The sequence below is a fragment of the Dreissena polymorpha genome, chromosome 5 (assembly GCF_020536995.1).
Source record: "Dreissena polymorpha isolate Duluth1 chromosome 5, UMN_Dpol_1.0, whole genome shotgun sequence".
Lineage (NCBI taxonomy): Eukaryota > Metazoa > Mollusca > Bivalvia > Myida > Dreissenidae > Dreissena > Dreissena polymorpha.
Window position 1 is genome coordinate 37,749,012 of NC_068359.1, and position 288,358 is coordinate 38,037,369.

Here is a 288,358-nt window from a genome sequence, read left to right on the forward strand (position 1 = left end):
ATAACAACAAGATTTTGATAAGCCAGCTGTCATTCTCAGGGAAGGCTAATCTTCTGAACCAAAATTATTTAAGACTCGGATGAAAACCTGTAAGGGAGTTAAAATAATAAGTAAATCATGCACGTAGTGATGTTGCGCAATTAGAAACCGTATAGGTTCAAATCAATTATGTTCAAAGATTGCATCAATTATCTGCTTAAAGGACGAGTGGACATGTATTTTTTGTTATGTTCATATTTAGTGGATTAAAGCATCCGTTCTAATATGTAGATAAACAAATGTTAGTAATTGCTTGCAGGACAACGGTAACGCCAGTTGTTCAAATGTTTAACGGACTCACATCTGTTATGCTTAACAATGTTTATACAAGAATTACAGAAATAAAAAATAAAATATGAACTTACATTTCGAGGGCTGAACGGAAAACTGTCGTATCTCCTTCTTTATTTTATATGAGTTACAACAGTCTTCCGTTCACCCCTCGATTTAAAGATACATCGTCCGGCATAGCTACATACTCGTTTTAATCAGAACTGCATTTAAACAGTTCTTTGTTATACATGCATTCATAATAAAGCATTACATATTACATAGAGGTAATTGTTTTTATGCTTTTTTGAATCACATAAATGTCAGCAAGAAAAACTACTTTACTACACACTATTATATTGTTGCGTCCCTGACACAATTGTAAATTTTATTTAAAATTAAACCAGATATTTATGATTTTAATTGTTATTAGTCAATATCCAAACTTGTATAGACCAATAGCTTTGGAATCTAACTGTTTTCTTTAATTTATGATACAAATTGAATTAGGTGTTTATACCTCTTCCAAACGGTGAACCCACCAACAACATTAACTCAGAGCACGGATTGGATACCAACCACGTGATTGATGACATAGAAGCACGACGCGTAACACCGAACAGAAACCGACCAATCGCTCACAACACGGACCTAGGCGAAGATGACATATTTTCTGACGATTCTGTCATGGACTAGGACAACGGCCGAGGTCATGCGCGTGTTATAAATAGCAATGAAAACCAGTTTAATTTTAGTTTTGTTAGTTGGAATATTGCTGGTCTAAGTAAACCTGTAGATAATGCAGAATTTAAATCATTTTAAGGTCATTTGATATAGTTTATTTAAGTGAAACATGGGGTAAAAGTATCGGGGAATTTAATACAATTATATTGTATTGGACTGGTATATTTTTTTTTATATGAAAGAAATTTATGTTTAAATAGTATTCGAAATAGTGGTGTATTGCATTATATTTCAAATGTTCATCTATTTTTAAATCAAATGATATTATCATTGATTTTGCATACGTTTCACCAGAAGGGTCCCCTATATATAATTCACAAAATGATAAGAATGGTATATCGATTGTATTCTCTAATTTAGAAGAGTTAAAACTCCTATACCCAAACGCATCGATATTTTTATCAGGTGATTTTAATGCAAGAACAAGAGATTATATAGATTATATACAATATTATAATTTAGATTACTTTTTTGGAGAAGTCGATTACGAAGGTAGTTTATTCGACATACCACGAGCAAACAAAGATAAATTTCGGATAAACAATTTTGGCAGATCTCTAGTAAATATGTTCTGTGTTTTTGATACCCATATTTTAAACGGACGATTCACAGGAGATAAAGATGGTCAATTTACGTGTATCTCAAACGATGTATCTAGTGTGGTTGACTATATGATTGCATCATCTGAATTGTTCGATCATATTAACGATTTTCAAGTGCTTAACCGTGGCGAATCCGATCATTTTCCGATTACATGTCATATGAATATGAAGTTTATTGATGATGTAAATATCGAAGGTAAATTATCACATTTTAAAAAGTATAAATTGAGGAGTAAATTTGAACATGTCTTTCTATATAACTTTAAAAGTTTGTTTGATAAAAACAGCCAAACATTGATTAACGCTATAGATGAAAACATTAATGCAGCTATCGATAAAATTACGTCATATTATCACGAAGCTGGCGAATTAATGTCACAGTCTCCGAGGATGAGAGACCAACAACCGAAATGGTGGGACGAAAAATTAAAATTTCTTAAAATGCAGAAATATAAGTATTTACGGAAATTTCGGCTTTCCCGTTCATTAACAATCTTAGGGAATACAAAAATCGCAGAAATACATTTAAAAATTACTGCAATAACAAAATACGGGATTACCCATCAGCACACAGATAACCCAAATTATTTGTGGACAAAAATCAAACAAGCAAAACAAAAATATGCAATGAAAAAAGTCCAAATGATTGGCGAAATTATTTCTCTGATTTTCTATATGATAATAACGCACCACCCATTTTATTAGACGATATAGCTGTAGATCCTGCTCCTTATACAATATCCCTAAATACACCAATAATTTAATCAGAAGTCGAAGATGCCATTAGTAAATTGTAAAATGGTAAAAGTTGTGGTATAGACGGCATTCCCTCGGAATATTATAAATATACTTTTGACATTTTAGCACAATTTCTTGCTAAGATTTTTAACAACATTTTTGAAACCAAAGAATTCCCGAATTAATGGGGGAAAAGTATTATCTGTCCTATTCCTAAATATGGACCAACACATATGCCAGAAAACTATCGTGGAATATCACTAACAAATACAATGTATAAAATTTTCACGGGTGTCATTAATAAACGATTGTACGAATGGGCAGAAACCAACAATAAAATTGATGAATCACAGTCAGGTTTTCGTACTGGTTACTCAGCTATCGATAATATATGCTGTCTACAAGCAATAGCTCAAAAATATCTGTCAAAAAAGGAGGTAGATTTTAGTGTTTATACATTGACTTCCGCAAAGCCTTCGATAAAATCAACCATCATGTACTTTTCCTATCCCTACAAAGAAAAGGCATACATGGAAAAAAATTAATGTTTTACTTAATATGTCTACATCGCTGTATCCATGCGTTAAAATCTTAAATACGAAAATCCAACCCGACGGACATACTTTGTTTTCACATGTAAACATAACATAATTTTTTAATGCAATATTGGAACCAAGCAAGGTGATAAAATCAGTCCAATGATTTTGACATTATTTATCGATGAATTATCTACGATGTTACGAGAGAAATTTGGATCTGGTATATTCATTACAAATGAAATTCACGACATTATATGTCTAATGTTCGCCGATGATGTAGCTAGCTGTCCCGAAACAGCAATTAAATTACAACAGCAATTAAACGTTATTGAAGAATTTTGAGCTTGAACTGGAATGGAATTGTATTTAGAAACAGTGGACTTTTAAGACATTACGAACATTGGAGTTTCCATGGCACGCGAATAAATACTACATCTATTTATAAATACATAGAGGATATTTGTTGGATTCGGTGGATTATCGATTTTAATTCACGAGTGATTATAGAAAATAATATTTTCACGAGTGGCGCAGCCACGAGTGAAAATATATATTTCTATGATCACGAGTGAATTAAAATCGATATTCCACCGAATGCAACACATTTTCTTTTTATTTTATGCTTTTTTCACAGTTTATATACATTGTTTAAGAGTTTAACTAAAGAATTTCGCTAGGATAATGACGTCATTTCGTCAAAAAATGACGTCATTTCACAGTAAACAATGAAAATTATCGATAATTTTCACTGATAATTTTCACTGTTTGAAACAGTGAAATTATCAGTTTTAATTCACTGATATTTTTCTATAAACCACCGGAAAGCATAAAATAAATCGGATTAATGTCTACACCAAAATTATCTTGGTGCGCTACACATGAAAAGCTAAGTGCACAAGCACAAAAAGCAATTTTTTCTATTTTCAACTATAAAAAATCATTTGGGTATTTCCCGACTAAAGAATTATTTACATTGTTTGAAAGTACGATAAAATCAATTCTATGCAGTTATGGATCACAAATATGGGGGTATGAGTATATTGATTCAATTGAAGTTGTACATAACAAATTTTGTAAAAAGGAATTTTGCATGTTAAAAAACCTACTAACACATGTCTTGTTCATGGTGAATGCGGACGTCTCCCATTATGTGTTACATACTTTATCAATTTTATGAAATATTGGTGTTAGTAACTAACTATGCCTAATCATAGATACCCTTAACAATGTTATATAATGTTAATAGCGCTTGATGACTCCGGAAGGAAATGCTGGGCTTTATAAGTCAAAACAATGCTATTTCGTTATGGCTATGGAAATGTATGGATAAGTCAAGAAATTGGTGATGTTTATTTCATTAGACACTTTCGCCAACGCATAAGTGATTGTTATACTCAAAACTGGCAAAGTGATTAAAACAATTCTTCTCGCTGTCACCATTACATGTATTACAAAACAATGCTAAATACTGAAAGATATCTTACCTTAGAAAACATACCATTTAAACATAAAATTGCATTTTCTAAATTTAGATGTTCTAGTCACAAATTAAACATTGAGATTGGTAGACAAATCAAACATCCCATTTGATGATAGACTATGTTATTTTTGTCTGGATAACAATAATATACGTGTTATTGATTGTGAATTTCATGCAGTTTTCCATTGTTTAAAACACAGAGACATCCGTACCCAACATCGTTTTAATTGGTACCATGGGGGATGTTTAATATCTGATTTTTATTCATTAATGGGATCGAATAATGATGAAATTATCCATAAAGTCGCAAGTTTTGTATACCATCTGTTAAACAACATAAACTCATAACTTTGTATTTATATGTAAATCTACATGTGAAACAACATCAATTTGTATGTATTTAAATATTTATCTAAAAATGTATAATTAAATAATGATAGAAATAGTTTCACGGCAACTATGTGATTGTATATAATTTGTGTATATTGTGTATTTTTGGGCCGGTGGGCTGTATTTACTTAGATAAAATTGTTTGAGTTGAGTTTGAGTTACCTTGCAATTTTACATACACACTTTTTGCAATTTTGAAAATTTCAAAAAAATAATGAAGCTTATAGATGTTGGATATAGAATAATACAAATTCCGAAAGGTTCGCCTAGCAGAAGACTAAACAAGTACTCTTCTGAATAATGTTTTCATATGATACTAAAAGAGCTTTCACTTTGAAAGAAAACACAAATATTTGATTTCATATTCGCCAGCAAATTGTCAATTCTAATGTATCAGGCCAAATGCACACATCACAGAACATATCATGGCTTATGCGATGTCATTCATGTACGGTCTTTCCATTTGTCCATTCGTTTACCGTATTTTTTAAAGCCATTTGTTATTTCTGCACATATATAAAAAAGATTCGCATCAACTAAACAAAAACAACAACAAAATAACCCATATATACCATAAAATAATCTGGCATTAAACCTATAAAAATATACACACATTAACAAATCAAATTTATGTTAAAGTTATCAAGTTTATTTCTGCATTCATATAAAGAAGATTCGCATAAACTAAACACAAAATAAACAAAACAACCGATATTTGCCAATATATAATCTGGCGTTTACCTTAAAAAATGTACCCAACTTTAACGATCATGCCAAGTATAACAAGAGTTTTGTAACAATAGTGACAACTGACCCATAATGATAGAATTAAAATATGTGTATTGGAAGAAAAATTATGGTTAGGATATTGGAGTATATAGTTGTATGATTCAAATTGTGATTGCTGCGTTCTTATCGGGAAGCTATTTGATTATGTCACATCTTACGCAATCCCAATTGAAGGCCTGATAGAATGTTTAGAATCATTAAGTTTTTATATACGTGTAGTTCAATTACAAATAAAATTAGGACAAAAATCGATACAATATCTCTATGTCTATATAACGGTGACCTTGACGGTTACGACTTTCTAACCATATGAAATCCCTAACTTTTTATGTGTACTTATGAAAGTAATGAAAGAAAAGTTTAATGTTGATAACGACAAAACATGACTTTAGTATGCGCCAAGATACTTCTCTAATTAAAATATCTCAATGGTTAGTTTAAAAAAATAATAGCAATTAATTATATGTTCTGTTTTTGCAAATAAAAATAATATGTTTATGTTAAATTTCCACAATTATCGTGCATCCTTATTTAACACATATTCGTTCATCTAATTATATATTTTGTGTAGCTCGCAGACATGTGCCTGATACTTAGCCTTGTTTGTTTGGAATATTGAATCTAAATCAAACTCATTAACATACCGAAATTTCATATTTAATACTGACAATGTGCTTCTGACCAATTTTAAGTTGCGGCCCTTGACATATTGTTTTGGTTTATGCAAATATATTTTCGCTTAGAACAATACATTCCGGTTGCCGGTTGGTTTAAAAACAAGCAGCAATATATAATGTATTCTGTTTTTTTGTAAAATATAAAACTATTTGTTTGATATCCGAATTGAAAGGGAATACATAATTTTACAAAATTAAATTCGCCAAGTGAGGAAATGTAATTGTTTATTACAAGAGAAAAAGTAGTTAACCAATTCACTACTAACTGCAACTATTTGACATAGTTACTTCCCTTACATTTAAATACATGGTCTAGTATTAGGTAAATACTGACAGTGTAATTTAAAAAAATTACAATAAATAAAGTAAAGATATGAGTAGGTAAAATATATAACATATAATATTGATATGTATTTTTTATGTGTGTAACTTAACGCCGTTCTGTTCTGTAAAGATGTTTAGTTCGTGATAATTTGTGCATCTCCCATTCCTACTTAAAGTTGTTAAGACCATAAATCCAGAATGACTTCTGTATACTGTATTTTTGTGTATTTATACAATGATGATGGTAATAATTAGTTGATAAATGCTGTTTCTTTAAAAAAAAACACTAAACATTTCTTGGACTGAATTGTATGAATTGTCATCATAGTACTAAAGACTGTTTTTATTCATTCAATTATTCAACTTGTATAACAAATTTAAAATTGTACAATTTTGATTGTGCACTTAAAGTTTCGGGAAAATGAATTTTCTTCCGTATATGAACAGAATGAAATATATAATAAGGTTAACATTAAAAAACTTATAAAGATGAGTTATATTGATGACATTTAATACTCTATATGTAAATTAATATATAAATTATTTTATTGATAGTTTAAATGTACCGTTTAATATATATATTTACTTTTAGATCTTGGAAAGGAATATCATTTGTTTTATTTAATGATCGTCAAAGTTATATGCTATAATAAATAAATTTGTTGTCTTTAGTTTGTGTAAACGTGTTTTTAAACAAACCATTCGAACAATAGGTGCCATACTGGCCCTTGGCCCATGAAGGTCATGAACTCCAATTGCTAAAGACCTAAGATTCTACTTTTTGACACCACTTGACCCAGATTCAAACATGAACTTACTATTGTCAAGATAAATATTCCGACCAAGTTTGATAAAATCATAGTTGTGACCTCTAAAGTGGCAACAATGTTTTCCTAAGAATTGATATAGTGACATTGTTTTTGGACGCGCTTAACCCAGATTAAAACCAACCTTAGTCTCGGCATTGCCCAGATTAATATTTTGCATCAATATTGAGTAATAAACGTAGTATGTAAAGTAGCAACACGTGTTAATTATTGAACGTGGTGATCAAGTTTTTGAACGCACGGGGCCACACTTATAACTCGATCTAGATGTTGTTGAAAAAAAACATGAATATTGAGTCATAAATGTAGGCTATATATCAGGACGGACGTAATCCAGATTCAAACACGGGCAATATATTTTCCATATAAATTCTCTTACCATTTGCCATTAAAATAAAGTAATAATGTGGCCTCTTAAGTGGTATACAGATTTTTCTATAATCTCACCCTGTGACGCAGGTTTTGGACACATGTGATCTGGATTCGAACCTAAGCCTAAGAGAGAAATGATTGATGGATAGATAGATGGATGGATGGATGAATGGATACACAGATGGATTGATAAATGGATGGATTGATATTTATGTATGGATAGATGAATAATAGCATGTAAATCTAATTGCGCACGCAAGTTTCTACACACAAGCAGAAATTGTTGGCGTTAACCCCTTTGTGTAGAAAGGAGTAATTGATGATAGACTACATTCCGAGTTTTAAAGGCATATACGTTATTGGTATTAAGAAATAACTGACCCACAATAGACCAATAGGTTTGTCACACCCGGGCTGGGCGGTTAGAGCGCACTACTTCAATCTTAGTGTAAAACGAATATTAAAAAACATCAAACAAACAAATCTAGTGTGACTAGTGCTTTTTTATGTACAATACTTACACAATACTTAAAATGATGCCCCTGATGCTGGAATGGATGTACACAAATCGCAATAAGATTATGTTGTTTTGAAGGCACTGAGACTGACAACGAAATGAACGTGCAACACGTTTTTCGAATAGTTGAATTAAAACAAAATAATTTGTGAATTCAATTCCGATATAACAACCGGCACGTAATAAGAGATGAATAGTACAGTTAAAAGATGTCTACTTGTTAGATAGATATAAATTTATAAACCTGTCAAATCGATATTCATTTAGATTAAATTTACAACTAGTATAAAGAAAAGTATCATACCACATTTATTTACTAAGTACATATTAAGCGCAATAAATTTAGAAAGATTAAATAAATGCGGAATAAGGGCTAAGCCCTCCAACTTACCTTTAATCTCTTCATCAATCTCTTTATGATATTGTACAGTAGTAAACAAGAGCTGATAATAGACAGCGCACTCAAATGTTCCTTTGTTCTCAACATATATTTAACATTTCCGTGCATTCACCTGATACTCATAAGCCATATTTGAATTTTAAAGAATGAAACAGATTAACATTTAGCTACAAATGAATAATATACAATATAAAAGGGCTCCATTCGTTCAGACATGAATGCCGAATACATAGAATCTGTTATTTATATTAATAAAAAAAATTGCATTATGAGCCCGAAAAAAAACAAATCTGATATTTCACATTAATATATGTTGTAGATACATTGATGCATACTTGTGGCATGCATGCAATCTTTGACATAATTTTAAGTACACATTGTCGTGAATGCCACGATTTTGTATATATGAAGCATGGATATTGTTATGTAAATTTACTCCGTCTGGTTTCCTTTATGCCTTTTCTATCCACCAATGTGGCTAAAGTAAAGAAAGTTCACCACACACATGGATTATTTCAGCTACATTTCGGGAAATAATTATTGCTCATTGTCAGTGACCAAATATAATGATAATTCAAACATGCGTGTATCTTTAATTTAATATTTATAGTAGATAAAGAGAAATGGTTTTGTTGCACGCATATGTTCACCTTACTTTCCACAGAGAAAAAAAAGCAAAAGCAGCATCTGTCTTTTGTGTTCACACTTTTCAAAATAAAACTCGTCTACGTGTTAAAATGACGCCACGACGCATTAATTATTTTGCAGGAAAATATCCACTGCGCTAACCAAACAATAGACAATAGACAATACCACTCTATCAGTGCAGCAAGTTGATATTAAATAAAAACATATAATCAAGAAACAAGCCTAAAAAGGAAGTATCTCAGATACAACAAGCAATATCTATATAAAAAAAAACTATAAAAAAAAACACGATAAAATTAACAAGTATGACAAATCCTTCCCAATCTTGCACATCTTATAAATGATTTATCAATATTTGCATAATAAAGCTGTCGAAACGCTTCTTCGCGTTTACAGTATTAAAAACATGTTTGACAGACATCTGATAAAATCACTTTGAAATCTTTTGAAGCTAGATGTATGTAACTATGTAAACAAACATCTTAAAACTACAATTTCAGATAAGAGGGTTATATCTAATATGGCACTAGTTCGCTCACTTGTGTTACGAATTTGAGAGAAAACAAAAATCATTTTTAATTATAAAGTTATAAAGACAAAAAAGTAATTCATGAAACATGTACCGTCAAGCTTTGGGCAGTCTCAATCAAATGCATTGCAAAAACTGTTTCTTTTTACTGCTGCATTAGGAACAAAGAGCCATTTCGAACCATATACGAACATGGCATTATCTAACTCCTTAAGTATAGCATACTTTTCACGATTAAATATCCTTGAGTTTTTTAAATTGTTAAATGTCAGCATATCTACATATGGTGGGAAATTATTATTGAACAAGAAAATTGTGGTGAGCTTATTTTATGGTAAAATTGACCGGATTGTCAGTGGACCATCCCGACCGTTTTGCCCTATTGCCCTCTTTACCGAAGAACGCGCGAATGACGTAATCATGACGAAAGTGTGTGCAGTAAACAACCCTCTTGACAGGACGTTCCTTTATATCTTGCGGAGAGTATTTCTGCGCTTGTACACACTGTAGACGATGGAATCTACCCCAAGCAACTTGCTTAGGTAAGTTCTATAGTGTTTTATAGCATAAGTACTATAATTGGCGCTGCGAGCACCAAACTTGCAGTATTTTCACTTATAAACAATCGGCTATTTTTAACCGTCAGCGTTCAAAGTCAGCCATCTTGAAAATAAATAAAGTTTCATTTAAATTTAAGTTTCTTATCGTTGTTTTGTTCACTTTTAGTGAATAAAATATTTCTTTAATATACTTAAAGTACTTTTCATCAAACTAAACCGATTTCGTCGGTTTTTGTCAGCTTATTGCCTAAATTTTAGGTTTAACTATTTACGTCATATTGCGGTTCGCTGAACCGTTTAACAGCTCATCTGTGACGTCTATTTTTAGGTTGTTTATGTTTAATGTGTTGAATTGTGAATTCTATTTAAATCATCACACGTTTATATTTAGAGCAGTGTTTATTTACATTGCTCTGTCGCATCTGTAACTTGTTTCGGCTCCATATAAGCCATCTATATTAAGCTGGCTGTACATCTGAATTGTGATTGTTTTGTCTATTGTCTATCGTCAGGCGAATCGCCACATTTTTAGGTAATCAGCATAACGTTTCAGTAGAGTATTTCTACTACTCAATTTAATTCTGATAATTTCATATTTTCATCATTAATAATTCCGCTATAAGTGATGATGGATTTGAGTGTTCTTCGTATTGAATTTGATTGTTTCATTGAATTTGTTTGTGTAACTGTATTGTAGTAAAAACAATTCACTATTTATCAAGTATTAATTGGTGAATTTCTAGCTTTTTCTCTTTGGGTGTATTTATATACTCAAATAGATATCAGTAAAATTTGATTTGTTATTTTATCACAATTTCACTATAGTTATCGAGTAATAACTGGTGAATTTCTGACTTGTTCTCTTTGGGTGTATCTATATACTCAAATAGATATTTTATCAGCAAACATTAGAAACATTCATTTGTGACTTAATTACAATTTCACTAGTTATAAGGTAATAACTAGTGAATTTCTTACATTTTTCTTGAGTAGTGATATACTCATACAGATATTTTATCATTAAAAATTATTATGCATCGATTTGTGATTAAATCACATTTTTACAAGTTATAAATTAATAACTTGTGAATTTTTTGCTTTTCTTGTTGGGTATAATTGAAACATAATTTCACTACATGTGAGATTCAATACTTGTTACTTTTATTGAAATTCGTGCTTTGATTATTAAATTGTATGACATCATTGTGTTTGTGTGTTTTTCAAATGCAATGTCATTTCAAGTTTACGGGGTATTTGAATGTGTAATATTCCCGTGATTGTTTTTGTCTGCTTGCACATTTCAATTTGTGTGACCTATATTTCATTAAAATATACGTGCATTGTGTGAGCTGTTTACCCGTAAAATTAAAATCGGCGTTGCAATATTTGTCCGCTATTTCTTTCACACATTATTTTAATTACATAAATAAAAAAAATAAAAATGAATCGTGTTCAACTAGTGGATATTGACACGGCGCCGGTAACGGAACTACAAACGGTTCCAGGTATCGGCACCAGGGTGGCCCAATCAATTGTATCGTACCGGGAATTTCACGGTAGCATTACACCGGATGCTTTGGTCAAACTCCCGTATATACGACCATCAAGTCAAATGTGGAATATGATAAGATTCAGCAAATCTGAGTCAGGGACCGTGAATGAGTTGGAAATTGTGAATGAGGGTGAGGATGAAGGTGAGGGGTTAGAGGCAGCTAGTGAGCTAGTCGTTGTGCCGGACACCAATTTGGGTTTAGGAGTAATAGAAAGGGTGACGGCAGCGATTGATAGTGCGTCCCTTAGTGGACCTCCTGCATCATATATCAAATCATCTGATGCTAAGAAGGGGGATCAGGGGGCAAGGTCAAAAGTGATACAGGAAAGGACGGAGGTAGGGTTTAATCAGGGGTCAGTGGAACAGTCTGTACAATATCTGACTGTGACACCATCGCCAATGCCAATGGAGCCTAAGTCTGTTCACTACCAGGCCGCAACTCAGCCCAGTGCGGCAATAGGGTGTCAGCAGAGGTCATTAGAGCAACCTGTACAGTATAGGTCTGTGACTTCGACACAATATATTCCGATGAGCCATAGTGTGCAGTCTGGTTCATACCAGGCTATGGCTCAAATGCCCCAGGCACATGGGACGTACCCTGTTCAGTTCCATGCCATGGGGCATGGGGCACAGCCTGGTCAGTATCAGATCATGACACGTGTGCCGGTATCACAAGCGGGTCAGCTGCAATATGTGTTGGTTGGATCTCAGGGTCAATTAATTGACCCTGTAGACCAACCACATATGACATATATGACCTCGCCTGTACAGTCAGGGTATGTTGCCGCGCCACAGGTGGTACCTACACCGCAGGTGTGCAGGAGCGTAGCAACCCCACGTTGTGTTTCGCGACATGCTTCACATGCGGTGCGCGGTGCTACCAATAACACGGTTGCAACACCTGTTGGCCAGAGAGCTATGCTTTTAGGTCAACAGAAATCTAGAATCCAGTCCTTACCTAAAGCACTGGTCTATGATGGTCGGGGAAGCTGGCATGCTTTCCTGACCAAATTTGAAAAATACGCGGGTATTTTCGAATGGGATGACTTTGAGAAGCGGGATTTCTTGTGTCTCTGTCTCACCGATAAGGCAAGTGAGTACTATGCCTTAGTGATGGACAGGGAGGTGGAGCTGGGCTACATAGAGGTAGTTGACAAGCTCGAGAGGAGGTTTGGTTACCGGGAATTGCCGGAAACGGCAAGGGTAACCTTTTCGGGTGCGCGACAGGGAGAGGAGGAGTCTGTGGATGACTGGGCGGACAGGGTTTTGACCCTTGCTGGTAAAGCCTTTAGGGGTTTGCCAGAGGAGTATATGGTGCAGGAAGCGATCTTGAAATTCTGCATGGGAGCTAAGGAGAGAGAGGCTGGGGAACAAGTTATAAATCAGCGGCCTGTGTCAATAGAACAGGCAATTGACAAACTAAAATGGGCTATCCATACTCACGGGTTAATGTATGGAAGACCAAAGTTGGTGCGAAAAGTGGAATGTGAGGGGCAGGTAGAGGTTGCTGAGGTGAAGGTGGCCTCTCAGAATAGACTGGTTGAAAGGGTGGTCAAGTTGGAGGAGAAAATGGACATCCTGATGGGTAAACTTGACCAACTGTTGGCAAGACCCACCAGAAGCCAATCTCCATCCCCAGCCAGACGCCAATGTTTTAATTGCAACGAGGCAGGGCATTTCAAAAGGGACTGTCCTAAACTTAGGAGCAGGACACCGTCCCCGGCTAGGGGTGACCGCTGTTACCGTTGTAACGAGCTTGGTCACATGGCCAGAGATTGTCCCAAACAGGCAAGTGATAAAGTCGGTGATACCCCTAGAGAAGGTAGGAAGGTGTCTTTTGCCGATTTAAACGGCAAGGGGTCAGTGTAGAGGGTCCGGACCTGATCCACAATGATAGGGGCCCACCGGTCATAATCAGACAGATAAGGTCTGATTCGATGTTCCGGGTTAAAGTGAGGCTGAACGGCCTTGCAGTACAGGCTGTAGTAGATACGGCGGCTGAGGTTACCTTGGTTTCGGACCGGGTAGTGGCTCAGTTGTCGGAAAAGGTTCCGGTGTTGGAACATGTGTACATGAAGACTGCAGGGAGAGGTCTGCAGATGAATGGTTCCATTGTGGGACCAGTAACCATCCAACTGGGTGATATGGTTTTTCAAGAGAGGGTTTATGTAGCCCCTATTGAAGATTGCATGTTGCTCGGGCTGGATTTCTTGAAAAAGCATGGAGCCACTATCGATATCGTAGGGGCCACCATGTGTTTAAATGGCCAGGTAGTTCCCATGGCTCAAGAAGGAGAGTTAGTGGAGGCAAGAGTGGCAAATGTGACTGTCGCTCGAACTGTTGTCATACCACCCAACTCGGTGGCCATGGTAAAGTGCTCTTTGGGAAAACCAATCGGCACCTTTGCAGTGGAGGCTGAGTGTGGTGATGTGATAGTGCCTATGTCGGTCCATGTTAGTGAGGCTGTGCTACGGCTACCAATGGTGAACATGTCGGGTCACCATGTAAGGCTGAAGCAAGGGAAATTGGTTGGAAAGGCAGAAGAGGTACGTTTAGTGAGACCATTGCCCGAGGAACTGACCTCAGTAAAGGTGGTACGAGAGGCGGCAAAATGTGATAAAGATATCACGGTGCCAGACCATCTCAGAGACCTTTATGAACGTTCGAAATTAAACTTGAGCGATGAAGAACAGGTGCAGGTGGCTGGGTTCTTACGTGAGTTTGAGGATGTATTCGCTAAAAACGAGTATGATCTTGGCAATTTTACTGCTGTTGAGCATTGCATAGACACGGGGGAAGCCAAACCCATTAGGCAGAAAATGCGTAGGACCCCTGTCGCCTTTGTAACGGAGGAAGAGAACCATCTTAAAAAGATGTTAGAGGCGGGGGTGATCCAGCCGTCTAACTCAGAATGGTGCTCCGCGCCTGTGTTAGTTAGAAAGCGTGATGGGTCCGTTAGGTGGTGTGTAGATTACAGGGGGTTGAACTCAGTCACGGTGAAGGACGTGTATCCTTTGCCCCTGATTGAAGACTGTATAGACATGTTAGCTGGCCAGAAGTGGTTTTCAAAGCTGGATGCTAATTCTGCTTATTGGCAGATTAAGATCAAGGAGTCAGACAGAAAGAAAACTGCTTTCACAACTAAGTATGGGCTATTTGAGTTTGTCCGGATGGCATTCGGTCTATGTAATGCACCGGCGACATTTTCTCGGGTTGTAGGCTTAGTACTGCAGGGTTTGAACTGGAACAGTGTTCTAGCCTTTCTTGACGACATCCTTGCTATGAACAAGACATTCGCTGAACATATGCTTACAATACGGGGGGTATTTGTCAGATTACGCCAATACCAACTGAAATTAAAACCCGCGAAGTGTGAGCTGTTTCAGCATAAGGTGGAGTTCTTGGGGCGTACTGTAGGACCAGAGGGTTTGGGGTTGTCCTCAAATGACGTTAGGGTGGTGGTAGACTGGCCAGTGCCAACCTGCTCTAAAGATGTAGAACGTTTCTTGGGATTGGTAAATTACCACCGAATGTTCATATCGGATTATGCCGGACGGTCGAGGGCGCTGTATGAAATAGTTAAAGACTATCAGTGGGGGGATGACCAAGATACGGCCTTCCTTGATTTGAAGGAGGCCCTAATGTCCGCCCCGGTTTTAGGACTTCCTAATCGGAATGACCCTTTTGTACTTGACACCGATGCTTCTGATAAAGCAATTGGTGCGGTTCTCAGTCAAATACAGGCAGGGGCTCCTAGGGTTGTTTGTTATGGGTCATATGCGCTGACTAAAGAACAGAGGCGGTATTGTACCACGCGGAAAGAATTGCTAGCGGTAGTGAGGTTTACTCGACAGTTCCGCCACTACTTGCTGGGCAAACGTTTCACGGTTCGCACGGACCACAGTAGCCTTACTTGGTTATTGAATTTCAAGGAGCCACAAGGGCAGATAGCTCGCTGGATGGAGGAGTTGAGCCAGTATGATATGGACATAGTCCACCGTGCTGGCAAGAAACATGCAAATGCTGATGCATTGTCACGATTGCTGGTTGATGGAGGAGACCATTATGAGCATGGTGTAACCCTTGAGGTTTTGCCATGTGGTGGTTGTCCGAAATGTACTAGGGCAGAAGAACAATGGGGTGGGTTTATTCGCGAGGTGGATGACGTTGTTTCTCTAGCACCGGTCATAATCCAGGAGGTAAGAACCGGAAAAGACTCTGGTGTCGAGAGTACTGATAGAGCCGCTCCAGTCCAGGACCGGGACGCTCTACTTAAAGAACATCAGTGGGCGGATGACGACTTCCGGTTTATCCGGAAGTGGTTATTGCATGGTACCGAGCCTCCTGATGGAGAGTTGTTTCTAGCAAACGCAGCCTCCAAGTTTTATTGGATTAATCGCCAATGTTTTAAATTGGAGGCGGATCTGCTTTGGCGAATCGACCCAAAGTCAGATCGTCAGCAGTTATTGGTTCCACGGGAATTGCGCCATGAGATCCTGGTGCTGAACCATGATATTCCTCTGTCAGGACATCAGGGCGAACAGCGTACTATTGAAAGGGTTAAGGCCAAGTATTTCTGGTACCGCATGTCAAAGGACATAATCAAGTACGTATCCAGTTGCCCGCGTTGCTCTGTAAGCAAAAAACCTAACCGTAAGGCTAAGGGCGAGATGATAAAGTTTCATTCTGGACTCCCAATGGAGAGGGTGCACATTGACTTTCTAGGTCCTTTGCCCTTAACGAAAAAGGGAAACCGGTATGTGATGATGGTGGTGGATCAGTTCACTAAATGGGTAGAATGTATACCGTTGCCTTCGCAGACCGCTGAGGTTACTGCAGAGGCAGTGGTAAATCAAGTGTTCTGTAGGTATGGGGTACCTATGGAAATAATGACTGATCGGGGTACCAACTTTGAGAGCATTCTGTTCACGCAAATGTGTAAATTATTGCACATTCATAAGACGCGAACAACTGCCTATCGACCAAGCACCAATGGTCAAGTGGAAAGGTACAATCGCACGCTCATGGATGCAGTCCGTTGCTATGTAGGTTCCCGAGAAAATACTTGGGACGAAAATCTACCGCAAATCGCGGCGGCAATGCGTTCATCAGTGTGTAGGAGTACTGGTTTCACCGCTAACCGTATGATGCTAGGGAGAGAGGTTTATACTCCTGCTGAGTTGGTTTACCCATTACCACCTCATGAGGCACAGCCTGTGACTGAGTATGTCCACAATCTAGAACAAAGTATGGTGTCAGTCCATGAAACCGCTCGCAAGTGTTTAAGCGGATATCAGGCTCACATGAAGCGGGATCATGATGTGAGGTTATGTCAAAACTCCTACCGGGTTGGTGACATGATATATGTGCTTAATGTGTCGGGAAAGAAAGGCAAATCTAAGAAGTTGTCGCCACAATGGACTGGGCCGGGGGTTGTAGTGAAAAAATTCACCGATTTCCTTTACCAGGTCCGATTACGAGGGAAGAGGGTTAATGTGAATCATGACCGATTGAAAAGTTGTAAATTGAACAACCTTCCTGCCTGGGTGGTTCGAGAGCGAGAGAGTTGCGGTCTTGCGAAAGATGTGCAAGATGAGCAAGTATACTGTATGTGTAGGGGGATTGATGATGGTTCCTTTATGATTGCTTGCGATGTGTGTGAGGAGTGGTACCACGGAAAGTGTGTGGGAGTCACGGAGGAACAGGGTGAAGAAATAGATCTGTATACATGTCTAAGTTGTAGGACAGGTTAGGTCTATACTTATCGTATATGCCGGTAGCTTGTGAAGCTCAGGCACATTATATTATAAATATGTGGTGTTTTGCAGAACGCCACGTGTGGTTTGTCGCATGGATGGGCGTGACATATTTATTGAGGTCGAGGAGGCCAGCGGTCGGGGTACGCTTTGGAGTTCGGGGCGGGACCTCGTCATTGAGCTGGGGACGATGTTGCCCTTGGACCATGGTAGGGTAGAAAGGGCGGTGGAAGGCCAAGTAAGTTTGGCCAGGAGGAGAGGGCGCCTAGGGTTTGTATCCGAGGTCAGGAAGTACGGCCATCAAATTCTTAGTGATTCGTTCATTAAGAGGGTGTTGGCCGGTCCTGAAAAACAACGGAGGACCCCTGGGGCTTCACTGAGCGGGAGGCCCCGGGGTACTGTAGAGTTGTCCAGATCGAGACCAAAGCCGGCTCCGATCCTGACAGCGCTGGACTTCCCTGCGTTGCCAGCACAGTTGGGATCGGAGGGGGTCAATGTTGAACCCGGGGTAGAGTCACTCGTGCCCAATCCTTCCTCGCTGGACACACTTGTGTTGCCAGTAGGGTCGGAGTGTGGGAGGGTGAAGGTCGAACCTGAGGAGGAGGCATTTGTCTCCGATTCGACATCGCTGGTTGTCCCTGAGTCGCCAGTGAGGTTGGTGGAGGTCAAGGCCGAGCCTGAAGGGGAGGCCTTCATGGCCTCGCAGCCATCAGCACTGGACTTCCTTGTGTCGCCAGTGAGGTTGGTGGAGGCTGCGTGCAAGGTTGGCCCCGAAGAAGGGGTCATCATCATCTCTGATGAGGAAGACATGGAGGTTGATGCTCCTTTGGCGGCTAACCTTGACCAGGAAATTGTGGGGGAACCCGGTTTTGCACGGCCTATAGATGAAATGGCAGAGCCCGCAGGGGCAATGTCACTTCAAGGTAGGATGATAAGAGGTATGGACCGGTGTGAGAGACGGTCCAGGCCTCTTGATAGAGGGGCAGAGTTTAATGGAGGGGTTGGGACCAGGGATAGATCCCGGTCCCAGCAGGATGATGTGGGTTTTAAGAGGAAAAAGACCCAGGGTTGTCCCGTGTGTGGATTAAGGGCAAGATCGATAAGACACCATGTTGAGGCCCGGCATTTTCCGCCTGTGTTTCGTCGGGAGGCATGGGAGAATCCGGAAAAGGACCATGTGCGGTTTAGAGGGGTAATATGCGTCATCAATAGTCTGGGTCTCCAGAGCTTTGATGAGGCTATGCTTTTCGTGGGCCGCCAGAGGTTATCAATTTCGGAGCAGTCCTGCCTGAACGACAAGGACCAGGTCTGGTTAGAAAGGGTCTCTCGCAGGTTTATGTTTTACATTCCCATTATATTCCACGTTGCACGGGTAAACTCGCGAGCGCTCCTCTTCCACTGGAGAGTGTTGGCCGCGTTGCTGAAGCTATGCAGCCAAGAGGTAAGAGACGATTTCTTTGCCCAAAGGTTTGTCAGGCGGCACGGCGTGGTCCAGGTGACTGGGTCGACTCAGGCAACTGAGTTGATGCAGAGATCCGGACCAGATTGTTGTGTGGCGGCCCAGGCTACTGGGTCGACTCAGGCAACTGAGTTGGTGCAGGGAGCTGGATCAGATCGGAGTGTGGTCATGGAGGCTCAGGCGACTGTGTCGAGTCCAGAGATGGATTTGATTCAGAGACCCGAGCCAGTCACTTGTGTAGAAAAAGGGGCCCAGGTGATGGCGTTGACTCAAGTGGCAGAGTCGGTCCCAGAGCCCGGGTCTCTAGGGAATGAGTGTGAATTGGGTGATGACTTTGAAATTGCACCTGTGGTTCAAGAGTGGATTTCGGTTAGGAATGCTGAACTCACCGCGTTCGACAGCCACTTTCACTTGGACCGCAGTTATAAGACGACCAAGGTTGGTTCTATTGAGGCGTTGGTGGGGCATACCGTGGGGCCAATGCCTGAGGTACCAGTGCGGGTAAATGGGGGAGTTGCAGTTTTCTGCGATCCACCCAACTACCCAAGGGAATATCCCAGTGTCACTGGTTTCGGGTCGGCTGTCGGGGTACATCCTAAGGCGCCTCTAAGGGACGTTAAAGGGGTGGTAGGACAGGTGGAGAGAGAGTTGAGGAAGGATGGGGTGGTAGCGCTTGGAGAGATCGGTTTAGACAGAACCGTGCCTGAAAGAGAGCGGGGTAGGCAGGAGGAGATGTTTGTAGGGCTGTTGGAGCTGGCTTGCCCTAGGCGACCAGTTATTTTGCATATTCGGGGGCAGGACACGTACTCTTGTGAGGCTAGTGCCCTTGCCCTCCGACTCATGCAGAAGAACGTTAGTCCGACTCAGCGGATACACCTCCACTGCTTCACGGGAACTCTCGATCAGGTTCTGAGTTGGTCCGCTGCATTTCCCCGTTGCTACTTTAGCATCTCAGGTCTGGCTGCGCGTTTTGATGAGGTGCAAAAGTCAGCTGTGCGAGGGATTCCGGCCGACCGACTCCTAGTTGAGACCGATTCTCCTTACTTGCGAGTCCGAAGTAAGAAAGACAATACTCCGGCGTACGTGGGTGAAGTTGCAAATACGGTGGCCCAGATCCGAAAGGAGACCCTCAGGGAGATATTGCGCACTACTGCTGAGAACGGCAGGCGTCTTTATAACCTGTAGGGTTCGGATACTGGAAATAGTCTGTTGGCGAGTTGGGGATCGAACCATATGAGGGTGACGCGGTTGCGCGCGCCCTTTAACTAGTGATTGAGGCGGTCGGATGTCTGTTAAACACTGGCCAAGGGGCGTCGATAATAGAATGTGTCAGGATTCAGTGATGTGGTCTATGCTTAAGGAAACGGTTGGTCAAATTATCAAATGAGTGCTCTGGGTTTAAAAATAAATAAATAAAATACAAAGGTCACATGGTGATAAATAAATAAAATACAACGGTCACATGGTGAGTGGGTAATGCAAAGGAAAAAACTAGCCAGGAATGTTTCTGTAAGTATGAGATCATATTGTGTGGTCTTGGAACGTGGTATAGGGGTGTGGCAGACTGTCTTGGTGGGGTGAAGAGGAGGGCTATAAAATGGGGAGGAATATGGTAAAATTGACCGGATTGTCAGTGGACCATCCCGACCGTTTTGCCCTATTGCCCTCTTTACCGAAGAACGCGCGAATGACGTAATCATGACGAAAGTGTGTGCAGTAAACAACCCTCTTGACAGGACGTTCCTTTATATCTTGCGGAGAGTATTTCTGCGCTTGTACACACTGTAGACGATGGAATCTACCCCAAGCAACTTGCTTAGGTAAGTTCTATAGTGTTTTATAGCATAAGTACTATAATTTGCATACTCTTGTCGACATTTCTAACGCCAATTTCGTTCAACCAATACTCTTGACCTTTTGAATAAGTCATATTCGAAAAGTAGGTCAAGGTCAAAGTCAAGCTAAGGTCAGTTGATGTGAGTGTCTTTATAGTATCCAAAGACATTTTTGAAAGCGAAAAGCCATCAGAGCAAACATTTAATTCCGTCATACCTTGACTGCATTGGCTGATGTTCACGTAGTTATAAAAGTAAAACTGGCCGATAATTTATTGCCAACATGTAGCTATCTATCAGGGGGTGGGGTGAAGAAGAATGACTGTGATGTTATGTGTTTGAGGTATTCAAGGCCAAATTACGCAGAGGAGTTACTTCTGCAAAAAGAAAAAAAAAACATGAACAGACGAATGAATCGCGACATAGCATACCAAAACCCAGTTTAATATAATCATTCACTGAATCCTTGCCTGTGGAGTCCTTGTGGTATTTCTAATGTTTCGCCTAAAATCTTTACAGAGTGGTAATGATACATTAAAACATAAATCGGAATTAATTTAAAGCGTTCAACTTACATCGCATACTATTTATTTGTGCCACTTAGTGTAGCCTTTTAATAAAATTGATACAGATGTTAACAAAAAAATTCCATGTCAGTTAAATTGCATAATTCGTTATCTAAAATACAGGATATCTATGTTAAGAACAGCATAAATTATATAACGGTTGTAAACAAGTTCAGCCTTGGAATGTAAAAAAACACACTCGACCAAGTATACTTAGACTTAATTCATATATAACATAAAACATTCCTTCCTTTCGACAGTGTTATATACATGCTTTGCCACTCACCTGATAAAATGGCCCTGGAGTTGAATAAAGAATATATGTTTAAGTAAACGAGATAAAATTATGTAAAACTAAACCTGACAACTGTTATTTTATACAAGAATAGCAGGATAACCCTCGACCGCTCACCTGTAATTAGCATTATTGAGAAAAAAAACGTTGTATATTAACATGTGCCTCGAGGTTCGGCTAGTTATAACGTCGTATGCATATTTAGGACAAACTGAATTTTAAGCACCGCTATACGTTACACAACAAACATCACACATCTGTTTCTTGTGGTTTCTGAGCATAAATGTGCGTGTGTTTGTTACCTCTATATTTGTGACGTGGAAGTTTTGTAGAGGAGCAATATATTATTAAAAATACTTAATATAAGCCTTGTGGTTTCAGAAAAGAAAACTTTGACAGTTTTTTGTTGTTGCTCAAAATAGAATTATTGATCTCATCGCTTGGGCAATTCTGACCACATGGACGTAATTAAAAAACAACAACATGTAGGCGATCAATAGAAGCTTTTACCTTCTAAGTAGTTAATATATGAGCCTTGTAATAATATAGACGATTTTTGAACTTCCCGTGTTTCATTTTATACACTGGTAACTCTGGTCACCCACCCATGCAGCAGATTGGAACGATTTTAACAATTTTAAATGGGGGGAACTAAGGTACAATTTTTGTAAATTTTCTAGCCCGTTAAAAAAACTTATGGCGTATTACAGTCGACGCATGACACATATCAAGACGGCCAAAAGGCGAAAAAAATGAACACATTGTACACGGGTTAGCTTATGTCAATCAGTGAACATGTAACGTTTGTGATTTTTTATGTTTAGATTTGAAGTTGGCAAGTTTGGCCAAGTATGGTTCAACAATAAGGTATCAATATTTCATTGATCTTTATTAAAGTGTCAAAACGCCAGGTTTTGTAACAAACAGCACATTCGTTTAAATGTCAAGACACAACTCAAACAGATTCGAAAAAGTATGAACACTTCAAATAGATGTATAAATGCCACATCTTAGTGTCTCTCGCTTTTGGACTGAGAGATAAACCCCCCCCCCCCCCGAGTAATTTACCATAAAAATGTAACATGTTTATTGCTTTATTGTTATCACATATCCAATTGTTCTCCCGATGGCATGTAACGGAGAAAGAATTACAGCCAGTTGAGTGTTTTTCAAGCGGTTACTTACAGTGAACAAATGCGTTCTATTATGAACAATCATATATAATATAACACCCAACAACCATCTGAACGCATTTGCAGTTACTGTATTATCTTTTCTACGATATTCACATAACATGGTATAAATAATTCGCAAATGACATTCCATTTCAGAGAGAATATCATTAATGAATGGTTCATCATTACCAAAACACAAGTCTCGATAGAATTCATTCAATTGATTGCAGTTGTACAAACTAATGCTATAGCATTACGCCAACGCCAATAATCGGTTGAGTTCTTTAAGTCCGAACTTGACCTAACCATGATAGAGACGAAAACCCCGACGCCACATTAAGTTATATGAAGCAAGTTGTGATAATGCAATATTTTAAACTGAGTTTAGGCTAGTGTTTGACCCCAGGGGCAATATTTGAACAAAGTTTGAAACGAACCAAAATGCAATTTTATATACCAAATCTTAAAGAATTGGAATTTATGACTTCAGAGGAAAATATTTAGTAAGTAGCATAACTGGACAGTTTAATTTTGTACGTAAAACAGTGGAGGAGAACTTCCACCGACGAAGTTCTAAATACGGACTGACAGACTGTAATAAATACGTCCATAGTGTTTCCCTTCATTCGTACCATTTTTTAGATATTGTTTTTAAATCTCTATATCTTCAAAACGAATTTTTACATGTTTATTACCGGCTGTTTCGTGCGTATTTTGACTTAAAATCAAGAGAAAACGTTGTTTTGATTTAGACCCATGCAGAGCCGTAACGTGTGAAAACCGTTTGATACATTATTTATGATGAGTTTTATGAAACTAAATAGCAAATCAGAATTGAAGTTTCTTTCGAAAGGTCCCTAACAAGCTCACTAAGTGTATCGTTTCATGTGTTTTATTTATAAGTATAGCAAAAGTTGAGTTCGTTAGAACAAACTAATTTAATGCAAACAAAACCGCAACATTAAGAATTATAAATTATTGATAACTACTCGTTCTTTTCATGGCCCTTGAAACGATCAACGCACAGCAGCGTAAATATCCTTGTCAACTGATAAGGTTCACCAAGGAGACGTCATATTATAAATAGTCCTACATCCAGAAATTACGCAGATAAGTCGACCAGGTGTTTGATAGTGCGTCGATATGTCATTTTATTTATTGTGCAATAATTTGGAATAGAAATTACATGTTATGGCTTTTTAGGTTAGTTTAATTGGTATGTACTTAACGTTGTTTTATTTCTTTAGGTGCGCGACATGATTCAACCGGCGTTCTTGGTGGCGGTGGTATTTCTTTGGTGTTCCAACGTTGTGCGATGCAATGTGCATAGTAAGTAAACCAATAAACTTTTAACCTCGTTTGAATATCTTGACCAAATTAGAGGTATATTACGTATAACATGTCAAGCGTAAAAAAAATCTAGCACCTAGATGTGTCCTTCATTTATTTATTAATTATTCATTTATTTATTATTATTATGCCCCCGGATCGAATGATTGGGAGTATATTGTTTTTGGCCTGTCTGTCTGTCATACGTCATTCTGTCATTCTGTCACCAAAACTCTAACCTTAAATTAAAGTTTTGCAATACCTTTTGAAATATTTCACATAGCAACTTGATATTTGGCATGCATGTGTATCTCATGGAGCTGCACATTTTGAGTTGTTAAAGGTTAAGGTCATCTTTCAAGGTCAAAGGTAAAAAAAAGCGGCGCATTAGGGGGCATTGTGTTTCTGACAAACACATCTCTAGTTTTTATTCGGAACACACATACAACTTTTTGCACCTCAACATAAGTAGAATGCATTAAATACGAAAATCAAATTAATCGATACCGATTCCGCTAAGTCATTCCTTTAAAATGAACGCCTTGATAATTGAAAAGACAATCGCGAATGTTATTATTTTATTAGCTTATGTTTTCTTTCAGGTCCATGTAATGCAACTGTAGCGTGTGCAAATAGTTCCACAGTTTGTGAGAATGATGTCTGTCATATACGTAAGTCTTTATAATTTATATTGCAGTATTTTATTATCCATATAAAACAACAAAAACGGTCTTGTAACACTATTTAAATAAAACTTGCGACATTTGAATTCTTATTTATTAATGATTTGTTCGTACCCATGTTCAGAGGCCGGTCAGGTATGCACAATTGAAACTACAACAACCGTCGCAACAACCGCTGGACCAACCCAGCCAGGTGCAACTTCCCAAGCAACGAATTCTACCTCGGCAACAACACCTACTACGGCAACAACACCTACTACGACAACAACAACTATTACGACACCTACTACAACTACTCGTAAGTGTACCAATTGCCATTCTAATATCGATGGTTATGTATTACAAAATATGTATGATAATTATTTTGCGCGTTCTTGGTATTATTGGTAATTTCAATTGTCTCTTGTGTTATAAGGCGATGCTCAACTTAAAGACAACTTGATGAATATTCATATTCATATTCAATAACTATAAGTACTTGTATAATAGCTCCAGGAAATCCTGGAAAACGAAGAAAACGTAGTACAGGCCAACAGGAGTGTGTTTCAAACGCAAGTTGTGTCTCAGAGCAAAAAACCAACAAAACACTTGTATGCGCGTGTAACAGTGGCTATACTGCAGATAACGGAAAGTGCAACAAAGGTACAATAAACACTAACAGTACAACGCGAGTAGTATTAAATGGACATATCGACAGTATATATATCCGAAATATAGACATACATTTACAAATGCCTGTACCCACTTTTGACGCTCACATTATTAATATAGCAGCACAAATATAATGATGACCGTTAATGTAAAATGGAAACGGTGTGCAAATTATTTTCCAAAACGAGTTTCTGTGGAGATTCGAACTAGCGCCCACAAAATCTTCGACGTTCAATATCATTCGTCATGACTTTACAATTTTCAACTTAATTTTTTCCAGAGCCAAAGAACAGTGTTTAAGGAACATTTTTTTTATTTTTATAAACATATAATTCTAGTGTAAGTCTTATTTGGCAAATCACACCAACTTGATAATCAATCAATTCGTATTATCCTTAATCTGCCACTTAAACCGAATCGGCTTAGCCCCCGAATCCATTCGTTTTCTATGCCAATTTTAAGATTTTTCTAACGACTCCTTTTTAATCAAACACATTTTCTAGCGAAAGTGTCATTTACCGCTTATTATTTATCTCTTTACTTTACGCTTGTGTGAACATATTGGGACTTCATTGTTCAAGGTGATCAACAATTTTTTTTATAAACTCCTATTAAATAGGTGTGTTTAAGGTGATGTGCACGTGTTTTTACAAGTATATAGAACACATCGTGTAGGTATTATCCCTAAAAATAAATAATGCTCAAATCCCAAAACAGCAATTGCAAATGCATTCAAGTAATTTATATAATATTTAAATTAGTCTACTTTTCCTAACAATCTTCAGATCCTGACAATGGCGCGGAGCCTTTGAAAGTGACGGAATTTTTCACTGTAATGGTGACGACAGTGCTGCTGTTTCTCATCTAGAAAACCCTTCAGTGCAGCAGTGGTCCATTGACTTGTCGAAACTGTTGCCTGCCGTTTGTTAATAACTCTATTAATTAAGGATTTGTCATGGAACAAATATTGTGTAAATACTTAAATCATAACCAGTCGTGTACAGTAGACCACATTTAGTTTGTATCTAGATATCCCTTTGAAAGATCATGTATAAATGCAGAAAATATCTATTCAAACGCTATTACAACTACAACAGAAACAAAAATTTCACAAACTTACGATTTCACATACAGAGAGCAGACACTTCGAGTGGTGTGATTTCAATATTATTGTTGCATGATCTAGCTTTGAAAGTGCATGTGGCTCGTGTCTACAGAATGTCACCGAAAGTGTACATGTATGTGAGTTCCGGTTATCTGCGCATGCCTGATGAAGCCGTTGTGCCGACCAACTGGAAATGCCAGATCAACCAGAACAGTGTGGTTTCTTGTAGGCAATTGAGCGCCACTTTTGGTTGGATATTTTATATAGCGAATAAAAGACAAAGACATAAATATTAAATATCGTTGTTGTGACTGCCTAATAACCGAACCTTCATATTACACATTCTCCACGAAATATGCTATGCCTATATTAATGGGCACTATCAAACAAACAATGCATACTATTTTTCAAACACTCAATGCAAAACAAATACATTCGCATTCATTTTCCTTCAACAACAAAAAGCTGTGGTTAGGTTACAGTATTCGAATAAATTTAGATGGAAGCAATGGAATGCTATTTTAAGGGCATATCACTTCCTCAAATGGTCAAAAGTGGGTGGGGTAATTTAAACTAAAAATTTCTTATATAAGCATTCTATATTAATTTTGGAACAATATGTACAAATAAAATAACATATATTTCAGTGATACATGCACCATTTGTAAATAAATCTTTCAAAAATAGTCAATAATGACATTTTTACCTAATAAACCACTTTCTTCTTGGGAGTTGTAAGTCCTTATTTTCTTCGTGTATTCATATATCAACTGACAGCAGCTGGAACCTATACCACTGTAGAAGATTATGTTAGAGTATTATTAAATATAACTCACTAGAAACACGTAAAAATGTCTCCTTTATAAAGTCATTTTTTAAGAACAAAAGGTAAACAAATGGAGTCAAAAAATAGTTCTCTTGAAAAAGTATGGTGGGCCAGAAATGACAAATTATTAAAAAGAAAAGATATATACAGAAATGTGGAAAGCATTCCAATAAATTCCCTTTATAATGATTTTGTGTATATTAATAATATTTTTATGTTTCCCACATAATACTGGGGGACATATTGTTTTTGCCATGTCTTTTTTTCAATCAAACTTTAAAATTGGCCATAACTTTTGCAATATTGAAGATAGCAACTTGCTATTTGGCATGCATGTGTATTTAATAGACCTGCACATTTTGATTTGTAAAACTTCAAGGTCAAGGTCATCATTCAAGGTCAAAAGTAAAATACATTGGGGGACATAGTGTTTCACAAACACATCTTCATTTTTGTTTTTTACACTGTTTTCAACATGTTTCAATAAATGTTACATTACAGCAATATTAACCTACTTCATTATCTCTTAGTTGCAGGTTTAACTAAATTTTGTAATAATTTGTACATGCACTGAATGTATTCATTTTGTTATTCTACCATTTTGCCTTCACACTACATATAGACTAATTGTAATACATGTGCACTTAAAAAACATTTTACTTTATTTATATAGGGTTAACAGCACATTACTTGTATTTAAGTCATAATGAAATGCAAATTGATGATGAAAGAATACCCCACTTGATTAAGCATTGTAAGATACAATTAAGGTTGCTTCAGTGATGCCACAAATCCAACTTTGTCATACAAGGATTAAACAAAAATATGTGTTTGTCAGAAATACAATGTCCCCTAATGCGTCGTGTTGAACCCATATATTTGACCTTTTAGCTTGAATGATGACCTTGACCTAGACATTTCACCAATCAAAAAATGCAGATCCATGAAATATGCATTCCAAATATCAAGTTGCTATCTTCAATATTTCAAAAGTTATGGCCAATGTTAAAATTTTCAGACGGACGGACATACTGACGGACATTTCAAATGCTATATGACACCCCACCGGGGGCATACAAATTGTTCATACAAAGATTTCAATCCATGCAGATAGAGACCATGTCACGTCAAGTGCCTTAAACACTTAAAATAAATATTGACAAAAAGGAAAAAATTGCTGTTTTAAATTATTTATACTTTTATTCCATTGGTTACATTTAAGTATTGGATTTGAGCAACACTGGAGGCACTCAAATTCATCCAATTTTGACTTCGTTCAGTGTTTCTTCAAACCATTGAGATGGCACTATCCATATATGCTATTATTGTTTTATGTCATTTCATTTAATTTTGATAAATAGCACATTTCTGAAAGTTGCATGCCAATTAACATATTAATTATTGATTTATCAATTTACCTAATGACAAATAAATATACCTTTTTCGCAATGTTTTCTTGTCTATATATCAACGAACTTCAACGAGCCTTCATCCAAATCCCGTTGAAGCCCATCCACCTCATATGGGCTGTCTTCTCCTTTATACAGGCCTTCATGTACCGCTTGTGGATCACCGTCTTTTCCTAAACAAATGCATTAAGTATTTCAATCCTTTTCCAAATACAAAAGGCATCTGAACAATCTTCAGGATAGGTATTTGGAAAAAAATTACAAAAAATCAGCATTTGCAAATTCTTATTGTCTTATGGCTTTATATTTTACATGCGGTAAAATTAATTCCTACTTGAGACAAATTTGCAGCTTGATAACCTTCAATAAATTATATAAAATTGCAAGATAGCCTATTGTGAGAAAAGAAGAAATTGCGCATCAGAGTATTTAAAAACAATAAATCATCATTAACAATTCCTACTTTGATCACAAACTTTAAGAATATCATCTTTTTCAATATAAACATTGATGGGAACAAAGACTTTTTTTCATAAATAAGCAGTTTATCATAAATAATCATTTTATTGTGCATACATTAGTTAACATTTTTTAATTTCCTTGTTTATAACAGGACAATTGGTAAATAAATGTGAAATTATAACAGTGGTGTATAAAACATAATAATTACAAGCCTTAGTATACATATATGTGTTATATTAGCTTTTTAATACATTATTAGCCCTTTGAAAAGGTATTGAAAAAAGGAGATATTGGTCATTATGAAATATTTCTCTTTTAGTAACCATGTTTTCAAAGGTTGTAGATTGCAAGCCACATTAATTTGTATGCGGGCCAAAGAGTTAAATTAATTGATTAAACAATTATATATTTCTAATAATTACCTGATACTACATCTCTCACTGTTCCAATATACCATTTGCTCTTATTGGTTTCCTTATCAACAATCCATTTGTGTCGAATCTGTCGACCAACAAACTTTGCTGTTCTGCATCGACCAGTCCTTTTATTGGTGCAAACTTCCTATAATAAAATATTATTTATAAACAAGAGGGCCTGAAAGGCCCAAAGTCGCTCACGAGAGATTGAAAGGAACTGACCTGGCCTGTGCAGCCCAAAATGTCATAATAACAAATGTTCTAACCAACTTTCATGAATAGTGAACATGGCGGGCACCTTTTTCAACAGACCGATACATTTTCGTATACATCCAAAATATTATTATTCGACATTAAAACAAAAAAATTGACCAAGTTTCATGAAGATAGGACAATATATGTGACATCAAAAATGCAAACAAGTTTTTTAAATAGCCATATAAGGAAAAATGCCCCAACCCCAGGTGGTCATGTTTTTTAACCAACTGGAACAATTTTTAAAATCATCCGAGATGTTGTTATGACAATTCTTGTGACAAACTTTCATGAAGATCGGACAATAAATGTGGCCTATATTGATAGCAATATTTTACTAAAGCCATAAATAGCCATAAAAGGAAAAATGCCCCGCCCGCCCCCTGGTGGCCATGTGTTTAAAGCAACCCTAACTATTTTCGAACTCATGCAAGATATCATTGACACCAATCATCTGATGAAATTTCATAAAGATTGAACATAAATGTGGCCTCTAGAGTGTTAGTTTAAACCTATTTATTTTAGCTCGATTGCATCGAAAGCCTAAGGCTTATATAAACGAACTTGAGTCCGTTTCCTGGGACTAGAACCAGTACTTGGTGTCTTTGAGGGACATGCAAAGAACGCTCCCATGGCGTGAATCAAACCTGTGACCTCCCGGTCACTAGGCGGACACCATATCTACTACACCACTGCGACCTTGAGTGTTAACAAGGCAAATGTAAACGACGCACGCCCCACAACAGACAAAAGGCGATCACAAAATCTCACCATGAGCACATTGTGCTCAGATGAGGTAAAAAAATTGTATACATGAATAATCAGACTACATGCATGTTCAATTAACATGAAATTCTATTTGCTATCAACATAAACATTAATTGCCAAATAAACAAAGTATGACGGAAGGACAGACGGACAGACAGACGGACCGATCACTATATGCCCTCCTTCGGGGGCATAAAAAATACATATTGGATATAATTTTATTAAGGTTTTATATATCAACTATTGTTCCTGCCAGTAGATATTGCTAATTTCAGGAATGGTTTACTATTGACTTAGAAGTCATATCACACAGGAGACATTTAAATGAGCCTTGTTCTGAGAAAACTGTGCATAATGCATTTGCTTAAAGTGTCTTCCCAGATAAGCCTGTGCAGTACACACAGGCTTATCTGGGAGAACACTTTCCGTCTCAATTGGACTTTTGCTAAGAAGAGAATGCATTTAAACAAAAAATGTCATAAAATTGGACAGTGTTGTCCCTGATTAGCCTGTGCGAACTGCACATGCTAACCTGGGACGACACTTTACGTGGGACGACACTTTACGCACATGCATTATGACCAGTTTTCTCAGAAGGCGACTCAAATGGAAATTGAGAAATTGATACATATTTCTCTAATAAGCCCAGAGTTGTTATGTCATAGATCGATCCTTATACCATATTGCTCAACCTAAAACATTAAGAAAATGGGCTGTCAGTTGTAGTGTATTCAAGTCACTGTGACCTTGACCTTTGACCTGAAAATCAATAGGGGTCATCTGCCAGTCATGATCAATGTACCTATGAAGTTTCATTATCCTAGGCGTCAGCGTTCTTAAGTTATCATACGGAAACCATTTGGTGGACGGACAGACAGACCTACGGACAGACGGACCGACATGTGCAAAACAATATACCCCCTCTTCTTCGAAGGGGGCATAAATATAATGATGTAATTACTAATACAGACATCTTCATACAGCGATAACCATGATTACTTTCATCATTTCTGTACATGAAAACAAGAGCTTTGTTTGTGAAACACAATGCGCTCTAGGCCCTACTGCGCTTTGAACCCATATATTTTACCTTTGACCTTGAAGGATGACCTTAACATTGACCTTTCAACACTCAAAATGTGCAGAAGCTCCATGACATACACATGCATGCCAAATATAAAGTTGCTATATTAAATATTTCAAAATTCATAACCAAGGACAGGTTAAGCTTTTGTACTGGCACACATACAATGACAGACAGACAGGCCAAAAACAATATACTCCTGATCAATCGATCCAGGGGCATAACAATGATATTTTGCTGTAAGTTATTAATTATCTTATCAAGATGAGTTAATAAGAACCAACAATAAATGTAATTGAGATGATTATTTGACTTAGTTACAAGGAAAATCTACAATCCACATTTAAATATGCCTACACTTTTACTAATTTTTCACTTTTTCAGTTTGCATATGAGGAATTTAATTCATTTTTATAAAAATGCATATATCAATTTACTTTTGTTGGTTTACACGTAATTTGCCATTAAAAACATAGTGACAAAAATATAAATGTGTCATTATGAACTATTTATCGTTTAGTCATTAGACTGTTGCCGGTTGCAAGATAGAAATGATAATACAATGTATCTAATGTAACTTCTTTTAAAGCATGGATGGTAATTAAGTTTTTTCAATGTACATTATTAAATATTTCACTATGTTACTAAAATTAATTTGAAAGCATCAGCAAAATTACCAAAATCTGTATTAAAAACTTGTTTTGTCAATAATAGTAAATCATAAATATATATATTCTATACCTTTGGTGTTGAATTGTTATTGACATCAGTCAATGTATCATCGCATAGATGGGATGGACCCGCTGTTTGATCATCTACGTGTACTACCAATTTTGAAGGTTTTACTAATGGCTTGGAAACCTTTGTACATTTTGTCTTCGTCAATTCATCTCGTTGACTAGGAATGAACTGAAATGAAGTAAATATACATTTATTAAGTTATCTCTTAAAGTACTGTATTACATAATGTTTACTCTTTTCATGTTCCCGAATTCTGCATAACACTAAACCATAAAGATGAAATCATATATGAAATATTTCATTTATTTTAATTAAAATCATTAATTAAAAATGTGAAATTCTGTACTATTATAAAATTCATCATATGTTGCATTGTTTTAAAATTTAATTTTCTTTAAATATGCCAGAATGTAATTGTATTAGGAAAAAGCTTAATCATAAAATTGATTTCAGTGCATAACCCAGAAAGGGTTATTTAAAAAAAATAAAATAAAAAAAAAATATATATATATATATATATATATATATATATATATATATATATACAATTTAAGGTAACTTTGTGAGGGACATACATTTGTTACAAATCATCAGACTAGGACAAGCTGATAGTATGTGTATCTCCTCTTGGTAGTGATTCTTCCATTGAAGCTCATTGAATTCCATTATTTAGTAACTGTTGTTGAGATAGACGGACAAACAGACAGATAAATATATGATACCCCCAAAAATAATTTAGGGGGTAGCATAAAACATATACATGTAGACAACACTTACCCATGGTTTGTTTGGTTGTCTAATTCCAGTATATGTTCCCATTCTTGGGAGGGCTATTTCAGGAAGCATGAACTTCATATAGAAGGCTAGCAATTTGGGTAACATCTCCGTCTCCCATAATTTACAGTTCCTTTGTATTCGTTCAATGAACATGTCATATGGTTTTGATCGTCTTACCACAAAATCACACCATGGTTTTTCAAAGATATTTAATTGTCCTTAAATTTGGTAATAAAAGCTATGGGTTTATTTAAGCTGAATTTTCCCTTTTACACATTCCAAACAAAAATTTGGCACTTTTTTCACAGCTTCTTTTAATAAATATGAATTTGTTTGCAGCAGATTCTTAATTTCCAAAAGACTATTAGATTCTTTTGATGAGACAATTCCATTAGTTGAACCACTAGAAAGGGGTGTTCTTTACAAATTCTCAATCCAGTTCTCTGCACTTCAACATTTCCTTTAACATTTTTATATTCTATGATAGTATTGTCCTCTTGTGCCAGTCCTCTTATTGTATGGATGTTACCAGAGAATTTGGAATACAGCATATTATTGACTAAAGCTGTAGATACATTTGTGTTGCGGCGAGAAATAACCTTTCCAAAGTTGAAGCTAGTTAGCCTAATACTTCTTTCTTTTTTCCACAATTCTGATTGGGATTGATTAATTTTTTCAATATCGATTATTTCAGTATCTGTTTTTAATATTTGACATTCATAAAAGTGGTCACGCACAATTTTGAGTTGGTCTGCTGGTACATCAGGTGAATCATCTAAATTGCTCCCATATTTAATTTTAGCTTTTTTAGTGTTTTCCTTCAAATTTTGAAATTTACGTTTACGTCTTAATGATTTACTTTCTGGTTTAGCCTGATATTTGGCACTTGCATAATTTTTCTTTGTTTGTCTGTGCACAGCTTCAAAAAAATACTGTCCACCTTGTTCTTTGGTTACATGTTTAAATGTTCTTACAGACCATTCCTCACCCAGGTTTTTTCACAAAGCACCACCAAAACATCGTGCGTGCCAAGATCCTCTTCCACATCGATTCACAACCTTTCATCCATCAAATTTTGCTCTTATTGACATCCAGCTTTCGCATACATTGGTGGTAAAATTTCTTATCAAACGATCGCTTTTGTTTGCAATTCGGTTTAAAAATACTTGCACATCCCTCACTACTGCTTTAAGTTCCGCCTTTTGACACTGTTTCTTTTATGCATTTCGGCTGTTTTCCATTTCAAGATGTGAAGGCATTTTCCAAAATTCATATTATTCGTCTATAATTTCATTAAAATAATAATTATCTCCATTTTCATTATTTAATTTTTCAACACTGTCAATGTTTTCTTTTTCAATCTTCTTGGTTCAGAAATTACTACATTTATCATGAAACCTAAAATGTGATATATAGAGTTTATAATGTCTTTTTTCAATTGTTTAGAGTCATTTTCGGAAGATCTCATTTTTATAGCGCATCTCACAGCGGTTGTGAGCCTTACCCGATTCAGTTTTGTTAGTTTTCCTTTTCCTTTTAGGTGAGATTTTTCAGCCACAAGCTTTTCCAGGTTTGCTCTTAAGCATTTGCACGTGTGGTTTGCACATTCCAGTTTTTTTTTATACTTTTACCCCATACAGGAATTTGTTCTTGAAGTTGGGGATACACAGAACTGTCTCTTCCCCTATCATGTAAATGTATCTCAGTCCATTCTACTTCAAGTGTAGATTCTACTTGAAGGAAGCCCTGAATATCTGTTTCCATTGCCTGGGAACTTTAATGTCAGTTTTTAATACATTGATGTGGTTTAACTTCAGTATTCGTGTTATTTGCACTAGAGCACAATATGCAATACTTATTTCTGACACCAATGTACAATAGTTCCTTGTTTCTGCCCCGAAAATAACAGCTACACCACCTGATGCGTTGTATGTGTGTTTGTGTGTCCTTTTGGACCAGCCACCATCACAAATGCCAGTAAAATAGGGGATTCCTTCATGAAAATGCCCCTTTTCAATAGCTTTACGCCTCTCTTCTGCACCAGCCTTCAACATTTCATCTTTAATGGACTTTGACCACCATTCACCAATAGTGTGTTCCAAGCTAGAAAACATATTTGATGTTATTTAAAGTGCTTAGTTGTTCTTGCAGGTCAGTTGCACCTCCTCCACTTACCATAGTTCCCCAAACAGCTCTAACATTAACGTCGAAAAGTCCATTACCCTGTCTTTTACTTGTTTCCAGTTTGAACTCTTTATTACATCCAGCACATATGGCCATCAAAATGCTAAAAAGTCCACTCTTGCATTTTTCATATTTAAGAGCCATGGGGCTTTCATTTATTGTTGCAATAATAATTGCTTTGGGACACAAACATACACGCGCTGTAATGATAGATATATGTTCTTGCAAACAATCTAAATTAATCACACGATTACCTGTCAATTCTTTCTTGTATTTATTCATTCGAAAGTTCAATTTATTCTTTAAACTCTTTAGTAGCCTGCTGCTCCCCGCAGAATGGCATCTTATGCGACGCACTACCAACTTTGTTCCACAATTATTTGTAATTGTCACTATTTGATATGGACTAACATGTTTATCAACACCAGTTTTGTATTTTTCTTTCATGTGGCAAAATAAAGCTGACTATTTTCTCTTATTCTTTTGACTGTTGCGGCCAACAGCTTGTCCAAACAACCTTCTATTTCTTCCATACTTGCCCTTCTTCATTACAGCCATAATTAAAACTATTGTAACACACAAGGGTACACAAAAAATGAAGTTCAAAGCACTAACCAAACTCTTAGTCGAATACGCTACACACTGTGACACGTATGATCCACCATGCTTTTCTCAATTTTCATTCACGTAATTTTACGTTATGATACACGGTGAAACTTACCTAATGTATATCTAAACATCGAAACAAAAGAATTAAACGGTTGGTAGAAAAATGTTTATATTAGTTAATAAACGTATTTCAATGATTAACTTACCTTGATCAACAACACGTTAACTCAGCAACACCAATTTGTCGATAACACTTGCTATTGACTGTTGTTACCATCGTCGGAAGTGGACCGAATGACATTCATTTAAAAAAAAAACGGTTGTTCGTGCAAGAAAATAAAATCTTCAACAAAAAATTGGAAAGCAGTTGTATTTGTGTTTTTTGGATATAAATTTCAGTCTATTACGAATAAAATGCAAATAGACATCAGAAAAACCTGTATGCATGATGTATTTTTAACATTTATAGTGTTTTTGTATAAAAAAAAACATACAAAGTTATCGTTCGTGATTCGTGCGGCGTACTAATACAGTTATACGGTTGTAAAAATGGAAAACCATCGTCATGTCAATTTTTCATCGTGTTTATTTAGGCGTCATAGCTGAGAAATATGTTGTGATCGTTCATTTCAAGGTATGCATTTTTCATAACAGTTAATATTTTTTAAATGTGAGTAGTTTTGATGTGCAAAACTGTTTTAGTGTCATTTTCGAGCCATGCTGGTTTGTTTACATTTTGTTATGAATGAAAAAGATGGCGATACCGAACGTCATTAGTGTGAGACGTGTTAATTAGGGACTGTTCTTCTCAACGGGGGTAAATTACATTACAATCCTCTAAGACTTTGTTCTTTAGATATTCATTTTTACATGTGAACAAAAAGTTTGTGTCCAATTGGTCTCCTATTTGTGTGTGGACGCCCAGCGATTTGGCTATTGTTTCACAGGTCGTAGAACTAAATAATGGACATATTCAATTTTTGTATGCAGTTTAGTATTGCAAACTCCAGTGGTGACTGATATATAACTAATTTTAAATCACAGGTATAAAGGTAGCAGAAAAATTGGTATCCATTTTTAAAGCGTTTTCAATCATTTCAGAAAGTGATATGTCCTTAATCAAACAATGTTCATTTATTGTTCGTTCGGAAGACATATTTTAGGTAAGAGACACTACTAATAATATTCTCTTTTTTTGAGAGTGAGAGCATACTGTTCACTAATGTTGCTGTGAGAGCATACTGTTCACTTATACATCGATATTTATAAAGAGTAAACTACAGTTGAAACTACACTCGCAAAGAAGGGTTACTCTCCACTATAAAGTAGCTGGAACAAAATGTTGATTAAGAACAGTACACTTTATTAATTGTCGGGTTCTTTCGTGTTGGATGACACACTTTTGTATTTCTCAAATGCTGTGCATTTAGAATGCTCTTTAAGGACAGGCACAGAAATAGTGTCTCTACATGCAACATGTAAATTTTATGTTTTACTTACACTTAATTAGATACGAATTGGAATACGTATAGCTTTATCAATGATCTTTATAATGGTTTCATAGTTACATATTATATCTTTATCTAGATTAAAGCACACATATAATACACGTTTATTGACCTTTTTCATCGGTATGTTTTTATGGTTTGACATGCTATACAATTCAGTTCTGAAATTATTCGCACATTTTTGACGATGCTGGAACAGCGTCGTCTATGGTTTGATGACCAGTAAAAAAATTCTTCACAATGGGGACCTATGTAAAAGACCGAGCCAGTCCGATTGAGATAACTCGATTTTTCAGTTACTTCCCTTGGCATTCGCCACTGCGTAGGAGATTGCTCGTTGATTTTCATTGATAACATTCTCCTAGCAGAGTTGTCGTTCGTGTTGATAAAGGTAAAAATTAATAGAACAGCATATCCTGGGGAAACAGATTCAATAAGTGTATCAGAACGTTAATTTAAAATTAGTAATTTTACATCCATTTTATTTTTATGGACCAATGAAACAACTATATATTTTCTCTATTTTGTTTGATATTTGTTCTCGATTTAGTAAATAAGTTGATAATAAAAACATGTAATATTAACTTTTTACCCGATCACAAAACTAAAGAATGCGAACAATTTCGAACCTGCAAATTGTAAACGCTGCACTGCTATGATATATATAGACATAACAACATTTCTTTGCGTAATTGTTCGTCCCGCTAGCGCAGTGGTAAGGACGTTCGCTTTTTCACCTTTACGACACCGGTTCGATTCCCGCTCCCGGCGCAATGTTATAATTTGTCTGTTTTGTGGTCACCATTCCGGACAGGTGTTTTCTTCCGGATAATCTCATCCCCCCCGCAGCATTTGACCATATAAAAAATTAAAAAGTATTTCAGTACAAAACAAATAGCTGCAAATTGCAGCTATCATTCAAAATTCGTCCCAACTGTCGTCAATCTAATCTTATTAGGTAGGAGTGCTGGACACACTCCGGGTCCCAACATTATGCAGCCTCAGCGCGGAGATAACTAATTACCTTGGAAAAACACAAATACACAGACTGGGTGCAGCCTAGGCGCGTATAGACTCAAACAAGGCAACAAACTCAAGTGCGGGCACAATCATTTACAATTTACATATTGATTACGATATTCTAACAGAAATTACACAACCACCTAAGTGTACATACCATGTTTGATATTTCGTTCGATTGTTAGATTTCAGCATATACATGTATAAGATCATTTCGCTATTAGTTAACTTATCCATATGTTCGTGGGCGAACTCGGATAGTCAAGTGCTCATACGATTGAGCTCACATGGTCCGGCTATGTGCTCATACCTACTTTCGAGAATCATCATGAAGGTATTGCCATACTTAATGAACAAGAATGTGACCCGCCTCCCAGTTTCGCTCAATGGGTCAAGTTACCCACGGGTACTACTTCCCCGTACCCCTAAACTTTCTTTCGTACCAAAAATGTTTCGTACGCAATTGTTTTCGTACTAAATTTTTTTTCGTACCCAAAATTTTCGTACCATAATTTTTTATCGTACCCAAATGTTGGTATCAACATACACAATTGTGGGGATATAGATAGACTTAAATTGATGTTTTATATCCATCCTCTTCAAAAGCATCGTCACACCAGTACTGTCAGTACTTTGATTATATATTTGTTCGTACCACCTAAATTAATTCGTTACTAAGGACGTCAACTTTGATACACATAAAGCTAATTTGTAGTTTAAACAGGCTCTAAAACATACGCATTTTTCAAACAACTACATACCCTCTACGTTTATGTTTGGTGTAATGTGTTACGAAAATGTGAAGCATCAATCACGGAGATACATTTACACGATGAACTGTTAACCAGCAATATAATAATAATAGTGTAAAAACATTAACAGCAACATATATATTATGACTGATTAGTAAAATGGGAATACATAAAATGGTGCAAACATTACATAGTTGTGGTCAATATTGTCGCACTAACATGTTGGCGTGGGTCATTAAAAACTTATATATTGAGAATGGCCTTTAGATTATGTTCGCTATCTAAACACTAATTAGTTTAAAACATTACAGTAAAATCAATAGTCTCAACGACATTAGCAAACCGATGAAGACTCTTCATATTCAATTATACAACGGCGATGATATTTTTGTCTCCTTGTCAGTGACCACATATAATGATAACTAAATAATGCGTGTGTTTTAAATTGAATATATTTAGTAGATATAGAGAAATTGTATTATTGCACGTATATGTTCACCTGACGTTATACAGTAAAATATACACTGCGTATACCAAACAATAGACCATACAAGTTTATCAGTGCAGCCAGTTGATATCAAATAAAAACAAAAAATAAAAAAAATATATAAAGAAGTGAAACTCCAGCTGCTGGAGCAGTATTGAATTTTCATTAAAAACAATTAGTTGGTCCTTTATTTAAGGCAAGTGACCGATTGCCCAAACAGTACAAAACAGCACAATACAGCACAATACAAACCAACATAAACACAAAATATGAATAAAGCTGGGGTCACCGCCTTGGAACGGTCAATGCAAAGCATTGGGGGTTTAAACCTGGTTATAGAGCGCTCAACCTCACACTTGGCCCAGCAATATTCATAATACATTTAAGTGTAAATAAAATTTAACGTCATAGCATTGTAACTCAAATTAAACAATAATAAAAGGGAATTAAAACGCATTCAATTTAATTACTATTTAATTACTCAATTGCATTGAAGATACAAGAGTAACAGAATTACAACTTTTTGACGAACCATCAAATAAAACTATTAACAATTGTCAACTACATTCCTTCTTTATAGAAAAGATTTGAGAATGTAGAATCATAGAGTTAATATCTCAGATAATCATCGCGCAAATACAGGAAGAAGCAGCAATAATGGGTGTAAAAATTCCATATTACATAGCTTGGTTGTTTATGTGACTGCTAAACAAATTAAAAATAATTAAATCAAACAAGAAACGCCTATCAGAGAGAAAATATAAATAAAATGGAACATTATAAACCCAATGACCTATGCATGTAGATTACAACTGGGAAAGTCGGTCGTATGACGTCACAAAAATCCATAATGACATAATGACGTGAACAAATTCCAAGGGCAGTCCTAAATAAAAATATTAATGGGGCTGTGCTACTAATAAAACAAGTTTACGTGATTTAATATTAAGAAGCAAATGAATACAAGCCTTAAAGGCAGACCCAGAGACATCAAGCAATACTCATTAAAAATACACATACATTAAAATAAGAATTTATGACAAATCCTGCACAATCTTGCATCATCTTATAAAAGATCTATCAATTTTTGCACGATAAAGCTGTCAAAAAAGTTTATAGTCCGCTTTTACATTAATACATACATGGTTTGACAGTCATCGGATAAATCACCATAAAAACTTTAGCTTTGAAGCTAGAGGTATAAATATGTTAACAAATATCTGAAAACTATAATATCAGATAAGAGGGTTTACATGTTACGAATTTGTGAGAAGAAATCTTTTTTGAAGTTATTAAAGGGGCCTTTCCACAGATTTGACATGTATTGAAGTTTGTTATTAAATGCTTTATATTGATAAATGTAAACATTTGATCTAAAACAGCTTCAGTAAAAATCAAGAATAAAAGTAAAAAAAGTAAACCTCAACAGGGCTCGAACAACTTACCCATAGAGTCCTGGAGTAAAAAGTTTACAATTTAGACCACTCGACCATCCGTGCTCAATAATGGAGGATGTATTGCATACTTTTTATAAGTTATCCTCGTAGTTTCACAAAATATAACGACAACAACAGAACTCTCCAAATTATTCAATCGTTTTGCGTTGCGACGCTTTATAATTTTCAGGTTTTTTAATAGTCAAAAGATGCCTATTATGGTTATTTTAGAGCATGGTAAATGTTCAGTGTAACTGTTTCCTCACAAATATCATAACTTAAACGAAAATTTGCGAACATAGAACTTTTTTTTTATTTTGTCAAGTTGCCAAAACGTGAAAAGGCCCCTTTTAACCTAAAATATCATACTAATATTTTGAAATAGGGATTTGTACAAAGTTGTATTAACTACATGTATGCATAATGCTTACAATATTTTTCCATATCCCATAAACAAGATATCATAAGTAGTCTCGAAAAAGAAACTAACCAAATCAATTGTTTAAGAACTGGATATTTATAACTTTTTAAAATCCTGTTGATAAACTTGCATCAGATACAATACATCATTACCCAACAATTATTTCGAAATATCAAACAGGTTTTATCTCGTTTCATAAGCTAGAAAACAGAAATCATTTATTATATTTGAAATTATTCATAACATTTTCGGACAAATCATGACGATTGTTTTCGATAAGGGCTTGTGGGCGTTTTATTAAAAATGTATGTAAAACTTAAAAAAAGTTATTCTCTCCTTTCTTTACAAATACATCTACATCTTAACAACATATCATGGGTTCGTTTCTGACATTTCCTCAAAAAGCTGCGAGTGTAAACGGCAAAAAAAAGAACACAGTTTTTTATAAGCTGGGTTTTGCGGTTTAAGCAATACTTCACTCTCAGTTTAAAGCTTATTAATTTAAGACATTGTGAAATACAAATATGTAACAAATATACTAATGAAACTGGTGTATTTTCCCGTAAAGCCTATTATAAGTTCTAAAAATATAATCGCTTTAAAAATGGCAAACTGGATGTTAAAAAAATCGCAGCTAAATTGCGTGTGATTTTTTTAAGACACCGATGTTTACAACGTCAAAAACATGAAACACATTTTTCGAATAGTTAAAAACAGATATGTTTGCTTAATCAATCCTTATATAACATCTGTTGCGTGATAAGGGTGGTTAAATTTTAATATAAGATGGTTACTTGATAGAAAGATGAGAACATGCCAAATGTATATTTATTTAGATCAAATATACTTCACTTCAAGGAAAAGTATCAGACCGCAATTGCTTGCATAAAAATACTACATGCAATAAATTAAAAAAAAATACATTTAAAAAACGTTTTGCAACGACAAGCCCTCAAACTAAATCTGTAATCTCTATACCTATCGGCTATCTCTATCGTATTTTTTACAGGAATAAACAAGCATTGTTCATAGACAGCGCACTAAAAAAAAATCGCTTTCATAATATAATAAACAACCCCTTGAGTAACCTGATATTCAGAAGACATGTTTAAAAATGAATGTATTTATGTAACATAAAAATATGTTAAACTTAAACCTAAAATAGTATAAATTGCAAAGTATTGTGCCTCAAAGTGTATATAGTCAGTATTGACCGATCGCATTGTATTATGGGAACGTTAACACGTCTAAAATTTCAAATGTATATATGCTGTAGATACAGTAATGCACATGTGTGGCAAGCAACGTTTACTTAACTTTTAAGTAAACGTGGAATATTTCATATCATGTGCAGGACATAATTATGGCTCTTGGTCAGTGATCATATATCATGACCGCGAAGACATGCATTTATTGTCAATTGAATATCTTAAGCAGATATCGATAAAGGATTTTGTTTATCTCATTAACAAGACTTAAAAAAGCAAATGGAGAATCTTTCATTCATATTCAACATTGTCAAAATGGTGCTCGTTGACGTATGTAACAGACGCGATGAAACTCTTTATGCAAGAAAATGGCATTAACTGCGTTACACTAATAAGAAACCATATATCTTCTTCCAGTGCAGGCAGTTTATGTAGAAAATTAAAAATAATAACTTAAAAAGTCCATGGCGTAACTAAGCTTAATCAAGCAATATGTTTTTTTCAAGTACGTAAAAACAAGAATAGATAACACCTCATAAACAATCTTTAGGATTATTTGCCTTAACTTGAAACAAAAAATATTTTTTTAAGATAGAGGGAAATTTAAATGTGAGCAAAAAAGCTAAAAAAATATCGAATGTATTTCGAGATCGTCCAAACATATATGATTATTCATTAACTAAGCACAATTATGCACCAATTACAAGAGAGATTTTACAGTCTTTAAGAAAACTTCAAACTTAGATTGTTTTCCTTGTATGTTTATATAGCCACACGCTTTTAAATGTTCAGATCCGTTCGTACGTCCATTTATAGTTTATCTAATGTAAAATATCACTTACTGGCTTAAGATAATTTTAATTTCAAATGAATATATACTGTACTGTAAACACAATGATACATACTTGTGGCAAGCAAATAATAACTTAAACGCACTATAAAGGTGACAAATCCAATTATTATGCATATAAACTGGTCTAATTTTTACCGGATCTCAGTTGCTCTTGCATAAAAAATGCTTATAACACAGCTTAGGTGCAATGTTGTCAAGAATTATGGAAGATATACCCGTTTCATAATTGGAAGAAATGTTTACAACTTTGCAACCAACGTGGTGTGTAGCCTCAGAGCGCTGACGTATGCTAAAAATAGCCGAAATAAAATTCAATTTTAATTCTATTTTAAACAACTTTTTATCAGCAGAAAATAATTTATTCGATCACTACAAACGTTTAAACCATTTAAAAGAGACCTACTTTGTGAGTGACACCGGAAAACGTTGAAAATCAACGATATATTTTTGGTGACCTGAGTCACTTTTACTGTCACTTTCCCGAGTAAACAGCGATATAAATAAACTGATTGCTTGCAAACACAATTGACTTGGAGGACACTGTATTTTGAGCTCAATACAAGTTGTATTGCTCATTATTTTATGGTAATGTCCAATAGCATTTATATATTGTTTTTTGATAACTTTTATAAATAAAATATGAAAAAATATATTAAAAATCGGCAAATAATTACGGATCGTCACCTTTATAGAGCCTTTAATTTATAAGAAAACGTGGATTATGTCATCTCATTTTCTGGACATCATTTTGGCTCTTGGTCATATATCATGAACGAGAAAAGATGAATTTATTTTCTGTTGCATATCTTTAGCAGATATTAACTGGCAAAAAATAATTACATTCATAAATGATTTTCCAATCATGATAACATTTTGTCTGGAATAGTTAACATAGGTTTCATGTCTCCAAATACCTTGCCATATTTAACATCAGTGTATACGCCTAAGCCTCCGCATTCTTATAAACATAAAGTTTGGAATTAAACAATTGCGGAAGATCTCTTCTTCGCTTCTCAACGTGTTCTAAGTAGTTATAAATCATGTACGTTGACAAGAGAAGCCATATATTTTCCGAACATTCGAGCTCAAATATTCGATTCATTTGCACGCACGCTGATGCCCACGTTGAAAGCATTTTCAGTATTGACTCATAGGGCATTAAACCTCCGAACTTTGGTATTTTATCGATTTTCAAACTTCCACTCTTGTCATATTTTCATTTTTTTTCATATTCATTATATAGATGTGCTACTCACATGTGTACTAAACAACTTTGAAAGTGGGTCACACGAGGACCATTCCTGTCACTTTTCTTCAAAATAATGTGTCAAACGGGAAGGCGGCTCGCGAAAACAGTTACATATGGCGCATGACACTCGACACATGACATACGACTCACGACGGATAAAGGTTACATAGAAAAAGCTTCCCCTGAACACATTTTTACACGCTGATATAATGCTAATGAGAGCACATAATATGTTTGTGCCCCTTAACACATGTGTACCACTCATGCCACAAAAAATTAATCTCCAATTGATGAACGCCAATAGAAAAGTGTTTTTTTTATGGATTTGTTACGGTTTAATGCGCATTTGGCAAGTTTAATTATTTACGTTTGATCAATGAAATATCAGTATTTTATTTACCCATAACAACGTGTCATGACTAGACGTTAAACGAAGAGTTGAAAGAGAAAATAACACGCATGACAATACGTCAATATCACAACTCGAACAATAAGTATCACTTAAAACAGATTTATGAATACCACCTAGTAGTGCCATTTGCATTTGACTGTACTGTAAAACATAGCAAAATATATAGCCCACGATGGCATGCAAAGGGACAAGAATTACAGCCAGTTGAGGGTTTGCCAAGAGCTTACACAAGGTGAACAAATCATCGCGTTCTAGAATGAACATACACACAGCAAACATCTGCCCACATATGTGGTTACTGACTTATCTATGAAAACAATGTACACAAAGCAATGTATGAATACTTCCTAACTGGCATTTCACATTGCAAATTTTTTTTATTTAATTAATACATGCGATAACATTAGAAAGAGCAATATGTATGTCTTCCTTCCTCTTTGATTACTTTTGTATTTTTTGACGTGGAACATACAAATCAAACAAGCACATTTCCAAATATCGAAATAAACAATTCAATCAGGTTTTAATGTTGTACGTTGAGGAGTGGAGTAATTCTGCCGACAAATGTGCGTCTACAGACGAAAAGAGGTTCATGGTGATTTCCTTCGTTTATTCCATTTTAGATAAATGTTTCGAGCTCAAAATGTCACAACGTCTTTTCAAACTGTTCATTTTAATTATTGCCTGTTGCACTTGTAATAAACAAACGCAGGGCCTTTAATATTCAGTTTTTAAAACAATACAAAACGGTATTAACGATTTAATAATATATCGACGGTGAGTTTTCATAAACAAAAGTCACTTAAATGATCACAGAATGTATAATGTCACTCCATTGTCTATATTATAATAGTGCAATAATAGTAAAAGTGTAATCGTTATAACAAACACAATTTATGCAAACAAAAAGGCAATAGTGTGGGTTATAAACGATTGATGACAATTCGATTCTTCAGAGGGCTCTTACGACCAGCGCACAGCTCTGTAAACATCCGTGTCAACTGATAAGGGTCACCAAGGAGACGTCGTATTATAAATAATCCTATCGTCAGACATATCGCATGTTGGTCGATCTGGTGTTTTTTAGTGAGTCTTTATCTTATTTTTGTTTTGGAAAAGTATTTACTTGTAATTGTTTTATTGCGTGAACACGTTTCGTTGTTTTATTTCTGGTTAGTGCGCACCATGATTCCACCGGCGTTCTTTGTGGCGGTGGTATTTCTTCCGAGTTTCTACGTTGTGCGATGCGATACGCTCGGTACGTAAACTGATGTAATTTTAACTTTGTTTTAATTTCTTTGCATTATTATAGGTATATTAATTCAAACCATACAACGAGTACTACTTCGTTAAAATTATAACCAAACATGAAGAAAGTACATGGTCTTTTCGTAAAGCATTACATAGATAAATATTGTGAGAATATGTTTTTTAAGTATTCTATGACAACAGCAGTAAAACGCATTGTATACAACGTTACATAATAAGTTTTAAATTAAATGCATTGCCAAGGCCATCGATTCAAGCAGATCATCCCATAAAAGTGAGTCTTTTAAAATTGTTAAAAATATTTTCGGATATTACTCTTCACCCGTTGTTCCTTTCTTTCAGATTCATGTAATGCAACGACGTTATGTTCAGATAACACTACAGTTTGTGAAAATGGAATGTGCCACATACGTATGTCAACATAGTCAAAAAATGTTTCTTATATGAGAGCTGGTCGGGTTTGTTCATATTACAGACAATTACGAGCAAACTATGTTAAACATTGTTTTGTAGTTACCCATTACGAGCATTTGAATAGAACGATAAATCTCAATACTTAATGTAAGTCGCATCTCGTAAAATAGTATTATCGTTAAATACTCGTGATGTAAATGGTGCGACATTTGCGTTCTGGTTATCCATGTTCAATGGTCGGTCAAGAGTGCCAAACAGAAACTACAACAACAACTGTCGCCACGACTGTAACAACCGCTTCGTAAAGACCCACAACCGCTGGATCGACCCAGCCAGTTGTCTCTACCCAGACACAGAGTACAACAACGGTACTGCCCACTACTTTGGCATCTACAAGTCCGACGGAGTTAACCACAACAGTTTCAAAAACGGAGGCTACTTTTCCAAGTAAACACTTTTTAAAACATCATTGGTTTTCATGTATAAAAACTAGGGATGGGATTCTAATACAAAAATGATATTCGAATATTCGTTTTCCTTTATTTGAATATATTCGAATATTCGATTTTAGACATAAAATTAAAATGTCCGAACTTACGCCCGTCCGGAGTAAAGTACTGTTACTCATTGCCACACATTACACTTTCAATCGTTTTGTATATGCATTAGTGGAAAATGAGATAGATTTATCACTTTTGAGATCGATACATGATTATTTTTCTCTTTATATTCGCTTAATACATTTAGTTTCATAACAGTTATTTATTTCACATGTTGCCGGTAAACATTACCCTAATTCAGATTTATTTCAATATCCTTTTTGGATTACTTCCCTTATATTATATTTGTTCTTTTCGTTTCGCATTTTTTTTCAGTACGGACTCCAAAACCACGACGATGTCAAAACTTGGATAGAACTTTAATAATATATAAATTATATTCCTCATTTGTACTTTAAAATAAACACAAACAAAACCCTTGTGCACAAGTTGTTTTTTATTTAAACAAAGATAACGTAGCAACAACATACTGGTACACATTCAGACAACATGCATATACGAACTAGTTTTCAAGTTTCGTAATTATTATGTACATGCAGTGTGCATTCACAAAACAGTTAATCGCTATCGTATCTTCAACAATAAACAATACATTCATCTACGCTTCATCCTCGTCAACGTCACAGACATTTACACGGTTTTTGTTCAGAAACACGATGGCATCCACGATGCAACTTGAGAGTCTGTTTCTCAACTTACTGAGCAGTAAGCCGGTTGAACTAAACACCCTTTCGGATGGCACTGACGTCGCGGGCACCGAGAGTACACGTCGGGCTACCACTGCCACCTTTGGGAATCGTGTCTCGTTCTCCCGCCACCACTGCAGAGGATCCATGCCAACGGACTTCTCGTTTACATAGCACTGAAGCTCATCCTCCAGCGTACTCTCCGGTGAGCCAAAGTCCAGGAAGTCCAACTGCGTTTTGATGGGTCTCAATGTCACCGTTGTTTATTGTGAACCTAAGGGGCAAATCGTCCATGCGCGACTCCAACGTATCCTGAGTTATTTTCCGTTGTTTGGACGAGAAGAACGCCAGTTTCTGATAACGCGGGTCCAATAGGGCACCCAATGCAGCCGTTGACCTTGCTGCTTCTTCCGATTCTGGAATCGATGGACCAAATCATCACGGATCGCCTTTTTCACTCGATGAGCGATGGAACTGTCTGTTGAGCAAGATACAAGGCTCTTGGTGACCAATCCACAAACGATCGGATATATTTCCGACACAGACACGTGACTCTCTTTACTCGTGTATGCTGTCGTTAAAATAGAAATTGTAGACGAATCTTGAAAATATTGCGAGTTTGAATGAACGATCTCGACCGTATATTAATTTATTATTGTTACAAAACAAATGTAATTGGTTAATATTTGAGCAACTACATTCTGATAAGATGAATGTATATAATTGCGAGACACCGAACTGTTAATAACACGTGAATTTTCTTCGACAATAGATTAAACGCGGTGTATTAACACCCGTGCAAACTGCCAGATAAAATAAAAAAAGACACTACCCCTCTCATGATACCCTTCAGTATGCCAATTATCATCTCGTTAATTGATGGCAGCTGTTATGCAAACAAAGACGGATGCACTAAAGAAGTCTGCACTGAACAAAAAATATACATTTTTTAAATTTCTTTGCATAACTTTTTTTATTAAAAAAACATATAAATCGATATTCGAATATGAATTTTGGATTCGAATATTCGACCTATTTTCGAATATTCGAATAATCGGTCCCATCCCTAATAAAAACACACGTGAACAGAAATGCCCATGTGTGTTTTGGATACGTTTTTAAGCCTAAATAAAAAAAAATTAAGTTAATTTAAAACGCAAATGTTAAAGCAAGAACTGTTTGTCGCTAGGCGTTTTGCATTAAGGATATTTTCTTCTGTTTATTGCATCGATTGTATGCACACAATATTGCAAATTATACATTGCTCTCTCGTTAAAAAATGGTAATAACAGTAATTTTAATTATTTACGTACATCTTATTATTTATAAAGTATAAGTTTACTTGCAATTATTCAGCGGGAAATGGTAGAAGAAGAAGAAAACGAAGTACACAAGAGTGTATTTCAAACGCAAGTTGTGTGCGCGACCAACAGGGCGATCTGGTGTGCAAATGCAACGGTGGCTACACTCCAGAAAAGTTGTGCAAAGGTACAAAAATATTTTAATAAAATCCGCATAATATGATACGGCGGGATCGCGGGATTTCTCCGATATATTTGCATAAATTGAATAATGCATGTTCCCACTTTTAATATATATATCATTTGTAATGCAACAATAATGTTGTTCGAATCGTCAATAAAAAGGAAGCAGTGTCTGAACTATTTTTTATAAACAAGATCTCAGTGATAATAAACTCGCGCCCGCATAATTGACGAAGTTCAAGTTCATTCGTTACGAGTTTTGGTGTACTTCGATATTCTTTTTCAGCCCCCAAGAACAGTTAAACAATGAAACAAATTATATGTTAAATATAATTATTTTGCCGAGAGTCTTTTCGGAAAATGAGACTATTGTGTTAATAAATTATTTTGTTTAAGCCTTCAAAATACAATTTTTACTTAATCTGCTAAGCCCTAAAATCCATCCGTTTGTTATTCATGTTTTGTTTTTATTTCCATGACTTCTCTTGACTCGAACACATTTTCAAGCGGAATGGTTATAGCATACTTATTATTCGTTTCTTTACCTGACAGTGGTAACAAACGTTCAGGCCTGCATTTTCTTTCCTGAAAACCAAATTACGTGTACATATGTATATAATATGCTTCATGTAAATAATTGTGTTAAACGTTATGTTCATGTTGTTTTTCTCACCAGTATAAAAATTCATTATACTTACAAAATAATGAAGTTATCATATACTGCAAATGCATTTAAGTTAGTTATGTAATAGATACTTAAGTATTTTTTTTATTTCTCATTAATTAGCGCAAGGCCCTTACAATGACGCGAGACATTTGAGAGTGACGGTACTTTCCATTTCCACGGTAACGACAATGGTGCTGTTTCTCATCTAGCAAACCTTTCATCGCTTCAGCGGCTCATTGACTGTTCTTTTGCAAATGACTTTATATCTACAGGATTTATCAGTAGAACACATTTAGCTTGTATCTACATATAACTTTGAAAGTGCATTTATCAATACAGAAAATAACTTTTCAAATGCTGAAATAACTACAGCAGAAACAAACTTGCACAAACTTACGATTTCACAAACGGAGAGCAGAACATTCGAGCTATTTTATTTGCACATTTTTTAAACTTGATCTGGCTTTGAAAGTGCGTGTGCCCCGTGTCTACAAGAGATATCAACGGGAGTGTACATGTATGTGAGTTCCGGTTGTCTGCGCATGCATGATGAAGCCGAAGTGCCGACCAACTGGCAATGCTTGATCAATCGGAACAGGGTGGTCTCCTGTAGGCACTTGAGCGCCACTTTTGGCCGGATTTTTGTGAATAAATGAAATAGACCTATGAATTAAATAGTGTTGTCTTATCTGCCTAATAACTGAACCTTTACATTAAACATTCTCCATGAAATCCGTAATGCCTATATACATGAGCACTATCACACAAATAATGCATACGAATAATAGTCGTATACAGTACTTTTCCATTACTTAATGCAAAGCAAATACATTCGCATTCAATTTCGGTCGTTAATTCTGAAAAAAAAACTGTGGTAAGGTTACAGTTTACGAATACATTTAGATAAGCAATGAAATATTATCTCAAACAAAATGTTCATTTATTGTTCGTTTGGAAGACACGTTTTAAGTAAAAGACACCACTTAAAATACTCTGTTTTGAGACCTAAGTGCAGTCAGAGCACAGAAACACTCGCAAAGGAGGGTTACTCTCAACTATAAAGTAGCTGGAAAAAATGTCGATTAAGAACAGTACACTTTGACAAGTGTCGGGTTCTTTCGAGTTAGATTACACACCTTTTTATTTCTCAAATGCAGAGCCGTTAGTATGCTCTTTAAGAAAATGCGCAGTCATATTGTCCCTACATGCAACATGTCAATTGTATTGTTTTAACTTAATGTTAAGGTTTTACACTAAATTAGATAAGAATTACAATTAGTATATATGTATCATTGATCTTTATGATGGTTTCATTGTGACATATCATGTCCTTATCTAGCTTGAAACACACATACAATACATGTTTATTGACCTTTATCATATATGTTTTTATTGTTTGACGTGCTATACAATTCAGTTCTGAAAACACTCGCACAATATTTTTTGTTTCGTACCACTGAGATTAATTACTTAAGCTCCCTCTTTCCGATTCGACAGTATTACAATTATCGATGTTCAGTCAGTCATCTGATAATATCACCTTAGAAAGAATGTCTGCAATTGTTAGAGAAGTGTAATACTGTAAATTTAAACCCGAAAAATTTAAAGTGAAAACAAGAAGGTTGAGACGGCCTTAGATCGCTTGTCTGTATTATAAATTCGTGAGAAGAACATGTGTTCAAAGTTATTTAACTTAAAATGTTTACATTAATTACGTGACTAGAGGCCTGGTCGATCAGTTTTAAGTCAAGATGCATGATCTGGACATTCACACTTATATAGTGCCACCCAATTTTCTTTCCCTAAACGAACTTTAACAACCCGTTTGTTTATTATCAAGTAACATTTGCGGACTAACGTGGGACGGAAAGAAATCGTAAAAGTTCAACTTCGTCTACCGTAAGAAACTGGCAAAGTTTAATTGTGTATGTTTAACAGTGAAACGGAACTTCTTCCTACATAGTTTTAAATACGGGCAGACAGCCGGCCATATATACGTCCATAATATTTGCCTTCATTCATTCCATTTTTTTAAGACAAATATACCGATCTCTATACCTCTTTTTAATGTTTATTACCGGCTGTTTCACGTGTATGTTCACTTATAATCAATAGAAAACGTCAGACCCATGCAGTGCTGTAACGTGTAAAATCCGCTCGATACATTATCGATGATGAGTTTTGATAAACTTAATAGCAAATCCGAATTGTATTTACTATTGGAAAGATCACTAAAATTCTCACCAAGTGCATCGTTTCATTTTTTTTCAATATATTTAATATTGAAATTATACCAAAACGTGTTTCTTTAGAACAAACAAATCTAATGCAAACAAAACCGCAATATTTTGAGGTATAAATTATTGATGACAACTCGTTCTTTACATTACCCTTTAAAAGACCAACACACAGCTGCGTAAACATGTTTATTACCGGCTGTTTCACGTGTATGTTCACTTATAATCAATAGAAAACTTCAGACCCATGCAGTGCTGTAACGTGTAAAATCCGCTTGATACATTATCGATGATTAGTTTTGATAAACTAAGTAGCAAATCCGAATTGTATTTACTATTGGAAAGATCACTAAAATTCTCACCAAGTGCATCGTTTCAATTTTTATCCCCACGCTTTTTGAAAAAAAGGTGGGGATATTGTGGTGATCTCCGCCGTCCGTCCGTCTGTCCGTCCGTCTGTCCGTCTGTCCGTCCGTCCTGGCCACTATCTCCTCCTACACTAAAAGCACTAGAACCTTGAAATTTACACACATGGTAGCTATGAGCATATGTGCGACCCTGCACTATTTGGAATTTTGTTCTGACCCCTGGGTCAAAAGTTATAGGGGTTGGGGTGGGGCCGCGTCAGAAATTATCACTCATTTTTTTAGGTTATTTTACATTTACTTCTTTATTTCTACACCGATTCACTTCAAATTGATACTGGACCTCACCTATGACAATACGGTCAATCTCAACCATGCATGGCCCCATTCCCAACCCTGGGGCGCCCCGCCCACATAGGCCACACCCACCAAAAATTTCCATTTACTATAATTTTTTCATTTCTACACGGATTCACTTCAAATTGATACTGAACTTTTGTTATGACATTAGGGTCAATCTCAACTATGCATGGCCCCAATCCCAACCCTGGGGCGCCCGCCCACATAGGCCACACCCACCAAAAAATTCCATTTACTATAATTTTTTCATTTCTACACGGATTCACTTCAAATTGATACTGAACTTCTCTTATGACATTAGGGTCAATCTCAACTATGCATGTTCCCATAACCAACCCTGGGGCCCCGCCCACATAGACCACACCCACCCAAAATTGCCTTTACTATAATTTCTTCATTTCTACACCGATTCACTTCAAATTGATATTGAACTTCTCTTATGACAATACAGTCAATCTCAACTATGCATGGCCCCATTACCAACCCTGGGGCGCCCCGCCCACATAGACCACACCCACCCAAAATTGCCTTTTACTATAATTTCTTCATTTCTACACCGATTCACTTCAAATTGATACTGAACCTCTCTTATGACAATACGGTCAATCTCAACTATGCATGGCCCCATTACCAACCCTGGGGCGCCCTGCCCACATATGTCACACCCACCCAAAATTGCCTTTTACTATAACTTCTTCATTTCTACACCAATTCACTTCTAATTGATGATGAACTTCTCTTATGACAATACGGTCAATCTCAGCTATGCATGGCCCCATTACCAACCCTGGGGCACACCTAGGTCAAACATTCGGCGTGGGGATACGCGTCGGCCTCTGCCGCGCCATTTCTAGTTTTCAATATATTAATATTGAAATTATACCAAAACGTGTTTCTTTAGAACAAACAAATCTAATGCAAACAAATCCGCAATATTGTGAGGTATAAATTATTGATGACAACTCGTTCTTTACATTACCCTTTAAAAGACCAACACACAGCTGCGTAAACATCCTTGTCAAGTGATAAGGGTCACCAAGGAGACGTCGAATTATGAATAGTCATATCTCCAGACATAACGCAGATAAGTCGTCCTGGTGTTTGATAGTGCGTCGATTTGCCTTTTTTTATAAATAATTTGGAATAGAAATTACATGTAATGGATGTTTAGGTTTTGTTAATTGCGAATGAAACGCTGTTTTATTAGATGGTCGCTTTAGGGACCGTCTAAAGTGCTTAGTGTAAAATTATCTCCCGACATTACGCAGATAAGAAGACCTTGTGTTTGATATGACATTTTATTTTGTGTGACATAATTTTGAATAGAAATACATGTAATGGTTGTTTAGGTTTGTTTCATTGTGTGTGTACTTAACGTTGTTTTATTTCTTTAGGTGCGCGACATGATTCCATCGGCGTTCTTGGTGGCGGTGGTATTTCTGTCGTGTTGCTACATTGTGCGATGTAATTTGCAAAGTACGTAAACCAATATATTTTTAACTTCGTTTTAATGTTTTAATGACCGAATTGAAGGTATATTACGTATACTCTGACACGCGTATAACTCCGTCCAAATGTTCAAATAAAATTAAGCACTTTGATGTTTTCTTAATTTATTTACTATTTTTCATTATTATATATATTAGGAAAATACTCAATAACCTTTTATCAAAAATTATTCCAATGCAGCATCAGTAGAATTAATTAAATACGAATGTCAAAACCATCGATTCCCGTGGATCATTTCTTAAACATTGAAAATACATTTGCGGACGTTATTCTTTATTAGGTTATCTTTTCTTTCAGGTTCATGTAATTCAGCGGTAAATTGTGCAGATAATACCACAGTTTGTGAAACTGATTTCTGTCATATACGTAAGTCTTTATTAATTATACGGAAGTATTTATTCAGTTTAATTTTACATATAAAACAAAGGACCTCGAAAATTACATTTGTTATAGAACACGTATATGTAATGAATGCTAAGCAGTGAAATAAACTAATATATTTAAACACACGCATCGGTTTTCTCTTATTTAAAGATCATTGTCTTGTCTTACTCATTAAATAAAGTTGGTAACATTTAAATTCATGTTTAGTTATGAATTGTTTCGTACCAATGTTCAGAGGCCGGTCAAATATGCACAGAAGAAACTACAACAACCGTCGCAATAACTTTAACAACACCTGCCCAAACAATCACAACCACTAGACCAACCCAGCCAGGTGCAACTTCCCAATCATCGAATACTACTGCGGCACCAACAACTACTACGACAACATTAACTACTACAGCAACAACAACTTCTACGACTACTACAACATAGGGAGCCGGCAAGCGAAAAAAGCGCAGTACTGGCCTACAGCAGTGTGTTTCAAACGCAAGTTGTGTATCAGGCAAACAAACCACACTGGTCTGCGCTTGTAATGATGGCTATACTGCAGATAATGGAAAGTGCAACAAAGGTACAATAAAAACTAACATCACAACGCGTGTAGTATTAAATGGACATATCGACAGTATATTTCTCCGATATATAGTCATACATTAAAAAATGCATGTTCCCACTTTTGACTCACATATTTCAATATTGCGGCAATAATATAATGATAATTGTTAATGTTAAATGGAAACGGTGTCCAAATTATTGTCCAATGTTTCGGTGGAGATTCGAACTAGCGCCCACAAAATCTGCGAAATTCAATTTCATTCATAATGACTTTACCATGTTTAACTATATTTTTCCCAGAGCCAGAGAACAGTGTCTCAAGGGCAATTTTGTATATTTATAAACATATAATTCTAGTGAAAGTCTCATTTGGAAAATCATACAAACTTGATAATCAATCAATTCGTATTATCCTATAAACGCCACTTTAACAAAATTGGCTAAGCCCCCAAATCCATTCGGTTTATATGCACGTTTTATGTTTATTTCAACGACCACTTTTTAATCAAACACATTCACAAGCGGATGTTGTATTTCCCGCTAATTAATTATCTCTTTACTTTACACTTGAGTGAACATGTTGGGACTGCATTTTTCAATAAGATTAACAAACTGCTTCTATAAGTACCTATTAAATAAGCGTGTTTAACGTTATGTGCATATGTTTCACAATTATATAGAATATATCGTTTACATATTATCCTTACAAATAAGTTGTGCTCAAAACCCGAAACATCAATTGCTAATGCATTCAAATAAGTTATATAATATTTAAATGAGTCTACTCTTTTAAAATAATCTTCAGATCCTGACAACGGCGCAGGACATTTGAGAATGACGAAATTCTTCATTGTTATGGTGACGACAGTTCTGCTGTTACTCATCTAGAAAACCCTTCATCTGCAGTGGTCCATTGACTTGTCGGACGATTGTCTGCCGTTTGTAAATAACTCTATATCTTTAGGATTTGTCGTGGAAAAAAATATTTGTAAAAAATTAAATCTAAACCAGTCGTGTACTGTAGACCGCATTTAGTTTGTATCTGCATATCCCTTTCAAAGATCATTTATAAATACAGACAATATATTTTTCAAACGCTAAAACAACTACAACAGATACAAAATTTCACAATGTAACGATTTCACATACAGAGAGCAGACACTTCAAACGGTGTGATCTGCACATAATTGATGCCTGATCTGACTTTGAAAGTGCGTGTGCCCTGTGTCTACAGAATATGTCATAGAGAGTGTACATGTATGGGAGTTACGGTTACCTGCGCATGCCTGATGAAGCCGTTGTGCCGACCTACTGGCAAAGCTAGATCAACCAGAACAGTGTGGTTTCTTGCAGGCACTTGAGCGCCACTTTTAGCCGATTTCTTTATTTAACGAATAAAAGAGATAAACCTACATACCAAACCGTGTTGTCATATCCACCTTTTAACCGAGCCTTCGTATTATACATGTTCCTCGAACCCAGTTAAACCTCTACAAATAAGTACTGACTATCAAAAAACAATTTATACAACCGATGCTCGTATACAACTTTTTTTCTAACATTCAAAGTTTAAAGATACATTCGCATTCGGTTGCAGTCTTAATTTTCTAAGTATTAACGCATTGTGGTTTTGTTACAGTATACGAATAAATTCAGCTAATGTAATATTATAGTCTCTAAAACAAATCATCTTAATTTACTCTAAGATATATTTAAATAAAACACATTGGTTATGATATTCTTTTGTTCAACCTGAGTTCAGTGAGAAAGTTGATGTTCACACAGAAATCACTGACATGTTTTTTAATATAGAAATTGAAGTGCGAAACTCGCGCAAATGAGATTTACTCTCAACCATGTATCAGCTTGAAAACATGTTGAAAAAAGTTCACTTTGATTAATGCTGAATTCCATATTGTCTGCTTATACACCGTCGCAAAAAAGTCACGGCTGTATTGCGGATTGTGAATTTTAAATTCATGTTTGCTCCCCTTTCATTCAGCAACTAATGGGCGATGGCATTTATTCAGACGTTATGTTTACCATTTTGAAACGTATAAGAAGATTTTAATTTGCTTCTAGGCATTTGACGTTACCAAATATGACTCCAGGGGCATGAACCTAATCAAATACATGACTACTTAGCAAAGTAATATCAAAGCGCTGAAGGCACTGATGTTGTTCGCTTTTGCATAATCAAAGACGCAACTCATTTTTCAAAATTATGCTATAGCTTTTTTAAACGCAACAACAACATGTCTCTTTTTTTAACGTTCTGAAAGCATTTAAAATATGATGAAAATGGTTTAATGAAAATCAGTTAATATAAAATAAAATTTGCAATCACCATCATATTAAATGAATATTGTTGGAATATCGAATACCTATCACACGAAGAATATAATTTCATGTTGGAAATTCCTTTTACAAAACTTTTTTGACACCATATACAATTCAAAATATACAATAAGATAATTGATGAAAATAAAAAATAAAAATAAATCTGCGAGCAATAGTTTTCGTCTCACGAAGTAGGTAGTCATAGAGACAGAACTGTTTACCCTTACTTTGTTGTTGATGCATTACGTGTTACCCTAGTAGTTCACACGTTGTCAACCAGTATCTTACCTTTACACTGGTCAAGAACACTCGTGTGCTTTTTCGGCATAGCTGTTTTACCCAGCTTTTTACCTTAAATGACTTCTACATAACGCCAGCAGGCACGAATGAATACATTCGAATATTATACAGGCCGATTCGAGAGGAATCTGAAAACTATAATATCAGATAAGAGGGTTTCCACGGCACTAGATCGCTTGTGTTAAGAATTTGAGAGAAGAAATCTGTTTTGAAGTAATTAGCCTAAAAAATTAAATGAATTGAAAATACTGTTCCTTTTTGCTGCTGGAACAAAGAGCTATTTCAAACCAAATATGATAATGGCATTATAAACTTTTTTAAGTTTTGCATACTTTTTCATGAATAAATATCATTTTATATTGTTAAATAAATGGTAAAATGTCAGCATATCTACATTTAAAGTGAAATTATAAGTGAGAAAGAAAATTGTGGTGAGTTGAATTTACATTCTCTTATCAAATTTTCTAACGTCAATTTCGTTTAATCAATACTTTTGACCTTCTTGATAATGAACACGAAAAGCCTTAAAAGCAAAAATGTATTTCCGTAACACCTTGTCTATCTTGACTGATGTTCACGTAGGTATAACAGTACAACTGGCCGATGATTTATTGCCCACATGTAGTCATCTATCAGGGGGTGGGAGTAAGCGAATAATGACTGTGATGTGATGTGTAGATTTTCAATGCCAAATTACGCAGAGGAGTTTCTACAGCAAATAGACAAAACATGTACAGACGAATGACTCGCGTCTTGAACTCATACCAGAGTACCAGGATAACCATACATCGCTCACCTGTGTTCAGTATTAAGAGAGAAAAACGTTTTATATGTGTGTCTCGAGGTTTTGCCTGTTGTTACGCCATGTATAGTTCGGACAAACTGTTTAAAGAAAAGCTTTACATTACATAACAAACATCACACATCCACGCAATAATGTGAATTATACATTATTGATGATACTCGTTTATGGCCCTTATAACGATCAACACACAGCTGCGTAAACATCCTTATCAACTGATATGGGCCGCCGAGGAGAATTCGTATGATAAATAGTCTTTATTATTGTTATTATTTTATTAGCTTATGTTTTATTTTAGGTCCATGTAATGCAACGTTAGAATGTGAAAATAGTACCACTGTTTGTGAGAATGATTTCTGTAATATACGTAAGTCTTTATACAGTATATGGTAGTGTTTTATAATTATCCATAAATAACAATAGAACAGCGGTCTTGCAACACTCGTTAAATAAAGTTAGCGAAATTTGAGTTCTTGTTTATTTATGATTTTTTTTCGTACCCATGTTCAGTGGCCGGTCAAGTATGCACAATTGAAACTGCATCAACCGTCGCAACAACTGTAACAACAATCACAACCGCTTGACCAATCCAGCCAGGTGCAACTTCCCAAGCATCGAAATCTACCTCGGCACAAACAACTTCTGCGGCAACAACAACTATTTCGACAACTACAAATACTACGGATTTAACAACTACTAGTAAGTGTACCACGTGTCATCCTAATTTCGGTGGTTAAGTATTACAAAATATGTATGATCATTATTGATGTTTTTGATACTTTGTTAACTTGTTCAAACTATAGCAACATCAGGCACCGGCAAGCGAAAAAAGCGCAGTACTGGCCTACAGGAGTGTGTTTCAAACGCAAGTTGTGTATCAGGCAAACAAACAACACTGGTATGCGCGTGTAATGATGGCTATACTACAGATAATGGAAAGTGCAACAAAGGTACAATAATCACTAACAGCACAACGCGTGTAGTATTAAATGGACATATCGACAGTATATTTCTCCAAAATATAGACATACATATTATTGATATAGCAGCAATAATATTATGATACTCGTTAATGTAAAATGGAAACTTTGTCCAAATTATTTTCCAAAACGTTTCCGTTGAGATTCGAACTATCGCCCACAAAATCTGCGAAGTTCAATTTCATACATAATTACTTTACAATGTTCAACTATATTTTTTCCAGAGCCAGAGAACAGTGTCTAAAGGGCATTTTTTAATTTATAAACATATAATTCTAGTGAAAGTCTTATTCGGAAAATCACACCAACTTGATAATCAATCAATTCGTATTATCATATAAATGGCACTTTAACCAAATTGGCTTAGCCCCCAAATCGATTCGTTTTCTATGCACGTTTTATGTTTATTCCAACAACCCCTTTTTAATAAAACACATTATTTTTAAGAGTATGTTTTATTTCCCGCTTATTATTTATCTCTTTTATTGTACGCTTGTGTTTACATTTCGGGACTGCATTTTTCAAGGTAATTAAAACACTGCTTGAATAAGCTCTTATTAAATAAGTGCGTTAAACGTTATTTGCATATGTTTGACAATTATATAGAACATATCGTAAACTTATTATCATTACAAATAAGCTATGCTCAAAGCCCGAAACATGAATTGCAAATGCATTCAAGTAAGTTATATTATATATAAATGAGTTTATTTTTACCACTAATCTTCAGATCCTGGCAATGGCGCAGGGCCATTGAGAGTGACGGAACTTTTCACTGTCATGGTGACGACAGTGCTGCTGTTTCTCATCTAGAAAACCCTTCATTGCTGCACTGGTCTATTGACTTGTCGGTATCATTACCTGTCGTTTGTAAATAACTCTATATCTTTAGGATTTGTCATGGAATAAATATTTTATAAACACTTACATCAAAACCAGTCGTGTAAAGTAAACCACCTTTAGTTTGTATCTGCATATCACTTTGAAAGTTCATTTATCAATGCAGAAAATATCTGTTTAAACGCTTAACCAACTACAACAGAAACAAAATTTCACAAAATTACTGTGTCTCTAACCGAGAACAGACACTTCGAGCGGTGTGATTTGTACAATAGTGATGCAAGATCTGGCTTTTAAAGTGCGTGTACCCTGTGTCTACAGACTATGTCACCGAGAGTGTACATGTATGAGAGTTCCGGTTATCTGCGCATTCCTGATGAAGCCGTTGTGCAGACCAATTGGCGATGCCAGATCAACCAGAACAGTGTGGTTTCTTGTAGACACGTGAGAGCCACTTTTGGTCGGAGTCTTTATTTAAAGAATAAAAGAGATATATCTACATACTAAATAATGTTGTCATATCTGCCTATAAACCGAGCCTTCGTATTATACATGTTCCTCGAACCCAGTTAAACCTCTACAAATACGTACTGACTATCCAAAAAACAATTTGTACAACCGATGCTTGTATACAACTTTTGTTCTAACATTCAAAGTTTAAAGATACATTCGCATTCGGTTGCAGTTTTAATTTCCTAAGTATTAACGCACTGTGTTTGTTACAGTCTACGATAAAATTCAGATAATGCAATAGGATAGTCTCTTAAACAAATCATCTTAATTTACTCTAAGATATATTTAAGTAAAATACACTGGTTATGATATTCTTTTGTTCAACCTTCAGTTAGACCGTTGATGCTCACACAGAAATCACCTAAAGGATTTTTAAATTGGAAACTGCTTTACGACACTCGCGCAAATGAGGTTTACTCTCAACTATGCAGTAGATTGAAAACATATTGAAAAACAGTTCGTTTTGAAAAATGCCAAAATAACCTCTTGACTGATGATACACCGTTGCTATTTTGGATTTACATTTTATTTTGCGCTAAATAACGTAATGATTGGAATTTGTATATTGTGATATTGTCATGGTGTCATGGTTACAAATCATATCCTTATCTAGCTTAAAGCGCACATCCAAACAACATTTGTTGACCTTTATTATTGTTATGTTGTTAATGGTTTCAAATGCTAGTCGATTCCGTTCTGGTTACAATTGTAAATATATATTTTTCTCATGCCACCTAGATTACTAAGGACGTCAGCTTTAAAATGCATTAAGCGAACATACATTTTTACAGCCTCTTAAACAAACGTATTTTCCAAACAACTTCGTACCCTCTATGTGTGTTTGTATTTGGTCTCTAAAGTGTGAATCAATTATATATCTTAACAATCAAGCAGACGCACGCATTCATGGCGAACAGTTAAATGTAAATACAATAGTAATATTTATATAAACAAAAACAACAATAATTATTACAGATAAGTAAAATAGTACGCACAAAAAACAGCTGTCGCCAACTTCATCTCAAATAACAATTTCGTGTAGACCATATGAAACTGATGTATTAAGAGTTGCCATCGAATTGTTTCGCTTTCTTATCACTATTTGATGTTAAAGATTACAAAAAAAATCAATGGTCTGACAAACATTAGCAAACCAATAAAATGTCTGTATATATGATACAAATGGTGGTGCCATAGATTTTTTATTGTAACAAGCAAGCGTTAGTTGTTTACAATATTAATGTCTATGTATCTAGTTTGTGCTTGCCGAACTCTAAACATATTTATATACATGTACATGCATTGTGTATCCAATTGCCACTTTCTCGTCATAACACAACTATTAATAGAATGTTTAACAAATCTAAATAACACTCATAAGGACGTTGTTAGTTATTTTAAAACATTCGTGCGAGCACGAACTGGTATAAATTTCTGTATGATGAAAACTCTCGCATAGGCGCAATAAGCAATTTGTGTTGTCCATTTGCAAGTATATGATTTACTAGTATTCGCCAACGGAACAGAAAAACCTAAACACTATTGAATGGGAAAAGGACTGTTTGTACAGTCTGTGTCTAAATACAGAACAGAACAGAATCGTTTATCCAGACTTAAGCATGTCAAGCGCATCGTCATTTACAATCGTATACAGTAACAGCATGAAGTAAATACAAACAAAAATATAATCATTACGAAGAAAGATCAATTTACAATATAAGGAGTAAACATGTTATCGTATTTTCGTGAGAATGTAATAATATAATTTCAAACGTAATAAATACACCTTGATAGGGAATACACTGTTGAGTTTCACATTACACCGATAGCAAAATGATAAACAGGACCATATCATTTGTAGGAAATGTTCACAGTGCCATCACTAATAGATTCCAAAATAAAACATGTACAGTTGAAACAAATAACAAACATAAACAAAACAATACGTACAATATGCGCATGTGTCTGATAATCATTTCGTTACTACTTACACCCATGTCATTTTTCAGGATAGTTTGCACGTGAATATTGCGCTCAATGTTTACATATCCGTTTTCCTCATAAAGCACACGATTTCACGACACTTGCCGGTTAATGTTTTATATATGTTCAAGTCGAAAACAATTTACCGGCAAACAACGTAATTGTATTTTTTAATCAATTTATTTTCAAACGCGTATACTTTTTGGTTATTTAAAAAAACAATCCTTTTGCGGTGAAACACAAAAGGGAGGTCACTGTCCAATCTATTCGGGCAAAAATTGTAAGAGTTATATTCCTTGAATTCGATAATACTTCCTTTGAATGAATGCATATATTTAAACAAAAAATGGCACAAATACACGATTATGTCGCAAATTTCATTTGTACTCACATTTTATTCAGCGACTGTAATAAGTGTTACAATATTTTCATACGTTAGGCTTATATATTTTGAAACGTTTCAGATGAATTTATTTTAATTCAAGTAAATGCATACCCATTTAGGCGGCACATTGACATCCTAAGGGCAGACCACACAGACGACTACTTTACAATTTTACATTGATAGAGGATATTGTAAGTGTGATTTTTTTATTATCTTAATCAGTCCTAATTACCTAAATATTTAACCAATTGGACAGATTTCAGCAACATTGAAATATGGTAATCCAATGATTATTTATGTGATGTTTAGACAAAATCTCCATAACTGTTTAGGAGGATATGTCGTTTGAATGAAAAGTTCAAATACGACAAGAAAAACTCTCATCTGGAACCCACAACGATAGTGATTTGCCAAGAATCGAGACGCCTTGAGGAAGCTGGTCGGTATGTCCCAGACGGTACCACATGCAACAGTGGGATAATATGATATGATCTTGACCTTGGAAATTAAGGATATGAATTTGCCGAGCGATATGTCGTCTTCACATTCGAAAATGTGTGGCAATCATTTAAAAAAATGTCCTTAAGGGAAATAAATTTACAGTCCGAACAAGGGTAGTATACCTACATTTAAACATGGTGTGATCTTGATCTACGATCCTGAAGGTCTAGCACATAGCACGCCGTCTCATGGTGGTGAAATATTGGTGAAATATTTATTACAAGCTCCCGATGAATGATAAAGATATGCTCCTAAGTGTGAAAGTTTGCCTAAATTTGACATAACTTCACCTGGTTCGAGCGATATTAATTAATACATGTAGTCAACATTCATACAAAATAATATACTTTTGGTTGCCATATATACGTTTCTTAATATTTATTTTTGTATAAAAATGTGTTCATCCAAAATGTATTATCAGTTAAGGTAAATACGTTAAATATACTTACACTCAATTATCGATCTACGTTCAAATTATATGAAGATCAAAACAATAAAACACTTGCAGAAATCTTAAAATGTGCTGCTTTAGTTTACGTACACGCTTCGAAACGTATAGCATAATATGCTTCAGTAATGAAACTAATCACTTAACACAAAAATAAAAAAATAAAAAAATGTACAATTTCACACTCAAAGATTTTTTATTAGGACGTTAGAACGAATACCAAAATGATACAAGGTGAGTTATAATGATAATTTTTCAACGGCTTTACGAATGTCACCTGAGGTCAGCTTAGCACTTGAAAATCATTCTTAAAATATCGTTGAAGACCTTGATCAGAGTTTAACAAAATAGAAACAAACACATATGAACCGAAAACAAAAATAATTGAAAGGATAACAATCGCAAAAATATATATTTAGATGATTTATTGAATTATTTTTTACAATTCCTAAAGGACGAATGTGTGTGTCGTCGCAAATTAAACAAGACATTCGTCTGATAAGAATGTCTCCTTCAAATATTGAAGCGAACCTCACTCAGTTTACTGTAAATTTACTGTTACGGTCTGAATAAACAGTGTAAACGTGCACAAGCAGAACTGAATGCAAATATAGGACACGATCAATGCATAATATACATAATGCAGAATCGATGGGGTTGACAAGGGTTTACACACGGGCTGGACAGAATGAAAACACACCGTTAAGAACTTTATATTTTCAAATATCTCAAGTTATTGAAAAACTTTAATGACAAGTTTTCTTGCAGTATGTGCCGGTATCTTACGCTTTAAGAATACATTATCGAATACGTCTGAAATCGGTGACACAATTTCACGTTGCTTGCAGCATAACCGTGTAAAGGAATTTTTTACATATACAATTTTTGGCGAAGAACACAGGTTTATTAAATACATTAATTCTGATGTGTTTCAAATTGCCATCAGCCGCATAGAAATTGTATTTAATGCACCCGTTGAAATCATTAAGAAAACATGTTTTAAAAAGTTGAAAAAAGCACCAGTTACCGGTGTGTTTACGTTGATTTACATCCATTTGTGAACCCCATAAAGTCACGTGATCCTGTAATTTATGCATTTGGAGTTCACGAGTGCTAGATAATTTTTGTTGAGCTGAACAAAATCCAATGAAATTGGGGACATACACATCTGGGAGGTCGCTGAATGAGAACATCGTTAAATTATCCTGAAACATTTTTTTTTCTGAGAAAACTTACCAGCATTAATCTGTACAGTATTTGTAATTAAATAAACATTTACCGCTAGCAATTTTCAATAAAATAAACACTCATTGAAAAATTAAAATGTCCCCTCTTTTCAAGCAGGCCCCAGCTTACAGTATTTTTAAATTCAATCTTAAAATTGTCTTGTTTGCTTTATTACATTGATCACTTACAAAGACAAAAAGCTACACGTTATTTGAATAAATGTTCTATGTTCTACGTCACATAACTCTGCCACAATAGGTTGACATACACAAAGCCGTGGCTTTCTTTTCTGCATTGTACATAAAAAAACTCCCTTTTAAAGTTTTGTTTTGGTACACAGAAAACGGTGAGACTAGTTTGCGACACAAACTGCACATGTACAATGCCCGATAACTTATCCAAATCCGAAATTTGCCTAAGCTCAAGCGCAAATAACCCTGCAAATAATACAGCACAGCGTAAAGAAAATAATAACGTATAAACATTCTAAACAATATCAACAACAAAATGGTGTTCTTTTGCTTTATGTCGCAAGAGAAACTGATAGTCGTAAGTATGTTAACTTGTTGTATTCATTTTTAAAGTAGAAAAACAGAAGCGCTATGTGCAGAGTGCAATTATGATTATATCCAAAAGCATATTGTTTGTGATTGTTTCCGAGAACGTCTTCTCCTTTTGTATAAAAATCATTTAATCAATTGCTCAAGGCAAGTACATTATTGGTTCATATTTTTTTCAATTATGTTGCTTGTAACATATACATAACCTAAAATCGACTACAAATGGTGTGTTTGCCTTTCACCTGCCGCAATACAAAAGTTATGAAAAAATTGCTTTTGATATTTTTATTTATAACAAAGAAAGATTACAAGTATCAGGACGCGTACACTGACACTGGGATGAATAGGAAAGTTAACATAATTTTTAAATAGTCGAAATATAAATAACATTTTATTTCCATGCAGTCCTGATGTAAAACCGATATGTGTACCACGATTTTACTGATATATCATTCTAAAAATAAAAACAATGTTAAATCGAAACAAATATGTTTATATAGATTAAAATGACGTGAGGTACAGTTCATTTGTGTACGTGCAATAAGTTGCTTATCACAAACGGACAAGTTTGCGAAATGTTTGCAACGACAAACACTCAAATTAAACCTTTTATCTATGTACTTATCGCCTATCTTGTCTGTTTTTCCCCGTCGCAAAAAATGTACTATAAATTGAAAATGTATAGGTCGTCTATCGACTGTGTTTATCAAAGGATTGCTTGACTATAGTGTTTTTTTTCAAGGCCATAATACGCCGGGGATTTTTTTATGCAAATATAAAAAAACATCATGTGACGACGGCTTAGTCACCACTTCAGATCCGAACGCAATTCATTATGATCATTGTTGGGGTTTTGAAGTATTATTCTAGATATTTATAAAATGTTTCACAGAAAATCGTTGGGCAGAGAAAATAAAGCAGAGGATGATCTTTAATTCGTTTTCGATTTTTTTTTTTCAATAAAAAAACGTTACTTAATTGATAATAAGGTTCAAAAATCATAAAATGAATATGCAGAAAAAATGATTAACTTCGTGAAACAAACATAATTATTTTATTTCGGAAAATAATTACGACTCCTTGTAAGTGACCACATATAATTATTACTAAAACATGCGTGTATCTTGAATTGAAAATATAAAGTTAATATAGAGAACTGGCGTTGTTGCACGCTCATGTTCACCTGAGTTTTCAGAGGGAAAATAAAGCAATAGGCTCAACTATCTTTGGTGTTCAGTCTTTTCAAAATATAAGTCGTCTACGTGTGAAAATGACAAAACGTCGCTTTAATTGTTATGCAGGAAAATAAACATTGCGTTAACATAACCGTAGACCATACTTCTTTATCAGTGCAGCCTGTTGATATAAAATAAAAGCATATCATTAAGGAAAAAGCCTTAAAAGGAAGTGACTCAGATACATTTAGCAATATTTATTGTAAAAAAGCACCTTGAAAGAAGAATGTATGACAAATCCTACACAATCTTGCATCTTCTTATAAATGATTCATCAATATTTGCATAATAAAGTTGTCCGAAACTTTTCTTCCGCTTTTACATTATAAGACACATATTACAACATTTATCTAATAAAATCACCCTGAAATGGAATATCTTTTAAAGCTAGAGGCAAACTTATGTATACAAAAATTGGAAAACTATAATTTCAGATAAGAGGGTTAAGGCTAGTCTAGTTTTGACCCCAGGGGCAATATTTGACCATAGTTTGAAAATAACCTAAATACAATATCATATACCAAATCTTAAAGAATTGAATTTTATGATTTCAGAGGGAAATATTTAAAAAGTCAATTTGCTATATAAAATTCTATTTAACATATTATAATACTAAGAATAAGGCCAATACAAAATATTACATACTATGTATTAAACATCCAACGTTAAAATTTCAGAGATGTATATTTTTTTATAAATAAGTCAATATAAGGATAGTCTTTCTTTTGTAATGTGTAACGTGGGACGAAAAGAAATCGTTAAAGCACTACTTCGTATACCGTAAGAAACTGGCAAAGTTTAATTGTGAACGTTAAACAGTGAAACGGAACTTCTTCCTACGTAGTTCTAAATACGGACAAACAGACGGCAATAAATGCGTCCATAATGTTTCCCTTCATTCATTCCATTTTTTTAGATAAATATTCCGATCTCTTTACCTCTTTTTCATGTTTATTACCGGCTGTTTCATGTGTATGTTCACTTATAATCAATAGAAAACCATGTGCATCGTCTCAATTGTTTTTTCAATATATTAATATTGAAATTATACCAAAACTGTTTTTCTTTAGAACAAACAAATCTACTGCCAACAAAATTCGCAATAGTGTGAGGTATAAATTGTTGATGACAGCTTGTTCATTGCCCTTATAACGATCAACACACAGCTGCGTAAACATCCTTGTCAACTGATAAGGGTCGCCAAGGAGACGTCGTATTATAAATAGTCATATCTCCAGACATTACTCAGATAAGTCGACCTGGTGTTTGATAGTGCGTCGATTTGCCTTTTTGTTTTTTAATAATTTGGAATAGAAATTACATGTAATGGTTAATTGCGTTTATGTTTGGTTAATTGCGTATGTATTTAACGCTGTTTTATTTCTTTAGGTGCTCGACATGATTAAATCGGAGTTCTTGGTGGCGGCGGTATTTCTATGGTGTTCCTACGTTGTGCGATGTAATGTGCCGAGTACGTAAGCCAATATCCTTTTAACTTTTTGTCATGTCTTGACCAAATAAGAGGTATATTACCTATAACATGCCAAGCTTAAAACTTCGTCCGAATGTTTACACAAAATCTATCACTTAGAGGTGTTCTTCATTTATGTATTATTTATTTATTTACTATTATTATTATTATTTTTATTCGGAAAACACATATAACTTTTTCCACCTCAATATTAGTAGAATGCAATATATACGAAAGTCAAAGTAATCGATACCAATTCCGCTAGGTTATTCCTTTAAAATGAACGTCTTGAAAATTAAGAAGACAATTTCGAATATTATTTTTTTTTGAGCTTATCTTTTCTTTCAGGTCCATGTGATGCAACGGTTAAGTGTGCAAATAATATGACAGTTTGTGAAAATGGTTTCTGTCATATACGTAAGTCTTTATAAATTATAGGGCAGTGTGTTTGTTTTATTCTCCATATAAACAATAGAACAACGAAATTGCATCTGTAATAAACATGTATTTGTATGGAATGCTAAGAAGTGAAATGAACTGATACATTAAAACAAACATATCGGTTTAATCTCCTTTAAAAAATATTGTCTTGTAACACGCGTTAAAAAAGTTTGCGACATTTGAGTTCATGTTAATTTATTATTTGTTTTCATAACCATGTTCAGAGGCCGATCAAGTATGCACAATTGTAACTACAACAACCGTAGCAACAACTGTAACAACAACAGGTGCAACTTCACAAGCATCGAGTTCTTCTTCGGCAACAACAACTACTGTGACAACAACAATTACTACGAGTAAGTGTACCACTTGTCATCCTAATATCGATGAAGTATTACAAAATATGTTTCATTATTATTTTCCGCTGCGCTGTTTTGATACTTTGTAAAAACTGACACATGTTTATAATCATTATAAAATATTGTTAACTTTAAGTGCAAATTATTGCCCGCTTGGCTTAAATTCCGTTTCATAAATAATATATATAAATTGTTATATTTAATGCAATGATTGTTTGCACCTTATATCGCTGTCATATTGCTCTTTTGTTGTAGGACAACCAAATAACTTCCTACATATTCATATTTAATAAATATCAGTACTTGTACAAATCTTCAGAACCATCTGTCGGCGGAAAACGAAGAAGACGCAGTACAAACCAACAGGAGTGTGTTTCAAACGCAAGTTGTGTATCAGGCAAACAAACCACACTGGTATGCGCGTGTAATGATGGCTATACTGCAGATAATGGAAAGTGCAACAAAGGTACAATAAACACAGCAAAATTCGTATTGTATTAAATAGACATATCGACGGTATAGTATCCCGAAATATAGACATATTTAAAAAAATATGATTGTTCCCACTTTTAAATCGCATATTATTAATTTAGCAGCATTTATATAACGATTAGCCTTAATGTACAATGGAAAAGGTTTCCAAATTATTTTCCAAAACAAGGTCACGTGGAACTAGCGCTTATGAATTTTTCAATTCAATTTCATTTATTATGACTTAACAATGCTAAACTACTTTTTTTCCCGAGCCAGAGAACAGTGTCTCTTTTACAAATTTTTATATTTATACAAATAATTCTGTTGATAGTCATATTACAAAAATAATACCAACTTGATAATCAATCAATTAGTGTTATCCTTCAAAAGCAACTAAAACCAAATCAGACCCCAAATGCATTCGTTTTCCATACACGTTTTATGTTTATTCCCACGACTCCTCTTAAATCAAGCACATTTTCAAGTGGATGTGTTATGTCCGGCTTATGATTCATTTATTTACCACGCCGGGTATGCGGATACTTTGATAACAGATGGCACATCGATACCAGATAACAACAAAAGCCACGCGCGAGAATTGAGTTCTTCAGCTTTTTTGCATTTATGTTCTGTTCATTTGGTTTTCAGACACGTAACATTGTTTGGTCGATTAATGGTATAGTACTTCGTATTGCGGAGCAAGAAATTCGGGGAAATAAAACAGTGGGATATAAAAAAGAGATAAAATTTCATCGATAATCATCATAAATTCGATGATCAGTACGTATTTCAACAAAATAAAAATACTTGGAAATAAATCAAGAACGCGCCAACTAATCGAAATAAAAGATCAATATGTCCATTATTGTTACAACATGTTAAATTTTAGTTAACTAACGTATTTGAGGAAATTCAAATGTTTTTGAGTCGGATTCTAAATTTTCATGGACACTTCTTTTACCGATCATCTCAATGACAATGGCACTTCGATTCCAGATAACTCGACACTTTTTACCAGATATAACACACTCTATTTAGTGAATCAGAAATGCAGAATTTGCTGTGGAATACTGTTATAGTAAGCAGGCAATAAATAGAAATGTATGAACTGACGTAAATTAAAAACGAATTACCGAAACATGTTCTTATCCCTTTGAAATATAATAATAAAAGGGAAAGAGAAGTGTAAAGGAAAGTGCTTCCTATAAGTAGAGCTCAATATAAAGGGAGTTTTCCAATCTCGTTTAAATTGTGTGGCTACGAATTAGTATCGACTTCATGATGCGATTCTAATGAGCACCAATAACAACGGATTTTATGAGGTGTATTGGTCGATTTAAGACCCCTTGCTCCCATTATCTAGAGTCCTACGATAAGTTCAATTGAACACAGTCGTGTTGATCCACATGATCCGTTGTATTTTTAATTCTCTTAATCTCAATTCACCACTTAAAAACAAGTTGATTACTTAGAAAATTATTTTCGGTCGTCACTTGAAATATATTACTTCAGAAATAAGCATTTAAATCTTATTTAAAATTTGCACTAATAATATTAATTATATAAATTAATAGTAATAAGATTTTTGAAAACGAACAACACCATTGGTTATATTTTACATATGTATGTAATTACGTTGTGCATAGATTCCCAATATGATTTGACAATGCAAATTGATTCGTACTTCAAAATGTTTGGTAAGAATAGCCATAATATACATAAATGCATTTCAGGTAGAAGATAAAACTCGGTTATCAGAGTGCCCAATTTGTTGAAAGTCTCTGTTATCCGAAGTGCCCTATATCGGGAATCAAAGTATCCGCAACTTCACGAATACCATCTATTAAATCATGCTTCATTTATCATCTTCGTTTATACTTCATTGAATACTATCAAAATTTCAGCATTTGAAGCACAGTGATTACTCTTCATGCTGGAATATCGAACAATTTCTTGCAATATTTATAAGTAGTTTTATTTTGTTTAAATGTTTACTGTTCATACAGTTTATGCTGTTTTCCGACCGATTTTTCAATTTTTAGGGGAAAATATCTACCATTCTTCCGTGATTTTTATCTTTGCAATAGAAAAGGATACACCATTTAAAAACTCGACCATGCCCCTTGTCTAAAAAACTAATCTTAATGATATAACTTTAAAAAAAACTGATGAAGTTTCCTCTCGCTTGTGGCTTTTGTTGTTATCTGGTATCGAAGTGCCATCTGTTATCAAAGTATCCGCATACCCAGCGTGTTTATGGTGGTGTTAACATTTAGGGACTGTATTTTAAAGGTGATTGACAACTATAAAATAATTGTGTTTTACGTGATGTGCATATGGTTTTACAATTATATACACCATACCGTATACTTATTATCCTTTCCAATTAGTTATGCTCAAAGCCCGACAAATAAATTTTAAATGTATTTAAGTAAAGTATAAAATATTTAAATTAATCTACTTTTCTGAATCCTCTTCAGATCCTGAGAATGGCGCCGGACATGTGAGAGTGACAGAACTTTTGAGTGTCATGGTGACGACAGTTCTGCTGTTTCTCATCTAGAAAACCCTTCAGTGCTGCAGTGTTACCATTTCCTGCCGTTTGTAAAAACTATATATCTTAAGGATTTGTCATGGAACAAATATTGTTTAAATACTTAAGACAAAACCAGTCGTGTACAGTAGACCGCATTTAGTTTGTATCTGCATAACCCTTTGAAAGTTCATTTATCAATACAGAACATATATTTTCAAACGCTAAAACAACTACAACAAAACTTTCTCAGATTTACGATTTCACAAACAGAAAGCAGGCACTTAGAGCGTTGTGCTTTGTACAGTATTATTGCATGATCTGGCTTTGAAAGTGCGTGTGCCCCGTGTCTACAGATGTCATCGAGAGTGTACATGAATGAGAGTTCCGGTTATCTGCGCATGCCTGATGAAGCCGAAGTGCCGACCAACTGGCAATGCCAGGTCTATCGGAACGGTGTGGTCCCTTGTAGGCACCTGAGCGCCACTTTTGGTCGGATTTTTATTTATTAAAATAAATAGACCTTCATATTAAATATTGTTGTTGTACCTGCCTAATAACTAAGCCTATATGTTAAACATCTTCCACTAAATCCGTAATGCCTATATAAATGGACACTTTAACACAAATAATGCATATGAATAATATTCGTATACAGCTATTTTGACAACACTCAATGCAAAACAAATACATTCGCATTCAGTTTCGGTCGTTAATACTGATTATTGCATAAACTCTATCTATAATACCCTCTGGCGGGGTGCAGAAACTTGGCAAAAGGAGGGCTTGAACGGGAGAAATCGTGTATTAACAATGCGATTCACGTGCCGTTCAAGCCCTGTTATGTGTTTTTCATATCCATAATCTGGTCCACGCGCAGTAACTTCCCTTCTCCAGCCTTCGACGATTTTCCAAGCATAAATGGGGAACTGAATAAGCACCAGTTTCCTGATGCATGCAGGGATAATGACTATTTCAATCCACTTTTCAAGTTATACCATCTGCACTCTCTTGACAACAGCTTTATTTTATTGGCAACGTCAATGGAGTTAAGTTTATTTACTTAACACTTACAAAAGACTATGCTGTAAATGTAAGTGTTTATGTACCTTCAACGTTCCTGCTGTAAATTTCAAAATAATTCCTCATTTCTTACTTTGCGCGGCTGCATTTCAACTTTGCATTAATCCACTGTTGAAACACATTTTAAATCGAAAACTGCCTATCCGAAGGTAAGGTCTCGTCATTTCGGATGATGACCGAGTGAGGCATATGTAAAACACAACCTTGAACTGTATTGAAATAATCGAATTATTTTGTCGATGTCGAATGCACAAAACATATTAATTTTCAATGTTATTTAAAATTATTCTGGTATGTCTGATTTGTTTATGCAATAATAGCGAAAATACACATTTTCTCGGACATGATCATCTGCGGGCGCTCTCAAAATCCGTTCCTCGGAGTAGGGCAGGAACGGATTTTTCGAGCGCCCGCAGATGATCATGCCCTCGAAAACGTGTATTATCCCTATAAACAAAACTGTGGCTAGGTTACAGTATGCGAATCTATTTAGATAAGCCATGGAATAATATCTAAAACACACCATGTTCATTTATTGTTTGTTTGGAAGACATGTGTTAAGTAAAAGACACCACTAATAATATTATGTTTTTTAGTCCTGAGTACAGTGGGAGCGTTACTGTTCACTAATAAATCGATGTTTTAAAGTGGAAACTTCAGCTGGAAACACTTGCAAAGAAGGGCTATTCTCAACTTTAAAGAAGCTGGAAAAAATGTTGATTAAGAACAGTACACTTTGATAACTGTCGGGTTCTTTCGTGTTGGATGACACACTTTTTTTCACCTCAAATGCAGTGCGGTTAGAATGCTCTTTAAGAAAAGACGCAGTCATAGTGTCCCTACATGCAACATGTCAATTTTATTTTTCACTTAAGTTTTAAGTTTTGCATTAAATAAGTTACAAATTGGAAAACGTATATTGTGATCTGTATCATGGTTTCATAGTTACATATAATATCTTTATCTAGCTTAAGGCACACATCCGATAAACGTTTATTGTCCTTAATCATGTTGATGGTGTTTTTATGTTTTTTAATGCTATACTATTCAGTTCTTAAAACATTCGCACATTTATATATTTTTTATTTGCAACATACATGAATTCGTTATTGAGGACGTCAACTTTGATACACGAAAAGCTAATTTGTATTTTAAACAGGCTCTAAAAACAAACGTTTAAAAAAACTACATACCCCCTACGTTTATGTTTGGAATAAAAAAAACAAGAAAAAGTCAATAATTGTTACAATCACGTAGATACATTTACACGATGAACTTTTAACAAGGAATATAGTTTTGATATTGAAAAAGAAACAACAACAATAATGTTTATAGCGGATAGTTAAAATGGGAATACGTAAAATAGTTAAAACACTACACAGCCGTGGCCAAAATGGTCTCGAATAACATTTTGATGTAGGTCGGTATCAACTTTTGTATTTAAAGTTGCCTTCAGATTGTATTCGCTATCTTAACACCATTAAGTGTAAAACTTTACAGTGAAATCAATAGTCTCAACGACATTATCAAACCAATGAACACTCTTGATATTCAATTATACAACGGCGAATAATGATGAAGGGTTTGCACAAAAACAAGCAAATGTAAGTTGTACCTAATATTACATAATATCATTGTACATGAATCTTTTGTTAACGTTGAACATATGTTTATCATGTGCCTCCCACATGGCAACTTTGCATATACATAACTATCACTAAAATTAAAAATTTTTAAATGATACTTATAAGGACGGCTTAAGTTATTTTAGCCATTCGTAAGATTAGCAAATCGCATAAAATGTTGTATGATTTTAAATGAAAACTCCCGCATAGTCAAAATGTATATTTTGTGTCAATTTACACGCTTGATCTCAACTAGTATCCATCAACTAAATAAAAAATATGTTCGCGATTGAGATTGGAAAATGGACGGTTTGTATAGACTGTGTCTATATACAAATTGTAAGAGAACACATTGTTGAGTTTCACGTTACAGCGATTGCACCATGATATATGGGACCATGTATTGAGTAGGAAATGTTCATACTTGCAAGACCAATATATCCCGCAATATATCGTATACCAACATATATATTTTAAATCAAGTGGTACGTAAAAACAGAATATGTGTCCGATTACCATGTTAACTGCTGACGCCCGCCCTTGTCATAGTTTGCATGTTGTCTAGTAAGAGAGAAGTTTAACGCGAATTTAGTGATACTTTTTATACGGACAGACACATACAATATGACAAGCATCAAAAGTAGCTTCATATTGTCGACAAAACCACTATTATTGTAATGTTAGTTTGCATGTGAATATTGCATTCAATGAATGCATGTAGATTGTACGTGAATACTGCGCTTAATGTTGACATTACGGTTTTCCTAGAAAAGCAAATGCCAAAAATCTACAATGACCATACACACACGTGCCCGTTATTGTTTTGTTAATGTTACAGTGTATATTATTTACTCACAAAGCAACTTAATCTGAGCATAAACATTTGATTTGCGAATAATAACAATCAATCAAGGGAGATTACTCTCCAATCTTTTCGAACAAAATGTGTAGGAGTTACATTCTGTGAAACTGTTACTTCCCTTGTCTAAGCGTATATTTTGACATTTAACTAATTGCAAAAAAGACATGGTTGCATTGCGGATTGTGATTTTTAATTTCAGTTTTTTTCCCCTTTCATTCAGCATGTAATGAGCTTTGTCATTTCTTCAGGCATTATAGTGATCTTTTTAAAACGTTAAAGAAGATAATATTTTGCTACCAGGCAATAAAGATATTTGATGTGACCAATGCTGACTCTCCAGGGGCATGAACCTTATCACATACATGAGTACTTAGCGATGTAATATACCAAAAATAACTGTGAGACTTTGGATTTCATAGAGAGTGTTTAAAGCGTTCACTCTTTACATACGTTTTAGTACACGCATCCTATATATGCAAACAACTTCGAAAGATAGTTATAAGATAATCATTTCTGTTAAGTTTCGTCGAAATTATACCAGCTGTTTAGGAACATATGTTATGAAGAATCCTCAAAATAGAAGTCATCATTGAAAAGTTACGTCAAACAAGTATATTGCTGCGCTGAAATGGTCCGGTGCGTTAAAAGTCACATGCCGATTTATTTGTTCAAACATATGTATCACTTCACCAATTATTTTGTTTATGCGAACCAATAACGTCCGAGATTGAACGTGCTACTTATAGTCATGATAATGTTTAGTATTATCTATTCTATCATTTCTGTGAAATCCTCAACATCATCATTAATGAAATATTCATTAGTAACTTCGTTAATCTTAACAATACTATAGAACGGGTGTTCGTATTTGAAATGGTTATTTGGTTTAAATTTATTTATTACGGCATTGTAACATATTTACAAGTTACATGACATTGACATAGGAATGGGCTGAAAGGCAAACCTTATTGGAGCCCTCTCCCGAAGGTGGTTGTTTGTATATACATGAAGCAAATCCTTCTCCATGTCTCCAATTTTAAACGAAGGTTGACCCTAATTGCACCGCTCATTTGAGGAGTCTCGAAACACCCGTAAACGTTGCGACATCTTTCTCCAGCAAAGGTAGCTGTTCGTCTTAAAATGCAATCTCACATTTGTTTAAAATTGAACTGACAGTATATTACAATCTATTGTTATCATCCCTTCTACACTTAAAAATAATGTAGCCTCTTATTTGAAGACATGCATGTGCATTAGAAACAAATACACACCTCGAGGGGCAAATCAGTTAATATATACGATAGTTGAAAAATATAATTTAATATATATTTAGTCGTCAAATTGTCCACACAAAGACATGAAATCATTTGTTAGTTTACTCAATATGACGGCCATTCTCTCCCGTTCCATTCTGGTGAAACGATGTTTTAATACTTGCATTGGTGAGCTTGCACAGAATATTGTCTTCATTATAATAGCATGAATTTCAAAACCATATTTACCTGTCATTCTTTATTAACATCTTCAAAAACTTGCTAAAATTACGCAAATTATTTGTTGATATTGAATCAAGTATATTGCTTATCGGACACAAGAAAAATAACTAAATACAATATATATGTCACACAACGTGAATGAAAATTGTCTGTCTTTCTTGGATAACACATGAAGATTGCACGTACACTTAAACGCGTGTGGAAAGAAAATTCGACGTGATCTTTGAATAGTCGAGATATGAATTAAATTTTATTCGCATGCAGTCATGATTTAATAATTGACACGTGCGCCACGATTGTACTATATACTGTACTACATAATTTCAACAATTAAAGAAATGTGAACTCGAAACAAAAAATATATGTATAATTATATCCCTTATTCTCAAAGTATCGGTCCTCCTCATAGTATCGAGACTTTTACACACAAAAAAACTAAAAACAGTACTGGAAAGTTTTTTATTTTATTTTTTATTTTTAGAAGATTTCATTTATTTAATTGTCATCCATGACTATTACAAAGATCATGTTCATGATGTCCGGTGTTCATTAAAAACATTAGAAAAAGAAAAGGTCATGTTTATTCCAGGGTGATGCTATGAATTGAAATATAACATATGCGTGTGTTTGTATCTGTTTACTTCCAAATTTCTTATGTATTCATTTAGAAGAAGGATAGACAATTTTTATGGAAAGGACTTGCAGTACAGTGAAAACATTTCAGGTCAAATTTGGTAACATGCAATAAATTGCTTATAACATACACGTTTGTTATTTGTTTGCAACGACAAACACTAAAACTAAACATTTGATATCTGTAACATTCGCCTATCTTGTCTTTTTTTCACCGTCGCAAAAAGTACTTTAGCCAGATGATGTATCGGTCATAAAATGATGATGCAAACAAATGTCATTTATTTCGTCAAACGAACATAGTTATTTCATTTCGGGAAATATTTTTGGCTCCTTGTCAGTGACCACATATAATGATTACTAAAAATGCGTGTGTATTAAATTGAATATATTTAGTAGATATAGTGAAATTGTATTGTTGCACGCATATTTTCACCTGACGTTATACAGTAAAATATACACTGCGTATACCAAACAATAGACCATACAAGTTTATCAGTGCAGCCAGTTGACATCAAATAAAAAATAATAATAAAAAAAAGCCTTAAAGGCAGACCCAGAGACATCAAGCAATATTCATTAAAAATACACACACGTTACAATAAGAATTTTGGACAAATCCTGCACAATCTTGCATCATCTTATAAAAGATCTATCAATATTTGCACGATAAAGCTGTCAAAAAATTTTTTAGTTCCGCTTTTACAGTTATACAAACATGTTTTGACAGTCATCGGATTAATCACCATGAAAACTTTAGCTTTGACGCTAGAGGTATAAATATGTTTACAAATATCTGAAAACTATAATATCAGATAAGAGGGTTTACATGTTACGAATTTGAGAGAAGAAATCATTTTTGAAGTTATTAAAGGGGCCTTTTCACAGATTTGGCATGTATTGAAGTTTGTTATTAAATGCTTTATATTGATAAATGTAAACATTTGATCTAAAAAGCTTCAGTAAAAATCAAGAATAAAAGTAAAAAAAAGGAAAAAAGTAAACCTCAACAGGGCTCGAACCACTAACCCATAGAGTCCTGGAGTAAAAAGTATACAATTTAGACCACTCGACCATCCGTGCTCATAGAATGGTGGATGTATTGCATACTTTATATAAGTTATCCTCGTAGTTTCAAAAAATATAACGACAACAACAGAACTCTCCAAATTATTCAATTGTTTCGCGTTGCAACGCTTTATAATTTTCAGGTTTTTTAATCGCCAAAAGATGCATATTATGGTTATTTTAGAGCATGGTAAATGTTCAGTATAACTGTTTCCGCACAAATATCATAACTAAAAGGAAAATTTGCGAATCTAGAACATTTTGTATTAATTTTGTCAAGTTACCAAAACTTGAAAAGGCCCCTTTTAGCCTTTAAGGTCATACTAATATTTTGAAATAGGGATTCGTACAAAGTTGTATTAACTACGCATAATGCTTACAATATTTTTCCATATCCCATAAACAAGGTATGATAAGTAGTCTCCAAAAAGAAACTAACCAAATCAATTGTTTAAGAACTAGATAGTTATAACTTTTTAAAATCCTGTTGATAAAATTGCATCAGATACAATACATCATTACCCAACACTTATTTCGAAATATCAAACAGGTTTTATCTTGTTTCATAAGCTAAAAAACACGAATTATTTATGATATTTGAAATTATTCATAACATTTTCGGACTAATCATGACGATTGTTTTCGATAAGGGCTTGTGGGCGTTTTATTATAAATGTATGTAAAACTTTTAAAAGGTTATTCTCTGTTTTCTTTACAAATACATCTACATCTTTACAACATATAATGGGTTCGTTTCTGACATTTTCTCAAAAAGCTGCGAGTGTAAACGGCAAAAAAAAATAGAACACAGTTTTTTATAAGCTGGGTTTTGCGGTTTAAGCAATTATTCACTCTCAGTTTAAAGTTTATCAATTTAAGACATTGTGAAATACAAATATGTAACAAATAAACTTATGAAACGGGTGTATTTCCCGTAAAGCCTATTATAAGCTCTAAAAAATATTATCGCTTTAAAAATGCCAAACTGGATGTTAAAAAATCGCAGCTAAATTGCGTGTTTTTTTTTAAGACACCGATGTTTACAACGTCAAAAACATGAAACACATTTTTCGAATAGTTAAAAACAGATTTGTTTGCTTAATCAATCCTTATATAACATCTGTTGCGTGATAAGGGTGGTTAAGTTTTAATATAAGATGTTTACTTGATAAAAAGATGAGAACATGTCAAATGTATATTTATTTAGATCAAATGTACTTCACTTCAAGGAAAAGTATCAGACCACAATTGTTTGCATAAAAATACTACGTGCAATAAATAAAAAAATACATTTAAGAAACGTTTTGCAACGACAAGCCCTCAAACTAAATCTGTAATCTCTGTACCTATCGGCTATCTCTATCGTATTTTTTACAAGAATAAACAAGCATTGTTCATAGACAGCGCACTAAAAAATGCAATCGCTTTCATAATATAATAAACAACCCCTTTGAGTAACCTGATATTCAGAAGACATGTTTAAAAATGAATGCATGTATGTAACATAAACATATGTTAAACTTAAACCTAAAATAGTATACATTACAAAGTATTGTGCCTCAAAGTGTATATAGTCAGTATTGACCGATCGCATTGTATTATGGGAACGTTAACACGTCTAAAATTTCAAATGAATATATGCTGTAGATACAATAATGCACATGTGTGGTAAGCAACGATTACTTAACCTTTAAGTAAACGTGGAATATTATATCTCATGTGCAGGACATAATTATGGCTCTTGGTCAGTGATCATATATCATGACCGCGAAGACATGCATTTATTGTCAATTGAATATCTTAAGCAGATATCGATAAAGGATTTTGTTTATCTCATTAACCAGACTAAAAAAAGCAAATGGAGCATCTTTCATTCATATTCAACATTGTCAAAATGGTGCACGTTGACGTATGTAACAGACGCGTTGAAACTCTTTATGCAGGAAAATGGCATAAACTGCGTTACACTGATAAGAGACCATATAACTTCTTCCAGTGCAGGCAGTTTATGTAGAAAATTAAAAATAATTACTTAGAAAGTCCATGGCGTAACTAAGCTTAATCAAGCATTATGTATTTTTTTCAAGCACGTAAAAACAAGAATAGATAACACCTCATAAACAATCTTTAGGATAATTTGACGAATAAAGCTGCCCCAACCTTTTCTTCCGGTTTGACAGTATTGCAAACATATTCTTGAAATTCTTGAAAACAAAAAAATATATTTTTAAGATAGAGGGAAGTTTAAATATGAGTAAAAAATCTAAAAAATTATCGAATGTATTTCGAGATCGTCCAAACATATATGATTATTCATTAACTAAGCACAATTATGCACCAATTACAAGAGAGATCTTACAGTCTTTAAGACAACTCCGAACTTAGATTGTTTTCCTGGTATTTTTATATAGCCACACGCTTTTAAATGTTCACATCCGTTCGTACGTCCATTTGTAGTTTATCTAATGTAAAATATCACTTACTGGCTTATGATAATTTTAATTTCAAATGAATATATACTGTACTGTAAATACAATGATAAATACTTGTGGCAAGCAAATAATAACTTAATTTATAAGAAAACGTGGATTATGTCATCTTATTTTCAGGACATCATTTTGGCTCTTGGTCATATATCATGAACGAGAAAAGATGAATTTATTTTCTGTTGCATATCTTTAGCAGATATTAACTGGCATAAAATAATTACATTTATAAATGATTTTCCAATTATGAAAACTTTTTGTCTGGAATAGCTAACATAGGTGTCATGTCTCCAAATACCTTGCCATATTTAACATCAGTGTATACGCCTACGCCTCCGCATTCTTATAAACATAAAGTTTTGAATTAAACAATTGCGGAAGATCTCTTCCTTGCTTCTCAACGTGTTCTAAGTAGTTATAAATCATGTACGTTGACAAGAGAAGCTATATATTTTCCGAACATTCGAGCTTAAATATTCGATTCATTTGCACGCACGCTGATGCCCACTTTGAAAGCATTTTTTCAGTATTGACTCATAGGGCATTAAACCTCCGAGCTTTGGTAATTTATTTATTTTCGAACTTCCACTCTTGTCATATTTTCATTTTTTCATATTCATTATATAGATGTCTTACTCAAATGTGTACTAAACAACTTTGAAAGTGGGTCACACGAGGACCATTCCTGTCACTTTTCTTCAAAATAATGTGTCAAATGGGAGAGCGGCTCGTGAAAACAATTACATATGGCGCATGACACTCGACACATGACATACGACTCACGACGGATAAAGGTTACATAGAAAAAGCTCCCCCTGAACACATTTTTACACGCTGATATAATGCTAATGAGAGCACATAATATGTTTTTGCCCCTTAACACAGGTGTTCCACTCATGCCACAAAAAAGAATCTCCAATTGATGAACGCCAATAGAAAAGTGTGTTATATATGGATTTGTTACGGTTTCATGCGCATTTGGCAAGTTTAATTATTTACGTTTGAACAATGAAATATCAGTATTTTATTTACTCATAACAACGTGTCATGACTAGACGTTTCTCGAAGAGTTGAAAGAGAATATCACACGCATGACAATACTTTAATATCACAACTCGAACAAGAAGTATCACTTAAAACAGATTTATGAATACCTCCTAGTAGTGCCATTCGCATTTGACTGTGATGTTAAACATAGGAAAATATATAGCCCACGATGGCATGTAAAGGAACAAGAATTACAGCCAGTTGAGGGTTTGTCAAGAGCTTACACAAGTTGAACAAATCATCGCGTTCTAGAATGAACATCCACACAGCAAACATCTGCCCACATTTGTTGTTACTGACTTATCTATGAAAACAATGTACACAAAGCAATGTATGAATACTTCCTAACTGGCATTTCACATTGCAAAAAGAATTATTAAATTAATACATGCGATAACATTAGAAAGAGCAATATGTATGTCTTCCTTCCTCTTTGATTACTTTTGTATTTTTTGACGTGGAACAATAAAAATCAAACAAGCACAACTCCAAATATCGAAATAAACAATTCAATCAGGTTTTAATGTTGTACGTTGAGGAGTGGAGTTATGCTGCCGACAAATGTGCGTCTACAGACAGACAGAGGTTCATGGTGATTTCCTTCGTTTATTCCATTTTAGATAAATGTTTCGAGCTCAAAATGTCACAACGTCTTTTCAAACTGTTCATATTAATTATTGCCTGTTGCACCTGTAATAAACAAACGCAGGGCCTTTAATATTCAGTTTTTAAAACAATACAAAACGGTATTAACGATTTAATAATATATCGACGGTGAGTTTTCATAAACTAAAGTCACTTAAATGATCACAAAATGTATAATTTCACTCCATTGTCTATATAATAAAATTGCAATAATAGTAAAAGTGTAATCGTTATAACAAACACAATTTATGCAAACAAAACGGCAATAGTGTGGGTTATAAACGATTGATGACAATTCGATGCTTCAGAGGGATCTTACGACCAGCGCACAGCTCTGTAAACATCCGTGTCAACTGATAAGGGTCACCAAGGAGACGTCGTATTATAAATAGTCCTATCTCCAGACACTTCGCATGTTGGTCGATCTGGTGTTTGTTAGTGAGTCTTTATCTTATTTTTGTTTTGGACAAGTATTAACATGTAATTGTTTTATTGCGTGTACACGTTTCGCTGTTTTATTTCTGGTAGGTGCGCACCATGATTCCACCGGCGTTCTTTGTGGCGAGGGTATTTCTTCCGAGTTTCTACGTTGTGCGATGCGATACGCTCGGTACGTAAACTGATGTAATTTTAACTTTGTTTTAATTTCTTTGCATTATTATAGGTATATTAATTCAAACCATACAACGAGTACTGCTTCGTTCAAATTATAACCAAACATGAAGAAAGTACATGTTCTTTTCGTAAAGCATTACATAGATAAATATTGTGAGAATATGTGTTTTAAGTATTCTATGACAACAGCAGTAAAACGCATTGTATACAACGTTACATAATAAGTTTTAAATTAAATGCAATGCCAAGGCCATCGATTCGAGCACATCATCCCATAAACGTGAGTCTTTTAAAATTGTTCAAAATATTTTCGGATATTACTCTTCACCCGTTGTTCCTTTCTTTCAGATTCATGTAATGCAACGACGTTATGTTCAGATAACACTACAGTTTGTGAAAATGGAATGTTCCACATACGTATGTCAACATAGTCAAATTTGTTTCTTATATGAGAGCTGGTCGGGTTTGTTCATATTAAAGACAATTACGAGCAAACTATGTTAAACATTGTTTTGTAGTTACCCATTACGAGCATTTGAATAGAACGATAAATCTCAATACTTAATGTAAGTCGCATCTCGTAAAATATTATTATCGTTAAATACTCGTGATGTAAATGGTGCGACATTTGCATTCTGGTTTTCCATGTTCAATGGTCGGTCAAGAGTGCCAAACAGAAACTACAACAACAACTGTCGCCACGATTGTAACAACCGCTGCGTAAACACCCACAACCGCTGGATCGACCCAGCCAGTTTTCACTACCCAGACACAGAGTACAACAACGGTACTGCCCACTACTTTGGCATCTACAAGTCCGACGGAGTTAACCACAACAGTTTCAACAACAGATGCTACTTCTCCAAGTAAACACTTATTAAAATATTATTGGTTGTCATGTATAAAAACTAGGGATGGGATTCGAATACAAAAATGATATTCGAATATTAGTTTTCCTTTATTCGAATATATACAAATATTAGATTTTAGACATAAAATTAAAATGTCCGAACTTACGCCCGTCCGGAGTAAAGTACTGTTCCTCATTGCCACACATTACACTTTCAATCGTTTTGTATATGCATCAGTGGAAAATGAGTTTTTCTCTTTATATTCGCTTGATACATTTAGTTTCATAACATTTATTTATTTCACATGTTGCCGGTAAACATTACCCTAATTCTGATTTATTTCAATATCCTTTTTGGACAACTTCCCTTATATTATATTTGTTCTTTTGGTTTCGCATTTTTTTCAGTACGGACTCCAGAACCACGACGATGTCAAAACTTGGATAGAACTTTAATCAAATATAAATTTTATTCCTCATTTGTACTTTAAAATAAACACAAACAAAAAGCTTAGTGCACAAGTTGTTTTTTTAATTCAAACAAAGATAACGTAGCAACAACATACTGGTACACATTCAGACAACATGCATATACGAAATAGTTTTCAAGTTTCGTAATTATTATGTTCATGCAGTGTGCATTCACAAAACAGTTAATCGCTATAAAACATATTTACATATATTTCGTTTCTTCAACAATAAACAATACATTCATCTACGCTTCATCCTCGTCAACGTCACAGACATTTACACGGTTTTTGTTCAGAAACACGATGGTACCCACGATGCAACTTGAGAGTTTGTTTCTCAACTTACTGAGCAGTAAGCCGGTTGAACTAAACACCCTTTCGGATGGCACTAACGTCGCGGGCACCGAGAGTACACGTCGGGCTACCACTGCCACCTTTGGAAATCGTGCCTCGTTCTCCCGCCACCACTGCAGAGGATCCATGCCAACGGACTTCTCGTTTACATAGCACTGAAGCTCATCCTCGAGCGTACTCTCCGGTGAGCCAAAGTCCAGGAAGTCCAACTGCGTTTTGATGGGTCTCAATGTCACCGTTGTTTATTGTGAACCTAAGGGGCAAATCGTCAATGCGCGACTCCAACGTATCCTGAGTTATGTTCCGTTGTTTGGACGAGAAGAACGCCAGTTTCTGATAACGCGGGTCCAATAGGGCACCCACTGCAGCCGTTGACATTGCTGCTTCTTCCGATTCTGGCTGGAAGCGATGGACCAAATCATCACGAATCGCCCTTTTCACTCGATGAGCGATGGAATTGTCTGTTGAGCAAGATACAAGGCTCTTGGTGACCAATCCACAAACGATCGGATATATTTCCGACACAGACACGTGACTCTCTTTACTCATGTATGCTGTCGTTAGAATAGAAATTGTAGACGTATCTTGAAAATATTGCGAGTTTGAATGAACGATCTCAACCGTATATTAATTTATTATTGTTACAAAACAAATGTAATTGGTTAATATTTTAGCAACTACATTCTGATAAGATGAATGTATATAACACTAAAATTGGTTGGTCATTTGAAGGTAACGATAGTCGGGCTGTCTTAATTGCGAGACACCGAACTGTAAATAACACGTAAATTTTCTTCGACAATAGATATTGATGGCAGCTGTTATGCAAACAAAGAAGGGTACACTAAAGAAGTTTGCATTGAACAAAAAATATACATTTTTTTAATTTCCTTGCATAACTTTTTTTATTAAAAAACATAAAAATCGAATATTCGAATATGAATTTTGGATTCGAATATTCGACCGATTTTCGAATATTCGGATATTCGGTCCCATTCCTAATAAAAACACATGTTAACAGATTTTAAATGCCCATGTGTGTTTTGGATACGTTGTTAAGCCTAAATAATATAAAAAATAAGTTAATTTAAAACGCAAATGTTAAAGCAAGGACTGTTTGTCGCTAGGCGTTTTGCATTAAGGATATTTTCTTCTGTTTATTGCATCGATTGTATGCACACGATATTACAAATTATACATTGCTCTCTCGTTAGAAAATGGTAATAACAGTAATTTTAATTCTTTACGTACATATAATTATTTATAAAGGATCAGTTTACTTGCAATTATTCAGCGGGAAATGGTAGAAGAAAGAAGAAAACGAAGTACACAAGAGTGTATTTCAAACGTAAGTTGTGTGCGCGACCAACTGGGCGATCTGGTGTGCAAATGCAACGATGGCTACACTCCAGAAAATGGACAGTGCAAAGGTACAAAAATATTTTAATGAAATCCGCATAATATGATACGACTGGATCGCGGGATTTCTCCGATATATTTGCATAAATTGAATAATGCATGTTCTCACTTTTAACATATATATCATTTGTAATGCAACAATAATGTTTTCAGAATCGTCAATAAAAAAAGAAGCAGTGTCTGAACTATTATTTATAAACAAGATCTCAGTGATAATAAACTCGCGCCCGCATAATTGACGAAGTTCAATTTCATTCGTTACGAGTTTTGGTGTATTCTTTTTCAGCCCCCAAGAACAGTTAAACAATGAAATAAATTATATTTTAAATATAATAATTTTACCGAGAGTCTTTTCGGAAAATGAGACTATTGTGTTAATAAATTATTTTGTTTAAGCCTTCAAAATACAATTTTTACTATATCTGCTAAGCCCCAAAATCCATACGTTTGGTATTCATGTTTTATTTTTATTCCCATGACTTTTCTTGACTCGAACACATTTTCAAGCGGAATGGTTATAGCATACTTATTATTTGTTTCTTTACCTGACAGTGGTAACAAACGTTCAGGGCTGCATTTTCTTTCCTGAAAACCAAATTACGTCTACATATGTATATAATATGCTTCATGTAAATAATTGTGTTAAACGTTATGTGCATGTTGTTTTTCTCACCAATATAAAAAACACATTATAATTACAAAATAATGTAGTAATCATACACTGTAAATGCATTTAAGTTAGTTATGTAATAGATACTTAAATATTCTTTTTTATTTCTTATTAATTAGCGCAAGGCCCTTACAATGACGCGAGACATTTGAGAGTGACGGTACTTTCCATTTCCACGGTAACGACTATGGTGCTGTTTCTCATCTAGCAAACCTTTTATCGCTTCAGCGGCTCATTGACTGTTCTTTTGCAAATGACTTTATATCTACATGATTTATCAGTAGAACACATTTACCTTGTATCTACATATAACTTTGAAAGTGCATTTATCAATACAGAAAATAACTTTTCAAATGCTGAAATAACTACAACAGAAACAAACTTGCACAAACTTACGATTTCACAAACAGAGAGCAGAACGTTCGAGCTATTTTATTTGCACATTTTTTAAACTTGATCTGGCTTTGAAAGTGCGTGTGCCCCGTGTCTACAAGATATATCAACGGGAGTGTACATGTAAGTGAGTTCCGGTTGTCTGCTCATGCCTGATGAAGCCGAAGTGCCGACCAACTGGCAATGCTTGATCAATCGGAACAGGGTGGTCTCCTGAAGGCACTTGAGCGCCACTTTTGGCCGGATTTTTGTGAATAAAGAAATAGACCTATGTATTAAATAGTGTTGTCTCATATGCCTAATAACTAAACCTTTACATTAAACATTCTCCATGAAATCCGTAATGCCTATATAAATGAGCACTATCACACAAATACTGCATACGAATAATAGTCGTATACAGTACTTTTCCAACACTTAATGCTAAGAAAATACATTCGCATTCAATTTCGGTCGTTAATTCTGAAAAAAAACTGTGGTAAGGTAACAGTATGCGAATACATTTAGATAAGCAATGAAATATTATCTAAAACAAAATGTTCATTTATTGTTCGTTTGGAAGACACGTTTTAAGTAAAAGACATCACTAATAATACTCTGTTTTTTAGACCTAAGTGCAGTCAGAGCACAGAAACACTCGCAAAGGAGGGTAACTCTCAACTATAAAGTAGCTGGATAAAATGTCGATTGAGAACAGTACACTTTAACAAGTGTCGGGTTCTTTCGAGTTGGATTACACACCTTTTTATTTCTCAAATGAAGCGCCGTTAGTATGCTCTTTAAGAAAATGCGCAGTCATATTGTCCCTACATGCAACATGTCAATTGTATTGTTTTTACTTAATGTTAAGGGTTTACACTAAATTAGATAAGAATTGCAATTAGTATCTATTTATCAGTGATCTTTATGATGGTTTCATTGTGACATATCATTTCCTTATCTAGCTTGAAGCACACATACAATACACGTTTATTGACCTTTATCATCTATGTTTTTATTGTTTGACGTGCTATACAATTCAGTTCTGAAAACACTCTCACAATAATTTTTATTTCGTACCACTTAGATTAATTCGTTACTAAGGACGTTAACTGTCATACACAAAAAGATAACTTGTATTTTAAACAGGCTCTAAAACATACGTTTTTTGTCAAACAAATACATACCCCTTACGTTTATGTTTGATGTAATTTGTTACGAAAATGTTTAAGAAATGCTTCAATCACGCAGATACATGTACACGATGAACTGTTTACCAGCAATATAATATTGATATTGCAAAAACAACATCAACAATAACATATATAATAGATAAGTAAAATGTAACGTAAACTGGTTCAAACATAACACAACTGTTGCCAATATTGTCCCCCAATAACATTTTGGCGTAGATCATTAAAAACTTATGTATGTAGAATTGCCTTCAGATAATGTTTTAATTATAACTATTTGGTGTAAAACATTACAGTAAAATCAATAGTCTCAATAACATTAGCAAACCAATGAACACTCTTCATATTCAATAATACAACGGCGATGCCATGGTGTGGATTGCATAAAAACAGGCAAATGTTTGTTGCACATGTTATAACATCATATTAATGAACTTGTATCTCCTTTTATGTTTGGTTTATTATGTGCCCACAAAATTGCAGTTTTGCATATACATACTCATCATTCAAATGTTATCAAATATATATGATACTTATAAGGACGCATACAGTTATTTTAACCTTTCGTATGAGTAGCAAATCGCATAAAATGTTGTATGATTTTACACAAAAATTCTCGCATGGGCCCAATGAGATTTTGTGTCCATTTGTACGAATTACATCAACTCGTAAAAAAATCTAAACGCGATTGAATGGGAAAATGGACTGTTTGTACAGACTGTGTCAATATACAAATTGATAGAGAACACACGGTTGAGTTGCACGGAGAAGAGATAGTACCATGATTTAAAGGACCATGTGTTGTGTAGGAATTATTCACACTGGAAACACCAATATATTCCTAAATAAATCGAATACCATAATTTGTATTTTAAATGAAGAGGTACGAACAGTTAAAATATGTGTCCGATTATCATGTTCACTGATAACGCCCGCCTCGTGTCATAGTTTGCACGTTGTCCACGAAGAGAGACGTAGAGACGTTTAACGCGAATTTAGTGATATTTTTTATACGGACACAAATATACAATATTACAAGCATAAAAAGTAGTTTCATATTGTCGAAAAGCGTCGATTTAAATGTTATGATATTTTACCTTTACAAAATGTACATGCGAAGTTCCTGCGAAATGTTCTGTCAAAACAAAATGTTGGTAAAAATAATAAATGTGTAAGATTTAAGCAAACATATGGCAATGAAGTTATCAATTTCGCCTTTAAATTTATTTTCTCATAACCATTAATATCTGGCGTTTCTTTATAAATTGAAAGGTTACACATCACTTACATACACTTATTTTCGGTCGTTTGCAATTGTTTTTATTTTTCATTGAAATATCATTAAATCGAACAAAATAACACTATGTTAAAGACATAATTTAAAATGAAGCAGGATAAATCGAATACATGTTTAGTGCCGAGAGGGAGAAAGTTTATCTGGTTCGGCCCGTTAAAGCTCGACCTATTTCTTTTTATAAGCCTCGCCGGTTAAACTTTCTCCATTTCGGCACAAATAAATTAAAAGAGGGTTACCGGGAGATTTCTTTTAAGTTTCGTCAAAATTTGACCAGCGGTTTAGGAACAGATGTGGATGTGATTAAGTTTTATCAAAATAGAAGTTAATAATTGAAAAGTTACGCGCGACATAAGTCAACAAATATAATATTTGTCAAACAAGACTAAGTATATTAACGTGCATTAAAAGGCACACGCCGATTAATGTGCATAAAGTTTCTAGTTTATGTTCAAACTAATTTATCATTCCACCCAGTAATGTGTTAATACGAGCAAGAAATGTCCGAGATGAAACGTGTTTACTCATAGTCACGAGTATATGTACTTTTCTCTATTATATCAATACTCTGAACTAATCAACAACATCATCAATGAAATCATCATTAGTAATCCCATTATTCTTAACAATATTTCCATATAAATACTTGCACAAAAACTTAGTTAAGAACGAGTGTTCGTATTTGACATATATGTCGGTATATAAATGAATAACAATCCTTCTCCATGTCTCGACCTTAATGGCACCGCTCATTTTAGGAGTCTCAATTCATCTTTCTCAAGCAAAGGTACATGTTCGTCTTAAAATGAAATCTCACATTACAATCTATTATTATAATTCCAAGCATACACACTTTAAAATAATGTAGCCGCTTATTTGATCACATGTATGTGCATTTAGAGCCTAATACACACCTCGAATGGCGAATCAGTAAATATATAAGATAGCTAAAACCCATCGATTTTTATATTTTGTCGTCAACATTTTACAAAATGAGATCTTTTGTCAGTCGTCGCAAAGAAGTACTATAGACAGATAATGTATCGGTCGTCTATCGACGGTGTTTATACAGGTTTGCTTGAATGTGATGTTTTTCAAGGCCATAAATCGCCGGGGATTCTCTTATGCAAATTAACAAAAAAATCATGTGTAGACGGCTTAGTTGCCACTTCAGATCTCAGTGCAATAGGATCGATCTCCAATTTATCATAATCATTCTTTGGTAGTTGAAGTCTCCTTATAGAAATCGATATTTCACAGAAATTCGTTGCGGAATGAAAATAAACCAAGGGAGGATTTTGAAATCGTTTTCAATTTCTTTTTCAAATAAAAAACCTCACTTAATTGATTATTAGTTACAACGGTCATAAAATAATTATGCAGAAAAAATGTCATGAACTTTGTCAAACAAACATAATTATTTCATTTCGGGAAATAATTTTTGCTCCTTGTCAGTGACCACATATAATGATTACTAAAACATGCGCGTATCTTTAATTGAGTATACTTATAATATATAGACAAGGAGAAACAAGGAGAAACAAAATAATTTTAAAGGCAGTAAGGACAAAGTATTACAAATACTATCAGTGACTGCAAAGTGATACATACACTTCTTTGAAGAAAGTCTAACTATAATTCAGTGGTATTATTTAAAATAGCATTTCGTACAGATAATGCTTCCTTAACATACTTACACACGTTTAATATTTCAAAGTTACAAGTTGATGTTAATTAACTATGGAACTTAACAAACGATGGATTCACGAAATAAAAACGTTTAATGATTTTTTGCCGTAGAAAACGGTGACATGAACAAACACAAATAAAACGGAATTCAGCCTCTATATCCCGTTGATTACAACAAAGGCAATAACGTTCTTCACGGGGGATATTGTTGCGTGAGTATCTTTCTGTCTGAAATCTCAATGGATGGGCAGAAGCCCTTAATTTCACAAAGTATAAACGTAGACTCTATAGAGAAATGACGTTGTTGCAAATTTTAATTCGATTTTCCAGAGGGAATATACAGCAAAAGGAGCATCTGTCTTTCGTGTTCACATTTTTCCAAATAAAACTCGTTTACATGTTAAAATGACGCCACGACGCAGTAATTGTTATGCAGGAAAATATGCATTGCGTAAACCAAACAATAGACAAAACCACTTTATCAGTGCAGCCAATTGATATCAAATAAAAAATATAATTAAGAAACGAGCCTAAAAGGATCTGACTCAGATACATCGAGCAATTTGTATAAAAAACACACATTAAAATAATAATTTAAGACAAATCCTACACAATCTTGCACCATCTTTAAAAGGATATATCAATATTTGCATGATAAAGCTGTCTGACATTTTTTTCCGCTTTTACAGTATTAGAAACATGTTTTGACAGTTATCTGATAAATCATCCTGAAATCGTTTGAAGAGGCGTATCTATGTAAAAAAATATCTGAAAACTATAATATCAGATAAGATGGTTTACATGACACTAAATCGCTTAATTACTTGTGTTACGAGTTTGAGAGGAGAATGTTTTTTGAAGTTATTAAGCCTAAAAAGTCATGCATTAACCATGTACCCTCGAGCTTTGTACAGTCTAATTTAAATGAATTGAAAGTACTGTTCCTTTTTGATGCTGGAACAAAGAGCCATTTTAAACCAAATATGAAAATGGCATAATAAACCTTTCTGAGTGTTGCATACTTGTTCATGAATTAGTATCATTTTGTATTTTAAAATAAATGGTAAAATGTCAGCATATCTACATTTAATGGGATATTATTAGTGAAACAAACAATTGTGGTGAGTTTAATTTGCTTTCTCTAATCGAATTTTATAACGTGAATTTCGTTTAACCAATACGTTTGACCTTCTGGATAAGTCATATTCCAAAAGTAGGTCATTGTTACAGTCAAGATCAGGTCAATTGATGTTAGAGTCTTTATAGTATCCAAAGACAATTTTTGAAAACGAAAAGCCTTAAAAGCAAAAATGTTATTCCGTAACACCTTTTCTTTCTTGGCTGATGTTCACATAGGTATAACAATAAAACGGGCCGATGATTTATTGCTCACATGTTATCATCTATCAGGGGATGGGAGTAAATGAAGAATGACTGTGATGTGATGTGTTTAAGGTTTTCAATGCCAAATTATGCAGAGGAGTTTCTACAGCAAATAGACAAATAGACAAAACATGTACAGACGAATACATCACGACTTCACATACAAAAACCCAGTTGAATATAATTATTTATTGCATCATAAAATTGATTTATCATTTTTCGTTAAAAAAAACCCCACAGAATGACATAAAAACATTAAACAAATATCGGAATTTAAAGCGTTCAACTTACATCGCATAATATTTATTTCTGGAAGTTAGTCTTTTGCAAAACAATATATAGATTTACACTTAAGAGGTCTAAGTCACTTAAATTGAATCATTCGTTATCTCAAGTACAGGATATTTATGTTAAAAACAACTGAATGTAACAGGGCGTTAATACGTTAAGTCCAGAAATGGTAAAAAAAACTTGCACAATAATTATACTAAGACTTAATTCATATATAATACTACATAATGTTAAGGTGTTTGCTTCCTTTCGACAGTATTTTATACATGTTTTGTCAATCCCATAATGAATTGACCCTGAAGTTGAATAAAGAATATATGATTAAGTTGGTCACTTATAATTATGTAAAACTAAACCTTACATTTCATGCAAGCGTACCAGGATAACCATACACCACCTACCGCAGTTCAGTATTAAGAGAGATAAACGTTTTATATTTGCATGTGCCTTAAGGTTTGGCCAGTTGTTACGCCATAGTAAGTAAATAAGTAAATAGTTTATTAAAGTAACATGTGCATTTCATATAATACAAACAATAATATTAACCAATAAAATAAGCACCCGGCCGATAGGACCTATAAGTCACCTCAGCTGTTAAGCTCATTCTACACGTAAAACATAATGTAAAGTTCGGACAAACTGTTTAAAGATCCGCTATGCATTACATAACAAACAGCACACATTCACGGAATTATGTGAATTATAAATTATTGATGATAGCTCGTCCATTGCCCTTAAAACGGCCAACGCACAGCTGCGTAAACATCCTTGTCAACTGGGTTACCAAGGAGACGTCGTATTATAAATAGTCATATCTTCAGAAATTACGCAGATGAGTCGACCTGGTGTTGGATAGTGCGTCGATATGCCATTTTTTGTGTGAATTAATTTTGAATAGACATTACATGAAATGCCTGTTAAGGTTTGATTCATTCCGTATGGACTAAAGTTTGTTTTATTTCTTTAGGTGCACGACATGATTCCATCGGCGTTCTTGGTGGCGGTGGTATTTCTTTCGTGTTGCTACGTTGCGCGATGTAATGTGCTTAGTACGTAAACCAATATTCTTTAAGCTTCGTTTGGATATCTTGACCAAATTAAAGGTATATTACATATACTATGCCACGCGTTAAACTCCGTCGGAATGTTTGCACAAAATCTAGCACTTAGATGTTTTCTCAATTTATTAACTATTAATTCATTATTATTTATAATGGGAAAATACTCAAAAACCTTTTTTCAAAAATTATTCTACGGCAATGTCAGTATGAATTAAATACGAATGTCAAAATCATCGATTATTGTGGATCATTTCTTTATAATTGAGAAGACAATGGCGGATGTTATTCTTTTATAGCTTATACTTTCTTTCAGGTCCATGTTATGCAACGGTAGAGTGTGCAAATAATACCACAGTTTGTGAAAATGATTTTTGTCATATTCGTAAGTATTTATTAATTATAATGAAGTATGTTAGCTTTATTCTACATATTAAACAAATGACGCTGAAAATCACATCTGTTATATAACACGTATTTGTATTGAATGCTAAGCAGCGAAATAAACCGATTCATTTAACCACACACATCGGTTGACTTTGATTTAAAGATCATTGTCTTTGACTAATCGTTAAATCTGTTTTTGCGTAATTTACCTGTATGATTTTTTTCTTATCAATGTTTCACGCTGGGTATGCGGATACTTTGATAACAGATGGCACTTCGAAACCAGATAACAACAAAAGCCACGCGCGAGAGTTAAGTTCCTCAGTTTTTTTAAAAGTTATATCATAAAGATTAGTTTTTTAGACAAGGCGTATGGTCGAGTTTATAAATAGTGTATCCTTTTTATATTGGAAAAAAAATCACGGAAGAATGTTAGATTTTTCTCCCAAAAATAGAAAATTCGGTCGGAAAACAGCATGAACTGGATGAACTTTATATATTTCAACAAATAAAACTACTTAGAAATATTTCAAGAAATTGTTTGATATTCCAGCATGTAGAGTAATCACTGTCTTTCAAATACTGAAATTTTGATAGTATTCAATGAAATATAAATGAAGATAGAGCATGTTTTAATAGGTGGTATTCATGAAGTTGCGGATACTTTGATTCCCGATATAGGGCACTTCGGATAACATAGACTTTCAACTAATTGGGCACTCTAATAACCGAGTTTTATCTTCTACCTGAAATTTATTTATGCATATTATGACTATTCTTACCAAACATATTGAAGTACGAATAAATTTGAATTGTCAAGCGCGACACATTGGGAATCTATGCATAACGTAATTACATACACATGTGAAATATAACCAATGGCGTTGTTCATTTTCAAAAATCTTATTACTATTAATTTATATAATTAATATTGTAAGTGCAAATTTTAAATAAGATTCAAATGCTAATTTCTGCTTATATCACGTACATCCAATTTCGTATGCAGAATGTTTTGTTTTTATATTAATAACAACAACTTTGACACCATCATCGTGTGATTAAATCGACCGCCTGTACCATTATTGCTATTTTTTTTTTATTTCATGGCATTGAGCCAAAAAGTTATAATAGAATTTCGGACCTGCATCGCTGCTTAGTAGTTTTAGCGGAGTGATGTTTCATGACACGCTATCTAGTATATAAGTAAATGGCCTTAGTACCTTCATCAGGAATAATTATATATGCTTTATAACAGCCGTTTCGCTACAAAAAATGTAATTTAAAAACACATAGTACATAAGGTTAAATAATTTTAAATTAACATCTTCGATATGTCTGATGAGTTACATTTTAAATGTAATTTAAAATTGTTTAAGCTTTTGTACTATGCGAAGATCCAGCTGTTGGGTGACTCGACAACTGGAAAATTTATGGTCATAAAGACTGTACTCATTAGGCATATCGAATTAGTTTCACGTGTGTCTATCACATTTATACGAAATCATTATCATATTCCAAAGGGATAAGAACATGTTTCGGTAATTCGCTTTTAATTTACGTCAGTACATACATTTTTAGTTATTGCCTACTTACTATAACAGTATTCCACAGCGAATTCTGCATTTCTGATTCACTAAATAGAGTGTGTTGTATCTGGTAAAAAGTGTCGAGTAATCTGGAATCGAAGTGTCATTGTCTTTGAGATGATCGGTAAAACAAGTGTCCATGAAAATTTGGCATCCGACTCTTAAAACATTTGAATTTCCTCAAATTCGTTAGTTAACTAAAATTTTAAATGTTGTTACATTAATGGACATATTGATCTTTTATTTCGATTAGTTGGCACGTTCTTGCTTTATTTCCAAGTATTTTGTTGAAACACGTACTGATCATAGAATTCATAATGATTATCGATGGAATTTTATGTTTTTTTATTATAATCCACTGTTTTTTCTACGATTTTTTTACTCCGCAATAAGAAGTACTATACCATTAATCGACCAAACAATGTTACGTGTCTGAAAACCAAATGAACAGAACATAAATGCAAAAAAAGCTGAAGAACTCACCTCTCGCGCATGGCTTTTGTTGTTATCTGGTATCGAAGTGCCATCTGTTATCAAAGTATCCGCATACCCGGCGTGTGTTTAGGAGTCGATCAAGTATGCACAAAAGAAACTACAACAACCGTCGCAACAACTGTAATAACACCTGCCAAAACATTCACACCCGCTGGACCAACCCAGCCAGGTGCACGTTCCCAAGCATCGAATTCTACCTCGGCACCAACAACTACTGCGGCAACAACAACTACTGCGACAACAACAGCTACTGCGGCAACAACAACTACTACGACAACAACATTAACTACTGCGGCAACAACAACTACTGCGGCAACAACTACTAATGCGGCTACAACAACTACTGCGGCAACAACAACTAATGCGGCAACAACAAATACTGCGACACATACAAAAACAACGGATCCTGCCACAACAATAGTTGCTCGTACGTGTACCACTTGTAATTATAATATCGGTGGTTAATTATGACATTATATTTATGATAATTATAATTCACTACGCATGTTTTGGATATTGTGTGAAAACTTGACCGTTAAAGATCATCAGAAATTGTGTAAATTTTAAGTGCAAATTATTTCTCGTTCTCTGTATGGCTTCATCTCTGTTTCATAAAAAATAAATCTTTTGTTATATTTAATGTCTTGAATGTTTGCACTTACTCTTGCTAATGTCATATTGCTCGTTTGCTATAAGACGATGCTCAACTTCAATATAACAATATAACTTTTTATATATTCATATTTAATAATATTAGTTCTTGTACGAAGCATCAGCATCAACTGCTAGCCGAAAACGAAGAAGACGTAGTACAAACCAACAAGAGTGTGTTTCAAACGCATGCTGTGAATCAGTCGAACAAACAACACTGATGTGCGCATGTTATGATGGCTATATTGCAGATAATGAAAAGTGCAACAAAGGTACAATAAACACGTAATGCACAATTTGTGTAGGTTCTCACTTTTGACTCACATATTATTAATAAAGCAGCAATAATATAATAATAATAGTACATTCAAAATGAAAATGGTGTCCAAATTATTTTCCGAAACATAGTCCCGTGGAACTAACGCCCCAAAAAAGTTCAATTTCATTTATTATGACATTACAATATTCAACTTATTTTTTTCTGAACCCGAGAACAGTGTCTTACTTACAAATTTCGTATATTTATAAAAATTATTATGTTGAGAGCTTTACAATGAAAATCATACTCACTTGATAATGATAATCAATCAATTAGTAATTATCCTTCAAAGCCAATTTAACCAAATCTGATTAGCCCCCTTATACATTTGTTTCCTATGCACGTTTTATGTTTATTCCAAAGACTCCTCTTAAATCAAACACATTTTCAAGCGGATGTATTATTTCCCGCTTATTAATAATATATTCACTTAACGGCGATGTTCGCATTTTGGAACTGTATTTTTTTAGGTGATTAACAAACTGAGTGTATAATCTCCTATTAAATAAGTGTGTTTAACGTGATGTGCATATGTTTTTACAATTATATACAACATACCGTATACTTATTATCCTTTCAAATAAGGTGTACTCAAAGCCCTACACATAAATTGCAAATGTATTCAAGTAAGTTATATTATATATAAATTAGTCTAATTTTGAAATAATCTTCAGATCCTGGCAATGGCGCGGGACATTTGAGAGTGACGGACCTTTTTACTGTCATGGTGATGACAGTGCTAATGTTTCTCATCTTAAAAAAACTTTCAGTGCTGCAGTGGTCCATTGACTTGTCGGTACCATTGCGTACCGTTTGTAAATAACTCTATATCTTTAGGATTTGTAATGGAACAATTATTTTGTAAATACTTAAATCAAAACAAGTCGTGTGCAATAGACCACATTTAGTTTGTATCTGCATATCAATTTGAAAGTTCATTTATCAATACAGAAAATTATCTTATTTAAACGCTATAACAACTACATTAGAAACAAACCTTTCACAAACTTACGATTTTACAAACATAGAGCGGACACTTCGAACGGTGTGGTTTCAACATTATTGATGCATGATCTGGCTTTGAAAGTGCGTGTCCCCCGTGTCTATAGACTATGTCACCGAGAGTGTACATGTATGAGAGTTCCGGTTATCTGCGCATGCCTAGTGAAGCCGTTGTGCCGACCAACTGGCAATGACAGATCAACCAGAACAGTGTGTGTTTTTTTGTAGGCTGTTGAGCGCCACTTTTGGTCGAATATTTTATGTAGCGAATAAAAGACAAAGACCTACATGTTAATATTGTTGTTGTATCTCCCTGATTAACGAACCTTTATATTATACATTTTCCACGAAATCTGGTATGACTACATTAATGAGTATTATTACACAAATAATGAATATAAAGTATAATATTAATATTTTTTCCAACACGAACTGCAAAACAAATGCATTCGTATTCAGTTTCTATCTAAAAAATTGTGGTTATGTTACAGTATTCGAATAAATTAAAACAAGCAATGTAATACTAACTTAAACAAATAATGTTCATTTATTGTTCGTTGTGATGATGTTTTAAGTAAAATACATTACTAATAATTCGACCTGAGTGCAGTAAGAGTATACTATTCACTAATAAAACGATATTTTCAAAGTGGAAACTACAGTTGGAAACATTCGCAAAAGTAGTTACTTTCAACTTTAAAGTAGCTGGAAAAAATGTGGACAGGTGTCGGGTTTTTTCTTCTTGGATGACACACTTTTCTATTTCTCAAATGCAGTGCGGTTAGAATGCTCTTTTAGAAAAGGCGTAGTCGTGGTGTCCCTATATGCAAAATGTCAAATATATTTTTTACTGAAGTATCATGGTTTTATTGTTACCAATCATATCCCGAAATAGCGATAAACACACATCCAATAAGCGTTTATTGACCTTTATCATTTTTAATTTTTTATGATTTGACATGATATACAATTCAGTTCTCAAAACACTCGCATATTTTTTGTTTCGTGCGACCAACATTAATTGGTTACTAAGCACGTCAACTTTGATATACATTAAGCTTATTTGTATTAAAAATAGTTTCTAAAAGAAACGCTTTTTTTCAGACAACGTCATAACGATGGTCATTCGTACGATGTCCGGTGCTAATTGTAGAGTAGGTCATGGTTATGCCAGAATGATGCTATGATTTTTAATTCACGAAACACATAATTATGTTAGTTTATTTATGAATCAATGGTATCTTCATCAAATGTTTTAAATGCCGCTTATTTTTGAATAAAATGCAACGACATTTTAAGAATAATATGGGCAAGAGTTTCGGTTTTCCATTAGGCTACTATGTTTAGACAAAGCACATGCGCAAAATAACACCTTAGCAACCAATCATATGGGTCGATATTATGAGAACAATTGTACATGGTACACATTACTACATGGAGTTAAGTCTAGCCAGTATTTTGTCAAAACATTCCCGCGTTAAATGCGGTTTTCGTTGTTAAGTCCAATAAAACACATTTAACTATAAATTGACATATAACACAGGCGTGTTTTTGTATCTGTTCACTTCCAAAATTCGTATGAATTCATTTAAGAGGAACGATACTACGGATAGACATGCTTGATGGAAATGACTTGCAGTACAGTGAAAACATGTCAGGTCAAAATTGTGAACGTGCAATAACTTGCTTATAACATACACGTTTGCGACATGTTTGCAATGACAAACACTCAAACTAAACATTTGATCTCTTTATCAATCGCCAATCTTGTCTTATTTGCACAGATGAAATATGTGAGATATAAAGCGAGTTTTTACAAGAAATAAACGCTTATCACTTTCTAACTGATTTGGCTGGAAAGTTAGCGTCATATAAAAATCATGTTAAAGTAATAAAGAGAGTAAAACGGCGAAAAATACCCATCTCGGCACGGACGTTCGACATCTTGACTATCACTTGATTACCAACTCTGCATCTGCTTTTAAAGGTGAAGCGAGTTAATTTTACAAAAACACTCTTAAACTTGTGAATTTATTCATAATATAGTATGCTAAAATTTTGTGAATTATTCGTTTAAATAAATTCGTTTCAGGAAATGGCGCAGACAATTTTAGAGGGGTGATACATTCGGTTATAATGTTGACATCAGTAATGCTGTATCTCATCTAGAGAACATCTACGAGTGCATCTGCGGTCAATTTTCTCGTCGGCATCCACTGGCATATTTAAAACATATCTAGATGTTAACCTCAATACACTTCACAACTTGTTTATGTTTTTACAAATAAATTTTAATTACGCAAGTGACATAAAATGACATTTTAAAGGATAACAACGATAGAAAAAACTTTTGCCAACTAATTTTCTAAACAATGATTTATTAAACACACATCAGACAATTCAAGCCTTGGGGTGTTTACATATATCAGATAAGTCGAGCCATTGGGATGTGCATACTATTGAAACTTGATCTGGCTTTGAAGGTGCGTATGCCCTGTGTCTACAGAACATGTCACCGAGAGTGTACATGAATGGGAGTTTCGATTGTCTGCGCATGCCTGATGAAGCCGTGGTGCCGACATACTGGTAATGTCAGGTCAACCGGAACGTCTCTTGTAGGCGCATGTGTGAAACTTTGGCCGGATTTGCATTATGAGAATAAAAATAGTCTTAAAACAAATAGTGTTGTCGTTAATATCTCTTATCCAAGCCTTATTATTTTACATATACATTGAACTCCGTAACGACAATAGAAATTAGCACTGAATATGACAAAATAATAAATGAAACATATTTTATACAACCTGTTTTATACACTTAAAGTATTTTTATAAATGCGCATTCGATTACAGTCGTAATTTTCGGAAGACCGAGATCAAGTAATATCATAATCCAATTTAAAGCACGCTTTCAAAAATGTTTGGAAATTCGTGTATTCTGATATTTACCATCTTTATTTTCTTCGTGTATTTGAAAATGCTTGATATTGCAGGTCGCGAACAATCAAATACTTTTAAAATGTATATTGTAAATAAAATGGTACGTATAGTTAGAATATGTGCCATAGTTTGCACGTTGTCAAATAAGAAAGACGTTTAACGCAAATTTAGTGATGCTTTTGATACGGGCACAAATGTACAATATGGCAAGCATTAAAAGTAGTTAAATATTGACGACCAGACCAATAGTATGGTAATGCAAGTTTGCATATGAATATTGCAGTCAATGCATGCATGTAGATTGCACGGGAATATTGCATTAAATGTCTAAATTACGGTTTTCCTAGAAAAACAACTGGCAAAAATCCACAACGACACGACACGCACGTGCCAATTATTAATTTGTAAAAAATGTTAATGTTACAGTGATACAATTTACGCATAAAGGAACGTTATCTTAGCATATACATTTGAGAATAATTACATTCAAGGGAGATTGCTATCCAATAGTTTCGGACGAAATGTGTAGGAGTTATATTACATGAAACTGTTACTACCCTTGTCTATGCGTATATTTGAACATTTAAACAAACGCAAAAAAAGACAGGGTTGTATTGGGGATTGTGATTTTTAAATTCATTTTTGCTCCCCTTTCATTCAGCAACTAATGGGCAATGGCAATTATTCAGACGCTATGATTATCTTTTTGAAACGTATAAGAAGATTTTATTTTGCTACTAGGCGAGACATTTGACGTTACCAAATATGACTCCAGGGGCATGAACCTTATCGCATACATGACTACTTAGCGAAGTAATATCAAAGCGCTGAAGGCACTGATGTTGTTCGCTATTGCATAATCTAAGACGCAACTCATTTATCAAAATTATGCTATAGCTTTTTATAACGCAAGTTTGAACTGAACACAACCCATTCAAATCTATAAAGAGTATGTCTTAACGCACAGGTCAAAATGTGTGTGCACTGTTTATCCTCATAGATAACTTAGACAAATTAACAACTGCATGTTTATTTTTTGACGATCTGAAATCATTTAAATTATGATGAACACGGTATAATGAGAATCAGTTTATATAAAATAAAATTTGCAATCACCATCATATTAAATGGATATTGTTGGAATATCGAATACCTATTACACGAAGAATATAATTTCATGTTGAAAATTCCCTTTGCAAAACTTTTTTGACACCATATACAATTCATAATATACAATAAGATAATTGATGAAAATAAGAAAATAAAAAATCTGCGAGCAGTATTTTTTTACTAACGAAGTAGGTAGTCATAAAGACAGCGCGTTTTACCCTTACTTTGTTGTCGATGCATTACGTGTTACCCTAGTAGTACACACGGTATCAACCAGTACCTTACCTTAACACTGGTAAAGAACACTCGTGTCCTTTTTCGGCGAAGCTGTTTGACCCAGCTGTTTACCTAAAATGCTTTCTACATAACGGCAGCAGGCACGAATGAATTCATTCGAATATTTTACAGGCCGATTCGAAAGAAATCACCTGAAGTTTGGCTGCATCACATCATATGCAAACAACTTTGAAAGAAGTTTTCCAGAGTATCATTTCTTTTAATGTTTAACAGCGGTTTATGAACAGTTGTCATAAAGTTTCCTCAAAATTAGAAGTCATCATTGAACAGTAACGCGCGCCATAAGTCCACAAATATCATATATGTTAAACAAGTATATTTCCGCGCTGAAATAGCCAGGTGCGTTAAAAGTCACATGCCGATTAACATGTTTAAACAAATTTATCATTCCATCAATAATTTTGTTAATGCGAACCATAAACGTCCGAGATTAAACGTGTTTACTCATAGTAATGAGCATATTTATTATTCGCTATTATATCAATAGTGTGAAATCAGCAACATCAGCAATGAAATATTCTTTAGCAACCTCTTTAATATTAACAATACATTCCATATAAATAATTAAACAAAGACTAAATTAAGAACGGTTGTTCGTATTTGACATGGCTGTCTGTATATAAATGAAAAAAATCCTTCTCCATGTTTCCAATGTAAAACGAAACTCGACCTTAATGGCACCGCTCATTTGAGGAGTCTCGAAACATCCGTAAACGTTGCGACATCTTTTTCCAGCAAAGATAACTGTTCGTCTTAAAATGAAATCTCACATGAACTTATTACTGAACTGACAATATATTTGAATCTATTATTTTCATCGACACTTACACACTTTAAAATAATGTAACCGCTTATATAAACACATACATGTGCATTAGAGCCAAATACACACCTCGAACGACGAATCAGTAAATATATAAGAGAGTTAAAAACATACATTTTATACATTTAGTCGTCAAATTTTCACATAATGACATCTTTTGCAAGTTTATTTAATATGACGGTCATTCTCTCCCGTTCCCTTCTGGTAAAACGTTGTTGTAATAGACTTGCATTAATGAACATACACAGAATCTTTTCTTCATTTTAATAGCATGAAAACGCTATTTATGATCTGATCGACACTAGCAGCATATTGTTTATCATGGAGTCCGAGAAAGTCCTGTCATTCTTTATTAACATCTTCAAAAACTTGCTAAATTTAATTCAAACATTTGTTGATTTTGCATCAAGTATATTTCTTATCGGACACAAGAAAAATAACTTATTAAAATATATATTTCACCTAAAGTCGAATGAAACTTGTTTTTGTTTTTCTTTCACCTGCCGATATACGTGTGATATTATTGTGGGTAACACAGGGAGATAGCACGTTCTAGTAAACGCGTGTGAAAAGGAAAAGTCGACGTAATCTTTGAATAGTCGAGATATGAATACCATTTTATGTGCATGCAGTCCTGATTTAATAACCGACAAGTGCGTCACGATTGTACTTATATATAATTCCAACAATTAAAGAAATTTTTACTCGAAACAAATATATGTATATATCCCTTATTATCATAGGATCGGCCCTCCTCATAGTATCGTGACTTTAACGAAAACCCTCAAAAGGTGCTGGAACGTGTTTTTTTATCAGGTTTAGTTTATGTGATGGTTATTCGTGACTATTACGGCCATCATTCTCATGATTTTCGGTGTTCATTGGAAAGTAGGTCATGCTTATTCCAGGGTGATGCTTTGATTTTTAAATAACGTAACACACAATTATGTTAGTTTGTTTATTTATCAATAGTGGCTTTATCAAATGTTTCATATGCCGCTTACTTTTGAATAAAATGTAAAAATATTTTACGAACAACATGAGCAAGTGTTTCGTTTTCCATTTAGAAACTATGTTTAGACCAAGCACATGCGCATAGTAACACAACTAAGCAAACAATTAGAAGGGTCGATATTATGAGAACCATTGAACATGGTACATATTACTACAGGGGGGGGGGTAATTATAGCCAGTAAAACATGCGTGTTTTTGTATCTGTTCCCTTCAAAAATTCGTATGTATTCATTAAAGTGACCTTTTCACAGATTTTGGCAGATATTGAAGTTTGTCATTAAATGCTTTGTATTGATAAATGTAAACATTTGATCTAAAAATCTCCAGTATAATAAATAATACAATTAAAGAAAGAAACAAAAGTAACCCTTAACTGAGCTAGAACCACTGACTCCTGGAATAAAAGTCTAACGCTTAGACCACTCGGCAAGCCGTGCTCATACAATCCGTAATGTATTTTATACGTTATATAAGCAATCCTCGTAGTGTCACAAAATATAACGACAACAACAAAACTCTCCGAATTATTCAATCGTTACGCGTTGCAACGCTTTATACTTTTCAGGTTATTAAATCGTCAAAAGATGCATAAAATGGATATTTTAGAGCATGGTAAATGTTCAGTATTACTGTTTTCTCACAAATATCATAACAACAACGAAAATTCGTGAATCTGAAACAATAATCTTTAATTTTGTCAATTAACCAAAACGTTGAAAGGTACCTTTAAGAGGACCGATACTACGGAGACATGCTTGATGGAAAGGACTTGCAGTACAGTGAGGTCATGTCAGGTCAAATTTGTTAACGTGCAATAACGTTTGCGACATGTTTCCAACGAAAAACACTAAAACTTAACATTTGATCTCTGTATCAATCGCCTATCTTGTCTTATTTGCACTGTCGCACTAAAAGTACTATAAACAGATAATATATTGGTCGTCAATCGACGGTGTTTATACAGGATTGCTTGGATATGATGTTTTTTCAAGGCGATAATACGCCGGGGATTTTCTTATGCAAATATTAAAAAAACATCAAGTGACGACGGCTTTGTCGCTACTTTAGATCCCAACGCAATAGAATTGATCTCCAATTTATTATAATCATTCTTGGGGTTTTGAAGTATCATTATAGAATAATAGACTACCACAATGTGATCCACTTCATCCATTTATGTCTAAAACGAAATAGATAAACATTTAAGAGGCCCTTATTATTGAATAATCTGTACTTACAGATACAACATATAAAAAATAGATAAAAATGTTAAAGAAGTTAAAAGGAAGCTACTCAGTTAAATCAATAAATGCAGATTAACAAAACGTTAATATCAAGACTTAATAAGACCACATGTCAAATCGTGCAGATTGCTAAGACCGCTTATCAACAATTGCGTACTTAAAGTCACTATCACGCTCACCAATACATACGGCTACTGTATTATGCTATATAAAAACATTCGACAACAAGTAGTACCATACGATGATTAATTACAATAGGAAGACCCTAAAAACAAGTAACATTGATGTAAAAACGTTATATTACAAGCATTCGGCAAGTTTTAAGCATCTTAATATCTAAATATCGTTCCACGATGTAATCTACTTTCGCTTTCGAGTCAGGATCGGACTCATTCGGGTTGCGTTCATTTTCATAATTTATACAAGCCATTTTCGCATTCGCTAAGTACCAGTTACCCAGAATTCGTTTTGAATTCACAGAATGATTATTCATGAGAGCTACGTCATGCTTCCGACGCTTATCGTATCCAATCTCGTGTTCACCCGTAAATGTTCGGATATTTCACGGGAGATATAAATGGAATTATTTGTGGCCACAAAAAAATGAAAACGAGCATTTTGTATCTCGTTAAATCAATTCTATCAGACAATATCTAACGTTGAAATTTTGCATTTTGCTAAAAGGAACATTGATTTGTTTATGGGTTAGCTTTATTTAAAGAAATATTCGATATTTTTTAGCGTGATTGTTACATTAAGCTCCCTCTTTCCGATTCGACAGTATTACAATTATCGATGTTCAGTCAGTCATCTGATAATATCACCTTAGAAAGAATGTCTGCAATTGTTAGAGAAGTGTAATACTGTAAATTTAAACCCGAAAAATTTAAAGTGAAAACAAGAAGGTTGAGACGGCCTTAGATCGCTTGTCTGTATTATAAATTCGTGAGAAGAACATGTGTTCAAAGTTATTTAACTTAAAATGTTTACATTAATTACGTGACTAGAGGCCTGGTCGATCAGTTTTAAGTCAAGATGCATGATCTGGACATTCACACTTATATAGTGCCACCCAATTTTCTTTCCCTAAACGAACTTTAACAACCCGTTTGTTTATTATCAAGTAACATTTGCGGACTAACGTGGGACGGAAAGAAATCGTAAAAGTTCAACTTCGTATACCGTAAGAAACTGGCAAAGTTTAATTGTGTATGTTTAACAGTGAAACGGAACTTCTTCCTACATAGTTTTAAATACGGGCAAACAGCCGGCCATATATACGTCCATAATGTTTGCCTTCATTCATTCCATTTTTTTTAAGACAAATATACCGATCTCTTTACCTCTTTTTAATGTTTATTACCGGCTGTTTCACGTGTATGTTCACTTATAATCAATAGAAAACGTCAGACCCATGCAGTGCTGTAACGTGTAAAATCCGCTTGATACATTATCGATGATGAGTTTTGATAAACTTAATAGCAAATCCGAATTGTATTTACTATTGGAAAGATCACTAAAACTCTCACCAAGTGCATCGTTTCATTTTTTTTTCAATATATTTAATATTGAAATTATACCAAAACGTGTTTCTTTAGAACAAACAAATCTAATGCAAACAAAACCGCAATATTGTGAGGTATAAATTATTAATGACAACTCGTTCTTTACATTACCCTTTAAAAGACCAACACACAGCTGCGTAAACATGTTTATTACCGGCTGTTTCACGTGTATGTTCACTTATAATCAATAGAAAACGTCAGACCCATGCAGTGCTGTAACGTGTAAAATCCGCTTGATGCATTATCGATGATTAGTTTTGATAAACTAAGTAGCAAATCCGAATTGTATTTACTATTGGAAAGATCACTAAAATTCTCACCAAGTGCATCGTTTCAATTTTTTTCAATATATTAATATTGAAATTATACCATAACGTGTTTCTTTAGAACAAACAAATCTAATGCAAACAAATCCGAAATATTGTGAGGTATAAATTATTGATGACAACTCGTTCTTTACATAACCCTTTAAAAGACAAACACACAGCTGCGTAAACATACTTGTCAAGTGATAAGGGTCACCAAGGAGACGTCGAATTATGAATGGTCATATCTCCAGATATAACGCAGATAAGTCGTCCTGGTGTTTGATAGTGCGTCGATTTGCCTTTTTTTATAAATAATTTGGAATAGAAATTACATGTAATGGATGTTTAGGTTTGGTTAATTGCGAATGAAACGCTGTTTTATTAGATGGTCGCTTTAGGGACCGTCTAAAGTGCTTAGTGTAAAATTATCTCCCGACATTACGCAGATAAGAAGACCTTGTGTTTGATATGACATTTTATTTTGTGTGACATAATTTTGAATAGAAATACATGTAATGGTTGTTTAGGTTTGTTTCGTTGTGTGTGTACTTAACGTTGTTTTATTTCTTTAGGTGCGCGACATGATTCCATCGGCGTTCTTGGTGGCAGTGGTATTTCTGTCGTGTTGCTACATTGTGCGATGTAATTTGCAAAGTACGTAAACCAATATATTTTTAACTTCGTTTTAATGTTTTAATGACCGAATTGAAGGTATATTACGTATACTCTGACACGCGTATAACTCCGTCCAAATGTTCAAATAAAATTAAGCACTTAGATGTTTTCTTAATTTATTTACTATTTTGCATTATTATATATATTAGGAAAATACTCAATAACCTTTTATCAAAAATTATTCCAATGCAGCATCAGTAGAATTAATTAAATAAGAATGTCAAAACCATCGATTCCCGTGGATCATTTCTTAAACATTGAAAATACATTTGCGGATGTTATTCTTTATTAGGTTATCTTTTCTTTCAGGTTCATGTAATTCAACGGTAAATTGTGCAGATAATACCACAGTTTGTGAAACTGATTTCTGTCATATACGTAAGTCTTTATTAATTATACGGAAGTATTTATTCAGTTTAATTTTACATATAAAACAAAGGACCTCGAAAATTACATTTGTTATAGAACACGTATATGTAATGAATGCTAAGCAGTGAAATAAACTAATATATTTAAACACACGCATCGGTTTTCTCTTATTTAAAGATCATTGTCTTGTCTTACTCATTAAATAAAGTTGGTAACATTTAAATTCATGTTTAGTTATGAATTGTTTCGTACCAATGTTCAGAGGCCGGTCAAATATGCACAGAAGAAACTACAACAACCGTCGCCTTAACTTTAACAACACCTGCCCAAACAATAACAACCACTAGACCAACCCAGCCAGGTGCAACTTCCCAATCATCGAATACTACTGCGGCACCAACAACTACTACGACAACATTAACTACTACAGCAACAACAACTTCTACGACTACTACAACATCAGGAGCCGGCAAGCGAAAAAAGCGCAGTACTGGCCTACAGCAGTGTGTTTCAAACGCAAGTTGTGTATCAGGCAAACAAACCACACTGGTCTGCGCTTGTAATGATGGCTATACTGCAGATAATGGAAAGTGCAACAAAGGTACAATAAAAACTAACATCACAACGCGTGTAGTATTAAATGGACATATCGACAGTATGTTTCTCCGATATATAGTCATACATTAAAAAATGCATGTTCCCACTTTTGACTCACATATTTTTAATATTGCGGCAATAATATAATGATAATTGTTAATGTTAAATGGAAACGGTGTCCAAATTATTGTCCAATGTTTCGGTGGAGATTCGAACTAGCGCCCACAAAATCTGCGAAATTCAATTTCATTCATAATGACTTTACCATGTTTAACTATATTTATCCCAGAGCCAGAGAACAGTGTCTCAAGGGCAATTTTGTATATTTATAAACATATAATTCTAGTGAAAGTCTTATTTGGAAAAAATCATACAAACTTGATAATCAATCAATTCGTATTATCCTATAAACGCCACTTTAACAAAATTGGCTAAGCCCCCAAATCCATTCGGTTTATATGCACGTTTTATGTTTATTTCAACGACCACTTTTTAATCAAACACATTCACAAGCGGATGTTGTATTTCCCGCTAATTAATTATCTCTTTACTTTACACTTGAGTGAACATGTTGGGACTGCATTTTTCAATAAGATTAACAAACTGCTTCTATAAGTACCTATTAAATAAGCGTGTTTAACGTTATGTGCATATGTTTCACAATTATATAGAATATATCGTTTACATATTATCCTTACAAATAAGTTGTGCTCAAAACCCGAAACATCAATTGCTAATGCATTCAAATAAGTTATATAATATTTAAATGAGTCTACTCTTTTAAAATAATCTTCAGATCCTGACAACGGCGCAGGACATTTGAGAATGACGAAATTCTTCATTGTTATGGTGACGACAGTTCTGCTGTTACTCATCTAGAAAACCCTTCATCTGCAGTGGTCCATTGACTTGTCGGACGATTGTCTGCCGTTTGTAAATAACTCTATATCTTTATGATTTGTCGTGGAAAAAAATATTTGTAAAAAATTAAATCTAAACCAGTCGTGTACTGTAGACCGCATTTAGTTTGTATCTGCATATCCCTTTCAAATATCATTTATAAATACAGACAATATATTTTTCAAACGCTAAAACAACTACAACAGATACAAAATTTCACAATGTAACGATTTCACATACAGAGAGCAGACACTTCAAACGGTGTGATCTGCACATAATTGATGCCTGATCTGACTTTGAAAGTGCGTGTGCCCTGTGTCTACAGAATATGTCATAGAGAGTGTACATGTATGGGAGTTACGGTTACCTGCGCATGCCTGATGAAGCCGTTGTGCCGACCTACTGGCAAAGCTAGATCAACCAGAACAGTGTGGTTTCTTGTAGGCACTTGAGCGCCACTTTTAGCCGATTTCTTTATTTAACGAATAAAAGAGATAAACCTACATACCAAACCGTGTTGTCATATCCACCTTTTAACCGAGCCTTCGTATTATACATGTTCCTCGAACCCAGTTAAACCTCTACAAATAAGTACTGACTATCAAAAAACTATTTATACAACCGATGCTCGTATACAACTTTTTTTCTAACATTCAAAGTTTAAAGATACATTCGCATTCGGTTGCAGTCTTAATTTTCTAAGTATTAACGCATTGTGGTTTTGTTACAGTATACGAATAAAATCAGCTAATGTAATATTATAGTCTCTAAAACAAATCATCTTAATTATCTCTAAGATATATTTAAATAAAACACATTGGTTATGATATTCTTTTGTTCAACCTGAGTTCAGTGAGAAAGTTGATGTTCACACAGAAATCACTGACATGTTTTTTAATATAGAAATTGAAGTGCGAAACTCGCGCAAATGAGATTTACTCTCAACCATGTATCAGCTTGAAAACATGTTGAAAAAAGTTCACTTTGATTAATGCTGAATTCCATATTGTCTGCTTATACACCGTCGCAAAAAAGTCACGGCTGTATTGCGGATTGTGAATTTTAAATTCATGTTTGCTCCCCTTTCATTCAGCAACTAATGGGCGATGGCATTTATTCAGACGTTATGTTTACCATTTTGAAACGTATAAGAAGATTTTAATTTGCTTCTAGGCATTTGACGTTACCAAATATGACTCCAGGGGCATGAACCTAATCAAAAACATGACTACTTAGCAAAGTAATATCAAAGCGCTGAAGGCACTGATGTTGTTCGCTTTTGCATAATCTAAGACGCAACTCATTTTTCAAAATTATGCTATAGCTTTTTTAAACGCAACAACAACATGTCTCTTTTTTAACGTTCTGAAAGCATTTAAAATATGATGAAAATGGTTTAATGAAAATCAGTTAATATAAAATAAAATTTGCAATCACCATCATATTAAATGAATATTGTTGGAATATCGAATACCTATCACACGAAGAATATAATTTCATGTTGGAAATTCCTTTTACAAAACTTTTTTGACACCATATACAATTCAAAATATACAATAAGATAATTGATGAAAATAAAAAATAAAAATAAATCTGCGAGCAATAGTTTTCGTCTCACGAAGTAGGTAGTCATAGAGACAGAACTGTTTACCCTTACTTTGTTGTTGATGCATTACGTGTTACCCTAGTAGTTCACACGTTGTCAACCAGTATCTTACCTTTACACTGGTCAAGAACACTCGTGTGCTTTTTCGGCATAGCTGTTTTACCCAGCTTTTTACCTTACATGACTTCTACATAACGCCAGCAGGCACGAATGAATACATTCGAATATTATACAGGCCGATTCGAGAGGAATCTGAAAACTATAATATCAGATAAGAGGGTTTCCACGGCACTAGATCGCTCGTGTTTAGAATTTGAGAGAAGAAATCTGTTTTGAAGTAATTAGCCTAAAAAATTAAATGAATTGAAAATACTGTTCCTTTTTGCTGCTAGAACAAAGAGCTATTTCAAACCAAATATGATAATGGCATAATAAACTTTTTTAAGTTTTGCATACTTTTTTATGAATAAATATCATTTTATATTGTTAAATAAATGGTAAAATGTCAGCATATCTACATTTAAAGTGATATTATAAGTGAGAAAGAAAATTGTGGTGAGTTGAATTTACATTCTCTTATCACATTTTCTAACGTCAATTTCGTTTAACCAATACTTTTGACCTTCTTGATAATGAACACGAAAAGCCTTAAAAGCAAAAATGTATTTCCGTAACACCTTGTCTATCTTGACTGATGCTCACGTAGGTATAACAGTACAACTGGCCGATGATTTATTGCCCACATGTAGTCATCTATCAGGGGGTGGGAGTAAGCGAAGAATGACTGTGATGTGATGTGTAGATTTTCAATGCCAAATTACGCAGAGGAGTTTCTACAGCAAATAGATAAAACATGTACAGACGAATGACTCACGTCTTGAACTCATACCAGAGTACCAGGATAACCATACATCGCCCACCGGTGTTCAGTATTAAGAGAGAAAAACGTTTTATATGTGCATGTGCCTCGAGGTTTTGCCAGTTGTTACGCCATATGTATAGTTCGGACAAACTGTTTAAAGAAAAGCTATACATTACATAACAAACATCACACATCCACGCAATAATGTGAATTATACATTATTGATGATAGCTCGTTTATGGCCCTTATAACGATCAACACACAGCTGCGTAAACATCCTTATCAACTGATATGGGCCGCCGAGGAGAATTCGTATGATAAATAGTCTTTATTATTGTTATTATTTTATTAGCTTATGTTTTATTTTAGGTCCATGTAATGCAACGTTAGAATGTGAAAATAGTACCACTGTTTGTGAGAATGATTTCTGTCATATACGTAAGTCTTTATACAGTATATGGTAGTGTTTTATAATTATCCATAAATAACAATAGAACAGCGGTCTTGTAACACTCGTTAAATAAAGTTAGCGAAATTTGAGTTCTTGTTTATTTATGATTTTTTTCGTACCCATGTTCAGTGGCCGGTCAAGTATGCACAATTGAAACTGCATCAACCGTCGCAACAGCTGTAACAACAATCACAACCGCTTGACCAATCCAGCCAGGTGCAACTTCCCAAGCATCGAGTTCTACCTCGGCACAAACAACTTCTGCGGCAACAACAACTATTTCGACAACTACAAATACTACGGATTTAACAACTACTAGTAAGTGTACCACGTGTTATCCTAATTTCGGTGGTTAAGTATTACAAAATATGTGTGATCATTATTGATGTTTTTGATACTTTGTTGACTTTTTCAAACTTTAGCAACATCAGGCACCGGCAAGCGAAAAAAGCGCAGTACTGGCCTACAGGAGTGTGTTTCAAACGCAAGTTGTGTATCAGGCAAACAAACAACACTGGTATGCGCGTGTAATGATGGCTATACTACAGATAATGGAAAGTGCAACAAAGGTACAATAATCATTAACAGCACAACGCGTGTAGTATTAAATGGACATATCGACAGTATATTTCTCCAAAATATAGACATACATATTATTGATATAGCGGCAATAATATTATGATACTCGTTAATGTAAAATGGAAACTTTGTCCAAATTATTTTCCAAAACAAGTTTCCGTTGAGATTCGAACTATCGCCCACAAAATCTGCGAAGTTCAATTTCATACATAATTACTTTACAATGTTCAACTATATTTTTTCCAGAGCCAGAGAACAGTGTCTAAAGGGCATTTTTTAATTTATAAACATATAATTCTAGTGAAAGTCTTATTCGGAAAATCACACCAACTTGATAATCAATCAATTCGTATTATCATATAAATGGCACTTTAACCAAATTGGCTTAGCCCCCAAATCGATTCGTTTTCTATGCACGTTTTATGTTTATTCCAACAACCCCTTTTTAATAAAACACATTATTTTTAAGAGCATGTTTTATTTCCCGCTTATTATTTATCTCTTGTATTGTACGCTTGTGTTAACATTTCGGGACTGCATTTTTCAAGGTAATTAACACACTGCTTGAATAAGCTCTTATTAAATAAGTGCGTTAAACGTTATTTGCATATGTTTTACAATTATATAGAACATATCGTAAACTTATTATCATTACAAATAAGCTATGCTCAAAGCCCGAAACATGAATTGCAAATGCATTCAAGTAAGTTATATTATATATAAATGAGTTTTTTTTTACCACTAATCTTCAGATCCTGGCAATGGCGCAGGGCCATTGAGAGTGACGGAACTTTTCACTGTCATGGTGACGACAGTGCTGCTGTTTCTCATCTAGAAAACCCTTCATTGCTGCAGTGGTCTATTGACTTGTCGGTAACATTACCTGTCGTTTGTAAATAACTCTATATCTTTAGGATTTGTCATGGAATAAATATTTTATAAACACTTACATCAAAACCAGTCGTGTAAAGTAAACCACCTTTAGTTTGTATCTGCATATCACTTTGAAAGTTCATTTATCAATGCAGAAAATATCTGTTTAAACGCTTAAACAACTACAACAGAAACAAAATTTCACAAAATTACTGTGTCTCTAACCGAGATCAGACACTTCGAGCGGTGTGATTTGTACAATAGTGATGCAAGATCTGGCTTTTAAAGTGCGTGTACCCTGTGTCTACAAACTATGTCACCGAGAGTGTACATGTATGAGAGTTCCGGTTATCTGCGCATTCCTGATGAAGCCGTTGTGCAGACCAATTGGCGATGCCAGATCAACCAGAACAGTGTGGTTTCTTGTAGACACGTGAGCGCCACTTTTGGTCGGAGTCTTTATTTAAAGAATAAAAGAGATATATCTACATACTAAATAGTGTTGTCATATCTGCCTATAAACCGAGCCTTCGTATTATACATGTTCCTCGAACCCAGTTAAACCTCTACAAATAAGTACTGACTATCCAAAAAACAATTTGTACAACCGATGCTTGTATACAACTTTTGTTCTAACATTCAAAGTTTAAAGATACATTCGCATTCGGTTGCAGTTTTAATTTCCTAAGTATTAACGCACTGTGTTTGTTACAGTCTACGATAAAATTCAGATAATGCAATAGGATAGTCTCTTAAACAAATCATCTTAATTTACTCTAAGATATATTTAAGTAAAATACACTGGTTATGATATTCTTTTGTTCAACCTTCAGTTAGAACGTTGATGCTCACACAGAAATCACCTAAAGGATTTTTAAATTGGAAACTGCTTTACGACACTCGCGCAAATGAGGTTTACTCTCAACTATGCAGTAGATTGAAAACATATTGAAAAACAGTTCGTTTTGAAAAATGCCAAAATAACCTCTTGACTGATGATACACCGTTGCTATTTTGGATTTACATTTAATTTTGCGCTAAATAACGTAATGATTGCAATTTGTATATTGTGATATTGTCATGGTGTCATGGTTACAAATCATATCCTTATCTAGCTTAAAGCGCACATCCAAACAACATTTGTTGACCTTTATTATTTTTATGTTGTTAATGGTTTCAAATGCTAGTCGATTCCGTTCTGGTTACAATTGTAAATATATATTTTTCTCATGCCACCTAGATTACTTAGGACGTCAGCTTTAAAATGCATTAAGCGAACATACATTTTTACAGCCTCTAAAACAAACGTATTTTCCAAACAACTTCGTACCCTCTATGTTTGTTTGTATTTGGTCTCTAAAGTGTGAATCAATTATATATCTTAACAATCAAGCAGACGCACGCATTCATGGCGAACAGTTAAATGTAAATACAATAGTAATATTTATATAAACAAAAAACAACAATAATTATTACAGATAAGTAAAATAGTACGCTTAGAAAACAGCTGTCGCCAACTTCATCTCAAATAACAATTTCGTGTAGACCATATGAAACTGATGTATTAAGAGTTGCCATCGAATTGTTTCGCTTTCTTATCACTATTTGATGTTAAAGATTACAAAAAAATCAATGGTCTGACAAACATTAGCAAACCAATAAAATGTCTGTATATATGATACAATGGTGGTGCCATAGATTTTTTATTGTAACAAGCAAGCGTTAGTTGTTTACAATATTAATGTCTATGTATCTATTTTGTGCTTGCCGAACTCTAAACATATTTATATACATGTACATGCATTGTTTATCCAATTGCCACTTTCTCGTCATAACACAACTATTAACAGAATGTTTAACAAATCTAAATAACACTCATAAGGACGTTGTTAGTTATTTTAAAACATTCGTGCGAGCACGAACTGGTATAAATTTCTGTATGATGAAAACTCTCGCATAGGCGCAATAAGAAATTTCTGTTGTCCATTTGCAAGTATATGATTTACTAGTATTCGCCAACGGAACAGAAAAACCTAAACACTATTGAATGGGAAAAAGGACTGTTTGTACAGTCTGTGTCTAAATACAGAACAGAACAGAATCGTTTATTCAGACTTAAGCATGTCAAGCGCATCGTCATTTACACTCGTATACAATAACAGCATGAAGTAAATACAAACAAAAATATAATCATTACGAAGAAAGATCAATTTACAATATAAGGAGTAAACATGTTATCGTATTTTCGTGATAATGTTATAATATAATTTCAAACGAAATAAATACACCTTGATAGGGAATACACTGTTGAGTTTCACATTACACCGATAGCAAAATGATAAACAGGACCATATCATTTGTAGGAAATGTTCACAGTGCCATCACTAATATATTCCAAAATAAAACATGTACAGTTGAAACAAATAACAAACATAAACAAAACGATACGTGCAATATGCGCATGTGTCTGATAATCATTTCGTTACTACTTTTACCCATGTCATTTTTCAGGATAGTTTGCACGTGAATATTGCGCTCAATGTTTACATATCCGTTTTCCTCATAAAGCACACGATTTCACGACGCTTGCCGGTTAATGTTTTATATATGTTCAAGTCGAAAACAATTTACCGGCAAACAACGTAATTGTATTTTTTAATCAATTTATTTTCAAACGCGTATACTTTTTGGTTATTTAAAAAAACAATCCTTTTGCGGTGAAACACAAAAGGGAGGTCACTGTCCAATCTATTCGGGCAAAAATTGTAAGAGGTATATTCCTTCAAATCGATAATATTTCCTTTGAATGAATGCATATATTTAAACAAAAAATGGCACAAATACACGATTATGTCGCAAATTTCATTTGTACTCACATTTTATTCAGCGACTGTTATAAGTGTAACAATATTTTCATACGTTAGGTTTATATATTTTGAAACGTTTCAGATAAATTTATTTTAATTCAAGTAAATGCATACCCGTTTAGGCGGCACATTTACATCCTAAGGGCAGACCATACAGACGACTACTTTACATTTTTACATTGATAGAGGATATTGTAAGTGTAATTTTTTTTTTTATCTCAATCAGTCCTAATTACTAAAATATTTAACCAATTGGACAGATTTCAGCACATTGAAATATGGTTATCCATTGATTATTTATGTGATGTTTAGACAAAATCTCCATACCTGTTTAGGATGATATGTCGTTTGAATGAAAAGTTCAAATACGACAAGAAAAACTCTCATCTGGAACCCACAACGATAGTGATTTGCCAAGAATTGAGACGCCTTGAGGAAGCTGGTCGGTATGTCCCAGACGGTACCACAGGCAACAGTGGGATAATATGATATGATCTTGACATTGGAAATTAAGGACATGAATTTGCCGAGCGATATGTCGTCCTCACATTCGAAAAGGTGTGGCAATCATTTAAAAAAATGTCCTTAAGGGAAATAAATTTACAGTCCGAACAAGGGTAGTATACCTACATTTAAACATGGTGTGATCTTGATCTTCGATCTTGAAGGTCTAGCACATAGCACGCCGTTTCATGGTGGTGAAATATTGGTGAAATATTTATTACAAGCTCCCGATGAATGATATAGATATGTTCCTAAGTGTGAAATTTTGCCTAAATTTGACATTGAAAACTTCACCTGGTTCGAACGATATTAAATACTACATGTAGTCAACATTCATACAAAATAATATACTTTTGGTTGCGATATATAAACGTTTCTTAATATTTATTTTTGTATAAAAATGTGTTCATCCAAAATGTGTTATCAGTTAAGGTAAATACGTTAAATATACTTACACTTAATTATCGATCTACGTTCAAATTATATGAAGATCAAAACAATAAAACACTTGCAGAAATCTTAAAATGTGCTGCTTTAGTTTACGTACACTCTTCGAAACGTATAGCATAATATGCTTCAGTAATGAAACTACTCACTTAACACAAAACTAAAAAAAAATAAAAATGTACGATGTCACACTCAAAGATTTTTTATTAGAACGTTAGAACGAATACCAAAATGATACAAGGTGAGTTATAATGATAATTTTTCAACGGCTTTACGAATGTCACCTTAGGTCAGCTTAGCACTTGAAAATCATTTTTAAAATATCGTTGAAGACCTTGATCAGAGTTTAACAAAATAAAAACAAACACATATGAACCGAAAACAAAAATAATTGAAAGGATAACAATCGCAAAAAATATATATTTAGATGATGTATTGAATTATTTTTTACAATTCCTAAAGGACGAATGTGTGTGTCGACGCAAATTAAACAAACCATTCGTCTGATAAGAATGTCCCCTTCAAATATTGAAGCGAACCTCACTCAGTTTACTGTAAATTTACTGTTACGGTCTGAATAAACAGTGTAAACGTGCACAAGCAGAACTGAATGCAAATATAGGAAACGATCAATGCATAATATTCAGAATGCAAAATCGATGGGGTTGACAAGGGTTTACACACGGGCTGGACAGAATGAAAACACACCGTTAAGAACTTTATTTTTTCAAATATCTCAAGTTATTGAAAAACTTTTATGACAAGTTTTCTTGCAGTATGTGCCGGTATCTTACGCTTTAAGAATACATTATCGAATACGTCTAAAAGCGGTGACACAATTTCACGTTGCTTGCAGCATAACCGTGTAAAGGACTTTTTTACATATACAATTTTTGGCGAAGAACACAGGTTTATTAAATACATTATTCTTTCTGATGTGTTTCAAATTGCCATCAGCCGCACAGAAAATTGTATTTATTGCACTAGTTGAAATTCTTCAGAAAACATGTTTTAAAAAGTTGAAAAAAGCACCAGTTTACGTTGATTTACATCCATTTGTGAACCCCATAAAGTCACGTGATCCTGTAATTTATGCATCTGGAGTTCACGAGTGCTAGATAATTTTTGTTGAGCTGAACAAAATCAAATGAAATTGGGGACATACACATTTGGAAGGTCGCTGAATGAGAACATCGTTAAATTATCCTGAAACATTATTTTTTCTGAGAAAACTTACCAGCATTAATCTGTACAGTATTTGTAAGTAAATAAAACATTTACCGCTAGCAATTTTCAATAAAATTAACACTCATTGAAAAATTAAAATGTCCCCTCTTTTCAAGCAGGCCCCAGCTATTTATTTATTTATTATTTATTTTGAATTTATTATTAAATTCAATCTTAAAATTGTCTTGTTTGCTTTATTACATTGATCACTTACAAAAGACAAAAAGCTACACGTTATTTGAATAAATGCCCTATGTTCTACGTCATATAACTCTGCCACAAAAGGTTGACATACACAAAACTGTCGCTTTCTTTTCTGCATTGTACATAAAAAACTCCCTTATAAAGTTTTGTTTTGGTACACAGAAAACGGTGAGACTAGTTTGCGACACAAACTGCACATGTGCAATGCCCTATAACTTATCCAAATCCGAAATTTGCCTAAGCTCAAGCGCAAATAACCATGCAACTAATACAACACAGCGGAAAGAAAATAATAACGTATAATAAACATTCTAAACAATATCAACAACAACATGGTGTTTTTTGCGTTATGTCGCAAGAGAAACTGAATTATATTGCTTGTAACATATATATGACCTAAAATCGACTACAAATGGTGTTTTTGCCTTTAACCTGCCGCAATACAAAAGTTATGAAAAAATTGCTTTTGATATTTTTATTTATAACAAAGAAAGATTACAAGTATCAGGACGCGTACAATGACACTGGGATGAATAGGAAAGTCCACATAATTTTTAAATAGTCAAAATATGAATAACATTTTTTTTCCATGCAGTCCTGATGTAAAAATCCATACGTGCGCCACGATTTTACTGATATATCATTCTAAAAATAAAAACAATGTTTAATCGAAACCAATATGTTTATATAGATTAAAAGGACGTGAGGTACAGTTCATTTGTGTACGTGCAATAAGTTGCTTATCACATACGGACAAGTTTGCGAAATGTTTGCTACGACAAACACTCAAACTAAACCTATGTACTTATCGCCTATCTTGTCTGTTTTTTCCCGTCGCAAAAAAGTACTATAAATTGATAATGTATAGGTCGTCTATCGACGGTGTTTATAAAGGATTGCTTGACTATAAGGTTTTTTTTTCAAGGCCATAATACGCCGGGGATTTTTTTATGCAAATATAAAAAAACATCATGTGACGACGGCTTAGTCACCACTTCAGATCCGAACGCAATAAGATCACCAATTTATTATAATCATTGTTGGGTTTTTGAAGTATTATTCTTGATATTTATAAAATGTTTCACAGAAATTAGTTGGGGATAGAAAATAAAGCAAATGATCTTTAATTCGTTTTCGATTTTTTTTGTCAATACAAAACGTTACTAATTGATAATAAGATTCAAAAATCATAAAATGACTATGCAGAAAAAATGATAAACTTTGTGAAACGAACATAATTATTTTATTTCGGAAAAAAATATGGCTCCTTGTTGGTGACCACATATAATTATAACTAAAACATGCATGTATCTTAAATTAAAAATATAAAGTTAATTTAGAGAAATGGCGTTGTTGCACGCTCATGTTCACCTGAGTTTTCAGAGGGAAAATAAAGCAATAGGTTCAACTATCTTTCGTGTTCATTCTTTTCAAAATAAAAGTCGTCTACGTGTGAAAATGACAAAACGACGCTTTAATTGTTATGCAGGAAAATAAACATTGTGTTAACATAACCATAGACTATACTTCTTTATCAGTGCAGCCTGTTGATATCAAATAAAAGCATATCATTAAGAAAAAAAGCCTTAAAAGGAAGTGACTCAGATACATTCAGCAATATTTATTGAAAAAAAGCACCTTGAACGAAGAATGTATGACAAATCCTACACAATCTTGCATCATCTTATAAATGATTTATCAATATTTGCATAATAAAGTTGTCCGAAACATTTCTTCCGCTTTTCATATTACAACATTTATCTGATAAAATCACCCTGAAATGGAATATCATTTAAAGCTAGAGGTAAACTTATGTAAACAAAAATTTGAAAACTATAATTTCAGATAAGAGGGTAAAGATGGCACTAAATCGCTCACTTGTGTTACGAATTTAAGAGAAGAAATATTTTTCGAAATTATATAGCCTAAAAAGAAATTCATTAACCATGTACTGTCAAGCTTTGGGCAGTCTTAATCAAATGAATTGAAAATACTGTTTCTTTTTGCTGCTAAAATTAGGAACAAAGAGCCATTTGGAACCAAATACAAAAATGGCATTATCTTACTTTTTAAGTATAGCATACTTTTCAGGATTAAATATCATTGAGATGTTTAATGGTTAAATGTCAGCATATCTGCATATGATGGGATATTATGAGTGAAAAAGAAAATTGTGGTGAGTTTAATTTGCATACTCTTACAGACTTTTCTAACGTCTATTTCGTTAAACCAATACTTTTGACCTTCTGGATAAGTCTTATTCCAAAAGTAGGTCAATGTAAAAGTCAAGATGACCCAAACACCAGTTTCAATAGACCTCATTCAGTTGATTGCAGTTGTAGCACACAAACCTAAGAAATAGCATTACGCCGACTCCGATAATCGGTTGAGTTGACCTTGCCACGATAGCGACGAATACCTCAACGCCGCATTTCGTAATATGTAGCAAGTTGTTACAATGAAATATTTGACACTGTGGTTAAGCTAGTTTTTGACCCCAGGGGCAATATTTGAACATAGTTTAAAAATAACCTAATTGCAATATCATATACCAAATCTTCAAGAATTGGAATTTATGATTTCAGAGGGAAATATTTAAAAAGTCATTTTGCTATAGAACATTCTATTTAGCATATTATAATACTAAGAATAAGGCCAATACAAAATATAACATACTATGTATTACACATCGCACGTTAAAATTTCAGAGATGTATTTTTTTGATAAATAAGTCAATATTAGTATAGTCTTTCTTTTGTAATGTGTAACGTGGGACGGAAAGAAATCGTAAAAGCACAACTTCGTATACCGTAAGAAACTGGCAAAGTTTAATTGTGTACGTTTAACAGTGAAACGGAACTTCTTCCTACATAGTTCTAAATACGGACAGACAGACGACCATAAATACGTCCATAATATTTTCCTTCATTCATTCCATTTTTTAAAGATAAATATTCCGATCTCTATAACTCTTTTTAATGTTTATTACCGGCTGTTTCACGTGTATGTTCACTTATAATCAATAGAAAACGTCAGACCCATGCAGTGCTGTAACCTTGAAAATCCGCTTGATACATTATCGATGATGAGTTTTGATAAACTAAATAGCAAACCCGAATTGTATTTACTATTTGAAAGATCACTAAAATTCTCACCAAGTGCATCGTTTCATTTTTTTGTAATATATTAATATTGAAATTATACCAAAACTTTTTTCTTTAGAACAAACAAATCTAATGCAAACAAAACCGCAATATTGTGAGGTATAAATTATTGATGACAACTCTTTTCATTACCCTTTAAAAGACCAACACACAGCTGCGTAAACATCCTTGTCAACTGATAAGGGTCACCAAGGAGACGTCGTATTATAAATAGTCATATCTCCAGACATTACGCAGATAAGTCGTCCTGGTGTTTGATAGTGAGATATTTTTTTAATAATTCGGAATAGAAATTACATGTAATGGATGTTTAGGTTTGGTTAATTGCGAATGAACTAAACGCTGTTTTATTTCTTTAGGTGTGCGACATGATTTCATCGGCGTTCTTGGTGGCGGTGGTATTTATTTGGTGTTCCTTCGTTGTGCGATGTAATGTGCCGAGTACGTAAGCCAATATTATAACTTCTTGTTAATGCCTTGACCAAATTAGAGGTATATCACGTATAACATGCCACGCGTAAAACTCCGTCTCATTTATGTATTACTAGTATTTACTATTATTATTATTATTTGGAAAACACATACAACTTTTTCCACCTTAACATTAGAAGAATGCAATAAATACGAAAGTCAAAGCCGCTAGGTTATTCCTTTAAATTGAACGTCTTGACAATTGAGAAGACTATTTCGAATATTATTCTTTTTGAGATTATCTTTTCTTTCAGGTCGATGTGATGCAACGTTAAAGTGTGCAAATAATATGACAGTTTGTGAAAATGGTTCCTGTCAAATACGTAAGTCTTTATTAATTATATGGCAGTGTTTTTGTTTTATCCTCCATATACAACAATAGAACAACGTAATTACATGTGTTTTAAACATGTATTTGTATGGAATGCTAATCAGTGAAATGAACTGATACATTAAAACAAACATATCGGTTAAACCTCCTTTAAAGATCATTGTCTTGTAACACTTGCTGAATAAAGTTTGCGAAATTTGAGTTCTTGTTTATTTATGATTTTTTTCGTACCCATGTTCAGAGGCCGGTCAAGTATGCACAATTGAAACTACAACAACCGTCGTAACAACTGCCCAAACCATCACAACCACTGGATCAACCCAGGCGAGTACCACTTCCCAAACACCGAGTGCTACTGCGGCATCAACAAATTCCTCGGCACCAACAACTACAACAATAACTGCTAGTAAGAGTACCACTTGTCATCCTAATATCGGTGGTTTAGTATGACAAAATATGTATGACCATTATTTTGCGCTACGCTGTGTTTTATACTTTGTTAAAACTGAAAAATGTTTATTATCATCATAAAATTATGTTAATTCTTAGTGCAAATTATTGCTCGTTCTTCGTTTAGCTTTGATTGCGTTTCGTTAAGAATATATCGTATGTTATATTTAATACCTTGATTGTTTGCACGTGATAGTGCTAAAGTCACCTTTCTCTTTCGTTATAATGCGATGCTTAACTTAAATACAACTTGATGAATTTTCATACTCATATTTCATAAATATTTGTTCTTGTACCGTGCTTCAGAAACGACTGGAAAACGAAGAAAACGCAGCACAGGCCAACAGGAGTGTGTTTCAAACGCAAGTTGTGTATCAGGCCAACAAACCAACAAAACACTAGTATGCGCGTGTAATGATGGCTATACTGCAGATAATGGAAAGTGCAACAAAGGTATGATAAACACTTACAGCACAACGCGTGTAGTATTAAATGGACATAATGACAGCATACATTTCCGAAATATAAACGTATATAAAAAATGCTTGTTCCCGCTTATTATTAATTAAGCAGTAATAAAATAATGATAATGTTAGTTAATGCAAAATGAAAAGGTTGTCCACATTTTCAAACACAAGGTCCCAAAAAAGTTGCGAAGTTCAATGTCATTTACCGTTACTCTACAATGTTCAACTTGTTTTTAATGAGTCCGAGAACAGTATCTCACTTAAAAATGTGTAATATTTATAAAAAATAATATTTTTTTATTCAATAAAAGACATACAATGTATACATGTGTATGGCAATAAAACAAAGTGATACCATGTAGCAGCAATAATGTTCAAACATGTTATACAAGATATGCTAATATATACTTTTTTGTTTTTGTGGTTTCCTTTTGATTAAAACAAGATTAATATTTATTTATTTTTCTTTTGGTTGGTTGCAAAGAAAAACAGAATTGTTGGTTTTTGTTTTCTGTATTTCATGCTGAATATAAAATATTTCATTAATATATACAGGATCTGGCACGAGTTGTCATATCATACCATATTTTATTAAACGAGTTCAGGAATTTTGTTAGTAAGCGAGCCTTTGGCGAGCTTACTAAAGAATTTCCCGGACGAGTTTAATAAAATATGGTATGATATGACAACGAGTGTCAGATCATTTTTATCACATGCTTTTAAATGAGCAAATTAAATAAATATTTACGCAAACATAATGATATATCCCGAATGTTGTTTTTACATTTCGTGACGTCATTTGACATTGCAACGTCATTTCATCAAAATAACAAAATGTGATTGGTCAAAAAACGAAAACTAAGCCAATGAACACGCTTTAAAATGTTGTATTACACGTGTGTAATATAAAAAAATATGTAATGGTTGTATTACATGGGGAACAGGGTATAGCATGTGATACAATTATGTAATTCACAGCGTTATTAACCTCTTGTATTTTCAAGGTATTTACCCCTAAACTGATGTCTCAGAGAGATAGTTTAACCTTAAATTGTTGTTTCTCTAGAAAGGTTGTCAATTGATTCCATAGAGATTGGATTTGTTTAAACTCCCAGAAAAGGTGTTCTATAGTTTCAATATGTTCACTACACATATCACATAGATTTGTGTTGGATAGGTTGCACTTAAAAAGATGTTTATTTGTAGCTATGATTCTCTGGATGTATTTATACTCAAAGTTTTTCAGGGTGATATTAGTAGTTGATTTATATTGCATTACAAATATTTGTTTCCAATTATAATTTTTTCTCCAAGAAGGTTTTGCCATTTAGTTTGAGCTTTAGAGATTTCGGCAGGGTTTTTAATTTGAAGAGTGTAAAATATTTTGTTTGTTTTGTTTTGTTTTGCAATAATGTTTTCTACGAATGTTTTAGTTCATGGTGTGGCATTTGTATTGGTTACAACTTTAATATGTATGGGTATACTTTTGATCAATGTGAAGTACATCAGGAAATTACTTGTAGGTATTCCGAATATGTAGCATAAGTTATCAAAAGAATAGAAGTCGTTTATTCTGTAGTCGTACAATGATCTACATATTTAATGTTTCGTTCGAACCAATGTTTATAGAAAAAAGATTTTTTGTTAGTAGTTATGTCTTTATTGTTCCATAGAATGATTTTACTGTTTATTTTGGTTTCTAAATTATGAGTAACTTTACACCATGCCGATAGAATATTCGATAGAAATATGTTTTTGGATAAAATTTCATCTAAGATATTATTGTCGATATTACATTCAAAAAGTAAGGAGTCACCATATGTTTTAAGAAATTTCTGGTAAAATAATTTCCATTTACTCGTATTGGTTTTACCTAAATATCTTTTAACCCAACTGCATTTGATTGCATTCAGGAATGAATCTATATCCGTTAGTCTGATACCTTCATATCCTACTGGTTGCAATAATTAATTTCGCTTAAATTTATCAGGTTTACAGTCCCATATGAAATTAAATATTTCTGATTTTATATCTTTATAATTATGCTGAGAGTCTTAGAAGGAAATTCATACCAACTTGATAATCAATCGATAAGTAATATCCTTCAAATGCCACTTTAACCAAATCTACTTAGCCTCCAAATCCATTCGTTTTCTATGCACGGTTTATGTTTAATTGCCACGACTCTTAAATCAAACACATTCTAAAGCGGATGAGTAATTCCCGTTAAGTATTCATTTTTTTACCTAACGGTGGTTTTCACATTTTGGGACGGCAATTGTTCAATGTGATAAACACACTGTTGGTAAAAGCTCCTGTAAAATAAGTGTTTTTAACGTGATGTGCATATGTTTTCACAATTATATACAACATGCCGAATACTTATCATCCTTAGAAATTAGTTATGATCAAAACCCGAACAATAAATGCATAGGTTACATAATATATAAATGGGCTTTCTTTTTTTATTAATCTTCAGATTCTCGCAATGGCGCAGGACCTTTGATAGTGACGGAATTTTGCACTGTAATGATGACGACAGTGCTGCTGTTACTCATCTAGAAAACCCTTCAGTGCTGCAGTGGTCCATTGACTGTTCGGTACCACTGGCTACAGTTTGTTAATAACTATATATCTTTAGGATTTGTCATGGAACTTATTTTGAAAATACATAAATCAAAACCAGTCGTGTCTAGTAGACTACATTAAGTTTATATATCACTTTGAAAGTTCATTTATCAATACAGAAAATATCTTTAAAAACGCTAAAACAACTACAACAGAAACAAAACTTTCACAAACGTACGATTTTACAAACAGAGAGCAGACACTTCAAGCGGTGTGATTTTTCCGATTATTGATGCATGATCTGACTTTGAAAGTGCGTGTGCCCCGTGTCTACAGAATGTGTCACCGAGAGTGTACATGTATGGGAGTTCCGGTTATCTGTGCATGCCTGATGAAGCCGTTGTGCCGACCAACTGGCAATGCCAGATCAACTAGAATACTAGTAGTTTGGTTTCTCGTAGGCACTTGAGCGCCATTTTTGGTCGGATATTTTATGTAGCGAATTAAAGACGTAAACCTACAAATATTGTTGTTGTATCTGCATATTAACCAAACCATCATATTATACATTCTCCACGAAATTTGTTATGCCTATATTAATGAGCACTATCCTACAAATAATGCAAACGAATGATCATAATAATATTTTTTCGAACACTCAATGCAAAACAAATACATTCGCATTCAGTTTCTTTCTGAAAAAAAAGCGGTTACAGTATTCAAATAAATTAAGATAAGCAATGGTATACTATCTTAAACAAATAATGTTGATTTATTGTTCGATTGGAAGACATGTTTTAAGTTAAAGACACTACTTATGATATTCTGTTGTTGTTTTTTTCGACCTGAAAGCAGTGAGAGCATACTGTTCATTAATAAATCGATATTTGAAAAAAAGAAACAACAGTTGGAAACACTCACAAAAGAGGGTTACTCTCAACTATGACGTATTTGGAAAAAAAAATGAACAAGAACAGTCATGTGAAAAAAAGTCTGGTTCATTCATGTTGGATGACACACTTTTTTATTTCTAAAATGCAGTGCGGTTAGAATGCTCTTTAAAAAAAGGCGCGGTCATGGTGTCCCTACATCCACACTGTCAATTGTTTTTTTGTTTTTTATATTTCAGTTTAAGATGTGACACTCAATTAGATAAGGATTGGAATAAGTATGTCTATCTTGAACAGTGATCTTTATAATGGTTTCATTGTTGCATATGATATATAGCTTAAAGCACATATCCAATAAACGTTTATATACTTTTATCATTTTTATGTTTTTATTATGGTTTGACATGATATACAATTCATCTCTTAAAACACTCGCACATTTTGTTCGTGCCACCTACATTAATTCGTTACTTAGCACGTCAACTTTGATATGCATTAAGCTAATGTGTATGTAAACAGTTTCTTAAACAAACGCTTTTTTCAAACAACTTCATACCCGTTACGTTTATAAAAGGAATACTTTATTACGAAAATGTAAAGAAATGCTACAATCACTTAGATACATGTACATGATGAACTTTTAACGGTTTAACTATTGATATTGACAAAGAAACAACAGCAACAATTTTTATAACGGATAAGTACAATGGGAAGACGTAAAATAGTGCAAGCATTACACAGCTGTTGTCAATATTTTATCGAATAACATTTTGGTGCAGGTCGTTAAAAACGTTTGTATTACCTTCAGACTATTTTCTCTACCTGAACACTATTTGTTGTAAAATATTACAACAAAATCAATAGTCTCAATGACATTGGAAAACCGATGAACACTCTTCATATTCAATTAAACAACGGCGACGCCATAACGTTGGTGTAAAATAAAAACAAGCAAGTGTTAGTTTTACATAATATTAATGGACATGTATCTCTTTTTTTTGTTTGGTAAACGTTGACCATACTTTTATCATGTGCCCTAAATTGCATTTTTGCATATACATATTTATTATTAAAATTCTATTAAATATAAATCATACTTATAAGGACGCCTAAAGTGATTGTAACCAACGTATGGGCAGCAAATCGCATAAAATGTTGTATGATTTTACATTAAAACTCTCGCATGGGCGAAATATGATTATTGTGTCAATTTGTAAGCATGACATAAACTAGTATCCACCAACTATTTAAACAATTAAACACGATTGAATGGGAAAATTGACTGTTTGTACAGGCTGTGTCTATATACAACTTGATAGAGAACACACGGTTGAGTTACACAGAACAGCGATAGGACGATGATATAAAGTACCATGTGTTGTGTAGGAATTATTCACACTGGCAACAGCAATGTATTCCTAAATAAATCGTATACCAAAATGTATATCTTAAATGAAGTGGTACGTACAGTTAAAATATGCTTTCGATTATCATGTTCACTGCTAACGCCCGCCCCGTGTCATAGTTTGCACGTTGTCCACGAAGAGAGACGTTTAACGCGAATGTAGTGATATTTTGATACGGACACAAATATACAATATTACAAGCATAAAACGCGGCTTCATATTGTCGACAAGACCACTAGTGTGGTAATGCTATGTTGATTTCCTGCAGTACCTCAAAGTCTACTTGTTTCTAATGATAAGGTCCATTCAATGAATGCATGTAGATTTCACGTGATTATTGCGCTAAATTTTTAAACTACGGTTTTCCTCGAAAAACATATCTCCAAAATCCACAATGACACGACACACGCACATGTAAGTTATTGCTTTGTTTATGTTACAGTATATACTTTTTACGCACATTGCAAATTAATCTAAGCATATGCGTTTGCTAATAATTTACAAACAATCAAGGGAGATTACTACCCAATCTTTTCGGACGAAATGTCTAGTAGTTGCATTCCATGAGCCTGTTACTTCCTTTGTATATGCGTGTATTTGAACATTTAACCAATCGTAAAAAAGACACAGTTGTATTGCGGATTGTGGTTTTCATATTCATTTTTGCTCCTCTTTCATCACTTTCTAACTGATATGGCTGAAATGTTAGCGTCATATAAAAATCATGTAAAAGTAATAAAGAGAGTAAAACGGCGAAAAATACCTATCTCGGCACGGACGTCGACATCTTGACTATCACTTGATTACCAACTCTGCATCTGCTTTTAAAGGTGAAGCGAGTTAATTTTACAAAAACACTCTTAAATTTGTGAATTTATTCATAATATATTATGCTAAAATTCTGTGAATTATTCGTTTAAATCAATTCGTTTCAGGAAATGGCGCAGACAATTTTAGAGGGGCGATACATTCGGTTATAATGTTGACATCAGTAATGCTGTATCGCATCTAGCGAACATCTACGAGTGCATCAGCGGTCAATTTTCTCGTCGGCATCCACTGGCATATTCAAAATATATCTAGATGTTTACCTTAATACACTTCACAACTTTTTATGTTTTTTACAAATAAATTTTAATTACACAAGTTGTGACAACGGACATAAAATGACATTTTAAAGGGTAACAACGATAGAAAAAAACTTTTGCCAACTAATTTTCTAAACAATGATTTCTTAAACACACATCAGACAATTCAAGCCTTGGGGTGTGTACATATATCAGATAATTCGAGCCATTGGGAAGTGCATACTATTGAAACTTGATCTGGCTTTGAAAGTGCGTATGCCCTGTGTCTACAGAATATGTCACCGAGAGTGTACATGAATGGGAGCTTCGGTTGTCTGCGCATGCCTGATGAAGCCGTGGTGCTGACCAACTGGTTATGTCAGGTCAACCGGAGCGTCTCTTGTAGGCGCATGTGCGAAACTTTTGGCCGGTTTTGTATTATGAGAAAAAAATACTCTTAAAACAAATAGTGTTCTCGTTAATATCTCTTATCCAAGCCTTATTATTTTACATATACATTGAACCCCGTAACGACAATAGAAATTAGCACTGAATATGACAAAATAATAAATACAACATATTTTATACAACCTGTTTTATACACTTAAAGTATATTTATAAATGCGCATTCGATTACAGACGTAATTTTCGGAAGACCGAGGTCAAGTAACATCATAATCCTATTTAAAGCAAACTTTCAAAAACGTTTGGAAATTCGTGTATTCTGATATTTACCATCTTTATTTTCTTCACGTATTTGAAAATGCTTGACATTGCAGGTCTCGAACGATCAAATACTTTCAAAATTTATATTGTAAATAAAATGGTACGTATGGTTAGAATATGTGCCATAGTTTGCACGTTGTCAAATTAGAGAGACGTTTAACGCGAATTTAGTTATGCTTTTGATACGGGCACAAATGTACAATATGACCAGCATTAAAAGTAGTTAAATATTGTCGACCAGACCAATAGTATGGTAATGCAAGTTTGCATATGGATATTGCAGTCAATGCATGCATGTAGATAGCACGGAAATATTCCATTTAATGTCTAAATTACGGTTTTCCTAGAAAAACAAATTGCAAAAATCCACAACGGCACGACACGCACTTGCCAATTATTAATTTGTAAAAATTTTATGTTACAGTAATAAAATTTACGCATAAAGGAACGTAACCTTAGTATATAAATTTGAGAATAATTACATTCAATCAAGGGAGATTGCTATCCAATAGTCTCGGACGAAATGTGTAGGAGATATATTACATGAAACTGTTACGATCCTTGTCTATGCGTATATTTGAACATTTAAATCGCAAAAAAAGACACGGTTTGTGGTTTTTTAATTCATGCTTGCTCCCCTTTCATTCAGCAACTAATTGGCGATGGCATTTATTCAGACGGTATGTTTATCTTTTTGAAACGTATAGGAAGATTTTAAGTTGCTACTAGGCGAGACATTTGACGTTACCAAATATGACTCCATGGGCACGAACCTTATCACATACATGACTACTTAGCGAAGTAATATCAAAGCGCTAAGGCACTGATGTTGTTCGCTATTGCATAATCTAAGACGAAACTCATTTTTCAAAATTATGCTTTAGCTTTTTAAAACGCAAATTTGAAATGAACACAACCCATTCAAATTTATAAAAAGTATGTCTTAACGCACAGGTCAAAATGTGTGTGCACTATTTATCCTCATAGATAACTTAGAAACTTAGACAAATTTACAACAGCATGTTTCTTTTTTGACGTTCTAAAATCATTTAAAATATGATGAACATGGTATAATGAGAATCAGTTAATATAAAATAAAATTTGCAATCACCATCATATTAAATGAATATTGCTGGAATATCGAATACCTATCACACGAAGAATATAATTTCATGTTGAACATTCCCTTTGCAAAACTTTTTTGACACCATATATAATTCATAATATACAATAAGATAACTTTTGTTTTCAATTTAATAACATGCATTTAGATACGTAAATATCAAACTTTATTACAAAGTCAGCATTTTCGTAACTTATGTTCACCCTTTTATAAATCGAGAATCGTAAATATAAACAAGCTTAACCTTATACTATTGCGTTGTTATCACCCGTGCAATTGAAAATACATGAGATATCGCCGCTACCTGTTGAGAACAAAAGAACGTTTCCCCAGACATCAAATTTAACCCCGCAGATAGTGGACTATTTTAATCATTCATAAATGATCTCTTCCGCGACACGTATATTTCTAACATTGTGTATTGATTCTTTTTTATATACGCTCTATTAAAAAATATTCCATTTAACGCGATATTCACATTATGTTTCCATTCGTAAATGAACAAAGTTGAAGAACTTGAACCTCTGGCATAAATTATACAACTCTTTCTCGGCGTGGATGCGGAAAATGCGGCAGTTATCAGGTTTATCGTTGTTAAGAAAAACTGGCTTGAAACGCGTGGTACTACCCTTAGTTGTTCGCAAGCGAACAACTAATAACCAAAATATCTGAGCATTTGGATTTAATAGATAATGTTTTAAAGCGTTCACTCTTTAAATACATTTTTTACACGAATCCTACATATGCAAACAACTTTGAAAGAATTTTACCAGAGTATCATTTCTTTTAATGTTTACCAGCGGCTTATGAACAGTTGTTATAAAGTTTCCTCAAAATTAGAAGTCATCATTGAACAGTTACGCGCGCCATAAGTCCACAAATATTAAATATGTAAAACAAGTATATTTCCGCGCTGAAATAGCCAGGTGCATTAGAGTCACATGCCGATTAATATGTTTAAACAAATTTATAATTTCGCCAATTATTTTGTTAATGCGAACCATAAACGTCCGAGATTAAACGTGTTTACTCATAGTAATGAGTATTTTTATTATTCGCTATTATATCAATAGTGTGAAATCATCAACATCATCATCAATTAAATATTCTTTAGTAACCTCTTTAATATTAACAATACATTCCATATAAATAATTAAACAAAGACTAAATTAAGAACGTTTGTTCGTATTTGACATGGCTGTCTGTATATAAATGAAAAAAAATCTTCTCCATGTCTCCAATGTAAAACGAAACTCGACCTTAATGGCACCGCTCATTTGAGGAGTCTCGAAACATCCGTAAACGTTGCGACATCTCTTTTCAGCAAAGATAACTGTTCGTCTTAAAATGAAATCTCTCATTAACTTATTACTGAACTAACAATTTATTTGAATCTATTATTTTCATCGACACGTACACACTTTAAAATAATGTAACCGCCTATGTGGACACATAAATGTGCATAAGAGCCAAAAATACACACCTCGAATGGCGAATCGGTAGATATATAAGATAGTTAAAAACATACATTTTATACATTAGTCGTCAAATTTTCACATAATGACATCTTTTGCAACTTTACTCAATATGACAGTCATTCTCTCCCGTTCCCTTCTGGTAAAAATGTTGTTGTAATAGACTTGCATTGATGAGCATACACAGAATCTTTTCTTCATTTTAATAGCATGAAAACGCTATTTACAATCTGATCGACACTTACAGCATATTGTATATCATGGAGTCCGAGAAAGTCCTGTCATTCTTTATTAACATCTTCAAAAACTCGCTAAATTTAATTCAAACATTTGTTGATATTGCATCAAGTATATTGCTTATCGGACACAAGAAAAATAACTTATTAAAATATATATTTCACCTTAAGTCGAATGAAACTTGTGTTTGTTTTTCTTTCGACTGCCGATATACGTGTGATATTATTGTGGGTAACACAGGGAGATAGCACGTACTAGTAAACGCGTGTGAAAAGAAAAGTCGACGTAATCTTTGAATAGTCGAGATATGAATACCATTTTATGTGAATGCAGTTCTGATTTAATAACCGACAAGTGCGCCCCGATTGTACTTATATATAATTCCAACAATTAAAGAAATGTTAACTCGAAACAAATGTATGTATATATCCCTTGTTGTCATAGGATCGGCCCTCCTCATAGTATCGTGACTTTAACGAAAAACCCTCAGAGAAAACATAAAACAAATATACTTGTTTGACATGTATGATATTTGTCGTCTTATGGCGCGCGTAAATGTTCAATGATGACTTCTTATTTTTAGGAAACTATAACAACTGTTCATGAACCGCTGGTAACATTTAAAAGAAATGATACTCTGGTAAACTTCTTTCAACGTTGTTTGTATATGCAGGATTCGTGTACAAAAATGTATTTAAAGAGTGAACGCTTTTAAACATTATCTATGAAATCCAAATGCTCAGATATTTTGGGTATTAGTTGATCGCTTTCGAACAACGAAGGCTGGTGCCATGCTTTTCAAGCAAGTTTTTCCCAAGTACGATAAACCTGATAACTGCCGCATTTTCCGCATCCACACCGAGAAAGAGTTGTATAAATTATGCCAGAGGTTTGAGTTCTTCAACTTTGTTCAATTACAAATGGAAACATAATGTGAATATCGTGTTAAATTTTTTAATAGAGCGTATATAGGATAGTCAATGTTAGAAATATACGCGTGGCGGAAGAGATTATTTATGTATTGATTAAAATAGTCCACTATCTGCTGCGTCTTAATCACGTGTATTTTTTTTTCTCAGCACAGGTCATTCATGATCTGAGGCTATTATTATATGCAGGATAATAAAACTACTGCTGATCAAAGAGTTCAATATACTATCACGCGTCTATTGCGTAACTTTGTTGATAGTGCTTGCTACTATAGCGGGGTTAAATTTGATGTCTGGGGAAACGTTATTTTGTCCTCAACAGGTAGCGGCGATATCTCATGTATTCTCAATTGCACGGGTGATAACAACGCAATAGTATAAGGTTAAGCTTGTTTATATTTACAATTCTCGATTTATAAAAACGGTGAACATCAGTTGCAAAAATGCTGACTTTGAAAAACAGTTTGATATTTACGTTTCTAAATACATGTTATTAGATTAAAAACAAACGTTTATCTATTGAGTGTGTTTTTTCACTTGTAAGTCACATATTCACCGCATGAAATGTATGTTATTGTAGTCCAAATCACACATTAGTGTGTGTAGATACAAATTATACTACGGGAGTTCACATTATATGGCTTATTATGAGTTTATTTTTCCACCAGCGAAATACATCGTATGTTAATATTTAGCTCATAGTTTTCTTTAGAAACATTGAAATCACACATTCCTAGCCGCGTCATGCGTACATGGGTCTTATGGCGTTTCGGCAAGCGTAGCTCAAGCCCAGCCTGAGCATTTGCGTAGTCTGGTCAGAGGCGATGCTGTCCGTTATAAAATCACTCAAGGTGTCTCGTTATGTATCTCCTGATCAGTCTGAGAGATGAGCAGGCTGGTGGGCTATAGCTATGATGAGCGCTTATAGACCCATTTTCGCATGACGCGGGTCTTTTTAAATCTCATTGGTAATTGTAACTAGCATATTTTAGCGCAAAGCATTTTGATATAACATTGAATTCAAAAAAGCAAACACAGCAAAGTGGCAAATAAGGGTAGCCTATTTAGGCGTTCAGGAACGATTTCCAGACGTGCTGACCGAGTACGGCAAACATTTGTGGTTCGATAATTCAACGGTGTTCTCTAAACGTGGCACGATACTTTTTTGAATTCTTTCTCATCTTGAAAGCAAAACTGTGTTTATCGAAAGTCAAATTATGTCTTCCCCAGACGATTTAGTGACCGAGTACAGACCCTGAAATTCTGCGAGATGGAATTTAACGCGTTATTGTAACTGGGCCACAATTTGTGTCTATAAGTCGTTTGAACATGCAGAGAGTATTGCGGAATTCCATACATTGAACAGTGTTACATCCTTTACGTTGCCCACAGACACAGTGATGCAGCCGAATTTCAGTGGATTTCTCTCGAATCGGCCTGTAAAATATTCGAATGTATTCATTCGTGCCTGCTGGCGTTATGTAGAAGTCATTTAAGGTAAAAATCTGGGTAAAACAGCTACGCCGAAAAAGCACTCGAGTGTTCTTGACCAGTGTAAAGGTAAGATACTGGTTGACAACGTGTGAACTACTAGGGTAACACGTAATGCATCAACAACAAAGTAAGGGTAAACAGTTCTGTCTCTATGACTACCTACTTCGTGAGACGAAAACTATTGCTCGCAGACTTATTTTTTTATTTATTTTCATCAATTATCTTATTGTATATTTTGAATTGTATATGGTGTCAAAAACGTTTTGTAAAAGGAATTTCCAACATGAAATTATATTCTGCGTGTGATAGGTATTCGATATTCTATCAATATTCATTTAATATGATGGTGATTGCAAATTTTATTTTATATTAACTGATTCTCATTATACCATTTTCATCATATTTTTAATGCTTTCAGAACTTTAAAAAAAGAGACATGTTGTTGTTATTTTGTCTAAATTATCCATGAGGATAAACAGTGCACACACATCTTGACCTGTGCGTTAAGACACACTCTTTATAAATTTGAATGGGTTGTGTTCTTTTCAAACTTGCGTTTTAAAAAGCTATAGCATACTTTTCAAAAATGAGTTGCGTCTTAGATTATGCAAAAGCGAACAACATCAGTGCCTTCAGCGCTTTGATATTACTTTGCTAAGTAATCATGTATGTGATTAGGTTTATGCCCCTGGAGTCATATTTGGTAACGTAAAATGCCTAGAAGCAAATTAAAATCTTCTTATACGTTTCATAAAGATAAACATAGCGTCTGAATAAATGCCATCGCCCATTAGTTGCTGAATGAAAGGGGAGCAAACATGAATTTATCACAATCCGCAATACAACCGTGACTTTTTTGCGACGGTGTATAAGCAGACAATATGGAATTCAGCATTAATCAAAATGAACAGTTTTCAACATGTTTTCAAGCTACTGCATGGTTGAGAGTAAATCTCATTTGCGCGAGTTTCGCACGGCAGTTTCTAATTTAAAAAACATGTCAGTGATTTCTGTGTGAACATCAACGTTCTCACTGAACTCAGGTTGAACAAAAGAATATCATAACCAATGTATTTTATTTAAATATATCTTAGAGTAAATTAAGATGATTTGTTTTAGAGACTATAATATTGCATTAGCTGAATTTATTCGTAAACTGTAACAAAACCACAATGCGTTAATACTTAGAAAATTAAGACTGCAACCGAATGCGAATGTATCTTTAAACTTTGAATGTTAGAAAAAAAGTTGTATACGAGCATCGGTTGTATAAATTGTATTTTGATAGTCAGTACTTATTTGTAGAGGTTTAACTGGGTTCGAGGAACATGTATAATACGAAGGCTCGGTTAAAAGGTGGATATGACAACACGGTTTGGTATGTAGGTTTATCTCTTTTATTCGTTAATATTAATTAAGAAACCGGCTATAAGTGGCGCTCAAGTGCCTACAAAAAACCACACTGTTCTGGTTGATCTAGCTTTGCCAGTAGGTCGGCACAACGGCTTCATCAGGCATGCGCAAGTAACCGGAACTCCCATACATGTACACTCCCTATGACATATTCTGTAGACACATGGCACACGCACTTTCAAAGTCAGATCATGCATCAGTTATATACAAAGCTCACCGCTTGAAATGTCTGCTCTCTGTATGTGAAATCGTTAGATTGTGAAATTTTGTATCTGTTGTAGTTGTTTTAGCGTTTGAAAAATATATTTTGTGTATTGATAAATGATCTTTGAAAGTGATATGCAGATACAAACTAAATGCGGTCTACAGTACACGACTGGTTTAGATTTAATTTTTTACAAATATTTTTTTTCCACGACAAATCCTAAAGATATAGAGTTATTTACAAACGGCAGACAATCGTCCGACAAGTCAATTGACCACTGCAGCACTGAAGGGTTTTCTAGATGAGTAACAGCAGCACTGTCGTCACCATGACAATGAAGAATTTCGTCATTCTCAAATGTCCTGCGCCGTTGTCAGGATCTGAAGATTATTTTAAAAGAGTAGACTCATTTAAATATTATATAACTTATTTGAATGCATTAGCAATTGATGTTTCGGGTTTTGAGCACAACTTATTTGTAAGGATAATATGTAAACGATATATTCTATATAATTGTGAAACATATGCACATAACGTTAAACACACTTATTTAATAGGTACTTATAGAAGCAGTTTGTTAATCACATTGAAAAATGCAGTCCCAACATGTTCACTCAAGTGTAAAGTAAAGAGATAATTAGTAAGCGGGAAATACAACATCCGCTTGTGAATGTGTTTGATTAAAAAGTGGTCGTTGGAATAAAAATAAAACGTGCATATAAACCGAATGGATTTGGGGGCTTAGCCAATTTTGTTAAAGTGGCGTTCATAGGATAATACGAATTGATTGATTATCAAGTTTGTATGATTTTCCAAATGAGACTTTCACTAGAATTATATGTTTATAAATATACAAAATTGCACTTGAGACACTGTTCTCTGGCTCTGAGAAATATATAGTTAAACATGGTAAAGTCATTATGAATGAAATTGAATTTCGCAGATTTTGTGGGCGCTAGTTCGAGTCTCCACCGAAACTTGTTTTGGACAATAATTTGGACACCGTTTCCATTTAACATTAACAATTATCATTACATTATTGCCGCAATATTAAAAATATGTGAGTCAAAAGTGGGAACATGCATTTTTTAATGTATGACTATATATCGGAGAAATATACTGTCGATATGTCCATTTAATACTACACGCGTTGTGATGTTAGTTTTTATTGTACCTTTGTTGCACTTTCCATTATCTGCAGTATAGCCATCATTATAAGCGCAGACCAGTGTGGCTTGTTTGCCTGATACACAGCTTGCGTTTGAAACACACTGCTGTAGGCCATTACTGCGCTTTTTTCGCTTGCCTATATATATATTCTAAATGGTAAGGAATTTAAGCCAAACGGGCAATAATTCGCACTTAAAATTCACATACTTTTATGATTATTATAAACATTTGTAAGTTTAAACAAAGTATCAAAAACGTCGTAGCGCAAAATAATTATCATATTTTGTCATACTTTACCACCGATATTAGGAGGACAAGTGGTACACTTACGAGTAGTTGTAGGTGTCGTAGAAGTTGTTGTTGCTGTAGTAGTTGTTGTTGTCGTAGTTGTTGTTGGTGCCGCAGTAGTATTCGATGATTGGGAAGTTGCACCTGGCTGGGTTGGTCTAGTGGTTGTGATTGTTTGGGCAGGTGTTGTTAAAGTTATTGCGACGGTTGTTGTAGTTTCTTCTGTGCATATTTGACCGGCCTCTTAACATTGGTACAAAACAATTCATACATAAACATAAATTTAAATGTCACCAACTTTATTTAATGAGTAAGACAAGACAATGATCTTTAAATAAGAGAAAACCGATGCGTGTGTTTAAATATATTAGTTTATTTTACTGCTTAGCATTCATTACAAATACGTGTTCTATAACAAATGTAATTTTCGAGGTCCTTTGTTTTATATGTAAAATTAAACTGAATAAATACTTCCGTATAATTAATAAAGACTGACGTATATGACAGAAATCAGTTTCACAAACTGTGGTATTATCTGCACAATTTACCGTTGCATTACATGGACCTGAAAGAAAAGATAACCAAATAAAGAATAACGTCCGAAAATGTCTTTTCAATGTTTAAGAAATTATCCACGGGAATCGATGGTTTTGACATTTGTATTTAATTAATTCTACTGATGCTGCATTGGAATAATTTTTGATAAAAGATTTTTGAGTATTTTCCTAATATATATAATAATGAATAAATACTAAATAAATTAAGAAAACATCTAAGTGCTTAATTTTATTTGAACATTTGGACGGAGTTATACGCGTGTCAGAGTATACGTAATATACCTTAAATTCGGTCATTAAAACATTAAAACGAAGTTAAAAATATATTGGTTTACGTACTTTGCAAATTACATCGCACAATGTAGCAACACGACAGAAATACCACCGCCACCAAGAACGATAATCTCAAAAAGAATAATATTCGAAATTGTCTTCTTAATTGTCAAGACGTTCATTTTAAAGGAATAATCTAGCGGAATTGGTATCGATTACTTTGACTTTCGTATTTATTGCATTCTACTAATGTTAATGTTGAAAAAGTTGTATGTGTTTTCCAAATAATAATAATAATAGTAAATACTAGCAATACATAAATGAAGAACAACCTAAGTGCTAGATATTGTGTACTCATTCGGACGGAGTTTAAAGCGTGGCATGTTAAGTGCTAAAGTCACGTTTCTATTTCGTTATAATGCGATGCTCAACTTAAATACAACTTGATGAATTTTCATATTCATATTTCATAAATATTTGTTCTTGTACCGTGCTTTAGCAACGTCTGCCATTGGAAAACGAAGAAAACGCAGCACTGGCCAACAGGAGTGTTTTTCAAACGCAAGTTGTGTATCAGGCCAACACACCAACAAAACACTAGTATGCGCGTGTAATGATGGCTATACTGCAGATAATGGAAAGTGCAACAAAGGTATGATAAACACTTACTGCACAACGCGTGTAGTATTAAATTGACATATCGACAGCATACATTTCCGAAATATAGACGTATATAAAAAATGCTTGTTCCCGCTTATTATTAATTAAGCAGTAACAAAATAATGATAATGTTAGTTAATGCAAAATGAAAAGGTTGTCCACATTTTCAAACACAAGGTCCCAAAAAGTTGCGAAGTTCAATGTCATTTACCGATACTCTACAATGTTCAACTTGATTTTACTCAGTCCGAGAACAGTATCTCACCTCACTTAAAAATTTGTAATATTAATAAAAATAATATTTTTCATTCAATAAAAGACATACAATGTATACATGTGTATGATTATAAAACAAAGTGATACCATGTAGCAGCAATAATGTTCAAACATGTTATACAAGATATGCTAATATATACTTTTTTGTTTTTGTGGTTTCCTTTTGATTTAAACAAGATTAATATGTTGTTTTTTTCTTTTGGTTGGTTGCAAAGAAAAACAGAATAGTTATGAATAAGGATGAGTTGCATAAAGTGGGTACAAAGCATACTGGACTTGTTTATGAAAGTTTAACGTGTTTCCATTTTTGTTTAAATATATGAAGAGTATCATTGTTTAGGGCAATTCCTTTTTCAATTCGAATCTTCAATTTTAAATAATTGATGAAACAGTTCATTGTTGGTTTTTGTTTTCTGTATTTCATGCTGAATATAAAATATTTCATTAATATATAAAGGATCTGGCACGAGTTGTCATATCATACCATACTTTATTAAACGATTTCAGTAATTTTGTTAGTAAGCGACCCTTTGGCGAGCTTATTAACGAATTTCCTGGACGAGTTTAATAAAATATGATATGATATGACAACGAGTGTCAGATCTTTTTTATCACATACTTTTAAATGAGCAAATTAAATAAATATTTACGCAAACATAATGATACATCCCGAATGTTGTTTACATTTCGTGACGTCATTTGACGTTGCAACGTCATTTCATCAAAATCACAAAATGCGATTGGTCAAAAAACGAAAACTAAGCCAATGAAAATGCTTTAAAATGTTGTATTACACATGTGTAATAAAAAAAAAGCATGTGATACAATTATGTAATTCACAGCGTTATTAACCTCTTGTATTTTGAAGGTATTTAACCCTAAACTGATGTCTCAGAGAGATAGTTTAAACTTTAATTGTTGTTTCTCTAGAAAGGTTGTCAATTGATGCCATAGAGATTGAAAATGTTTACACTCCCAGAAAAGCTGTTCTATTGTTTCACTATGTTCACTTAACATATCACATAGATTTGTGTTGGATAGGTTGCACTTAAAAAGATGTTTATTTGTAGCTATGATTCTCTGGATGTATTTATATTCAAAGTTTCTCAGTTGATTTATATGGCATTACAAATATTTGTTTCCAATTATAATTGTTTCTCCGAGAAGGTTTTGCCATTTAGTTTGAGCTTTAGAGATTTCGGCAGGGTTTTTAATTTGAAGTGTGTAAAATATTTTGTTCGTTTTGTTTTGTTTTGCAATAATGTTTTCTACGAATGTCTTTAGTACATGGTGTGTTATTTGTATTGGTTATAGCTTTAATATGTATGGGTATATTTTTGATCAATGTGAAGTACATCAGGACATTACTTGTACATATTCCGAATATGTAGCATAAGTTATCAAAATAATAGAAGTCGTTTATCCTGTAGTCGTACAACTGATCTACATATTTAATGTTTCGTTCGAACCAATGTTTATAGAAAAAAGTTTTTTGGTTAGTAGTTATGGCTTTATTGTTCCATAGAATGATTTTACTGTTAATTTTGGTTTCTAAGTTATGAGTAACTTTCCACCATGCCGATAGAATATTTGATAGAAATGTGTTTTTGGATGAAATTACATCTAAGATATTATTGTCGATATTACATTCAAAAAGTAAGGAGTCACCATATGTTTTAAGAATTTTCTAGTAAAATAATGTCCATTTACTCGTATTGGTATTAACTCAATATCTTTTAACCCAACTGCATTTGATTGCATTCAGGAATGAATCTATATCCGTTAGTCTGATACCTCCATATTCTACTGGTTGTATTTATTGAGTTCGCTTAAATTTATCAGGTTTACCGTCCCATATGAAATTAAATATTTCTGATTTCATATCTTAATAATTATGCTGAGAGTCTTATAGTGAAATTCATACCAACTTGATAATCAATCGATAAGTAATATCCTTCAAATGCCACTTTAACCAAATATACTTAGCCTCCAAATCCATTCGTGTTCTATGCACGGTTTATGTTTATTCCCACGACTCCTCTTAAATCAAACACATTCTTATGCGGATGAGTTATTTCCCGCTTAGTATTCATTTAATACCTAACGGTGGTTTTCTCATTTTGGGACAGCAATTTTTTAAGTTGATAAACACACTGTTGGTAAAAGCTCCTGTAAAATAAGTGCGTGTAACGTGCTGTGCATATGTTTTCACAATTACATACAACATACCGAATACTAAAAAAAAATATTCAACAAATAAGTTATGATCAAAACCCGAAAAATAAATGCATAGGTTACATACTGTATAAATGAGCTTTCTTTTTTAAATAATCTTCAGATTCTGGCAATGGCGCAGGACCTTTGAGAGTGACGGAATTTTTCACTGTAATGGTGACGACAGGCCTGCTGTTACTCATCTAGCGAGCGCTTAAGTGCTGCAGTAGTCCATTTACTTTTCGGTACAACTGGCTACAGTTTGTAAATAATGCTATACCTTTTTAGGATTTATCATGGAACAAATATTTTGTAAATACTTAAATCAAAACCATTCAAGAAGACCACATTGAGTTTGTATATCACTTTGAAAGTTCATTTATCAATACAAAAAATATCTTTTAAAACGCTAAAACAACAACAACAGAAACAAAACTTTCACAAACGTACGATTTCACAAACAGAGAGCAGACACTTCAAGCGGTGTGCTTTTTTCCGATTATTGATGCATGAACTGGCTTTGAAAGTGCGTGTGCCCCTTGTCTACAGAATATGTCACCGAGTGTGTACATGTATGTGAGTTCCGGTTATCTGCGCATGCCTGATGAAGCTGTTATGCCGACCAACTGGCAATTTCAGATCAATCAGAACAGTGTGGTTTATTGTAGGCATTTGGGCACCACTTTTGGTCGGATATTTTATGTAGCGAATAAAAGACATAGTCCTACATGTTAAAAAGTGTTGTCGTATCTTCCTAATAACTGAGCCTACATGTACATATTATACATGCTCCACGAAACCTGTTATGCCTATATGTATGAGCACTATCTCACAAATAATGCTCACGAATTATAATTATACTATTTTTTGCAACACTCAATTCAAAACAAATACAACATTTTAAATAAAATGGTACGTACAGTAAGAATGTTCACGCCCGCCCCGTTTCATAGTTTGCACGTTGTCTAGTTAAAGAGTCGTTTATCGCAAATTCAGTGATGCTTTTGATACGGGCGGAAATAAGCAATATTAGAAGCATCAAAAGTGGTTTAATATTGTCGACCAGACCTCTATTATGGTAATGCTAGTTTGCATATGAATATTGCATTAAATGCATGCATGTAGATTTCACGTGAATATTGCGATACATTTTTAAACTACTTTTTTCCTCGAAAAACAAATGCCAAAAATCATAAAGACACGACACACACATGTCAATTATTGTTTTCTTAATGTTACAGTGTATACTTTTGACGCACAAAACAACTGAATGTATATACATGTGCGCATGATTACAATCAATCAAGGGAGATTACTATCCTGTCTTTTCGGACGAAATGTGTAGGGGTTATATTACATGAAAATGTTACCTTGTCTGTGCGTATTTTTGAACATTTAAACAATCACCAAAAAGTCACGATTGTATTACGGATTGTGATTTTTAAATTCATTTTTGCTCCCCTTTCATTCAGCAACTTATGGGCGTTGTCATTTATTCAGACGTTATGATTTTGAAACTTTTAAGTATATTTTATTATGCTACCAGGCGATCAAGACATTTGACGTGGCCAATTGAGACTCAAGATGCATGAACCTTGTCACATACATGACTACTTAGCGATATACAATAACATACAAAATCTGAGCATTTGGAATTCAAAGAAAATTCATAAAGCATTCACTCTTTAAATACATTTTTGCACTTGTATCCTACATATGCAAACAACTTGTATTCAGATTACCAGAGGATCATTTCTGTAAAATATCGTTAAAATTTTACAAGCGGTTTAGGAGCAGATGTTATGAAGTTTCCTCAAAATTGAAGTCATCATTGGAAAGTTACGCGCGCCATAAGTCCACAAATATCATATATGTCAAACAAGTATATTACCGCGCTGAAATGGCCCTGTTCGTTTAAGTCAAATGCCGATTAATATATGTAAACAAATGTATCATTCGACCCATCATTTTGTTAATACGAACCAAATTATCCGAGATGAAATGTGTTTACTCATAGTCATGAGTATATTTACTATTCTCTCTATATATATCAATACTTTTAAGCCCTCAACATCATCATCATCGATGAAATCCTCATAAGTAACCTCGTTAATCTTAACAATACTTCATATATTCATTATTTAATCAAAGACTAAATTTTGAAGGGGTGTTCGTATTTGACATTGCTGTAAGCAGATAATTGCAAAAAATCCTTCTCCTTGTCTCCAATTTAATACGAAGCTCGACTTCAATGCCACCGCTCATTTTAGGGGTCTCGAAGCATCAGTAAACGTTGCGGCATCGTTCTCCAGCAAATGTACATGTTCGTCTTAAAATGCAATGTCACACTAACTTAAGATTTAAAGGACAAATAGATTACAATATATTGTTATCATAGCAAACATACATACATAATGTAGCCGCTTACTTGAACACAAACGTTTTCATCAGAGCCAAATACACACCTTGCATGGCGAATGTTTAAATTTATAACATAGTAAAAAACTTAAATTTCATATATTTAGTCGTCAAATTTTCAAAAAATGACATGGTTAGTTTACTCAATATGACGGCCATTCTCTCCCGTTCCCTTCTGGTAAAACGTTGTTGAAATAGACTTGCATAGGTAAGCTTTCACAGAGTATGTTCTTCATTTTAATAGCACGAAAACACTATTTGCAATCTTCAAGACACAAAACTTATTGTGTATATCATGGAGTCCGAGAAAGTCCTGTTATTTTTTAACTTATTAAAATATATATTTATCCTAAAGTCGAATGAAAATGTGTTTGTTTTTCTTTCACCTGCCGGAATACGTGTGCTATTATGATGGATTACACAGGAAGATTGCAGGTACGCTTAAACGCGTGTGAAAAGAAAAGTCGACGTAATCTTGTCGAGACATTAATAAAATTAAATGTGCATGCAGTCCTGATTTTATAACAGACACGTGCGTCACGATTCCAAAAATTAATGTGAACTCGAAACAATTATATGTAATTATCCCTTATTCGCATAGTATCGGCCCTCCTCATAGTATTGTGACTTAAACGAAAATCCTCAGAAAGCGCTGGAAAATGAATTTGTGTATTATTTGTATCATGTTTAATTTATGTGATGGTTATCCATGGCTATTACGACAATCATTTTCATGATGTCCGGTGTTCATCAGAAAGTAGGTTATGTTTATTCCAGGGTGATGTTATGCTTTTAAAACTACGTAACACACAATTATTATAAGTTTTTATAGATCAATAGTGGCTTCATCAAATGTTTTATATGCCGCTTATTTTTGAATAAAATGTAAAAATATGTTTAGAACAACATGGGCAAGAGTTTCTGTTTTTCATTTAGATACTATGTTAAGACCAAGCATATGCGCATAGTTACAAACCTTAGCAAACAATCAGATGGGCTGATTTGTGAGACATGCTACATATTACTACAGGGAGCTAAGTCTAGCCAGTATTTTGTCATAACAATGGCGAGTAAAATGCAGTTTTTGTTGTTATGTCCAATAATACACATTTAACTATAATTGACATCTAACACACGTGTGTTTTTGTATCTGTTCACTGACCGATACTACAAATAGACATGCTTTATGGAAAGGATTTGCAGTTCAGTGAAAACATGTGAAAAATTGTTAACGTGCAATTACTTGCGTATAACATGCACGTGTGCGACATGTTTGCAACGCAAACACTAAAACTAAACATTTGATTTCTGTATCAATCGCCGATCTTGTCTTCTTTGCACCGTCGAAAAAAAGTACTATAGACAAATAATGTGTCGCTCGTCTAACGACGATGTTTATACAGGTTTGCTTGGATTTGATTTTTTTCAAGGCCATAACACGCCGGGGATTTTCTGATGCAAAAACATCATGTGCAGTCGAGTGAGTCGCCACTTCAGATCCCAACGCAATGGAATCGATATCAAATTCATTTTAATAATTCTTTGGTACTTGCAGTCTCATTATAGACATCGATATTCACCGAAATACGTTGCGGACTGACAATAAAGCAAGGGAGGATCTTGAAATCGTTATTCGATTTTTTTTTCAATTAAAAACCGTTACTTAATTGATAATTAGGTACAACGTTCATGAACTGGTTATGCAAAAAAATGTCATTAACTTCGTCAAACGAACATAATTATTTCTTTTTGGGAAATAATTATGGCTCCTTGTCAGTTACCCCATATAATGATCACTTAAAGATGCGTGCATCTTTAATTGAATATTCCTAGTAGCTATAGAGAAATGGTGTTGTTACACGCAAATGTTCATCCAAGTTTCAGCGGGAAAATAAAACAAAAGGAGCATCTGTTTTTCGTGTTGACACTTTTCAAAATAAAACTCGTTTATTGACGCCACGACGCATTATTGGTATGCAGGAAAATATCCACTGTGCTAACCTTAAAATAGACCAAACCACTTTATTTGTGCAGCCAGTTTATATCAATGAAACACGTATAATTAAGAAACGAGCCTAAAATGAACTGACTCAGATACATCGAGCAACATTTATAATAAAAAACACACGATTAAATAATAATTTATGACAAATCATAGTCAAGCTTGCACCATCTTAAAAAGGATATATCAATATTTGCATGAAAAAGCTTTCAAAAACGTTTTTTTTTCACCTGTACATTATTAGAAAGATGTTTTGACAGTAATCTGATAAATCACCCTGAAATCGTGTGTAGCTTGAGGTATATCTATGTATACAAACATCTGAAAACTATAATGTCAGATAAGAGGGTTTCCACGGCACTAAATCGCTTACTTACACATGTATGTTTCGAATTTGAGAGAAAAAATATGTTTTGAAGTAATTAAGCCTAAAAAATCATATTATAGACAATCCCATAAATCGATTACTCCCGGATTACCGCCCCTGGCGCCGCCATCTTGGTACTGAAGAACAATACAGGGACCTATATGTTTGTATAGGTCCGTGAACAATAGAACGAAGTGACGGGATTTTATTAAATATATTTGAAGATTCAGAAGGTCTCTGTTATCGATACAATAATCATTTAACAGTTCGTATAATTTAAATAAATATTTTTATCAGGTCCATCTGCATTATTTAAGAGTCATAAAACTCGAGAAGAAGATCTACGACTCTGATAAAACTCAGCATGAATTAGGCCTTTATTGTCATTTGACATGTTATTAGAAGGTGACGTATTGTATCTCATCTTCATAATAACATCTACACATGTGGACATGTATGGTGTCACAGACATACAAATTCACACTTTTAATCCACCATTGGGACATCGTCTCCCACTGAGGGAATGCTTTCGTTCCTCAATCACAGATGGTGTTTCTTTTACCATTAATTAATTTCATCTAATTGACAATCCGTAATTACCGAAGAAAAACATCACTGCGTTGGTGTTTGAATAGTTTATTTTAAATATTTACTGTATAATGAACATTTAAGAAATAAATTAATACGTTGACGAAGTGTAGCGAACATTATTGGGACTATTTAAGTTTACGTATGACTACATAAGTGTCATATTGAGCATTTTTATGGTTAATTTAGATTGTATTAAGACATTAAGAAAAGCAAGTTAACAAATATGTAAATATTTAGAACAAGACAAACACAGTTTGTTCAGGCTACATACTTTGATTCTAACATTAGAATGGTATTTAAATTATAAAATAAAAATGAAGTTATAAGCAAAAGCAGATATTCACTTTTCAATTAAAAAACCTGCCATGTTTTGACATCTTACACATTTCCGCTAATAAATACCCCCTGGACTAGTGCATTTAAAATCACAAACATATTTTCTGGCAAGAGAATTTTGTTTTAAAGCGATTTTTGAATAAAATATATTAATACAAAACAACAAAGTTTTAGACTTAACCATATACTTTTTAATAAGAAAAGTTTGCCACTACATGAAATATAACGGAGTTTCGCTTATAAATATGTTCGGACCAATTTTAGTTAAAATCACACATTTTGTTTCGGCTAGAGCTTTTACATTACCTTAAAAATGATACTTTAATAAGAGGTATTATTAAAGAATTAATAAATCTTTAGAAAAACAAAGATATGGTCTATTCAATAAAAAGAGTCTGTCTCTGTATTGAATCATATACATTTTCTTAATGAGTATATCTGGAACTATATACTTTTTTATATAGAAATGATAATGTTTTAATCAAAGGCAGATATCTGATTTTCAAAGAAATTGTATATGTCGGCCATAAATCTTTAAAAATTTCGCTAATTAACATCTCCGAAATTATTAACTTTAAAATTCACAAAGTTTACTTCAGACTTTATATGCGGAAATATCCTTTATAATTATCTTCCAATAATACAATTCAATAAAGAAATATATTTTTATTTTAAGCAAAAAGTATAACTGAAAGGATTTCTTTAAACAAAAAATACAGCGAATTCGGCCTTAATTATTACGTGAAGAATTTGACGGATAAGTTCTACATCGCTGTTATTTGTCAAATTCTTCAGTACCAAGATGGCGGCGGGGTAACGTGATAGCCAATATGGCGGCGGTTAAATGATCTATTCTAGGATTGTCTATTAGTGAAAAAGACAATTGTGGTGAGTTTAATTTGCATTCTCTAATCGAATTTTCTAACGTGAATTTCGTTTAACCAATACGTTTGACCTTCTGGATAAGTCATGTTCCAAAAGTAGGTCAATGTTACAGTCAAGATCAGGTCAATTGATGTTAGAGTCCTTATAGTATCCAAAGACAATTTTTGAAAACAAAAAGCCTTAAAAGCAAAAATGTAATTCCGTAACACCTTGTCTATCTTTACTGATGTTCACGTAGGTATAACAGTTAAACTGGCCGATGATTTATTGCCAACGTGTAGTCATCTATCAGGGGGTGTTAGTAAAAGAAAATAACTGTGATGTGGTATCTTTAAGGTTTTCAATTCCAAATTACGCAGAGGAGTTTCTACAGCAAATAGACAAAACATGTGCAAACAAATAAATCACGACTTTACATACCAAAAGCCAGTTGAATATAATCATTTATTGGATCATTGCTTGTGGACTCATAAATTGATTTCGAATGTTTCGCTAAAAAATATCCAAAGAGTGACATTAAAACATAAAACAAATATTGGCATTTAAAGCGTTGAATTTACATTGCATAATATTTATTTCTGGTAGTTAGTCTTTTGAAAGAAAAATATATAGATTTACACTGTATAGGTCCAAGTCACTTAAATTGAATCATCCGTTATCTAAAATACAGTATTTTTATGTAAACAACAACAGAAATGTAACAGGGCGTTAATACGTTAAGTCGAGAAATGGTAAAAAAACCTTGCACAATTATACTAAAACTTAATTCATCAATAATTTAACATAATGTTAAGATGTTTTCTTCCTTTTGACAGTATTTTGTACATGTTTTGTCAATCGCCCGAGGAAACAGACCATGAAGTTGAATAAAGATTATATGATAAAGTAAGTCAGTTATAATTATATAACACTAAACCTGATATTTCATAAAAGAGTACCAGGATAACCCTACATTGCACACCGGTGTTCAGTATTTAGAGAGAAAAAAGTTTCATATTTACATATGTCTCGAGGTTTGGGCAGGTTTTACGTCATATGTATGGTTCGGCCAAACTGTTTAAAGAACCGCTATACATTACATAATAAACAGCACACATTCACGCAATAATGTGAATTATAAATTATTGATGATATCTCGTTCATGCCTCTTTTAACGATCAACACAGTGAACACACAGCTGCGTATGCATCCTTGTCAACTTATAATGGTCGCCAAGGAGACGTCGTATTATAAATCGTCATATCTCCAGACATTACGCAGATTAGAGGACCTGGGCCGGTATTCATAAAGCACCTAAGGTTTAAGGAGAACATTTCCTTAGTTATCAAACAATTTTCCTAAGGTAAGGATTTCCTTATCTTTCGTATTCATAAAGAACCTTAGGTTGTTACTTAGGTAAGATTTCACTTTAAAAACTAAGGCAAAATTATCCGATTTCGTCTGTGCGACGATGTGTACGATTTGAATAACCACTTCTCCGAAATCTATAATTAGGTAGCAAAATGGCGGACAATTGTTTAGCGGAGTACGTTATAATCAAATTAAACAGGTTTTACTAGTGTGAATGGTGGATAATTGATACAAAAAGAATATATATGTGAGGTTTACGGATTCGGTATGTATCGAAACAGTTGCCACATCATTTCTGTATCGATAACATACTTTTCTCGTCGAACTTATTTTCAACAACAATAAACATTTAAAAAATTGGAAAACCCGGAAGTAAAAGCAGACGATCGTGAATCAAAATAGCAAAACAGAGGGCCGCGAATTTTTCAATGCAAGAAATGTCATACTTGCTCAGATTATGGGTGAACCATATTGCGACTCAGACTTGTCGAGGCACAACTACGATAAGCATCGTTTCACCAGCAGTAAGTGAAAATGATAATTGTGGTGTAGCTCTATGTGTCAATAACCACCTAAAAAAATCTACAATTAGCCTCGGTAATCTTGACCTCAGTGACCTCAAACCTTATCAAATGGTAGAGGTCTATGCAAGGTACCTACATGCAAAACATGTAAGAGAACGGTAAAATATTGCGCTATGAGAAACTGTAACAAAATTGTGATGGAAAAATGTATTATTAGCCTCGGTGACCTTGACCCCAGTGACCTCAAACCTCATCAAACGGTAGAGGTCCATGAAAGGTACCTACATGCCAAATATGAAAGAGATCGGAAAAATATTGAAGGTGCTATGAGAAACTGTAACAAAATTGTAACATAAAAATCTATTATTAGTCTCGGTGACCTTGACAGCAGTGACCTCAAACCGCATGTAAAGGTAGAGGTCCATAAAAGGTACCTACGGTACCATAAGAGATCGGTAAACTATTGAAGGTGCTATGAGAAACTGTAACAAAAGTGTGACTGACGGAAGGAAGGAAGTAAGTAAGGAACTTCAAACTGGCAACAATATGCCCCCGAAAATTTTCGGGGAGTAAAAATAAAATGTCTAGGCATTCTGCAAAAAAAATGATAAAAACTAATACATAATATGTAAATAAAGAAAATACTTACAAGTAAATGAAGCTACACCGATGTCTTTGTGTTGTCATGACTCGGCTATTTGATGTCACAACGATGAATTTCCAGAATGCAGAAAAGACATTCCAAATCATTCGTTGATTAATAATACAATCGAACGATAAGGTTTGTGTTATCGTACACTCAGATTTATTTGCAAAGTGTACATCACAAAATAAATATCAAAATGAAAACACGATCCGCTTTGTTTACGCCATTTTGCTTCCGGTGTTCATAAATACCGGTTATAAGTTATAAAATTATCGCCCTTTACAATACATAGTAACAACAAAAACCGAATGTAAGTGCATACAAATGTAAAATATGTAACTTTTCGTGATGAAAACACGATAAAATGACTCAAATACCAAACGTCGTCCACGTGGCCGCCATTTTTAAGGATTTTCTGTGAGAGTTAAGGTAGGTACGTAACTGCCTTACATTTTAAGGGGAAAACGCTTGACTTAAGGATATTTCTAAGGTTAATTTCTTTGTGAATAAGACTTAAGTTTTTTTCTTAACTTTGAAGGAAAGTCCACTTAAAAGTTAGGTTATTTCATAAAACTAAGGTAAAATTTCACCTTAGGTGCTTTATGAATACCGGCCCTGGTGTTGGATAGTGCGTCGATATGCAATTTTAATTTGTGTTAAAAAAAAGGAATATAAATTACATGTAATGTCTGTTTAGGTTTGTTTAATTGCGTATATACTTTACGTTGTTATAATTCTTTAGGTGCCCGACATGATTCCATCGGCGTTCTTGGTGGCGGTGGTATTTATTTCGTGTTCCTACGTTGTGCGATGCAATATGCCGAGTACGTAAACCAATATACTCTAACTTCGTTTTAATATCTTGACCAAAATTAGAGGTATTTTACGTACACCATGCCACGCGTAAAACTCCTTCCGAATGTTTACATGAAATTAAGCACTTAGATGTGCTCTTCATTTATTTAGTATTAATTTATTATTATTTGTATTAGGAAAATACTGAAAACAATTTTTTAATTCCACGGCAATGTCAGTTGAATGATTTAATACGAATGTCAAAACCGTAGATTTCCGTGGATAATTTCTATAAAATTGAGAACAGTTGCGGATTTTATTCATTTTTAATTTATGTTTTCTTTCAGGTATGTAATGCAGCGATAGAGTGTGCAGATAAAAAAAATTACAGTTTGTGAACATGATTTCTTTCATATACGTAAGGTTTTATTAATTATACGGCAGGATATCAGCTTTATTCTACAACTTTAATATGCTACATCTGTTATGGAACACGTATTTGTAATGAATGCTACGCAATCAAATAAACCAATATATTTAAACAAACAAACATCGTTTTTTCTCTTGTTTAAAGATTATTGTCTAATATTGCTCGTTAAATTTGTTTTTGCGACATTTTGAGTTCTTGTTTAAGTATGATTTGTTTTTATCAATTTTCAGAGGCCGATCAATTATGCACAATAGAAACTATAACAACCGTCGCAAGAACTGTCACAACACCTGTCCAAACATTCTTAACCGTTGGACCGACCTAACAAGGTGTCACTTTGCAAGCACCGAGTTCTACCTCGGCACTAACAATTCCTTCAGCACTACAACTACTGCGACACCTACAACTACTGCGAATGTTTCCTCGCCAATAGTTAATCGTAAGTGTATCACTTGTAATTATAATATCGTTATGTATGACAACCTATGTATGGAAATTTTTAATTTTCGCTATTCACGTTTTGGATACTGTGAAAACTTAAGCGTTTATGAACGTAAGAAAATTATGGAAATTTTAAGTGCAAGTTATTGCCCTTTCTCGATTTGGCTCTAATTCCGTTTCATTAAGAAGATATTTTTTGTTATATTTAATACCTTGATTGTTTGCACGCACACTTGCTAATGTCATGTTGCCTTTTTATTATAAGACGATGCTCAACTTCACTATAACAAAATAAGTTGATCCATATTCATATTTAATAATATTAGCTCTTGTACAAATCTTCAGCAGCAACTGCCGGCAGAAAACGAACAAGACGGGATATAAACCAACAGGAGTGTGTTTCAAACGCAAGTTGTGTATCAGGCTAACTAACAACACTGGTATGCTCGTGTTATGATGGCTATACTGCAGGTAATGGGAAGTGCAACAAAGGTACAATAAACACTTACTGCAAAATTCGTGTAGGTACCCACTTTTGACTCACATGTTATACATAACGCAGCAAAAATATAATAATAACAGTTACTGTAAAATGAAAACGGTATCCAAATTATTTCCAAATCAAAATCCCGTGGAACTAACGTCCACATAAAGTTCAATTTCATTCATTAGGGCTTTACAATATTCAACTTATTTGTTTATCTAAACCCGAGAACAGTGTCTCACTTACAAATTTGGTATATTTATAAACATAATTATATTGAGAGTCTTACAAGGCAAATCATACATTTACGATAATCAATCAGTTAGTATTATCCTTAAAATGCCACGTTAACCAAATCTGTTCAGACCCATAATCCATTCTTTCCTAAGCACGTTTTATGTTTATTCACACGACCCCTCTTAAATCAGACACATGTTCACGTGGATGTTTTATTTCCCGCTTATTATTTATCTCGTGAACATGTCGGGACTGCATTTTTCAAGGTGGTTAATGAACTGCCTGTATGAGCTCCTATTTAATAATTGTGTTTGACGTGATGTGCATATGTTTTTACAATTATATAGAACACATCGTATTCTTATTATCTCTACAAATAAGTTATGATCAGCGCCCAAAACATCAATTGTAAATGCATTCAAATAAGTTACATAATATTTAAATTAGTGTACTTTTCTAAATAATCTTCAGATCCTGACAATGGCGCGGGACATTTGAGAGTGACGGAACTTTCCACTGTCATGGTGACAACAGTGCTACTGTTACTCACTTAGTAAACCCTTCAGTGCTGCAATGGTCCATTGACTTGTCGATACCATTGACTGATGTTTGTAAATAACTCTATATGATTAGGATTTGTCACGGAACAAATATTTTTAAATACTTAAATCAAAACCATTCGTGTTCAGAAGACCACCTTTAGTTTTTATCTGCATATCACCATAAAAGTTAATTAATCAATACAGAAAATATATCTGTAAACGCTAAAATAACTAAAATAGAAACACAATTTTCACAAACATACGATTTCACAAACAGAGAGCAGACAATTCGAGCGGTGCGCTTTGCAAATTATAGATAGATGATCTGGCTTTGAAAGTGCGTGTGCCCTGTGTCTACAGAATATTTCACCGAGATTGTTCCTGTATGTGAGTTCCGGTTGTCTGCGCATGCCTGATGCCGAGCAACTGGCAATGCCAGATCAACCAGAACAGTGTGGTTTCTTGTAGGCACTTGAGCGCAACTTTTGGTCGGATTTTTAGTTAATTAAACAAATAGACGTGTATAATTAAATAGTGTCGTATCTGCCTTATAACAAAATATGTTAAACATTATCCACGAACTCTGTAATGCCTATATAAATGAGCACTATCACACAAAAAATGCATACAAATAATATTAGTATACAGCGATTTTGACAACACTCAATGCAAAACAAATTCATTCGCATTCAGTTAAAGAGGTTAGGTTACAGTATTCGAATAAATTCACATAAGCAATGGAATACTATCTAAAACAAATAATGTTCATGTATTGTTCGTTTGGAAGACATGTTTTATGTAAAATAATCTTCTAATAATATTCTTTTTTATCGACCTGAGTGCCGTGAAGGCATACTGTTCACTAATACATCGATAAAAATAGCAAACTACAGTTTGAAACTTTTGCAAAGGAGGGTTACTCTCAACTATAAAGTAGCTGGGCAAATGTTGAAAACGAACAGTACTCTTTGCGAAATAAAAGGGCGGGTTATTTCGAATCGGATGGCACGCTTTTTTATTTCTCAAATGCATTGCGCTTAGAATGCTTTAAGAAAAGGCGTAGTCATGGTGTCCCTACATGCAAAATATCAATTATATTTTTATTTACTTAAGTATAAGGTTTTACAATGAATTAGATAACACTTGGAATAAGTATATTGTGATCTTTATCATGGTTTCATTGTCAACAACCATATCCTTATCTATCGTGAAGCATACATCCAATAAAAGTGTATTGACTTTTATCATCTTCATGTTTTTTATGGTTTGACATGATATACAGTTCAATTCTAAAAACACTCGCACATTTTATATATGTTTTCGTGCCACCTACAATCATTCGTTACTAAGAACGTCAATTTTGATAAACATTAAGCTATTTTTGTAGTTTAAACAGGCTGTACAACAAACGCTTTTTTTCAAACAACTACATACCCCCTACGTTTATGTTTGGTATAATTTTGTTACGAACATTTGAAGAAATGCTATAATCACGCAGATACATGTACACGATGAACTTTTAGCAAGCAAAATAATATTGATATTGAAAAAGAAACAACAGCAACAGTGTTTTTAACGGATAAGTATAATGGGAAATACGTAAAAAAGTGCAAGCATTTCACAGCTGTTGCCAATATTTTCTCGAATAACATTTTGGTGTAGGTCGTTAAAAATCTTAGTATTCAGAGTTGCCTCCAGACTATTTTCGCTACCTGAACACTTTTGGTTGTAAAACATTGCAGTAAAATCAATAGTCTCAATGACATTGGCAAACCGATGAAGACTCTTCATATTCAACGATACAATGGCGACGCCATAACGTGGGGTTGCAAAAAAAAACACAAGCAAATGTTAGTTGTACATAATATTAATGGACATGTATCTCTTTTTTATGTTTGGTAAACGTTGTCCATACTTTTATCATGTGCCCTAAATTGCATTTTTGCATATACATACTTATTATTAAAATTCTATTAAATATAAATCATACTTATAAGGACGCCTAAAGTGATTGTAACCAACGTATGGGCAGCAAATCGCATAAAAATGTTGTATGATTTTACATTAAAACTCTCGCATGGGCGAAATATGATTATTGTGTCAATTTGTAAGCATGACATAAACTAGTATCCACCAACTAGTTAAACAATTAAACACGATTGAATGGGAAAATTGACTGTTTGTACAGGCTGTGTCTATAAACAACTTGATAGAGAACACACGGTTGAGTTGCACCTAACAGCGATAGGGCCATGGTATGTAGGACCATGTGTTGTGTTAGAGTATATACTTTTTACGCACAGAGCAAAATAATCTAAGCATATGCATATGCGAATAATTTTCAAACAATCAAGGGAGATTGCTTCCCAATTTTCTCGGACGAAATGTCTAGTAGTTACATTCCATGAACCTGTTACTTCCCTTGTATGTGCGTATAATTCAATATTTAACCAATCTTAAAAGACACAGTTGTATTGCGTATTGTGGTTTTTATATTTATTTTTGCTCCCCTTTCATTCCGCAACTAATGAGCGTTGTCATTTATTCAGACGCTATGTTTATCTTTTTGACACGTTTAATATTTATTTATTATGCCTCTGTTGCAAACGTTGACCTTATAAAGCAGGGTCGTATAAACTAGAAGCCTATTCGCCGATTATATGTAGCCGATAGCGTTAGTCCAAATAATTATGTTAAAAGTTCCCTTTTGCCTTTGATATTTACATCCAATATTCTGACATTTAAGTTTTTACTATCAATACTTTTAATAAGTGTTAAACTCATTTTACTTAGAAAAATAACAATGTTGATCGACGAATAGGCTTCCCGTGCCAGAAAAGTGAGCCGATCGAGAGGCTTTCCGTGCCACAACGAAAGCGAAAGTAGGCATTTTTTATATTGGCACTTGTATATATAATAACAAGCAAACATTAGTTTTATGTAATATAAATCTCTATATATCTCTTCAGTGTGTTCTTAAATTTGAACTGACATTTTTCTTGTCTATACATTATCATTATCCGAATGTAAAGTCTAAATAATGATTATTAGGACACAGGCATTTATTTTAAAACATTTTTGCGAGCAGCAAATCACGTAAATTGGCGCATGATTGTTCATGAAATCTTTTGCATATGCAAGCTTTAACAAATCGAGTGTGCTCATAAAATACATGTTAAAACACATAAATACACGTCACAAAAATTTCGGTTGTCGTTTTGTTAGTGTAACAGTTAAGCATACTATTTATGGAGTAAACAACTAATTCCTTTATTTGCAAATACTTTTATACGCGGACTGCTTCTTGTTTTGAAATGCACTAGTGATGATCCACACAAGGGATATAACTATCGAACAAAATTGGTAATAATAAAAACCGTTGTTACTTCCATTGCATTAACATATATTTAGACATTATAAATGTTTTATCTATTTTTTTTTTCGATTAAACACACTGTTATTACGCTGACTGTAATGTTTGAATACCTTTTACTCAGCGATTAACTATGAACGATTGTCCTAATTTTATATTCTGCTAAGAATTGTTTGTGCATTAATTGAATGAAATAATTATTTTATTTGACATATACACGCGGCACGAATACTTACAACGCTCAAGTCGATGATTGCGTACTTTGCACGATGGACTCACACACCCCTTTCAGAAGTTTCAGTCCGGATTTCCTATATTTAATATATATCTATATATATTCGAAATAGCTAATTTGATGTAGTTATGTTTCATGTTTGCTGTATTTATCTCGAAACGAATGTTCTAACCGACTTCGGTGCCGTTTATTTTTTTGTGAATTTACCATAAAGGTAACACTGCTAATTCCCTCGCACCGTTGAGCAAACGCAAAATATGTTCTTCGTTTAGGTAACATCAATAAACCAATTGCAATATGGAGGAAACATAAAGCATAATGTAGTTTATGGGGTCCGAAAAGTCACGTACATGTACACGACCATCGATGTCATAGCTCTGTATGTATATTATGTCATTTCATTATTTATTTGAACGGTCGTCTTTTAAAACACATTGCTTGTTTCTATTTATTTTTTCGGAATAACTATGTTCAAAGTTGTCAATGATGGGTCGCAAAAATGTCACAGTTATGTGAAAAAATAGTAAAATAAATAGTAAAAATATAGATTTCAAAATACCAAATGAAAATATATATGAAATGCTACATGTTGACCGTTATTGTAGTAATGTAGTTATGTTAATGCTGTTTTTTTTAATTCGATGACACACTACACTTAAAGGTTCTTCTAATGCAATACTTAGATGTTTCATAGTTTCTCGATTATTTATCAACCGAGTCCGTCAAAATTTTGAATATGAGCAGATAAAACATATTTTTACGTCTTAAAAACACATTTTACTAGTACAGGAACAATGCTCATTACTATTTCGGATAGTATATATGGATGAGCAAATATAAGAACATATGAAAATAATATTAGAAAAACGAAAAGTGATATTATCCGCATACTTCCATTTGCATGCGCACCATGACGAAACCACACCCGCACGTAGTCCAGATATATCAATAAGTAATAAATGCTTGATTTAATGCAACTAAGTAGAAAATGTTATCAAACAACACTAAACAAAATTTCAAGTAGATAGCTTAATTCCTGTTAAGTGATTTGAATTAAACAAAATGCGTTAGAAGTACCTTTGAGTGTATTTGAGAAATTCACCCAAATGTGGGATGATAAATTGTAGCGATGACATCAAGCTAAACAAATCTTCCAACAATTTACAATTTGTCAAGGCGAGGTAAAATAATTTTGGGTTTGATGAGACGGCGTTGCGATTCGATAAAAGACATAACAAAGTGCAGATAACGTGCAAAATCGAAAAAAGGGCAAATACATTAACATTAGTCTCGTCTTAATGCCGGGCGAAGCCTTTAATTGTCAGTCAGCATTCCGCTGAAACATGACTGGCATGTGTGTGCCCCGACCCGGGATCGAACCCGGGACCTCTGGATATTAAGGCAAGCGCCTTTCCAACTAGAAACCATCTGCACGTGCACTGCAATAGAAAACTTTAACAAACTGTCTAACTCGTTAAAAAAATGACACATCGTTCCCACAGGTGGGTTGCCTGTGGCTATGATATTAATTAGTAAAAACATCATTTTCAATAATAAAAAAAAAATGAAATTATAATTACTATCAAAAATATAGAACAAGGTATTCAACTCAAAATGACCCGAAAACGGGGTGCATCGCTTTAAACAGTCAGAAATTCATTAATTGTGCAGCGATTTCCATGAACTAAGTCTTATTCAACGCAGAAATAAATATCCTTTCTGGAATTGTTCATATCTTTTAATATTTTTACTAATCCTTGGTCAAATTTTCAGAAATAACACGATACACAGCTCGCCTAACATACTCGTCTCCGATCTAAGACTAAAATCTCCATGGAGTAAAGGGCATTTTCTCTGCAAAGTTCAAAGACCGCGGTACAATAATTCAATAAAACGTTCTAACCGTTCTTGTCGTTATATTATGCATAAAAACTAACTGTCCAGCGCCGTTTGAAACCTTTGTTAACATACATTTCAACTAGCCGACATTTTACACGCGAGCGATTTCATTGGCTCAATGCGAAGATATGTCTTTACACCTGAAGATTTCATTCATGAATCGGGTCTGATCGTTGACGATAATTTGCAAATCTGAGACAACTTATTTCCAATATTGTCAATTTACCAAAACGTGAAAAGGTCCCTTTAAAGCCGAAAAACAATCAGTAGGGCTGATACCATAAGAATAAGAGATACCCTTAATTCATGTGAACGTTTTCATCTTTAAAGAATTTAAATCAAAATTTGCATAATACATCTGTCTATAGACTTTTGTTCCAGTTTAACAGATTTATAAACAAGCTCTGTTTATCATCTGATAAAATTTACCTTGGAGCTGAACATCTATTTAGGTAACAACAATATAAACATGTAATATTAAACCTAAAAAGAAATTAAAACATGATGACTAAGATCGCCCTTAGTCACTTACCCGATCTTTGTGAGAAAAATGCTTTTTAGAAATTGTTTTGCATAATTAGTCTATATTAATCATGTGCCATGGGGCGTAGCCACGTTCAAGTCCCCATGGTTGCTTAGGACAAAATTTATACGATTGAACGTACCAATCAGTAATGTTTGTGTATTGTGGTTCCAGAAAAATACTTTGTTGATACCGTCTTATTAAAATATTGACTCGATTGGCATGTTCAGTTTTAACAAATGATATTTTAAAACAAGTTTGAAAGATGTTCAATTTCTGATGTCAATCATAAAACGTAAAAGTTCTGAGCCGCGCGGTTTCCGAAAATAATACTTTAATAAATAATTTTATTTAAATAAAAAAAAAACATTTGACCTTAAGCGCGCAGGCAATTTTGTACCAAGGTCATATCTATCAGACTAAAAAGCATCATGTAGAGGATCTTAATAAGATGTCAAGTTCAAAAGCATTTGTATTTTTTAGGATATTTTAAGTTTTAAAATACATTTCATGCTCTGGTGTACCAGCTTTGCAGATCAGAACGATTTGAACAATTTCACCAGAGGGTGATCCAAGGATCATTCATGTGAATTGTCGTCAAAAATGTGTAGCACTTTAAGGGAAGTCGTCGTTTGAAATTGAATAGAGACGAAACATGAGTCGACACACAACAAACAAAACAGGGATCCGAAAAAGATTAAAAACGGTAAGGTTATACGATGTTGGGTAAACATGTGTTCCTTTAAAATTCTTGCACCGCTTTTCCAACATAAAAGTGTCGCCAGTGTGTAGACATCATTGACTTAAGTTCATGTCCTTTTATTACATGCACATTATTTGGTTCAGAATGCTTCAAAAATGAAATATCAGTATTGTATTTTTACCACCAGGCAGAGATTAAAGGTCCTGCAAAAACAGTTAGGTCAGGACTTTGTAAAAGATAGCTGTAATAATGGACAACAATGTTGATGAAATACGTATACCAGGACAGCAGTGAAGTCATCTTCCCCCAAAAGAAGACCTAGAATTCTATTATCAGATGAGCTTATTAATATTTTACTTGCTCTCTCAAAATTGCCCCGTACTTATGTCGTAAATTAGCAGAAATAAGCACACCCATACATATGTAGGTACATGCAAGCATAGAAACTACTCCAAAGACCATTAATGCATAAACAAGATCTATAAATCGTACTTCGAAATGTGCGTTACTTATGAGTGAATTGCAAAACAAATAACTCCTTAAAAAGTTAATTTCCCGGGCATCGTTATATATTTACTGGTGTTTGCTTATCGCATAACCAATTATACTTAAGTTGACACATGAAAGAATTACAGCCAGAGATAAATAGTTTGAAAACAGAAAAGTGAACAAATTGATGCCTTCTTAGATTTATATTCAATTATGACATATAAAATATATTACCCTTAAACAGGCCCTCATGTGTCTGTCTCTAGTCTGGTTACATCATTATCTAAAACACTGTACATAAAATTTTGCAAGAATAAAACTGTCGTCTATTCGAGTACATATAAACTGAGTTTTCACACACCAATATAAATATATATGTACTGTTTCAATATGAATACAGGTACTAGTATTAGAAACTTAGCTAAACCATCATCATGTTGACGCAAACAAAGGGACGAAGGGGTGAGTAAAGAACGGTAACTATTCGTTAAATAGCCGATTAAAGATACGGTAACTCAACGCTTGATCATTTAACTGGAACGACATGACAATATAAATATAAATATGTGCTCTTTCATGGATTGTTTGCTTGTTATTTAGATCAAGCTCGGAGAAGAAATTAGCCGTAAAGGCTTTACATGTGATATCTCTAGGGGCATTTCTAAAATGTTGGCTATACGCGAGTATTTTGAAAAACTTGTTCTGTAAACAACTTTGGTTTTTATTGCAATGTTTGGATTGGAAAGAACATCGGATTTGCGATCTAAATAATTAGACGAGTATTTGTAATTGTTTCTTTGTTGTTGTTTTTTCGAGAAAACATTCGTCCTGCAGACATAATCTAGCAATAATTAAAAACAATGTAAAAACAAATACCAATTATGTCATTTTGCGACCAAATATGATAATATACAAGGAATTGTGAATCTCTGTATTCCTTTTTTTATATTCCATGTTAAAATAAATACAACTCGAATTACAAACTGTGCATGTTTCACTCACATTACATGAAATTATTATATTAAATAGTTACACAAACATATTTAATTATATAGAGAACAACGGTGTTCTGTAATACACAACATTAGTAAGTTAAATTGACATTGACCCGACTGGCCCCCAAATTGTAACCCAACATTAAGTGATCGCGCAAGTTTAATATATCAAAAGTTTCACCAGGAGTTATCCCATAAAACTAATTTATCGACCCGAACCTACGTGTCTTACGCCGCCACTCACCGTAACCTTAACTTATAACATGAATTTTCAACAGTTATTTATTACCAATAATTGCAGCATAAATAAGTGCTTCCTCGGGCTCGTAAAACGACCGATGAACAGCTCCGTAAACATCCTTGCAACTGATAAGAGTCGCCAAGAAAAAAATCGACTTAAAGACTTATTGCTTTAGATACTTCGCAGATAACTGGACGAGGTGTTGTGATAGTGAGTCGATTTTGCTTCTTTTAATTGGAATAATAATTAAATAAAATATATATCGTCGCTTGATTGTTATAGTGCTCTAACTACCATTTTTATTATTTGGAGAAAAACGCATTTAAAGATTTAACCTTTATTTTCTCACTTTTTTATGCACGTATGTGGACACAAATATACCGGAGTGTCTATCAGCAAACGGAGAATATGAATATAATTAAATATTTATTTTAGTAAATTATATTTTAATGTTATTTGCAATTTTATGGAGATAGAGCATTGATAGCAATGGATAGGCTTATTTGAGCGTGAATTCTACTTTGCTCTAAGTCCCGGAGATGGTGCAGTACAGATTCACTTGTTTGTAAAAATGTGGGAGATAGAGCAAAAATGGAATCGAAAAACTTCTTCTGTGACGACTGAATATTGAATCCGATTACGTCATATTGAAGATCTCGTTCTCACGAACACAGCGATATAAAGAAACTCATTTTTGAAAAAATGAAGATAGAGCACTATAGCAATAAAGCGACGATATTGAAGTCGGTGTTATTGCGCGAATATATAACGTATTTTTTTTGCAGGAAGTCACCATGATTCCACCGGTGTTCTTGGTGGCGTTGGTATTTCTTTCTGGTTGCTACGTCGTACGATGTGAGCTGTTTGGTAAGGAAATTATGTAATTTTAACTTAGGCTTAACGGTAGAACCATACCGAAAGAACAGAAACACATATCGGATTACATTAATGCTCAGAGCGCATGTTACGGATAAAACAACTAGCTGTGTAACAACCCGTTGTGCAATAAACCCGTTTTGCAATAAATTTATTGCAAAACGGGTTGGACTGTATTATTGCAATTAGATTTTCATATAAACATCTCGTCTGGTAAACGGTGGCTTGTTATTAGTTTATTTTAGTCTCATCCACAATTCATCATAACAATTATTACAAGAAATGATGCATAACATGTATGAATGTGGCCATTCTAAGCGAATTATAAGAGACTATCTGTATCGAAATCTAAAAAAAAAACTGACATCAAATACAACATAACATAATATATTACACTTATCAAACTTAAATATATCTGTTTAAGGTTTCAAACATACGTTGTTATGTTCAATTTAATAACTATAATAATCTATTTACATATTAAAAAAAACTATATTAATTTCTGCTAATCAAGACATTTAGGTATTTGTCTAAAATGGTATTAAAACATGACATTTAGAATGCTTCTTACCGATAATTAAGTGACCGAGCGGTTGGAACACCTCGACAAGCTAAAATCAAATTGGCGTCTCTAGATTATGCGATATTCGCGGTAATGTTGGTGAACATGTATGTGGGGTTTCAACACTTATAAATAAATTACGGGGTTATATATCGTGTGGTTTTGTTTAAATTATGGACATGTAAAACAATACGATTTCAATAACATAAACTATGAAGGACGGGGATTTCGGTCAGTTTAGCATGTTCTCATACACTTGCGTGATTACAGAAATCCTCATTGTTTCTGTGTGTAATGCTGGTATTAGAAGTAAATAACATGTCTTAAATGGTATTTTACGATTGTATTAAAAAAAATATTAACAAAGCTTGTTTGCACTTGTATCTGCCAAGAAATAGCGATTTTGCAAAGTTAAACATGCTTTAATCAGTAAGGTCATTTTTTTAAACAAATTGATTTTCCACAATGGTGATTTTGGTCACCGGTATTCTACATATTTAAGATGCCACTCGCAGATGTCGGGTACCGACATCCCCTAGGTTACTACCTGTAATGGTTGTACTAGTCAAAAATAACAATTCTACAGAGGTATTTGCCGGTTTTAATTATAAACAAAATGAACACAACAAACATTCTTTGCACTTGTTTCAAACAAAAACTAGCAATACACCACGATTTCCTTAAGGTACGCCGAACGAGTACCGAAACAAAAAGGTATTACAAACTATTTCAAACATACGTTCTATAACGGAGATTTAGCTTTTCTAAATAGCTGCCACTGGCACTTGTCGCGATCAGATTTCGGCTTCGGGCACGGTATAAAGAAAACGCCTCCAACTTATCACCCTGAATACTTACTGTTCGAGTAACATAAAACAGACTGACACCTTTAAACCAAATTTCATTTACACGTTTTCAAACAAAATAAACAAAAATCGTACCCGTAGAAAAAAATGTTAAACTCGACATTCAGCTTGTCGATTAAAATGGTGGAGGAGCCGATTGCATTCGGCTACCTGTTTAATAGATTGTTATTTAGATAAGATTTTGATTGACAAGTGGCGAGATAATAATTCGTCATTAAAGACTTGCAATATTACGTACCTCCCTACCCCCACCCCCCTCCAACAACAGCAGAAAATAAGAAATTGTATTAAATAAGAAATAAGATAATTAACTCCAAAGACATTAACAAGATCCAGCTGTCAAAGCTTACGTTGGTAGAGTATGAATATTGATTCCGACAGAGCATTTCTTGAAAATTTTATGTTTACTTCTTGAGCAATTAATGACGATAATTATGTATCTTACTGTCCATTCAGTATTACTTTATTTCAGAATCATGCAATGCAACGATAGAATGTACAGATAATACCACAGTTTGTGAAAAAGAAGTCTGTCGCATACGTATGTCTTCATAATTTATACCTGTATATTATATCACAAACGTATATCTTCAAATTGTATTGTATGCTATGACTGCTCTGTGTTTTCATATTAAAGATACAACCGTTCAAAATATTTCTGCTTTAAATTTTAGTTTGCGTAATAAACACTTTTATCAAGCAGTAAAATAAATAAATCAATACATTTACAATACAAAATTTATTTAAGTAGCAATTCGTAAAAGAGCATTTTCTTCGAATGCTCGTTTAGTAAAATGTGTGACAGTTGCGTTCTGGTTCTGTATGAAAGAGTTCTTACACATGTTCAGGGGCCGGTCAAACATGCTCAGAAGAAACTACAACAGCCGTCGCAACAACTGTAACAACACCTGCCCAAACAATCACAACCACTGGATCAACCCAGGCGAGTACCACTTCCCAAACACCGAGTGCTACTGCGGCATCAACAACTACTGCGGCATCAACAACTACTGCGGCATCAACAGATACTGCGGCAACTACAACTCCGGATGCACCTACAGATACTACTGGTACCTTGTTAAACCTGAAGCGTTCAAGATCATTAGAAATAATGGTTAATTTTAGGTGCACATTTTGCTGTTCTCGTTTGGCTCTTAGTGCGTTACATTAAGAATATATTTTCCGTTTATATACTGCCTGTTTACATGCTTTGTACAGATTATTGCTTATAGCACGTTGCTCTTTCGCTGCAAGACGAATGCATAACTAAATACATAATCTTATTTAATAAAAACAAGTTCTTGTACAATGCTTTAGCATCACCTAGCACAGCTAAACGAAGAAGACGCAGTACAGACCCACAGGAGTGTGTTTCAAACGCAAGCTGTGTATCTGGCCAAAACAATAAACTGGTGTGCTCGTGTAACATTGGCTACAATTCGGATAATGGACAGTGCAAAGGTACAGCAAACACTTACAGCACAATGCGTGTAGTATTCAAAGAACGTATCGCCGGTATCTTTCCCCGAAATAATGCCGCCACAAAATATACACATGTATAAAATAATGAGTATTTTAACTTTTGACTCACATTCATTTAACAGCAATAATGTCAAAACTATTCCCGTACAATGTCTCAATGAGATTCGAACTCGCGCTTACGAACTCAATTTTATTCATAACTATTTAACTTAGAATTACTTATTTATAAAGATTTTTTTTAACGAAGTGCAGTGTAGTTTCCATTCCGGGGGTATAAGTAAGGAAGTAAGGTAAAATACTTAACATGTGCATAACCTAGGTATAACGTATGGTGATCTTGAATCATGACCACTATACAGGTCCTAATTTAAGTTTCAAAAGGGGTTCTTGAGAAATGTAAGGAACCATTCAACTGTAATTTAAATGTTAACATGGACATGTAAATATGAGTAAAACTATATCGAAAGTAAATATGAGGCTGATTTTATGGCGTTTGATTTTGACATATAAAATCTCTTCAGCTTCATGTATTTTTTCCTTGAAATAAGACACGTTTTAATACAATATGTTAACTGTCCGTGTATTCTAACGTACGCATAAGATTAATCGCTGAAGCAAAATCGAAACTTAATTATCGGAAATGTGGTACTTTACTACATGGTTATTCAAAGTTTTAAGTAAAAAACGTACGTAGTATTGAAGTTTTCATCGGCCGTCGCCGGGGAAAGCAAAATATGTTACTGTTTCAGTTGTATGCTCTTATATTTTATCGTTCATGTTTTATTTTGTTATAACATACTAACAACTTAAAGGTTGTGTATATATGTTATGCGCGTACGTTTTATTTGTATGTAACTTATATTTACAATTATCAAATCATATGTGTGTATATAATTACCAATTATTGACGTATTACTCAAAACCTGAAACGTAAAATGCAAATGCGATCGATTAAGGTATCTTGATTTCAAAACAATTCTTTATATATCTTTTTTTATAAATTAGCTTCCGATCCTTACAATGGTGCGGGCTCTTTGAGAGGAACGCTCCTTTCTGCTGCCATGGTGACGACATTGATGATGTGTCTCATATAGCAATCCCGTGTCAAATGAAACCAGGGAGCAGGATCAACGGGAGTCACAGGGGTTTACACACGGGCTGGACAGAATGAAAACTCACCGTATTTGCTTATATATCGAGTTGTTGAAATATGTTTGCAAAACTCAATAGCGCATAAAAGCCAGTTTTTATTTCGCAGTTTGTTCCGATATCTTCAGATTTAAGTAGTCATTATTACAAACGTCTGAAATTGGTGCCAAAATGTCACGTTGCGTGCAGCCAAACGGTTTAATGAATGTTGTACACATCAAATTGTTGGCCAAGAAAACATGATTATCAAATAAAGTAAGTCTGATGTTTATCACATTGCCATAAGTCGCATAAAAAAACTGTCTTTTATGCACAATTTGAAATTCTTGAGATTTTTTTAAGTTATTTGAAAAAAAGCCGCACTTAACATCCATGAACATCCATTGCTGGACCCTACAAAGTCACGTGATCCTGCATCCTGGTTACAGCGGACAACCGATTCGAATGAACGAAAACCAATGATAAACAATTATCTCACAAACGGATTGTATACTTTGAACCGTTGGATTTGCACATGATTTACGCTGGATCTGGTTTTGAAAGTGCGTGTGCCATATGTCTACAGTATATATCTATGAGAATGTACGTGTATGGGAGTTCCGGTTGTCTGCGCAAGCCTGATGAAGCTGTAATGTCGACCAACTGGCAAAGCTTGGTCAATCGGAACAGTGTTGTCTTTTGTAGGCACGTGAGCGCCACTTTTGACCGGATTCTTTATTTAACCAATAAAATAATAGACATATAAAATTGTATTGTTGTATATTTGACTAAGATATTCTAGCATAATTTGCTTTGTAATTGTATAATTCTAGAACCAAATGACGCCTGGTTATCACACAATTGATTTATGTACAATTTACTTAATAATACGTGGCTTACATTGACCCGCTACTTAAGAAGTCTATGCGCATTAACTACACTCTTGCACTTTGAAAAGTAAATGCAAACGCAGGAGTATTAGTTTGGGCCTCCGTACGTAGGGACAGATGGATATGTTCGAATGTTCTGTATTACTTTAAAATTAATTCAGCTCTGATCACACATCCGTTCTGCTCATTCACAGGACGTAAACGCCGATGTTCATTTAGCAAATGTACATATTCTACAGAGCCTTTTGTATGAGATTTTCCAAACAACTACGCGCCGTTTTATTTTTAATATGTTAATATAATCTTAAAGAAATGTTGTTAGAACGATAAAGCATACGATCAAGCATACGCAGGTACATGTTAAACATTTAACATCAATATATCCAATAAAAACGCTTATAACATATTATGTACGTTCCAAAATATACAGAATTTCCAACTTAACCGGGACAACATTTCTGTTAGATAGCATTGCATTTAGAGATAACATACAAGTCGATGGTCGTCTTGACCTCTGCAAATCGACGTATCCAGCCATCGACCATGCGACATCGGTGCCATCTTTTGTGGGCGGGGACACAAATAGATTTGCCTTTCATGAACGTTGTATATTTTTTCCGTATTTGCATTCGGTTGTTGCTAATATGTTTTAATCGTGTATACTAATTTGAATATTTGCACAATGTAGTTATAAAATAAAAGATAGATATAAATATAATTGCTATTCAGTTTTCTAAACTAGACGGTAATAGTTTAAAAACGTTCATACAAGCATTATGCCGCATATATTGCCGCTTCAATGAACATGAAAACCTGCATGCGTTTTGCGTTCAGCCTGCAGTTGCTTGAAAGATGTTTTCTTAAGAGCGGTTTTCTGACAATGACAAATAGTTTAATTGGATACTGATTAGACTGTCATTTTCCTGTGACCTGGCTAATTAAATTCAGAAACCTGGTAACAGTTTAACGTTAATGTTACCAATGTGTAAGACCAGGGCCTGGATTTTGAAATCTAGGGCCCGTATTCACCAACCGATTCTTAGACTTAAGAATAAAGAATAGACTTAGAACCAAGAAAAATGTTTTCAGTGTTGAATATATACAGGCCTCCACTGGTGATTATGTCATTAACAAAATGTTCTATATGAAGAATAATATAGAAAGAGGTGTTTACTGCAGAGTTTGATTCAAAATTATAGAAATAATTGAATATTCTAATTTAAAGAATTTTCTTTATTCTTAGACTTTAGTCTAAGAATTGTTTGGTGAATACGGGCCCTAGGACATGCATGGTCAGAAGATGCCATTAAAGATTATACATTTATTTCAAACACATACAAATGCGGACAAATATAAATAGTAAAATGCACTAAGTCAGAAGGCATTTGACTGATGATAACTCAAGAAAAGCAAGGCTTAGGATCATGAAACTTCATAGGTAAATTGATCATGACTGGCAGATAATCCCTATTGATTTTCAGGTCACTTGGTCAAATGTCAAGGTCACAGTTACAAAAAATGTATTCACACAATGGCTACCACTACAACTGACAGCCCATATGGGGGGCATGCATGTTTTACAAACAGCCCTTGTTTGTCTTATGTTGGTAAATGTTCATCTCTGTCAATTCTAGGTTAAGTTTGAAAGTTGGTCATATGTGGTCCAAACTCGGTCAACAAACCAAATCACAGAAAAGGTTAGTGAACACGCCAGAGGTCACATTTTCTTCCAGATCTTCATGAAAATTGGACAGAATTGAGTGTTATCTCGATGAAATAAAGTTTCAGTTTGAAAGTTGGTAGTTTGTCAAAAACTAGCTCATTAGGTCAAAATATGGAAAACTTCTTTTACCTTTCTACAGGTCACATTATCTTCCTGATTTTCATGAAATTTGCTTTCAATGTCCATCTTAATCAAATCAAAAGCTGAATTTGCAAGTTGGTCCTGGCAGGCTAAAGCTAGGTTAGATCTTAGTCAAATCATACACAAGTTTTTGACACTATAGGAGTTTTGGGTGAGCGATACAGGGCTATCTTGTTTTAGAACAGCCTGTAGTAAGAAAGGAAAGGTATTGTATTTGTTATAAAAGTAAAATTTTATTGTTATTTGAAGTAACTGAGCAATTATATGACGTCATAGTTGTGGTTATTTTGCTCACTTGTTATGATGTGACAAGATGAGCTTTTGTTATCACTCTTTGTGGTATGCTGTATCCAAAGTTTATTGTGAACACATAAGATATCATTTTACAATGTTTAAATTTGGATGTCACCTCTTTGCCAGATTCTTATGAAACTAGTCACCTCTATGCCATTTTTGGTTTCATATTCTATCAAAAATTAGGGAACTAGGTCAAATATAAGAAAAGGTCTGTTAATACTTTAGTGGTCACATTCTCTCTCTGATCCACTTGTAAATTGGTTAGAACATTATTTTAAATGATTTCAAAGTCAAGCATGAAAGTAGCATATTTAACATTTAGGTCACAAGGTCTAGTCTCGGTGATTAACATGTCACGTTCCAAAGTGGGTCATGTGCTTCCAAGCATTTGATAAATAACTAAAATCATTAAGATCCATGTTAAAACTTACATGTTTTACCTGATCTTCATGGCAGTTGATCAGAGTGTTCAAATAAATCAAAGTAGGATCTCGGTAACAAGACTCAACTAGATCGGATAGACGCAAATAGTTTGTTCATACTCACAATGCCTTTTTCTAGATCTTCATGAAAAATTAGTTAACACCACTAGGAAACAATCAGTTTCAGGTGAGCCACATTGTGCTGTTAAAGCTATCTATGTATAGTATAGATTGTTACAAAACCTTGTTTATCAATAAAAATAAATGAAAAAAATGGCTTTCTAAAACGTGTAGTCTTGGATGATATATTCATCAACTTGTAATCTACGACAATCTTTTGAAAAAAACAACAAAGTTTGATTATTATTACACCCCAACATACTGTGATTGGGGGCTAGCACAGGAATTCTCAATTATGTTCCTCGAAAAAACAAAGGGGTAGCATATTGTTGCTGTTTTATCCAGTTGTCTGGACCATTTCTCCCAAAAGAATTTTAAGTTCAAATATGAGATATTTAGGTAAATAAATTTCATTGAAGGGATGCAGTGTCCAAGAACGAAAACGATTGCACCACAACCAATAACTATTGACCTGCGTATAAATGACAAGCAATAAAAATTACACAATTGCGGTGATGTATATTAACTTAAATGGATGCTTATTTATGTTATGCTTTCCGGGGATTTATACAGAAATATCAGTGAAATAAACTGGTATTTCACTTTTTTAAACAGTGAAAAATAACTGTGAAAATATCGATATTTTTCGCATTTTTTTCTGGGAAAATCGATATGCCACCGATCCAACAAATATCCTATATATATCCATCCTCTTTAAAAGCTTCGTCAAACCAGTACTTTCAGTACTTTGAATTTTTTTGTGACGTTGAGCTTGTCGCCGTTTAAACAGTATCTCAGTCATATCGCGAGGGTCAGTTAAGCAACTCACACTTTTCTTTCTTATCTGATCTGGTTTACCAGTTTAAGTGCACGTAGTTACGCCCGTACCTGAAAACTGACCTTCTTGAATCAGAGGTAAGACGGATTGTATGACCAATCCCCACACAACTAATGTGGCGGGGCCGGGGATCGAATCCGTGATCCTCGCATTTTAAGTACAGTGCTCTTCCAACTGAGCTTGCCGACCTTTGAACTAGTTGTTGATACCACGTGACCCACGTGATCTTGTTCTGCACTCGGCGAAGATATCATGGATACACATATTCTGACCGATGTTTGGGCAATAAATACAACGCATATATAAAAGAAACGTCTACAGATATACTACTTAGCAAAACACCACTCTCAAAGTGAGAGTTAAAGTCTAAAAAAATGTTTAAATTCCGTACAATTGTAAATAATAATAATATAAATAATTAATCAGATATTAATAAGTGCTGTTAACTACGAAATGATTTTTATCACAAACATGTTGTGTATTCTAAAATGCAATCGTCTCGAGGAATCTGTTGACGAAAAACGACGCACGAAGAAAGACAGACAAATGCGATCACAAGTGATCACCAACAGTAAGGTGTGCGCATGTGCTAGCCATAAATGGGCGTTGGTGAGTTTTCAGTCTTAAACCGACCACGTCCTTCGTATGAAAGGGCTATAGTTATAAAAACAATATATTCCTGAAAAAAGCATAAAAATGGAGACAAGCAAAAAGCAAAACAAAACACATATATAGGTATAAATAGTTTTGAATGTATCGCTTTAATGTTGATACATTAAACAGCGTTATGTTTTATTTCTATTTGCAAAAATACTTCATGCCCGTATGCGTATTGGTCAGTTAAGAAAATCACGATTAAAGGAGATCACTATCAACATATTTTCGGGCAAAATGTGTACAAGTTATTTTCCAAAAAACTGTGTCTACTTTCCGAGCACAAAGATAACACTTGCACAGCAACATGGCAACGTCGCTGATTATTATTGAGAATGTCATTTTTTGCAAAAACGTTATGAAACGATCTATAAGGGTTGTTATCGTTTTAGACCGTAGGCTTTTTTGTTTTAAACGTTTAAGGCACGAAGTTCAGATAAGAAAATAGCAAAATTTCCATTTAAAAACGACTGTTAACGAAACAACTCATTTTGGTACAATTTTACATAGTTCTGATTTGAGTAAACAACTTGAATATATGGATTGTTTGTTCGTTTGTTAAGTCTGAATTATTTTGCCGCTGTCGATAGTATCTAAGTAATATCACGGCGATCAAATTATCAACTCACATTTGTCTTGGGTTAGCTGGTTGACAGTACTGAGTGTGCATACTTATGCCAGTAACTGTCAACTGCCATACTTAGATCAGAATTTGGGGGGGGGGGGAATGGCCGTAGAAAGGATTTCATTATGATCATCATACACGTTTGTGTTCTATTTGAATGCTCTGAGCTTTTATGAGTACATACGTACAGCTCAGCGACCTGGAGGGTCAATAGCTGGGTTATGGAACGCCATTACTGACTTCATATGACTGTTGTCGTTGTTTGCAGTACATTAATAATTATTTTCAGTGGAATATACATTATGCGTTGTGCAATTTTCTTTACGTTCGGTACATTCGTCATTTTATGCAGTAGTTAAAGCATTACGCGAAGTAGTAACAACATTACGTGCTGTGCAAATTTCTTTACGTTCGGTACATTCAACATTATGTGTAGTAGTTTTATCATTATGCGCTGTGCAAACGTCTTTACGTTCGGTACATTCGCCATTACGTGCAGCAGTTACATCATTATGTGCAGTAGTAACAACATTACGTGCTGTGCAAACTTCTTTTCGTTCGATACATTCGTCATATTTTATGTGTAGTAGTTGTATCATTATGCGCTGTGCAAACGTCTTTACGTTCGGTACATTCGTCATTACGTGCAGCAGTTACATCATTATGTGCAGTAGTAACAACATTATGTGCTGTGCAAACTTCTTTACGTTCGGTACATTCAACATTATGTGTAGTAGTTTTATCATTATGCGCTGTGCAAACGTCTTTACGTTCGGTACATTCGTCCTTACGTGCAGCAGTTACATCATTATGTGCAGTAGTAACACCATTACGTGTTGTGCAAACTTTTTTCCGTTCGGTACATTCGTCATTATGTGTAGTAGTTTTATCATTATGCGCTGTGCAAACGTCTTTTCGTTCGGTACATTCGCCATTACGTGAAGCAGTTACATCATTATGTGCAGTAGTAACAACATTACGTGCTGTGCAAATTTCTTTACGTTCGGTACATTCAACATTATGTGTAGTAGTTTTATCATTATGCGCTGTGCAAACGTCTTTACGTTCGGTACATTCCCCATAACGTGCAGCAGTTACATCATTATGTGCAGTAGAAACAACATTACTTGCTGTGCAAACTTCTTTACGTTCGGTACATTCAACATTATGTGTAGTAGTTTTATCATTGTGCGCTGTGCAAACGTCTTTACGTTCGGTAATTCGAACGGAAAGAAGTTTGCACAGCACGTAATGTTGTTACTACTGCACATAATGATGTAACTGCTGTACGTAATGACGAATGTACCGAACGTAAAGACGTTTGCACAGCGCATAATGATAAAACTACTACACATAATGTCGAATTTACGGAACGTCAAGCAGTTTGGACAGAACATAATGTTGTTACTACCTCGCGTAATGCTTTAACTACTGCATATAATGACGAATGTACCTAACGTAAAGAAAATTGCACAAAGCACACTGTATATTCTACTGAAAATAATGATTAATGTACTGCAAATAACGACAACAGTCATATGAAGTCAGTAATGGCGTTCCATACTGGGTGTTGGATTTTTGTCAAGCGTTCTACCACAATGGTAGCCGGCACGGATTGACTCGTGAATTAAGCACATCTTTAAGCACATGTTCCTATTGGTAATACTTGAACAATTTTGCTGTAAAACCATTATTATTCGTCAGGCATTACTTTTCGTCTAGTAGTAGTAAAATGACTGTATAATGACTGTATTCCTTGTAATCTTGTGTTGCATCAGCACCTCATCTTGATAAGTTACAAGATATTGCAAACAGTCTGGTTGACATCTCAATGTGAAACTTACGCATTTGCCTCAACAAGTAAGGTCGCAGCTTACGTTCGATTGCATCTTATGTCGTGTGTAACATTGTAATATACGCATTTGATATGCATGGCTTAAACGTGTTCGGATCTTTAACACGTGTTTCTTAAGTTGTGTGCGATCGTATTTTCTGATCGAAAAAAGTTGCAGAAATTATTCTATTATATATTATATCTCAGCACGACAATTATGACATTTATCCTTTTTTGTGTGTTAGCGACTTTCAATCCCGCCAAAACTGCAGATAGACAATGAGAGGCGGTAACATGACACGTATGTACCTATATATTGTTTTCAACTTCTCGTGTTGTTGCTTCTCATTTATCGTTCTGGCGTGTTGGCGAGTTTGAAAGGGGCCAACATGTCGTTCTTTCGTGTTGGCGTGATAGTGGGTTTACAATGCATCAAAGCGATAACACACAACCACAAAAGAAAGGAAAATGTCATATGTGTCGTGTTGGTGCATTTATTAACCCATTTATGCCTAGCGTCTAGAAAAAATGCCTTGGCAAACAGCGTAGACCCAGATTAGCGGCGTCTCATCAGGGTCTGCGCTGTTTGCTTACAGGAATTTCTGTAAGAAATAGTTTAAATATAGAAATAAATATACTAGACATCCCTAACTTTGGAAATAAATTGATCAAATTTAGAAGGATGGGAGAGACCACTAGGCATAAATGGGTTAATTGATCTTTAGTGCTGGTGTGTGTGCGTCTTTCAACGTTATTGATTCGTAAGCATCCGTGTACAGCAATCTGGGTGGTTTCCGTGGAGGGTCAACCAGTTTGCTCGAAGAAACGTCAGTGTTTTCCACGACATTCGGTAAACTGACGGTAACGTGAACACCAAAGCCACAGTCCTCGATGAGATTTGCCTCCCACTTGTGACCCTGAGACTTCCTTGAGCGCCGCGTTGACATCGATCTCCAGAACTTCAAGTATTTCTCATATGTCTCTTGTTCTCTTATAATTTTGCAATTGTGTCATTATTATTCTTGTTCGGCGTTGATTTTGGAGATCTGAAAGTAAAGGAGAAATACAGTTCAATAGATTTGTGCATGTTCCGTTTTACGACCTTAGAAAATAGAACATAACAAGCTTAATAAAACCATAATCAGCTCAAATATTTGCTTATCTCAATGGCTATGCCTTATGCCAGGTGAAGTATCCTTCAGCATAAAAAGGGGATGGAAAAGCGAAAAGTGTTGCAACATCAACTGATGGATATATCGACAATATAGTTGGCTTTGTTAATAAACATAAGCGGATCCAATTCCTCATCGAAACAAAAACATTCACTACAGGTTCATAACAACACATGTAACACAAAACAACAACACAACCCCATGATTCATTTTGTTGCGAACTTCTTTTTTATCAGGCGTTTCCACCTGACTGCCAAGCAACAATTACTATTTCTACCCAGACCCTTTGTTCCTCGTGCATGCACGTGCACGCGTACCTGTCATTGAAACGCTCTACGTATCGCGGAAAGACGACATGCCATTTGGTGCTTTCTTGGAAAAAAAATGAAATCATACATTTGCTGCATTATTTATATGATTAGTACCATTAACCGAAGCGATGTAATTTGTATTATATTCTTCTCTATGGCTTTTTGGTTATGGAGTTTCCCGTTTTTATTTGAATACAAATTCTTCACTAGGGCTATACGGTTATCGAGTCTCCCTATTGTATGTGAATACAAATTCCATGTATCATGCGTGGCCTGCATAAACGTAGACTCAAAAGCACATATGAAAACTCTTACTACAAACATGATAAACTGGCATAATATTTATTTATCGGCGTGTCTGCACATCAATCCATATATTTGAAACGCATATATTGACTTTTTTAGTTGAATTATCCTAAGGGATATAAAATGATTATATAATTATAATCAGAGAGTTATATTGAAATTAATAGTGTGCCAAGTATATTTCCCATTCTCATGAAAAAGAGCGCTGTGCTTCAAACGCGATTTCCGCTTCTAAACAAATACAATATCCGCTTCTAGATGAGAACACGAATCAAGTTGCAACGAGGCACGCATTCAATTATTGTTTCACGTGTTAAACAAGTCACCGTGACAAAGGTTTTGAATGCTTCACGCATTCTACGCCACCCTAGATCGCACAAAGAGAAAATAAACTACAAGCGTGCAATCTATTTAACTGTAAGAGTTCGTTATTTACATTAGATAAAACGTGTACCAGTTACAAGTCGTCAGGAAAGATAACCAAATGTGAATGACAATTAAAAGCTTCTTGTTAAATCCCAAATTCATTTATAAATTATAATGTTAATGTATACAGTACAGAAACAAACAGTTCAATGAAGTTCAAATTCTAATTCAAACCACGTCTAACCACTTTAAATTAAATAATAATATTTAATAATATTATATATGTACACTTTTTCTATTATTATAATATTTAACTTTAAAACGCATTCATAATTGCGACGTCATTACGTCACATATAATCACCGACGTCATATAAACTTTATCACTTCGGAGAATTGTTCAGACATCTAGCTCTATGTTTATTTTAATCATAAATATTTAATATTCGTCAGATGAATTTAATGCATCGTAATTTTCAATATATTGAAATACCCAATAAAGACATTCATGTTCATGCAATAAAGCATACATTACCAATGTTGCATATATTAAAAGCAAAGTGCAAATGGATTCGACATCCTATTTGCCCTTAAAGTAACTTCAGCTTTAAAGAACCGTAAAATGTCAACTTATTTAAAGAGTGAAAAAATCGTGATAATTTTTAATGTCAAAACACAAAAAGTGCTCAAGACGGGCGCTTCCAATTAAGCAAATAAGCTGTCAGGAATATAGATCCCTTATCTTAGTACTACGCATAATTCATTCTAATTTGGTCAAACACATGCCTTGAAAATACTCTTATGGTAAAGTAGTTATTTGGTACCGTATTACTGAACTAGCTAACTGGTTTTGGAGCCCTGATGTATTTGCATACATACAGCGTGCATGTTATAACTGAGAAGTAACATCAATTTAGGCGCGTTCTGGGAAAACTGGGATTAACTGACATTTTTCATTTTTTGGAAGGCTCCTATAAACGAAAAGCCAGTCAAGGCGGAAAACAATGGCGCACCAAAGGGGTCGAAACTTTAACTTCTGCTGCAGCAGAAAAAAAAGATAGATGCTGCTCGGGCAGCAATTTACTGCTCGAGCAGCATATTTATTTGCTGCAGCAGAAGAATCCTGCTCGACCAGCATTTATTTTTAGATTTAGGCATCAGCCAATCAGGATCAGATTACACATAGGCATAAATCATGTAACGTTGTTCCAGAGCAATTGATCAACCAAATTTGCATGTTCCTACAAGACTTATAGATTTTAAAGCTTAATTATTATTTTATGAACAACTGCGAAAAAAGGATGAGAATTTAATAATAATTGTTTGAAACACAGATTATGAGTTTGTTGCAGTTTTTCTAAAGTTATTGTCAGGTCTATTTCGTTTCCGTAGAGGTAGCTTATGTCGTCCGTTTGTAAGCTCAAATTTGATTGGCTGACGGGTTCCAGGGCTTTTTCTTAAAATTAATGCTGATCGAGCAGGATTTTTCTGCTGCAGCAGAAGTTAAAGTTTCGACCTCTTTGGTGCGCCATCGTCTTTGATAAGCCTGAGCGGACTCCAAATGTTAATCTGTGGCGACATTTTACGTGCATGCATCAAGTCCAGTTTTCCGACAACGCGGCGCAATTATGCTTTTTTATACCGAATTCACGCTATTTCCAATTCATGCAGTATGATTCAATGTTTAAAGACAAACGGTTTTATATTCGGACTCAGCATGCATGAATAATATAGCAATACAAATTGAGAAAATATAACACAACTTATTCATCATGTCAAATACATATATTAACGCTAATTGTATGTACTTCTAGTGGAATAAATGCTCGTAAAGACAAAGGCTTAGATTTAAAAAAAAATATGAGTTAACATGTACAGCGCAGGACTATTCCTAAAATGTCCATTATTTTTCGCGTGACATTGTAATACGATATACTATATTAAATTGCTCGTATCCGCAACGATGCCGTTACACATTTTTGAGAAAATAATGCAAATGTCGGCATGTATGCTAATTCATATCTCCAAGCAATCATGCTTACGTTAACCCATCGGAGAGCCAGATGCTTTTGTGTTTCAATAATCGTGTCTATTTCAATGATATCTGTAAATGTTAATGAAGAAACTCGTGCTGTTGTGGATATTGATTTGACGATGAAGATGATAATGATGATGATGATGATGATGAAGAAGAAGAAGATGATGATGATGATGATGATGATGATGATGATGATGATGATGATGATGATGATGATGATTTTGATAATGATGATGATGGTGATGATGATGATGATAATGATGATGATGATGATGATGATGATGATGATGATGATGATGATGATGATGATGATGATGATGATGATGATGATGATGATGATGACGATGACGATGACGACGACGAAGACGACGACGAAGACGACGACGACGACGATGATGATGACGATGATCTGTGATAATATAGCTGTGTTTTTGTTGTTACGAAAACGATGACTGTAATGATGCTGAAAAAATCAACTCTTTCTTTCAGAATCATAGCTTTCAAAATGATAACGATCATTGCGATCGTTTTTGTTTTATTGTTCTGGCAATCGATGTAGGCTACGTCGATTTCAATCAAGGTGAAGAGGGAAAAGAGCGAGAACAAGGAGATATATACACTTAGCTATAGTCTAGTAGGAACGGAGGTCCACGGTGCATGATTGGAACCTTTTTTTTAAATATGCTGATGATGTTCTACATTGTCTTGGGTAAAAGAAAAGGTTTGTTCCCAAGAAAAATTTCATGCCCACGGGGTCTAAATCCAAGATGACCGCCAAGATGGCCGACCAAAAACATAGGAAATGCCGTTTTCTCGCAAATGACACAAACAACATATATTTTATGAAATATTATATATTTATATCCTATTTTCCCATAGGTGTTTATAAATGTAGTTAGGATAAAAATTGTATCTAAACTGTTTTTTAGATACAAATTGAAACATGTTAAAAGGACAAAAACGCATGTTTTTTTACCTTTTTTTCATTGATATTGTCATTTTTTTCATACAATGTTTAATTTTTCACCAAAAAACTTATTTGTTAAATAAGAATAATATGTTCTCAATTGCTTAAATTAAAAAGCTTACCAAAATCATGGAAAATATATGTTGCTTGTGTTATTTGCGTAAAAACGGCATTTCCTATGTTTTTGGTCGGCAATCTTGGCGGCCATCTTGGATTTAGACCCCGTGGGCATGAAATTTTTCTTGGGAACAAACATTTTCTTTTACCCAAGAAAATGTAGAACATCATCAGCATATTTAAAAAAAAAGGTTCCAATCATGCACCGTGGACCTCCGTTCTTACTAGACTACTAACACGTGTAGTCGGTAAACGTACACGGACCGTTAACAATTGAAAGACTTCTCCACACGTGTCTCGTTAGTTCGGCCACGCTTCATCAAATTCACTTTTCTGGAAAGAGGTAGAAAAACCCGAAATAACAGACTCGATTAGGACAATCATAGAGGTAACGATTTCCCCTAATGTTACATATCCTGTAACAGTGCATGTAAAAAACTTTATCGTATAATGGTGCTAATATGCGGTAGATTCGGCGGTTCGCTGTACTAGTGTCATATTGAAAGTTCAGTTAGCATGAAATGCTGAATTACATGGCATTCACTGGGAATGCTGATTACATGTTATTATACTCAAGTTGTCAAAAAATATAAAGAACTGATGTTGGACATCGTTTTCGTTATCTACTCTCTTGCTTTTCAGAAGGAAATACTATTCGACATTCGACATACGTGTTTTAATGACATCTGTTACATGAGAATAAATTAACACAGTTACATAAATATGCACATCTTTTTGTTTGGCCTCAATGGGTGATGCTATCATATCTGTCTATACGCGAAAAACCTAATTATAAAACAATAGGAACAGTTACGGTCTGTAAACATGATAATTATGATCCCAATCGTAACCTCATTGGTTTTGGTTTATGTTGATAACAACCCACCCGACCTCATTAATGCTAGCATACGTAGATACAAAAACAGCCTCATTAGTTCAAGTATTCAAGGATAACATTCCCTTCATGTTTTTAGTATAGAGATGGATAACATCTCTCCCCCCCCCCTTTGTAAGTTCTAGAATACCCACCCCCACACACACACTCAACACTGGCGATCTATGATCGATCCTTCGTGGACAAAGTACTAATATCCTGATTTGAATATACCATCTTTATGCGTCAGTGCACGAAATGTGTACATACTGGCATAGTAAACTGCATTGAATATAGTGAATATATTAAACTGAAATGCACTAAATTTATATTTTTACACTTAACTGCAATATACAGATTTTATTTATTGCGATTATTTGCACTGAATTTGTGTGAGTCAATCTTGAAAACAATGGTAATTGAAACCTTTAAGCACAAAAATAGTCAATAGATACGTATACGAAACGAATGATACATTGTAGGTAAAATAACTATACTATATACTAGGGATTCACGCCAGATGTATAAAGGCAGTGTCAACTAATGAGCACCGACGAGTATTGGTGTATATAATATTTATCATACCGCTGCATTGATATCTGCCTGATATAACGTTGCATGATGTATTTTTATATCAGTGAAACAGAAAGTTCTTATATCAGTCGATCATAGGAGGTAGGTCATATTACTCGGAATCATCTATAGATTAATCATATTTAGTAAAATCGAATCAGATTCAACAAATTTAAACAAAAAATTTGATACCAAGATATAATATATATTTAACACAAAATGCAACACAAATAGCAAACAAAACATGTTTTACAAATATAAGCCGCTCATGTCATCATTGCTACCACGTACAACGACAAAAATCATATTCTGTCCCGCTATAAAATGCAGATTTTAGGCGATTTTTTTTTCATTATTTCCTTAAAATCGGGGACGTATAAGCATGATAAACAGAAAAGCGTGCTAATGCCTGATTTTTAGTTCTGAGCGTTAGCTCACAACTAATGTTACAGAGCAAGTTTTGCAAGTCAGTATGCGCTAAGCTACGCTAAGAACGATAACCACTGCCTTTTGCACTACCTGCAGTAAAATTATGCAGACGACGAATGCTAGGAGCGTCTACTCTACTACGCTAGGAACGATAACCACCGCATCTGCCTGTTTATAGTTCACCACTGGTACACTGCAGTGTGTGTGTGTGATCAATAGTGTTTAACAGCTTGTTAGACGACATTGGTCAGTATAGTGTTTATCATTGAAATCTGTACATATTGGCTGCTTTCAGGGAAAACAGGGCTTAATGCATGTAACATAAGATTAGCCTGTGCACACTGATTAGCCTGTGCAATGCGCACAAGCTAATAAAGAACGACACTTTCTGATTTTATGGTGTTTTTCGTTTAAAGACAGTCTCTGGTACTGGGATGACAATTAATGCATATGCATTAAGCCCTGTTTTCCCAAAATGAAGCTTTAATTATCTTTTTTATTAATGATTTGAAAAAAAACAACTCATCTTGACCTTTGCTTTAAGCGACACTCTTTATAAATTTGAATGGGTTGTGTTCATTTCAAACTTGCGATATAAAAGCTTAAACATAATTTTGCAAACTGAGTTGCGTCTAAGATTATACATTACAACAGCGACCAACTTCAGTGCCTTCAGCGACACGTTGACAGGTTGTCATTTTTGACAGTTCTACTTTCACTTTCATTTTGTGATATTCATTATCATCAAACTATTAACAATAATGTGGTTGAGAAAAATATCGCCAGTGCTTATTTAATATATTTTCTGTACATTTCTTCAATAAACTTACATCAATACACGATTTTCTTCGTTAATTCAAACATTCTTGAAAGGCTACCGATTTGTTTACATATTTCGCTTATATTTTGACACGCGTAGGTACGACCGCAATACCGCTTTCGAAATGTGTATTTATACTATTGCCTTCGAGATACTTATCCGATGTATGGCGGAAAGGGTCGAGAATGTGCGAATGACCATTAAATTGCATTTACTTCCGGTATTGTCAACAGAAAAAAAACGCTATGTGAAATCATCTGTGTAATCGTTAACTAAAGAAGGCCTGCGGCCGAAATATTTAATAAAAGAGTGACTGTATCAAGTTTTAATAATTTCCTTCCTCTGGAGATCCAATATATAGAGTGTAAAGTAATTTGTCGTTTTTTTGTTATTAAATATAATGTTAAAACTTAAATCAGTGTTTGAGTTTATTTCCGCAAAGGACTTAGGAGTATTACACAGTAAGGTAAGGAACTTCTTTTGTGAATTTTTTCATGTGAAAATTTAAAAACATGTTTAAAGCCGCATTACTTCTCAAAATCAACGAAAATTTCGTACAATATTTCGTTAAATAAAGTTAAACAATTAAAAATCAGTGTTCCTTATGGCAATTGCCGATATTTAAACGCCAGATGTGGTCTGGTAAAATAGATGTTTGTAGATACCAAATGCTCGTTTTTATTATTGTTTTGCATAGATGAAGAAGAAGACGAACTTTTATTTCGACAAATACATACGGAATAATACGCTAGTCAATTGTTCCAAGAGTTTGTATCACTCGAGTGGCTTGTGTGATGACGTATCACACGAGAGGCGGAGCCTCTCGTGTGATGCGAAATAGCACAAGCCACGAGAGTGATACAAACTCTTGGAACAATTGACTAGCGTAATATTCCTTTAATTATACACAACAACTAACTAAAACGGTTAACAAATGGTTTTTTTACTTTAACAAAACTGACAAAACAATGACTAAAACGGTACGCCATAGTTTATTTAAGACGCGTATGAATACAGTTTATGTAAATGAATGTGTAAACATTCGAACCGGGAAAACACAGGTTTCCGACACGCTTACCTTAATGTCATCGTTAATCCAATTTTTATAACAATTAAGTTGACAACTTTAATCCTATGTTTATAACAAAACCGTTTAAACGATATGCACTTCCACTTCTATCTTCCATGTCTTTATCGAAACTTAGTTTAAACCACACTATTGTATTGTATTCCTATCGAAATATACATTTATGCATGATAAACACACACTCCAAAATACGTTTTTAACAAATAGTTTACTGTTAAAAAATACAACGTCCGACATGTCCTTACAGAGTTTAGATAAAACTATTGTGTTTTGTCACAAAAATGACGTCACACGATGTACTACGTAATATATTTCGTAATATAAAATATTTCTATTTTCGGTGCGTGTAATGTGACGTCATTAAAAGGGGTCGAAGTAGTCCGGCTAGTATGGTAATACGGAATTGAAACAGCGAGTAGCGTAATACGGGATTTTTTATTTCCACGATTGATACAACCTGTATTTTGTTAAAAGCATTAAACAGGCATATAATAAATATACATATTTACACAGTTGAAATAGACCTTTATGGTCCTTGTTCAACACATATCTCATATCACATATCATGATGTAATATTCATATTATATTATGGTCCTTGTTCAACACATATCACATATCATGATGTAATATTCACATTATACTATGGTCCTTGTTCAAAACATAACACATATCACATATCATGATGTAATATTCATATTATATTATGGTCATTTTCAACACATATCACATATTATGATGTAATATTCATATTATATTATGGTCCTTGTTCTAAACATATCATACATCATGATGTAATATTCATATTATATTATGATCATTGTTCAACACATATCACATATCATGATGTAATATTGAAATAATATTATGGTCATTGTTCAACACATATCACATATCATGATGTAATATTCATATTATGTTATGATCCTTGTTCAACACATATCACATATCATGATGTAATATTCATATTATATTACGAGAACATACGTACAATAATTCTAAGGTGATGAGACTTGAATAAACTCATCAATGACCCTGTTATCATTTCATTCCATTTTAATTTCCTGCAACGATATCTATTCATACGACACATAAAAACTTACATATTACTATTTTAGTGTTTGTATGTCGTATGAATAGCTTTATTAGCGGGAAATTAAAATGGAATTAATTGTGTCACAAATAAATAAAAACGAGCATTTTGTATCTACAAAAATCTAAGTAATCATACCACATCTAGCGTTGAAATTGTGGCAATTGCTATAAGGAACACTGATTGTTTAGGTGTTAACTTTATTTTACGAAATACTTTACGAAATTTTCGTTGATTTTGAGCGTTATAGGGGCTTTAATGTACATTTGCTACCATTGCAACCAAATTATTTAAATGATAACATTGTTTTGTTTGTGCATTTTGAACACAATCTTAAATCAAAATAGTCACATGAATATATTGATCAATTATGAGATAAATTAATAAACAATATAAATAAAAATGAGAGTGTTTTTTATACTAAATTTAGTTTGTTTTTTCGGAAAATTATGGAAATCGTGTATGTGTTCAGACATCAATATATCGAAACTATTCAAGACTGGCACGTAACCATTTAGATTTACAAACTTTTCATACATGACTGCAGCAGCTCAAGGCACAAAAGTGTGTTGCTATATTGATACCATAACAATAAATACCACTGTAGCTTTAATACCTCACAATACAGTGTGTGTGTTTTTTTCAAAAATGATCTTTCTTACAGGAACTCAAATGTGAACATCAATGCATAAAAAACTTATACAGAAGGAGTAATCACGTGACAAAGAAGATGGCGACGTTCATATCGAAACAAGTATTTTTGCCGTCTTATACTCTTTATTAATTGTATGAATTGTTAAATTGCCGCTTACTTCCCAGCCATATCTGAAAGAAAGTGATTAGCGTTTGTATCGTATAAATTTCCGCTCTGTCTCAACTTGCCTTATTTCTTAACGGTTCACAAAAGTACAGCTCACGCAAAGAAAATTCGCAGCGAGTAAAGCGTAGATAAAGATCAAATACGAATATTCGAATATTAATCACTTTCTTGCTGATATGATTGGAAAGTGAGCGGCATTTAAACAATTTTTATAAGAAATAATTGGTATAAAACGGCGAAAAATATCTGTCTCGACATGGACGTCGCCATCTTGGGTGTCACGTGATTATCCCCTCTGTTATAGGACATTCTGACTAATCTTTGACTTTTTGTTTTCAAATAATGAGAGTAATAAAGCTCTCTTTTTTTAAACATGTATACACATATTGAGTTTCTTGTTTATATCAACATATGTCTGCAAATTGAGCGTTAGATCTATAAAAAAACGAAACCATTGGTATGTACCCTCAAAATAGTTTTTCAAAAAGAAAGATATTGAACCAAATAAATATTAAAGTATTTAGGTTTTTTTTAAGAATTATATCCAGACCAAGCATTTAGTATTGATGCAGATATTCTAAATTTATGTAGGCATTAAATATAAAAAATATCAAATATCAGACCATATAAGACACAGTGCAAATCTGTAGCATGAAATTATAAAAAAATACTACCTTGTTTTCAGAGGGCATTACTGAATTGGGTTTCTACTGTTTGGATTCCGGTCTCGCGATGGCATGCGCCATTCGAGCCGTTTGCGTAAATAAAGAAAATTTAGCTCAAACAAAATCTGATTTGCGAAAATGCTACAATCTCGTAAGATTTTCGTAACAACGTCCTCCATTTTGAATATGACAGGTTTTCTATGTGTTTTTCTTTGTTCCAATCATAGCGTTCGCAAATTAAACAGTATCGTCAAAAAGTTGTATAATACACAGGTGTGTGTTTCTTCAGTACTATGGGATTTTAAGGTTTGTTTGAGCGCATTTTTCACCAAACTGTGCACTTTTTTTTAGATAAAGTGATATTATCGGCATGTAACAGTTTATAGGTGTCTATCGCAACCGTTGTTTATTTTTTTTGTGTTTTCCATTCATATACACGTATATTTGTTAATGCAGCATCAACAAACTAAAACAATATCCCGGAAAGAGAAAAATGATGCATTTGAATATCAACCGTACTGTCGTTTTAACAACTGACGGCAAATAATTCGATTTACGATGTGAATCTTAATTGAGTTTTAGTGCAGATTCGTTCATACGACACAAATACACTATTTTGTTTTACGGATCATTTCGGCTTACAGGACCCACCAGTCATGTAAAATATCGAATATAATATTTATTTTTTTACAAACAACTGGAAGCATGATGAGTTGCAGATAATTGGTCAGAAACCATATTTTAACTAACTCTTTTGAGCTGTTAATTCTTTTTAGCTCAATTCAACAGCGAAAAATGCCCATAATATCATTATAAACGATCTCATTTGTAACATCTACTTGGACAAAAATGAAAAAATATATAATAGAAAACTGGACGCGCACACATTGTTTTAATTTCTACTGGATTAAAGATAGAGAGATATTTCCATGCAATTATTTTCTCGCAGTTCGTTTAAAGGGGCCTTTCCACGCTTAGGTAAATTGACAAAATTGAAAAAAAATGTTTCAGATTCGCAAATTTTCCTTGGGGTTATAATATTTGTGAGGAAACAGTAATACTGAACATTAACCATGCTCTAAAATATCCATTATGTGCATCTTTTTACGATTTAAAAACCTGAAAATTATAAAGCGTTGCAACGCGAAACGATTGAATAATTTGGAGAGTTCTGTTGTTGTTGTATTTTTTGATACTACGAGGATTGCGTAATTAAAGTAAAGAATACATTCTGAATGGTATGATAGCGGATGGTCTAGTGGATAGAACGGTAGACTTTTGCTCCATGGATCCAGGGGTCAGTGGTTCGAGCCCCGTTGAGGGTTACTTTTTTTAATTCTTCAATTGTATTCTTTTTTTACTGGAGATTTTTAGACCCAATGTTAACATTTATCAATATGAAGCATTTAACGACAAACTTCAATACATGTCAACATATGTGAAAAGGTCCAAACATTTATCAAAAACAGTTTCCTCTCTCTTACAATATGTATACTGATTGACTTTCGAAAACGATAGATCTAGAATCAATCAAATTGCTTGTTTCATTTACAACAAATCGACAATCTGCTTTTTCATTTGAAATATGATGTCAATAACTTGATTTACCTACATTAGAATTTTTAAAAGCTTATCACATGTATTAACAAATTGATATTCCTTTCCAAAATTGATTAAAGAACACAATTTATATTATTATATATAATTATCTTGGAACCATAACTGAAGCACAGTACCAATATACAAAATGTTGTACATAATCCTCATAATTGTTATTATATAATATCATGTCAAACAGTATGATCGAGCAATGGCCTAATATAAATAGTTCTTTCTTACAAGCAGATGCTATATTTGGTTCTGAAAGATTCTCGATATAAAGAGTTCCTGTACACAGAACAGAAATTAGTTAATTACTGTTTATTTTTATGATCGCGATTAACTTTAAAAAAATCTTTATCTACAGGAACAGACGCATTTCTGTTTATTGTGTTTTTATCGTTTGTTAAATATGTGTTAAAGGGATCTTTTCACGCTTTGGTAAATTGACAAAATTGAAAAAAGTTGTTTCAGATTCGCATATTTTCGTTTTAGTTATGATGTTTGTGAGGAAACAGTAATACTGAACATTTACCATGCTCTAATATAGCCATTATATGCATCTTTTAACGATTTTAAAACCTAAAAATTATAAAGCGTTGCAACGCGAAACGATTGAATAATTTGGAGAGTTCTGTTTTTGTCGTTAAATTTTGTGCAACTACGAAGATTGCTTATATAACGTATAAAATACGTCAAGAGTGTGTATTCGGCGAAATAGCTCAGTAGGCTAGAGCGTTTTTACTTCAGGACGCTGGCAGGACTCCAGGGGTCACTAGTTCGAAACCTGCTCCGGGCAATGTTCTTTTCCTTTTTTTAATTTTATTCTTGATTTTTTACTGCAGCTTTTACGATCCAATGTTTACATTTATCGATATAAAGCATTTAATGAATAAGTTAAAAAATGCCAAAATCTGTGAAAAGGCCCCTTTAAAACATGGATTATTTCGCTGGAATAACAACGTTTCACGTCACAAAATGACGTCATTTAGTTATATTGAGTAAGCCATCACTCGCGGTTATAGTATATCATTGAAAGTCGGAACCCTTTTAGCTGTTTTTGATTGTGTAAAATTACACACAAAAATGCACACACAACACCAACATATAATCACTGATATTTGAGAAATGTATATAAGGCTTAGTGTAGTTATTGTGGTACAGACATTATGGTTTAATTTTAAATCATATTATCATTTTTTATCAAGCCGTTATGGACATCTTCTTGCTGATGGTGCCTAACTTATCATTTATCTCTAATAAGGAAGTAATTATATTTGCTTTACAGATGGACATGGTAAAATCGGTGCGTCCGTATTTGAAACCATTGTTGGCTGTGGTGGCGTTTTTGCTCGTGGTCCTCTACGCAATTTCCGGAAGAAATGCGGTATGCTATCATTTGCCGGGTATGTATTATCACTGTAATACTTCGCAATTGCATACAATAAAGAATATACTATCGCTAAATTAACTTCATGGAACTCATCCAGATATATGCTGACCCTCAGGTGCATTTTCCTTTATAGAATCGGTTCCGAAAATTGAAGATAGTTTATAATCCCTTCGGTGTTGTTCTTTTCTCGTCAGATTCCAAAGTACGCGTGTGTTTTGCATAAAACATTCAGTTTTAAATCTTGTGTAAAATAGCGCGTTTTTTTCAGGCCTTGCAATAGACTTGCATCAGCATAATGACACTTCTATGGTCAGTCAACTTCAGGAACTGGAACGAAGGTCAAGGCATTTAAGCACGTCGTGTTTCAATAACGATTTACTCAACGCAACTACAAGAGAAAAGAACGCGCGCATGTTTTTTCATTCTAAGGTCTACAATGTCGCATATTGCAAGGTACCAAAAGTCGGGTCCACTTTTTGGACTCTTTTATTCACAATTCTTGACAATGGAGTCAATTTTGGCAAGAAGCTTTTAGAAGAGAATCGAGATTCTATACACAGGAGACAGTACACGTTTTTTTCGTCATTCGAGTACGTAAAGAGTCAACAAGACCCAACAATTCTCCCAGCACGTGACCCATATTCTCGGCTTTTCTCTGCTTTCATCGACAAAATCTACTTGCCAGTAAGATTAAACTATAACTACGTCATCTTAAGCATTCAAAACAAATCTGTGTGCCCGACGAATGTGTCTTTTCAAGACTTTCTCAAATGGATTGTAAACGAAACGAAAGCAGGCAAATCTTTAAATCAACACTGGACACCTATTTATATTATTTGCGGATCTTGCGAGATTAACGCTCAATACGTTGTAAAACAAGAAACATTTGCAAAAGACATCGACGTCGTGTTACAGAGGCTTAACGTCTCCTCCGAAAAATACGACTTCATCATGAATACGCTTGAAGGAACAAGGATTCAGTCATCCTTACCGGGGATTGTAGCCCAAATTTTTGAAGGGACTTCCGGGTCCAATGTGAGACGTTGTATGCCATGGGTGGAGGTCACACGGAGGATATGGCACTCTTTCCAGATACAGGGCTACATTCGCGAGGACCGGGGTTATCCTCAAGGCACGTTCGATTCCATTGGGGACAATTTGGCTCCGTCCCTAGTATCCGATTTAATTTTAGCGGAAATATTCAAGTATCCTATGTCGTCGGAAGAACGTCAAATACAACGAGAAAATGCGTTGAAAAGAGCGTATGAGGGCGTCCGCAAAGATGTGGTTGACGCGATCAAAGACGTCTACGCTTTGGACTTTTCATTATACGGTTATTCTAACTTACCGCCAAATGAAAGATAAAACGATCAATAAAATTCCTCTGGTGTGAATCAAAATATTTTCAGATTATTTCTTCAATGTGTGAGACATTATATGCCAACAAAAAGCCTTAACTCAAATGTTTGTTGTTCTTATATGCATGCCTTTTAACCTCCGGATTGTATGACGATATCGTGTATATGTGTATACATGTACATTTATTTCAGTATAATATGGAACTTTTCGTTGATTATGTATTTTACATAAACATGCGTTGGAAATAACTATCACATATACGTATTAGCGAAATCGAATTAAATGAATTAACAATCAAACGAAATAAGTGCAAAACTAGTATGTTAATACTGGGATTTTTAGAAGTAGATCTACTTGAACATGAATGCGTGCTTATGTGGGCGGCTTATCTATGACGTACCCTTGTCTATTTGGTATGCACGATTGTGTATACATATAATTAATAAAACATACCTTCGAAAGTACCATCGAATGCACTTGTTAGCGGACTAGAATCACAGGTCCATTTAGGTCGAACATTACAACGTTTTATAGTTCATTGGCTTCAAGTATTATTATTATTATTATTATTATTATTATTATTATTATTATTATTATTTTTATTATTATTATTACAGTTGTCTAGAAATTTCAAGCAATTATCATCGTAACTGAATCTTTCAAGTCAAATAAAAATGTAAACATGTATCAAATAATAATATTTGTTTATTTACTTCAATTCAATATAATGAAGCGCATGTTTCAAGGGATATGTAGAAGACAATACAATCCCTATTTGTTTCCATTGATTAAAGAACAAACGTTTCAAGGAAGGTCGCCGTGAGAATGAAAACCTCACAGCAGTATTAATCCTTATTGGTTTACGATTCTTTTCTCGGAACTAGTTTACTGTCTCATGATGCAATTAACATTTCAGCAACGTCTTTTATAAAGTATATTATACGACTTATTATTTATTTTGTGATTATATAATTGGCTATGACAAATGCAAAAGTAATATAATAATTTTTAATTTATTAATTTGTTATAAGAGAATGAACATTAATAACAAGAAATTTATATTTACTGCATACAAAAACACACAAGCGAAAAACATGTATGTTACAATTGAATAAAACATTATTATTTACATATCCGATATCAAGTGTATGAAACCCTAAATAAAGGTTTAGGTTATTTCGAACTATCACTTATGGTCACTTGTTGTGCATATAAAACCCGTTTGAACGTAAAAATAATTAAATGCGTCAAATCATAACAAATGCAAATTCTGTTTCGTAGAATTGTCACTGTTTTTGCTGTATGTTCGATCTCATACGAGCCGCGTTCTGAGAAAACTGGGCTTAATGCATGTGCGAAAAGTGTCGTCCCAGATTAGCCTGTGCAGTCCGCACAGGCTAGTCAGGGACGACGCTTTCCGCTTTTATGGTATTTTAAGTTTCAAGGAAGTCCCTCCTTACCGAAAATCAAGTTTAGGCGAAAAGCGTCGTCTCTGATTAGCCTGTGCGGACTGCACAGGCTAGTCTTGGATGACACTTGACGCAAACGCATTAAGCCAAGTTTTCTCACAACAAGGCTCATCGTTCGGAGGCTGACGTTTGGTCAGCGAATTTGATACTGAAAGGGAAAACTAGAATGACCAGACTATTAAATCAAAGCGCTGTTGGCGATGAAGGCCTGGGGCTAGATTTAGTGTGGCGTAAAATGCATTCAGGATGTTTAGTCCGAATTTCTCCCTTTGTCCGAATTTATACGGATTGACCCTAGCGTTTGAGCGCAAAAGCTCTGAGACTATAAAAAAAGACAATATGTGTGTATATACTACAGTGTACATAGACAGGTGGAGGACTACACGATACTGGTGAAGGAAACGATATCCTTTTGTTCAACTCTACAGATCTGATGGAGGTTCGTCTACATTGGCGGTGAAGATATACAACACCAACAACAACACCAACAACATGGCCTAAAAAACTGTTATTGTTGGCGTCAAATTAATACATCATCTTTAAAATAGCTTTCTATTACATAATTTACAGATCAGGAAAACACTCATACTTCATTTTTAATATGTATACAAAAGAAAATCCACTTACCCTGATACAGATCGGTGTACTGATTGTGTAATTTGTCTCACGTAGAACTTTTCGCGCTCGATTTGCGCGCTCGATCTGCGCAGTGAAATACCATATTCGGTAACTTCGTCTATTTCCGGGAATGATCGTGAATATTTGTTTTTTTGTTTTTTTCTGGAATGTCTTTTTAACGCAAAATAAATTAACAATATTTTAAAATATGTTTATAAATACCAAATATGATTCTTCAAAAAATGTCTCAGACAAAAAATCTTCTTACTGTTTCCGTAAACACTTGTATCTTTTCGGCCTAGACCGTCAAGTAAGGAACTTATTCTCGCATGAATATGTAAGCAATAAAAACAATGTCGTAGCCAATGTTTAGCAATTTGGCTTCAATATATTGTTTTTTCACTTTTTATGACACTGTCATGTTATATAGTGATGTTCTGTATTTCCAAGGCGGGTTATTGAGATCTGCAAAGAACTTCTTTTAGTCCGCATGAATTAAGTGGTAAATCGGACTTTTGGGAATTTGGTTTTTGGCAGCCAGCCACTTCGGATAGGCTCAGAAAATTTGTATCATTACTGTGGCCTTGGGGCTACGCCGCAAGGCGTGTTGAAGGTTCAATAATGTAATACTGATACGATACTTTTCCGAAATCGTGTCTAATGGACATTAAGCCGAAACAAAAAAAAGTCGCGCTGAAATCAGTTAAAATTAATACGATTTTATACTTATTTTTCGTATTGTATTGTATTTATAATCGTTACTAATAATGCATTTGGAGATAATTAAGAATACGCCGTTTGCGATGGTTAAATGTCAATAGTTTTTCAACGGTTTTTCTTTTGTACAAAGTTGTCGGTTTCTACCGCCTCCGATAGCTACCTTAGTTTCAGTGTCAATATGAGTCGCTTTCTGAGAAAACTGGGCATAATGCATGTGCGTAAAGTGTCGTCCCATATTAGCCTGTGCAGTCCGCACAGGCTAATCAGGGACGACACTTTCCGCCTAAACTAGATTTTTGCTAAGAAGAGACTTTTTTTACACAGAAAATATCATAAAAGCTTAAAGTGTCGTCCCTGATTAACCTGTGCAGACTGCACAGGCTAATCTGGGACGACACTTTACGCCAATGCATTATGCCAAGTTTTCTCAGAACACGACTCATATAGTCGTAAAGGTTACTTCCGGCCTGCGTTGCGTTGTCCTCCGACACATACGTGTACACGGATGATTGACGCCTACCGAGATCACGTGGTTGCGTGGATTGGTAGATGTAAATCTAAGTATGGAAAAATCTCTAGTTCAAACAGAAAACAATCGAGGATAAACGTGGGTCAGGGCGCAGATCTTAAGCGGAGCGTTGTGGAGAACTCACACAGCGTATTTTTATTATCGAGTTATTGACCAAATCTTTTTATTTTTTTTATGACAATTTATTGTTATAAATAAAATGTAAATACATTACTTTTTTCTTTTACATTTAACCATTTAATTTGTATTTGCATTGTTTTTATCTTTCGTCTGCGTTTGAGGCAGATTGAAACTGTCGGGCGGTTTCGGGACAAGACATTCTCAAGCACGTTCTTACGCGTACTAAATAAACAAACGAAAATGCTTCTTTATGTAAGAATGCGTTATATAACATAATGCCTGATACTTTGATATAATTATGATACTCATCAATAACCCCCGATCCAATGTACACAAGTATATGTTGTTTATTTTTGCAACAATAAAGAACTTATGTATCCTGGTACCCTTTGCATCTTGGAAATCCACTTATTTTTTTTATTTCCATTTTAATAACATTTATAGGCGTTTTAGTGTACGCCAATTTATAAAGGAATAATTAAGATCCATAACGTATGTTTTTAATACATCTCAAGTAAAAAATATATATCAATTGTTAAATGCTTCACATTAACGTTCGCAATTAAAGTGTATCCGATTGCTTTTATTTATTAGTTAATTTTATTGCTGTCGGAGATACTTCAGCGTTGGTGTTCATGTCAAGCGCAAAACAGTCCCGAACAAATACAAAATTAAAAATAAAAACCTACATTGAAAGGCGCATTCACCATATTTTCCACAATTAAAATTTTTCTTAACTTATCATAGTACCTTACAGAAGCAAACCGTGCCATCTACGGCGTAATGCGGCGTACCCGGTAATCAAATATCGAATTAAACATTATGCGAAATGTTTTAGCTTGAAAAACGGGTTAACTGCCACATGATATACAGCTCAGCATGGGTTAAACACCTACGCCGAAAAATGGAACCCTGTGCAGTCTACTGCGATGTCAACGTATTTGCAATGAGCTTTTATACATGATACTGACTTACAAGAAATTGATATTTTAAGTGATAGCTAAATAATGATAAACGTTATAACATTATTGTATAACTAAATATACACGGCCAAAGATGTTAAGAATTCACTATTAAATAATCAAAATTGTTGCCGAATGGGGACCTACCATACGATTTTATAAATATGAATCATACATTTATATTACTAGTACTTTACATCAATATGTAGACCTTATAGAAAGTTTGTTTTGCATTCTGTAGCCGACGTAAACAAAAATGTTTGAAAATCGATCCAAGTTCATTTTATGAAGAACATCTTAATCAAACCACAGTTAAACAGAATAGAAGGTTCGCCTCTATAAAGATTCTAACAAATCTAACTTGTGAATAATGAAGGAGATCATGGGCAAGCGCGTCTACATTAATTTGATGCACTAGCTACAGATAGCTAATGACATGCTAAACATCAAAAGAACACACACACGTTTTTGTTTTGTTCCCACGAGAGTATATCATCAAGATTTTCAAGGGAGTGGAATGCGCGGAATTCCGAATTGTAGATGTTTGATGAAAATGATGTTTGGAAAAATGTGATTAACAATTATCACGTCGACTGAAGCTTGCACTGATGCGGATTATGGTGCACTATTGCAAAGCAGTTACAGTAATATTCCAGCTGACATTCGTAGTGTGCATCTGGCAGGAAGCCATGGATGCATTGTAGCGGCTTAATAAAGAACACTTTACGTCCATGCGAAAATATATAGTAAGAATCTGAGTCGATCGCTGAGTGTTCAGTATTAAGAGGTACTAACTGGTATTGTTGTTACCTACATATATATCCTTTTTGATTTGTAATCTTCAGCCTATGACAAAACTAGGATTCCGGATAATAGAATACATTAATGAGAGGAGAAAGAAAATCCAATTATTTAAAGAAAATGTATAAGCATACCAAACGAGGTCAAATTTACTACGACCATGTGTACCACCAACTCAAATTGTACGAAAACTTAAAGGAGTCTAGAAATTTAAATACATTTAGAATGCAACAACTTCAACGTGTTAAGCTTCATAGAGATGCGTTATATATAAAATGAATATCGGACCGGTAAGTCAACAAGCAACTATTTATAATAGCAGCTACTTAACCAATGAAATCGTATTTAAATGTTTGACTACAAGAAAATAAACGTTATTCATAACAATTAAAATAATTTCGTCCATTTATTTACGTTTCGATGCACCAACCAATTGAATATGACACCACATGTTAAAGTTGCGTGGAAATGAATAAAAATACCATTCTGCATATTGGATTATAACATGACAATATATTCGCTTAATTGATTCCAATGGGCTCTGCTTTGGAAAGTGGACATGTCGATTATAAACATATTCATTTAAACTAAACTGCAGCAGATTTGGGTCCCTTAACTCAAGTTTCAAAATCAAATTCAATTATGTTACCCTACTCTGCGACTATAATGTGGCGACTTTAATATAATGTAGTATGACCATCACTACCAAACAATTATTCGTTTTGCGTGTCTCTGCAATGAAATTCGTAAAATATAGGCCTTGCACACATACCTATAATTTAAATCAATCCACAATCAAACATTACAACAAACAAGGGAAATTCCTTATAAGACAACACTTGAGAACATGAACCTGTCAAAACAAACACACCTATATTTACATACTTCTACATGATTTACTGCTCATATGCCAGATATTTAATGACCATCCTTCTTTCTTGACATATTAATACCTGCTGTTACAAATGACCTGACTCAGTAATTGCGTTTGTCCGACCACTTAATAGCTGTCTGTACATGAAAATTGAATATTAATTACAACGCAGCCCTAGAGATAATATACTGACCAGTGTAAACTCAAAAAAGAGATATAAAATATAAAACCCGACTCTTTTCGGTAAACATGACAATTGAGGAATTTTAATATTTATATATCTAAGGTCTTTAAAATAACTTACTAACGAGCAACTAGCAATAACTGTGTGATAAGTAAACGTACCAAATCATAGCTTTAACAAGCGTTAGGCAACAGTAAACATCATTTCAAAACATGGTTAAGTTCAAATAGCAACAGGAGAAATATGGAGCAGTCTTTATTGTAACAAACTAAATGGAATTTCGTTGATAATTGAAAAATATGTTTCTGGTGAGAACTGCTGGAGTTTAAGAAAAAAGGACACTTACATGCATGGGCTGACAGGTTTGTCTGTGCTCATACAAAACCAGGCAAAACGTTAGAAATAAGGACATGAAAGCGATGGAATTACTTCGTCGTTGATTGGCATCACATTTGTGCTGGCTTTAGCAGTGGTCAGTATCAGTTAATGCACTTGTAGTCTCAGTATTCAAGTGGGATTAAGTTAGACTACAGGGGCGATGAATACACATAAAGGTTCCACAACACATAGCCGATAGCGAGACACCAACGTCACTTAGTAAGCATTGCCAATATATGGCATTTGTCGTTTCTTCGCGTTATCGACGTTAAAACGCGCCAAAACACAAACAGCCATATGTATTAATATGGATAAGTTTAGCCATTCAAAAGATAACCTTATTCGGATAAAGATAACCGAAGTCAAATACCGTGGCTAAAGCGTATCTAAAACTTAACCAAAACATGCACCTGTTCGGATAACGATTGTGTTATATAATTGCTGACCAAAAATATTTATCTTAAAATTGAAGATAACCAAACGTTATCCGCTAGTTAAGAGTTATACAGATTTATACAATGGGCTACAGCTGAACGAATGAAACGCGGTAACACGACAAGTGTGTACCCATAATTTGTTTGCGTGGGCAGCCGGAACGACGTATAAACGCGCCAACACGACCAATATGATATTTTGTTGTTCTTTCGTGTAGTCATGTTGGCGACAGAAAGTCAAATGTCGTATTTGTCGTGTTGGCGCGTAAGTAGTTGTTCTTTTGAGCTTGATTGTTGGCAACTTTTAAACTCACCAACAAACAATTACGAGATATCATATGCGCTTACACACCAAAACTTGTTGAGTTGGCGCCTCTGATTTTTTGCTCTGGCGTTCACGCAAACACGAAAGAACAATGTCATAATAGTCGAGTTTGCACACGAATGTTATGGAAGAAATGAAACACCAAAATTTGGGAATTTACTTGCAATTTTGTTGCATATAAAATAAACCCTCTTGTACCACATTCCGGGTTACTATTACAATAGTCGACAAACTTTTGCTTGTAATCAAGTATGAAAAATAACTAAACATTTCGAAGAGTGGCGTCATGGAATTCCTAGAATCAAATACAAATGGGGTTGTAATGGACATCCTAATACATAATTACGAAACAATTGGAAACACCTGTTTTATTCCAGTAATGTTCAGGACTTTACAATATAGCGATTAACGTGATGTCACAGTTAAGTTCTATGAATTGATCGGATGGGATTCTAGTAATATCGATTGGTTCGCAACAAAACACGGAGTACACAAGTCTTGAAAAATAATTTATTTGTGAAATAAATATTATAAGAAAACAATGAAGCAAAACAGTTTGTTAACAAATATTAAAATAATGTTAAATTTACAATAAAATACAAACACACTCAGAGACGCAGATCAGTTTTAGTGTTTGGCTGTTTGGGCAAAAGACCCTCTAAAATCAGTATCTGGACATTAAATATACAGCGTTAAAATATTGTCCATGACATTTGAGAGTAAACTGAATATAAAGAGCATTTTGAACTTATGGAAATTCAACTGTTTTGTGCATTCAATGGCAACGTAAGCAATAATGGTATACATGTTTGCATGTGTAACACACGTTTATGGTTTAATATCCACAAATTACCAAAATTGTAATAAAATTGCAAGCTTTAAACAGAAATGCATAGAGTTGTGATATTTAATATACATCCATACAAAATTGTAACCCCTATAAAATCGCAACACTGTCAATCCGTAAGTACAAGAACGTATATCAATGACAACATTATTCAGAAAGAAACCGGTAATTTTACCATATCGAAATAAATCAATTTGGCATAGACAAGTATACGATTGTTTACAATATTTCATAAATGCTAAGTAGCAATAAGAAGTTGATTTTTAATTGATAATGTATTATATAATCATGTCTACTGAAATGCTCTATATGAAAATGTTATGTACAATTGCTGAACATTTAAATTAAATGTTACAATTGCACACACTCTGATAACAAAAAAGCTTAATATAGCCAATGGGAATCACAAGTACAAAAATCAGATGCATTACAGTGACCGCAATGTATTACCTGTTTAGAAAGGCAAGTTTGTATCGTCATAGAGCAATTGACCGTATAAAAAGAATGTCGGTTGCCTGTTCGGGTCACACACACACAAAGATCACATAGATATGTCTGCAACTCTACTAGAGGAATGTGGTTCATCAAATACGTTCCCCCACAGCAACAGTTTTAGTTTTGAGTTTGATGATTTCACGATTCGAATGCGGTATTTCAAGTTGTCTGACGTCGCTTTCGGGTCGACGTGTTCCTTTCCAAGGCGATAATAGCAGAGCTTCAACAGTGATAGAGTTGTGTTGCTTTCTAAAATATCCAACAGCTTAGAGAAGCCGTCGTTCGATATGCCGCACATATTTACACCGAGAGTTTTGATATGTTTGTTTCTGACCAGAGCATTGGAAAGTTTCGCAATTCCTTGGTCCCAAATGAAATTCACATTTAGATCTAAGTGACGTAACGATTTGTTCGTTAAGATGACGTCAGACAAAATCGAACATCCGGATACAGTTATACCACAATTCTCTAGGTTAAGGTCCCTCAAGGAAGAATCGTCCTTCAAGTTAGTAAGTAACATGTCGGCCCCGGCATCCCCAATGAAGTTTCGACTAAGATCCAGTTCTGAAATCACTTTCCTAATTTCGATACCTTCCAAAAGAAGACCACATCCCATCCAAGCGATATTGGAACTTCGCAGACGTAGTTTCTTTAAACAGCGATTTTGTTTCAATATATCCCTTAAAGCCACACACCCACTGTCGCCAATGTCAATGAAACTTTAATCTAGATCCTCCAGACCTACATTTGTACGTAAAGCGTCCGCCAAACAGTTGACGCCATCAGCGTCGATTCCCGTAGAGAACAGGTTCAATTGACGTAACGTCTTGTTTGACGTTAACGCTTTGACAAGATGTGCAGCGCCTTCGTTCCCGATATTGTTTAAACGCAGATCTAAAACCCGCACGGAGTAATTTTCCACAAGGGCGGCGCTTATATGCGACATGTCCGTGCCACGAATGTGCGTTTTCCCGATGTGGAGTTCCAAAATACTGTCATGTGCTCTTAGGACGTCGGCAATGGCCTTCGAGAGACTTAGCGCGTGACCCGACACAGATATGGTAACCATTGGCAACCCGTTTATGATAATGTCTTCACTAAATACACTAGACGCCTCACTGGAGAGAGACTGGAAAGAGAGTCGTGAATTCCTCTTGAACGATAGAAGGTCCCTAGAGTGTCGTTTGCTTTCTGTGTTTCTCAGTTTTTCCAACTCGACCACAGATCGAATTTTGCCGGTGTCCAGACTGTAATATACAACGTCGAACGAAACCGACTTTTCATTATCCAATATGGGCGATGACTCTGGGCCAGCAGTTAGCACCTCGTATATGACGTCATATATTGCACGCATGGCGTCTTACACAGCTGCGACGGTTGTGAAATCAGCAACGCTCCTAAGGATATCACAAAACTGTAAAAACGTCGGCTACTCCGAGTCCATCACGGTTTGCACGACGCTTTCAATAATGTACCGGCTGTCCTCAGGATTTCTGTAGATTTTTTTTGCGCCTTTAGATCGAGTAACTGAGCTTCTGCTAGTTTGTCGAGTATCCTGAACTGATCCACCTTTTGTCCAAGAAGTTCGACGGAACTCTGTAATATGAGGGCATGGCGATCTTTAGCACTAATCTCAATGGATTTCTTTCTGGATTTCATGACAACCTTTCTTGAACGTTCAGGCGACACAATTTTTATTTTCCCGCCGATGATTGACTGTTGGCGCCTCTGAAATGTGGACGGCAAAGAATAGTTCGGAAGCGAGTTCGTTGTTGAGGAGGCTGTCCGCGGACCGAGAGCCGATTTTGGCGGTAACCTCGATGGCGAACCCGGTGGAACACTGATAACAATTCCAGAAGAGTCAACACTGTCATATTCTTTCACAATTTCGGTCTTTGGGGAACTCACAATGTGTGTGCCACTCAGCTGCCTCGGGAATCCGTTCTGATAAATCGGAGCCGTCGTCATGGTGATTGAATAATCAGCATCATTGTGCAGCACTCTCGGCGGTTTCGGTGGAGGGTCAACCAGTTTGCTCGGAGAAACGTCAGTGTTGTCCACGACGTCCGGTAAATTAACGGTAACGTGCACACCAAAGCCACCATCCTCGATGGGTTTCGCCGTCCCATTGTGAACCAGAGACTTCCGGGAGCGGCGCATTGACAGCGATCTCCAGAACTTCCATGATTTCTCGTGTGGCTCTTGTTCTTTGCCAATGTTGGTGCTTTTGGCGTTATTATTGTTGTTCGGCGTCGTTGTAGGAAGATCTGAATGTACACACAAAAACAACATAGATAATTGTATGTTCTATTTTTACTGCTCTAAGATATGGACGCATGCACATTAAAGATGAATAAAACGCTTCATAAAACCATAATCAACCCCAACATTTCTTAATGGCAAGGATAATGCATAATGCCAGGTAAAGTATCCTTCAGTATACGAAAGCAGGGGATGGGAAAACCAACTGATGGATACATCGACAATCTAGCTGACTTTGTTTATAAACATAAGCGGATCATTTTTCACTGGAAAAGCTAAATTCCCTAATGTCTTAGTACAGGATCATACCAACACTTAAAACACAAAAACCAGCAGAACTTAATGATTCGTTGTTTACCGAAATTATGTTTTATCTGGAGTTTCCACCTGACTGCGAAGCAACAAGGACCATTTCTACCCAGACCCATTGTTTCTCGTGCATGCACGTGCACGCGTACCTGCTATTGAAACGCTCTCCCGTATCGCGAAAAGACGACATGCCAGATGGCGCTTTCTTGGTAATGAATTGAAATCATACGTTTTCTGCATTATTTATTTGATTAATACCATTAACCGATGCGGTGTAATTGTTAATATATCCGGCTATACGGTTATGGAGTTTTCCGGATTGTACTTGATTACAAATTCTGGTATCATTTGTTGTCTACTTGTACTTGAACACACAGGCGCCGTTGAAACCTCTTCCTACAAAAATTATGCTTCGTTTGCACAACATTATTTATCCGCGAGTCTGCACATTAATCCATATGTTTGAAACGTACATATTGATATAACTAGTATGCCAAGTATATTTTCCCTCTTGTTGAAAAAGAGCGCTGCGTTTCAAGCGCAATTTGCACAAAGCGGGATTCTTGCAAACAATACAATATCCGCTCCAAGGTGAGAACACGAATGAAGTTGCACCGAGGCACGCGTTCTAATATTGTTTTACGTGTTTAACAAGTTACCGTGACAACGTTTTTGAATGCTACACGCATTCTAAGCATTCCACCCTAAAGCACCCATACTCAAATTAATAACAAGCGTATATCATTTTAACTCCCAGAGCTCGCTGTTAACATGGAAACATGTCAGTCACCAGGCGTCAGGAAACACAACCAAATGTCAGTGACAATTTAAAGCTACTTGCTAAAATATTATGTTGTTCTATTCTGTAACGACAAAAAAGTAAAATCACGTCTAAGCACTTACAATTAAATATTCTCGTACAAGTCTCTAAATATAATAAGATTGTACTATAAAACGCATTTATAATTGCGATATCATGACGTCATATTATATGTGGCTTCGGTTCTAAGACCCCTGGCCTAATTTTCAGGATTTTAAATTATTTGGGACAATCGACACCACTGTTAAGTGTACAATGTATAAAATCACTTCTGTTTGTACACTAACAAGTACCATAATCACTATTTCTATATTGAAAACTGCATGTTATATTATATGTGATATGCCCTTGTGGTCATTAAAAGAAATATAAACAAGTTGATAGTATATATTATTATTTCAAAACCCATTTTCGCGCGCCAAAGAAAGAAAACTGGTTGGCTCAAAGAAATTTTGGGCCAGCGCTAGCCCTGCATATATAATCATAAACAACATCACATCGGAGATTTGTTAACGGCTGAATGTTAAAGTGGTTAGTCTTAAATTATCAATATAGAGATTAATAGGTTAGTGTTGATTATAGATCAGGTTTATCATGCGAGGCTTAGAAAACAAAAAGCACGATTTTTTTTTAATCAGAATATCGTTCTGTAACAAAGAGTCGAGCGTTATTAATTACAATTTTAATAATATTGAATTGCAAATCTTAAAGTTTTGTAATATCAATATGACATTAAGTTGTTATATACAAGGAACTACATTTGTTTTCAACGTAGCCTAACACCACACACAATTCACTTTCGATATCAAACTATCAAGTCGATCACGAGGTGCACAATATTTGCTTCTTTGTTATAATATGTGGTTATTTTGTGACAAATTTATACAAAGATTACTTGGATTTAAGCTAATTATAACCATTAACATTTTGAATGTGGAAAGTGGCATCAAAGAATTGTGAGGCAAAGTTGTTCGAACTAGAGAAAGACATTTGCTGGTGAAGTGACTGGGTGGGCGAACATCAAGATCAACTTGTTCGACGGTAGACAGTGGTTGTCTAGGCTGCATTTCGGCCATAGTTTCGTTGCATGAAGGTGAACAATAGGAATCTGTTGGATTGCTACATTTACTGGACTGAGCAAGAATGTTTGAACACTTTTGCTGCTGTTCAACAGATATGTTGGAATAATTGATTATGGGCTGGACATTTTTGTGCGCTGTTATGGCCATGGTCTCAATGGGTGGAATGTTTGCATTTCGAAATTTTTGGACCAGGAATTTGCGAACTGAGTGGTTCGTTATTCTCTTGTGCTTGAGAAAGACATGGCCTTTAGCATCTGACCTAGCTTGTTGACACCCAATTGTTTACGCAAGAACCACTGGTATGCGGTGTCATGTGTGCGTATTGCCAGGTAGAAAGGGGGCTAACTTGAAGAAAAATCAGAGGGACTCATATCCGAGTACAGCTTGTAAATTAACAAAGGATTTCTTGGTCCAGACGATTGTTTTCTACGGTCAAAGGGGAGCAACTCGAACTGACTTTTTCAAAGGGGAGCAACAACAACAGAACCTTTTTGCAAGAAAGTGTTAAATTTACATAATACTAGGTTTTAACGACAATAAATGACAACAAACACGTTTTTTACCACTTTTCTTTGTTTTAAGGTCATTAATATTGACAAACATTTGAGATTGTTTTTATTATTGATGAACTTGGCAAGTAAAAGGTCGCCGTGGTGTAATGGATATGGTGTCCGCCTAGCGACCGGGAAGTCACGGGTTCGATCCCCACCGTGGGGGCGTTCTTTAGATCTCCCCCAAAGACACCAAGTACTGGTTCTAGGCCCAGGAAACGGACTCGAGAGCGTTTATATAAGTCTAAAGCTTTCGATGCATTCGAGCTAAAATAAATAAGCTTAAACTAACTAAATACAGGTGACGAGGTGCGTGGGAAAAAGTAGTCCCGGTTCGGCAGTTGATGACGTCATTTCGTGCCGTTGATTATAGCTGTGCCATTGATTATAGATGAAATTTAATCAATGAGGCTTTAATCAACCGAATTCGCTGTAAAAGTTGAAAAAATTTCATTTTCGATATGTTGGTGACATAATTATTATATTTATAATGTAATATATTTATATTGTATATAACAAGTATGTTGATGCAATATTAGGTACTTTTTGCACACTTAACGCAATGTACAAATGAATTCTCCACACAATTTCCCCTTAAAGTAACTGTAGTTTTAAAGAACACAAGAGCTTGTCACAGTAGTGCCAAATCCCCGCCGAAATGTATGACAACATTTGTTTTAGAGAGTAGAATAATATTTGTAAAAACAAATAAAGAGAGATAATGCATTATGCTCCGGACAAAAATTTACTTTGAAATTAAATAAAGGGATATAATTCAAACACTAAGGTAGATAGAGTTATGGTTCTTAGTCACTGCACTTCTCCTACTTGCCAGCTGTTTAAGTTTGAAGTTTCAAGTAAATTCCTTCAGTAGATTTAGAGTTATGCTCCGGACAAAAATTTACTTTAAAATTATATAAAAGGAAGATAATTCAAAAACTAAGGTAGATAGAGTTATAGTTCTTGGTCACTGCACTTCTCCTAGTTGCCATATGTTTATATTTCAAGTTTCAAGTAAATCCCTTTAGTAGATTTAGAGTTATGCTCCGGACAAAATTTACTTTAAAGTTATATAAAAGGGGAAATAATTAAATCATTAAGGTGGATAGATTTATGGTTCTTAGTCACTGCACTTTTCCTACTTGCCATCTGTTTATATTTCAAGTTTCAAGTAAATCCCTTCAGTAGATTAAGAGTTATGCTCCGGACAAAAATTTACTTTTAAATTATTTATTAAAGGGAAGACAATTCAAAAACTAAGGTATATAGAGTTATGGTTCTTGGTCACTGCAATTCTCCTAGTTGCCATCTGTTTATATTCCAAGTTTCAAGTAAATCCCTTCAGTAGATTTAGAGTTATGGTCCGGACAAAAATTTACTTAAAAATAATATAAAAGGGGAGACAATTCAAAAACTAAGGTAGATAGAGTTGTGGTTCTTGGTCACTGCACTTCTCCTTGTTGCCATCTGTTTATATTTCAAGTTTCAAGTAAATCCCTTCGGTAGATTTAGAGTTATGCTCCGGACAAAAATTCACTTTAAAATCATATAAGAGGGGAGATAATTCAAAAACTAAGGTAGATAGAGTTGTGGTTCTTTGTCACTGCACTTCTCCTAGTTGCCATCTGTTTATATTTCAAGTTTCAAGTAAATCCCTTTAGTATATTTAGAGTTATTCTCCGGACAGAAATTTACTTTAAAGTCATATAAAAGGGGAGATTATTTAAAAACTAAGGTATATAGAGTTATGGTTCTTGGTCACTGCACTTCTCCTAGTTGACATCTGTTTATATTGTAAGTTTAAAGTAAATCCATTGAATAGATTTGGAGTTATGCTCCGAACAAAGTTTCAGCCGGACGGACGGACAGGACCAATTACTATATCCCCTCCGAAATTTTTGTCGGCGGGGATAATAAGCGCGTCGAAATAACGACAGAATTAACAAATCGGATTAACTTACAATGTCAAAATACAGGAAATGCTCAAAAGTGCCCGCTTCCAATTAATAAAATAGTCTACCGAGTACATAGGGGCCGTAGCATAGTTCTATGCAGAATTCCGTCTGATGTGATCAAACGCATGACATGATATAACTCTGGTGATGGAGGGGGTATTTGGTACTTAGGTAGAGTAGAAAATTAAAATTAACAAACATTAAATGGCTCGAGTAAACGATTATCTGCGACGATGCTTTTCATAACCACATTTGCCAGCACGAGAAGATAATGAAAGTTACTAGCAACGTAGTTTCTGGCAAAGATCGATTTGTATCGCGAGAAATTGACCCCAAATGAAAACCGCGCATTTAATTGGATGAACACAGAGCATGTCATTAACTGGAACGTTCCTAAATGGTTTCTCTGTGATATTTAGCTGGCTTAGTAAAAGTGCTTCACGTCCGTTTCTGTTTTGAACATGGAAACATCTTGCTTCTTGTATTCTTATAACTCAATACTTTATGAATAAAACTACTGCAATAATGCTGTTGAAACATCATGTCAACATACATGTACATATGAAATGATTCAACAAGATTTGAACGCATGATTACCAAAAACGAACCAATTTGATGAAAAGCAGCATTAAGCGCAGATTTATTGCGAAAACATAAACCTTCCGTGGATTAAACATCCAGGCCCTGTCTGTAAATCATCACGGAGTGTGTACCGACCTGCAAACGCAGACATGTTTGCTAATTCATATCCCGAAGCAATCATGCTTCAGGGTTTTTTTTGGCCCGATTTTATAGCCGAAATTCGGCTATGTTCCTAATCCCAAAAAGTATACTTTTTTCCCAAAATGTGGCAAAAAATTCCCAATTTCCAAAAAAAAAAAAAATTTTTTTTTTTTTTTTTTTTTAGAAAGAAGTGTCTTATGTGTATTTTATCACAATTTTAATGCAATTACATATAACAAAGTAGTAAATGATTTTGTTCTTTTCATTTGAATGATTATAAAGAGTTATATCAAATTTAGTATTTCCCTAATCAGTGGACTTTTCGTTTGGAATAAAAAGGCTAATGAATTTATTTTCCCAATGTCATGAAATTGCCGATAAAATTCCCAATTCCAAAGCCATGGGCTATCTTCCCAAAAAGTGGAAAAAAAACCCTGTGCTTGAGATGAAAGAAAGATCTATGTATGAACGCCTTTATGTGTAACTAACCGATTAGAGAACCGGGTGCCTCTGTGTTCCTGTAATGCCTTGTCGGTTTCAAGGCTATATGTTATATATGTTAATGAAGAGACTCGTGCTGGGGGGTTGCTGCTGCTGCTGCTGATGATGATGATTTTGTTGTTTTTGATATGATTATGATGATGATGAAGTTGTTATTGATGATAAAGATGATGATGATGAACTATAATGATATAGTATAATAGTTATGCTGTTGTTCATTTTCCCGGCAAGTGGTTGAAAAACACGAAATTATAGACTCAATTAGGCCAATCATGGCGGTATAAACGATGTCCCTTAATGGAGCATATCATGTCACAGTGGATGTATTATGCTATAAATATAATAATGGTGTTCATATTCGGTGGATGAGGCCGTTCACTGTACACATGCCATACTTAAAACTCAGGTAGCATGAAATGCTAAATATCGTTGCATTCGAATATAATGGTGATAACTTGTTATTATATTCACCTTGTCATATAAAATACTTTAATAAAATAACTGATATTGGACATCGTTCGCGTTATGAACTCCCAAGCTATTCAGAAGTAAATAATAGCAAACATCACGTGCGTTCATTGCATGTATTACTGTCTTGAGAAGACATGAAAACGTTAAGAAGCATCTTTTTATTTGGCCTCAATGGGTGTATGGCTGATATTATATCTTGCTTAAGGCGAAAAACGTAATTAACGAAAAATAGGAACAGTGATGGTCTGTACACAGACGATCCCTCTTGAAACGTCAGTTATGGTATACGTAGATTACACCCCACCCTGATTAATTCTAGTGTACATAGATTACAACCCCAACCCCATTTGTTCTAAATTCTAATACACGTAGATAACGCGACATCCCTCACAAGTTCTACTATACGTAGATAACAACCACCAACCCATCCCTCCGCCCAACTGTATCGAACTGTTATCGAACCTTCATGGACGAAATTATAAAATACAAAATATCCTTCATTTTAGAGAAAAAAAGTATTCGTCAGAGCACGAAAAATATTTATGCATTCTTATCTGCACAAAGGCATCGAATTATACTGAAATTTAATAAATTTATATAAAGATCTATAGATTGAACTGTACTATATGTATTTGTATATATGGCGATTATTCGCACGTGCATTTTATGAGTCATTCTTATGCACAATGATAAATAAAACCCCTCAGCAAAACAATAGTCAATAGATACGTATACAAAGAGGCATGAAACGGTGCATGGATAAACCAGTGATTCAAGTCAGAAAAATAAAAACATGCCAATCAATGAGCACCGAAGGGTATTATTAAAATCTATTATATATAATATATATCTCAGATACCTCACATGGCTGACATGGTATTACATTGCAAGATTAGGTCCATTCTAACAACAAATGTCAAGACGCTTTGACAGCTCTGTTCTACTGGTCTTCGTTAAGACAATAGGCCCTATTGTATCGCGTAATCAAATATGTGTCATCGCGCTTTTGTGTCTTACGTACCAGTACTTATCAAGTATACTTAGTCCTCCCTCCAATTTATCGCTAATTGGTATATCTTTTATATGAAGACAATCGTACTTTACAATGTATTTAATGGATTTATCACTCATTAGCGATGCGAATGTAGACCTGTTTAACAAAGAGACAGGCAATCTTGTTGAATGTACGTGAATGTCGAATTTAACATCACAAGCGATATATTAGATCTCATAAACCTATCGAAATTGAAACATTGAATAAGTAAGTGATCAATACAAGTTAGTTTCGATTTCAGGTAAATACTTGCAATGCATTTCACCGTTATCAAAACAGTAACATGTATCATTAGTGATTTCATTTGAAATGCGTACTAAATAAAATTAAAGACAACAGTTTTCGGATAATCCAAACTGTTTTTCCAAAATAAATGTCAGTACATTTTGAACTGTTCACGCTTTTTGAGAAACCGGATGGTCAGCGTCCTTTATTTGAAGCAACATATGAGTGTATTGCGGGCAATATAATCAATATACGCGACATTATCTATTTCCAACTACATGTTGACATTATGACTATAATTAAAGTGATATTATGGTCATCTAACAGTTTATAGCTTAGGTGTCTATCGCAACCGTTGTTGTTTTTTTTGGGTGTTTTCACTTCATATACACTTATATTTGTTAACGCAGCATCAACATACTAAAACAATATTCAGGAAAGAGTAAAAAAATGCATTTGAATATTAACCGTACTTTCGTTTGACAACTTATCATGCATGTAAGATGTGAACCTAAATTTAGTTTTAGTATAGATTCGTTCATACGACACAAAGACACAATTTTGTTTTACGGATCATTTTGGCTTAGAGGACTGGGTGAGTCATGTAAAATATCGAATATAAATATATTTTTAATAAACAACTAGTAGCAAGATGAGTTGCAGATAATTGGTCAGTAACCACATTTTAACTAACTATTTGACCTATTAATTCTTTTCAGCTCAATTCAACAGTGAAAAATGCCCATAATATCACTTTAACAAGACATTCAAATACATGTAGTTACCACGCAGTATGCGAAGAAGCGTAGAATAATTTATTCACGCTGTATGCGTTATTTATCGTGTTAACTCTATACGTAATTGATGGCAGGTAGACATTAACCTAACTAACCAGCAGGGTATGATTATTTGCCAGAAAATTTTGGTCACCTCAACTGTGAGACTCGATACATACATTTATAACGTATTTGACATGTGCTCGAGTTAAACCAGGGTCCATTACAAGTGAAATATTAACCAACAATTATTTTGAGGTTATGACCACATCGAGTTCGATATTGAATCATCAGATAATAATATTGAATTTTCTTTATGCGGCTTTTGAGACTATTCTCGGACCAACCATCTGTTTCAATACCAAGTCAGTTACAATACGAGCAACGGTTGCAGCTGTCCGCCTATAAACATAATTAGCTTATAAAATATACATGATTGCATAACAAATACATAAGGCCAAATATCTAAAGAATCCATCATTAAATAATAAAATAATAAAAATGTGTGCCGAATGGTAACCTAACATACGATTCATTTAACAATTCTTTATGCTAATACATTACTTGTATTTTACATCAACTTCTACCTTTATGGTAAGTTGGTTTTGCATAATGTGGCAATTGAAAACACAAATTTTCGAACAGCATTCCAAATTCTTTGCATTAAGAAATGTCAACATAATTACAGTTAAATCAGGAAAGAAGTTTCCCACTCTAAAACACTCGAACAAATCTAACTTGTGAATAATGTATGAGATCCTAGACAAGCGAGTCTACATTCATTGGATGCACTAGATACATATATTGCTAATGACATACTAAACAATGAAAGAACTCACTAGCGCAAACTGAACAAGTTTTATATTACTCCCGCGAGAGTCTATTCCCAGAATATCAAAGGAATGGAATGCGCGGAACTCTGATATAGGTGATGTTTGATGAAAATGACCTTCGGGAAAAAGTGATAAACATATGTCATATGGACTGCAGCTTGTTGATGCTCTGATGCGGATTATGATGCATTATTACATTTTTTTGCAGCTGTATTCCAGCTGGCGTTTGCAGTGTGAAACTGGCTGGCATCCACACAAATATTGCGGCGGTAGATAAAGTGCAACTTACATGTGTACGTCAATGCGAAGAAACAGGGGAAGAAAAACGAGTCGGTTGGAGAGTGTTAAACATCAAAAGGTACTAACTGGTATTGTTTTCACAGACATATAGATACTTCTGGATTTAAATCCTCGATTGACAGCCTATGGCAAATCAAGGATGCCGAGTCACCGAATAGATAAAAGAAAGGAAGAAAATCCGAATCCCTCCGGACAACGTATTAGTAGTATACTGACCAGTGTGTACTATCAAGACACGCCAACACAAGACACTATAAACGCGCCAACACGACACATTTGACATTTTTTGTTCTTTCGTGTAGTCATGTTGGTAACAGACAGTTCAATGGCGTACTTGTCGTGTTGGCGCGTAAGTGGTTTTTCTTTCGTTTATGATTCTGTGCGACTTTTAAACTCACCAACACACAATAACGACATTTCATATTATGCGCTAACACACCAAAACGTGTCGTGTTGGCGCCTTTGATTCGTCGTTCTGGCGTTCAGGCAAACACGAAAGAACAATGTCATAATTGTCGAGTCTGCACCTGAAAGATATGGCAGAAATGAGCCACAAGAACAGGGGATTTTACTAGCAATTTTGAAGAATATAAAATAAACCATCTTGTGGATTCAGGGTTGCTATTACAATAGTTTGCAGAACTTTTGTCTGTAATTTAATGTTATCAATAACTAAAATTTCTAAAATCAAAATACAAATAGGATTTTAATGGATACCAGAATACACGTTTACGAAATAATATGAAAAACTTTGTTCATTCCAGTGGTGTTCAGGACTTGACAATATAGCGATGCACGTGGTGTCACAGTTTAGTTTTATGAATATATCGAACGGGAATCTAGTAAAATCAGTGCGTTCGTAACGAAGAACGGACGACACAAGGCTTGAAAAATAATTTATATATGAAATAAATATAATAAGAAAACAATGAAGCAAAACAGTTTGTTTAAAATATAAAAATGTTAAAATTGACAATAAAGTAAACAAGAGGCCCCCAAGGGTCCTGGGTCGCTCACCTCAGAAACTAAGATGGAAAGAAACAAAGATTAAAACTCTTCAGCAAATATTTCAAATTATTGGTATGAGAAGACTGACTTTTAAAAATAAGGTGTTCCAAAGTATTCACAATATGCCTATATAGAAAATTACCCCACCCACCCTGGCGGCCATGTTTTTAATACCCAGATTGTTTATATATATATATATATATATATATATATATATATATATATATATATATATATATATATATATATATATATATATATATATATATATATATATATATATATATATATATATATATATATATATATATATATATCAGGCATTTCCCCAGGATTTTGGTCAAGCACAGCGGCAAGACATGGCGGAATGGGGGTTGATTCAAAAGGGTGCCTATTAAGCATTCTTTTTTTTCTCTACATTTTCTTCATCACAAAACACAATACTTAGGAGCTATTTAACTACTTTTTTCTACTTGTTCCTATATAAAATTCACACACTTATTTGGAGCTATGAAAGCATTAATATTTATTTTATTGTTGATTTATTTTTACTCCATTTGTTATATTAAAGTCATATTTTATATTATAAAATAACTAAGTCCACTGCCTCATTGTCTGGTCCTTTAATGCTGACCATCACCAGAGCATTGAGGACAGCAGACTTCAGGCGAGCAGAATTTTCTGTGTTTACCCCTTTTCATTGTGCTTAAGCCTACTCGCAGTCTGAAATACAAACAAAATGTAAAATTATCTGAAATTAGAATGTTTAATCTCATTGACTTAACACTAAGAGATGCTTAAGCAAAAAATCAATTTTCGTTTGTTATTACGTATATTATTGACAGTCTAGTCAAGTACCCAAAGGAACAGTACCGACTTCTGAACGTACTGATCTGCACATGTGAAGAATACACAAAGAGCACAATAAACCTACAAAAGGGTGGATTATTTTTTCAAACAACTGTTTTATTTTAAAGTCTAGTATATGTTTATAAAGTTACATTAAGATATGCTTTTGTATTTAAATGTAATCATCTGTAGTGTCTAATATTTTATTCAACACACTATCTGTCTGTTTTTAATAATTATTCACGTGCGATTTCATTTTGCGTTGATTTCACTACATACTTATACAAAGTTTAGTTAAGTAAAGATGTTCTTACCTCCTTTAACTTCTGTTACCCATGGACAACGTTGGACAATATTGCTGCCACTGACTCGCTGTTTGAGACTTTTGGTTCGTGGGTTGGAGGTCTCAGGATCACTAAAACGTCCTTGACACTTTCACTTTTACTTATTTTACTCTCTGACAGCGACGATAATTAGTAGTACTGACAAAGAAATGTGCAATTGCAGATTTCCCAGACACAGGAACTGGTCGTATATTCGATCGTATCATTATTTCGTGCATCAAAACTAAAGAAAATGTGTTGCAGATATTAAGCATTTTCCGAAAATATTGAATAAGCTATTTAATGTGAATGCGTGTTATGTTGGTGCTGTTAATTTTGTCGCGTTTGAGAAAATAGTGTGAACATTGTAAGTTTGCGGGAGAAATCAAGTGAGACATTTGGCTTCAATTAATTGTTAATATAACTTAAATTACGCTGAAACGTATACCGTGTTTTACTAAAATAATATGATTAACGTCACATGAATCTTCTTAATCACGCTTTGTTTTGTTATACTGCAAGTAATAATAAAACACATGTTATGATCTTTTATTCAAGTACGCTACCGCAACAAACAACGTTGACTGTTTATTTTAATCGATCATTATTGACCATTATTAGGGGATACACACCATAATTGACCCCTGTAAACAACCCAAAAATCGTGCTCTCGTCTTATCAAATCTATTATTATGAACATAAAACTTATAAGAATTGGTCGATGCCAGAATGCAGACAACATTCGGATCAGAGCTTGAAATGGCTTGTAAACTTTTCAAGCATCGGGACGTCATTATCTGAAAATCAAGCGCCGCGGCGTAATGGATTTTGGAGTCCAGGCACCGCGAACCCGCTGTGCTTAAACCATCTGGGGAAATGCCTGAATATATATATATATATGTAAGGAAAATGCTTCTTACATACATATAGAGAAAACTGCCCCATCCCCTGGCGGCCATGTCTTTCCACTGATCACAACAATTTTTAAACTCATCCAACATATCAATAAAACCAATGTTTTGACCAGGTTTCATGATGATTGGCCAAAAAATGTGACTTTGAGAGTGTTCACAAGCTTTTTTAGTATATAAATTTAAGGAAAATGACCCCCACCCTGGTGTTAATGTTACTAGATGGATCAAAACCATTTTTGAACTCAACCGTCGTATCCAGGAAAAAATCTTCTGACCAAATGTCATAAAGATTGGGCAAAAAATGTGTCTTCTAGACTGTTCACATGTTTTCTTATATACATATAGAGAAAACTGCCCCAGCCCTTGGGGGCCATGTTTTTTCACCGATCACGACCATTTTCAAACTCAACCAAGATATAAATAAAACCAATATTTTGACCAACTTTCGTGATGATTGAACAAAAAATGTGACTTCTAGAGTGTTAACAAGCTTCTTTTACTATATAAATACAAGGAAAAATACCCCCTCCTGGCGGCCATGTTTTTTTTACCGATTCGAACCTTTGTCGAACTCAACTGTCATATCCAGGAAACAAATGCTCTGACCATATTTCATGAAGATTGGGCAACAAATGTGTCTTCTTGACTGTTCACATGTTTTCACTATATACATATAGAGAAAAGTGCCCCGCCCCCTGGCGGCCATGTTTTTTTCACTGATCATGACCATTTTCAAACTCGTCCGAGATATCTATAAAATCGATGTTTAGACAAAATTTCATGATGATTAGGCAAAAATTGTGACTTCTAAAGTGTTCACAAGCTTTTTTTACTCTATAAACATAAGGAAAAAGACCCCCCTCCCCTGGCGGCCATTTTTTTTTTACCAATCCAAACCATTTTCAAACTCAACCGACGTATCCAGGAAACAAATGTTCTGACTTAATTTTATGAAGATTTGACCAAAAATGTGAATTCTAGAGTGGTCACATGTTTTCACTATATACATATAGAGAACACTGCCCCGCCCCCTTGCAGCAATGTTTTTTCATCGATCTAGACCATTTTCGAACTCGTCCGAGATATTAATGAAACCAATGTTTTGACCAAGTCGCATGATGATTGGGCAAAAAGTGTGACTTCTAGAGTGTTCACAAGGTTTCTCTATAGCCATATAAGGAATACTGCCCCGCCCCCTGGCGGCCATGTTTTTCAATGGACCAAAACCTTTTTTGAACTCAACCATCATATCATTAAGACAAACATTTTGACAAAGTTACATGAAGATTGGGCATCAAATGTGACTTCTACAGTGTTCACAAGATTTTTCTTTTTTTACCTAGTAACCTAGTGTTTGACCCAGCATGAACCACTTTCGAACTCGGTCGAGGTAGTATTAGGACAAATCTTCTGACCAAGTTTCATGAAGATCGTAAATAAATGTGGCCTCTAGAGTGTTCACAAGGCAAATGTTGACGACGGACGGACGACGGACGGACGACGGACAAAAGGCGATCACAAAAGCTCACCATGAGCACGTTGTGCTCAGGTGAGCTACAAAATCAGAGACGCAGAGCCGTTTTAGATAATAGCGATGTGTATGTATTGGCAAAAGAACCCTATCAAATCATTATTTTGACATATAATATACAGCGGTAAAATATTGAACATGACATTTGAGAGAAAACTGCATATAGAGCATGCTTGAACTTTTGGAAATTCAACGGTCTTGTGCATTGTATGGCAACGGAAGCATTAATGGTATACATGTTTGCATGTGTTGTACACGATTATGATTTAATATCCACAATAATCATAAAATGGGAATACTTAAACAGAAATGCATAGAGGTGTGATAGTTAATATACACCAATAAAAAATTGAAACCCCTATACAATCGCAACAGTCAATCCGTAAGTACATGAACGTAAATCAACGACAACATTATTCAGAAAGATACCAGTAATTGTATCATATCGAAATAAATCAATTTGACATAGACAAGTATACGATTGTTTGAAATATTAACTATATAGCATTAAGACGCCGTTTTTTAATTAATCCCTTATTATATAATCGTGTCTGAAAAAAGCTCTTTATCGAAAACGCTATGTACTATTACTGAACTTTAAAAAAAAAATTACAATTGCAAACAATCTGATAACTAAAAAACTCAAAATAACCAATGAGAATCAATTTTAAAAGACAATAGTACAAAATCAGGCTCATTACAGTGACCGCAATATATTACTTGTTTAGAAAGGCAAGTAAGTATCGTCATAGAGGAATTGACGGTATAAAAAAGAATGCCGGTTGTCTTTTCGGGTCACACATACACACACGTAGATCACATAGATATGTCTGCAACTCTACTAGAGGAATGTGGTTCATCAAATGTGTTCCTCCACAGCAAAAGTTTTAGTTTCGGGTTTGATGACGTCACGATTCGAATGCGGTACTTCAAGTTGTATGACGTCGCTTCCGGGTCGACGTGCTCCTTTCCAAGGCGATTATAGCAGAGCTTTAACAGCGCTAGTGTTGTGTTGCTTTCTAAAATATCCAACAACTTAGAGAAGCCGTCGTTCGATATGCCGCACATGATCAAATCGAGAGTTTTGATATGTTTGTTTCTGACCAGAGCATTGGAAAGTTTCGCAATTCCTTGGTCCCCAATGAAATTCACACTTAGATCTAAGTGACGTAACGATTTGTTCGTTAAGATGCCATCAGACAAAATCGAACATCCGGAGACAGTTATACCACAATTCTCTAGGTTAAGGTCCCTAAATGAAGAATCGTCCTTCAAGTTAGTAAGTAACATGTCGGCCCCGGCATCGCTAATAAAGTTTCGACTAAGATCCAGTTCTGAAATCACTTTCCCAATTTCGATACCTTCTAGAAGAAGGCCACATCCCATCCAAGCGATATTGGAACTTCGTAGACATAGTTTCTTTAAACAGCGATTTTGTTTCAATATATCCCTTAAAGCCACACATCCACTGTCGCCAATGTCAAGGAAGCTTAAATCCAGATCCTCCAGACCTACATTTGTACGTAACGCGTCCGCCAAACAGTTGACGCCGTCAGCGTCGATTCCCGTAGAGGACAGGTTTAATTGACGTAACTTTTTGTTAGACGTTAACGCTTTGAAGAGATGTGCAGCGCCTTCGTTCCCGATATTGTTTAATCGCAGATCTAAAACCCGCACGGAGTAAATCTCCACAAGGGCGGCGCTTATATGTGACATGCCAATGCCACGAATGTGCGTTTTCCCGATGTGGAGTTCCAAAATACTGTCATGTTCTCTTAGGACGTCGGCAAGTGCTATGGCCTTCAACAGACACAGCGCGTGACCCGACACAAATATGGTAACCATTGGCAACCCGTTTATGATAAAGCCTTCACTAAATACACTAACCGCCTCACTGGAGAGAGACTGAAAAGAGAGTCTTGAATTCCTCTTGAAGGATAGCAGGTCCCTGGAGTGTCGTTTGCTGTCTGTGTTTCTCAGTTTCTCCAACTCGACCACAGATCGAATTTTGCCGGTGTCCAGACTGTAGTATACCACGTCGAACGAAACCGACTTTTCATCATCCAATGTGGGTGATGATTCTGGGCCACCAGTTAGCACCTCGTATATGACGTCATATATTGCACGCATGGCGTCTAACACAGCTGCGACGGTTGTAAAATCAGCCACGCTCCTAAGGATATCACAAAACTGTAAAAACGTGGGTTATTTCGAGTCCATCACGGTTTGAATCACGCTTTCAATAATATACCGGCTGTCCACAGGATTTCTGTAGATATTCAGCGCCTTTGGATCAAGTCACTGAGCTTCTGCTAGTTTTTTGAGTATCATGAACGGATCCACTTTTTGTCCAAGAAGTTCGACTGAACGCTGTAATATGAGGACATGGCGATCTTGAGCACTAATCTCAGTGGATATCTTTCTGGGTTGCATGGCAACACTTCTAGATAGTTCAGGCGACACAATTTTTATTTTCCCGCCGGTGATTGACTGTTGGCGCCTCTGAAATGTGGACGGTAGAGAATAGTTCGGAAGTGAGTTCGTTTTTGAGGAGGCTGTAAACGAACCGGTAAAGGATTTTGACGGTAACCTCGATGGCGTACCCGGCGGAATACTGATAAAAATCCCAGAAGAGTCAACACTTTCATATCCTTTCACAATTTCTGTCTGTGGGGAACTCACAATGTTTGCGCTACTTAGCTTCCTCGGGAATCCGTTCAGATAAATCGGAGCCGTCGTCACGCTGATTGATTCATCGGCATCAACGTGCAGCACTCTGGGCGGTTTCGGTGGATGGTCAACCAGCTCGGAGAAACGTCAGTGTTATCCAAGACGTCCGGTAAATTAACGGTAACGTGCACACCAAAGCCACCATCCTCGATGGGTTTTGCAGTCCCATTGTGAACCAGAGACTTCCGGGAGCGGCGCGTTGACAGCGATCTCCAGTATTTCCATGATTTCTCGTGTGGCTATTGTTCTTTGCCAATGTTGGTGCTTTTAACGTTATTATTGTTGTTCGGCGTTGTTGTAGGAAGATCTGAAAGTAAACAAGAAAAAAAACATAAATTAGTATACATGTATGTACTATTTAACTGCCCTAAGATATGGACGCATGCACATTGAAGATGTTTAAAACGCTTCCTTATACCATAATCAACTCAATCATTTCCTGATGTCAAGGATAATGCATAAGTAAAGTATCCTTCAGCAAACAAACGCAAGGGATGGGAAAGGAATATTGTGTGACACCAACTGATGGATACATCGACAATATAGTTGGCTTTGTTTCAAAACATAGGCGGATCATTTTGTTATTGAAAAAACTAAATTCCCTACAGGATCATAGCAACAGATTTAACACAAAACCCAGGACTTTCCATCTGACTGCCAAGCAACAAAGGTAATTTGTATCGTCTCTTGTGCATACACGTGCACGCGTACCTGCCATTGAAACGCTCTCCTGTATCGCGGACAGACGACATGCCAGATGGCGCTTTCTTTGCAAAGAATTGAAATCATACATTTGCGGCATTATTTATTTGATTAATACCATTAACCGATGCGGTGTAGTTGTTGAAATATCCGGCTATACGGTTATGGAGTTTCATGGATTTTACTTGATTACAAATTCCGGTATCATTTGCTGTCTGCTTGTACTTGAACACATAGGCGCCGTTGAAACCTCTTCCTACAAAATAATGCTTCGTTTGCACAACATTTATTTATCCGCGAGTCTGCACATTAATCCATATGTTTGAAACGCACATATTGATATAACTAGTGTGCTAAGTATATTCTTTCGTCCTTTTGCTGAAAACGAGCGCTGCATTTCAAACGAATTTGCACAAAGTGGGATTCTTGCAAACAATACAATATCCGCTCCAAGTTGAGAACACGAAACAAGTTGCACCGAGGCACGCATTCAATTATTGTTTAACGTGTTTAACAAGTCACCGTGACAACGTTTTTGAATGCTGCACGCATTCTAAGCATTCCTACCTCAAGCACCAATAGGCAAATTAACAACAAACGTATATCTATTTAATTATCAGAGCTCGCAGTTAAATAGGAATCAAAACTCGAGTCAGTCACCAGGCGTCAGGAAACACAACCAAATGTCAGTGACAATTTAAAGGTACTTGCTAAAATATAATGTTGTTGTATACTGTAAAGAAACAAAACGTTAAATGACGTCTGCGCACTTAAAATTAAGTATTCTCGTACAAGTTTCTAAATATTATAAGATTGAACTATAAACGCATTAATAATTACAAAAACAAGACGTAACATATAATCATACGCATCATCACATCGAAGATCTGTTAACGGCTGAATGTTAAAGTGGTATGTCTTAAATTATCAATACAGTCAAACCTGAGAAAAGCGGTCATTCAAGGGAAATGACCAAAGTGGCCGTTGTCCACAGGTGACCGTTGTTTTCGGATCACAATTTTTAGATGGTTGGTCAGTTGGTTGTATTGCAACGTCGTTACCCCACCCAGTCTTTGCATACAGTGTGCAACAAAGGCTCATTGCCAATAACTAAGCATAGTAACATAATTAACTTACATTGAATAATACACAATAATATCTTATAAATTGATTTCATTTAATATTGTTAAACTAAATCAATGATTGTATCAATGCTAGTATAATTGTTTACTCATACCTCTCGTTCATTTGTAAATAAAGCTTGCCACGTGCTATTGGTGACACGACCAAACAAGTCTAAAAAGCGGATTCGCTGTCATAAACCGATAGTATGTTCATTCAGTAAATCCAACAATTCGTATTAAATTACATTTGATTTTACAGTCAAAGCTGAGAACAGCGGTCAATCAATGGAAATGACCAAAGTGGCCGTTGTCCACAGGTGACTGTTGTTTTCAGATCACAATTTTTTAGGTGGTTGGTCAGTTGGTAGTATTGCTACGTTGTTACCCCACCCAGTCTTTGCATACAGTGTGAAACAAAGGCTCACTGACAATAACTAAGCATAATAACATAATTAACTCACATTGAATAATACAGAATAATATCTTAAAAATTGATTTCATTTCATATTGTTAAACTAAATCAATGACTTTATCTATGCTAGTATAATTGTTTACTCATGCATCTCGTTCATTTGTAAATAAAGCTTGTCACGTGCTATTGATGTCACGACCGAGCAAGTTTTAAAAGCGAATTCGCTGTCATAAACCGATAGTACGTTCATTCAGTAAATCCAACAGTTCGTATTAAATTTCATTTGATTATACATGTATGTCATTTCCGATAGATTGGTGGCATATATATAAAATATATTATATATTATATCATATAAGACAATTATATTTATGCAATATAAAATACTTTATGCACACTTTAACGGAAAGTACAAACGGATTCGCCACACAATTTGCTCTTAAAGTAATTGTAGCTTTACAGAACATGAACACGTCAACATAACACCAGAGTGAACAAATCGCGAATAATTTAAAATGTCAAAATACAGGAAATGCTCCAAAGTGCCGGCTTCCAATTAATTAAAAAGGCTACCGAGCAAATAGTGCCCTTATCATAGTACTATGCAGAATTCCGTCTGATGTGGTCAAACGCATGACGTGATATAACTCTGGTAATTGAGGGGGTATTAGGTAAGTAGAGAAGAAAATTACAAGAAACAAACATTAAAATGGCTCTTTTAAACGATTTTTCTGTAATGCTTTTCATAACCACATAAGTATCGCGCAGAAATTGACCACTAATGAGAACCGCGCATTTTATTGGATGGACACAAAACATGCCATTAACTGGAACGTTCCTAAATAGTTGCTTTGTAATTTAGCTGGCTTAATGAAAGTGCTTGACGTCAGTTTCTGTTCTCAATGTTAACATATCTTTCTTTTGTATTCGTTTAAATCAATACTTTCTGAATAAGACTACTTCAATAATGCTGTTGAAACATCATGTTAACATACATGTACATATGAACTGATTCAACAAGATTTGAACGCATGATTACCAATAACGAACCAATTTGATGAAAAGCCGCATTAAACACAGATTTATAGCGAAAACATAAACCTTCCGTGGATTAAACATCCTAGCCGTGTCTGTAAATCATCACGGAGTGTGTACCGACCTGCAAACGCAGACATGTTTGCTAATTCATATTCCGAAGCAATCACGATAGAGATGAAAGATGGAGCTACGAAGGAACGCCTTTATGTGTATAAACTAACCGATCAGAGAAGAGGATGCTTTTGTGTTTCAGTAATGCCTTGTCGGTTTCAAGGATATATGTTATATATGTAAATAAAGAGACTCCTTCTGGTGGGAATGATGATGATGATGATGATGATGATGATGATGATGATGATGATGATGATGATGATGATGATGATGATGATGATGATGATGATGATGATGATGATGATGTTGATGATGTTGATGATGATGATGATTATGATGATGATGATGATGATGATGATGATGATGATGATGATGATGATGATGATGATGATGATGATGATGATGATGATGATGATGATGATGATGATGATGATGATGATGATGATGATGATGATGATGATGATGATGATGATGATGATGATGATGTTGATGTTGATGATAAAGATGATGATGTTCTATAATGAGATAGTTGTGCTATTGTTGTCATTGTTGATGCCGATTACGATGATAATTATGATGCCGCTAAAATTTAATATATCTTTTGAAATTATTTCAGCTACCAAAATGATTACTACAATGACGATCTTTCGCTTTAATTGTTATGGCTATCGATGTAGGCTACGTTGCTTTGATTCAAGGTAAAGAGGAAAACGGTGAGAACAATGAGGTATATATCGAACACGTGCAGCAAGGCTTCTCCACACGTGTCTTATAAGTGTGGCCACAACGTGTCTCGTTAGTTCGGTCGCGGTTCATGGAAATTCATTTTCCGGCAATTGGTAGAAAAACACACAATTAGAGACTCAATTAGGCCAATCATAGCGGTTACGATGTCCCTTAATAATAGATACCCTGTCACAGCGATGTATTATACTTTATCTTTTATAATTGAGATAATATTAGTAAAATGCCGTCGTTCAATCGTGTCATACTGAAATCTCAGTTAGCATGAAATGCTAAATATAATTGCATACGAATATAATGATGTAAACTTGTTATGATATTCACCTTGTCACAGAAAATACTTAAATAAAATAACGGATATTGGACATCGTTCGCGTTATGTACTCCCACGCTATTTATAAGTAAATACTATCCAACATCATGAACATGGAGCGTATTCATTGCATATTTTACTGTTCTGAGAAGACATGAAAACGTCATGTAGCATCTGTTCATTTTGCCTCAATGGGTGTATGAAATCATGTCTGATTAAAGGCGGAAAACGTAATTAACAAACAATAGGAACAGCGATGGTCTGTACACAGACGATCCCTCTTGTTACCTTAATAGAAATGTTATACGTTGATTTAAACCCACCCTTCTAAGTTCTAGTATACGTAGATAACAACCCAACCTTCGTTAGTTCTAATATACGTAGATAACGCGATAACCCCTCTTAAGTTCTAATATACGTAGATAACAACCACCAACCCACCCCACCGCCAAACTTTGTTGACCTGTGATCGAACCTTCATGAACGAAATTATAGTAAAATGTATCCTTAATTTTAGAAAACAATTGTAAACGTCGTTGCAAGAAACATATCCATGTATTACTAAATTGCAATAAAAGCATCCTATTAATATACTGAAATGTAATAAATTGATCTAAAGTTCTTACGATTGAAATGCACTATATGTATTTTGCTACAAATGGCGATTATTTGCCCGTGAATTTAATGAGTAAATCTTATAAACACTGATAAATAAAACCCCACATCAAAACAAAAGTCAATAGATACGCACTAGAAAGCATGAAACGGTCCAAGGACAAACCAGGAATTCGCGTCCGATAAATAAAAACATTCCAAACAATGAGCACCGAAGAGTTTTATTAAAATCTATTATATAATGTATATCTCAGATACCTTACATGGCTGACGTGATATTGACATTGCAAGATTAGTTCCATTCTAACAACAGATGTCAAGACGCTCTGACAGCTGTGTTCTACCGGCCTTCGTTTAGATAATAGGCCCTTTTGTATCGCGTAATCAAATATATTCATCGCGCTTTAGTTTCTTACATGTACGTACCGGTACTTATCAAGTTTACTTAGTCCTCCAATTGATCGCTAAATGGTATATCTTTTATATGAAGACAATCGTACTTTTCAATTTATTAAATGGATTTATCATTCATTGCCGACGAGAATTTAGACCTGTATAACAAAGGGACATGCAATCTTGAGTGTAACGTAAATGTCGAATTTAACATCACACGCGATATTATGGGAACTCATAAACCTTTCGCAATGAAAACATTGAATAAGTAAGTGATAAATAAAAGTAAGCTTCGATTTCAAGTAAATACGTGCAATGCACTTGACCGTTATGTTCAGTTGGGTTAAAATGTCAAAATATTCGCAGGCATCATGAGTGATTTCATTTGATATGCGTACTAAATAAAAAATAAAAAAAAACAGTTTTTTTTGATAATCCAAACATTTTTTGCAAAATAAATGTCAGTACATAATTATGCATTAAAGTTCACGCTTTTTGAGAAACCGGACGGACAGCGTCCTTAATTCGAAGCAAAATATGCGTGTATTATTGGCACTAGAATCAATAAACGTGACATTATCTATTTCAAAGTACGTGTTGAAATTATGACTATAATTAACAACACATTCAGATATTTTCCACGCAGCATGCATAGAAGCGTAGAATAATTTATTCACGCTGTTTGCGTTATTTATCGTGTTAACTCTATACGTAATTGATGGCAGGTAGACATTAACCTATTAACTTACCAGCTGGGTATGATCATTTGCCAGAAAATTATGGTCAACTCGACAGTGAGACTCGATACACACATTTTATAACGTATTTGACATGTACACGAGTTTAATTAAGGGTCATTACAGGTGAAATATCAAACAACAATTATATTGAGGTTAATGGCCAAACTGTACGCTTGGAACTTTACATTTAGCTTCCAGTAACCGAATCAACTTAGTTACCAATTACATGTATACAATTTTCTATTTCCGTGTCACTATAACAAGCCATTTGGTATTGATGATCACTTAAAGACCAAGACTCCATACCGGATAATGACCACATCGAGTTCGATATAAAACAATCAGATACTAATATAGAATTTCCTTTATGTAGCTTTTGAGACTATTCTCGGACACACCATCTATTCTAATACAAAGCATTTGTATTACGAGCAAGGTCGCAGCTTTCCACCAATATTCATAATTAGCTTATTAAATATACATGGTTGCATAAAGAATACATAAGGCCTAATATCTAAAGAATTCATCATTAAATAATTAAATAATAAACATTGGTGCCGAATGGTGACCTAACATATGATTTATTTAAGTTAACTATGCTTCATACATTTATATTACTTGTATTTTACATCAACTTGTACCTTAATGGTAAGTTTGTTTTGCATTATGTGGCCAATGAAAACCAAAATGTTCGAACTTCAACAGCGATCCAAGTTCATTGCATGAAGAACAGCTCAATATTATGATAATATTATTATCACAGTGAAATCAGGAAAGAAGTTTCCCACTCTTAATTACTCGAGCAAGTCTAAATTGTGAAAAATGTAGGAGATCCTAGACAAGCTCGTCTACATTCATTTGATGCACTAGATACAGATTGCTAATGACATACTAAACAATAAATGAACTCACTAACGCAAACTGAACACGTTTGTGTCTTACTCCGACGAAATTCTTTTCCCAAAAGATCAAAGGAATGGAAACCGCGGAACTCAGAAATATGTGTTGTTTGATAAAAATGACCTGCGGGAAAATGTGACGAACATAATCATGTCCTATGGACTGCAGCTTGATGATGATCTGATGCGGATTATGATGCGTTATTACAAAGATTTTTTGCAGTTTTACTCCAGATGGCGTTCGCAGTGTGAAACTGGCTGGCACCCATACATGCATTGCGGCGGCTAGACATATTGCGACTTACGTCAATGAAAAGAAATAGAGGATTGAAGAAAAATGAGTCAATTGGTGAGTGTTAAACATCAAAAGGTACTAACTGGTATTGTTTTCACTGACAGATAGATACTTCTGGAAATAAATCCGCGATTGACAGCCTATGGCAAAACAAGGATTCCGCGTCACAGAATACATAAATGAGAGCAGAAAGAAAATCCGAATCCCCGGACAATGTATTAACATAGAAACGAAACCAAATTTACAACGACCACGTAGCATTCAACTTAAATTTTACGAAACATTGAAGGAGGTTAGCATTTCAAACACATGATTGGAATAAATGTCGAATTAAATGTGTTAAGCGCCATAAAGATACGTTACAGCCTAAAATGTATATTGTATGTCTACATGTAGTCACTAAAAATGGCAATGCATTTAACACTGGAACTGTATTGAAATATTTTACAAAAAGGAGACAAACGTAATTTTGAATAATTAAAAGCATTTCGTTCATATATTTGCGTTTCGATGTACCTGCCAATTTAATATCACACCACGCGCTTAAGTTACATCGAAACCATTTAGCATATTGAATTACAACATAAAACAATACCATCGCCAATTACTCCAAGAGGACTGTTTTGAAAAGTTTCAATGTCGATTATAAACATATTTATTTAAACTCAACTGTGGCACATTTGAGTAACTCAAGTTGCATAATAACATTTTATTATGTTACCCTTCCCTACAACTATTGCGACTAATGTTACGAATGATTGTATCAAGATATTTCCAAACAAAACACATCGTTTTGCGTAAGTTTGCTATACATTAAATTTAGAAACAGTTTTAAAACATTCGTTTAGTAAAGGCCTTGTAAAACTTACTTGAACCGACCCTATATCAAAGCTGACAATATGTATCGCTGTATATGATTTACTGCTCATATGCCAGATATTTAATGACCATCCTCTTACTAGACATATTAATACCTGCTGTTACAAATGACTTGACTAAGTAATTGCGTTTTCTCGACCACTTCATAGCTGCCCGTACGTGAAAATTAAATATTAAAAAGACGGACGGACGGACAACGCCAAAACAATATCCCTCCGCCTATGGCGGGGGATAATTACAACGGAGCAACCCAGAGATAAATTACTGACCAGTGTGTACCATCAATACAATTAAAATATATCATCCGATTATTTAAGGGAAACGTGACAGTCAATGAAAATTAATAAATATTGATATATCTTAGGCCTTTTAACAGCCTTATTTCGAGCAACCTAGCAATAACTGAGTGAGAAGTCAACGAACCAAAAACGTAGCCTAAACATGCGTTAGTCAACATAAAGCATCCTTTCAAAACATGGCTTAGTCCAAATAGAAACAAGAGAAATATGGAGCAGTCCTTATTGTAGCAAACGAAATGGTATTTCATTGATAAAACAAAAACCCATGTTTTCCTGGTTAGAACTGCTTTGCATGTGTTTGCATATATATTAATATTAATAATAACTCAAATTTTCGAAGAGCAGCGTAAAGGAATATCTATATTGTAAATACGTGTAGGGTTTTAATGACTTCCGGAATACACGATTACGAAAAACTTGTTTCATTCCCGTAGAGTTCACACCTGGACAATATAGCGATGAACGTGATGTCACAGTTTAGTTCGGATGGGAATCTAGTAAAATCAGTGGGTTCGTTACAAAGAACGGAAGACACTAGTCTTGAAAAATAATTTATATGCGAAATAAATATTATAAGAAAACAATGAAGCAAATCTGTTTGTTAAAAATGTCAAAATAATTTATAATTGACAATAAAATACAAAAATCAGAGACGCAGAGCAGTTTTAGTGATTTGGATGTTTTGGCAAAAGAACCCTATAAAATCATTATTTTGACATAAAATATACAGCAGTAAAATTTTGTCAATGACATTTGCGAAAAAACTGCATACAGAGCTTTTTTGCACTCTTGGAAATTCAACTGTATTTGTGCATTATGTGGCAACGTTAGCATTAATGCTATACATGTTTGCATGTGTTGTACACGTTTATGATTTAATATCCACCATAATCATAACACATCAAGCTTTAAACAGAAATGCATAGAGGTGTGATATTTAATATACATCCGTACAACATTGAAACCCCTATAAAATCGCATCACTGTCAATCCGTTAGTACATGAACGTATATCGACGACAACATTATTAAGAAAGATACCGGTAATTTCATCATATCGAAATAAATCAATTTGACGTAAACAAGCATACGATTGTTTTGAATATTGAATAAATAGCATTAATGGGTTGTTTTTTAATTAATCATTTATTATATAATTGTGTCTACTGAAGTGCTCTTTATCGAAAATGTTATGTATAATTGCTGAACATTTTAATCAAATTTTACAATTTCACACAATTTGATTACAAACAATCTTAAAATAGCAAATGGATGTCGGTTGCCTTTTCGGGTCACACACACACACACACACACACACATGCACACACACATAGATCACATAGATATGTATGCAACTTTACTAGAGGAATGTGGTTCATCAAATGTGTTCCCCCATAGCAACAGTTTTAATTTCGGGTCTGATGACGTCACTATTCGAATGCGGTACTTCAAGATGTCTGACGTCGCTTCCGGGTCGACGTGTTCCTTTCCAAGGCGATTATAGCAGAGCTTCAACAGCGTAAGTGTGGTGTTGCTTTCTAAAATATAAAACAACTTAGAGAAGCCGTCGTTCGATATGCCGCACATATTCAAACCGAGAGTTTTGATATGTTTGTTTTTGACCAGAGCGTTGGAAAGTTTCGCAATTCCTTGGTCCCCAATGAAATTCACACTTAGATCTAAGTGACGTAAGGATTTGTTCGTTAAGATGACGTCAGATAAAATCGAACATCCGGAGACAGTTATACCACAATTCTCAAGGTTAAGGTCCCTCAAAGAAGAATCGTCCTTCAAGTTAGTAAGTAACATGTCGGCCCCGGCATCGCCAATAAAGTTTCGACTAAGATCCAGTTCTGAAATCACTGTGCCAAATTCGATACCCTCCAGAAGAAGGTCACATCCCATCCAAGCGATATTGGAACTTCGCAGACGTAGTTTCTTTAATTAGCGATTCTGTTTCAACATATCCCTTAAAGCCACACATCCACTATCGCCAATGTCAAGGAAGCTTAAATCCAGATCTTACAGACCTACATTTGTACGTAAAGCGTACGCCAAACAGCTGACGCCGTCAGCGTCTATTCCCGTAGAGGACAGGTTCAATTGACGTAACGTTTTGTTTGACGTTGACGCTTTGGCAAGATGTGCAGCGCCTTCGTTCCCGATATTGTTTAAACGCAGATCTAAAACCCGGACGGAGTAATTCTCCACAAGGGCGGCGCTTATATGCGACATGTCCGTGCCACGAATGTGCGTTTTCCCGATGTGGAGTTCCAAAATACTATCATGTTCTCTTTGGACGTCGGCAAGTGCTATGGCCTTCGACAGACACAGCGCGTGACCCGACACAGATACGGTTACCATGGGCAACCCGTTTATGATAATGTCTTCACTAAATACACTAGACGCCTCACTGGTGAGAGACTGAAAAGAGAGTCGTGAATTCCTCTTGAAGGAAAGAAGGTCCCTAAAGTGTCGTTTGCTTTCTGTGTTTCTCAGTTTTTCCAACTCGACCACAGATCGAATTTTACCGGTGTCCAGACTGTAATATACAACGTCGAACGAAACAGACTTTTCATCATCCAATATGGGCGATGATTCTGGGCCACCAGTTAGCACCTCGTATATGACGTCATATACTAGTATTGCAAGCATGGCGTCTAACACAGCGGCGACGGTTGTGAAATCAGCAACGCTCCTAAGGATATCGCAAAACTGTAAAAACGTCGGGTACTCCGAGTCCATCACGGTTTGCACCACGCTTTCAATAATGTATCGGCGGTCCACAGGATTTCTGTAAATATTCAGCGCCTTTGGATCAAGTAACTGAGCTTCAGCTAGTTTTTCGAGTATCATGAGCGGATCCACCTTTTGTCCAAGAAGTTCCACGGAACTCTGTAATACTAGTATGAGGACATGGTGATATTTAGCACTAATCTCAGTGGATTTCTTTCCATGTTTCATGACAACCTTTCTTGAAAATTCTGGCAACACAATTTTTATTTTCCCGCCGGTGATTGACTTTTGGCGCCTCTGAAATGTGGACGGCAGAGCATAGTTTGGAAGCGAGTTCGTTTTTGAGGAGGCTGTAAACGAACCGACAGAGGATATTGGCGGTAACCTCGATAGCGTATTCGGCGGAACACTGATAAAAATTCCAGAAGAGTCAACAGTTTCATATACTTTCACAGTTTCTGTCTATGGGGAACTCACAATGTTTGCGCCACTCATCTGCCTCGGGAATCCGTTCTGATAAAGCGGAGCTGTCGTCACGGTGTTTGATTCATCAGCATCGGTGTGCAGCACCCTGGGCGGTTTCGGTCAACCAGTTTGCTCGGAGAAACGTCAGTGTTGTCCACGACGTCCGGTAAATTAACGATCACGTTCACACCAAAGCCACCATCCTCGATGAGTTTCGCCGTCCCATTCTGAAGCAGAGACTTTCGGGAGCGCCACGTTGACAGCGATCTCCAAAACTTCCACGATTTCTCGTGTGGCTCTGGTTCTTTGCCAATGGTGGTGCTTTTGACGTTATTATGATTGTTCGGTGTTGTTGTTGGAAGATCTGAAAGTAAACAAGAAAAAAACAATAAATTAGTGTATGTACTATTTTACTGCCCTTATAAGATATGGACGCATGCACATTGAAGATTAATAAAACGCTTCATAAAACCATAATCAACTCAAACATTTCCAAATGGCAAGGTTAATGCATAACGCTAGGTGAAGTATTCTTCAGCATACGAGAGCAGGGGATGGAAAAAAGAATAATGTTTGAACACCAACTGATGGATACATCGACAATATACATGTAGTTTGCTTTGTTTATATAAACATAAGCGGATCTTTTTTCTATTGGAAAAAAACTACATTCCAAACAGGATCATAGCAACACATAAAACACAAAAACCAGCAGAACTCCATGATTTATTGTTTACTGAACTTTCCACCTGACTGCCAAGCAACAAGGGCCATTTCTACCGATATCCATTGTTTCTCGCTCATACACGTGCACGCGTACCTGCCAATGAAACGCTCTCCCGTATTGCGGACAGACGACATGCCAGATGGCGCTTTCTTGGCAAAGAGTTGAAATCATACATTTGCTGCATTATTTATATGATTAATTCCATTAACCGATGCGATGTAATCGTTATTATATCCCTCTGTATGGCGGCTACACGGGTATGAAGTTTATAGTTATAACTACAAATTGCGTTATCATTTTATGTCTGCTTGTACTTGAACACACAAGCGCTGTTAACCTCTTCCTACAAATAATTATGCTTCGTTTGCACAACATTTATTTATCCACGTGTCTGCACATTAATCCATATATTTGAAACGCTTATATTGATATAACTAGTGTGCCAAGTATATTTTCTCTTTTGCTGAAAAACAGCGCTGCATTTTTAATGCAATTTGCACAAAGTGAGATTCTGCAAATAATAAAATATCCACTCCAAGGTGAGATCACGAATAAAGTTACATCGAAGCACGCATTCAATTAGTGTTTTACTTGTTTAACATGTCACCGTGACAACGTTTTTGAATTCTACACGCATTCTAAGCATTCCACCCTAACGCACCCATACTCAAATTGACAACAATCTATTTATCTATCAGTGCTCGCTGTTAACAATGAATCAAAACGCGTGTCAGTCACCAGGCGTCAGGAAACACAACCAAAATGTCAGTGACAATAAAAAGCTACTTGCTAAAATATAATATAGTTGTATTCTGTAAAGGCACAAAAAGTAAAATCACGTCTAAGCACTTAAACTTAAATATGCTCGTACAAGTCACAGGCAGCAGTATCATAAATGTGCCCCCCCCCGGACCCTACCCCCCCCCCGAGCTTACCCCAAGGGTTCCAGATTGTTAAATGTACACATATTGTATCTGGTTTGACTTTTCGACAACGAATATTGACACAAATACGCATTTTGAATAAATGCTCCGTATATAGGTATTATATTTATGTAAAATACATATACGAGGGGTATTTTTTCAAACTGTGTATTTGTGTCAATATTCGTTGTTGAAAAGTCAAACCAGACACAATATGTGTACATTCAACAATTTGGAACCCTTGGGGTAAGCTCGGAGGGGTATACGGTCCGGGGGGGGGGAACTTATGATACTGCTGCCTGTGGTACAAGTCTCTAAATATAAAAGATTGTACTATAAAACGCATTAATAATTGCGACATTCTAACGTAACATATAATCATAAATATCATTACATCGGAGATTTGTTAACGGCTTTATGTTAAAGTGATTAGTCTTAAATCATCAATATGTCATTTCAGATATGTTGTTGACATACTATATTTATAATATATTATAATTATATTATATAAAACTATATTATATTTATTTTATATTCTATTTATATTATGTAAGATTTATGCAATATAGAATGCTTTTTGCACACTTGAACGCAAAGTATAAATGGATTCGCCACACAATTTGCCCTTAAAGTAACTGTAGCTTAAAAGAACATGAACACATCAACATAACGACAGAGTGAACAAATCGCGATTAACTTAAAATGTCAAAATACAGGAAATGCCCAAAAGTGCCCGCTTCCAATTAATTAAATGAACTACCAAGCAAATAGTGCCCTTATCTTGGTACTATGTAGGAATCCGTCTGATGTGGTTTGACCGCATGATGTGATATAACTCTGGTGACAGAGGAGGTATTTGGTACTTAAGTAGAGTAGAAAATTAAAATAAACAAACATTCAATGGCTCTTTTAAACGATTATCTGCAACGATGATTTTCATAACCACATTTTACAGATTGAGAAGAATATGAAAGCTTTTTGCAGCGCTAATTCTGGCAAAGATCGATTTGTATCGCGCAGAAATTGCCATTAATGAGAACCGCGCATTTTATTGGATGCACACAAAACATGTCATTGACTAGAACGTTCCTAAACGGTTTCTGTGTGGTATTTAGCTGGCTTAATGAAAGTGCTCGACATCTTGCTTTTTGTATTCGTTTAAATCAATACTTTCTTCATAAAACTACTGCAGTAACGCTGATGAAAGAACGTGTTTACATACATGTACATATGAAAGGATTCAACAAGATTTGAAAGCATGATTACCAATAACGAACCAATTTGATGAAAAGCCGCATTAAGCGAATATTTATTGCGAAAACATGAACCTTCATTGGATAAAACATCCTAGCCGTGTCTGTAAATCATTGCGAAGTGTGTACCGACCAGCAAACGCAGATATGTTTGCTAATTCATATCCCGAAGCAATCATGTAGAGATGAAAGATAGTTATATTGTTGTTGCAGTCGTTGTGGATGCCGATGACGATGATAATGATGATGACGCTAAAATGAAATCTATCTTTTGAAATCATTTAAGCTACGAAATGATTACGACTGTGACATTCATTTGTGTTTTAATTGTTATGGCTTTCGATATAGCTCCGTTGATTTGAATCAAGGTAAACAAGACAATGGTGAGAACAATTAGTTATAAAGCGAACACGTGGAGCCAGAAAAGTGCAGGGATCGGGAACAAGTTTAAGGCTTCTCCACACGTGTCTTATTAGTTCGGCCAACACGTGTCTCGTTAGGTCGGCCACGGTTCATGGAAATTTATTATTCTGGCAAGTGATAGAAAAACACGAAATTAGACTCGATTAGGCCAATGATAGCGGTTACGATGTCCCTTAATGGAACATATCCTGTCACGTGCATGTAATACGCTTGATATCTTATAATGGTGTTAATATTCGGTAGATGCTGTCATTCACTGTAGACGTGTCGTAATGAAATCTCAGTTAGCATGAAATGCTTAATTAAATTGCATGCCAATATAATGGTGATCAGGGCCAAAACACCAACTTTGGAAAAAGGGCCACAGCCTTTTTTCGGGGAAAAAAACACAATTTTGGGGGAAATTTAGAGAAAAATGCATGATTTTAAAGAAATGTCTGTATGGAAAAGGACATGTTTGGTAAAGGGAAATTTGAGGCCTCTTGCGAAGGAGGGTTTTTGGCCTTGGTGATAACTTGATAGTATATTGACATCGTTCGCGTTATCTACTTTTAGGCTATTCAGAAGTAAATAATATCCAACATAACGTGTAATCATTGCATGTTTTACTGTTTTGAGAAGACAAGAAAACGTTAAGTAGCATCTTTTTATTTGGCCTCAATCGGTGTATGCTATCATATCTGGCTGAAGGTGAAAAACGTAATTAACCAACAAAAGGAACAGTGATGGTCTGTACACAGACGATCCCTCTTGTAACCTCATTAGTTCTGGTATACATAGATTACACCCCACCCTCATTAGTTCTAATACACGTAGATAACGCGAAAACCCTTCATAAGTTCTAATATACGTAGATAACAACCACCAACCCACCCTTTCGCCCAACTCTGTTGTCGAACTGTGATCGAACTTTCATAGAAGAAATTATACTAAAATTTAATATTATTTATCCTTAATTTTAGACAAAAGATTTATACGTCAGAGCACGAAAAATATTCATGCATACTAAATTGCACTAAAAGCATCGAATTATACTGAAATGTAATACATTTATATAAAGATCTTTAGATTTAACTGTACTATATGTATTTTTTATATGGCGATTATTTGCACGCGCATTTTATGAGTCAATCCTATGAACAATGATAAATAAGAAAAACAATAGTCAAAGATACGTATACAAAAAAGCATGAAACGGTGCAGGGACAAACCAGTGATTCACGTCAGATTAATAAAAGCATGTCAAGCAATCAGCACCGAATGGCATTATTCAAATATATTATATATAAAATAAATCTCAGGTACCTTACATGGCTGGCAGGGTATTGACATTGCAAGATTAGGTCCATTCTAACAACGGATTTCAAGACGCTCTGACAGCTGTGTTCTACGTACTGGTCTTCGTTTAGACAATAGGCCCATTTGTATCGCGTAATCAAACTTTATATCATCGCGCTTTAGTGGCTTACGTACCGGTACTTATCAAGTTTACTTAGTCCTCCAATTTATCGCTAATAGGTGTATCTTTAATACGAAGACAATCGTACTTTTCAATTTATTTAATGGAGTTATCACTCATTAGCGACGAGAATGTAGACCTGTATAACAAAGAGACATGCAATCTTGAGTGTAACGTGAATGTCGAACTTAACATCACACGCAATATATGAGAGTTCTTAAACCTATCGAAATGCAAACACTGAACAAGTAAGTGCTAAATAAAAGTTAGCTTCGATTTCAGGTAAATACCTGCAATGCACTTGACAGTTTTGTTCATTTGGGTTGAAGTTTCAAAAGATTTACATGCATCATGAGTGATTTCATTTGAAATGCGTACTAAATAAAAATTAAAGACAACCGTTTTCCGATAACACAAACTGTTTTTTCCAAAATAAATTTCAGTACATATGATATGTACTAAAGTTTACGCTTTTTGAGAAACCGGACGGTCAGCGGCCTTTATTTGAAGCAAAATATGAGTGTATTACGTACACTAGATTCAATAAACGTGACATTATATATTTCAAAGTATATGTTGACATTACGACTATAATTAACAAGACTTTCAGTCATTTACGACGCAGCATGCATAGAAGCGTAGAATAATTTATTCATGCTGTATGCGTTATTTATCGTGTTAACTCTATACGTAATTGATGGCAGGTAGACATTAACCTATTAACTTACCAGCTGGGTATGATCATTTGCCAGAAAATTATGGTCAACTCGACAGTGAGACATGAAACACAAATTTATAACGTAGTTGACATGTAAACGAGTTTAACAAATCGCCATTACATGTGAAATGTTAACCAACAATTATATTGAGGTTAATGGCCAAAAACAAACAATCTGTACGCATGGAACTTCACATATAGCTACCAGTAACTGAATCAACTTAGTTACCAATTACAAACAGTACATGTTAACACTTTTCTATTTGCGGGTCACTATAACACGCCATTTGGTATTGATGATCACTTAAAAACCATGACTCCATACCGGATAATGACCACATCGAGTTCGATATAAAACCATCAGATACTAAAATGGAATTTCCTTTATGCAGCTTTTAAGACTATTCCCGGAGCAACCATCTGTTCTAATACCATTTATAATATCATTTGTATTACGAGCAACTGTCGCAGCTGTCCGCCTATATACATAATTAGCTTATTAAATATACATGATTGCATAACAAATGCATAAGCCAACTATCTAAAGAATTCATCATTAGATAATAAAAGAATAAACATCGGTGCCGAATGGGGGCCTAAATTTAAGTTAACTATGCTACATACATGTATATTACTTGTATTTTACATCAATGTTTACCTTTATGGTAAGTGTGATTTGCATTATGTGGCCAATGAAAACACAAATGTTCGAACAGCGATCCAAATTAATTGCATAAAGAACATCTCAATATAATTACAGTTCAATCAGGAAAGAAGTTTCCCACTCTAAAATACTCCCATTCTCGATTATAAAATACTCGAACAAATCTAACTTATGAATAATGTACGAGGGCCTAGACAAGCGCGTCTACCTTCATTTGATGCACTAGATACATATTGCCAATGACATTCCAGACAATAAAAGAACTCATACACGTTTGTGTCCTACTCCCACGAGAGACTATTCCCAGAATTTCCATGGAATTGAATGCGCGGAACTCTGCAATATGTGTTGTTTGATGAAAACGACCTTGGGGAAAATGTGATAAACACTATGTCCTATGGACTGCAGCCTGATGATGATCTGATGCGGATTATGATGCATAATTATACAGTTTTACTGTTGTACTCCAGCTGGCGTTCGCAGTGTGAAACTGGCTGGCATCCATACATACATTGCGGCGACTATAAATAGTGCTGCTTATGTCAATGCAAAGAAATAGAGAAGAAAATTAATGTGAGTCGATTGGTTAGTGTTAAACATCAAAAGTAAGTAACTGGTTTTGTTTCACTGACCGATAGAAACTTCTGGATTGCAATCCTTGATTGATAGCCAAATGCGAAACAAGGATTCCAAGTCACATAATACATAAATAAGAGCAGAAAGAAAATCCGAATCCCCCACGGACTATTACCATACTATTAACATACAAACGAAACAAACTTTACACTGACCACGAAGCCTTTAACCTATATTCTACGAAACATTGAAGGAGGTTAGCTTTCAAAACACATGATGTATACGTCAAATTATATGTCTTAAGCACCATAAAGATACGTTATAGCTTAAAATTTATATCGTAAGTCTACATGTAGTTACTAAAACTGAAAAAAATATATCTAAAGTCTGCATGTAGATACTAAAACTGGCAACGCATTAACAAGAACTGTGTTTAAATGTTTAACAATAAGGACACATACGTTATTTTAAATAATTTCACAGCATTTCGTCATAATATTTAAGTTTCAATGTACCTGCCAATTTAATATGACACCAAGCGCTTAAGTTACGTTGAAATGAATAAAAGTACCATTTAGCATATTGAATTACAACATAAAACAATATAATCGCTTAAATTACTTCAAGAGGATTGTTTTGAAAAGTGACAATGTCGATTATAAACATATTTATTTAAACTCAACTGTGGTACATTTGGGTCACTCAACTCTAGTTTCATAATCAAATTATATTATGTTACCCTGCCCTGCAACTATAAAATGGCGACTAATATGGCGTATCATTGTATCAATATAATTTCCAAACAAAAATTAGTTTTGCGTAAGTTTGCTATACATTAGATTTAGAAACATTTTTTAAACATTCGTTAAATAAAGGCCTTGTAAAAATTACTTGAACCTACCCTAAATCAAAGCTGACAACCAAAGATTGAAATTGTCAATAAGAACTCGCCACTTGAGCCACAGAACAAGTCAAAACAGACAAACGGGTATTTCATACTCGTATATGATGTACTGCTCGTATGCCAGATATTTAATGACCATCTTTCTTACTACAAATATTAATACCTGCTATAACAAATGACCTGACTCAGTTTTTTTTCCCGGCCACTTCATAGCTGCCCGTATGTGAAAATTGAATATTACAACGCAGCAACCCCACAGAGGGAGCGTTCTTGAGATTTTCCACATACACCAAGTACTGGTTTTAGTCCCAGGAAACGGACTCGAGAGCGTTTCAAATAAGCCGTAGGCTTTCAATGCAATCGAGCTAAAATAAATATGTTTAAACTAAACTAACGCAGCAACCAAGATATAATATACTGACCAGTGTGTTCTTTCACGAGATTTACATTATAAAATCCTATTATTTTCGGTAAACATGTAAGTTAAGGAATTTAATATGATATAGCTTATGTCTATTCAATATATCTTAGGTCTTTTTAATAGACTACTATCGAGCAACCTAGCAATAACTGAGTGAGAAGTAAACGTACCAAAATAGAAAAAATAGAAATTTGGAGCATTCCTTATTGTGGCAAACTTAATGGCATTTCATTGATAACAACAAAAAAAGAAAAACGGGACACTTACGTGCATGGACTGACAGGTTTGTCTGTGCTCATAGAAAACCACGAATAACATAAGAAATAATGACACGAAAGCGATGGCATTACTTCGTCGTAAATTGAAATCGTATTTTGCTGGCATTAGCAGGGTTCAGTATAAGTTGATGCACTTGAGGTCCAAGAATGCAAGTGGGACTAAGTGAGACTACAGGTGTCGATAAATACACATAAAGGTTCCACAACACATAACAGAACGTGGGAAATCAACGTCACCATGTAAACATTGCCAATTATGGCATTAATCGTTTTTTCGCGTTTGCAATGTTAAATCGCGCCAAAACACCAATAGCCAATTGTATAAATATGGATAGGTTTAGCCATCCAAAAGATTACCTTATTCGGATAAAGATAACCGTTAAGTCAAATAACTCGGCTAAATCGTATCTAACACTAAACCGAAACATGCACCTGTTCGGATAACGATTTTTTTTATACACTTTTTTATACAATTAACCCAAACATATATCATAACATTGAAGATAACCAAAAGTTTTCCGCTGTATAATAGTTATCGAGATTTATACAATAGGCCACAGATGGACAAATGAAACGCGGTAACACGATAAGTGTGTACCCATAAAGTGTTTTGCGTGGACAGCCAGAACGACGTATAAACGCGCCAACACGACCAATATGACATTTTTGTTCTTTCTTATAGTCATGTTGGCGAAAGAAAGTCAAATGTCGTATTTGTCGAGTTGGCGTATAAGTGGTTGTTCTTTTGAGCTTGATTGCTGGCGACTTTTAAACCCACAAACACACAATAACGACATATCATATGCGCTAACAAACCAAAACGTGTCGTGTTGGCGCATCTGATTTGTCGTTCTGGCGTTCACGCAAACACGAAAGATCAATGTCATATTAATTGTCGAGTTGGCACCTGAACGATATGGAAGAAAGGAGCCATCATAATTAGGGGGTTTAATTGTCATTTTGAAGAATATTAAATAAAACCTCTTGTACTATAATTACTGTTACTAGTACACTAGTTTACAAAACGTTTGTCTGTAATTAAATATTAATAACAAACATTTTCGAAAGGTGGCGTAATAATATTTCTTTAATCAAAATGCAAATATGGTTGTAATGGATACTCGAATACACGATAACGAAATAATAGGTAAAAACTTTTCATTCCAGTAGTGTTCGGATAGGAATCTAGTAAAATCAGTGGGTTCGTAATAAAGAACGGAAGACACAAGGCTTGAAAAAAATAATTTATATGTTTAATAAATATTATAAGAAAACAATGAAGCAAAACAGTTTGTTAAAAATATTAAAATAATATTAAATTGACAATAAAATACAAAAAAAAATCAGAGACGCAGAGCAGTTTTAGTGATTTGGATGTTTTGGCAAAAGAACCCTATACAATCATTATTTTGACATTAAATATACAGCGATAAAGAAGTGTCCATGATATTTGAGAGAGAACTGCATATAGATCATGTTTGAACTTTTGGAAATTCAACAGTTTTGTGCATTGTATGGCAACGTAAGCATTATTAGTATACATGCTTGCATGTGTTGTACACGTTTATGATTTATTATCCACAATAATCATAAAATGGCAAGCTTTCAACAGAATTGCATAGAGGTGTGATATTTAACATACATGCATACAAAATTGAAATCCCTATACAATTGCATCGCTGTCAATCCGTAAGAACATGAACGTATATCAATAACAGCATAATTAAGAAAGATACTGTTAATTTCATCATATCGAAATAAATCAATTTGACGTAGACATGAACACGATTGTTTTAAATATTTAATTATTAGAATTACGACGTTGTTTTTTAATTATTAATTTATTATATAATTGTGCCAACTGAAATGCTCTTTATCGAAAATGTTATGTACAATTGCTGAACATTGTAATTAAATTTTACAATCGCACACAATCTGATACCGAAAAAAAAACTTAAAATAGCCAATGGCAATCACTTTAACAAGACAGTAGTACAAAAATCAGACACATTACAGTGACCACAATGTAAAACCTGTTTAGAAGGCATGTTAGTTTCGTCATAGAGGAATAGACCGTATAAAAAAGAATGTCGGTTGCCTTTTCGGGTCACACACACACACACACACACACACACACACACACACACACACACACACACACACACACACACACACACACACACACACACACACACACACACACACACACACGCACACACACACACACACACACACACACACACACACACACACACACACACACACACACACACACACACACACACAAACACACACACACACACATTGATCACATAGATATGTCTGTAACTCTACTAGAGGAATGTGGTTCATCAAATGTGTTTCCCCACAGTAAAAGTTTTAGTTTCGGGTTTGATGACGTCACGATTCGAATGCGGTACTTCAAGTTGTCTGACGTCGCTTCCGGGTCGACGTGTTCCTTTCCAAGGCGATTATAGCAGAGCTTCAACAGCGTGAGCGTTGTGTTGCTTTCTAAAATATCCAACAACTTGGAGAAGCCGTCGTTCGATATGCCGCACATATTCAAACCGAGAGTTTTGATATGTTTGTTTCTGACCAGAGCGTTGGAAAGTTTCGCAATTCCTTGGTCCCCAATGAAATTCACACTTAGATCCAAGTGACGTAAGGATTTGTTCGTTAAGATGACGTCAGACAAAATCGAACATCCGGAGACAGTTATACCACAATTCTCAAGGTTAAGGTCCCTCAAGGAAGAGTCGTCCTTCAAGTTAGTAAGTAACATGTCGGCCCCGGCATCGCCAATAAAGTTCCTACTAAGATCCAGTTCTGAAATCACTTTCCCAATTTCGATACCCTCCAGAAGAAGGCCACATCCCATCCAAGCGATATTAGCACTTCGCAGACGTAGTTTCTTTAAACAGCGATTTTGTTTCAACATATCCCTTAAAGCCACACACCCACTGTCGGCAATGTCGAGGAAACTTAAATCCAGATCCTCCAGACCTACATTTGTACGTAAAGCGTCCGCCAAACAGTTGACGCCGTCAGCGTCGATTCCCGTAGAAGACAGGTTTAATTGACGTAACGTCTTGTTTGACGTTAACGCTTTGGCAAGATGTGCCGCGCCTTCGTTCCCGATATTGTTTAATCGCAGATCTAAAACCCGCACGGAGTAATTCTCCACAAGGGCGGCGCTTATGTGCGACATGTCCGTACCACGAATGTGCGTTTTCCCGATGTGGAGTTCCAAAATACTGTCATGTTCTCTTACGACGTCGGCAAGTGCTATGGCCTTCGACAGACACAGCGCGTGACCCGACACAGATATGGTTACCATGGGCAACCCGTTAATGATAATGTCTTCACTAAATACACTAGACGCCTCACTGGAGAGAGACTGAAAAGAGAGTCGTGAATTCCTCTTGAAGGATAAAAGGTCCCTAGAATGTCGTTTGCTTTCTGTGTTTCTTAGTTTCTCCAACTCGACCACAGATCGAATTTTGCCGGTGTCCAGACTGTAATATACAACGTCGAACGAAACCGACTTTTCATCATCCAATATGGGCGATGACTCTGGGCCTCCAGTTAGCACCTCATATATGACGTCATATATTGCACGCATGGCGTCTAACACAGCGGCGACGGTGGTGAAATCAGCAACGCTCCTAAGGATATCACAAAACTGTAAAAACGTCGGGTACTCCGAGTCCATCACGGTTTGCACCACGCTTTCAATAATGTACCGGCTGTCCAAAGGATTTCTGTAGATATTCAGTGCCTTTGGATCAAGTAACTGAGCTTCTGCTAGTTTTTCGAGTATCATGAACGGATCCACCTTTTGTCCAAGAAGTTCGACGGAACTCTGTAATATGAGGACATGGCGATCTTTAGCACTAATCTCAGTGGATTTCTTTCTGGGTTTCATGACAACCTTTCTAGAAAGTTCTGGCGACACTATTTTTATTTTCCCGCCGGTGATTGACTGTTGGCGCCTCTGAAATGAGGACGGCAGAGCATAGTTCGGGAGCGAGTTCGTTTTTGAGGAGGCTATCAGCGGACCGATAGAGGATTTGGGCGGTAACCTCGATGGCGTACCCGGCGGTGCACTGATACAAATTCCAGAAGAGTCAACACCTTCATATTCTTTCGCAATTTCTGTCTGTGGGGAACTCAAAATGTTAACGCCACTCAGCTGCCTCGGGAATCCGTTCTGATAAATCGGAGCCGTCGTCACGGTGATTGACTCATCAGCATCAGTGTGCAGCACTCTGGGCGGTTTCGGTGGAGGGTCGACCAGTTTGCTCGGAGAAACGTCAGTGTTATCCAAGACGTCCGGTAAATTAACGGTAACGTGCACACCAAAGCCACCATCCTCGATGGGTTTTGCAGTCCCATTGTGAACAAGAGACTTCCGGGAGCGCCGCGTTGACAGCGATCTCCAGAACTTCCATGATTTCTCGTGTGGCTCTTGTTCTTTGCCAATGTTGGTGCTTTTGACGTTATTATTGTTGTTCGGCGTCGTTGTAGGAAGATCTGAAGATACAAAAAAACTACATAGATTATTGTATATTCTATTTGTACTGCTCTAAGATATGGACGCATGCACATTTAAGATGAATAAAACGCTTCATAACACCATAATCAACCCAAACATTTCTTAATGGCAAGGACAATGCATAATGCCAGGTAAAGTACCCTTCAGTATTCGAAATCAGGGGATGGGAAAACCAACTGATGGATACATCGACAATCTAGCTGGCTTTGTTTTTAAGCGGATCTTTTTTTTTCATTGGAAAAGATAAATTCTCTAATGTCTTAGTACAGGATCATACCAACACTTAAAACACAAAAACCAGCAGAACTTAATGATTCATTGTTTACCGAAGTTATTTTTATCTGGAGTTTCCACCTGACTGCTAAGCAAAAAAAACAAAGACCATTTCTACTCAGACCCATTGTTTCTCGTGCATGCACGTGCACCCGTACCTGCCATTGAAACGCTCTCCCGTAACGCGGACAGACGACATGCCAGATGGCGCTTTCTTGGCAAAGAATTGAAATCATACACTTGCTGCATTGTTTATTTGATTAATACCATTAACATAATTATGCGGTGTAATTGTTAATATATCAGACATAACGGTTATGGAGTTTCACGGTTTTTACTTGATTACAAATTCCGTTATAATTTGCTGTCTGATTGTACTTTATCACACGAGCGCCTTTGAAACATTTTCCTACAAATATGATTTTTTTTGCACAACATTAATTTATCCGCTTGTCTGCACATTAATCCATATGTTTGAAACGCACATATTAATATAACTAGTGTCCAAGTATATTTTCCCTTTTTCTGAAATATAGCGCTGCGTTTCAAACGCAATTTGCACAATGTGGGATTCTTGCAAACAATACAATATCCGCTCCAAGGTGAGAACACGAATCAAATTGCACCGATGCACGCATTCAATTATTGTTTTACGTGTTTAACAAGTCACCGTGACAACGATTTTGAATGCTACACGCATTCTAAGCATTCCACCCTATAGCACCCATACTGAAATTAACGACAAGCGTATATCCATTTAACTCTCAGAGTTCTTTATTTCGAATCAAAACGCGTGTCAGTCACCGGGCGTTAGGAAACACAACCAAATGTCAGTGACAGTTTAAAGCTACTTGATGAGTCTCGCATTCCTTCATAAAAGATAATGTTGTCGTATACTGTACATACAAAAAAGGTCAAACTAACTTTAAAATCTAATTTATATTAAGTCTGAGCACTTAAATTTGAATATGTTCGTACAAGTCTCTAAATATTATAAGATTGAACTTTAAAACACATTAATTATTGGTTGATTATGACGTCACATATAATCACAGACGCCTTATTAACATCATCACATCGGAGATTTGTTAATGACTGAATGGTAAATTATCAATATGTCATTTCCAATATGCTGGTGACATATTATAATTATATGATATTCATATTATATAAGACAATTATATTTATGTAATATAGAACACTTTTTACACACTTTAACTAAAAGTACAAATGGATTCGCCACAAAATTTGCCCTTAAAGTAACTGTAGCTTTAAAGAACGTGTGCGCATCTACATAACGACTGAGTGAACAAATCGCGATAAACTTAAAATGTCAAAATACAGGAAATGCCCAAAAGTGCCCGCTTCCAATTAATTAAATGAACTACGAGGGGGTATTTGGTACTTAAGTAGAGTAGAACATTAAAATAAACAAACATTAAATTGCTCTTTTAAACGATTATCTGCAAGGATGATTTTCATAACTACATTTTACAGCACGAGAAGATAATGAAAGCTATTTGCAGCGCTAATTCTGGCAAAGATCGATTTGTATCGCGCAGAAATTGGCCATTAATGAGAACCGCGCATTTATTGGATGAACACAAAACATGTCATTGACTGGAACGTTCCTAAACGGTTTCTGTGTGGTATTTAGCTGGCTTAATGAAAGTGCTCGACATCTTGCTTTATGTATTCGTTTAAATCAATACTTTCTGAATAAGACTACTGCAATAATGCTGAAGAAAGATCATATGAAAGGATTCAACAAGATTTGAAAGCATGATTACCAATAACGAACCAATTTGATGAAAAGCCGCATTAAGCGCAGATTTATTGCGAAAACATGAACCTTCCGTGGATTAAACATCCTAGCCGTGTCTGTAAATCATTGCGGAGTGTGTACCAACCAGCAAACGCAGACATGTTTGCTAATTCATATTCCGAAGCAATCACGATAGAGATGAAAGATGGAGCTACGAAGGAACGCCTTTATGTGTAACTAACCGATCAGAGAACCGGGCGCCTTTGTGTTCCAGTAATGCCTTGTAGGTTTCAAGGATAAATGTTAAATATGTTAATAAAGAGACTAGTGCTGATGGGGATATTGATGATGATGATGATGATGATGATGATGATGATGATTATGATGATGATGAAGATGATGATGGTGAAGAAGATGATGATGATAATGATGACGACGACGATGACGATGATGATAATGATGACGATGATGATGATGATGATGATGATGATGACGACGACGACGACGACGACGGCGACGATGATGATGATGATGATGATGATGACGACGACGGCGACGATGACGATGATAATGATGATGATGACGACGACGAGGACGACGACGATTATGATAATGATGACGATGATGATGAGGAGGATCATGATGATGATGATGATCATCATCATGACCAGCATCATCATCATCATCATCATGGCTTTGTTGTTGATGATATGATTATGATGATGATTAAGTTGTTATTGATGATAAAGATGATGATCATCTATAATGATATAGTTATGGTGTTGTTGTTGTAGTTGTTAATGTATATGATGATGATAATGATGATGCCGCTAAAATGAAATCTATCTTTTGAAATCATTTAAGCTACCAAAATGATTACGACGATGACGATCTTTTGTGTTTTAATTGTTATGGCTATCGATGTAGGCTACGTTGATTTGAATCAAGGTAAAGAGGAAAACGGAAATAACAATGAGGTTTAGAGCGAACACGTGCAGCAATTCTTCTCCACACATGTCTTATTAGTTTGGCCACAACGTGTCTCGTTAGTTCGGCCACGGTTCATGGAAATTCGTTTTACCGGCAAGTGGTAAAATCAAAGTACTGACAGTACTGGTGTGACGATGCTTTTGAGAGGATGGATATAAAAGCATCAAGTTAAGTTTATCTTCATTACCACAATCACCACAATTGTGTATGTTGGTACGAAAAAAAAATTGGGTACAAAAATTTTGCGAAAAAAATTTGGGTATGAAAACAAATTTGGGTACGAAAAAATATTTGGGAACAAAAAAATTGGGACCGAAAAAAATTTGGGTACGAACAAAAAATTGGGGATGAAAAAAAAAATTGGGTACGAAAAAAATATTGGGTACGAAAAGAAATTGGGTACGAAAAATTTTAGGTACGGAAAAAAAATTGGGGGAACGGGAAAGTAGTACCTGTGGGGAACTTGACCCACACTCGCACATTTTCGGCCCTTTCCGTCAAACATCAGATAAGTTCCTCGAAGGCAATAGTATGAATACACATTTCGGAAGCGGTAATGCGGTCCTACCTACGCGCGTCAAAATGTAAGCGAAATATGTACACAAGTCTGTCAGGAATGATTTAATTAACGAAGACAATCGTGTATTGATGTAAGTTTGTTGAAGAAATGTGCAGAAAATATTAAACAAGAGCTGTGTTTGTGAAACACAATGCCCCCTGCTGCGCAGCTTTGAAGCCATATATTTTACCTTTGACCTTGAGGGATGACCTTGACATTTCACCACTCAAAATGTGCAGCTCCATGACATGCACATGCATGCCGAATATGGAGTTGCTATCTTCAATATTGCAAAATTTGACCTTTGATCTTGACCTTGAAGGATGACCTTGACCTTTCACCAATCAATATGTGCAGCTCAATGAGATACGCATGCACGCCAATATTGAAAAAGTTATGGCCAATGTTAAAGTTTTCGGACAGACAGACAGACGCTTTATATTTGACATTTGATCTTAAAGGATGACCTTCACCTTTCACAACTGAAAATGTGCAGCTCCATGAGATGCACATGTATGCCAAATATCAAGTTGCTATGTTCAATATTAAAAAAGTTATGGCCATTAAAGTTTTCGGACGGACGGACAGACTGACACACTGACTGACTGACTGACTGACAGTTCAACTGATATAAGCCACCCTACCGTGGGCAGAAAAAGCAATGGCGATATTTTTCTCAGCCACATAATTGTTCATAGTTTGATATCACAAAATGAAAGTAAAAGTAGAACTGTCAAAAATGACAACCTGTCAACGTGTTGTTTTTGCTGGAACGAGAGGGCTATTACACTCAATGTGTTCACATTTTGACCATAGGCTTTGCCAATGACCTTTATAGTATGGGTAGCTTTGATATTATTTATTGCTATCATGTAACTGCATGATTGTGTATATGTTTACAATACACAAAGCATAAATAATGATATAAATATACTGATTGAGTTTATAATAATCTGAGAACTATAGCCAGGTCGTTTGAGGACTTAAAATACAATTTTGTGTCCTGATTTCATGAAGAAATGACCATGCATGTCCTAGATTTCAAATTCAAGGCCCTGGTGTGACACATTGGTAGCATTACCGTTAAATTGTTACCAGGCTTATGAAATTAGTTTTTATTGAACTATCTAAGGAAATCTAAATCAGGCACTGCTTTTTCTTGTTTTAGTACAGTCATAGATCAGTTGTGGCCTCTGGGTAATGACCAATTTTTGCTTACTTGTCACACCCTTAAAACTTTCCACACGTCTATAATAGCAAATCTTGATTTAGGTGATCTTCAATGGTACATTTAAACTTTAGCTCTGTTACAAGAGTGCTGGTAAAGTCCAGTCACATATTTAAATCTAGGCCATGTCAAAATGAAAGTGTCAAAGACAAATGAAAGATGCGTTCATTAATTTTTGTCCAGTTGTTTACTACTGCTGTAAGTTTTTATATAATATGACTGATGAACATCATGTGAGAGAAAATTCACATTATCATTGTATATCAGGTTTAGCAGCCTTTTAGATAACTAAGTATGCTAGTTTTCAATGTCGCTTCTGGGGATCAAACCCGTAGGGCTTTTAGGAAGATTCTGAAATTTTCGATCCCTCGAGAGCAACCAAACAAAAAATTAAGTCAAATATTGCCGACTCGGTTTTTTTGAGTCGGTTCATGAGGGATAAGCGAGCTTGATTGGTCATTGTCGGCTCTGGTACTACTTACATGTACCCCGGGTACTCTTAAGTATACTTACATGTACCCTGGGTACTCTAAGTATACTTACATGTACCCCAGGTACGGTAAATAAACGTAATTGTACTCGGTCCATATTAGACTGTACCCGAGTTGTATTCGCGCCCAAAATCCGATGTCGTAAAACGCGCAACCGATTATCTTAAACACACTTCTCTTCAAAAAACACTGCATCAGCATGCTTTTTGAGTATGTATTCCGATAATATAGAGGCCTTTCTACAGAAAATTGACATAAATGTGTATATATAATTATTTCAAAAAAATAGTCGACAACGACTGATTAAGGGTTAAATTTCCCGGGTACATTTTAGTATATTTACCGTACCCGGGATACATGTAAGTATACTTAAGAGTACCCGGGGTACATTTACGTAGTACCCGAGCTGACAATGAACAATCGAGCGATACTGGAAGGTGCAACATCTCTCACGCCCCCTAGCATCGCCTTTAGCAGTATTCAATTCTCAACAGGAAAGTGCTGAAGTCATTGATCCCGAGGGACAAGAAAAACAATTGATTAATATTCGAAATAAATAATTTGATTAATGACAATTCTATTATTTGAGCCAGGTCACAGGAAAAGCGCAGTCGTATCAGTATCCAATTAAATTATTTGTTATTGTCAGAAAAACGCTTTTAAGCAAACAGCTTTCAAGCGACTGCAGGCTGATCTAGATCCAAACTGGCCACAATCGCCTTAATGTCTCTTTTACTGTGACACAGTTCATTTAACTTTAAAATGATAAAAAGTACTAACACTAAGAAAGAGTACAAACCAGTAAAGAGTTTGAAATCAATGTTGAATTTCAGGACAGCTTGGTGATTTGCAAATCCCCGATGAAATGTTGATATCGGGTATCATAGTCATTCAATAAGTCGCAAAATGCTCGAATAAAATTTATAAAGCACAATGTGACTTATATTGATAACTAAAAATACTAATATGCCAGTTTTGCCGTGTCAAGCTGTTACGATCCAGAAAGTCTTTCATTCACATCGAGTATATATCCTTCGAATTCCAACTATTGTTGTCATAAGCGGAGATTTAGTGAATAAATAATTCATATATCCTAAATGACAGCTTCTAAATAGCGAAACAAGCCAATGTATGCAGTAAGAAAGTTTTGAATCGAGACTCTCATGGGGGCGGCCATTGTTGAATGTTGAAACACGAACGACAACTCTGCTAGGAGAATGTTATCAATGACGAGCAATCTCCTACGCAGTGGCGAATGCAAAAGGGAAGTAACTGAAAAATCAAGTTATCTCAATCGGACTGGCTCGGTCTTTTACATAGGTCGCCATTGTGAATTTTTTTTTATGGTTATCATACCTAGGACGATGCTGTTCCAGCATCGTCAAAAACACGAAATTAGAGACTCAATCTGGCCAATTATAGCGGTTACGATGTCCCTCAATGATACATACCCTGTCACAGTGAAGTACTAAGAGTATTATACTTTATATTTTATAATGGTGATAATATTCGGTAAATGCCGTCTTTCACTCGTGTCATAATGCAATCTCAGTAAGCATGAAATGCTAAATATAACTGCATACGAATATAATAGTTCGCGTTCTCTACTCGTAGGCTATTCAGAAGTAAATAATATCCAACATGACGTGTTTTCATTCCATGCTTTTCTGTTCTGAGAAGACATGAAAACGTTGTGTAGCATCTTTTTATTTTGCCTCAATGGGTGTGTGCTATCATATCTGATTATAGGCGAAAAACGTAATTAACCAACAATAGGAGCAGTGATGGTCTGTACACAGACGATCCCTCTTGTAACCTTATTAGTTCTGGTATACGTAGATTACACCCTAACCCTCATTAGTTCTAGTGTACGCAGCTTACAACCCCACCCTCATTAGTTCTAATATACGTAGATTACACCCCCACCCTCATTAGTTCTAGTGTACGCAGATAACAACCCCACCATCATTAGTTCTAATGTAACGCGACATCTCCTCATAAGTTTTAATACAATATAAGTATACGTAGATAAAAACCACCAACCCACCCCATCGCCCAACTCTGTCGAACTGTGATCGAACATTCAGGTCATAATATACTAAATAGTTTCAATATATTATTCAATGTAAAAGCGACAACTTTAAGCGAAAATCAATGCAACATTTTGCACATAGAGACCCCCATAACCATACCTTTTCTTAAAGGCCATTCTAAGCAAAATCGAATCATGCAATAAAAAAGATATGTCATGTTCAAACCAAGAAAGAACTCGACGCTAATCAAAATCGACTGTTTTTGCAACTTTTTTCCGACCCTTTCTTAATGGAATGTAACCTTTTTCAGTGCAATGCTTTACTATAGTCTCTACGTTTATCATATTTCAGTGATTCAGTAGTGAACACCTATTCATGCCTTACCACTTTCTCCAAACGATAAAACCCGAACAACAGTCTAAAGTGTAAAACATGCCTTCGAGTCAACTATGATACTTTTTTTAGAGAGTACAGCCCTACATGAAATGCTTATTTAGTATAATGTAACCTTCATGGACGAAATTATAATAAAATGTATCCTTCATTTTAAAGAACATCTTTACAATGTATATGTCAGTGCACGAAAAATATCCATGCATGCTTAATTGTACTAGAGGGATCTTGTTGTACTGAAATGTACTTAATTGGTCTAAAGATTTTAATATTGTACTATACTATATGATTTTTTATATGGCGATTATTTGCATGCGCATTTTGAAAGTCAATCTTAAGAAAAAAAACTCAGCAAAACAATAGTCAATAGATACGTATACAAAAAGCATGCAATAGTGCAGAGGCGGATATAACATCTCTGAACAGTTTAAGGACAAACCAGGGATTCACGTCAGATTAATATAAGCATGCCAAGCAATGAGCACCGAATGGTATTATTCAAATCTATTATATATAATATATATCTCAGATACCTTACATGGCTGACATGGTATTGACATTGCAAGATTAGGTCCAATGTAACAACAGATGTTAAGACGCTCTAACAGCTGTGTTCTACTGGTATTCGTTTAGACAATAGGCCCATTTGTATCGCGTAATCAAATATATCAATATGTCATCGCGCCTTAGTGTCTTACGTACCGGTACTTATCAAGTTTACTTAGTCCTCAAATTTATCGCTAATTGGTTTATCTTTAATACGAAGACAATCGCCGAAAATCGTACTTTTAAATTTATTTAATCGATTTATCACTCAATAAAGACGAGAATGTAGACCTGTGTAACAAAGAGACATGCAATCTTGAGTGTAACGTGCATGTCGAATTGAACATCACATGCAATTTATATGAGAACTGATAAAAATATCGATTTGAAACGTTGAATAGGTAAGTGATAAATAAAAGTTAGTTTCGATTTCAGGTAAATACCTGCAGTGCATTTCACCGTTATGTTCAGTTGGGTTGAAATGTCAAAGGATTCACATGCATCATGAGTGATTTCATTTGTAATGCGTACTGAATAATGATAATCCAAACTGTTTTTCCAAAATAAATGTCAGTACATGTGTATTAAAGTTTACGCTTTACGAGAAACCGGACGGTCAGCGACCTTGATTTGAAGCAAACTATGCGTTTATTATGGGCACCAGAATCAAAAAACGCGACATTATCTATTTCAAAGTACATGTTGTCATTATGACTATAATTAACAAAACATTCAAATATTTACCACGCAGTATGCATAGAAGCGTAGAATAGTTGATTCACGTTATTTATCGTGTTGCCTCTATACGTAATTGATGACAGGTAGACATTAACCTAACTAACCACCTGGGTATGACCATTTGCCAGAAAATTGTTGTCACTTCGACTGTGAGACTCGATACACAAATTTTATAACGTATTCGACATGTTCACGAGTTTAAAGGGGCCGTCCAACAGATTTTGGCATGTATTGAAGCTTGTCATTAAATGCTTTAAATGATTTTTATTGATAAATTTAAACATTTTAACTATAAATCGCCATTAAAAAACAAGAATACAATTTAAAAAAAAAAAGAAATTAAAAGTAACCCTCAACAGGGCTCGAACCACTGACCCCTGGATTCCTGAAGTACTGGAGTAAAAAGCCTCCCGCCTAGACCACTCGACCATCCACGCTCCTATTCATAGCAGATGTATTGTTTAGCTATATAAGCAATCCTCGTAGTTTCCCAAAATATAGAATCGCATCGATACGACGCTTTATCTGTTGGACGGCCCCTTTAATAAAGGGCCATTACAGTTGAAATGTTAACCATCATTTATATTAAGGTCAATGGCCAAACTCACAATCTTTACGCTTGGAACTTCACATTTAGCTACCAGTAACTGAATCAACTTAGTTACCAATTACATGTATACAATTGTCTTTTTGCGTGTCACTATAGCACGCCATTTGGTATTTATGCTCAATTAAAAACAAAGACCCCATACCGGATAATGCGCACATCGAGCTCACAAAAAGATACTTATATGGAATTTCCTTTATGCAGCTTTTGAGACTTTTTTCGGACCAACCATCTGTCCTAATACAATCTCATTTGTATTACGAGCAACGGTCGCAGATGTCCTCCGATAAACATAATTAGCTTATTAATTATACATGGTTACATAAGGCCAAATATCTAAAGAATTCATCATTAAATAATTAAATAATAGAATAAACATTGGTGCCGAATGGTGGCCTAACATTCGATTTATTTAACTATGCTTCATACATTTATAGTACTTATATTTTACATCAACTTGTTTCTTTATGGTAAGTTTGTTTTGCATTATGTGGCCAATTTAAACACTTATGTTCAAACAGCGATCCGAATTCATTGCATGAAGAACATCTTAATTAATAGTTAAATCAGGATATACGTTTAACTATATAAAATACTGGAACAAATCTAACTTGTGAATTATGAAATCTTATAGACAAGCGCGTCTACATTCATTTGATGCACTAGATATATATAGTCTCATTTATAAGACGCGCAAAGAATTTAGAGATACTTTTTACATGGGCTAAATTCTTTGGCTCCAAATATTACCCATATAAAAAGTAGCTTAATATTTAAGAGCGTCAAAAATTTGGACTATAGATATATATTGCTTATGACATACTAAACAATAAAAGAACTCATACACGCAAACTGAACACGTTTGTGTCTTACTCCCACGAGAGTCTTTTCTCAGAATTTCCATGGAATAGAATGCGCGGAACTCTGAAATATGTATTGTTTGATGAAAATGACCTTCGAGAAAATGCGATAAACACTATGTCATATGTACTGCAGCTTGATGATGCTCTGATGCGGATTATGATGCATAACTATACAGAACTTTTACAGTTGTACTCCAGCTGGCATTCGCAGTGTGAAACTGGCTGGCATCCATACATAAATTGCGGTGGCTAGATATAGTGAAGCTTACGTCAATGCACAGAAATACAGGGAAAAAATGAGTCGATTGGTGAGTGTTGAACATCAAAAGGTACTATCTGGTATTGTTTTCACTGACAGATACACACTTTTGGATTTCAAACCTCGATTGACAGCCTATGGCAAAACAAGGATTCCGAGTCACAGAATACATAAATGAGAGCAGAAAGAAAATCTGAATCCCCCGGACAATGTATTAACATAGAAACGAAACCAAATTTACCACGACCACGTAGCCTTCAACTTAAATTTAACGAAGCATTGAACGAGCCTAGCATTTCAAACACATGATTAAAATATACATTAAATTACATGTACGCCATAAAGATACGTTACAGCTTAAAATATCGTCAGTCTGCATGCAGTTACTAGAAGTGGCAACGCATTAAACACTGGAACTGTATTTAAATGTTTTACAACCAGGAGACAAACGTTCTTTTAAATAGTTTCACAGTATTTCGTTAAAATATTTACGTTTCGATGTACCAGCCAATTTAATATGACACCACGCGCTTAAGTTACGTTGAAATGAATTAAAGTACCATTTAGCACATTGAATTACAACATAAAACAATATCATCGCTTAAATTACTCCAAGGGGACTGTGTTGAAAAGTGGCAATGTCGCTTATAAACATATTTATTTAAACTCAACTGTGGCATATTTGGGTTACTCAACTCACGTTTCATAATCAAATTTAATTATGTTACCATTCCCTGCAACTATAAAATGGCGACTAATATAACGTAACATTGTATCAAGATAATGTCCAAACAAAAAATGTTTTGCGTTAGTTATCTATTTATTAAATTTAGAAACAGTTTTGAAACATTCGTTTTAAGGCCTTGTTATGTTGTAAAAATAACTTTTATTTGAACCGACCCAAAATCAAACCTGTCAACCAAACATGGAAATTCTCAATAACAGAGCCGTAGATAACAATAATCTACGTCAATAAGAACTCGCCACTTGAACCATAGAACACGTTAAAACAAACATACAGATATTTACATACTTGTTCATGATTTACTGCTAATTTTTCAGATATTTAATGACCATCCTTCTAACTTGACATATTAATACCTGCTATTACAAATGACCTGACTCAGTAATTGCGTTTTCCCGACCACTTAATAGCTGACCGTACATGAAAATTGAATATTAATTACAACGCAGCAACCCAGAGATAATATACTGACCAGTGTGTACTATTAATCCAATTAACATATAAAATAAGTTTCTTTTAGGGAAATGTGAAAGTCAATAAAAAATAAAAAACGATATACCTTAAGTATTATAAGTAATAGCCTACTATCGAGCGACCTAGAAATAACTGAGCGAGTAGTACATGTCACAAAAAAGCGTAAACAACATGAAACAACCTTTCAAAACATGAAACCGTCCAAATAGAAACAAGATAAACTAATAGCACACTCCTTATTGTAGCAAATTAGATCTTGTTCATTCATAAAATATATAAATGCAGTCCGCACAGGCTAATATGGGAAACACTTTCCGCCTAAACTGGTTTTTTTACTAAGAAGAGACTTTCTTGAAACGAAAAATATCATACACAAGCGGAAAGTGTCGTCCCTGATTAGCCGGTGCGGACTGCACAGGCTAATCTGGAACGAAACTTTACGCACATGCATTAAACTCCCTTTTCACAGAGCACGGTCCGAATGTTTTCTGATGAGAATTGTTAATGTTTAAGTAAAACAAGACGCATAAGTGCGTCGACTGACAGGTAGGTCTCTACTCATATGAAACAATGAGAAACATATGAAATAAGGACACAGCGGCGAGAGCATTACTAGTACTTTGCCGTATATTGACATCACATCATGTTGGCCACAAACTGTGGTCAGTATCAGTGATGGCACTTGAAGTCCCAGTATTCAAGTGGGATTAAGTGAGCCTACAGGGTTGGTGATACGTTTGAGTAGGCCTTAAGGGTCCACAACATATAATAGCCGATAGCGAGACATCAACGTCACCATGGTAACGTAAATACAGGATGGAATGAATAGACAGACACTTGTAGCTCAGCTCAACGTCCTACATCTAATAGACAGCGTTTACAATAATAGTGGAATCTTATTAATATACATCGGATTTACTCACTGGTAACCACCAAAGAGGATCTAACGAATAATAAAATGGGCGTATGAAGGACTTAATTAATATCATCATACATAGTGCTATATAATGTAATAGTAAGTTTAACAGAATAGCTGTATTTTGCATCCTTTTTGTTCTCTATCGTTATAACCTTGTCAGATATAACCCTTGATATCACAATATTTATTCAGAAATAATGAATAGTCTTACCAACCTGTTATAACCAAGTCCTTGGTGTTGTCCTCGTGCTGAACCCTTTCGTGCTCCACTTTCACGAAAGGGGCTCCATACGGCATGTGATCCTCGTGCACGGGGCTGCGTTGACCGCTCGCGCATGAGAGGGTGCCGCCCATCTCTCAGATTTCAGGAGAAATCCTGCTATAATATCCACTGCCTGATGTCGCTGGACAAACTTAAACGATGCCAACGTGATTAACTTCACGAGACCAATTTAAAGGTCATTTTACACTAAACTATAACGAAATAATTATTTTCAGATAAATATCGCAACACTAACATTCCGGGTATTAACAATTATGGCAAGAATGAAAACTCAAATGTTTAACCGTTTAAAATACATAAGCAAGCTTAGTAATAAATCCAGTTCACATCGATTTAACTATTTCATTTCACATTCCACCTCACTGTTAAGTTAACACCGTAAACCTATTTAATCCTTGTTTACACAGTATAAACATGCAAGTTTCATATTCACAAAACGTTCCCAGATGTAATGCCTTCGTTGATGAATCTTCCAGATATTTAATGCTCCTTTTATTTTGTAGATAATAACATTGCAGTTATGTGTAGAGCTTAAATTCGTTCTAAATGTTCATGTAAACAATTAAATACTGCATATCGCCCCTGGAATGCGGTATTCATTATAGTACGGTATGCGAGCGTTTATCGTGCACACACATCAAAGTCCGTGTCACATTGTAACTCCAGATGAACGCAATGTTAAACGACGAATCTTTCATTGAACAAGAATGTATGGTCTCTTATTACGAGCATCAATGAGCCGACGCACACAAATTAATCGTTAATCATAGCTTTCATATACGTTTATGCAGATGCCCGTTTTAACGTTTAATGTTCACTATATATCATAACTCCGCTTTGAATACATACCGGTACTTTTCACACTTTTCACGTAATTAAAATGCTCATACGCTATTCTTACAAGCAGCCATACATGTATAACCACACACTTGTCAACGTAAATCCTCTACGCTTCAATAACTAATTCGACGATCAATTTTATTTTCACGGTGAAATTAGTTTCCTCATATCGCGTCACACAGACCCGACCTCTCACGTTTTCGTTTTTCTCACGCTTGTCAGTCGACGTGTATCTGATCGGTTATATCTTCACTGCAAGTTGTGAATCGAGCACACCCCTGTCTGCATCCACCTGGCGGGAGGCGTGATTGACCTGTTCGATACAACAAATACAGCTGATTAGCATGATTGCCTTTGTTAATGATGGACACCATTGTGTTGCTGGAAATAAATCAAGGAAACGTATGTTCCTTGTTACAGCAGCCAACGGACTATGTATTCTATGGCCGTACGTGCTTCATAAACGGTCCGTACTCTACTGCAATCAAGAAATGTTGTTTTTGAAAACAGCGAAAACTACCGGTAGGGTAGTTATATTTAAAAGATTAATTACGTATAAACTAGCGAACAGCATTAACATGAATTTACTTTTCACAAAATATCAATGACAGTCATAAATTAATCATGAAAATGATACATGTGAAGGTATTTATACTAAAGGCAAAATTGTACATTAATATCTTAATGTCCTGAAGAAACACTTAACGGCACAAACAAGCTAATTCAATCGCCGGAAAGAGATTTAATACAGAATGCATCGTGATTAAGTTTCGATTGTGTTGTTTTCTTAATGCATTATTAATCTGGAATGCTTTATTTGAACAATTAACATCCGGGCACAATACAATACATAACTATCCACAATGACTAAGAAATGCTATTAAAAAGTACTAAATTACACACAAAAATGTCCTGAAAGTCATTTCAATCAATCTCTTTGAGGGAATTATTAACATACGACTGTGAGGATTATTCATACAAAGGCGTGAATCAAATCAGAAGCATGTGCTTGTACTTCTGCCACAGAAATAATGTATTATGGAGATTACGTTTTCAAGCCACCGGTATACAAATCGTTAAAGTCATGATCTGGTATAAATCATACGCACTCAGCTTTAATTGAAAATTAACAAGGGCTGAGGTTGTGTCAATTTAACAATTGCCCCATAAAAATCATTTCATTACACACGACCTAGAGCTAACAAAAAACAAAATAATGTACCAAAAATTTGCATATTTTAACAATCTATCTCTTCGTGCATTTCAAATGTTAACTCGATACGCTTGAAAATGCCTGCTTTACCCTAAAAATCCGTCTCACGACGTACTAAACAAAACAGTGTTTGTTTTGAGATTGTTATCAACTTCAACAAAAACACACGCGCATTAAATTGTATCAGTTAACTGTGTGTCTTTATACTTGCCAGTATGCGTATACGCATATGATAACATTTAATGAATACTAACAGACAATGGCGTCGACGTAGCTTTTAAACGCATTATGCGCTTCAACAAACTAGTGCGATAAGCAGATACATTAATGGATACTGGACAGCGTAGATAGCTTTTTGTGATCGAGGACATACTTAACACATTTATGCCTAGCGTCTAGAAAAAAGGCCTTGGCAAACAACGTAGACCCAGATGAGACGCCGCAATATGTGGCGTCTCATCAGGGTCTGCGCTGTTTGCTTAAAGGACTTTCTGTAAGAAATATTCTAAATATAGAAATAAATATACTAGACATCCCTAATTTTGGAAATAAATTGATCCAATTTAAAAGGATGGGATAGTCCACTAGGCATAAATGGGTTCAATAATAGCTGTCGGAGAAGAGCTCGACTTTTTCACGTTCTTGTCAGACTTTTTGGCTTTCTTTTGTTAACCAAACTGTTTGTGTAGTAGGTAAATTATGTTAGCTATATCATATGAAAGATTTTTTTCGAATTTGAAAAACAGTTAAAAAAACTTTCTGTACGATGTTTCAATAGCATAGCACAATATGTAATTGTGTAATTGAGCGGAAATTATTTATGTAATGTATGTAGTTGCATGACAATAGCTAAATTTGTTTTAAGTTACTACGCGAAATCCTATGTTAGCAAAAGGGATATTGCCATGGACCTCTTGCATGTTCCAAGCAACCTTAGCGCCTGGATTAAAGTTATTAACATATTAAACTTAATTACAATAACGCAACTTATTGAGTAATTGAGCAAAACCATTTTCTTCTATATTAAAACTAAACACGTTTTTCACCTTTGCCCAACCTACCCCAAATATAATCCGAAGCTAAGTCTAGGTACGAGATATTAATTTATGTATGAAGTTTCATTTAAATGAATGTTATTGTTTTGAAGGAATTCAGAAGATTCCATTTTGCTATTTTAAGGTAAAGTGATCTTGACCTTGACCCCACTCATCAGATACACATGTACATAATAATAGAATAGAACTTTATTACGACTTGTACATAGTGCATCGTCTGTCTTAGCCATGTTATATTATGCATATCAAAAGGTCATGAGAAAAGGAAGTGATTATGCAGTAATAAGTGGTGTACGCAACATATTACAACATTTATGAAGAACAAATGAGAATAGTGTCTTTGTACATATAAAATTGTAAATAAAAATATATAAGTTTTATAATTTGTAACATGTCTATAAAGCTTATATGTAAAATGCCAATGCCTAAACTCTGACAAATTTCATTTAGAGTTACCAAGCTTTACCTATTACGTCAATTGAATATGGAGAAGTCAAGTTTCAATTAAATCCCAATGCCATTTCCAAGAAACTAGTTAACCGAAACAGTTGAAAAGAGCTTGGGCGCCAAATCCGACGCCGGGGCTTTTACAATAACTTTCATTTTCATTGACGTGTCGAGCTTTAAACGCTTTGACAGGTGGAAACAATAATATAACCTTTATTCTCAATCTGGTTCTGCTACGCGTTTATAATTTTTAAAGAACATTAGATACTGGTAATTCATACTCGAAGTAATAAGCGTACAATATTGTGTAATCCCTCCCAAGTTGCACTTAAACATTGAACATGAATAAAACCACAACGAGTAGAATGTACAAAATACCAAAATAAAGCTCAACAAAATATGCGTATAATATAGCTGGAATCAATGATTCCGAATGTAGAACACAGATGTTTTGTGTAACGAACACGCTTTAAGTTAACTGGACAACTTATAACTACCAAAAATCAACAACTAACATGCCTTTCAATACTACGACAATATCTCACACCCTAATACACAAGAAAGATAATATAAATAAAACTTAATTAGCCAAAAAAGATTCTTCACAATAATTTCTTTAACGTATCTCACCATATTCGTGAATAATATCACTAACGTTGTACCATCCGAGGCTGACAAAATTAATTATCCAGCCACACGTCCAATAAAATCTCATTTCAATTAGCACGCAGCAAAGTGAAACATGTTGCATCGATGCTCAACAACAATTGCTACTCGATAGACAGCTATTTTCTGATCTAAGTATCGTCTGCCATCAATGCCAGACGACAAAGTTCAATAAGATACCCGCCACGTGGAAGCTATTTTTATTGCGAGCTGACGTCACGATGATGACAATTTAACGATTCCCACACATGTATAACATCATTCTTTAAAATCTTTAAATACTTACTAAACAAAGAACTTACAGTAAAAAACGTACCATTTAGATGAATAATCCTCTAGCAAAACGGTCTTTTGTTAGGTCTGTTATCCGTTTTTATATATGTCTTTACCATTAAAACCTAGAGATTTTCCATAAATCGACATTATTCCATTCTCGTTTGTTTTTGCTTAGAACTGCCATTACCACAGTTGAAAGACTCACCTACCGGCACTATAAGCACTTTAATATTCACGACTGCTATCCAAGTATGTTCGACGTCTGTAAGAACGATAGTAATGTCTAGCCCAGACAGACAGGGATCAATACGGATAGGTTACATTCCACTCTCTGCCACGGAATTGCCCCATTAAAGCCTTTTAAGCAGATGTTTAGCTGATATGACGATCAATTAATCAATAATAGCGAGAGCCCTTTTGTAATTCTCCGAAGTGATGATTGTTCTATCTACTTACAACATCAAACATGCAACAACAAAGAAAACGAACTTTTATATTTATAATTGAATAATTTAAGTTTTGGTAAAAAGGACTTGTTTTTTTAATCTTTATTTTCTTTTTGAGAAACCTTGGTCTGAAAGGAAATACACTATGGGAGTAACTAGCTAGCTGTTGCGCAACCATTTGAAACATGAAATCTGAAAAATTAGAAATGCTATTTGAAGCACAAATCACCAATTTGAAATTATTGAATTACTAACGAAATGCACATTTAAAATAAAACACCTTATCAAGACAATAAATGACCAAGATATTCCCCAAAAGTAACCATTATACAAAGTAAGTATACTTTTCAACGTTTTCATACGAGTATGACACATCGGTCGTGGGATCTCTCTCTACGGATTTCAACATATGCGTCGATACAAATCTAATTTGTCAGCAGGACCGTTGACACCAACAAATGAACACACAATCGAATACCGGTCGCCTTTCTTCCTAGCAATTGTTAGTTTCTAAAACTTCGTAATTATTCTTGACACCTCTCGAGAGTACCGAGGCGTCTCTCCTTGTATACGGGGTACAGCTTTTAGACAAACAAGACACCGTGAACGTCAAACAAGGGCATTGGCCGTCCGAATAAACGATATCACAATTAAGGCTATTGAAATGGTTTCAAATATGTTATGTCCTACCTTACGTCTGGTATTCAATCGTACATTGTTACGTAAAAAGTAAACCAATTACCAGCATAAATGGGTATACGACCCTAAGGCAATATAGGAACATGATATTCCACCCCACCAAATAACGAAAATGGAGACGCAGACATTTTGAAAACATCAAAGCTTTTTATTCTGATGGCGTAAAATAATAACAATATACTATAATAAAGAAATGTCGTGTCGACTTCACGTGACAAATATGTTGAACAAGTTGGAAATTCGTTTACTTAAACAAGCAAGAAGTAAACGCGATATTGTCGATGATAAAATCTCAATTCAGAGTGGAATGGAGAGTGAACTATCGCTTTGAAAACAATGTTCGCACATTATAGCGACATACGCCCATATTAATGGCAATTACGATGATGCATTAAGAGTGTATACAAGTGGCTTCGCTTGCATTGTTGGCTTGAACACGAAAGTCATTAACAACAGTGAGCAAGCTCAGTGCTTTAAAGCAGGAATTTTGTCATAGTATACCGGGAATTCGAAAATATATTATCTCGGTTTTCGTGATTTTTTATACCTAAGCTGCAGGGCACATATAGCTGCACAGTTATAAACTATATCATGTGCATTGTAGTACTGTTGAGCAATATTTGAGCAGCGCTCAGGTAAAAAGGAGCTTAATGCGTGTTCATATAGTGTTGTTACAGATTAGCCTGTGAAGTCCGCACTCAGGGACAACACTTTCCGCTTTAATAGAATTGTTCGTTTTACGGAAGTCTCTTCTTTACGAAAATGCATGTTAAGTGGAAAGTGTCGTCGCTGATAAGCCTGTTAGGACTGCCAGGCTTATCTGGGACAACACTGCACGCAATTGTATTACGAGCCGTTTTCACAGAGTGCGACTGGTATTTAAGATTGCATTTGTTACGTACGTTATTAGCAGTTATTAAATACACAAACTGCTGCACATGTACGTGCAATCTAAAGATGGTGGAACCTGTTTACATAAAACATTCAGCAATCATTCAACATTCTATACAATTTGAATAATTGTATATATTTTATGTATTTGAAGTATATAAGACCAGCATGATGGTGAATAACAGCAAACTGATGCGCTTTATCTTTAAAATATGACAATATTATCATTGGAACAAAAAGGAAGGAAAAGAAAAAAATCGGACGAAGAAAAACGATGCAAGTAGCACTAAATGGCGAATATTTAACGACCCTGAACTTAGTTCAAGTTAGGTGATGGATGCGCAGACAAGAACATCGACACAGGTGAGGATACCTCTGACACTCGTTCACATTCTACTGTCGACGTCTATCACGATAGGCGCAATTTGCCGCTATTTCAGTCTCACGATACCCGTACATTAAGCGCGGAAAGTGAAGAATTTATGGCGATTTTATGACCCGACTTTTATTCCTACCCTTTTGCCGACTGTATGACTCATTAAATTAGCTGTTAACTTCAATCGTACTTTGACATATAATTGATTTAAATGAATTCCACAGAATGGTTGATTTAAAAAACGTTTGGGAACATTTAAAATCATTTAAAATAAAAAGAAGCGTGATCGTGATATAATTGTTACTAAACAGACTGTAACGTTTAGCAGATAAAACATTACAAATACAAATTCTGTTTAATTGCAATAAAATGATAAATTTCTTTAAAAAAAGAATCTGCTATACCTCTCTACTAAGTGACTTCATAGAACCAACTTCAAATTTCCATTCGCACAATGAAACAATTAACAGACAACTGATGCAGTTATTAAAGCACCGTTAACTGATTTAACTATCCCGTTTTCGACACAACTGTCATGCACACTTCAAATACACCATGTCAGAGCATAAGTTTACTTACAGGATTTTAATATTTAAACATTGAGATTAATTCATCGTGAGAGGTAACTTGCTCTGACATATCAACATTTGCCAAGAGTTATATATAGCCTCAATCTATATCGTGTAATTAGCCACAGGTGTAAACGCGATTGTTAACATTTCTAATTACCTTTTCCGTTATTCGACTAATTATTATCTTCTTCACAAGTCCTTATATCATTGTTGAAATTATACGACGTGTGTTAGATATTATAAAAATGCCTATTCAAAACGCTATCAGATTTTAGACCAAATTTTACGCGCTATTTTATTATCTGCATCCTTTCAGATACAATCTATATTGTACCTTAATCAAATACGATTATTTGTGTTGATTTTATTTATGAAACAGAATGAGATCGCTCAAAGAACGAAACGATTGTATTATGGTGCTTTCTCAATATGGAATAAGACATTTGTTCAATTCTTACACAAATAGTTAAATTTATGCAAAACAATAAATGCATTGTCAATAGTAAATTGAAGCGCTTTTAGGAATTTACATGTATTTCAAATGGTTACTGCACAATCCAAGTCTTTGCTTACAGAAATTGGTAAACTTTGAGTCCCCCGATCTAAATTTAATTATCATTTATCCTATAAGATACCAAAGTAAAGCTTTTTTCTTCATTTTTAACGTTAAGATGCAAGCTAAACGATTACTAAATTGCAAGTAAAAGCTTAATCATTGTTGTTATCCCCCGCCATCGGCGCAGGGATATTGTTTTGGCGTTGTCCGTCCGTCTTTCCGTCCGTCTTTCCGTCCGTCCGTCCGGAGCCATATCTTGGAAGTGCTTTGGCGGATTTCATTGAAGCTTGGTATGAGTATATATATGGATAAGAGGATGATGCACGCCAAATGGCGTTGTACACCATCTTGTAATAACGGAGTTATGGCCCTTTGTATCTTGAAAAATGCTTTGTTGAGTGTCAAATATAACACTTTTGTGTCCAGAAGCATATTGGCGGGGGATATCAATTAAAAGAATTTGCTTGTTATATATGTATTTAGATGCAGGAAAAACACCGTTTTATGAACACCCGTGCCAAAGAACAAGTATTGTACAGCGAGTTGATTTAACGGTACAATATAAGTTTGACAATTTTGATGTTTCAAACACAATCTACGATATATTGGGTATTAAAATACCAAACGATGCGCATTTAACATTGAAGTAAATAATTTAGAAGATAGCATCACAATAGCAAAATATAAAATGTTCATTATATTTTGTTGTCCTTGTATAATGTCTAAAAGTAGCAAAGACAGAAATTAGTGTAAATTAAGCTATTGATCGGGACGAACATTCCTTAGTTCCAATTTCCTGGAAAGTTGACTCCCACAGTATAAAAGCAGTATTCATTTAAAGTAGTCAATTTTAAATTTAAGTTCCTATAATCGTACATTATACGGTATATCAAGGATTTAAATAAATAAATAAGAACTTTATACGAGCTTATCAGCGACAACTAAATGCGAAAACTTACCAAGTAACCATGCGAAGTTCCCACACTTTACTCCACTTTTAGGTCACACACGAAAACTCTGCCCTAAAACGGGCCAACAAAAAGAAGAACGTTTATTTCAGTTTAATAATCCGTGTTATCTCTAATTCCATAGTGTACAGCTTACATGTAGAGACATCGTTCAGTTTTAAGACCTCACTTTGTTGAGTAGGCGTACAGGCGCGTAGCTACGGACAAGTACTAAGGGGTAATATTTATGTTGAACAAGTATTTTTTTTTTTGAAAGGATTCATTGCACTGTAGTGTAGTGACATGGATACGAAAAAATGTTTTCAAATAGCAAATGGTTGGCAGATCAGTTTGATCATTACAGCAAAAAAAAAAAAAATCAACAAAAAGTTAAGAAACCCTTTCTGTTATACAAATAATAAACTTGTTCCTAAAGAAGTCGCAAAAAGCGTGCTCTTTTGTTTTTATTTTTACATTTTATCTCATTGCATTTTGATTGTTTAAAATTAATTGATATGAGATAGTACTAGTATATCTATAATCGATTTTTACTACAACAAAGATGCCTTCATGGCTCAATAATATGTACTTTAATAATTGTACCTAGGTAAACATGATACACCATTTAACAAGAGTTGTCGGAGGACAATGCGCTCGAATTTTCTTGTTCTCAACAGACTTTGTAGCGCCTTTTCTAAACGAAACTGTTTGTATAGTACGTATATCGGGGTGATACATGTACTCGATTTTCTAACAATTTCTTTATTGCGCAGCAGTGCTCGTATTTGAACTCATTTTTATTTTTTTATTAATTATTTTTACGATGTTTAGGATTAGTAACAGCCTCTTAGGTTTATCATGTAATATAGAACTGTTTTGTACAGAGTTGGAACGCTGGTATATATACATGTATATATATATGGTTTTATATGATTAGAATGCAAAAGTCTCTGATATTTCTTATTTAGAAAGGTTACATACAATTGTCTATTGTATATATATAAGTGAATGTTTGTATTGTTGTAATGTATGTAATTGAGACTATAATAACGAAAGAATAATACGTAAGGTATTAACTATTTGTCCAACTTCGAAAATATCCGTTGAGGCACTAAATTCTGTTTTTTTGTGTGTTTTTTTATTAGAAACCATTTCATTTTTCTATATTTTATACTAAAAGTGGCATTGACTGTTGACATTGACATATGAACAGGGCGCTTTTTTCATTTATATCAATTACTAGTATAAAACTAATCAAGCGACCGGTAGTTGTGATTTGGAATTGAAAAGCCATTTATTTTGACTAAATAATGTATTCTGAATATGTATATGCAAACATGAATAACGTCGCGTAATCTGCGCAAAAAGAGTTAAAAGGATTTTGATTGCAAAATAAAAACTTTGTTGCGCATACACCTATGAGCTATTTTCTATTTTGTAAAACTTTCGTAGCCAACAACAGCAACATTTTGCATCATAATATCGAATTATGTTAAGTAAATATTTTCTAATACATTATAAAGTAATCGATCAGATGAGTCTTTGGTCGATTTATATGTAGATCGTCCTCGTTGACAGTATGTAATTTGACTGCTTTTTTAGAGCGACCTCTTACAACGTAAGGAGGTTATCGCAGGTGGGACGCGCTTTCGAGCTGATGCTTAGATATCAATAAGCGAATGATGATAAGTGTGATCAATAAACGTAAATTTCGTCACGGAGACTGGCGAGTGTTGTCATAAAATCAATAAAGGGATTAACACTGTGTAGTAGAGTGTTGCATCGCTGTAATTTCTGTCTTTTCTGAGACTGAGTGGGACAAACTGCATCTGGAAGGGACGAAAACTGCCACTTATCACAACAATCATCTCGCTCATTGATGATAGCTGTTAAATCATTGACAAATACACGACATTCACAAATTTTAATGCGACTTTGTCGTTGTACCAATTTAACTTTGTATGCAATCTATTTTTTTATATTTTAAAGTCGATTATTTAGGATTTCGAATTTAGGATTCAAATATTTGGCCGATTTTCGAATATTCGTTCCCATTCCTACTAATAAGGCATTTATGAAGACAGTTTCAATACTATAGCTCAATGCGTTATTGCGTACGGACGCTCTTTTTTGTCATTGGACGCTATTGTGCCATCGATGTGAATCTTTTTGTGTCAGCTGCTATAAGTTGCTTATAATTCATCATAATAAATCTTTAAAAAATACATAGTGGAAATTAAGTTTACTTCTTTTCAGATTATAAAACATTGATAATAATACTAATTTATAAAAATAACATAAATAACAATAAACATTCATAAGACACATTCACAAAATTACTAATAAACCTAAATTTTTTATCAATACCACACCAACAACTACTTATTATTAAATTATTATTATGATAATCATAATAACGCGCTACTCACCTGGATTGCGTACTGAATATGGCGCGCAGAAAATATGTATACATATTGAACGGCTGTAGCTTATTTCTGCTGAACAAAAGGAAAAAGAAACTCAACGAATTGTGCAAATTTCGTTGGCCGTTTTCAATGCCTCAGTATTTACAGTAGTTTCGTAGCGTTGTAATTAGTACGGTATTTGCACACACTGCAAAGGCACTAATGCCATTTTGATTGATGTTGCGATGGATTTTCGACATCAGTCGCTTAGGTGGATTTAATTAGGTATTTATACGAGTTTGAAAAAAACATTCGACGCAATAAGCAACTAAAATGTTACGTCGAAATTAATGTATAAACGACTAAAGGTAACATGTGCGTTTCGTTTTATTAGTAAACCGGTAACCAATTTTAAGTTTGTGACCGTATTTAAACGTGTAACTGTCGCCTTCAATCTGTACATCACAACATAACAATAAATTTAAGTCAGTAGTGAAATTGTCTCCTCATAAAAACACGCATTAAAGGTCATCATGCAAATACATATATTTGAAAGCAGGTATTAATAAGCAATACGGCGATCCTTAAAATCAACGTTTACATCTTTAAAACTCTTATTCGGCTTTTAAACGTTATCGACTAACCACAAATTAGAGACCGGCGATCGTTACCACTCATTTTAAGCTCATATAAGCGCCAAAAGTTGGAAAGTTTATTGTAAGAACAGCAGTAATTAACGATCCGAAATCCAAACAACCTTTTAAATGTTCAAATTGTTTGTGTTAAATCTTAATTCTCACCGTACCCTGAATTTAAATACTAGTTGTTTCAATCACCCATTAAACAACATGAATTCTTTCAAATGCAGTATTTAAATAGCACTGTCAAGCCTTAAAATTAATGCGCACCGATAGTAAGACAATAACAATTCTGAAAATGTATACAACAGACGACAACATATTGACCGAAGCTGATTCATAATGACAAATAAGTTGTTTATTTCCACAAATATAATTATAAAACAAGGTCAGAAATATAAACCCGTCATAAAAAACGGATCCCATGGGATGCCCTTTTTGGCTGGTTATCGTAATTTACTGCCATTTTATGGGAACAAAGATTACTGGAAAGTTTTGATGAGGTTTGGTGAAAAGTAAATGGGTAAAGAGAGCTGAAGGGGCGACTTGTGGTTTTGTATGCATAAAGGGCAATAACTCTGTAGCGCCTAGTGCTCAATCTCCATACAGAATTGTCGGTCCATGTTCGTGAATTTAATGGAACCGTCGTGCAAGAGATGGATGCGTACTGACTTTACTTATCATCGCCCTCGGCCTCTATTTTATGTGAAAAGCATTTGCATAAAGTTTGTTAGAGATAAAATGCGAGAACTTTAAATAAAGGGCAAGAACTCTGATGTGCCTGGTACAATTTCACTGGTTATCGAGTTTAGCCTGCATTTATGTAAAACATATTTCGGATTATTGTTTACAGAAAACTGCTTTTAAACGCATTGCGCGCTTCAACAAACCAGTGCGATAAGCCGATACATTAATTGATACTGGACAACGTAGATAGCTTTTTGTGATTGAGGACATACTAGAACACGAGCTGTCGGAGGAGAGCTCGACTTTTTCACGTTCTTGTCAGACTTTCTGGCTTTCTTTTGTAAAGCAAACTTTTAAGCATATTTGAAAAAAAAAGAAATTTGAAAAGAAAACTTCAACGAGACACATATTAAGCCTCGATTTTCTGTGGAAACTTTGTATCTGAATTTCCGAACATTGACCTTGGCAAGTGACATTGACCCAGTTTGCTTATAGGCAAACAAACATGAAGTTGTCGTACAATATTTTCGGTATATATTCTGCCACAACGATGGCTCTATTCGTTCTCGTCATCTTAAAACTAAACCAAATTTAGTAATAGCGATCTTGACCTTGATCACACACATACCATGTGCAATGTCTGGAAAAGAAGGGATATATTTATCAAGTTTACTTACTATTTCTCAATTTGTTTTCAAGTTTCTAGTATCGAGTGTAAACAATTCTTCAATATTTCCTATCAGTTACCGTGCCACCACACAATTCATATGTAATATCAAAGCTAGATCTGTATATACGGCATTTCTGTACTATGTTTCAATGGGATAGCCCAATATGTAATTGTGTAATTGAGCGGAAATTGTTTATGTGATGTATGTAATTGCATGACAATGGCTCATTTGTTTTAGTTACTAAGCGAAATCCTATTTTATCTTTTTAGCAACAGTGTCATTGCCATTGACCTTTTGCACGTTACAAGCGGCCCTAGCTTCTGGATAAAATGTATTAACACATTTTATTTGATTACAATAACTAAAAATAATGAGTTCTTGAGCAAAAACATTTTTTTCTTAATTCAATTACCATGTTTTTGGCCTAACCTATCCAATATGCAATCTGAAGCTAAGGATAAGTACGAGCTTTAAACGCGATTACGACTGGAGACAATAACACAATATAACCTTTATCCTTAATCTGGCTTTGCTACGCGCTTTTAATTGTAAATAAATATTATATTCCGGTAATGCATACTTTAACTTATTAGCATACAAGATTATGACACCCCTAAAACCTTGAATATTTATGAAACCACAACGAGTAGAATGTACAAAATAACAGACAACAGCATTAAGCCCAACAAAATAATTTCAAATATGTATATAATGTTACTGTCATCTGGAACACAGATGTATTGTGTAAAGAACACGCTACATGTATATCTGGAGAACTTATAATTACCAAACATCACAAGCTAATATGCATATAATTGTATGACAGTATATGGATAAACCCTATTCAAAATAAACCGTAAAACAGATAATATCTCATCATTATTCTTGAATAACATCACTAACTTTGTACCATCCGAGGCTGACAAATTATCCAGCGGCACGTCCAATAGAAACTCATTTCCATTAGCACGCAGCAAAGTGAAACATGTTGCATCGATCAACAACAATTGCTACTCGATAGGCAGCTACTTTCTGATCTTAGTATCGTCTGCCATCAATGCCAGACGACAAGTTCAATAAGATACCCGCCACGTGGAAGCTATTTTCATTTGGAGATGACGTCTCGACGATGACAATTTAACGATCCCCACACAAGTATTACATCATTCTTTTACATCTATCACCTTGTTCAAACGACATATTGTGTGTTCCAAGAAAACAAGATTTAAATGAACTTCGGCATACTTACTTAACAAAGAACTTATAGTAAAGCAAACCCGTAGAATTCAGATGATTAATCCTCTAGCAAAACGGTCTTTTTTAAATCTATTATCCTGTGTATATCTTTACAATTCAAACCTAGAGACTTGCCATTAATCGACATTATTCCATTCTCGTTTGTTTTTGCTTAGAACTGATATCACTACATTTGAAAAACTCACCTACCGGCACTATAACCACTTATTCACGACTGCGATCCAAGCATGTTCGACGTTTGTAAGCACGATAGTAATGTCTAGCCCAGACAGACAGGGATCAATACGGAGAGGTTACATTCCACTCTCTGCCACGGAATTACCCCCATTAAAGCCTTTTAAGCAGATGTTTAGGTGATATGACGATCAATTATTCAATAATAGCGAGAGCCCTTTTGTAATTCTCCGAAGTGATGATTGTGGTGTCTACTTACAACAGCAAACATGCAACAACAAAGAAAACGAACTTTTATATTTTTAATTGAATAATTTAAGTTTTGGTAAAAATTGAGAACTTTTTTTTATCATCTCCAAATTGAACGTATACTTATTTAGTTTATTTTCTTTTTGAGAAACCTTAGTCTGAAAGGAAATACACTATGGGAGTAACTAGCTAGCTGTTGCGCAACCATTTGAAGCATGAAATTCTGAAAAATAAAAAAATGCACTGATACACCTGCTATTTGAAGCACGAATCACCTATTTGAATTTACTGAATTACTAACGAAGGGCACATTTAAAATAAACCACCCTACTAAGACAATAAATGACCAAGATTAACCCCAAAAGTAACCATTATAAAAAGTAAGTACACTTTTCAACGTGTTCATACGAGTATGACACATCGGTCGTGGGATCTCTCTCTACGGATTTCAACATATGCGTCGATAAAAATCTAATTTGTCAGCAGGAACGTTGACACCAACAAATGAACACACAATCAAACACACTGGTCGCGCATTTTCCTAGCATATATAAGTTTCTAAAGCTGCGTAATTATTCTTGACACCTATCGAGAGTACCGAGGCGCCTCTCCTTGTATACGGGGTACAACTTTTAAACAAACAAGACACCGTGAATAGGGCAAACAAGGGCATTGGCCGTCCGAATACACGAGATCACAATTAAGGCTATTGAAATGGTTAAAAAGGTGTTATTTTCGTTTCTATCTTACGTCTGGTATTCAAACGCGCATTGTTACGTAAAAAGTAAACCAATATCCAGCATAAATGGGTATACGATCCTAAGCCTAAGGCGATAGAGGAAAATTACACTCCACCGTACCAAATAACGAAATGGGAGACGCAGACATTTTGAAAACATCAAAGCTTTTTATTCTGATAGCGAAAAATGATAAAAAAAGATAATATTATAAAGAAACGTCGACTACACGTGACAAATAGGTAGAACATGTTGAAAATGCTTTTACTTAAACAAGCAAGAAGTAAACGCGATATTGTCGATGATAAAATCTCATATTAGCAATTCAGAGTGGAATGAAAAGTGAACTATCGCTTTGAAAACCATGTTCGCACATTATAGCGACATACGCCCATATTAATGGCAATTTCGAGGATGCAATAAGAGTTTATACAAGAGGCTTTTCTTGCATAGTTGGCTTGAACACGAAAATCATTTAATAAAAGTGAGTATGCTCAATGCTTCAAAGCAGGCATTTTGTCATAGTATAGCGGTAATTCGAAAATGCATTATCTCGGTTTTCACGATGTTTTATATGGGATACCAAAACTTTAACTTCTGCTCGAACAGAAAAATGCTGCTCGAGCAGCATTTAAATGCTGCTCGACCAGCAAAATGCTGCTCGAGCAGCAAATTTACTGCTCGACCAGCATTTTTTCTGCTCGAGCAGAAAAATCCTGCTCGACCAGCATTTATTTTTAGATTATGGCATAAGCCAATCAGAACTCTTGTTATATTTGCCGTTTGGTGCGAAACTGGTTTGTTTGGAAAAAATGGCTGCCGCCATGATGGTGCCGTCATCTTCTGCAAGTTTATGTGACGACCTGCTTAAAGTTTAACATTGACACGCGGTAAGTGCTTTATATTTTGGCTGCAAACTAGTCGATCGCAAAATTGTTGCCATTCGCTTAATAAGAAAATCGATCATAAATGTCTAACGGCTGTTAAAACTTTTGCGAAAATCACGACGATGACTGATAAGAATGGCTCAAAGGGTGCGCAAGTGTAGGTTCTCTGTTTCTATCGATTTACTTTCTTAATGATTCTTAATAATTGCTTCCGACACAGGTGCCGATTGCCTGTGATTGTGCCTTTCTGGTTAACATTGTTTACGTCTCTCGTTCTCCCCATACATGTATATCTGCTATTCTAACTTTTACAATTATCCAAAAAGGCAAAATATCATGTCTGTTAACCAGTTCTCAGTGCCCCAGATAAGCTGCGTATCTGCGTTTTTCACCCTATGGCTTGGAAAAATTCAGTTCAGAGTTCAAAGCGCCACCTTGCAACAAACAGCGCCATGGAAACAGCTGTGGAGTGTTTGCATTGATGGTAATAAATTAGCTTCATATTTCTATATAGGAGTCACTTTGTCGTACTGTCGGTCGGTCTGTCGGTCTGTCCCGAAATTTCATCCGATCTTCACCAAACTTGGTCACAAGTTGTATCTTGATGATGTTTAAGCCAAGTATGAATATGGGTCATGCTGGGTCAAAAACTAGGTCATGGGGTCACTTAGTGTGTTTTAAACCGAAAGTTTGTCCGGACCATAACTATGTCATTTACCGTTAGATTTTAAAATAACTTGGTACATTTGTTCACCATCATGGAACAGTGTGTTGCGTGAAAAAAGTATGTCGATATCTCCAAGATCAAGGTCACACTTGGAGTTCAAGGGTTAAATGCTTGTCCGGGCCATAACTTTATCATTTATTGTGAGATTTTAAAATCATTTGGCAAATTTGTTCACCATCATGGGACGGTGTGTCGCGCGAAAGAATTACTTCAATATCTCGAAGGTCAAGGTAACACTTTCAGTTCAAAGATTAAAAATGGCCATAAATGAGCTTGTCTGGGCAATAACTATGTCATTCATTGAGAGATTTTAAATCATTTGGCACATTTGTTCACCATCATTGGACGGTGTGTCGCGCAAAAGAATTACGTCGATAACTCCAAGTTCAAGGTCACAATTTGAGTTCAATGGTAAAAAAAGGCCATAAATAACTTGTCCAGGCCATAACTATGTTGTTCATTGTGAGATTTTAAAATCATTTGGCACATTTGTTCACCATTATTGGACGGTGTGTTGCGCAAAAGAATTACGTCTATATCTGTAACGTCAAGGTCACACTGTGAGTTCAAAGGTCAAAATTGGCCATAAATGATCTTGTCCGGGCCATAACTATGTCATTTATTGTGAGATTTTAAAAATACATGGTACATGTGTTCACAGTCATTGGACGATGTGTCATGCAAAAGAATTATGTCGATAACTCCAAGGTCTAGGTCAAACTTGGAGTTCAAAAGTAAAAAAATGGCCATAAATTTGGACTGCATGTCATGCTAAAGAATTCAAGAGTTCAAAGGTCGAAATTGCCATAAATGATAATGGCATTATCATTCTTAAAAATCGCCATAAATTTGATTCTCTTGTTTTGTGAAGACAGCATGCAAAATAGTCTGTGTCAATGCGGCACGTGGGGGTATTTGTAACGTCTGTGACAAAGCTCTAGTTTGCTTAGTAAAGATCTGCATTAACTTTTATTCAACAAAATAATGGGAGAATGTAGAATATAATCATAGTACCTTTCTGTTGGTGCATTGGTTTTTAGAGCCTTGCATTTTTTTTAATTTATAAAGGACATGATATTTCATATGTAATATCATAACCTGAGGATCAAACTGTGTTATAGAGTCCCACTTTTGTCAAATAACCCTGAAAAAAGGTTAAACAAGAAGATTACTCATATTTTAATTTTTATGAATGTGTCATATAATGAAAAAAAGCATTCTCTTTGCTCCATTATATAATTCTGTATGAAAAGTTATTTTTTAGTGTCTTAATGTGATTGTATATTTATGATGCATAAAACATTAATACTTTTCACTGTCAAACTATCGTTCTTGCAATTTTATTTTCAGAAATAGTATTTTTTGTGAACACTTAATCTAGTGAATATATGCTTTTCTTATTGCAAACAAATGTTGTTTTTTAAGTTAAGTATGAATGACTTTTACTTTATTTCCAGACTGCCAAATGTTTGGTCATGAAAAAGCATCCCACAATGTTGCGACAGGCCCATGATTCAGTTTATCGAGACTAGTCGTGAGACGCAGACTTCTGATTCATGGGGTGCGGCAAACATATCTGTGCGACTCGATGACTTCACTGTAAAGACCCGCACGGCATTAAAATGGATATTATCAATATGTGTTGTTTCTCGAAAATATGTTTTTGTAGCAGGAAGTGCTTTGGGCTCGATTAATCTGAGAACTCAACAAAATATTAATAAAATCCTTCTGTGCCAAAAACATATTGACTTAAATTAATTAATCTCGATGGCGTAAATGACTTATCATTTCATGTTCATGAACCGGTTTTAAAATACTTTGTAGACTTATCTGCTAGGCGGTGAGGACTTTTAGACCACCTGATAAACTTCAACTTTATCTGCCCTAGTTCAGTAACCGACTAAAGATATGCTCACATAATACTGATGACTGATGAGTCTGTTGTGTCTTATATTCTCATTGCTACTTAAAATATTAAGTGTATTTCAACGTTTAGACTAATAATAAGCAAATTCGTTAAATTGATATCCCCCGCCAAATAAATTTTGATTATTGATGGGTGCAGAACTAACAGAAAAGTTTATTTGAAGGGTTGTACCCTTATCTCACTTATTTAAAAGCAACAACATAAAAAACAATTGGCAATAACTCTTATTTAAGAAAGTGTAGGATTATAGATTGTGTGCATGACACCTCTCCTCATTGATATCTTAACATCCATTAAATTTCATCTTTAAATCGTGTATAGTATCTGTGATATAGTCCTGTAAAGTAACATCAGACATGTACATATGTACTAGGGTTATGTTTCTTGTGCATGGCACTTATTCTCATTGACAATTATACACCCATGTAATTTCATGTTGAAATCTTGTATTTATAGTTTCTGAGATAAAGCCCTGAGAAGTTACATCATACAAAAACAACAAAGGGCAATAACTCTTATTTAAGAAAGTGAAGGGTTGTGGTTCTTATGCATGGTTCTATAAATGAGATATAGCCCTGAAAAGTTACATCATAAAATGACAATAACAAGTAAGGGCAATAACCGTTATGTAAGAAAGTATACGGTTATGGTTCTCGTGCATTGATAATTATACACCCATTAAGTTTCATGTTAAAATCTTGTATAGTATCTGAGATATAGCCCTAGTTACATCATACAAAAACAACAAAGCGCAATAACTCTTATATCAGAAAGTGGCGGGTTATGGTTCTTGTGCATGGCACCTCTCCTCAGCTATATTTATACACCCATAAAGTTTCATGTTGAAAACTTATATTGAGTTTCTGAGATAAAGCACTGAAAAGTTTGTGAGTGACTGCACTGACAGACAGACCAACGGTACGTTTAAGTATATTTAGCGTACCCGGGGTACATTAAAGTATACTTAAGAGTATACAGGGTACTTTAAAGCATTACCCGAGCCGAACCAACAACTACCAATCGAGCTTATTGACATATTAAATAAATGATGAATGTGGTAACTATGATTGTGTGAAATATAATACAATAGTTTTCCTGAATTGATATATATATATATATATATATATATATATATATATATATATATATATATATATATATATATATATATATATATATATATATATATATATATATATATATATATATATAATATATATATATATAATCTGAAAATATTTTCTTAAATCAATGTTGTATCTTTGTATTAAAAAAAACTGCAACACTCAGGACTGGAAATTAGGCATTACCATATTTCTTTACAACGTAATGCATGTACATCATCGATATATATAACATTTAAAACGAAAATCGTTTTAAAATTCAAATGTTTGCATGGTGTTAGAACTGCTATTTTGATATCTTTGTTGTGAACAATGTGTTTAGGTTCAACGTCCGAAAAAAAGATGTCCGAAAATAACTGCAAGCTGTTAAAACGCGAAATTAAGTTGAATTGAAACAACAATGCGTTAAATATTATTTTTCATCAATCTGACATTTTTCACGGCGACTGATCAGAGCAATATCACGGGGGTACTGTGAAAATCGTCAGATCTCACGATCTGACAATATTAACGCTACACCGGTCTATTTCGTTTCCGTAGAGATAGCTAATGTCGTCCGTTTGTAAGCTCAAATTTGATTGGCTGACGTGTTCAATGGCTTATTCTAAAAATAAATGCTGCTCGAGCAGCATACGAGCAGGAATTTTGCTGCTCGAGCAGCATTTAAATGCTGCTCGACCAGTAAATTGCTGCTCGAGCAGCAATATACTGCTTGAGCAGCACTTAAATGCTGCTCGAGCAGCATTTTTTTCTGCTCGAGCAGAAGTTAAAGTTTCGACCCCTTTGGTGCGCCATAGTTTTATACCTACGCTGCAGGGCAGGAATAGTTGTACAGTTGTACAATATATCATGTGCAATGCAGTACTGTTGTGCAATATTTGAGCCGAACTCTGGTAAAAAGGAGCTCATTTCAGGTTCGTATAGTGTTCTCCCAGATAAGCCTGTGAGGTCCGCACTTATGGACAACACTTTTCGCTTTAATGGCATTGATCGTGTAAAGGATGTCTCTTCAAAACGAAAATGCATTTTAAGCGAAACGTGTCGGTCCTGATAAGCCTGTGAGGACTGCCAGGCTAATCTGGGACGACACTGCACGCACTTGTATTACGAGCCGTTTTCCAAAGTGCGGCTGGTATTTAAGACTGCGCTTCTTACATCAGTTATTAGCAAGTCGCGTTAAATACACGAAATGCTGCACATGTAAGTACAATATACCGATGGTGAAAACCATTTTACATCAAACATTAATAACTCGTCGAACATTCTTTGCAAATCTAATAATTTTTTTTGTTTTAACTTTTTTAAGTATGTTAGACCATCATGATGGTGAATACTAGCTAACTGATGCGCGTTATCTTTAAAATATGACAATATTATCATTGGAGGAACAGAAAAAACACGGACGCCGAAAAAACTAACCTAAAATCCACGTAGGACTACATGGCGAATATTTAACGACCCTGAACTTAGTTCATGTGAGGTGATGGACGCGCAGACCAGAAAACCGACACAGGTGAGGATACCTCTGACACTCGTTAACATTCTACTGTCGACGTCTTTCACGATGGGCGCTATTTGCCGCTATTTCAGTCCCACGATACCCGTACATAAAGCGCGGAAAGTGAAGAATTCATGGCGATTTTATGACCCGACTTTTATTCCTACCCCTTTGCCGACTGGATGACTCATTAAATTAGCTGTTAACTTAAATCGTAATTTGACATATAATTTATTTACATGAATTCCACAGAATGGTTGATTATTGGGAACATTTAAAACCATTTAATACAAAAAGAAGCGTGACGAGAAATAACTATTACTAAACAACACTGTAACGTTCAGCAGAAAAACATTACAACTACACATACTATTTTATTCTAACAAAATGCTAAATTTCTGGAAAAAAAATATGTTTTACCTCTCTCTTACGTGACTTCATATAACCAACTTCAAATTTCCATTCGCACAAATAAAACAGTTTACAGACAACTGACAACTGATGCAGTTAATAAGCACCGTTTACTGTTCTTAAAACAGAAACTATCCCGTTTTCGACAAAACTAAATTGTTTAACTGCATGTACACTTCAAAATACACCATGTCAGAGCATACAATGTAAGTTTACTTACAGGAGTCATATATTTAAACATTGAGATTAATTCTTCGTGAGAGGTAACTTGCTCTGACATACCAACATTTGCCAAGAGTTATATATATATATCCTCACTCTATATCGTGTAATTAGCCACAGGTGTAAACGCGATTGTTAACATTTCTAATTACCTTTTTCGTTATTCGACTAATTATTATCTACTTCACAAGTCCTTATATCATTGTTGAAATTATACGACGTGTGTTAGATATTATAAAAATGCCTATTCGAAACGCTATCAGATTTTAGACCAACATTTACGCGCTAGTTTATTATCTACCTCCTTTAAGTTAAAATCTTTATTGTATCTTTATCAAACACTATTATTTACATTTCTTTAATTTATGAACCAGAATGAGATCGCTCAAAGAACGAAACGATTGTATTATGGCGCTTGCTTAATGTGGAATAAGACATTTGTTCAATTCTTACAAATAAAGCTAAATTTATGTAAATAATAAATGTATTGTCAAAGGTAAGTTGAATCGCTTTTAGGAATTTACATGTATTTCAAATGTTTACTGCACAATCCAAGCCATTGCTTTTATAAATTGGTATACATGTACTTTCAGTTCTCCGATCTGAATTTAATTAACATGTATCCTATAAGCTACAAAAGTCAAGTTGTTTTCTTCAGTTTTAACGTTAAGATATAAGCTGAACGATTACTTAATTGCAAGAAAAAGCTTAATCATTGTTATTATATGTGTATTCAGGTGCAGGAAAAAACTGTTTATGAACGCCCATGCCAAAGAACAAGTATTGTAAAGCGAGTTGATTTAAGGGTACGATATATGTTTTTGAATGTTGATGTTTCAAAAGCAATATACGATTTGTTGGGTATTACAATACCAAACGATGCGCATTTAACGTTAAAGTAAATAATTTAGACGATAGCATGACGACAGCAAAATATTTTATGTATTTTATAATCCGTGTATAGTTTCGGAAAGTAGTAAAGACAAATAAGTGTTAAGCTATTCATCTCTAAGACAGGTACGAGCATTCCGAAGTTCCGATTTCCTGAAAAGTTGACTGCCACTATAGAAGTATTACTCATGTAAGTTAGTCGATATTTAAAGTTCACAAAAGCGTACATTACATCAAGGATTGTAATAGATAAATAAGAACTTTATACGAGCTTATCAGCGACAACTAAAAGCGAAAACTAACCAAGTAACCATGCGAAGTTCCCACACTTTACTCCACTTTTAAGGTCACACGCGAAAACTTCTCCCTAAAACGAGCCAACAAAAAAGAAGAAAGTTTATTTCACTTTAATAGTCCGTGTTATCTCTAACTCCAGTGTACAGCTCACATGAAAAGACATCGTTAAGTTTTACGACCTCGCTCTGTCGGGTAGGCGTACAGGCGTACAGGCGCGTAGCTTCGGACACGTACTAACGGGTAATATTTATGTTGAACGTATTTTATTTGGAAAGGATTCATTGCACTGTAGTGTAGTGACATGGATACGTAAACATGTTTGTTTTTTAAAAGCAATTCGTAGCCAGCTCTTTTTGATTAAGTGCAAAAAATATATAAAAAATTAAGAAACCCTTTCTGTTAATAACAATGAAATTGTTTCAGAAGAAAACGCAAAAAGAAGCGTGTTCTCTTTTTTTTATTTTAACGTTTTATATCATATTGTTTTGATTGTTTAAAATTAATTGAGATATGATATGAGATAGTATATATTTTATCGATTTTTACTACAACACAGATGCCTTCATGATTCAATAATGTTTACTTTAATAATTGTATGTATGCATACATAACACACAAATTAACAAGAGCTGTCAGGGGACAACGCGCTCGAATTGTCTTGTTCTGATCAGAGTATGTGTGTTCCATTGTTGTATATTTACTTAAAGTGACATTGACTGCTGACATAGACATATGAACAGGGCGCTTTGTTAGGTTCATGTATATCAATGCATAGACTAACCAAGCTTCCGGTAGTTGCGATTTGGAATTTAAAAGCCATTCAATTCGTTTAAATCATGTATTCTGAAGAATTATATGCAGAAATATAAAACGTCACGTAATCCGCGCGAAAAGCATTTTGATTTTTTAATAAAAACTACGTAGCGCATAGAAATGTGAGCTATTTACTATTTTTAAAACTTTCGTAGCTAACAACATCAACATTTTGCATTTTTATATCGAATTACCGGTATGTCAATTTAATATTTTCTGTTTGCAAGAGAAACTGTTATATTATATATTTATTGCGTTATCGTTTTAATGGGACAGTGGCCGATTCATAGACCGTCCACGTTGACAGTGTGTAATTTGACCGCTTTTTGGAGCGACCTCTTAAATCGAAAGCAGGTTGTCGCAGGTGGGACGCGCTTTCAAGTTGATGATTAGAGATCGATTAGCGATTGATGATAAGTGTGATCAATAAACGTAAATTTCGTCACGGAGACTGGCGGGAGTTGTCATATAACCAATAAGAGATAAACGCTGTGCAGTGAAGTGTTGCATCGCTGTAATTTCTGTCTTTTCTGAGACTGAGTGGGACAAACTGCATCTGGAAGGGATGAAAACTGCCTATTATCACAACAATCATCTCGCCCATTTTAAATGCGACTTTGTATTTGTACAAATTTAACTTTGTATGCAATCTATTTGTTTATATTTAAAAATCGCTTATATAGGATTTCGAATTTAGTATTCATATATTTGGTCGATTTTCGACTATTTGTTCCAATTTCTACTAATAAGGCATTTATGTAGAAAATTTCAATACAATAGCTCACACTTTTATTGAGTACATACACTCTTTGTCGTTCTTGGAAGCTCTTGTGTCGTCGATTTGAATCTTTTTGTGTCAACTGCAAATAGTTGATTACAATTCATCGTAATTAATCTTTGAAAAATATAAAGTTGAATTTAAGTGTAGTTCTTTTCAAGATCATATTAATACTAATTTATAAAAATAACATGAATAATAATACAAATTCATAAAAACATTAACAATAATACTGATACAACTAATAATATGACTAATACTACACCACCAACAACTTATAAAAATAATAATAATAATAATAATAACTATCATTACATGTATATAATACAATGCAATAATAATTACTATAGTAAAAATAATTACAGAACAGAATATAAAAATCTGATAGCATGCTGAATAGGCATTTATATAATATCTTACCCGCGTGGTATAATTTCAACAATTACATAAGGACTTGTGAAGTAGATTATAGAACAGAACAGAATAACTCGCTACTCACCTGGATTGCGTACTTAACATGGCGCAAAGAAAATGAATACAAATATTGAACGGCTGTAGCTTATTTCTGCTGAACAAAAGGAAAAAGAAACTCAACAAATTGTGCAAATATCGTTGGCCGTTTTCAATGTCTCAGTATTTACAGTAGCGTTGTAATTTGTACGGTATTTGCACACACTGCAAAGGCACTAATGCCATTTTGATTGATGTTGCGATGGATTTTCGACATCAGTCGCTTAGGTGGATTTAAAATAGGTATTTATACGAGTTTGAAAAAATTATTAGACGCAGTTAGCAACTAATATAATGCGTCGAAATCAATGTATTAACTACTCAAGTTAACATGTGCGTCTCGTTTTATTAGTATACCGGTAACCAATTTTAAGTTTGCGTCCGTATTTAAACGTCTAACTGTCGCCACCAATCTATCTGTTCATCAAAACATAACAATAAATTTAAGTCAGTAGTGATATTGTTTCCTCAAAAACAATACGCATTAAGTCATCATGCAAATGCGTATATTTGAAAGCAGGTATTATTAAGTAATACGGCGATCCTTAAAATCAACGTTTACATCTTTAAAACTCTTAATCGGCTTTTAAACGTTATCGACTAACCACAAATTAGAGACCGGCGATCGTTACCACTCATTAAAAGCTCATATAAACGCCAAAAGTTGGCAGGTTTATTGTAAGAACAGCAGTAATTAACGATCCGAAATCCAAACTTCCTTTTAAATGTTCAAATTGTTTGTGTTAAAGCTTAATTCTCACCGTACCCTGAATTAAAATGCAAGTTGTTTCAATCATCCATTTAAAACAGGAATTCTTTCAAATGCAGTATTTAAATAGCAAGGTCAAGCCTTAAAATCAATGCGTACCGATAGTAAGACAATAACAATTCTGAAAATGTATACAACAGACGACAACATATTGACCGAAGCTGATTCATAATGACAAATAAATTGTTTTTTTTTCCACAAATATAATTATAAAACAAGGTCAGAAAAATAAACCCGTCATAAAAAACGGATCCTAAGGGGTGCCTTTTTTGGCTGGTTATCGAAATGTACTGTCATTGTATGGGAACAAAGATAACTGGAAAGTTTTGAGGTTTGATAAAAAGTAAATGCGTTAAAGGGGCCTTTTTACAGATTTTGGCATTTTTTAACTTATTCATTAAATGCTTTATATCTATATTTATATTTATGTAAACATTGGATCGTAAAAGCTCCAGTAAAAAATCAAGAATAAAATTAAAAAAAGGAAAAGAACATTGCCCGGACCAGGTTTCGAACCAATGACCCCTGGAGTCCTGCCAGAGTCCTGAAGTAAAAACGCTTTAGCCCACTGAGCTATTCCGCCAAGTACACATACTTAATGTATTTTATACCTTATATAAGCAATCTTCGTAGTTTCACAAAATTTAACGACAAAAAGAGAACTCTCCAAATTATTCAATCGTTTCGCGTTGCAACGCTTTATAATTTTTAGGTTTTAAAATCGTCAAAAGATGCATATAATGGCTATATTAGACCATGGTAAATGTTCAGTATTACTGTTTCCTCACAAATATCATAACTAAAACGAAAATTTGCGAATCTGAAACAACTTTTTTCAATGTTGTCAATTTACCAAAGCGTGAAAAGACCCCTTTAAGCAGGGACCTATACGTTTGTATAGGTCCCTGCTTTAAGAGAGCTAAATGGAGACTTGTGTACTTTTGCATCCATAAAGGGCAAGAACTCTGAAGCGCCTA

At 34.6% G+C, this 288,358-nt stretch overlaps 8 protein-coding genes and 2 long non-coding RNA genes across 31 annotated transcripts; 6 read left to right on the forward strand and 4 right to left on the reverse strand.

Moving 5' to 3' along the window:
• Window positions 1-10,218: 10,218 nt before the first annotated feature.
• LOC127881615 (uncharacterized) lies at window positions 10,219-146,709 on the forward strand. Of its 18 annotated transcripts, none has more exons than XM_052429660.1 (7): window positions 10,219-10,427; window positions 17,826-24,216; window positions 55,165-55,246; window positions 55,577-55,645; window positions 55,899-55,997; window positions 111,362-111,601; window positions 146,096-146,709. In XM_052429660.1, exons 1-2 carry the CDS (start codon window positions 10,399-10,401, stop codon window positions 20,395-20,397), a joined length of 2,601 nt encoding a protein of 866 aa, XP_052285620.1. In that variant the 5' UTR covers window positions 10,219-10,398; the 3' UTR covers window positions 20,398-24,216; window positions 55,165-55,246; window positions 55,577-55,645; window positions 55,899-55,997; window positions 111,362-111,601; window positions 146,096-146,709. The 18 variants fall into 18 exon arrangements, 14 of the variants coding, with proteins under 14 accessions (XP_052285620.1, XP_052285617.1, XP_052285612.1 ...); XM_052429657.1 differs by lacking the exon at window positions 146,096-146,709 and adding an exon at window positions 129,480-130,833; XM_052429652.1 differs by lacking the exons at window positions 111,362-111,601; window positions 146,096-146,709 and adding exons at window positions 57,027-57,163; window positions 112,740-113,000 and having other exon boundaries at window positions 55,899-56,237.
• On the forward strand, window positions 54,809-116,845 carry LOC127881685 (uncharacterized). Of its 3 annotated transcripts, none has more exons than XM_052429791.1 (6): window positions 54,809-54,877; window positions 69,725-69,806; window positions 70,155-70,223; window positions 70,472-70,603; window positions 70,926-71,072; window positions 116,748-116,845. In XM_052429791.1, the coding sequence occupies exons 1-6, from the start codon at window positions 54,824-54,826 to the stop codon at window positions 116,828-116,830; spliced, it is 567 nt and encodes a 188-aa protein (XP_052285751.1). In that variant the 5' UTR covers window positions 54,809-54,823; the 3' UTR covers window positions 116,831-116,845. The 3 variants fall into 3 exon arrangements, with proteins under 3 accessions (XP_052285751.1, XP_052285749.1, XP_052285750.1); XM_052429789.1 differs by lacking the exon at window positions 116,748-116,845 and adding an exon at window positions 100,329-100,492; XM_052429790.1 differs by lacking the exons at window positions 54,809-54,877; window positions 116,748-116,845 and adding exons at window positions 69,522-69,607; window positions 100,329-100,492.
• On the forward strand, window positions 84,671-86,537 carry LOC127881699 (uncharacterized). Its single transcript, XM_052429805.1, has 5 exons — window positions 84,671-84,996; window positions 85,087-85,168; window positions 85,522-85,590; window positions 85,829-86,039; window positions 86,432-86,537. The coding sequence occupies exons 2-5, from the start codon at window positions 85,096-85,098 to the stop codon at window positions 86,469-86,471; spliced, it is 393 nt and encodes a 130-aa protein (XP_052285765.1). The 5' UTR covers window positions 84,671-84,996; window positions 85,087-85,095; the 3' UTR covers window positions 86,472-86,537.
• On the reverse strand, window positions 140,693-142,961 carry LOC127881703 (uncharacterized). The gene is made up of 5 exons (XR_008050196.1): window positions 142,888-142,961; window positions 142,488-142,556; window positions 142,034-142,234; window positions 141,708-141,839; window positions 140,693-140,913 (listed from the first exon to the last, which is right to left on the reverse strand). It is a non-coding gene; the product is annotated as an uncharacterized LOC127881703 (long non-coding RNA).
• A 19,856-nt stretch (window positions 146,710-166,565) lies between the features above and the next one.
• Window positions 166,566-172,159, forward strand: LOC127881686 (cytoskeleton protein RodZ-like). The gene is made up of 6 exons (XM_052429792.1): window positions 166,566-166,687; window positions 167,263-167,344; window positions 169,254-169,322; window positions 169,630-169,851; window positions 170,099-170,242; window positions 171,269-172,159. Exons 2-6 carry the CDS (start codon window positions 167,272-167,274, stop codon window positions 171,355-171,357), a joined length of 597 nt encoding a protein of 198 aa, XP_052285752.1. The 5' UTR covers window positions 166,566-166,687; window positions 167,263-167,271; the 3' UTR covers window positions 171,358-172,159.
• Window positions 172,160-193,382: 21,223 nt separating this feature from the next.
• Window positions 193,383-195,508, forward strand: LOC127831161 (uncharacterized). Its single transcript, XM_052356155.1, has 2 exons — window positions 193,383-193,575; window positions 193,831-195,508. Exons 1-2 carry the CDS (start codon window positions 193,383-193,385, stop codon window positions 194,925-194,927), a joined length of 1,290 nt encoding a protein of 429 aa, XP_052212115.1. The 3' UTR covers window positions 194,928-195,508.
• Window positions 195,509-220,442: 24,934 nt separating this feature from the next.
• Window positions 220,443-222,522, reverse strand: LOC127881648 (ribonuclease inhibitor-like). The gene has a single exon (XM_052429733.1). The coding sequence runs from the start codon at window positions 222,292-222,294 to the stop codon at window positions 220,981-220,983; it is 1,314 nt and encodes a 437-aa protein (XP_052285693.1). The 5' UTR covers window positions 222,295-222,522; the 3' UTR covers window positions 220,443-220,980.
• Window positions 222,523-233,479: 10,957 nt separating this feature from the next.
• On the reverse strand, window positions 233,480-235,560 carry LOC127831162 (uncharacterized). Its single transcript, XM_052356156.1, has 3 exons — window positions 235,479-235,560; window positions 234,849-235,022; window positions 233,480-234,543 (listed from the first exon to the last, which is right to left on the reverse strand). Exons 1-3 carry the CDS (start codon window positions 235,558-235,560, stop codon window positions 233,480-233,482), a joined length of 1,320 nt encoding a protein of 439 aa, XP_052212116.1.
• Window positions 235,561-244,250: 8,690 nt separating this feature from the next.
• Window positions 244,251-284,666, reverse strand: LOC127881618 (uncharacterized). 3 transcript variants are annotated; one of them, XM_052429664.1, is made up of 3 exons: window positions 284,518-284,666; window positions 260,658-261,878; window positions 244,251-247,537 (listed from the first exon to the last, which is right to left on the reverse strand). In XM_052429664.1, exons 2-3 carry the CDS (start codon window positions 260,794-260,796, stop codon window positions 245,313-245,315), a joined length of 2,364 nt encoding a protein of 787 aa, XP_052285624.1. In that variant the 5' UTR covers window positions 260,797-261,878; window positions 284,518-284,666; the 3' UTR covers window positions 244,251-245,312. The 3 variants fall into 3 exon arrangements, with proteins under 3 accessions (XP_052285624.1, XP_052285625.1, XP_052285626.1); XM_052429665.1 differs by lacking the exon at window positions 284,518-284,666 and adding an exon at window positions 269,722-269,833; XM_052429666.1 differs by lacking the exons at window positions 260,658-261,878; window positions 284,518-284,666 and adding an exon at window positions 247,991-248,127.
• On the forward strand, window positions 277,810-279,883 carry LOC127881716 (uncharacterized). Its single transcript, XR_008050215.1, has 2 exons — window positions 277,810-277,898; window positions 279,599-279,883. It is a non-coding gene; the product is annotated as an uncharacterized LOC127881716 (long non-coding RNA).
• Window positions 284,667-288,358: the final 3,692 nt, after the last annotated feature.

What these genes read in the sequence shown, in the direction of transcription:
- LOC127881615 (XM_052429656.1), top strand. Translation starts at nt 10,399, where the DNA reads ATGGAATCTACCCCAAGCAACTTGCTTAG. An exon ending in ACCCCAAGCAACTTGCTTAG is followed by an intron (nt 10,428 to 17,825) that starts GTAAGTTCTATA and finishes GGTGTTTTGCAG; the next exon opens with AACGCCACGTGTGGTTTGTC.
- LOC127881685 (XM_052429789.1), top strand. Translation starts at nt 54,824, where the DNA reads ATGAATAGTCATATCTCCAGACATAACGCAGATAAGTCGTCCTGGTGT. An exon ending in AGTCGTCCTGGTGTTTGATA is followed by an intron (nt 54,878 to 69,724) that starts GTGCGTCGATTT and finishes TTATTTCTTTAG; the next exon opens with GTGCTCGACATGATTAAATC. An exon ending in TAATGGAAAGTGCAACAAAG is followed by an intron (nt 71,073 to 100,328) that starts GTACAATAAACA and finishes AATAATCTTCAG; the next exon opens with ATCCTGGCAATGGCGCGGGA.
- LOC127881699 (XM_052429805.1), top strand. Translation starts at nt 85,096, where the DNA reads ATGATTCCACCGGCGTTCTTTGTGGCGAGGGTATTTCTTCCGAGTTTC. An exon ending in TGTGCGATGCGATACGCTCG is followed by an intron (nt 85,169 to 85,521) that starts GTACGTAAACTG and finishes CCTTTCTTTCAG; the next exon opens with ATTCATGTAATGCAACGACG. An exon ending in AAATGGAATGTTCCACATAC is followed by an intron (nt 85,591 to 85,828) that starts GTATGTCAACAT and finishes CCATGTTCAATG; the next exon opens with GTCGGTCAAGAGTGCCAAAC.
- LOC127881686 (XM_052429792.1), top strand. Translation starts at nt 167,272, where the DNA reads ATGATTCCACCGGTGTTCTTGGTGGCGTTGGTATTTCTTTCTGGTTGC. An exon ending in CGTACGATGTGAGCTGTTTG is followed by an intron (nt 167,345 to 169,253) that starts GTAAGGAAATTA and finishes ACTTTATTTCAG; the next exon opens with AATCATGCAATGCAACGATA. An exon ending in TGCACCTACAGATACTACTG is followed by an intron (nt 169,852 to 170,098) that starts GTACCTTGTTAA and finishes ACAATGCTTTAG; the next exon opens with CATCACCTAGCACAGCTAAA.
- LOC127831161 (XM_052356155.1), top strand. Translation starts at nt 193,383, where the DNA reads ATGGACATCTTCTTGCTGATGGTGCCTAACTTATCATTTATCTCTAAT. An exon ending in GGTATGCTATCATTTGCCGG is followed by an intron (nt 193,576 to 193,830) that starts GTATGTATTATC and finishes CGTTTTTTTCAG; the next exon opens with GCCTTGCAATAGACTTGCAT.
- LOC127881648 (XM_052429733.1), bottom strand. Translation starts at nt 222,294, where the DNA reads ATGCGTGCAATATATGACGTCATATACGAGGTGCTAACTGGTGGCCCA.
- LOC127831162 (XM_052356156.1), bottom strand. Translation starts at nt 235,560, where the DNA reads ATGTATGATTTCAACTCTTTGCCAAGAAAGCGCCATCTGGCATGTCGT. An exon ending in GGAGAGCGTTTCATTGGCAG is followed by an intron (nt 235,023 to 235,478) that starts GTACGCGTGCAC and finishes GTTTACTTTCAG; the next exon opens with ATCTTCCAACAACAACACCG. An exon ending in CATCGAGGATGGTGGCTTTG is followed by an intron (nt 234,544 to 234,848) that starts GTGTGAACGTGA and finishes GTTCGTTTACAG; the next exon opens with CCTCCTCAAAAACGAACTCG.
- LOC127881618 (XM_052429664.1), bottom strand. Translation starts at nt 260,796, where the DNA reads ATGGGCGGCACCCTCTCATGCGCGAGCGGTCAACGCAGCCCCGTGCAC. An exon ending in CAAGGACTTGGTTATAACAG is followed by an intron (nt 247,538 to 260,657) that starts GTTGGTAAGACT and finishes TTGTATCTTCAG; the next exon opens with ATCTTCCTACAACGACGCCG.